The sequence below is a fragment of the Equus caballus genome, chromosome 18 (genome assembly GCF_041296265.1).
Source record: "Equus caballus isolate H_3958 breed thoroughbred chromosome 18, TB-T2T, whole genome shotgun sequence".
NCBI classification, from domain to species: Eukaryota; Metazoa; Chordata; class Mammalia; order Perissodactyla; family Equidae; genus Equus; species Equus caballus.
In genome coordinates this window covers 46077212-46293945 of record NC_091701.1, presented here as the reverse complement: position 1 = coordinate 46293945, position 216734 = coordinate 46077212, and the positions used below count along the sequence as shown (strand labels likewise).

Below are 216734 nucleotides of genomic sequence, written 5' to 3'. Positions count from 1 at the left end.
TAAGTTTCATTAAACTTGGAAAATTTCAGCCATTATATCTTCAAATATTTTTTCTGTTTCTCCCATCCTCCTTCTGGGACACCAATTACACATAAATTTGGCCAACAGGTGTCCCATAGGTCACCTATACTCTATTTATCTTTGTTGTTGTTGTTGTTTTAATCTTTATACTGTCTTTACCTATGATCACAGCTCCAATTAGCCAGTCCTTGCACCATGTCAACACTCGGTAGCTTTGATTGGCTGCTTCTGCCAACCATGTTGACAGAGTAGCAGATAAAACTTCTTTGCAGAAAGGGGCTGGCGCCATGGCGCGCTCCACTGCAGACGGCCCTGTGTTTCGTTGGTTCGAATCCTGGGCGCAGACATGGCACTGCTCATCAAACCAGGCTGAGGCAGCGTTCCACATGCCACAACTAGAAGGACCCACAATGAAGAATATACACCTATGTACTGTGGGGCTTTGGGGAGAAAAAGGAAAAAATAAAATCTTTAAAAAAAAAAAACTTCTTTGCAGAAAAAAACAAACCCTGTTCACTGAGAGCAATAGGACTGAGAAATAGAGAAAGAATATTCTCTGAACTCTTGACTTTTTTCCATTTCCTGAATTCAGCTCCTTTCTAAGGTTTTGTAAGTTCTTGTCATGGGAGTAACAGGCTCAATTTTTGCCCACATTTTTGTCCTTGGTTTCTGATAAATGCCCACTTTCTTTACAATAAATCATCTTTACCTTGCTTAAACTAGCTAAATTTAGTTTTCAACAACAATCCTTACAATGACAATTTTTCATTTGTTTATTTCAGCAGTGGAAAACTTTTTCCAAAATGAATTATATATGGAACCCAATATGTAAAGAAACAAAAATAGAAGTGCCCCAGTTTTTCAGGTGTTAAAGGGCTCTCTGAATATCCAATTACTTAACATTTCTTTCCATTTATCATGGCACTTAATTTACCTCCACACAACCTTAGGGCTTCCTGGAACACAGTTTGACAACCATTGTCCTATAAGATCACTCTTACTACTCATCAATTTCTGTACATGCCTTTTGATTCATCCTCTCTGTGTTTCAGCCCATGCTATTCATTTGTTCCGTAGTGTTCTTTCCCTCAACCTTTTCTTTATCTATGCTCTGGCCACTTCTCAGGGTCTATGTTGCTTAAATGGCCAATCATTCTGGAAGTCTTCCCTAATCATTCTTCTGTCTTCTGAACTCCTATTCTATCTAGTAACTCAAGGCAATTGCACTGTTTATATTATAATCTAGGCTGTTTAGGTTTCAACTACATTGTGTAAATTCTGTGAGTGAGGATACCCTATGTTATACAGATCCTATTGTGGCAACTTATACTTGGAAGATACTTGATATGTATTTCTTGATAATTTTCACCCCTTAATTACCCTTCTGCATTTCTTTAGAAAAATCTTAGCATTACTTCTAACACTACTCAACCTGGCACAAAATAATCAATTAATTGCAGTTACTGAGCTGTATAAGCCTCAATGACTGAAAAGCCAGGGTTAATTGAGCGTTTAAAAAATGAGTTAGTTAATATCACTTGAGATATGTAATATGAAAATAAAACTTCTCTTAAACATAAACATAGTGCAAAAGAAATTTTATTTTCATTCTTTTGTTCCTTTGGCATAGACATATTGATATACAGAAAATGAGATGCCCCCTATTGCAATCATTTTCAGATTCTTTTCTGCAAAGTCTTTGGAGTTCTTTGGAGCCCCTTTAAAGGTCGCAGTTGTTGGTGGGCATAAGGATTTGTAGATAGAGAAGTGAGGACAAGCCAAGATTTGGCGTTGTTTTCACAAAATGTTCCTGGTTAATTTTTTCCAAAATGTTTGAAAACCAATTATTTAATTTCTCAGAGAGAAATGAACCAAAATAATCTCAGATAGATGTTATCTAATCTTTGTCATACTTTCTTTACAAAAGAAAACAACTACATGCTTACTTAAGTATTTGAACAGAAAACTTCCAGAGAGCAGTGTTAATTTTGTATATTTACAAAGACCACAGAGCTATATTTCTAAAAGACTGTCAGAATTTAATGCTTTGAAAATTTCATGTGAAGCCTTACTTTGTCACATCGATAAGGGAATAAGAATGGAACTGGTATTGAATAAACACTTACTATATACCAGTTGATGTGTTAGATTTAATTTTCAAAAATCTTTGTAACATAATATATAGTCAGCTTTCTAAATTTTTGCAGTGGTTAAGTTGGGGAGACAGAATTCAATTGAATTCAGTTGTTAAATGAAACAAACAAGTAAAAATAATCCAGCATATTAGAATTTTTATGTTAACTTTTGCTTGGCATCCAAAGGTTTTTTATGTATTCTAAATCTGTTCTTTTTAAAGAGCAAAGGTGCTTCTAGCTAGTGTTTATTGTTAGAAGAAATGAAACAAAATTCTTGATTTACAGCAAAAATTGCTTCTTCCTAAAGGGTGTTTTATAAATCATACACATCTTACGTAAATCATTTAATATCAACACAGATCTTCAAGTAAGAGCAGGACATATCTTGTATGTGATGGCAATTTTGTGGTTGTTAGGTAACATATACCTAGGTTTCAACTGCAGTCTTTTTCTTTCGTTTGTTAATCAACATCAAAAATACTAAAATAGATGGTATAGTATCCTGTGTGACAATGGTTAGAGAGATGGTCTGTGCAATTATGTAGAAACATGTAAAATAAAATATCTGTAGACTTAGGATAATATAGCATAACTGCCAAACGATAAGCCCAATTATTCAAAATAGTGATAATTGAATTAATATGAATGTCCCATCTTTTATAAAAATATATTGTAATAATCATCTTTGGATTGTTCAGCCATCAACAGTACCTGTTAAAGCTTTCCAAATCCCTTAACAAATCAACTTCCCAGTCTGCCTGCATCTTTCACATACAATTGTCAATATTAAAGATTAGGTGCAGCCACTATGGAAAGCAGTGTGGAGTATCCTCAGAAAATTAAGGATAGATCTACCATATGATCCAGCTATTCCATTGCTGGGTATTTATCCAAAGAACTTGAAAACACAAAGGCATAAAGATACTTGCACCCCTATGTTCATTGCGGCATTATACACAATAGCCAAGACTTGGAAGCAACCTAGGTGCCCATCAAGGGACGAAGGGATAAAGAAGATGTGGTATTTATACACGATGGACTACTACTCAGCCGTAAGAAATGACGAAATCCGGCCATTTGTGACAACATGGATGGACCTTGAGGGTATTATGAGGGTATTATGCTGAGTGAAATAAGTCAGAAGGAGAAAGTCAAATACCATATGATCTCACTCATAAGTAGAAGATAAAAACGACGAAAAAAAGAAAACCACATAGCATTGGAGATTGGACTGGTGGTTACCATTGGGGAAGCGGGAAGGAGGGAGGGCAAAAGGGGTGATTAGGGTCACATGTGAGGGGATGCACCATAATTAGTGTTCGAGTGGTGAACATGATGTAATGTATACAGAAGTCAAAATACGATGTACATCCGAAAAAAATAAAAATTAAAAAATGAATATTAGGAATGGACAATTATTAGTAATAATATCAGGTGTGGAATTATGCTTTGCATTGGGAGAGATATAAATACAGCCCTTTCTCCAATAATTTGTAAACTAAAACATTAAATCTAAGAAGAAAAAAATATGAAAAAAGTTCTGAGATCCACAACAATTTCACCATTACAGTAACACGCAATGTAGTGGCTGGTTCAAAAGCTCAGTTTTTAAATGCAAGTTGTTTAATTTTTGCCATATTAAGTACTTACGGAAAAGGAATCTACAAATGAGTTTCAGGAAGCCCATAAACCACTTGAAACTGCTTGCAAAATATTTTGGAGGAGGGAGGAAGCATGGACATTTTGCTGGAAAAAAAGGCATGTGGTTTTTATCAGATTCTCAATTAGTCTACAGCCCCTAAAAGTTTTGGAACTGTTAATACAAAAGGTCAATTTGAGCACTATTTTGTTGTCAAGGGGAATTATTGCTGTTTTTGTATAAGGTTGACATAGCAAAGGTCTGCTGAAATAAAATTTAATGGTATGGATTTAGATTTAGCTCTGTTTAGGATGATGTTATTCAGAATTTAGCAAATATCTTTCAGTTATCTTCAGCAATCTGATTAAAACTGGGAGACACTGACTCAATTGTCTTCAGAGACCAGGAAGACGTTAAAAATATGCAAAATGTAAGACAAACATGTAGGACACTAGGGAGTAGTGGGAATGATATAAAACCAGAGAGTACAGGCCTCCCCTAACGGTATTCAAATTTACTGTGTTTCTTTTAATACCATGGAGCCGAGGAAAACACCAGATGCGGAATGACCCCTGTTAGTTTGTAACCCTGAATAGCTACAGAATGAGGGTCAAGTAAACACACTCTTGGTGCTCCTGCCACCAGTCCATCCTTCCTATGGCTTTGCTGATTATGCCAAGTGAATTCATCTCATATTTTGTCAAAATTTTTATTAAGTAAATAAATGTATAATGGTTAAATCATACTAATTCTGGTTTGGATATGTCCACCATTTTAATACCAATTCAGATTGCCTCAGATTTGATTAGATTAAATATTGTAGACAAGCCAAAAAACTTTTCCTCTACCTATGTTAAGCATTTTAGGCCCTCTAATTAAACTGTCAAATGGCAAATTAACAAGAGAACAAAAACACAAATTTAATTATATATGTACACATGGGAGTTCACAAAGAAATGGGACTCGAGGAGACAGCTGAATTTGGGGCTTATATAGCATCTTAATAGTGGATGAGGAAGAGCAGAGTGGCACTTTTGGGAGAGCAAATTATTTCATAGAAGCGGGTAAAAAGGACACTTACGGAGAAACAAATGACCTTTTGGAAAGATAAATGAGCCTTTACGACACTAGACGGGAGATATGGTAGTTTTGTAGCAGTGTCTGTTGGGGTGTGGTACCAGCTTCCGGTCTCGAAGGAGAGGATTAGAATTGCTCCTGGGGAGGTGATTTATGACAGTTGGGTTCTTTGGGAGGCTCTGTTTTTAAGCAGATAAGGGATTTCAGGAACTTGAATGCCTTCAGCTCAAAATAATTTTTACGCCACATTGGCTTATTCTGGATCCCTTTAACATGAAACAACAAGCTATGAATATATGAAAAAACAAAGACTCCTTTCATTGTGAAATTGAACATCTGAGGCTTCTTAGATCATCTGTACCAGACTTTTATTGAAATTCATATTTTTGCTAAGTGTAATGAGTTAGAACCACAAAACAGCAGCTTAGCAAGCTTAGAGAAAAACACCTTTATTTCATAATAAAAAACACTTCTGCATTGCCAAATCACAGATCACAGACAGGTGAGCTGAAATAAAACACTTATAGCAAGTCAGTGGTTTATCCTTCTACTCTTTAAAGACCAGAGGCTTTAAAATGTTTTTCTGAACTCGTATGAATTTATCACCAACAGTGATTTAGTAGTTTTACTTTAATTAATATTATTGGCAAAAAGTTGAATCTGAGCAGAGTAATCTGGATTCTAATAGGTAAGTAGTTTTCTTCAAGAATGTACACTTTTTAAAAAATTAAAAATAAAATTTGTTCTGTTTTTCAGACAATATTACAAACCATGGATGTTCCAGAGCAAACCGCTCGTGCCTTCTATAAGCATCTTCCCTCTGCTGCTTTCATTCTTCCTCATCCTTCCCGGTACCCCTTTCTTCTCATCTTCACTGTCCTTCCTTCTTCTGTAGGAGGATAGGGATGAAGTGGGGTTTTGTTTTTCTTTCCAGCGTAGAGGAGGAAAGAACTTTTTCTCTACCTGTCTAAGGTCTTCTGACTGGTGTAAGAATTAAATTGAAATGAGATAGATGAACGAGAGAAAAAAACAATTTAATTTCATATGTATAGGAGTCTCGCATAGGCATGAGAGGGTCAGAGAAGTAACCAAGGCAGGCAGCTTCTATGAGGTGTTTTTTTTTTTTGAACAAAGAAACAATAAATTTTGTGAAGAACTGAGAAGACAAAGACGCTTAAGTTTGGGTACATAATTAGTGGACAGAGTGAGCAGAGTTTGTTTGCACAGCCTTCTCGGCCCTGAATTCTCTATCTCCAGCAATAAACATGTCTCTTTACCTCCTGGTGCAAGGAGGGGACCTTTCACATGGGAGATTTATTTCCTGCTTGCAGGGGGATGGAGAGGGTCAGGGTGTCCTTCTTGCACTGGATGTTTCTCGAGTAACTTTAATTCAAAATAATCAATATGTGACTTTGGCATATTTTGGGGCAGCCTGCTGTGAGCCCCAACACCAGAAATGTTTTCATCACCCATTGACAGAATTTTAGAATCACAAAACACTGAAGGATCAGAAATATGTGAACAGCTGCTCTGAAGATGCTGAAAATGGGAGAAGTGGATGAAGTGATTTTTAAGACGTTAGATCAGTGCTTTCCAATCATTAACAAGCATGCAAATCTCCTGGGGATTTTGTTAAAATACATACTTTGGTGGTAGGACATGACATTTGGCATTTCTAACACGCTCACAGTGATGCTACTGCTGCTGGTCCATGGACCACAGTTTGCTTGCAGGACAAGGAGTTGGACTGTTGTCTTTATGAATGTACTCTTTCTTTGAAGTTTCTGGAAAACACTGAGGATTTTCATGATTTTTCTTGCTTCTTTATTTATTTATTTTTTTTGCATTTGCTCAAGGCAGGACTGAGCCACCCATTGCTGGGATTTATATAACATTTGTGAAATCTACACTTTCTCCCAGGCAATAAAACTGTACTGGGGCATGTATCAACATGTATCTGTAGGGTAATCATAAGATAAAACAACTTTGCTGTGATTGTCTCAACAGGATAATAATGTTGCCTTTAAAAAAAACCCCCAAAGACCACTTGTTAATCATCTACTCTGTTCCAGGCACTGGACCAGGTGTGGGGGACCAAAAGTTAAAAAATTACACTGTCTCTGCTGGTAAAGATCTAAAATTCATTGTGATAAGTGCTACAGTCAAGTATGTATAAATAACAGGGGAAAACAGATGGAAACATGACTTGCATATGGGGAAGAGTAAAGACCATAGAGAAGAGGTAGGACTTGAATTAAGGCTTGACTGACAGGTAAAGTTTTACCTGTCAGGAGAGGGGGAGATGACATTTGCTGCAGAGAAAATAGTGTGTACAAAGGTGTGGAAGCACTTGCCTTTGCAGCATGGCTTTTGATGGTGGGTGTTATGCACTCCATCTGGCAAGTTCACTGCTGAACAAATAAAATTAGAATTGCAGTGAGAAATAATATATTATTCACAGCAACTAATAATTGACATAAGAAGCAGGTATTTCTGTTAAAAAGAAGTGCTTGAAAAGGCAAGTGGACATTAAATGTTTTATAATTACCCTCCCCACTGCCTTTTGAAAGGAAGCTTTTGTAAAAGAAAGGAAAAAATGAAAGAGTGTGTTTTGCCTCTTCTGTTACAGAGGTTGCCATGGAGAAGCTGGCCCTCCAGGTGGGGAAGTTACTAGACCATGCACAGAAGCAACTTCTTTGGCTTTCAGGCACAAGACAGCTCCCCTATGGAATTAGAGACCATCTCATTTGACTATGTAATTTTTAGGACATCTCCACATGTAAGGTAAGCCTTTTAAGAGACCAGCTTTATAGAGTCTGTTTTGTGTTTTGTTTTGTTTTTTCCTATCAGTCAAAGTAACTGATAGACATTTATTAGGAGAACATTAAGAGCATAAAGTGCAGTTCAACTTAAAGTATAGCTAACATTAAATTTATGTGTTTGTTATATATAGACATGAGACAGGAACCAACCTAACGAGACAGGGCCATCTTCAAGGGCCCTGGCCTAATAAGATAAGGCCCTTAACCAATCCGCAAGCTAAGAGAATCAGATAGAAGCCACCAAGATCCACACTCTGCATCCCCCGGACTTTCCTGGGCTTACACATGCGCTGTAACACCCAGGAGTCCATTGAAGGTGACCTTAGCCTCATTACCATACTAAAAATCACACCCAGTGGTGGAGAGCTAACATGCTAATGATGCATACATCGCATGTAGTAGCATGCTTCGAGACAGTGCAGGCACAAGCACAACCCCTCCTCTACATGCCATGATGGAAGACACATCCCCTGCCCCATCCTGATAAAACCCCGTAGTGTGGCTATTCGGGGAGCCACTCGCCTCTCTCTCTCCCCCTTCTTCCTTTTTCATGATTGGCTCCCTTATGCACAAGCTAAAAAATTTTCTGTCATCCCACTCTTGCTTGTTGTCTCTCTCAATTTCTATCCCGGGGGATGACAAGAATCCAGGGCACCAGTAACAGGCATAACTTGGGGATATTGTGGGTTTGGTTCCAGACCACTGCAATAAAGTGAACATCACAATCAAGCAAGTCCCACGAATTTTTTAGTTTCTCAGTGCATATAAAACTTATGCTTACACTATACTGTAGTCTATTAAGTGTGCAATGGCATTATGTCTAAAAAAATGTACATACCTTAATTAAAAAATATTTTATTGCTAAAAAATGCTAACCGTCATCTGAGGCTTCAGTGAGTCGTAATCTTTTTTGCTGGTTAAGGGTCTTGTAAAAAACGCAATATGCGCAATAAATGAAGTATGCCTGTACATCTTTATTTTGCAATATCTTATGCTGAATAGTTTTCTAGGTTTTGAAAGTAAAATGAAAAACAAGACAGGCAGTACCCATGACCCCAGGAAGCATCCCTGACCCCAGGAGGCTTACAATCTAGTGGGAGCACGATTAAGCAACAGGGAGTTCCATTTGATCAGTAGTTCTCAGGGACATTTGGGGGTCCCCAAGACCCATTCAGCAGATCCCTGAGGTCAAAACGCTTTTTGTAATAACTCTAAGACATTATTTGCTTTTTTCCCCCACTTTGTTGACATTTGCATAGAAGGTGGAGAAATAATGATGAGTAAAAGCAGCTGGCGCTTCAGCACAAATGCCATCAGTGGCATCCAATTTTTCTACATTTCTAGTCATTGTTTTCTTATTGCCATACACTTGCAAGAGAAGGAAAGAAAAAGCCAGTGTTACTTACGAATGTCCTTAATGGAGCAATAAAAATTAATTTGATCAAATCTTGACCTTTGAGTACATGTCTCAAATATTCTGTGTGACTGGAAAGAGACAGATGTAGGACTTCAGCAACATGGCAGAGTGGCAGACTCCAGCTTTCACCTTGCCTTAAAGAATGATAATTAGACAGCTATCCATGAATGAAAATAGCCCTGGGAGAGCTCAAGAGTTTAGTTAAGAACCTGCAGCAACACAGTGGAGCAAAACAATGGAGAATAACTGCACAGAAAGAACTGCTGGGGAGATGGGCATAGCTGAGACATACGGAGCAGGCTAGAAACAAAGAAGAATGGCAAGGCTGTCAGCATCAGTATCAACAACGTGGTGGGTTCCGATCGCAGTCCCAGCTGCCTGCTCTGTGGAGGACCCTGGCAGCCTTTGCTGCTTATGATCTCAATAGCCCCAGAGACAGCTGCAAACTCCCTGTAGCTTTCATGGCAGAGGACCCCATAGCATTCCGAGGCAACCCCAGTAGCCTGCTCTTCAGAGAACACAGGCAGCTTTCACAACTGAGATAACCTACAACCATCACTGCTGGGGAACCCTAGGGGGAAAGAAGGAGTTGCTGTTGTGTTGCCCCAGGACCAGGGCTGCCAATCCCCCTCAACTCTGTGTAGACTTGGCACCCCAGAGCTGCAGCAACTCTGCACATGCCTGAGCTCCAGAGCCAGGTTCCTAGGACTCTCCAGGTACACGTATGCTCCAGACCCTGGCTCCACAGCTGCTCCCTATGCATTGGAGTCTCAGGCACAGGACCACTCCCACTGCAGACTAGACAGCGTCCCCAACTCCAGTGCTGCTGTCTTTTCATATGCACCAGTGCCCTCAGTTATCAGCTCTGTGGCTGCTCCATGGGTACCACACATCAGATGCCAGCGCCGCCATCAGTGCAGGGCATGTACAAGCCAGATGTGGTGCTAAGAGGAATCCTCTCAGCCACAATATCCATCATGGGAGAAAAAGAGATCAGGAGGTCCTCAGAAGGTTTTGTCACCAAAGAACCCCAAACTCACCACCACTGCAGACACCTGCTTCCTCGGCCCTTGAGGACCCTGCAATCCTCACCAACGCTGACCTGGGCTGCATGGTGACCATGCCGCTGGGCTTTTCCTGGAGCTGTAACTGCCAAACTCCATACAGCTAGCACCCTTGCACCCACCCACTGATACAAAGCTCTTTCTCCAACAAAACCAGTCAGTAAAGTCTGGAAGAGGTGACTGCTACATCAAATGTGCAGAGATATATATATATATGTATATATGATGGGATATTTTTCAGCCATAGAAAAGAAAGAAGTCCTGCCATTCATGACAACGTGGATGAAACTGAGGGCATTATGCTAAGTGAAATAAAATAGAAAAAGACAAATACTGTATGGTATCATGGTATCACTTTTATGAGGAATCTAAAAAACAAATTGAACTCATAGAAACAGAAGGTAGGATGGCGGTTGCCAGGAGCTGGAGGGTGAGAGAAATGAGGAGGTGTTGGTCGAAGGTTATAAACTTTCAGATATAAGATGAATAACTTCTAAGGATCTAACGTACAATGTGGTACACAATGTGGTATGTATATGTATTGCAAATCATCACATTGCACACTTTAATATATATATTATATAAATATATATATTTATATATATATTTTGTTGATTATACCCCAATAAAGCTGGGGAGGTGGGGGTAAGATGTATGCCCTAAGCTATAGTGAATAATTAAGGTGAAAAGTAAAATATATCCAATCACATAATGTCCTTTGAGATTATACGGGATGAAAAATAAAATGTAATTCTAAATAAATAAATAACCAATTGAATAAATAAATAATCTGTATGAGTAAATGCCATGTATGAATAAACTACCCTGTTTCAAATCTAAGTATGATTGCCTTAAGTAAAAGCACTATACGATTGTTCATGACTACTTTTATTGTTTTCATGGAAAACCATTTTTTAATTCCATTTTTACTTGAAAGAATAACTGGCACACAAACTATGGTTTTTCAGATTTGGGTATTTGGCAGATATTTTCCCATATATGAACAAAGTGAGTCTGTTTTCTTCATTGTGTAGCACAATCCCAAAAATCCATGTTTTTTTGGAAAGGGGTAAACTTTTGGAAAGGAGTAGATTTTAGTAACAGTCAATTACTTCATCAGAAGTAGTAGGTGTGGAAAGACTGTGAAAGAACCAGTACTGTAATGTACAATGCAACATGCCATGCCCAAGCAGTGTACAAGGGCAGAACACCCACCACATAGACATGTAATTGTAAAAGGGAGGAGAGTGTTAATAGCCTTTTCAGATTATTGTGGATATTCTTTTTTATTATTATACCAAAAATTGACAAGGGATAGTTTTCAAAAGGATAGTTGTAATGTGAAATCTGAAATGATATCAGTGAACTTTTTGTTCTCTGCTACAATAGAATCTATTGGTCTCTCTCACCTTGAATGTGTCTTTCACTAATGCCTAGTTTTGTAACATCATGAATTGCTCATTTAGAAAATATTCATTCACTGAGTTAGGTAGATCTTCCAAATGTTGACACATTTTATTACACAAGATCAAAAATCATATTTGTTAATGTCATTGTCAATTTCACCATAAAAATCCTTAAGTATTGGGAAGCTCTCGAGTTCATGATGGTAGAAAGAAATTTCTGCAATCTTAATTTTGCTTGAAAGCTCAAATTTTATCATTGGCAACAAACACCATCCTCACCAAAAGGAAAAAAAAATCCTCTCTTGTTGGGAAGATATGTGAAAATAGGCAAACACATGTAAGAACAGATAGCTACAGACTTTAAAAAAAAATCTACTAATAATATTTTTAAAAATCCATGCTTATGGAAAAAACAAAATCATAAAGAAGAATATAATATAAAAGGTAAAAGTTTACAGCCCAACCTCTAGCAACCTTTTTTTTTTAAGATTGGCCCTGAGCTAACATCGGCTACCAATCTTTTTCTTTTTCTTTTTTTTTCTTCTTCCCCTCAAAGCCCCCAGGCATGTAGTTGTATATTCTAGTTGTAGGTCCTTCTAATTCTATTGTGTGGGATGCCACCTCAGCATGGCTTGATGAGGGGTGCCACGTCTGCACCTAGGATCCAAACCAGCAAAACCCTGGCCTGCTGAAGCAGAGTGTAGGAACTCAATCACTCAACGACAGGGCTGGCCCTGTCTAGCAACCATTTTTACCTGCCAGAAGTAACGATTCTTAAAAGTTTTGTGTAGGAGTGACATCAGCATCATGGTGGAGTGAGGTCTCTCAGAAATTTTTCCCCTCCAATATACAACAAAAAATTATCCATAATCCAACAGAGGACATCCAAACATAACACAAAAAATGTCAGAGAGACCCACGCAGTCATACGATAGAGGGTGGAGAGACTGGAGCCTCCCTTCGAGGAGGTGGAATGAGATAGGAGAAATCTTTGCTCTCTCCCCTTAAAGACTGGGATCCGGGACCACAGGAGGCCTCCAAGAGGGAAGGAACGGAGGAGGGGACGTTAGTTCATGGGAACATCAAGGACTCTCAAGGGTTCTTGCAGCCTCCAGGGAGGCCCTCTACTGGAGTAAATGCTTTTGTGGAGGGTGACCTTATCAAGCCAACACCCCAGGAGAGCAGATAGTGAGAGCAGAGGGAGAAAACCCAAGAGCACACAGGAGAAGGCACCCCTACCTGGACCTGCTCAACATGGCTCCAGCCCCTGGGATTTCGGCTGAAAGTGGATGACTCAGAATATGTGGCTCTTGACCCTCACCCAGTGGTGATAGGGGGTAACTGCAACAAAATAATGCCAGGATGATAAAGAACAGAGCCACTCCCTATAGCAATATCAAACATTATATTAGCTCTCCAGACCGGAGAGAAAATGACAAGTACCCAGAAATCAGTCCTGAGGACACAGAAATATGTAATCTAAATGACAAAGAATTCAAAACAGCTATCATAAAAAAGCTCAATGAGTGGGGCTGGCCCAGTGGCATAGCAGTTAAGTGTGCACCTTCCACTTCAGTGGCCCGGGGTTCACTGGTTCAGATCCCAGGTGCAGACATGGCACTGCTTGGCAAGCCATGCTGTGGTAGGCATCCCACATATAAAAGTAGGGGAAGATGGGCATGGATGTTAGCTCAGGGCCAGTCTTCCTCAGCAAAAAGAGGAGGATTTGTAGCAGTTAGCTCAGGGCTAATCTTCCTCAAAAACAAAACAAGACAAAACAAATCCAAAAAACTCAAAGAGATAAAAGAGAATATAGAGAAACAATTCAATGAGTTCAGGAGCTACTTCACGAAAGAGATTGAAACTATAAAGAAGAATCAATCAGAAATATTAGAGATGAAAGATACAATGGAAGAAATAAAAAGTTTTGTGTATATCCTTCCAGAATACATCTTTTATGCATGTATATATTTTTTGCACAAGTGAACTCATACTAAACATGCTCTTTTGAACTTTGTTATTTTCTCACAGCAACTATCCATTTCGGTTAGTATAAATCTGCTCCATTCTGTTAACAGCTATGTTGTATTATATTAGGTAGTTGTCACATCATTTATTTAACCAGAACTCTACTGATGAGTATCTAGGTTATTTCCAGTTCTTTGATTTTTCTGAATAATTCAGTAGTGAGCATTCTTCTCTATGTAGCTTTGTGTACTTGATTGGATATATTTATAGGATAAAGGTCTAGTAATGGATTTGCTGAGTAAAGGGGATTCCTTAATTTAAAATGTCATACATGTTGGGAAATTACCACCTCAGAATGTTTCAATTTACAAGAACATTGTATAAAAAAAACCCTCCTATTTTCTCACACCCATACTAGACTGCATATTCTCAAATCTCTTCATCTTGGTCAATGTGATAAGTTAAAAAATGCTGTGTTGTTTTACTTTGCATTTTTTTCTGCTTTATCTCCCCAACCCTCCCCCCCCCATACATACATAGTTGTATATCTTAGTTGCATGTCCTTCTAGTTGTGGCATGTGGGATGCTGCCTCAGTGTGTCCTGACGAGCAGTGCCATGTGCACGCCCAGGATCCAAACCGGCGAAACCCTGAGCCACCGCAGCAGAGCTCATGAACTTAACCACTCGGCCAGGGGACCGGCCCTCTAATTTGCGTTTTTAACCATTAGTGATGCCAAATATTTTATATTTATTGGTCATTTATATTTTGTTTTCTATGAACTACTTATTTTTATTTTATTATTTTTATTTTATTTACTTATTTACTTAAAGATCGGCACCTGAGCTAACAACCGTTGCCAATATTCTTTTTCCTTTTTTCATTCTCCTCCCCCAGGTGTCCAGTACATAGTTGCATATTCCAGTTGTGAGTGCCTCTGGTTGTGCTATGTGGGATGCCACCTCAGCATGGCCTGATGAGTGTACTGCCTGTTCTTTGGCATTGGTCTTAGCAGCATATTTTCAAGTCCCATGTCTGACTGGGCAAGGGAAACAAAAGAAAAAATGAACAAACGGGACTACATCAAACTAAAAGGCTTCTGCACAGCAAAGGAAACCATCAACAAAATGAAAAGACAACCTAACAATTGGGAGAAGATATTTGCAAACCATTTATCAGATAAGGGGTTAATATCCAAAATGTACAAAGAACTCATACAGCTCAACAACAAAAAAACCATCAACCCAATTAACAAATGGGCAAAAGATCTGAACAGAGATTTCTCCAAAGAAGATATACGGATGGCCAATAGGCATATGAAAAGATGCTCAACATCCTTAGCTATCAGGGAAATGCAAATCAAAACTACAATGAGGTATCACCTCACTCTCATCAGAATGGCTATAATTAACAAGACAGGAAACAACAAGTGTTAGAGAGGATGTGGAGAGAAAGTAACCCTTGTTCACTGCTGGTGGGAGTATAAACTGGTGCAGCCACTATGGAAAGCAGTAGGGAGTATCCTCAGAAAATTAAGAATAGATCTACCATATGATCCAGCTATCCGACTGCTGGGTATTTATTCAAAGAAATAGAAAATGCAAAAGCATAAAGATACATGCATCCCTATGTTCATTGCAGCATTATTCACAATAGCCAAGACTTGGAAGCAACCTAGGTGCCCATCAAGGGACGAATGGATAAAGAAGATGTGGTATATACACACAATGAAATACTACTCAGCCATAAGAAATGATGAAATCTGGCCACTTTTGACAACATGGATGGTCCTTGAGGGTATTATGCTGAGTGAAATAAGTCAGAGGGAGGTCAAATACCATATGATCTTACTCATAAGTAGAGGATAAAAACAAGCACAAACAAACACATAGCAATGGAGATTGGATTGGTGGTTACCATAGGGGAAGAGGGGGGATGGCAAAAGGGGTGATTAGGCTCACATGTGAGGGGATGGACTATAATTAGTTTTTGGGTAGTGAACATGATGTAATCTACACAGAATTAAAAATATATTACAATGTACGTCTGAAAGCTATATATTGTTACAACCCAATGTTACTGCAATTAAAAAGATTAAAAATTTTAAAAAAAGAGTGTACTATCTATATTTTCTTCTAGGAGTTTTATAGTTTCGGGTCTTACATTCATGTCTTTAGTCCATTTTGAGTTAATTTTTGTGTATGGTGCAAGATAGTCTACTTTCTTTCTTTTACATGTGGCTGTCCAGCTTTCCCAACACCATTTATTTAAGAGACTTTCCTTTCTCCATTGTATGTTCTTGGCTCCTTTGTCAGAATTTAGCTGTCCATAGATGTGTGGTTTTATTTCTGGGCTTTCAATTCTGTTCCATTGATCTATGTTTCTGTTTTTCTGCCAGTACCATGCTGTTTTGATTACTATAACTTTGTAGTATATTGTGAAGTCAGGCATTGTGTTGCCTCCAGCTTTGTTCTTTTTTCTCAAGATTGCTTTGGCTATTTGGGGTCTTTTGTTGTTCCACATAAATTTTAAGATTCTTCGTTCTGTTTCCATGAAAAGTGTCAACGGGATTCTGATTGGGATTGAACTGAACCTGTAGATTGCTTTCGGTGGTATGGACATTGTAACTATGTTTCTTCTTCCAATCCATGAGCATGGAATATCTTTCCATTTCTTTATGTCTTGTCCAATTTCTTTCAATAATGTCTTACAGTTTTCAGTGTATAGGTCTTTCACCTCTTTGGTTAAATTTATTTCTAGATTCTTCATTCTTTTTGTTGTGAGTGTAAGTGGGATTATATTCTTGACCTCTTTCTGCTAGCTCGTTACTAGTGTATAGAAGTGCAACTGATTTTTGTAGGTTGATTTTGTACCCTGCAAATTTGCTGTAGTTCTTGATTATTTCCAGCAGTTTTCTGATAGATGATTTGGAGTTTTCTACATATAGAATCGTGTCATCTACAAACAGTGAGAGTTTTACTTTTTCCTTTCCAATTTGGATACCTTTTATTTCTTCTTCTTGCCTAATTGCTCTGGCCAAAACCTCTGGTACTATGTTGAATAGGAGTGTGAGAGTGGACACCCTTGTCTTGTTCCTGTTCTCAGAGGGATGGCTTTCAGTTTTTCCCCATTGAGTGTGATGTTGGCTATGGGTTTGTCCTATTTGGTCTTTATTATGTTGAGGTACTTTCCTTCTATACCCATTTTATTGAGATTTTTATTTTTTAAAGATTGGCACCTGGGCTAACAACTGTTGCCAATCTTTTGTTTTTTCTGCTTTATCTCCCCAAACCCCCCCTGTACACAGTTGAATATCTTAGTCGCATGTCCTTCTACTTGTGGGATGTGGGACGCCACCTCAACATGGCCTGATGAGCAGTGCCATGTCCCCGCCCAGGATCTGAACCCTGGGCCGCCGCAGTGCAGCATGTGAACTTAACCACTCGGCCACGGAGCCTGCCCCGAGTTTTTTTTTTTTCATCATAAATGGATTTTGGATCTTGTCAAATGGTTTCTCTGCATCTATTGAGATGATCATATGATTTTTATTCCTCATTTTGTTAATGTGGTATATCACATTGATTGATTTATGAATGTTGAACCATCCCTGCATCCCTGGTATAAATCCCAGTTGATCATGGTGTATGATCCTTTTAATGTATTGCCGTATTCGATTTGCCAATATTTTGTTGAGAATTTTTGTATCTATGTTCATCAGTGATATTGACCCATAATTTTTCTTCTTTGTGTTGTCCTTGTCTGGTTTTGCTTTCAGGGTAATGTTGCCCTTATATAATGTGTTAGGAAGGCTTCTGTCCTCTTCAATTTTTCGGAATAGTTTGAGAAGGAGAGGTATTAACTCTTCTTCGAATGTTTGGTAGAATTCTCCAGAGATGCCATCTGGTCCTGGACTTTTGTTTTTTGGGAGGTTTTTGATTGTTCTTTCTATCTGTTTACTTGTCATTGCTGTATTTAGATTCTCTATTTTTTCTTGATTCAGTTTTGGATGGCTGTATGAGTCTAAGAATTTATCCATGTCTTGTAGGTTATCCCATTTGTTGGCATATAGTCTTTCATAGTATTCTCTTATAGTCCTTTTATATTTCTGTGGTATCCATTGTAATTTCTCCTCTTTAATGTTTAGTTTTATTTATTTGTGCCTTCTCTATTTTTTTCTTAGTGAGTCTGGCTAAGGGTTTGTCAATTTTGCTTATCTCTTCAAAGAACCAGTTTAATTGATCTTTTCTATTGCTCTTTTAGTCTCTATTTCATTAATTTCTGCTCGAATTTTTATTATTTCCTTCCTTCTGCTGACTTTGGGTTTTGCTTGTTCTTCTTTTTGTAGTTCTGTTAGGTGCAGCTTAAGATTACTTATCTGAGATTTTTCTTCTTTGTTGAGGAAGGCCTGTAGTGTTATAAATTTCTCTCTTGGTACGACTTTTGCAGCATCCCATAGGAGTTGGTATGTTATATTTTCATTGTCATTTGTCTCCAGATATTTTTTTATTTCTTATTTGATTTCTTCATTAATCCAATGGTTGTTCACTAGCATGTTGTTTAATCTCTACATGTTTCTGCCTTTCTCAGCTTTTTTCTTGTACTTGATTTCTAGTTTCATAGCATTGTGGTCAGGAAAGACGCTTGATATGATTTCAATCTTCTTAAATTATTGAGACTTTTTTTTTCACAGCATGTGGTCTGTCTTTGAGAATTTTCCATATGCTCTTGAGAATAATGTGTATTCTGCTCTTTTTGGATGGAATGTTCTATAGATATCTATTAAGTCCATCTTGTCCAATATTTCCCTTAAGGCCATTGTTTCCTTGTTGACTTTCCTTCTGGATGATCTATCCCTTGATGTACGTAGGGTGTTGAGGTCTGTTACTGCTATTGTGTTGCTGTCAATTTCTCCCTTTAAGTCTGTTAGTAGTTGCTTCATATACTTCGGTATATAAAGTTGTATATGCTCCTGTGTTAGATGCATCTATGTTCATGATTATTATGTCCTCTTGATGGAATATCTCTTTTATCAATATTTACTGCCCCTTTTCATTTCTCATTGTCTTTTTTATCTTGAAGTCTGCTTTGTCTGATGTAAGTATGGCTATGGCAACACCTGCTTTCTTTTGCTTCCCATTTGCTTGGAAGATTATATTCCATCCCTTTACTCTGACCCTATATTTGTTCATAGAGCTGAGATGTGTTTCCTGGAGGCAGTATATTGTTGGGTCTTGTTTTTTAATTCATCCAGCCATTCTGTGTCTTTTGATTGGAGAACTCAATGCATGTACATTTAGAATAATTATGGATATATGAGAACTTAATACTGCCATTTTACCCTTGTTTTCCAATTGTTCTGTTATTTCTTTTCCATTGTATTTCTGACTGCCAATTCAATTTTGTGGTTTTCTGTGATGGTTTCCTCAGTTTTATCTTTATTTATGATTTGTGACTTTGCTCTGATTTTTTGTTTAGTGGTTACCATGAGGTTTGTATAAAGATCTCATAGGTGAGATAGTCCATTTTCTGATAGCTTCTTATTTTCATCAGCCTAAGCAGATTTCATCCCTTTCCTCTTCCCCTTCTGAATTATTGTTTTCCAAAATTATTCTTTTTTGTGTTTTATGTTTGTGGATACATTGAAGTGTTTATAGTTATTTTTAATGCTTTCTTTCCCTTTATCTATTATGTTATGAAGTGTTTGTGAACCTGTTCTGATAGAGAGCTGCAATTTTCTGATTTTGTCTGTCTATTTGTCTCCTTGTTCAAAGCTTTATAAACCTTTCTCTTTTTGTTTTAGGTAGGAAGAATTCCTTCATCATTTCTTGCAAGGCAGGTCTAGTGGTGCTGAACTCTTTTAGCTTTTGTTTATCTGGGAAAGCTTTTAGTTCTCCATTGTATCTGAACTATAATTTCCCTGGATAGAGCATTCTTGGCTGAAAGTTTTTGTCTTTCCATATTTTGAATATGTCATACCATCCATACCATTCTCTCCTAGCCTGTAAGTCTTCTGCTGAGAAATCCACTGAAAGCCTTTTTAGGTTATTTTCTTTTGCCTTGGTACCCTTAATAATTTTTCTTTGTCATTGACTTTTGCCAGTTTTAATATTATATGCCTTGGAGAAGGTCTTTCTGCATTTATGTAATTAGGAGCTATATTGGCTTCATGTACTTGTAAGTCTAGATCTTTCCCCAGGTTTAGGAAGTTCTCAGGTATTATTTCTTTGACAAGCTTTCTGCTCCTTTCTCCTACTCTTCTCCCTTAGAATACTTATAATCCTTATATTGATTTTCTTGAGTCAGCTATTTCTCAAAGAATTTCTTCATTTTTAAAAAATCTTAGTTCTCACTCCTCCCCTACCTGAAGCATTTCTACATTTCTATCCTCTAATTCACTTATTCTGTCCTCTATAATGTCAGATCTATTTTTTATTGTTTCTAGATTATTTTTTGTCTCATTAATTGTGTTCTTCATCTCCAGAATTTCTGTTTGGTTTTTTTTAGAGCTTCACTCTCTTTGGTGAAGTATTCTTTCTGCTCATTAATTTTATTCCTGAGCTCATGAACTGTCTGTCTGAGTTTTCTTGTAACTCATTGAGTTTCTTTCTGACAACTATTTTGAATTCTCTGTCATTTTGATTGTAAACTTCTGTGACTTCAGGGTTGATTTCTGGAGATGTCGTTTTCTTTCTCCTCTTTAGAGTTACTGTAGTTCTTCATGGTGTTTGATGAATTGATCTTCTCCTGGGGCATTTGTGGTAGTGCCAGATTGCAGATTCCACCTGCCACTGCTGTGGGGAGGGGCAGGAGCTGTGCTTTCTGATCCCACCCCATCTCTTGTAGTTGTGCCTGTAGGCCCTCTCTGCATTTGCATGGGCTGGCCACAGCTGCTTGGTGGGTTGCACTCACATGGGCAGTGCCTCTGCACTCAGCAGGTGGGTCACTGTCACATAGGCAGGGCCACTGTGTTCCGCAGGAGACTGGCTGCTGTTGTGTTAGGTGGGAGGGGTGCTCATGCTTGCGAGTGGCTCAGCTGAGCTGCAGGGGAGCTTTTCTAGGGCTGGGGCTGCTGTGGCATGGTGGGTGCTCCTATGTGCCAGGCTACCACTCTGAAAACGTTTCTGTGCAGTCCTGGCTGCCCCCACTTCCACTTACAGTTGCACTAGGCTGCTATGTGAGGATCTGAGACAGATCGCTGCAACCAGGGAGGGGGAGGGATGCACTCACCTTATTTCGACTGCTTCCTTGGGATCCAGTCCACTCATCTTCAGATGTACGCCTGTGTGGATCTTTCAGTTGTGCTGTTGTGCTGTTTAGGGAATCCTCTGTTGGTTAATGAATGTCTGTTTTGTTGTAACTTGAAGGGGAGAGACAAAGGAAACAACTCACTCTACCATAATGCTGACATCACTCATGAATTACTTATTTTTAAAGAAATCAATTCTTTGTCATCTGTGTTGAAAACATTTTCTCATTTTCTATTTTTCTTGTGGATTTATTTATGGTATGTTTTCCTGAATATGCATATCTTTTAAAAAATATTTATACATATTCAAGAGTATCAGCCATTTGCCTTGGGCTTTTGTGATTTTTATATATCAAGAAAGTCATTTCCCACTCAAAGATAATACCACAAAATATGATTTGTGTGTTCTTCTATACTTTTATGGTTTTATTTTAATATTTAAATTTTGATAAATCTGGAATTTATTCTGTTATAAAGATGGAGATTGGGGTCCACTTTTTTTTCCAAGTGACTATAGAGCTGCCCAACTACATGCATTAAATAATCCATGTTTTCCCAATGGATATGAAATATCATCTTTCATTTCACCCTTGCTTTCTGAGAACAACTATAGGTTCTAAGCTATACAGAAAAGAGTTATCACAGCAGGCCTGAGGTTGCTCTCCTTAGAAAGGCCTGTGTGATAGGTTGGCCCTTGGCTGCTGTCTGGGACCCTAACTTGTAAACAGTTTCATACACTGATATGTAAATTTCCCAAAATGACCAGAATGGCTCATTGTGCTGAAAGCGCTTTTACAGACAATGTAGTTTATGCTGAACAGCTGATTTCGTTTTGGGATTCGACAATTTTGTACCACTGTATGCTGAGTCCTGTGAACCCTTTTACTGAGTCTCCAAACCCGGCATTGGTCTTGGGACCTACAATGCACAGGCTCACCTTACATTTTTCCTGATGTGAGATTTGGTGCCAACTATCTCCCCAAGGTTTCATGATGTGATTTAGTGAAAATAGTACAAGTGACAAAATTCTGGGTTCTGAGAGTACCTTTAAAAATGATTAATGTTGGGAGATAGGATGACACCAGTAACTAATTCTCCCATTGCCTTAGTAACTGAGGGAAAGCTAGAGTTTCTTGGGACTATCCTCTCATACTAATGCTTTCAAATTACCAGGATTAAACCTCTCTAATAAAAAGAAAAATATTGTTTAAATATAAGAATTTTTCAAACTATATGTATGTGTTTATGTATGCTGCTACTGAATTTGATGCTTCATGCTATGCATTATTGTACAAACCATTTTCTCCAGTTACCCTGCTGAACAGAGCTTTAGATATTATCTATGCTTACCCTCAAGGAGCATTTATAATGTATCAGTTATCGCATTTTAGGCCATGAGAGACTAATAAGATTCACCTACAAAGCAAAACCTTGGAGAGTCCGTAGAACAGTGTGATGATTATCGTTTTCTTCTTTCCGTTCTCCTCTTGGTTCATCTTCACTGGAAGCCATCTGGAATCAACTGCATGTTTATTGGTTAGGATGATCTTCCCTGTCCAGCATCATCAGAATAAAGTATTTTGTGTGTTTAAAGTAAGACTTCTCAACTTTCTCCAAAGGACCACAGTTTTAGGGTTCAAGGTCTTAACATCTACAACCACTAATATTTGAACCTATTTAGGCCTTAACACCTACAGCTACTAATATTTGAATGTATTTACAAATTATTCCAATGGTGTCAATGGAGTTTTTTTCTGTTGTGCTTTCTTCTTGTTACATCATTGATAATTTCCTTTCCTAATTAAAAAAAATGTATAATAATTTGCATTTTCCATTATACCTATTCAAAGACTTTTCCTATTTGTCCCCCACCTCAGTTATACATTTCAGTACCATGATATCTCAGGTCGCATTTCTTCACTCTATCCCTAGCCTGTGCTTACTTACTCTTTGTATGTAAGAAATAATTTCCTGACTTGCTGGACCAAAAACCATCAAGAGACATTTCTTCAGAAACACTAGATAGAAAAGTAAAGTTGCACAAAGCAACAGGCATGTTAGGTAAAACAGGCCCTGGCTTCATCGTGTGCTGTTGGAGATAATTAAGCAGTCTGAATTAAACCAGTGACAAAGGAATCTAGGACATTGAAGGATTTCTGACAAACCTTTAACCTAATATCAATTGTTTAAAGGCCCTAGAGAGTACACTTGAATAACTAATAGGAGACGTTGGAGACATTTGTGAGAATTATAATAGAACATTTGAATGTCCATGGAGGCTTTGATAGAGTTGATAAAACTCAAATTGCAAAGAATAAAAAGACAGATGGATTGTAGTACATTTTAGTTACAGTTCCATAAGTATATGTATTATACCGAGTACACTGTTGTTGTTATGTCAGAGTTCTTCATGTAACTATACAGAGTACCAGGAAGTGATTAGAGCAGATCAACACAGGGGTCACCGTGTGCCATGAGGGTTCCTCCAGTTTCCATTTTGAAATAGTGTATGACTCTATATAGACGAGCTCTTCCAATATTACTATTCTATTGTTATCAAGTATTAAATATTGACTCTTCACAAAATATCGCAAAAATAAACTATAATCAAGTTTTTCATAATATCAATTAGACAGTCAGGTAAGAAAAATCTCTGAAACAAGGAGTCAAAATTTCTCCTTTTTATTTTACTATCATTTTCTACCTTTTATTTATTTATTTATTTATTTATTTTTGAGGAAGATTAGCCCTGAGCTAACTACTGCCAATCCTTCTCTTTTTGCTGAGGAAGACTGGCCCTGAGCTAACATCCATGCTCATCTTCTTCTACTTTACACATGGGATGCCTGCCACAGCATGGCTTCTGCCAGGTGGTGCCACGTCCGCACCTGGGATCCGAACCGGCAAACCCCAGGTCATGGAGAAGCAGAATGTGCGCTCTTAACAGCTGCTCCACCGGGCCGGCCTCCTACCTTTTATTTTTAATTAAAAAAAAATCTTTCAAACTTGGTTATTCAGACCTTTCACTGAAGGCTGGGTCTGGAGCCGTTAAGCCTCCTTGGAGAGCCAGCAGCCTCAGAGCAACATTCTAAAAGCTATAAAAACTTTCTCCTAATACTAATTTCCAGGTAGATATCTTTGTCTAGTTATTTCTATTTGGTCTCAAGTGCAGTAGAGTCAATAACTCCAGCTTTATACAATGTTGTTTCTCCAAGGAGGTGATGTGTTGGAAATTTTTTAAAAATTCTCTCTGAAACAGGAAAAATGTTATGCAGAAATGTAAGACAGAGAGAGAGAGAGAGACGGAATATTTCAGTCAACAGAGAACACTTTGGCTGAAATAGTAAAATTAATTCATTATTATTTCTAAGTTCATTGATTTTACCACTTTGGTTTAGTTAAACATAATGCCAACAAATGTGATTATAAAGGATCTACTGCTAAGAGCGTTATGCTGGAGTTTGTAAATATTCACTGGTCAATTTATAGTTGCAGCCCATGTACAAAGATTATACTGCCTGACCAGATGTATACACTTGATACCCATGAATACTGACATTTAAAAATAGAGAGCCCTTTGCAATTACAATGATGGAGTTTTCTATTTCCACTTAAGTGGTTTTAACAACTGTGTGAAGAGGTGCCTTTCCAAGAATGACCAACCATTTTGTAAAATCCCACAATTTCTGAACGCTGAATCCTAGGCTCATCATCTCTTGATACCTTTTGTATAAATTCAAAACATGAATGTACAAAGAGAGTTTTTTGTTTATTGGTTCATTTGTATTGCTTGGTTTTCACTTATAAAGAGAGAAAAATTGATCTGTTTATTTTAAATAGAATTGCTCATTATTAAAATTTTAAATGCTGCAAGTGTAGACACCCAGTTTTCATAACTCTAAATCTTTTACTCATTTGTAGTTTTCCCTTCTCTTAATCCTTCAGAGGAGGTCACTGGAATTATTTCCGTTTCCAGCCCTTTTTCTCTCCCTTCTCCATCTTTGATGAAAGCTGGCCATTGTGAGTGTCTACAGCAAGGCTACACACTAATAAATTCTAAAGGACTTCTGGGCTCATAATCATAATTTTTGTGGTAATGAGTTACCATCGTTGATTTTTGACACATCCAATATACTGTTATGAGGCTGTGGCCATGTAAGAACTTGGGTCTCTATCTGATCACCACAGCCTCCAAATCTTGCAGTTCCTTTCCATCTAGATGAAAGAAAGAAAGAAACTCAAAGGATTCCTTTAACCCTCTGCCTTAGCAGCACCTAGTGACTTTACAGTTTCTGCTCAGAGCTGGTTAACTGTGCCTTTTCACTCTCTAAACAGCCCATCACCTTCAGAGATGAACATCCCTATATCCTCCTTAGAACTCTTGGTGGCTTCTAACTTCTTCCCCTTTCCTTCTCTTCCTTCTTTCCTCCCTCCATCCCTCCCTTCCTTTAGGAGTCTTTTCTGGATCTCCTCTGGACTTGTGACCATTTTTCTCCAGTGTCTAAGGATATGCCCTTTCCTGCCTTCCTTTCTCCCACCACCCTTTTTGGGAACCTACACTCGCTCCATTCATATGTCACATGGTCCAAAGGGATGAAAGCTGATAAAGTGCTACTTTTGAATTCTACAAGCTCAGGTCAGAAAATCATGTCAACTAGACTCAGCAGCCTCACCCACGAGATCCATGACTTTCGATAGGAAATGTCTGGGTAAGATCAACTGGAGAACATTGTAAAATTTACATTTTATTGCATGTCTTCCTTTACACACAACCTCAAAATGGTTGTTTTGAGGTTATATCTCCATTTCTGGTTGTATTTATCTTTTATTAGGGGAAGGAAAAAAGGGACAGGAAGGCAGCTAGGGTTTGGCAATTAAGTGTAATATACTAGGTGATCCCATCCTCTCTCTCTCTGGCACTATTTCAGGCACTGTTTCTCCTCCATACAGCTCTTGCAGGGACCATAGTCTCTGTCATTACTCCCCTGGGTATGCTCCACCATGAGGTACCAGCGATGTCCTCATAGGACCAAAGTCAGGCAATAGTGAATTGATGATGGGGCTGGGGAGGCATCTGTAAAGTGGGGATATGTGATGTTAGAGGAATCCTAAAGCACTATTTCTTGTGCCCAGTGTTTCACAGAATTTAGAGAAATGGATGTTTTAGTTTTTACTCATAATTTGCTCTTCCCTACCAAACATAGGTTCAAGGGGCTCCACCCAGTGTACATTTGAGGAGAGTTGCTATGATGCAGACAAAAATCACTGTTTCTCCCTGAGACTTTATTCTTGGACAAGCTAATCCTACTGACTGTTTGATCTCATAGTTGCTTTTGAGGAGTTGCCTCATACTCCTTGAAATTAGATTGCCATGAGCCAGCCCATTTAGTATACAGTTATGGCCAGGAACACCCAGCCTCCTGCAGAGAAATGGCTTAAATTCCATGACTTTCACAAATAGACTACTCTTGGGATGGTTGGTATCATGAGATGCTGAATCCATGTACCTGTATTTTGAGTGGTTGCCTATATGAGTTGGAGGTTCTTTCCCCCTTGGTGTGCTATTTATGTACGACTATTTAAATGCTTTCATGCCCCCACTTTGTAAAGCATTTCTTGTGCCCAAATTCTTATGTGGCCATATGTCTTAGACTTGCCTCAAAAACCTCTTTTAATAGACAGTCTCTAGGAAGCATGCTGGGTTTAGAGACAGACAGACTCAAATGAAGGAAGGGCTGGTTCATCGGTAATCCTCAGTCGCTAGGATATAAAGCAAGTGCTCATTCAGATATTTGCTGAATGAATCAAAGAATGAATCCAGAAGCAAGTCTCTGTTGTCACATTATTTCAACCTTCCTTGTTCCCGATTCCTCAAAAGTTCTAGCAACTATAAAGACACTTGGGAAAATAACAATTTTTCCCTAGGATAGTTCAACCTGAAGGAGGATGTTGGCTGTTAACAACGTTGGACAGTGAAAAACTGTAGAAGTGCTTTGACCTATGTGGTTGGATGGAGCCACTGAATAAGTTAAGAAATTGCTTAGACAAAAGGAGTTGCGTAAAACTCACATATGCAGCACATTTCAGTGAATAAGAGCTTGGGTCACACTGCCTAAGTTCAAATCCTGGCTCTGCTACTCAGCTTTGTGATGTTAGCTAAGTTACCCAGTCGCACTGTGCCTCAGCTTCTCCACTGGCCATGAGGAGAACATTATATCTATAATTTTGATGAGAGAGGTAAATGAGACAATTCATGAAAAATGCTTGGAAGACTGTTTGGTACATCGTGTGACTCAATTAAGATCGGTAATAATGAAAGTACTTTAATATTATATATTTAATTATAATATAATTTAACATATAATAGTTAATAATATTATTATTATCATGATGATTCTTCCTAGTTGGGAGGTGGAGATGATTGTGAAAGAAAAAATCTCAAGGAATGTTGTAGGGAGATGCCTCATAGGAAAATGTTTTTTATGAGTTCACAGTGGTAATTAGAAACTATCCTCAGGAAGATTAAAGATTATAGACAATATTCAGGCTTCTTCCTCTTTGATAGTAAAAGTCACTCTACATTTTTCTCTCTCTCTTCTAGTATTTTGTCTCTCACCAGCTTTAAGCCATTACCCATCACAAGCTTCACTCCCTTTTTCTTTCTCTTTGACTTGGTTTTTAAGCTCCAGACACGTGGGGTCCACAAAATTTTCCCTGCACCTCTCAAATGAAATGTATGTGGCAGGGGGATCAGGCGGGCTAAAAGTCCAGGCTGAAGGACGTCAGGAGGGCTGACTCATGTAGAGGCATAAGGCTAGGGAGTCAAGGAGTGGACACCAGTGATTGGTATTTTAGGAAATGAGACACAAGGAAGGCTATCCAGAGGACATGACACGAGACCTAGATTGTTTAGGAAACAGTTTATTTCTGTCATGTTTCACATTACCTAATTGGAAGAGCTACCCATACCTATTCACAGCAGAAAGTCAAGCTTCCCCACACGACTCTGCTTATTCAGCATCTAAGCTACTGAGTAAGCATCATCTGTGTACCCGGATGATCACCTAGTGGTGACAAGATCTCAGACTCTGAAGTTTGGGCTCGTTGCCAATTTGCATGTGCGAATGTATATCCTGCTTCCTTTCACTACTGAGCTTGGTTTGAGAGATGAGTGACAAGAGGAGACTTGAATCACTCCTCTGTGTTGAGCTGAACTGTGGTCAGAAGAAACATAGAGTGAGACTGAGCAATAACCATAGGGAGTGCTGTCACCAATGAGGGCAAAACAGGAACTGAGGCAGCCAGCCCCATGTGGCCCATGACAACATGGCGGGTTGCAGAGGGCTGTGCTTCTGTGATACTGGTAATTGTTATTTCAATGACTAAGTACTAACTACAGCAATAACTTGAAAACACCAGTGTACACGACTGTTAGTTTTTATTCTCTGTAGCCTAATTGCAGTTGCATTTTATAGCAAGAAAGAGTGAGAATCAGCCAAATATTATCAATCCAATTGTACACTCTCTAAAACAGCTGAGTTTCATTGTAGGTTATACTTTAAATATACGTCTTTTATAAAATATTTTAAGCGTATTGAAAAGTATAATGGAAAATATCAAAAAAAAAGCAAAGCAGGCTCAAGTTTTCTTAAGAAAGATATAGAAATTTTAAAACATCATTCAATAAAAAATTTTTAAAAGAGTATTGTGTAACCCTTTGTTCTTCACAGTTCTCAGGGTTCAGCAAAAGATACAATATTACAGCACTTTTAAAAAATAAGTGTTAGAGAAATTTTAAAATACTATTCAATAAAAGCTTTAAAGAATACTACGTGTAACCCTTCATTCTTCATGGTTCTTGGGGCTATATGGTTGTGAAAAACCAGCAAAAGATACAACGTGAAAGGGCAAACTGACATATTTTATTAATTCTATGTATATGTTCATGTAGTATTATATGCATCTTGAAGCAAACCAGAGTCAGACAATGTATAAACTGTGGCTTATAAATAGTAAAGCTACATGGAATGCTCAACAAAATTGTTCAGTGGTACTGAATTTCTTCATGATCCTTACAATGCATCTATTACTTTCTTTTATGTTAAACTATTTCTACTAAGAGTTATAAGTTTATATTCCTGCCTCTCTCTTTCTTTTTTTTTAAGTGAGGGAGCTCTTGTTGGCGGTTTCAATGAGCTATACAAAAACATTTTCCAGAGAATAAATTTATCTTGGTTTAAACCTACTGTATCCCTAAGAGCCTGTAATTTGAGGGTGGAAAGGGAAGCTATTATATGCTTTTAAAAGTTTTAAGTTTGCTAGGTATCTATCATGCTTGAAGTGAGAAAAATGAGGAAATAAGGTAATTCACCCATAGATGCCTCATGTCCCTTTCTTTGGCCTCCAGCACATTTCAAACTCTATTGATGGTCTTTCTTAAGACATCTTTGGTTGAAAGTAATATAATCTTCCAAGTAGCCCAAGAAAACAAAAATAAATGAATGAAAAGGAGATTTATTGAAAATATATTTGACAGAATCCAAAGAAATGATGAAGAACCAGACCTCAGGGAGAACAGAGGATCTTCCTAGCTCCACCACTAAATAGTCCTACTCCCAATTCCAAGCCTCTGTTCTTTAGTCTGGATTTTTAAGAGGAAGAATCCAATTGATCCAGCTGGATTTTCTTCCTTGGTCCAATCCACTGGGACCAGGAGGGTGTGGTCACAGAGTCAGAAGAATGGCTGCCAATTACCCTTTCCATGGGGTTTGGTAGGATATTCTCATGGGAAAGGCATTAGGGCTGCACAGACTCCTATAAGGTCCCAGTTGTCCCGACCCCTTCAGAAAGGCTGTATACAGATTGCCATTCACTCAGTTTTCCAGCAATATTTAATAAATACTTGCCAAATGCCTGGCACTATTTTCTACATAGGAGTGGTGGAAACATACTCTGGCACCTTGCCTAATTTTGGCACAGATGGTTTATTATTCTTGAACAACTGACATTAAAGTTTTCCAAGGGGGCCAAGATGCTTTGATGTCTCTACGGCTGATAACCATCCCAAAGGTAACCAGTTTGAATTCCTAGACATTCTCCCACTTGTGTAAAGACAACAACACTACTTTTAATCTGCAACAGGTCGTTTATGTCATGGGACACCTAAATGATAACCAGCTTTGTTTGGTGACAAGACTTCTCAGTATCCGGATTCATATCAAACTCAAGTCTTGCACTCAAAGCCTTAAGCAAACATCTGCTGATTGGTTGACTTGATTGCTTTATCATTTCTTTCTTTCCTTCTTTTTCTTTTTATCCCCAAAGCCCCCCGATATATAGTTGTATATTCTAGTGTTGAGTGCCTCTGGTTGTGCTATGTGGACCCCGCCTCAGCGTGGCCTGATGAGCGGTGCCATGTCCACGCCCAGGATCCAAACCAGTGAAACCCTAGGCTGCTGAAGCAGAGTGTGCGAACTTAACCACTCCGCCACGGGGCCGGCCCCTATCATTTCTAGTAATTAATTAAACCAGGACTCACAAGTGTTCCTCAAGTAAGAGTTAGATTTCAGTTTCAGATAATTATTCCAAATGGCATAAATCACTCTTGTGGCTAAGAAGTTATACAAGATCATACAGGCAGGACTTAAAGACGACCTGTAGGGTTGTTACCTCTACAAGCTTTCTCCAAGGTCTATTTCTCCAAGATCTTTACTGCCTCACAGAAGGCTCTTCAAACCTAGCATTGTTTTAAGAATATCCTTACTCGTTACTTTTTCCTGTTGCTTTGTAGCTGAAATATAAGGGATGTCTTTTTTGTTTCTTCTCCCTGAAGTTCTGGTTTTTCAGGCATGGGGTTGTGTAGACTAGCCACTTTTCTTCATTGCTGCAGTAACCAACACTTAAATGCCAGATTATTTCAGTATCTTCCTGAGGACACAGTCATGTGCAAGGTTAAGTGATGTGAGAATGAAATCATGGTGCATTTCTTACAAAATAGGATAAATTTCAAGAAAATTCCCCAGGGATTCCTCACACTCTGAATAAGAGAGCTAAGTCTGAAAATAGGACTACATAAATTGTACTAGACAAAATCTACTTGATTTCCCTACTGGGTTACTGGTAGAAATTTAATTTCAAATTTTAAAATTCAGGCTGCATGTTTCTAAGGGAAATTTCCTTTGTTCAGGGACAAACAATTAATTATCAATGCTTAGCTCATTGACTAATAGGGAAAGATAGTTTATTGGAGTGCAAATGAATGAGTATGCTGGTGTGAAGGATGAAGAGTGATGACTGTTTGTATTTGTTGCTTGTGTAGTGTATGTAGCCACCCAGACGGAAGGAAGTCTTATTACTCTACAAAGATAGAGGGTTGCAGAAAAAAGGTGCTTTCTTGTGGCTTGTCCTCTGTGGGCAGTATAATTTTGACTAGGATAGTCAGGTTTCATTTAGTTCAGCTATCTTTATATATGGCAGACACACCTAGAGTGACCCCTCAAAGAGCCACTGTGGTGTAATTCCCTCTACCTAAATGTGTGTGGAACCTGTGACTTTCTTCTACCCAATAGAATGCAGCAGAGGTGAAGGAATTTTGCAGATGTAATGAAGGTACCCAATTAGTTTAATTTTATTTAAAAGACTATTTGGGGCTGGCCCAGTGGTGTAGTGGTTAAGTTCACATTCTCCTCTTTGGCGGCCTGGGGTTCGTGGGTTCAGATTCCGGCGCGGACCTATATTCCGCTCATCAGGCAATGCTGTGGCGACATCCCACATACAAAAAAATGGAGGAAGATTGGCACAGACGTTAGCTTGGGGGCAATCTTCCTCAAGCAATAAGAGGAAGGTTGGCAACAGATGCTAGCTCAGGGTCAACCTTTCTCACCAAAAAAAAAGAATATTTATTTTTAGAGCAATTTTTGATTCACAGCAAAATTGAGGTACAGTGATTTCCCATGCAATTCCTGCCCCTACACATGCATAGTCTTTTCCATTATCAACATTCCCCACAAGAGTAGTATATTTGTTTTGATTGATGACCCAACATTGACACATCTTTATCACCCTAGTCTATGGTTTACATTAGGATTCATTCTTGGTGTTGTACTTTCTATGAGTTTGGACAAATGTATAATGACATGCATCCATCATACAGTGAGCTCAGAGACTTGAAGCAGCAAAGACTCTCCTGTCAGCCTTGAAGAAACTAGCCACCATGGGTACCACAGCTTCAAAAAACTGAATTCTACCAACAACCCCATAAGCTTTGAAGAGGATCCCAAGCATCAGATGAGACCCCAGCTGTGGCCAACACATTGACTACAGCCTTGTGAGACCCTGAGCAGAGGACCCAGGAAGCTGTGCCTGGATTCCTGATCCATAGAAACTATGAGGTGATAAACATGTGTTGTTTGAGCCACTACATTTGTGGTTTTTTTGTTACTCAGCAATTGAAAACCAATATGCCGTAGTAACAATATCTGAAAGTTATTTCATGGAGATGGCAAAGAGATATTTCATTTGTGGTTTTCAGAATGACTGAAATGAAGCACCTTAGGAAAATCTATATATGATTTATGTATTGACTATAGAGTAGTTTCTGGTATATTTCCAGATGGTTCTAAGTAAAGACTTATGATTAATCTTGTGTTTCCGGATTTTTGGATTCTTTTGCCAGGCCCTACATTGAATCTTGTCCCAAACTATCTATTCTGGAGTGCCTGCTTTTTGTTTCTCAGAGGACTTACTAGTGATATCGTTCTGATTTTCCTTAGAGTATGGTCTGAATAGTCTTTATCAGCTGATTCCTGAGGAAGACTTTGCTTCTTGTTAGTATGCCTTGGAAAATGCTGACTATTGACTATATAAATTAACCCCAGAATGGTTGTATGTTGCGATAATTATATGGTACTAACCAGAGTGTTTGGATCAAATTTGTTTTGGCGACCTTGTTTTCTTGGGCTAATTTTCTCTGCTGCAATTGGGATTTGTTATATACAGTATCAGGAAGACATTCTTTTTGTAGGGAGAGTAAGTTATTGCATGATTTTGGAGATGAAAATAAAGATTCCACACGTGTATGCATGACACTTCCTGTCTTACTTTGTTAAAACTCATGGGCACAGTGGTTCAGAGAGATTATGGTCTAATTATTTTATTCCCGATATGACTTCATTAGCTTTATTAACTAATAAACTTTGAGCAATTTCATGAATCAGAGAAAGAACTTAAGACATAAGCTGAGCTGGATAACGAAATTTTACTATGCTCATGAAAATATAAGCACGTTTAAATCCCTCTCAAGTAGTTACAGTAATAATGAAAAATTATTTGAAACTCTGTGTTGATGAGTACTCGGACACTTCGCTCATTCAGTTTTATGTGAGTCTCCAAAATGCTTTTCATTAACCTTTTCTTTAGTTTCATAATTTATTTATGTTGGTTTGATTTTTGAGCTAAGGGATCTTCTATGCTCAAGGAAAGAAATCCTTTCTTAATACAGATGCTTCACTAAATTTTTCTTGAAAAGGTACATTTGAATGTAAAACACTGTTTTTTCAGGAGTTTTTCCAAAATGTACATTTGCATCTATTTTTTACATCTAAAATAGATGCAAAAGAAGTGGAAAGTATATTTGCAAGGCTCTCTCCTTCTACTCTGCCAAAAAAAAAAATACTAGTCATATTTCTTAAAGGAAGCAGAGCCCCCTAGTGGATAGAGTTGCAATAATGTTAACTATTTTTTTTCATATAAATTTCTACTGAGTTGAAATTCACATAATATAACCATTTTAAAATTTACAGCTCATAGTATTTAGTGTTCTCACAACGTTGTGCAACCACCGGCTCTCTCTAGTTCCAAAACTTTTAATCACCCCATAAAAACACCCCATAATCATTAAGTAATCTCTCCCTATTCTGCCTTCCCCCACCCCCTAGTAAACTCTGATCTGTATGCTGTCTCCCGGGATTTGCTTATTCTGGATTCATAACAAAAGGAATCATACAATACGTGACCTTTTGTGTCTGGCTTCTTTCATTTAGCATAATATTTTTGAAGTTGTAGTATGTATCAATACTTTACTCATTTTTATTGTTGAATAATATTTCATTGCAGGTATATACCACAATTTGCTTAACTATTCATCCAATGATGGACATTTGGGTTGTTTCCCCCTTTTTGCTGTTAAGATTAATCCTGTTACAAACATTTGTGTACAAGTTTCTGAGTGGATATATGTTTCCATTTTTCTTGGCTAAATACCTAGAGTGGATTTGCTGGGTCATATGGTAATCCTGTTTTAACTTTTTAAGGAAATGCCAAAAAAAAGGCCAACCAAGACACGTCAGAATATGGTTTCCTAAAAAATTGGTATGTTTTGCAAGAGAATGCTTGTCAGTGTGGGAAAATAATGGCAATAGTTATAAACCCACTCTTAGTTCTTTCTAATAATGCCAGTCCTTTATAGAAAGCCTTTCTAGAATTAAGCATAAGGTGATAATCCCTCTTACCCCCTAAAGATTAACTCCAATAATATACTATAATATTTAGCAATGAAAAATATGTATGATGTATTTATGTACATCAAGATGTTTGAGTTGTCCTCTATCACATTTTAATTTCTAAGTAAGTTTCTCCTTTTCTTGAATCCTTTCCATCATAAAGACCATGAGGCTTTTTGTTTTAAACAATAGGAATTCAGATACCAATTACATTAATAATGGAAAAAAACATTGCTCACTTTCAAATCTGCTATTTATAAATCCATAGTAATGTTGAACTTTCGTATATGGAGACTCGAAGTCCAGAGAACTGAAGAAAGTATAGGCTTTAGAATAGGAAGAACAGAATATTATATAAGGAAAGTTCCTGCCTCACAGAAAAGGAAAAACACTTTCTGTTGCTGGCCAGTGGAGAAAAGGATGAGAAAAATTAAGATAAAGGGATCAGATATGAGTGACCTGATTCTTCCCCCCACCTCATAGTTGAAACTAATATTGGTGGTGGTGGCAGGGTCTGGGTGGGTAGACTACCACCATTCAAAGGAAGATTCAAGCAACTCCCAAGCAAGGGGCACATTCTACACTTTTCAGAACATAGCCCAAGAAAGGTACAAGCTGTTTAGAGATGACCCCCATTCGGCATAACCCTGGAGCAGTGTGATGCTGTCATATAGGTATAGGAAGAATCTGAGAGAGCGGCACAATGTCACGTTGTCTGCTTCTAACATGTAAGAGGATCTAGAATTTCTTTGGAGCTCTGACATGAGAGCGGTAGAAAGCAGAGTATGAAAGAGCCAAAACAGTGGGTCAGAGACGTCTGGAGGCATGTGGAGAAGAGGGGATTTGAATCAAGAGGCTGCAGCGTCTCTGTTCACATGAAACCATCTGTGGCCAGCAAATGATTCCTGTTTGTGGCAAAGAGAATAAAAGTCATCATGTAGAGATCATGGGTCTCTGTAAGTCAAATTCTCATTTAATCTTGCTGTTTGGGTTCTTATGGAATGTCCCGTTAGTTAATAAGTTAAATGAAATCTTTGACATGTGTTCATTTTTGATTTGTATGAGAGTCATGGTTTTAGGTGTTTTTTTAAAATTATCATTTTATAGAAGACAATGAATATCACTCTCAAAATACTAAAATAGAAAAAAATCATTACTTTAAAATTCTGTATGTAGTGAAGATATCCTGCAGGATTAGAAATAAAAGAGACACTTTTGGGCAAATTGAACTTCTGAAACTCAATAGAACAAACTGACAGTAAAGGAAATATGAAAAGGACATTTCTTCAGGCAGAAAGAAAAAGATCCATAGGAAAGTAAGGAAATTCAGGCAAGAATAAAAGGCATAAATATTTTGGGAAGTATAAATGCGTATTGACTAACAATAATGTAGTGCAGATTTTAAAACATACATAAAATGAAAATATATGACAATAACGGCACAAAAGATGAAAGAGGAGAAATGAAATAAAAATATTCTCATGTCCTAGCAATGTACAGAAATTGGTAAAAATACTAATTTATTTTAGAATTTAGTAGGTCACAGAACCATGTGGTAATTGTTGGGGTAACTACAAACATAGTAACAAAATGTGTGAAATGGAGTAATACAAATAATCTAAAAGAAGTCATAAATTTAAATCCAAATGTACTGTGTGTGTATGTGTGTGAAAGATTGTCAGACTGGATGCAAAACAAAACTCATCTATATTCAATATTGAATGTGAGATTACAGAAACATTAAAATAATGAAGAAAGATACACCATATAACCACCATCCGAGTGAAGCCATTGTAGGTATAATAATATCAGACAAAGTGACCTTAAGGCCATCATTACTAGAAACTAAGGACCCATGTCATAATGATAAAAAGATCAATCTACTATGAAATGTAGCAATTACAAACTTTAGGCATCTAATATATATCAAATAACCAAATAAAAATCAAAGTATATGGCAAAAGTTAACAGGACTAAAAGGAAAACTGAATTTTTAATGGGAGATTTTTATACACCTGTCTTGGTAAATAATAAAAAAAATAGAAAAAGGAAATCAATAAAGATATAGTTTGAATGACATGATTAATAAGCTTGATCTATTAAACATATATCAAACATTGCATCTACCAACTCAATAATGCACTTCATTTTCAACTACACGCGAAACTTATGTTACATTTGACAGCTACAAAGCATGTCCCATAAAATGTTAAATGATTAAAATTATTCAGAGTGTATTACCTGAAGAAAGAGACATTAAATTAGAAATCAAAACAAATATATCTAGAAAATCCCTCATGTATTTGGAAATTTAGCAATTCTCCTCTAAATTTCTGATAAGATAAGAAGAAATCACAACACAAATTAGAAAATAATTTTAAGCCCTGGCGCAGTGGCCGAGTGGTTAAAGTTCCCCCTCTCTGCTTCACTGGCCCAGGTTTGTGGGTTTGGATCCTGGGTATGGACCTACTCTACTCACCGCCTACCCTGTGGAGGTGTTCCACATACAAAAGAAATAGAAGAAGACGGGCGCAGGTGTTAGCTCAGGGCTAGTCTTCTTCAAGCAAAAAAAGAGGAGGATTGGCAACAGATGTTTGGCTCAGGACGAGCTTCCTCAGCCAAAAGAAAAAAAGGAAAATAATTTTAACTGAATGCTATCAAAATAAAATATAACAAAATTTGTGGATGCTATTAAAGCCATGCTTAGAGAGAAACTTATAGCCTAAGTGCTTTTACTAAAAAAAAAAATAATAATAAAGGCTGAAAGTCAATTTCAGTAATTTAGAAAATGATGGTAAATTAAAACCAAAGAAATAGAAGAAACTATAAATATAAAAGTGAAGAAAATAATAATGAAATAGAAAAGGACGTAAGGTAGAGAAGATGAAAAAAGCCAAAAATTAGTTCTTTGAAAGATCGAATACGTAAAAAGAGAGAAGTCACAAAATACTAATTACAGAAATTGAAAAGGGATCATTACTACAGATCCTACAGAGTTTTAAAAGATAATACAAAATTCTAAACAACTTTATGTGAATAAGCTTGAGATTTTATTTCAAATGGGCAACTTCCCAGAAAAATTAATGTTACAGAAACTCAAACAAGAAGAAACAGCAACTCTGAAGTGTCTTCTATCTATTAAAGAAAATAAATCATAATTAAAAACTTGTACACAAAAAACAACTCAGCCCCAGAAGGGTTCACTAGTTAATTATCCAAATAATTAAGGAAAAGTTCACGCAAATCTTAACCTCTCCCAGAGAACAAAAAAAGAGAAAAACCTTTTTCAACCTCTTTTAAGAGGTTAGCATAAACTTATGATCAAAACATAACTGCATATTTAAAGAAAGAAAAATTATAAGCCAAACTCTTTCACAAACACAGGTGTAAGAATATGAAACAAAATGTTAGAAAACAAAACACGGCAATATATGAAACTAATAATGTAAATGACAAAATTCAATTTAATTCCAGGAAATAACTAAAATTAACATCCTACAATCAATTAATGTTATTTACCACAATATCAAAATAAAGATGAAAAATAATATGATTATCTAAATAAGATGCAATAAAAATTTAGTAAAATTCAGTATCATTAAAAATGTAAAAATTACTAGAAAGTTAAGAACGGAAAGGATCCTCTTTAAGATGATAATGGGGGTCTATTTAAAAAACCTACACTAAACAGCACACTCAATAGTGAATTATTGAAACCTTCCCTGACTCAGATTGAAACAAGACTAACCATTATCATCATGCCTCTTCAATGTTATAGCAGATGTCTAGCTAGTCCAGTGAGGGAAGAAAATGAAAATGGTGGTAGTAGGATTGAAAAGAGGAGAAATCACTGAAATAGAAAACTGAAAAATGTGGAGAAAATCAGCAAACCAAAAGTTAGTATTTTGAATACATTTATAACATTGAAGAACCCCTAGATAAGCTAATTAAGAAAAAAATAAATTACAGATTTTCAATACCAGAAGTGAAAGCAGGATATGACTAGAGATGCCACAGATATTACAAGCATAGTAAGGGAATAATATGAACAATTTATGGAGTAAATTCAGTAACTTAGATGAACAAATTCTTAGAAAAATGCAACTTATCAAAACTGAAAAAAAGGAAGAAAAATTTTAATAGCCCTATATCTGCTAAAGAAATTAATACCTTTGATTAGAAACTCTCACACAAGAAAGACTCAAGTTCCAGATAGCTTTACTAGTGAATTCTATCAATATCAAAGGGAGAAATAATTCAACTCTCACAGAAATTCTTTCAGGAATGAACACTTCCTAACTTGTTTTATGAAGACAGCATTATCCTGATACCCAAAGCTGACAAATTACCCAGAAAGAGCATCAAAAATGAGAGAGAGACATAAAGACACACGGAAGAAAGATTTATAAATTTTACCACATAACCCTCAGGAGTTCCAGATGGGGAGAATAGAAAAATATAGGATGAGAAAATATTTATTATGCTAAAAGCTGAGAATTTTCCTGAAATTTTCTGAACTAAAGATATTAATAAATGTGAATCTTCAAATTACACCAGTATAAATTCTGAGTCAAATTAATAAAAGTAATTTCATCAGTAGACTAAAAAAATTGGAAAACATCAAAATAATTAGAATATAAGGTAATCTCTTAAAATGTGGCTAAAATAAAGCCATTTTGTGGGGAAAAAAAAAGTCTGTAGGTTGCTATCCACAGAACTTACTAATAGAATCCTCATATATTTCAAGAAGGAAACAGAACACAAAATGAAGAAGGAGGCAGAAGGAGCAAATTTGAAGAAAGGAATTAATTAATATGTTAGTCTAAATAAGTATTGCCTATACAAATACGCAATAATAACACTGCTTAATTTATTGGGTGTCAGGTAAGGTAGAATTAAAATAGTAGACAAAAATAAAGAAAGAAGTCGGCAATGATGTGTAATCAGAATGGGAAACTTTATTGTTCCAGATAAGGGTATACTATTGATTACATTTCACTAATTAAGTATGCACGTTAAAATTTAAGAGTAATTACTTATAAAAAGAAGCAAGAGAAAAGCAAGTAAGGAAAGAAGAAAGGAAGATAATGTGTATCTTGTCATGTGCATCTTGTCAACCAGCAGAGATGGGGAAAAGAAAAGAAAATTAACACAAAAGAGGACAAGACAGGAAGGAACAAAGAAAAAACTTGAAAAATCAAAAGCACAAAATAAGGTGACAAAAATAAAATCAAATATATCTGTATATAAAATAAATGTAGGTAGATGAAGATAGGGTATTAACAAAAAATGTCAGATTGATTTTTTTAATTTAGGTTTTTTAAAAAATATAAATTAGGTTTTAAATTAGGTTCTTTTAAAAATATATACTAACATAAGAACACAGACATATTTAAAAATAAAGATGGGAAAATGAGATCTCTATAATAGCGAAAAACTGGCAATGCAGGCTCATTTTTGTCAGATTAAATAAGTACAGATGTATCCAGTTTTACTGCTCATTCTACAGCTCAGGAGCAATTAATCCCGCCTCATTGCCAATAGAATAAATTCCAGACTCTTTAGCTTAACTTTCAAGGTTCTTCACCTCTGGCTACAACCTTCCTTTGGACAATTATGTTCATCTGTGGTCTCGCAGCTCCTATCAAAATGCTGACACGTAGTAGACACTCAAATATTTATTTAGTTCAGATGAAAGGAAATAACATTATCCATGCAACCACTGCAACATTTACATTTACAATGTAATAATTGCATAATGTCCTCTTCCTCTTTTTCATAAGTATTTTTTCTTTAAAAAAGTGAGAAGAGAAATATGCATACATCGTGGATCTAACGTCTGGACAACTAAGCAAAATTTCTTTCCCTCATGCCTCTTCCATCCTCCACCATTCCTGCAGATACTAACAGCAATAGACTTTTTTTCAGAAGATGATTTATGAAGTATCCTCTCCCATTTCTTGTACGACCCTCCTTTCCTCTACTTTCCTCTGTTGTTCTTCCCTCTCCTTTCTTCTCCTCTCCCTTTTCAACCCCTTCTCTCTTCTCAGCCCCTCCCTTCTCTTTGTAAATTGATCTGCATTGTACTGAGCTTAGGAAACTAATGATGATAAGAGGTGCCCAAGAATAGAGAACTTGAGAATGGGAATCTTTCCTCTTTAGATTTGTGACTTGATAATGACAAATGGAAAGCATGTTTTCTGGTGGCCAATGTGAACTGCCTCCCATTGGCCCAGATTAATGATTCTCACCCAACAAGGCATGTAGGATTCACCTGGGGGGCTATTTGATGAATCCATATTGTTTCCTAAACCACCCCACATTCATCTCATGCAGTATGCACTAGGGATGGTTGGGGTGCCACATTGTGGGGGTGAGTGTGTGCGTGTATGTCTGTATAATTTGATAAAGCTCTCTAAACTATTCTGATAGAATTCCCTTTCCACCAACTATGATCCGACAAGAAAACCTCTGATATAAATGGATCAATGTCACACTACAAGATAAACACACCAAAAGCCATCATGTTGGGAGCCTGATTTTGTACATGATGAGTTGTATAATGATTCTCTGAAGGGGACAGGTGGATTTTCTGTAGAGTACTTTTTTTCCCTATTGGGCAAGGATATCCTACCTCACTGGCTCTCAACCTTAGTAAAAATCAGCATCAGGGGGGAGCATTAAAAAAAATTGGATGCTTAAGTCTCATCCCTAGAGATACGAATTGAATTGGTCTCGTCTTGGTCTATGAATGGGCATTTTTTTTCTTCAAGCTTCTCAAGTAATTCTAATATGCAATCAGAACTGATATACATTTCCCAAATTGCTTGCAATTAAATGAGAAAACCAAGTGCGTCGTTTTGGAATTTTGTTTATACATTATAAAAAGTTGAGATCTAAGCTCTCTTAGAATTTTTGCCAAGGAAATTGTAGAAATGAATATAGAGACATTCCATGGACTTGTCACAGGAATAGCAGATTATTAGGGGCAGAAGCGCACAGAGCCATCGCCTACAGACTGTAATAAACAAGACATTTGGTGAGCAGAGAAGAAACAAGAGTGTCCTGAATGAAAAATCCCTGGAAGCCCAAGAAAGGGATGAGAAAGTATTTAGAAATGTAGATCAGGAATACATACAGAAGGAAGTAAAAAGGCAAAGAGAAAAACAAAATAAAATAGTAGGTGCCAGGAAGGAGAAAGGATGCACAACTTAAAATGTTAGTCAATTTTTTATTAATTTTTGTAACTTTCCACTACTCTACTCAATTCCATATCTAGCTTTTTGGCCAATATTAAAACTAGATATCCAGTGCACTCTTTTTAATTAATTTCCATTCCATGAAAAAATTTAAAGATGAATTATTATAGTTAATGCGTATTCTTTATATTTTTTCTGATAGATCATTTTTACATGATAGAAATTTACCTTTAAATGGCATTTCAAAGATAGAATCAAAGACAGAACAATTAAATACAAAAACAAAAGCAAAACCTTTATTCTTTTGGCTTGATTGTAATGTGGTTTACCGTTCTTTGTGGTAATAGCATTTTCCTGCATGCATTTCACCAACACACTACAAGTCAATAGCTTTAGTATAAAGAATCTACATTTATTGTTGCTTGTGAAAGAAACACAAAATGTTTCGCTGTAACTGGTAATATAATTTCACTACCTGGTTTGTGGGGAGAAAAAAAACTTGGATCCTATATCATATCTGATACAGTTCTAAAGCCATATGGGTCAATAAGGATAAGATCTATCTGTGTAAACAGACACTAGAAAAGACTGATGATTTACTGAATATAAAGACTAGGTGGAAACATCTCATTCAAGCAATGCCAAGAATAGCAAGTGATCTTTCCTTAAGCCTCTTTCAGTGATAGGGCATTACTATTTGGAATCAAATAAACGTTGGACTCAGTCTGAGATTCGTTTTACATTGAAATGTGTGCAAAGTTTACAGTACCAATAAAAAAGCAGAAACCTACACTGCATCTTAGTCTTCGTTTCTTATTTCGTGAAGTGCTTTAATTTAAAAGTGCTAGGAACAGAAACTAACAGTAGTGACTGTGACATCAACCTGAAGATACTTTTAATTTCTCATTTTATGTACAAAAGGCTGAAAAATAAAATAAAATGAACTTTTTACAGTATTTATATTTTCTTAGAAAACTCTAACCATATATTTTCAACAGATTTAAGCAGCTTGCAACATGTTTGTACAGTCGGCTTTTCACCATACAGCGTTCAATTAAGATTGGAAGAATAAAAAGCAAGAAGCTCTTCATTGTTTGCTGCGATCTATTGCTTAATGACATGAAGAATGAGGTCTTGATAGAACAATTTGTTTCACTTTACCACTGACATATGGCTTCCCATATTAGACTTCTGAACAGTGGAAGGAGTAAGATACAGCAGCCTAGGCAAGATAAACATGCAGCAGTGACAGCTTCAAACTCTAATGGAACCAATGACATCATATTACCTGTTGAAAGCTTGCAAACTATACTTACTGTGGTACATATTTGATGCAATAAATACTGTGCTTAAGTCATCATTTTTGTTTGCTCAAACATGCACCACTGGGTAGAATTACTATTTACAAAGCAGACTTGTATTTTTTAAATTGACATATACTATGTCAACCTTACCAAGAGCAGAAGATGGCTAAACGATACTGCAGGAAAAAGCAGAAGTAACTTTATAAAGTGGTGGTGGGGAACGCTTTTTGGTCAATTCAGGTTCTTAGAAAGGACTTGATAGGATATTTTTATTTTATGCCAAAGGACACTTATCAAAAATGTTATAATCATGCTACTGGGACACTGAACGACTATGTGATGGTGGGTGTGTCTCTGTGTGTGTATACATATATATGTATATACACGCACATATACATATATACATATATACATGTACGTATAATGGAATATGTAAAAATAAAACAGTTCTTTAACGTTTGTGAATTCTATGGAACATTTACAGGCACATTAAAATTTTTCTGGATGAGACACCTTAAAACATGAATAGCTATTTAAGCACCTCAAAAATCTAAAAACATCCTGAAACAAGAAGTAAACTCTTTCCTTTTGTCATGTGATTTTTTTCACGTGTGAATGAGAAGTGCAGCATGCCTTCATTTAAAATATATCCAGTTATACAATAGGGAAATGTAGAATTCCTACCTTTAATCCCTCTCCCCAAACACAAACCCATTTACAAAAATAGTCACATATAATAGTAAACAACCTGTGAATTAAAAAAAAAAGTGATAAATTCACAGCATACATTTTGTAAAAATATGGCAGGTGTGGCAGTTAACACATAAACAGTGGTGACAATTACCATTATCAAGTGTCACGTGTTGACTTTACATAAAAATTTAACTTCCCTCCCCCCTTTAAGTTGGTTCCTATAGTCTGAGTAGCCATTACGTCTCTGCTCTTCAGCAGTGTCAGCTGGTTGTGAAAACAGAAACCTCCTGGCGATGCTGATTTTCTGGTTTATTGAGTTCCAGTTTGCTGACCAGAGGTCCCTGTCTTGTTATAGGCACTGACCTTAAGTATACATTTGTAAAAACAGTCAGTTTGGCATAGACGTCCTGTGGGAGTCCTGTTGACACTAACACATCACCATCACAGGCTGTAAACAATTGATCACAAAATGGAATATTCTCTGTTTCTTTTTACTTTTTACTTTCCCTGATATCTTTCCCTTTGTCTTCCTTTTCTGATTTGTCTTTTTCAAATTTTTCTTTTTCTGGCTTGGTCACACTATCATAAGAAGGTGGCGAAGTGGTGGAAGGTGTTACATCGGTTTTCTCCGGAGTTGAATTCTCATTTAGTTTATCAATGAGGATATCTTCTTTGATAGGTGTTCCATCACCTTCTTTGACTTTGTCTTTCTTATATATACATGAAACCTTTTTAACTTTTTGCTTCAAGAGGTAGCGTCTATAAGCCCTCTGGATAACAATAGCAGACACCTCCTCTTGTTTGCGTTTCAAAGTGGTTGTGATGGGCTCATAGGAGACTTTGGAGGGATTTGATGCCATGAATCGCTCCTCCATCTGTATTCGAAGGGCATCCATCTCTCCACTCTCACCCAAAACACGCTTTGTAAAGGCAAATAAAATGTCAAGGCAGTGGATCCGGTCCCCACTGACCATGGGCAGGTCCATGGCAATGAGCTGGACTTTGTTTGGTTTTGCTATGAGAAGAGGAGGATCCAGGGCAGCTGCAAAATCAGAGAGCTTGGAGAACTCTATAAACTGAGTGGCATCAGGATCAAACTTCTCCCAAACCTCGTAGAACATCTCAAAGTCATCCTCACTCAGGGGCTCTGCACTTTCCTCAGTAGCAACACTGAAGTTCTCCAGGATGACGGCGATGTACATGTTCACCACAACCAGAAATGATATGATGATGTAACTGACGAAAAAGAAAATCCCAACAGATGGGTTCCCACAGTCTCCCTTAACTGAGCTTCCAGGGTGATCTTTTTCAGGGTCACAATCTGGAGGGCCACTGTTGAGAATAGGTGCTAGCAATCCATCCCAGCCAGCAGAGGTGGTAATTTGGAACAGACAGATCATGCTGTTGCCAAAAGTTTCAAAGTTGAACATGTCATCAATTCCAACTTCCCTTTTAACATAGGCAAAGTTGGACATTCCAAAGATGGCGTAGATGAACATGACCAGGAAGAGCAGGAGGCCGATGTTAAACAATGCAGGGAGGGACATCATCAGAGCAAAGAGCAGCGTGCGGATCCCCTTAGCTCCTTTGATCAGACGGAGGATTCGGCCAATCCTGGCAAGACGGATCACTCGGAACAGGGTCGGGGACACAAAATATTTCTCTATCAGCTCAGCCAGAAACATGCCTATGGAAAACCAAGATACAACAACAAAAATAGTATTACATTTAATAGCAGAAAATAAAAATTTACACTACTAAGATAAACACTAGTTTTATAAAATGTGGACATGAGAATTAGGTTTATATATACATACATACATTTATATACATATATATACATACATAGACACATATACATACACACATACAACCTGCAATATTTGTTCAGCAAAATGAAATGTATGTTTGTTGTTATAACATTAACACCTTTATACTAATTGGTGTTAATGGTCACTTTTGACCATTGAAAGTATCGATGGTCATTTTTCCTAATTCAAGAAAAGCATCTATCAAAAGAACGACTGAATTACTGAAGGCCTAAAGATGTCACAAAGCATATGGTAGCCAAGCATAGAAATGGATTTATATTTCTAAAATATTCGTTCTAGAATTTGGACAAGAACTAATGGATAAAGCATGTGATTTTGGATCATGAACATGAGAGTTCTTATTCTTCAGAGATGGTTGTTATACATTTTATTTGGGAGGTGGCAGAATGGTGTGGAGGAGAGAATCCATGCTTTGGAGACACTCATACTTGGGACTCATTCTGGTCCTTGATTTTATGCATCACTAAATGATGATAATACTTAGGGGTTTTTTGGTATTTTTGTGTGTTTTTTCCTAAGGAAGATTAGCCCTGAGCTAACGTCTGATGCCAATCCTCTCCTTTTTGCTGAGGAAGATTGGCCCTGAGGTAACATCTGTGCCCACCTTCCTCTATTTTATATGCGGGATGCCTGCCACAGCATGGCTTGATAAGTGGTGTGTAGGTCTGCACCCGGGATCGGAACCGGTGAACCCTTGGCCGCTAAAGTGGAGTGCATGAACTTAACCACTACACCAAGGGGTAGGCCCCAATATCTAGATTTTTTGTTTCTGTTAAAATTAATATTTACCGAGTAAATATTACTAGGCATAGTGTTAAGTGCATTTACTTACATAATCTCATTTAATCCTGACAACATTTTACAGAAGTATTCCTTGGAAAACCAGGGATTGGGGAGGTGAGGTAGCTTGCCAAAGGTCAGAGTTGGTAAGTAGTGGATATAGTGAAGCTCCAGACCAGGTCCGTATGACCCCCAAGTCTCATCCTTAATCACTATATTATTGCCACATAGCACTGTCGTGAGGATCAAATGGAATGGCACATTGCTTCAAAATTCTACTTTATCAGAGAAAGTGTATAAATAACGGAATGCTGTGTTTCTCTCTATGTATATGTTCTCTTTCCTGAAATGGGCAGAACCTCATGTTAAATCTCTTACATTTACTTTTAGTGCCTCATTTAATGTTCTGTACGTAAACACTTAATATGCATTGATGATAATGAGTCTGTTTTGAATTTTTGCACAAAATGTCTACTTCTGAAAAAGAATATTACCAACCATAGAAAACTAGCTGAACCCAAAGATAACATGAAGCTTATATGCGTGTGGATATACATAAATACATATACACTCTATTCCAGTTATCTAGGAGATCTTATTTATGGACTATTTGACTACTTCTAATGATTTATATGTGTACATGTGTGAATTGTTTATCAAAACAATACATGTCTATACTTCAGGGGTACGACTGAGTACAGGAGGATTATGCCAAAGTTGAAGTTACTGTCTTCTGAAATGAGACAAGATGATAAATGCAAGCTGAAAGATGTAATTTTTTTTTTTTACACATCATTTCATGCACAGCACGCAATTAGAGAAATGACAAGCTGAACAATGGACGATTAGACTTTTACTTGAAATTTGTGGATGAATGAGAAAGATCAATGGAAAACATTTTCAAAGTTTTAAAACGCAAATTTGCATTAACTTCCTTAATTAAGTAAAAGCACCTCTTCTTACCTACAATGGAGAGAATAACCACCACAAAATCAAAAATATTCCAGCCAATGGTAAAATAGTAATAACGAAGAGAGATTAGTTTCAGCACACATTCTCCAGTGAACAGAACAATAAACACTAGATTAATCCAGTACAAAATGTTTGTCATTTCTTGACTCTGGTCATCAGTTTCCACCATCATGGTGACCATGTTGAGGCAGATGAGGATCATGATGCTGATATCAAAGACTTGTTTGGTTACAAAATCAAAGACCATTCCTTGGAATTTGTTCTGGAACAAAGAATACATAAAACTTCATTTAGAAACTAGAAAAAAAATTCAAGTTCAACTTATCTGATTTCAACAGCAATATGAAAATGCAGCTTTTATAAAAGCACCATGTTTGTTTATACTTGGAAGAAAATTTTGTATATTGGAATATCCAACTCTTTTCAAATGTATTTGCTTTATTTATACTGTTCATAATACCAGATTTTATAAACTGACTCTATGTCAAAAACCACCGATTATGTTCTCAGTGCCCAGAATATCAACATGTGTATGATGGACAGTCGGTAAATAATTGCCACTATAATAAATCTTTGATATCCCACGTGTTGGGTGTGGGTATCAAAATTAACCTTTAAGAGTTAATAAATAAATACTTCTCCAGCTTTTTCTGTCATTTTTTTTCTTGTTTCTGCCTTTATATTCTCTCTCCAAAGCCACAGCATCTTAAATTCTACCTTAAGGTTCAGCTGAGAAGATGTTTTAAAAATTATAGTTTAAGAAAAGGGACATTCGTGGAACAACTGGTGAAATCCAATTAACTTCTGTATTTTATCTAAAGGTATTGTACTAGGTTAATTTCTTAGTTTTGATAACTCATCTATGATTATCTAAGATGTTAAAGTTAGGGAAAGCTGGGTGAAGATTATATGAGCTAACTTTTGTAAGAATAAAATTATCTTTAAAAAGATAATAGTTCATAATTCAGGTATTAAACCTTTGCCCTCTTCAGTTTGGACCTTATTTCCAAGCATTTAGTGGCCTTATGTCTTGCTTATGAAATTAAGTCCTTATCTTATAAACCAGTTCTGCTTTGGACCCCGTTTTGTTCCTTTTTGCCTGTATCTGTTTAGTATTTCAGGCACTCTAGGGCTTGTGCCCTGACTTACTTCTGCTAAGCTGTCCTTCTCTGCCTTCTCAACTAGCACAATTGATGTTCTGTCATCTACATACTTCAGAGTCTGCTTTTCCAGATGGACACGTTTATCGGTTTGGACTCTCTATATTAGTGCTCTGACCTCTCCCTGGTGAGAGACATCCATTACTGCCTACTGAAATTCTTGGACATCAAACACTAACTGTTTGTTACATTTTGCTCTTTTCTCTGAATACATATCTGCTCTGCTAGACTGGACTTCTATTGCTTCAGCTGGATCTGTCCCCCAGAGCCTCCTTCAACCTAATAAATGTGTCTAGTCACAGTTCCAAACCCTCCCTTCTTAGTTTTTATTTACTGCAGTTTACTTTTCCAAGTCTGGTTATGTTCCCCTTATTTCTATCTTTCTGCTATTTCCTACCACTCTTCTACCATATCATTTTATCTTGTTTATTTGTCCCCTCTGTTTAAAACAGACTTCTTCCACTCCTTCGTCTGGTGAATTCTCACTCAGTTTTAAGTTTTAAGCTCTCTGTGCTTTCAGAAAACTTTGTGCTTACATTTGTCATAAAATTGATGACTCTGTATTGCAACTGGGTTGCTCTTATTTAATTTTAATTTTCTCTTCCGTTGTCTGGAGGCTCTGCAAGGACAGAGCAGTGTCATTTTTCTCACAGATATATCACCTAGGGTGTAATAGGTTCAAAACTGCTTGAAAACAGAAAACTGGTGTTTATTTTCCTATCAGCACGATTAATCAAAAGCTCCTTAGATTCCCTGCCTATATAGTTTTCCAGGGGGTCACCTGAATGTACAACTCAAATCCCCAGTCACTGATCACCATCTCCAATTGAAACCCCGGGGTGCAGAATATGCTGGAGGAAGCTATATAACCCTGGAGGCCCTGTCCACCAAAGATTTATGCTCTCTCACCCCGTCTTGGCCCTTGACAACGATTAGCAATCCTTTGTCCCTCACTTGCTCCCAGGATAGTTTCAAACTTCTCAGAAACTTTTCATTCTCTTGCTCTCTATTCTTATTTCTTTTTTGAAAACATTACAGTCAATTGGTGTAAAGAAACTCCTCTGATTCCTTTTGCATATCATATTATCTTGATTTCCACACCTATCTTTTTATATAATACTCCAAATTCCTTAGAGGGCTCAGTCCCTTTTCCTCTATAAATCTAACCTAGACCACACTGTTCCTGAGCCACATTCTGAGCGACTTTATTCTATATTTGTTTTCTCTCTTCAATCTCTTCCCCTCCAGAACTCCTGAATTGCTTCAAACCTAATCTCGCAATCTTAAGAAAATTATTTTACTGTTTCTTCTAAATATTCATTCTCTCTCAGACTGCCCTCCCTTTGATCGATTGTCAAATTCTGCAAACTAGCATCTCCAATTTTCTTTCCATTCATGTCCCTACTTCACAACCTGCATGACACCACTGTTCGTCCAGTGGTGTAAGGCAAAAAGTCATAAGTCCTCTTTGTCACCTCCTTCTTCACTTCTCATATTCAATTAGTAGACAAACCTTTTAATTTCACTCCTGTGATAGCTCACAAATCCATCTGCTTGTGTTCGTCTGCACACCACTCTGATTCAGGCTACCTATCGTCTCTGAAATAGCTCCAAACAAGTCTACGATGCATACACACCACCTCCATCAATACTGGCTGAGTGATCTTCACAAAACCTAAACTGATCAGGTCCCCTTCAATGGTTTCCCATTGATCTAAGGATAAAGACAACTCTTGAACATGGCCTTCAAAGCCTGGAAAAGTCTGGCCCATCCTGACCTCTTCATTCTGAATATGTACCAAATGAATCCCCATTCCCTACACTCCAGGCTCGGTGGCCTTCCTACCTCAGGGTCTACACATATGCATTCCCCTTCTCATAAAGAGTGTTCTTATTCCCACTTTGCCTGTTGATACTTTCTCTCCTTCTTCCATCCTCAGCTCACGCACCACTTCAGTAAAGCCTTCCCTAACTTCCCTGATTAATGAGGCCCCTCCCCATTATCAGCTCTCACGGGCAAATGTATTCTTTCCTTCTTGGATGTTTCCCTTTGTTAGTGTGACTTTCTGCTTACTATTTGCTGTGCCAACTACTCTATGTTGTTTAATATTTAATTCCAAATGCTTAGCATAGTAAATTGTTAATGAATGACTGAATGGATGGATTTCACCAGATCATTTCCTAATTTGCCAAGTTGTTCCTAATAATATTCTAGCTAAGTGCACTGATCTTTTCTCATACATTCCTACTGCTTTCCAGGTAAATCTTTATGTCACCTGATGTAATTAGACAGCCTCTTTTCTTTTGAAATTTTCTCACACACACACACACATACTGCCTTATTGATTAATTTCATTCCCTCATTAACTTACCTTTTCCTACAATGGTGAAGCACCCAAGGCTTCATACTCAGCACATTTTTTTGGGTCTAATTATCTTTCAAAAATGAATCAACGCTTTAGAGCTCAACTGAATTTTGTCTAACAACTCTAAAACCCTTATCTCAGTCTGACATCCCTTAGGACTTAAACCAGTATTTCCAAACGCCTTTACAAGACTTTCATTTATGTTAGTGGAACCGATAATTTCACAAAACATCAACTGTTTTAGATTCTCTATTATTTATATGTCCTCCCTCTTTTCCTATATTTTATAGCTGCCTCATCCCGTTGAATCTTCTTATTGGCTCATTTATCTCCTGTTTTCCGGTCCTATTGGCATGATCCCATATTATGGACTCATCTTCTTGTGCATAAGGGTTCATCTTCTTGTCTAAGGCTCAGCATTATCTTGTCTCTAATATCTTCTCATACCAATCTCTAAAATCTCCTTTTCTTCACATTACTATACTGTTCTCTTAGCTACATTATACTTGCATTGTTTAATTAAGATTAATTTCTGCAGATTCATAGTGGTAACTTTAACTCATTTAACCCAGAAAACCTTGTGTTTACTACTCACTAACTCAAATATGTGCCAAATATTTCTGTGGCCTTGGAGTATACAATTTCTTTTATAGGGAATGTACTCTGCGTTTCTTTCCATCGATTCACATTGTATTATTTCTCAAAGACTAGGCTCAACTTAACATTCATTATGTTTTATCCAATGTAGCTATCTACTTTCTTTGAGCTTTGGCTGAGTTACAAACTGAACATGAGCACGGCCAGTTTTATATTGTTACTAATGATTTCACAAAGTCTTGATTCCTGGGGAACACTGGATTGCCTTGCACCATGTATACCTTGGGGGAGGAGTTCTGAGACTTAATATCTGAGCTGTTCCTCCAGGAGTGCTGGAAGAATTCAGAGACTCTCCTGACAACAATTCCCTTCAGCAACCAACAGAACCAGAAGCCACTGGCAAATATACAACTGGAACAACCATAGAAAGTCATAAAAAGAATGATGTCATCTGATCTACGGGCAAGATGCTAGGAGGAAATATGAGGTTTTATTAAAACCAAAAACCCCCAAAGAACTATGACCTGGTTCATTATTGATCCCATTCTATCTGCAGAGTTGGACAGAAAATGGGACTTATTTGAGATGTACCAATTATTCTGATCGTCCCCACTGCACTCTGAGAACATTCAGTATTTCCACATATGTATGTATGGATATGTTTTCTTCTCTACATTAGAAGCTCCTCAGTGACTTCAATCTTATGTAATACTATAGGCATATAAGTGTGAAAATTTTCATTTATATATATTTTATATCTTTATATATAAAATATAGTACATAGTTGATATATATATATATAAAATATGTATACTTAGGCTATCTAAGATAGCTAGTCACATTGCTAAGGTAAAAACTTTGTTTTGCAAATTCACAAAAATACTAGTATCTAGCAATTTGGGCTATGAAAGTGATAGATAACATAGGTTTTATTGGTGATGAAAGTATGTTATTCTTACAGCAGGTCGAGGTATGGGTTTTTGTGGTTTCTTTGAACCCAGTTTTTTCATTGCATTGTAGTATTTCTTCTGTTCTTCTGTCATAAAAATGTCTTGACCTCCAAAGTAAAGAAATAAAAGCAAAACTCGTTAAAATCATGTTCTTTGCTAGCTATAAAACTCACCTTAGTAATTGTGCGAAAATTGGCTCCCACGTTTTATTCTAATGTTGCTAATGTCTGTATTTATGGAGATGCATATACTCAATACATAAATTATGCCATATTAATCACGTTTCTACACTAAAAATAAAAACACATGCTATCTGAATTATCAAATACCTAAAAACATATAAACAATTAAGTCTCTCAAAATAATCTCTGAATTATATATTTTTTCTTTTTGGTGATTGCATTTTGGAGCCAAAATAAAACAGTGTGACATTTTTAGTTCACATTTTAGAGTAAAGATGAAGTTTTAGTATACTTATCTTCTTTTTCTGTTGATTGAAGTTATCGATGATGACACCAATGAAGAGATTCAGAGTAAAGAAGGAACCAAAAATAATAAAGATGACAAAATAAAGATACATGTACAGATTGTCTTCATACTTGGGTTGTAATTCTACCTACAAAATACGAAGAATGATAACTATTAGAACAAATACTTGTTTTATAAAAATGGCAGTGAATGCTCACTTCTCAAATCACGTCTTAATTGCTGGGAAGGAAAAAAGTAAACATTAAACAGATTTTATGACACATAAATCTAACATATTTATTAAGAGTCCTGCAAGATTATTCACTGACTTTAGAAAATGAAACTACTCATAAAAAAGTCTGAATAATTAAAATTAATTTCACCTAATAAATACCCAGATTATAAACACACTTTCCTTTATAAATGAAGACTCAAACAGGGCATTCAAAGTGAGGATTTCCTCTTTCCCCAGAAAAGATGCTAGAGTCACACCATTCTATGCTACAATGTTTAAGATTTACTCCTCTAAGTCAGTTCCTCATCCATAAAATGGAAATAATAGAACCTAAACCTCATTGTAGTTGGGAAGGTTATATGTATCAAGGTATGAAAAGTGCTTGAAAACAGTGCTCGGCCAATTATAAGAGCTAAGTATAAAGGTTTGACTCCTATTGCACATCTCTTTTGGTAGGTTACAAGCATTATTGTATCTGTGGATATAGGTACATGGCTAGGATCTTTCCTTTCTGAAAATGAGTCTATTGATTCATTCTACTCAGGCCTTTGGCACTGTTTCTGCAACAATGATACACTCTCTTGTCCAGCACACTTTCGGTTAAAAAAAAAAGTGTGCTAATTGGTTTGAGCTTTGGCTGTAACCTACAGTTCAGGTTTCACAGGATATTGTTCTAATCAACTCAGTTAACCTGTCATAAGTAGCAATGGATGCACGTAATGACCCCGAATGTCGTGAAGTCAATTTAGAGGGTCAGGGCTAACATGACTTTTTTTTTCTAACAAAATAGAGTAAAATAGAAAACATTGGAAATATTGTAAAAGTACCTATTCTTTGATGAGACTTTTATTTCATTTCTGTGTGTGTGTGTTGGACAGTGATATAAAATGATATTTTTAAATGTTTTTAAATTAAATATAATACATACAGAAAAGTGTACAACACCTAAGTGTAAAATATACCAAATTGTTATAAAGTGACTCTCACAACCCAGGACATTGTCAGGACCTCAAAAACCCTTGCTGTATTCTTCCAAACATAAATTTTACCATTTCTGTTGCAGGCAATCATCCTGACTTTTCTAAGAATTTTGTCCTTACTTTTTCTTTAGAGTTAACAACTAAGTGTGCATTCTTAAACAATAAGGTAACTTGTGTCTACATTTGGACTAGTAGACAGATTTATTACAATTCTGTTATATTTTTAAGACTCACCCATATTACTGGGTAGACTGTATTCATATATCATTTTCATCACTGCTTCATATTCAATTATTTGTCCATTTTTGCTACTTTTGAGTTGTTTCTAGTTTTTTGCTAGTGCAAAAAAAGTTACATTCATTCTTATACAAAGATTTGCCTATACCTGTGCACAAGTTTCAGCAGGCTATATAAAAATGAAATCTCAGGGGGAAAAGAATATTTTTTACTTTATTGAATAATGTGATAATGCCCAACTTTTTTAAAGGAATATTTATCCATTTTTTCCCCACCAGCATAGTAGAAGAGTTCTTATTGCTGTTTATCCTTGGAAGCACTTAATGTTGTCAGACTCTTAATATTACCAGTGAGGTAGGTTTATAGGTGATAACTTATTTTTGTTTAAATTTGCATTTCTCTGTTGATTAATGAGAGTAACAGTCAGCAAATTTTCATAATTTTAGTGGCCAATTGACTCTATCTTTTGTAAAGTGCTTGAATGTCAAGGAGTTATGTATCAGACAGTGTATGCTAAATTATTAAGGAAGAAACTGAAAGTAACTTTCCTGTCATTTAAGTTATTGATAGGGAAGGTGGAAGGAATTTTAAACAAATTAATCAAATTGGTAGGAAACTGCTGTAGAAAGTAGTCATGAGCCCATTGTTTGTGGCCAGGGTTCAAAAACATGTTCTACCACTTAACACATTAAGCCCCCCTTTCCTCCAATGGTAAAATGCAGTTAATATCAACTATGTGATAAGGTTATTATTTAGGATTAAATGAGATAATGTAAGAAATCCCTTAGCAGAGTGAGTGGTAATAAATCATAAAATCTTTATTATTATTCAAAAAGCTCATAAGTGGGATTCCTGATAGGGCTTGCAGAGTTACAATGCAGGGTGTTTAGCTCTTGTGCTCTCTCTCTCTCTTCTTTTAATAAATTGCAAAAAAAAACCCCAACTCAGGAATTCTTTCTGAGTTAACACCTGGTTATTAGTGTTAGGGCAATAACATTTGAGCTCAATTACTATGCTCTGGCAATATACCAGAAGCCAATCTTTATTTTTCAAAATGTGACTTCCTCCCTCATTGTGAAGTAATGAGAAATTAATGGAAACTGTACAAAAAAATTCCAAAGTACTGATGTGTATAAGGTAGATTGTTAAAGCTCCTTTCCTCTACCACACACTCTCACTTCCCAGAGAGAAACACTATTAAGGTTTTGTTTTGTTTTGTTTCCTGTTTGGTTTTTCCTCCATTAGTCAGATCCTTCCTATTACAAGGAAGATAAGAAGCTGGAAGAAATCTGTGACACATGAAAAAAGTGCCTGTGAGGACTTCTAATGCACAAATGGCCAGAATTATCAGAGCCAAAAATAAAATGTCTCATTTTGAAAACACTCAACAAATTTCTACATGCCAGGTGCCACACTAGATACTAGAATAGAGATGTTAAAAGATTCACAGTGAGTAGAGAAAAACATTCAAATCAAATTTTGGAAGAAATAATATATGGTTGAATATTTTATTTTTGTAATACCGATGTGCTCTATAAATTGGCCAATAGCTTTATTTTATTGACGTTATCACTAAATTATAACAGTGTGGAAATATTCACTGGATCAAATTAAACAATTTTCCCTCTAAATAGACTTACATTTCGTGAATCGACAGCTGCATACATGATGTCCATCCATCCCTTAAATGTGGCCTGTAAAAAAGTCACATTATTTAATTTCTTTTTCTCCCACAAATTATAATTTTAGAAAAGAAATTAAGTATCAGATTAATTGACCAAGATCCATTCCAAAATCAGGTATGTGAAATAGTTTGGGGTTGAGGCCAGCCCAGTCACATAGTGGTTAAGTTTGCGCTCTCTGCTTCGGTGGCCTGGGGTTTGCAGGTTCAGATCCCAGGCACAGACCTACACACTGCTCAACAAGCCATGCTGTGGCAGCATCCCACATACAAAAGAGAGGAAGATGGGCATAGATGTTAGGTCAGGGACAATCTTCCTCACCAAAAAATGATAAATAAAATAAAAAAATAGTTTAGGGTTAATATTTAAACTCTTTGGGCAAAGTTTTATGATACATGAATTGAAAATACTTCAACTTTATATTCCTTATAACATTTTTTATGTATCTTTAACATCTATAATTAAATCATGATAAATGATAACAGTATGCTATCATCAAAGCAATTAACAACCTTGACTCTGTCATGCCTATAAGAATATACCATGAAATTTGATGAAACAATTTCATGTATACAGTACTAGCACCAGACAAGGTGAAAACTATGCTGCATTGTTTGATCTTAATGCCTTCTTTTGTACTTATTCTTTTCTAAATGATATCACCAATCACCAATCATGATGGTTGTTCTTGAAAATCTCCTCAATATTGTTGAACAAACTGTTTTGAGGCAGTTATTCTATGAGAAGAAGCAGTTTCTTAATTGGAAAACAAAAATTATATTCAACTGCAATTTATTCTATTAAATATTTATTTTTTGTTATGTGGACATAGCAATCCTGAAAACAAAATTCTTGCACGTTTTTCAGGTCCTTAGTGCCTCAGGCTCTGTCCTTCCCCCTAATATTCATCCACTGTTGGGTATTGAGTAGGAGGGTTATCTCAGGGAGCATGTGGATATGACTGAGTGGGCAGTTGAGGAGCCGAATGGATTTTTATGAATTTATAGCAGACGTAATAGTTTGGGTTGGAGGTTTTTCATTTGCAAGGGAGCAAGCTCCCTATCTGAAAGTGTTCACCCAGCAGGCAGAAAGATGAGAATTGGGGTTGGAGTCTGAGCTAGGGGTATAAAGGTGGGGAGTTCGGGTTATGGTGATGGTGAAGGTTGGTAAGTGGAGACATGATGAGGGATTAAATATTGTCTGGTTGCTGAGAAGGAGTATAGAAATCTACCATGTGCCCCCCTGCCCTCCGAAACACACACATCTTTCCAACCCGACCCTGGGGTCAGTGCCTCTACTTTGCTTAGAGTAGGAATGAAGGAACACAGTGGAAACCTACATAGAAGTCTTAGAAACAATGGACTGTTGCTGGAATACCTAATACATGATCCGGGAGACTATAAACTTTGTAGAACTGTCTAGTGTCTAACGCGGTGCTGAAAGATAGTTCAGCAATGACTGAGGAAGAATCTAGGCAGATGGGCCAGAGGAAGCATGTATTTGCAAATAGTGAGAAAGAAGAACTTGAGACTCATTTCAATAATACATCACAGAGAATAATAAAGTGGGCACTTACTACTTGAAGCAGAGAAAGATATCCGAGTCCCACATTATCAAAGTTTACTTTCACATTTTTCCACCTGGCAGTCTGATTGCTCTCTATGAGGGCTTTGCACTCGCTGTAGTTGTTGACCACGCTTACGTCAAACATTTCTCCGGTGGTGTAGTTAATACAGTGATAAAACTTGCCCGCAAAGAGATTCACTCCCATGATACTGAATATCAGCCAAAAGATCAGACAAACCAGAAGCACGTTCATTATGGATGGAATGGCTCCTAAGAGAGCGTTGACAACAACCTGGCACAGAAACGCAAAGGAAAAAGAAGTGAAAAGTCAGCAACAAATATTTATTTATTTTTACCTATTTTTAAACACTATAAAAACAACAGTCAAATGATAGAAAATATATATCTATTCTTAAATTAAATATTGGGCACAAACCAATCTCTGGTAGCTCCAACTAAGAATTTTACAATTATACTTAAGAAGGATGTATAAAAATAAATTTTATATTAAGGAATATTTTCTCAAGAGGTAAGGATATACATGCAGCAAATTTTCATTAATGAATGGAACTAATTGTAAATGCAAAGATTGGCTAAGAATACAAATAGTGACATGACTATAGAAGTCATGTTACCATGTGCACATTACAATTTTTTTAAATCATGCAAACAACACAATCTGCTATTTAAAATTTGAGAATAAAAGAGAACACTTGGGGATCTGTTTCCAAGATGAAAGGGAATACTGATGATAATTATTCTGAGAAAGCAAATGTCAACCAGGACGGTCCTAAGCAATGTAGTATAGGGTCAATGTACGTACAAAAGATCCTCAGCAAAGAGACTGGAGCTTGGAGACTGCACATGTGATGAAGAGAAAAGGGTTTGCAAGTCTGGAGATCTGTATTCAGTCCCTATCACAAATGAGCTGTGCGCCTTTGGGCAAGTTATTTAACTTTTCTGGCCCTAAAAGTCCTCCTTTGTGGAATCCCTTTCAGAAGAAAATTCTCAAATTATAAATTGAGAGATTACAATAATCAAAACATAGGCTTGGCTATGAGTGGCTTTGTTTTCAGAAAATAGGGCGATCTGAGTCCCAGGGTTTTGCTTGATGGCTTGGTTACTCGAAGTTTTCTCAATTAACCAGGGCTTCTAGGGGACTTTTTCAGGACATTTCTTAATTATCCCTGAAGTTGATATTTAGCTAAATTTCTTGCTCTGTACAAACACACCTAAACCACATCAGAAAGAAACTTTATCGATGAGTAGACATTGAAAATATGAGAAATACGTTAGCTTTCTTCAAACCCCTTATGGGATAAAAAGCATATACACATGCATCCATACGTACATATAAATATATGAGCAATGATATCTTACAGCAACAATACCAAATGGGTACTTGGCAAAAGGCACAATTCAGCTGTAAATTGATACCTGCAGCCTATTCAGTGAAGGATAACATTTTAACGTATTTTTAAAGGAAAGTAAGTTTTAACGAACTTATAACAGTGTTAAGTTACTACTAGAATTTCAAGTCTCTTTGATAATTCAGAGGTGCTTTTAGATTTGACACTGCACTTTTGAGTTCACCACAAGGAATGCTCCACAATGCAAATGTGAGCCGGCCCTGGTTAATAGAGTTCTGATTGGAAAAAAAAAAAAAAAAAAAGCCGAATTTCAAAGAAACAATACATGTGTTTTCCAAGAGTGTCAGATCTATTGAAGGACTAGGAATTTAGGTTCTTACATAGGCAAATTCCATATAGAAAATATGAAAATTATTCTAGTACTGAAAGTTTGAATCTCTCTTTTTTTAAATTAAACCTACTACTGCAAAAACAGTGATTTTAAATTGGGAAAGTGAAAAGAATTTAACAGCTAACAATTCCTTTTTGGCAACCATTTGCACACGCACCTACACACACCGTTCATTTCTGGTTGTGTTTGCAACATTTAGAGAAAGTCCTAAGTAACTATTTTCAAATGTCACAAGAAGTATCATTTTCCAAAAGTTCCTTTTGAATAGCTACATCCATTGAGACAGGATCATCATTTCCTCGGTGCTGAGGGTATGTGGTCTCAGGTTTTGTGCCCCAGGGGGTGACAAATGGCAGTACACATTCCTCCCTGTTCCTTTGTACCACCTTTCTAAATGAACGTTAGATTTCCAGTTGACCTACTTTTTAGCTATCTCAGCCTGTGTTTGAAAGCTAAAAGGCCAGATTCAGACTTTAAAAGGCTCAAAACACATCATATGGAGCAGCGAAGAAATGATGAAGAACAATTTGGTGGTTTTTAATTACAGTGACTGGGATTTCCTGCACATTTATAAGTGGAATGAACATCGCTAATCTTAACTCACGTCAGAAGCCTACACAACATGACAGAGATTTCCCACTGAGTGAAAAATCTAGTTAGAAGCAATCCAATTGCTTCTAATTAGAAGCAATCACTCAGGCATCATATTCTGTGAGGTCTCCAACAGTTTCAAGTGTATGGATGTCTGACAAATATTATTGATTGATTGGTTACGTCAGTATGAACGTTGAAGACACAGATTCTCCATGGATTTGTCATTTCTAAGGTACACAATGTCAATCTGTTCTCAATTATGATTCTAACAAACTCTAAAGCATTTGGTCTTACCCTCATTCCTTCAAACCGGGATAAGGCTCTCAGTGGCCTCAGAGCTCTTAGTGTTCTGAGGGATTTGATGGCACCGAGTTCTGAGTAACCCAAGGCATTCGCTGTTAAGCTAACCAATGAGACCTATACAGAAAAAGCAACACGATTTTCTTATTTACAGACAAAAACGCTTACACAGTTCAACCTTGCTCGAGGCAAGAAACCAGCAGTTTTCAAACTTTAGTGAGTATCAAAATCACCCTGAGGGCTTGTTGAAAGCACAGATTGCTGGCAGAGTTCAGTAGGTTTGGTGTAGGGTCTGAGAATTTGCATTTCTTCAAGTTCCCAGGTGCCCTAATGATACCGGTCTGTGAGTCACCTTGAGAACCACTGTTATAAATTCATGAAAAAGAAGAAAATATACATGTTCTCTTTTCAAGATTCTTGACAGAAAAAGAATGACACAGATATGTAATCTTTATCTACAGATCTGTAAAACTTGATCACTTCTCATATTATTTAGCAGACCTGAAAGGGAAATTAAAACTTCGTACAAGTATACAGCTACGCAAACCACAGGTGAACCAGAACAAAAATACACTCAGAAAGATCCAGGCCTCTCCACGGTGGCTTTGTCTTTCTGTAAATTTCAGTGTGAGGGTATAAAATTAATAATTAGGTCAAATTAAAATAACTAACTAAAAAGAAGTTGAGATTTTAGTATAACTAATTAGAAATTGCTGGAACAATGTTTTCTTTAGTCATTTATATAGATGACTAATGTAGATGATAAAAGTTCTAAAATCTCAGCTAGAAAGGAAAAAACAACAGTCATAGGTGGCACAGAAATGTCTGCTCTCCTCTGAAAATACATAGAAAACTTATTAAAATTATGTAAGCAAAGAAAAGACATTTTCTCCTGTAGTATACCTGAATTTCAAAAGCAGATGAATGAAAACAGATGTGTAATATAGCTTTTAAGAGTATGGTGTTAATGGATATTTGAAAAATATATTTTTTAAGAAAAATAAGTGAAGTGCATAGAAAATTTTCACAACAAAACTTGACTTAATTGAACTAATTTTGCACATATAATCTGAAAGAGTGAAACCTGTAAATTTGGAAAAATTGGAACTATAAAAATTTATCTTAAGTGGTTTATATATTTTTCCTAAAATCTAAACTTTTAGGCTTTATAAGTCCCATCTTCACAGACAATTGGATAATAAAGTTACTGAATTATCATTTATTGTGAAGATTTTCTGTATATAAATATGAGGACCTGCAGTACTTTTCTTCTCTGCAGACAGAACCAAAAACAGAAAGGCATAAATTAAAGGATGAAAGAAAAAAGTTAGACATGAGAAAAAATTCTGAACAGGGCAACATTGATTGGCTAATTAAAAGAAGTGGTAAAATATTCAATTTTATATGACTTGTGTAGCTAAATGTGAAAAGGAGATGCATTTAGGCCTTCTCTTTCTGGAGTAACCTCCTAATTAGCCTTTTGGCCTCTAAATAATCCCCTTTCTATTCTCTCATTCACACCTCCACCAAATTTCTCTGCCTAAAAGAGTGAACTTTTCTCGTCACTCTCCATAGATAATTCCTCAATGGCTTCTTCTTTATTAACTCGAGTCTAAATCTCTTTGGATGGCCTCCCAGCTTCTTCAAACTCTTCTCCAACTTGTCTTTCTTACCTTATCATCCAATTACAAAACGTCTTCCCTCACCTTGTGGCACTGTGCTTACCCTGTAGGACTACTTGTTTCTAGAACAGGCCCTGCTTTGCTTTCATCAGTGTCTTAATGCTTTGGTGTCCCTCCCCTCCTCTCTATCTGCTAACACTCTCACCCCTCAAACTCTAGCTCACACTGCACCGCTTTCACGAAGCCCTTCCTCCTCCCTCAGTGAAGTCAGTGGCTCTCAGTACAGATGTCCTCATCTCAGTGCATATATATCTGTCCTCACTATTCAACTGTAAGCTCCCACAGGCCCAGAAAAATGTTCATATTTGTATCTCCCATAACAAAATGGATGGTAAACAAATATATTTGATAGAAAGCAAAGCATTGATTAGTTTACTATATTATCATAGCAGTTTTCTTAAATCTAAGAAGGTAAACACCAGGATATGCTGGTACAGATAGCCACCGACTTTCAAAAGCTCACGTTATGCCACTTTGCATTTATGAAAGACATACATTAGTATCTGTTTTCACTAAATGAAAGAAATCTGAAGAGGATTTTCACTTCTACAAAAAAAAGCAAAAATAGCGTTCAGTGTTTGTTTTGCAGAGAGCCATTATGCAGGCTGTGTATTTATCATATCATTCCTGCTCTTACTATATCTTAGCGTAATTTTAGCTTTTATGTGTTATTTGGTATGATTTGGTAGGCTATTTTGGGGGATCTGAGAATGCTCAAAAATTCTCCCATTTATGGGGCTGGCCTGGTGGTGTAGTGGTTAAGTTTGCATGCTCTGCTTTGCTGGCCAAGGATTTTTGGCTTTGGATCCCAGGCACAGACCTACACACCGCTCATCAGGCCATGCTGTGACGGTGTCCCACATACAAAAAAAATAGAGGAAGACTGGCACAGATGTTAGCTCAGGGCCAGTATTCCTCGCACACACACAAAATTTTCCCATATAAATTAATGATAATTGCTTCTTCCTTTAATGCCATTTCAGCTTAACAAAAGATTTCATGGAACCCTCTACTTTCAGATAGTGGGGAAAGCCTGTAATATGCGCATCAGCTGCCAGACAACTAGATTTCTCATAAGAATTTCTTTGTATTCAGGTAGTATTGGCTTAATACCTTTATTATTACATAGCTATATTAAATATCAGATATTTTTATTATAAAATTACCAATGTATCATAACCACATACAGAAAATAAAGAGAAAAAGTATCATACACAATCTCATCATACAAATAAAAGAATGGTTATTCTTGGTATGTTTTTCCATTGTTTGTAATATCCAAAGACATTATTCTTAAGTATTACTTATTGTATCATATTTTTGCTGTAAAACTTTTGATGTAATTCTGGGTGTAGCTTTATATGTTATATTTAACAGTAGATTTGCTTTGGGCAGATTAGAAAAAAACTAAAATTTCTTATATTCTCTTAAATTCAAACAACTCTCTTTGTCTTATAAACTTTTTCTTCTGTTTGGTGATTAGAAAGCTCACACTGGATTAAAAGTTGATATGTCTTTTCACCTCAAACTGTGAAAAATAATCTTCTCCATGAAGGGGTCCACCTTTTTTCTTTTGCTAGCATAAAATGTAAATTTTATATATCAAAAAGTCTTTAATTGCCAAGAAACTATTACAATCAACAGAATATTATCTTTAAAATGCACTATTTAACGCATTGTACTTTCCTGCCACTTCCAGTATCTTCCCCATCTCTATTGACTGTAAGCACCATCCTGTCCTCTCTCCCCACACCCCCAGCCTCTGTCCCCACTGGCTCACCTAGTCTTTTCTAAACAAAAGGCTTTTAAGTTCCTTTCTTTCCATTCTGAATGAACTACTAACTTAAAAGGGATTTAACAAGTAAATCTTGGGGCCAGCCTGGTGGCATAGTGGTTAAGTTCAGTGCACCCCACTTCAGGAGCTTGGGTTTGCAGATTTGGATTCTGAGCATAGGCGTGCACCACTCATCAAGCTATGCTGTGGCAGCAACCCTCCTATAAAATAGAGGAAGAATGGCACAAATGTTAGCTCAGGGCCAATTCCTCAAACAAAAAGAGGAGGATTTGCAACAGAGTTTAGGTCAGGGCCAATCTTCCTCATAAAGAAAAAAAAAGATGTAAATCTCCAAAACTAAAGAAAAATGATTTTTAAATTTTTTGTTCAGTTAAGATCTTATATTCGTGAATAAAAGGTGAGATCTTGCTCAAAATTCTCCCTCAGAAATCAGGGAGTAACCTCATATTCAGCTTTTTAAAGCCTCTTATATCCTGGTACTCCTATTACTTTATTTTCAACACCAATGCAGTTTAATAAAACCTTTAAATAACTGGATAAGTGGTCCATAGCCAATCTGTTTCTACCATCATACAAATCAAGAGGTGTCTCTTCTATTTGGACTTTCAAATTTCTTTGTAATTAGTAATCCATCTGTGAGACAACACTTCCCAAGGGCCTCTGGTGATGACAGAGATACTAACATCAAAGCTGCCTGCGAAGAATTTAAATACAGTTATTACGTGAAACGTGAGAGTGAAAAAGCAAAGCTTCATCATTAGTATATTCTTTTGTTTAACTTGGTATTTTAAATATTAATTTGAAATTAAATCAATACATATAATAAGGTGGCATTTGACTGTTTCATCTATGAAAGTATATGCATTTAAATAGGCAAAATAATGTTTTGCTAAACCATTCTGATCTCAATAAAATTACTTGGAAAAAAAAATGTTTTGGGGCATCTTCCCTTTGGGAAAATGGGAATCATCGTTTGTATTTGGGCCCATGCAGTATTTACTGAGAGCCCACAATGTACCAGGCACCATTGCTAGGACTAGCCTGTACCATCACATGCCGACGGAATGAAACAAGAAAGTGCAGAATACTCACATCGACAATCAGGAAATCTAGCCAGCACCAGGCATTGGTAAAATATACTTGAAAACCATATGCAACCCACTTGAGAAGCATTTCCAGAATGAATATGTAAGTGAAAACTTTGTCAGCATATTCTAACATGGTCTTAATGGTTTTTCGCTGCTCAATATATATATCTTCAAAGGCCTGTAAATGAAAAAATTCCATTGAATTTCATTGTTATGAACTGTCTCCAATTGATGTCTTAGAAAAAATAAGCTGCCAGCCTCTTCTCAGGTGCCTAAGGCTAGAAAGCTTCCTGTTTCCCACAGTGGCATTTTGCTCTATAGTTATCTGTACACAAATGACTATTGACTGGGCATTTCAGTCAACCAATGAATTCAAATAATTTTTAAGTTTTGGTGTCAGGGTGTCCCAGAAGAGCTTAAGATTTTCCAGACACTGACAGCTGCTTCTCTTCAGTGCAGGAGGCAGAAAATCACCTGCAAACGGATCCGCTTTGTTCAGTGCAGAGTAACTGGAATGTACCTTCCCAGCAATGCAAATGTAAGGCCAGGAGCCCCTCAGTCTGGGGAAAGGGGAACAGATTCTCATCTTTCACTTCTCCCTTTACCTCTCTTGCTCAATTTGGGCATGTGTGTGGGTGTATGTTGGGAAGTCCCCTCTGCCATCATTTAGCAGAGCTCTTTGGAAAGGGTGGGGGGACTCATTTGCAGGAGCCCCTTGGCCTTCTGCAACGAAAAGGCCATTTGTCTAACGCAATTCTCTTATAGGAAAAACTATCAGGATAACTGGTGGTCTGGATCAAGGACAAAGGACATTTCTCTCTTTCAGAGATAAGGGGGATCTAGGTTTGTGACCAGAGCTCAACACAAGGGACTAAAGTCTTGTCAGCTTAATTTATAGCTGAAGCCGGAAGCCCCTGAGAGGCCAGCCATTGTGCCAGCATCCTGGTGACTTTGGGGAGCTCTGACCGGGTGTAGTTGAGAACCAAGAGCTACTCCAGCAAGGACACTAGTCTCTGAAGAGACTTCACACTCCTCTCTCTACTCAGCATTAAAACGCAAGGCTGACGCTCTTTGCTCTGAGTACACGACAGGATGCAGGATTCTTAGCCAAATCAGAGGCGGGCTGAGAGGCCTCCGGATACAATTCCAATAATCCTCCTCTGAAATCAACTCACCAAACACTCTAGTGACTAATCGAAAAAATAAAAGAAAAGCAACCACATTTGGATAACCAAATCAGAAAAGGATCACACTCTTCATTACATCAATATTTTAACCAAATTGACCATTCCATTGAATAAAATCAGACATAAATTAAGTTTATAATGTTTTTACTCTGCTATTAGTCAGTAATTAAGTTAGTCTACTATTTGCCATTCATGCGGTTGGTCCTCGTGAAGCAGCATGAATGAGACAGGTGAGTTCCCTGCAGTGATGGAGCTTAGTTAAGCAGTTTGATATATTAGATGATAAGCCTCTATTGTGTCTACATAGTCAGTCTTAATAAGAACTGTCTCTGATGACTAAAAGTCAGAAAGATCCTTCTTTAAATATTACAAAACACCATACTGATCGGAGTTTGATTCAATCTGAGGCCTATTCCAGAACAATAAAAGTTGCTATTTATTGAGCCTCTCTCACTGAGCTAAAAATATCACACAATGTCTCTCATCCTCACAAACACCTTATTGTAAAATCACGTAATAGGAGGTTCACTAAGGGGAAAGGTAAAGGGTTTCAGGTAAGGTAAAGGAGCAGATCACGTCACCTACCAGCGCCCCACTGCTGAGCAGAATCATGAAGACGATGAAGGTTTCGAACCAGTTATGCTCCACTATCTTATAGCAAGTTTTTCTCACGTTCCACCACAGTTTCCCTTTGCCTTCCTCTATGCTTATCTGACAACACTTGAACTTCCGTACACAGTCTAAAATAGGTCAAAGTAAATGAGGAAAAAAAGTTACTCTTTGATTATGTACATTTGTGTTGGTGGGAGGTCCATCTACATTATTACTTGATCCATTGTATAACTATTTTTTAAGATGGTTTCCACTTATAGAACTAGAAATCATCTATATGGCTTTTTAATCATTCATTCAACAAATATTGTTTTCATGTTTTGGGGACTGTTATAATGGATTATATCACATTATAAAAACATATCATAGAAAAATAAAATCATCAAAAGTTGATATTCACCCTATCTTTATACTGTGAGTGTGATTCCACGCATACACGAACATTACATATATTTGAATTCTAATTAGTTCACTTAATGGTATACGATAAACATTTCCCTTTTTATAACAAGTAAATAGGATTTTGAAAACTTTCACAATACTTCTCTACATAATATTACCAGACTCAACTAGAATTTATATAACTATTCCACTATTATTGAATATTTATGTTGCTTTAATTCTGGCTATTATCAGCAACAATATAATAAATACCTTTGTGTAATTTGTGGATTAACTAGATCAAAGGCCCATCAACAAATATTTATTGAATATCTGCTGTATTCAAGGAATTGTATTGGACAAATTATAGAACAAGAAGGTGTAAAATATGGCCTTGCTCTAAAAACAGTGTGCATTTTAGGTAGGGGAGATTTGTCCACAGATTCTATAGTTATAAAAAGCAACAATTATCACAAAATAAGGTATTGTGAGAGTTCACTGGCAGAGATTAATTTCTGATATTGAGCTTTACAGAGGAAATGGATTGGAAGCTGGAGTTTGAAGGATGGGTAAGAATCAAGTCTAGTACACAGAGTTAGCTGTAAAGGAGGAGAAACAATGATAAGTAAAATTTGACGACACAAAAGTCTGGAGAGAATCATGTCATGGAGAGAATTAGGACTCAAGACTAGAAAAGATGCTTAAAATCAATCTGAAAAAAGAACCTGAATGAGTCAGTTAGAGAAGCTGGATTTTATGTGCTAATGGGCACAAGATTAAAGGATTTATTTGGGAGTTATAAAGAAGATGTACCTGATAAGAACACTGACGTAGAATTATCTATTCCTATACAAAGCATTGGATGGATAGAAAAAAGAAGAGGAAAAGGAGTTAAGAGTCTATGAGATTCACTCAACGGGACATTAAACAAAGTGAAAACAAGGGTAACAGTGGTGACGGTGGTCAGGAATCAAAAGATACTGCTGAGTTGACAGGACCTGGCGGCATGTAGAATATAGGGGCACTGGAGTGTGGGAGAGAAAGGAGTCACGAGACAGAGTTTTAACCGTGATAGAGGGCCCTTGTGCAATGAATAGAAAAATGGAAACTTCATCTTGAAGAAGCATAATATTTTACTCCATAGATATTTATCAGATGCTACTTTATAATGTCAACCAGCCAGATCATATCCTTTGTTTCATGAAAATTTAATGAAGTGTTATTAAATGTTATTAGTTTCCTTCTTTAAGAAATAAATACCATATTAGTTTTTTCTTTCTGGGCAAGACCTTTTTCACATTTCTGTTTCTCAAAGGATCAAGAAGAATTACATGCCCTGAAGATACTTATTGTAATGGATTAAATGGGATTGTATTTAGTTTTTTTTTTTCCCCTAAAGAGGATATGAGATGAAAAAACACTGTTCAATAGAAAAAGATCAATGCTAGGGGGAATGCTCAATGCCAAATTTGAGATACTAGTTTACCTTTGAGAGGGAAGGAAGGGAATGGGATAAAGAAGAGATACAAAAGGGGCCTCATGTGTATCTGTTTTATTCTTAAATAAAAAGTCTGAAGCAAAAAATGATAAAAATATTCAAGTTGTTAAAGTTGGTTGGTGGGTATCTGTGTTATTATTATTTTCTATAATGTTATGTTGGTAATATTTCATCCCTTAATTTTTTTAACTTTACAGAGTACAAATGTTGATAGCATCATAATTATTATTATGCACATATTGTGACCCTAAAAATAAGCTAATTGTCTGGGAAAGAGTAATAATTAATACCACAGAAATTACTTTTGTGATATACCACCTGAATGGTTTGTGAAATCATAAATTTTTTCATAATCAAATAACTGCACTGATAGGTATGCAGATTTTTTGAAGGAAATAGTAAAAAAGTAGCTTCCTTCAAAACTCACGCTGAACAAATAGCATAATTTGAAATTATTTAAAAATTGACAATTCATATTTAAATATTTCTTTTCACCAATGCATTTAAGTACAAAATCAATAGGTGTATGCACATAATCTTCTGTAATAACCTTGAAAGAACCTATTGACATCAACGGTGATTTCTAACATCTATATAATTACATGTTTTTAAAATTAGCTTAAGCCAGCTCTCATGGTCTAGTGGTTAAGATTTGCACTGCAGCCTGGGTTTGTTTCTCAGACAGGGAACCACATCACCTGTCTGCCTGTCTGTCTTACTGTGGCGACTGTGTGTTGCTGTGATGCTGAAAGCTATGCCACCAGTATTTCAAACACCAGCATTGTCGCCCATGGTGGACAGTTTTCAGCGGAGTTTCCAGACTAAGACAGACTAGGAAGAAGGACTTGGACATCCACTCCCAAAAAAACAGGGCACGAAACCCCTGTGGATAGCAGTGGAGCATTGTCTGATATAACACTGGAAGGAGAGAGGATGGCACCAAAAAAAAAGACAGGGCAGGGTTCCACTGCTGTACGCAGGGTCGCCGGAGGCAGAACCAACTCAACAGCGCTAACAACAAAAATTAGCTTAAAGCTTAAATTAAAACAGCTTTAATTTCCTTAATGTAAAGATACATCACCAAAATGAAACATTTTTAGAACTAGTTGTAATAAAATAGCATTACTAGTAACAATCTGAGACAGTCATTTTTATTAAAATAAACTTTTATTTAAGCAATTACTATATGGTATTGAATTTGGGGCTAAGAGTAAGAATTATTAAATAGCTGTTAACTAAAAACTGAGCTAAAAATGAAGTGATTCCTAGGGTTTTAGAGAAATGTTTCTGTATCTACAGCAGTGGTTTATATAACAAATGTAAAGAATTGCATACCCTGTGGTATTGCACTAATTTTTATGTCTCGTTGTAGCGTTAGTAGTGCACCCCCATGCTGAATCTGGGTTGACCAGGTGAACAGGACAGGAGCAAACCTGATGAGGCTTGACAAGCGCTTCGCATTTAGGCTTCCTCTCTGCTCCTCTGCCTTCACCATGACAACAAGCCCAGGCCAGTGCGTAGAGGACGAGACAAGAGTGGAGTGGAGCTGAGTCAGCCCAATTGTCTCATGCGAGACCTCATTCAGATTAGAGAGCCCAGCCAAGATCAGCAAAACCAGCTAGCCCACCATGGTCTTGTGAACAAAAATACATGTTTTTTGTTTTATGCTAAGAAATTTGGGGCGGTTTGATACACAACATTATTGTTCAACAGATAATTGATCTATACTTCAAACAACATAATTTTAGCTTTCTTCAGAAAATCCTCTTGATATTACACTAATGCGTGGTGCCCTGTATTATACAACTCATAGTATATTTTGGGGTTTCCTTATCTATTATCATTCAGAATAAATAAAAAATATTTGACCTTGACAAATACAAGTAACTCTTACTCATGGACAGTTTTAAATGTACATTTATCAGTTAGTACGCTTTATTATTTGACAAAACAGTGAACAATAAATTAATTCTTTGACTTAAAAAATTTTTTCTTTTATTTTTAAAGCTAAGGAGAGATAAGTACCATTTGCTTTTCTCTTTTATTAGATATTCTAGAAGCCCACCAAAAACTCAGATAGTTAGCATTTCTCAGAGGAACAGGATCCACAAAAATAAGAATATCTGATTAGACAAATTAAATCTTACCTTTTTAAAAATCATCTTTGCTTTGATATAGAAAAAGTAAAGAACAAACAAAAAAATGAGCCGTTGTTAGCTATAGATGAAGAGAGAGGGGAGAGAGAGAATAGGCGGATGGACGAGAGAAGTCTAACGAGCTCATAGGCATTGTGTCGCTTACCTTCTGTGAAACAGGCTTCAGGTTCGAGCGATTCTTCAGGTTCAGCCTCAGGTTGTTCTCCCTCAGCAGGAGCTCCTATATCCACTGTGCTGCCTTCAGATGAACTAGTTGCATTTAGCTTCTGAAAATCAATTCCACAGAAAAGCTTTTAAAATATTTTCTTTAATCTATAACATAAAAATTCAAAAGGCGTGCCCTCAAGTCTTCTGTATGCATTTCCTTGATCTGTAATTTAAGAATATCTTAAACATAATGCCAGTCCGCTTTAGTAGACGTGGGGGGTCACAAGATTAGATACAGCACCACAGTATTTTTTTTTCTTTAATAAAAATACCGTGCTAACAACTTAGTTTTTGAGTAAGCCCATGTATAGAGATTCTGAAATAAAATCCTGCAGAGAGCTTATGTAAGCTGCCAGAGTCATGATCGTCTGTGATCTTGCTTTTGCAAAGTAGTTTGCAAATGGTATCTTTTGTTTTATTCTAAAATTGTGACCCAACCAACAAAAGCTGCACAAGTGTATTTTCATGTCAAATGTAGAAAAGATTTGATCAAACGCAAATAAATAGCAACAATCTAAATTTATCCACTTTTCATTGACATGAAAACATTTACCACTGTTTGTTATTAAATATATTCTAGTTTTCTAATTCTGAAAAGAGCAGCACATTGTTAGCTTTATAGCAAGAGCCAATAGTTTGCATTCTCTTTGGCCAATGCACTCCTGTATTTCATTGTGCATTTGGAAACTACTTGTTACTCTGGCACTCCTACCTCATCCTGTTAACACAGGCAGAAATGAATCTTTGTTGTTTTGTTTTCTTTTAGGTTAAATCGAATACAACTAAAAGAAAAATATACTAGAAAGAAGTTGTTTTAAACCTTGATACCAACAAACTTTAGCCAGGTCCGGTCATTTATGGGATCAGTGTAAATGAAGGAATCCCAGGCTTTAACCTGGTCTTGAAATGCTGCAGGAATGACACAGGGCTAGGTATGAGTGCCACGTGGAACCAGAGTAGTTTGGGCCACAGCATTCTCGAACCTGTTACAATGTTATTACCAGTAGTGCATAACATTAGGAAATGGCGGAGCTGATAAGAGCTACTTTATAAAGGGGATGAGGTAAGCACATGATAAAATGAACACTGAAGTATGTTGAACTATTGTAAAATGGATGTTGCAGTCAGTACTGGAGACATTCTACTCATATTTAGGCTAAGGATTATATGGATTTCCCTGGGAAAATGGTTCCTTTACTGTATGAAAATAATTTGTTTTTATAAAATATTTAATTGGCATAGTTATGCTGATGAAGTAAAATATTTGTATATGATATATATGAGATTGATAATGCTTTTGTCTTGTGTAATTTAACAAACATCATAAATGTCTGCCTTCTAAGAACTAGTTTCAGTATTATTTTTTAATTTGACCAAATTACTTAAATCAAGGATTCTATATTATAAGATGACTGAAGGTTGTTGATTTCTTTTTCTACTCATCAAGTACATCACAATATTAGAAAGATTCAAATATAATATTTTTGTCATTAAACATCGAATATATTTTGTTTTAAGATGAAATATCAAAGTGAGAAGATTTATTACAAATATTCTAATTTTTCAGACTTTTTCTAATTTCTTATCCTTTGTCTTTCACTTAGATTCTTTCTTTGATAAGTGTAGCTGTGTTAGATACATGTAATTGACTAAGAAATGACTAAATTATCCTTTTTTTCCAATCCATCTGATTCACAAGAAGTTGTTACATATTAGGGACCCGAAAATACTGATCTTATCATTTATTTAACATGACATAGGTAATCAGAAAAATTGAAGCTTAGTCATATCTGACCTAACTAAAAATAGTCCACAATAAGAATTGGAAAATATTCCTTTTAGGAGAAAGGATCACACTGCAAATACAGATTGGGGGAAGACCTTGGGGTGGGCCTAAGGAAAAAAGGAGGATCTATATTCAGGATGCTCCATGAGGTCAGGCTGGCATTGGTGAATGACTGCATCAGAGCCTACATCAGTTCTGGGTATCCTGCACGTACTCAAAAAGTATTGTTTAAAAAAATGAATGAACTTCTTCATAAGAGAATGAAGCTTAGCCATTGACAGTGATTAGAAGTCACCAGACAAGGTACTCCAGAGAATCTTGGTTCAAAATGTTCAAAAGTTTCCAGAAAATCCCTGTGACGTCAACCACCACTCCTTTCATTTAGTGTAGTGCCTTAGTATTGACATAGAATTAATAGATGTATTTTTATTGGAGTCAAATATTTATGTATTTAAAGGTCATATTATTACTTTTTCAAAAGCACAAAATAAAAGTTTTCTGTGTTTCTAGAAAATATATCTCACCAGACTTAATCTTTTGAGGCAAAGATCATGCTCTTGCCATATTTGTATCTCTAGTACCCATCACTGATGGTTGTGTTTAACAGATGTTTGTTGAGTAAATGAGTGACTTGCATGGACTCTTTTGTTCCACCACTAACTATTTCTAACACTTCCTATTTAATACTTACTTTCACATTCAAGGAAATACAAAAAATATTCTCACTTAAGTGTAGAGTAAGGCAAGTCCTTCAAGACTCTGAATTGTGTAAGTAATGACCAACAATTCTTAGAATTAGGAGTCCTGTCTTAACACTAGGTTCCCAATTATTCAGACCTAAGAGAAGTCTATGAAGTAAACCGTAGTTCAACTCTGGAGTCAGACAAACTAATACTGAATCATTCTGACAATGTTGTCCCTCTTTCCACTCTGTGTACATGGATCTATAGCCCCAGTGGTGAATGGAGTCTCTTTAAGGAGAAGCAATCTCATCCTTCTCCATCTTTCCCCTGATGTGGAACAGCACAGAATCTACCTGTCACATATATTACTTGAATAGCTTTACTTGGGTTATAAGTAAAGAATCTAAGCTGCACACTAATTTTCAACATCAACCAACTCAGTGTCTATTTAGAGAAGGAAATGTGGCTTTAATCGTTTTGTCGAAAGTCGTAGTGAGTCAGTAGCTGGATTCTAGGTCTTCTGTACACCACTTTGCCAGGATACCCTAGAGAATTTCTTTGATGATTTATAAGTAAACTCAACCTTTATCAATTTAAAACATTTAGTAGACGTAATACATAAGTAAACATTATAGTTTGAAAAGAGTGCTTGTGATATTGTTGATTCTCATGTTTCATGACCATGAACTTAGTATTAGTTCAAGTTATATTCATATTCTTATGTGTATTAATGTAGAGTAGAGCTAAATACACGTTGGAACAAAGAATTTACTTTAAACAATAATCCTGAGACGTAGGCAAGAAATTCTGACTTACAAAACTTTCCTAGATAACATCAATCGAGTGACTTTCTTAAAGTCACATAAGAGGCAAATATCATAATATTATAAAATATGTTGGCTAAAACAATTAAAATGCATAAAGAGCTTAGAAAAACCAAATGAATCAAGTTAAGAATATAAAAATTTAGCTTCAGATAAGGTCATAATTATGATCAAACATAACTACAGTGCAAATTCACCAATTAGAAGTGTCAAACATACATCATTATATGGAACTATTTGTACTCATACACTTAAAGAAGAATTTTCATATAAAAGTTGCTTGTCAATGCTCCAATCTAGGCATCATCCACTACAAAATGCCACATGAATAAGAAACCAAAATATTAACTGGGTAGAAATAGAACCAGTTCTATACTTCCAAGTTCTACACTTGACAAGTTCCATACTTCCCTTTGGTAAAATTTTGGTGCTTAGTTTCCCTTTTTATAATCTGTGCTTATTTATCAGGAAACAACTGGACTGAATGATATGTTAGACTAGCCCTTACCTAGTTAAACTTTAATAAACTATGAATGAACGATATCAGCATAACAAAGAGATCAAGCAGGAATGGTGAATTTTTGTTTGCTGTGAATAGCACTGGCAATCATTGACCACTTTCAGGTAGAAATATTTGTTGAACATTGTTTTTAGTGAAAACCTCATATTACAGGGCTCTTACTGTTAAAAATCTGCTGGATTCTTCTAAGTGCTGGATAATTAGTCATAGGAGTTTAGCAGGGCAGAATCATATTTTGCTTAATGATCTAATAAATAAATATCGAGACAATATCTCACTGTGTTTTTAAACACTATACTGTTTTTGCTTTCCACTTCATTGATAAATTAGTATTAAACATCAACATACTAAACTAATAGTCCTTCTTTAGAAAGTAAAAATATATTTAATTATATATAATTAACCACAACAGAAAAAAGGAGAGAAACCATTGCTTCCTATTAAGTTTTTCATAGGCACACTGGTTTCTCACTATGAAGTTAAGATACATTTTTAAGAAAACGTAACTAGTAAAGATTGTACATAATTTGAAAAAAGAAACGCATATTCTAATCTGAGTCAATGAAAGAAATTAGGAGTTTTTAGAAAGAGATAATTCAAATATAGATTAAATCAAGTATTCTATATTTAATTAAAATTTTGGTCTCCAAAAATGACAATCCTTTGTTCCACATGGATCCTAATTCTAATCTGTACTGAAGGAGCTCTGGGTCATTTTACACGAGAAATCTTAATACTGGAACAATGAAAGTGATGGTCGTCAGGTTTGCTTTGGGATAGGCTTAAGGCCAAAGTGACAGGTTAATACTAGAAAAGATTTGGTGTTAGCTTCCTAATAATGAAGATGGCAAAATCAAAAGTATCATTATCATTGTACTACATTATTTAGAAAATCACTTTTGTCTTTATAATGGATACATCATAAAATTCTCTAATTCATAAATAGCAGGATCTTAAATATCTTTCTTGAGATGGTAAAAGTAACCCTTATGTCATGCTGACCTATCCCTCAGCAGATTACCAGTGTCCCAAAGACACGTATGTTTGGCCCATTTTGTTCTAACTTTAAGGATGTTTAGAGCATTTTTTTCTCTTAATCATTAACCCACTGGAGAACTTTCCCATGAGGACTACATCTTCTCCAGGATAAAATCACAGATGGGTTCCTGTTGAACCCATCCCACCACTGCTTACACAAACCCTCCCTACACATCTTTCTCCGCCTTCCCACCTCTTGTATTGGAATTCAGTGTACTCTTTTAGGGAACAGACAATGTTTCCTGATCAGAGACACATTCAAAGAAACAGGAAACTGTAATAATGTGAGGGTTGAGAAGAAATGAAGTCAATTTAAATCAGGTCCTACTTAGTTTGTATTCCATCACACTTACTCCAGCTGAATCTCCTAAATATACTGGTAGATAATATACCTGATTGTCACTTTCCCTCTTATACCTCTCTACACAGGAACTTGGAAAACGGAATAGTCAAGGAATAAGGAAACCGACCTTGCCTCTTTCTAAGAAACTGGGAAAAACAAGCCATTATCCAAAAAGTCACATCTCATGCTTTCCTGAAGAATTAATACATAATAGGAAAAAATAAATAATTCTCCCTAGTTCCCATGTGTATGTGTGTCTGGGTTTAATTGTGAGCAATTATACATCTTAGGTCTCATTTTATATGACATCATTCCTCTAATACATAAGGCATTATTTTTCATAAATCTAGAATGCCAGTGACTAACTCTTTTATTCCCAAGTATAAAAACATGCTCCAGGAATGGCATGATCATTGTTTCTTCCAAAGAGCCAAATATGCTTACATCCGGGTTGTTTTATAGTTTTAATGGTAGAAGGAGAAGAAATTGAATCTAAGTGACACAGTATTTAATTCACATTTCTTTAAAAAGTAATTAAATTGGATTGAGCAAATTGGTTGACATATTTTAGCACAAAACTGTGCTTTCAACATCAGGAAATGAAACGTCCAACAAACGGAGCCCATAGGACAGGGTTACGCTCATTGCCATAGTCACATGACAAGGGAGGTCACTTCACTGTAAAAACACCAAAGTAGCAAGAGCTCACAATGATTCTCCTACATAGAAGTTTGCAGTGCATCATATATTCAAATAACATTCTTCAGGAGAAAGTTTCCCAGTGTGTCTTATGAAATAGAGGGGAGACAAAAACACAAAGGACAGAAGAACAACAGGATGAAGAAGGTAGATTCCAGATCTATTTTCAGAATGAACATACCACCTGTAAGACTGTCTTTCATATTTTTTGGTGTACAAAAGACATTTATTTCCTTTTCTTTCAGTCTTAGGAGCTTAGGAGATAAATATCAGCAGAATCTCCAAGAGAATAATATTCGAAATGCAAAATACCTTTGGTCAATTGCTAAATAAATTGATGCCATTTTCTCTAAAATGAAGCACATAAAAATTGTACCCATGCTGCTAGCAGCCTAAACATAAACATACCAATTCATTTACATTATTGTCACATTAAAACATCCTTTAGGAAGTTAGCACATGAATAGAGGATTGCTTTAATTTGCAGATTACCCTTCAGGAAAATTTAACATGATGCAACAAAAAATTACCAACAGAGTATACCTATTGGGGCTGTATATTTTTTTTTGAAAAAAGGCAGGGGAGAGAAAGCTTTTCTGCAAGAGTTTTTCAAAGAACTCCTACATTTCTTCTTTAGACCCTCAGCATGTTCGAAACTCTGTAACGCTAAATGGAAATTAAATAATCCATAAAGGCATGCATTTTCGCTTTTCACCGGATTTAATTTCTATTAAAATCTATGTAAGAAAATTAGCAGCTAAATCACTTGTTAAAAAAGTTAGGGTTGCCAGACTTGCCTGACCATGCTTTATGACTCAGCATAAGAGCAGCTGTGCATGTTTTTATTTTACTGCCAATGGATGGACAAGGAATGTAGCTGAGTAGCATGCAGGCCAGTCAAAATTCATTTAGAAAGTAATTGTACATGTACAACTTGCTTGGGTAACCTGGGTAAAAGTGGTGGCCCGAGCCTGTGGCTGGTTAAAAAACACCAGAGCAGCTTCTTGATGGCTCCAGCTTGATTTTACCCCTGTGAGAAGTAAGAATGGTAAGCAGTGAAGGTCACTATTTTGTACTAGTAAATTTCACTTCGAAAGATAATCACTCAGGCTTGGCTTCAACATTGTTAAAACTATACAAGAAAATTCAATCATTCAAAATCGCAAAATATAAAAGGAATTACATTAAATATAGTCAAAATAACATAAGAATTAAGGTATATCTGATTATGACATGAATTTAAAATGATATACTCTGGAGAACTACAGAAAGCTATCAAAGAATCACACAAATTTGGTAAAGACAAAATAGAAGAGGATTTGTTCAACACCTAAACAACCTCTGGGTCCAGTTGATTGCTTGCCCTCTGAAAAGGAATTCATTTAGGCATTCCAAAAATTAAAAAGTGCTCCATTTTTCTTTAATTTTTTTAATCATTTAGAAAAGAATATATAAGAATAAGCCTCATCCATTTCTTTCTAGTCTACATATGATATTTAACTGCACAATCTCATCCCACCACTTAAAAAAAAATGACCAGACAAAAATAACTTGAAGACAGAACACTAAAAATACATTTCAGTTGGGAATACTTGGAATTCCTGGATAATTATTTCAATTCTCTTTTGCTTTCTACTGCAGAGCTACCAGGTTAAATACCCAAAGATTAAAACCTGCACATATTCCTTTCTTAGACTACTGCCCTGGTCCTTTATTAGTTTATGAGTTTACATTTAGGAAGTTTAATATAAGGCCATAATTGAAAATTTCTCCAAATAATAAATTTTAACAACCAGGTAACAATGTCTATTTTGGGAAGGTATTGAAAGGCCTCTATAGCTAAACCTGTAAATAATTAAACACCAAGGGCTTAACGTCCTTCTTCTCTTTACTCCCAGCTCTGCATTTATTAATCTATAAACAAACCAAAAACATACTCACTCTGGTACTCATACTCTTCTGGTAAATCAAAGAATACTTTGAACTACCCATATTCTTACTCTAGTTGGTAAATTCAGAATTTTATATTCCATAACGTATCGAGGCTTTTCGTTTGTTTAGACAGCATGCACTGGGCTCAGTAGAGTTAAAACATTTTCAGCATGATTCCTCATCACTACCTACACTTCCTTAAAAAAATTATTTACTTCAGGAAACATGAAACTACATGTAAATATCAAGCCAAGATCTCAATCAGATTTTCCATGAATAAATATGACTGTGCAAACTAAATAAGATCACATTTTATGAAGTATTTCATAAGAGCCAAGAACGGAACAAAATCAGAATAGGAACTACCCTCTCACCAAGTATTTTTCTAGTACGTACAAAAAACCACCTTTATGGGAAAATTATAAGGAAGAAAGTGGATAAACAGAGGCATTTTCACAAATCTAAAATTATTTTTAAATACTTAGAAGTATTCATTTTAATCTGTATATTAATATGATCAAGAATTCACAATGGTGAATACTTGAAAAAATGAATCAGAATATCATTTGTCTAGCTATATTTTAATCTATCATCAATTTTGCCATAGAACTGTATCAACAGTTATTTCCTGTAGAAAGAAAACATAATTTTAAAACAGTATGACAGTTTAAAGCATACATAATACCAAAATGTCTTCATATGTAAAAATTCCTACCTCTTTGCTTTCCTCCATATCTGACTCGCTGCTGAATTCTTCAGTGTTTAAATTTTCAAAGTCAGATTCTCCAACAGCAATTGGGACAGTCACAGTGAGGCTGGGGTTGTTTATAAACGACATGTAATCACTTTCATCCACGACATATTTTTCTACACTGCTGCCTATGCCACTGGTAGTTCCATTTCCATCTTTAAGATAATTGAGGTCTTTGCCTATTTCTATGGTGGTGTGGTTGGAAATACAGCTGTCTTTTTTGTTATTTAGATCTTCAAGAGGTTTAATTTCATCTAAAGCTTTCTGCTTTCTAACAAAAGCTTTCTGAATAAATTCACGTAGTTTTCTTTTAACATAATCAATTCCTTTCTGCATCCTTCCCACAGCAATCTGGAGATTGTTCATTTCATTATCATCATCAGTGGCAGCAAGATTGTCAGAACTGAATGAACTCAAGAGCAAGGCCAGGAAAAGGTTCAGAACCTAAAACACAATAGGAAAATAGGTGATCAAAACATTCTGTTGTTCCAATTGCTCTTGATTATAAACTTTCCAAAATTGTTCTTGTATCTCGCTTTTTGCTAATAGGTATTTCTTCTAGTTCATGATAAACTATCCTGAAAAAAAACTGGATGAAAAAAACACCTGGCCAATATCAAATACTACTATTAACAGTATTTCCTTTTTAGTCATTGCAAAATTACTAAAACCATTGTTGCATGCTATTTCTATATTAAATTCAAATCCAAAAGAGAAATCTTAGTTATCTAGATAATTGTACGATAAAAAAGAAAAAAAACATTTTATTTGGGATGCTAAGTATTTTGCCCATGTAACCCAGATTTTTCAGTACACTGATAGTTTTCTATAATTTTGTTCTTAAAACCAAAGATGATTCCAATATATTTAAATATTATTTGATTTTTATGTATTTGTATAAATTTTGCACTGAGATAGCTTGCTAAATTAGGAAAAATATGCCTATTGCTAGATTGAAAGTCCCTATTTTTGATTTTTTTGGTTCAGAAAATCATGGCCACTAGATTTTTATACAGTGGTTGGAAATACTATAAAGAAATGCTTATTATACAATAATAATGAGGTTAATGTTGAGTTAAAGATTGTGGAGTCAAAGTATTGCCATGAATAAGACTACTAATTAGTCTACAACTTGGGTCTCCAAAAATAGGCCCTGCTGGTATGAGTGAATAAAAAAATTAGTGCCTGTAAACCCATTGCGTTCACAAAAACAGGTAATTTACTAAGGAATCAGGCACTCCTGTGGGCACACTTCTAAGTTCTATAAATTATTTCAGGATTTGATTGACAATGTCCATGAGTCCCTGATTATTCAGGCATACAGAACCAAAGAGGGCAATGGCAGCGAAGGGAGCCAAAGACAAAAAGTAAAAGGTACAGAAGAGGAATCCTAGGGAGATTTTAAATAAAATTCCAATGAAAAGGATGCTGCATTTTTGCTACATTCCTATATTTCCAATAAGCTAATGAGGCTTAGAGCTCCTCTGTCCAACTATTTACAACTTACTCTAACCAGTGGTGGTAAGAAAGGGAAAAACACAGAAGATCCAATAAGGACTGCATAGAATTTTGTGAGTCTGTGCTGACACCTTTCTCAGCTGCTCTGCCATCACTGCTGGTATTCACAGTAGGACCTGCTCCTTTACCTCTGGAATTGACCAATAAAGTTATATTTTACTGTGGTTTGCTTTTGAATTTATTATTTGGATAAAAAGCAGATGAAAGAAAAAAAATGCTAAATTTTGGGTTTTATCCATAACAAAACTGAACTTTGCTGCCAAAATAGTTTTATAGATTTTATTTCTTAAGGTTTATTAGTGCACTGTCCTTATCTATTAGGAAATTTTTCTTGATATACGTCAATCAACTCTCCCAGAGTGTGATTCAATCTATATTTCTTCTTCAAAGCATTGGGGGCAAGTATTCTACTGGTAAAAGTGTCATTTTTGTTATACTTTTATGGCCTGCTCCTCTTTCTCATTGGAATTAGAGCGCTGAGTAAGAATCAAGTTTCTGTCAATTACCACATGGCTCTAAACTAGCAAAACCGATCTGAGCCTCAGTTTCCTCATTTGTAAAATGAATATAATAACTTTCCCAGTGCCTAGCTTACAAGATACTTGTAAGGATTCAACTAAAGAACCCATGTTGCTCTCACACAGCTACTGGCACATGGTAAACCCTTGAGAAAGTTTAGCTATTACATGTTATGACCCAACCTACCCTCTGCAACATTATCTTTCAATTTACGTTATTTTCCTAGAAATATTGTGTTAGCCAAGCTATCCAGACCTCCTTTCTTACCAAAGGGTATCTACATAACAGCTGACCAAGGTACTTGGTGTGATCAAAGGCAATCTAAGGGAATACAGTTCAACAAGCTCACTCAGGGATTAAAACCTGAATGCTGTTTCAGAAGTGTTCATAGACAGACAGCTGACTCAGTGAGTGAAACATACTCTTTCATAAGTCCCCCAAATTAGTCTCTTGGAATAAAAATTTTAGCACAATTTCCATTTTGGGTCCAAGATTAAAATATGTTTCATACATCAATACTTTCTCTCTTCTGATTCCTAATTTGTGAGAACGCAAAGCTCTCACATCCTTTCCTGTGTGCTAATGCCCTGCCTCCACTTAGAGAGGAGGAGACTGGGTCGGCTACTTCTAAGAAAGTAGTAACCTTCGAAGAGTCACATTCTCTTTCTGCAGTACTTGCCTCGACCCTATAAAAGGATCTCTGGCCATACTGTCAGGAAACCAAGAATGACTCATAAAAAAGTCCTGGCCTGGGAAGAGCAGTCTGCGGCCCCACCTGCCTGTGGACCCGGTATAGCAGTGATAACTCACACCTCTTGTGGTAAAGCACCATATGAAAATGATGTGTGTCAACAGGGGGTTATGCCAGCTTCTCTTTGGGAGACCTTTGCCTCTCTGCTGATGATGAGAAAGAAGAATTGTAGGAGGCACTACATCAAATTCATTCAGTCTCATTTAAGCAAATATAATATGAACACATTCCCTCAATAGTGGTAAACGTGACAGATATTATTATTACCTTAGCTCCTCCAGAAATATATCAAGGATATCACAAAAGTAGGTATAGATACTTCCTGAAATTCTCTTTTCAATGTGGATCCTTTGAACAATTATATCTTAGAGAGATATGCCTTGTTTAAGTAAACTAATAAATAATATTTGGTTTGTTGTTCCTTTTTAAATCTACTCTGCATTTTCCTGCCACATAAATTTAAATTTTACTGAAATACCACTGGCTTATTATCACTTTCCTGATAAAAAGCCATCTGTAGCTTTGAACTGCCTACAGAAGAAATCCTATTTTGTTACGCATAGTCAGCCTTTCCACAAATTAAACTCTGCACAGTTTTCTGGCCCCAGCTTACTTTCTACTACTCCCACTATGAATTCCCTGTTGCAGTCTGATCTGCTCATTTATTGTTGTCATAAGATTCTGTTTTCTGCCTTGTCTTCTCCATGACCTTTTCTTTGTTTCTGTTCTATGTAACTCTATGACTATTTCTCTCTGTTCTATGCAATCTTGTACTTTTCTGAAAGCAAGTAACTTGTGTTGGGGATTGTGATGACTTTAAAATATATCTACAAATTATTTGGTACTCTTCTCTTCAAAAGTTAAAGCCTAATTCCTTCTTCTTAAGTGTGAGCTCTTCCTAGTGACTGTCTTCTAATGCACTGAATATGGCAGAAGTGGCAGTGTGTGACTTTAAGAGGAGAACAGAAAGAGGGCTTTCTCCCTGCCCTTTCTCTCATAGCACCTGCTCGGGGAGAAGCTAGCTGACATGCCATGAAGATACTCAACAATCCTATGGAGAGGTCCTCATGGAGAGGACTGAGGCCTTGTACCAAAACCCAACAGGGAACTGGGACCTCCTGTCAACAGTCATAGGAGTGAGCCTTCTTGGAAGCTGATCCTCCAGTTTCAGTGAAGATAACAGGGGCCTCAGTCAACATCTTGACAGCAACCTTATGAGAGAACCTGAGCCAGAACCAGCCAGCTAAGCTGCTCCCAAATTTCTGACCCACAGAAACTACGAGATAATAAATATTTGTTGCTTTAAGCCACTGTTCATATTCCTGGAGTGAACATTGTTCATGTTTATCGTTATATCAAGAAGAGATCAGAATTATCTAAGCTGGTACTGAGGAGGCTGACATCTGGGAATGAATAGAAATAAAATGACAATCTTTTGTCTTTTTTCCCCACTCCCATTTTTCCTCATTTGGGGAATTGGAGGTTAATTTTAAGTGAACGGAAATTAAATTCATAAATTACATACTTTAAAATATTGGTTATGACAGTCCTTGTTCCATTCCACTGACTTGAGACCTAACCAAGCAACTCAGTATAATTACTCTATTTTTAATGCATAAGAGCCTGATCCCTCCCACAGAGTCCATTGTCCTCTGTTCCAACCACTGGGTCCACTGTCTGTGGTTTGGTCTACCTTTCTTCCTGCAAAGCTAAATCCTACATCTCAATAAAAGATATTTCAGGTCCAAAGTCCTTGACAAACCTTTCCCTGATCATCCTTGCCATTGTAAAGCAATGTTTCCATTTTGTGAACTTGACATATGGCAAATTTTTTGGTTCATATTAGATATTTCCTATTTTTACTTCCGTTTGAGTAAATGTCATATCACTGTGCCGTATATACCTATCGTCTTTCCCATGACCACAGGACTCAGTACAGAGGAGCTGGGCATGGTTCATTTTACAAAGTAACGATAATAAGTGATTCTCGAGTCAATGTTACTTGCTCATACTATAGTTTCTAGGCAGCAAAGACCCTGTGTGCTCCTAATGGCCTGAGATGACCACTAATTTTTTTAACTCTAATTTGTAGGAAACCCAAATTTGAAACATTTTTAAGTGATACTCTTGTCAGCACATATAAATAAAATGAGTGACTGTCTTAGTAACACTTCTATACTTTGTACAAGAACGAAAAGATAAAAGCCAGAAGTGGCCCTCTCCATGAAATAGTAAGAGGCATTAGTGATAAAGAACGACTTTGGCTCAAAAGATATTTTAAGAGTTTATATGTCAAATATATCTCAATAAAACTGAAAAAAAAATAAATAATTAAAAAAATTTTAAAAGAGTTTATATAGATTTCAATAGTCTAAGCTATACCTGGCTCCTGCAATCATGAATAATTGAGAATTGGGAATGGCCTTGATATGAAAAAAACAAAAACATATTAAACATTCCTTAGTGGACCATACTTTTACATGGTTACATTATCTTTTACTGAAAATGAGGAAAATGTTTTTTACTACATACCACTAAGTTTCCAATCACCATGACCATCATGAAGACAGTAAGGCACATCGTTTGGCCAGCGACCTCCATACAGTCCCACATGGTCTCTATCCACTCTCCACACAGCACGCGGAACACAATCAGGAAGGAGTGGAAGAAGTCATGCATGTGCCAGCGCGGGAGCTCACAGTCATTGGAAATCTTGCAGACACATTCTTTGTAGCTCTTACCAAAGAGCTGCATGCCGACCACGGCAAAGATGAAGACGATGATGGCCAGCACCAAGGTGAGGTTACCCAAAGCCCCCACAGAATTGCCAATGATCTTTATCAGCATGTTCAGAGTTGGCCAAGATTTTGCCAACTTGAAAACTCGAAGCTGAAAACAAAAGCAAGAAGGCTGTTACTGACCTGCCTTCTAAAGAATCTGTAAATTTATTTACAGGGAAAATCTACAGTGGAGCAATTGTAGAGTGCTGGAGTATTTGTATGCCAAACTATTATCTAGCAAATGAATCAGTTTCTTTAATACCATGGAGATATTTTCCATTCTGAAATAATCTATATTGTAAATAAAATAATTATATAGTTATTTATTGGCATTTAGTAATAAGATACACCAAAATTTCCAGAATCCAACATAAGCACATGTCATATAATTCTTGTTTTCCTGTATGGAATTGAGATAAATAGGATTAATGCTGATTAATTAGCAAAGATTGTTTCAGAGAAGTAGAAGCTCTCATTATTTAAAAGCCCAAAATGGATATAGTTTTCAGTGTACTTGAAATATCATGCTGAAATGCACAAGTGCAAATAAAATTAACACAAATTATACAAGGTACAAGAGAAAAACCAACTAATTTCTTTAAATCTTTAGATTGCTTTCATCTTGCTATATCTTTAACTTGCTGTAATATCAGGCTGTATTTTAAAGGAAATTTATTATATTCAAAGAAGAAATACTTAGACTTAAGTAAAAAGCTGCATTTTGTCAACCTTTATGTCTTCAGTGACTTAACTAATCAATTCATTATAGCGTGTAACTGGCTCTCCACCACTGTGCTGGACCCAGGGTTGTATTAGTTCACAGAAGCCTCTAAAGTACCATTTACGGTTAAACAGCAGCAGCATTTTATTTCTGACGGTTCAGTAAATGTCAGGCGAAGAGCAGTGCATAATTTAATGGTATCTAAGTGACCCAAAGGAGTGAATATAAGCACCAAAATTTTTAATTTATTCCCAGAGAATAATTAATGCAAAAGAGCCAGACATACAAAGCAAGACACTAATGATATTATGCTTCCTGTTTCCCCAGAATGCACCACATCACCAGGAAGATTTACTCAAGACTGTTTTAAAGTAGTTGCCCATATTTACTTGTTATACAATCATTTCTAATTTTCGTTCTGTTTTTTGCATCCTTCTAGCTTCAAATTAGAGCCACACTTATCCGTGAAGACTGGAAGTAAACCACAGCTCTAAGGATCCCAACTCAAATGTGAACTTTGAAAGTGGTAAGGGAAATTCAAAACAGACTTCACAACAGAGTTTTGAGACTAGTTATCATTAAGATAAGTTATCCATAGGAACCTGTCTTTGATAAGTATATACGACCTCTGTTATCTGAAAGTAAATCACAAACAGTTACAGCCAACTCAAGAGTTTTTGTTGTTGTTAGTGCTGACAAATCAATTTCGACTCCTAGCGACCCTGTGTACAGCAGAGTGGAACTCCGCCTGGTCTTTTTGCACCATCCTCTCATCTTCCAGCGCTGCATCAGACCATGCTCTGTTGCTATTTACAGGGTTTTCGTGGCCAATATTTTTGGCAATGGGTGGCCAGGTCCTTCTTCCTAGCAACTCAAAGTAATAGCAAAATAAAACATACCAAACTTTAAATGGAAATGTGTCAAGTGATATTTTGTCTCTTAATTTTAAAAGGTCTGTAAACTTATGAAATATACAGGTCAAATGAAAAGACCCCTTCTTTAAAATTAACAAAATATGGTACAGGCAACTCTTCTCGGAAAGTGGATTTCGTGACTTCCTGGTCTGGCTGCAGAGGCATACATGTGGGGAGCTCTAACCTCTTTCCTTGTATGCTCTAACTAGTCCTGACTTTTGGCTTCTTTGGGGGCAGAGTGGGCAACTGCATAATTCCTGAGCCTCGGATAGAAAGGTGGGCCCATCCTAAGTCCCCACCAAGCCTTCTGCATGATTAAGGAAACCCCACTTAACTGAAAGATGGATATTGAGTTGTTTAATTGTGCTTTGGGTTTATCTATGACTCCCTTTTTCTCCCTCTCCATTAGCCCTGCCATTCAATTACTAACACGAGAACTGTTGGCTGTTCATTTGAATAAATTTAACCTATCCATTAAAGCTATGATGGAAGAAATTACCATCCGGTTGTGGGGCAACCTGGTTTGTTTTAGAAATATATTCAAATATTATTATAACTATGGAAAACCTTGTAATTATTACTAGATAAGAGTGAAGACTAATTAAATTACATAACTTTACATGTAAAAATATTATGGATACTCCAGTTAATTTACCAGTCGAAATGATCGGAGAACTGACAATCCTTCCACGTTTGCCAAACCAAGTTCCATTAAACTAAGGCTCACGATGAAACCATCAAAAATATTCCAGCCTTCTTGAAAGTAATAATATGGATCCATAGCAATGATCTTGAGAAACATTTCTGCTGTGAAGATCCCAGTGAAGACCTAAATGAGAAATGTTTTATTACATGAGTGAATATTTTTGAAAATATAAATAATTACTGAGCAATTTAATTTACTCCCAACAAATCACAATTAAATTCTGAATTTTAAAAATTGGTTTAGGTCCATTAAATCAGTACCCTCAGATGGTTTGTATTCAATTCAATATTTGTTTACTATATTTAAGATTTATCAAGTGATGAAGAGTGTAAGAATTAAGACAATAAAATTACTATTCTTACTTTTATATACTTAAATGAAAGGTTCAGCTAACTCATTGTGGTCAATTGTTTGGCTCTGCCTAATAGTTGGTCCTCTCCCACAGCCCTGCAGACAAGGCTGGTGCTAAGAAAGCTCCATACAGGCTGTAATAAACTTGGTCACCATTAGCCCTACAGATAGTAAGAATGCAAAAAAAAAAAAAAAGAAGCTGATTTTCCTGGCCAAAGAGAAGCAGCATTCTCCATTCTCCATTTTTTTTCTACAACTATTTCAAACTTTCTCCTCAACCTATCTTCAACCGTTTTTCCTTATCCTCTACTCTCAGTACTTCTGTGTCTTGGAGGTAATAGAAGTCAGCCAATCTGAACTTTCTCAGTTTCCCTCTATCTAACACACTACTTACACCCATACCCATGGCTTTGCTATTCCTTCTTGTTAAAAATGAAAGAAGTGTCCCGCTTTGCTCTAATTTCTCCAACTATGTTATGTGTCTCCTTTGGACTTCTCAGAGAATTCACTCTCTCAGTTAATCTGTAGTTTCAACCTCTTCCAGCTACTGACTGCTTCCTATTGGGATTTTACAGGAAGCAACAGATACTCAGTTCTTCTCCACCTTGAAACCACCACCAGTGTCATCAAAGAGACTCTCCTTGCATTCTACTTCCCCTGTTAGTTACCACCTTCTAGCCTCTCCGCATAGCCCAACTTCTTTAAGACATTGTATATTTGTCTATACTCACTAGTTTCATTTTTTCAACTTACTCCACAACCCACTAGTCAACACAAACTGCTGTAACCAATTTCACCAACATAACCAACATCACTATTGCTAAATTCAGCAGGAACTTTTAGTATTTATCTTGCTTGCCTCCTTAAGAATTTTTCACATTGTTTCCTGTTCCTTGTTCCTTAAAATATTTTCTCTTCCTGGGATCAGTGATCCACACCTCCCTGGATACTTGTCAGTGGCTTTTTTTCCTCCAACAAATTATTCAATATTGGATTTCTTCTCTTTGTTCTGGACCTTCTTACTCTAATTTTCCTTTTACAATAAGTTTACATTTTGAGATCTATTTTTCCATTCGAGCATACCTCCTGAGCTCCAGAACTATATACTCATCTGCCTATCCAACACCTCCACTAGAGGACTATCTCACAGGTACCTCGAATTCAACAGGTCCAAAATTCACCTTACCACTCTCTCTGCACAAACTTGCTTCTCTTCTGATATTTGCCAACTCAGTAAATGGAAGCATTCTCTACCTTGGTGGCCAGCTTAGAAACCTGAGAGTCTTACAGATTTTTCCAAATGTCTTGAATACTTCAAGTTGAAATTCACCCATGCATGTATTACCAGTTTATTCTTTTACTGTTGAATAGAATTTCATTGTTTGAATATTCTGCGGATATTTAGATAACATATAGAACTTTTTGTTTCTTTTCCAAGAAATCTTTGCCACTCCAGTTACATGTGCTAATCTTTTCATATATTTGACACATACACATACGCTATAAACCCTTGCTTTAAACAATTAGTTGTCTTTTAAAGAAATTAAGATGAGGAAAAAAATAGCCTTTTCTGTTTACCCACATTTATTCATTTCAAGTGACCCTCATTCTCAGATCCAAATTTCCATCTGATATGTTTTTTCCTTTCTGAAGGGAAAAACTAAAGAACTTTCTTTAGCATTTCTTGTAGCATAATTCCAGTGCAGCAACTTCTCTTGGTTTTTGTTTAAAATTCCTTATTTCACATTGCTTTTGATAGATAGTTTCAGTATAGAATAATAAGTTAACTTTTTACTCTTGTCTTTGTTTCATCAGGCCATTTTCTTATGCACTGAATTCTTTCTGATGAGATGTTAGTCCCTTGTATATAGTAAACACTTTTCTTCCAGCTGCTTCCAAAAGTTTCTTTTGTTTTTAGTAGCTTGACTAAGATGTGCCCAATATAGTTTACTTTATATTTATTCTTATTGATGTTCACTGAAATTTTATAATTTAATATTAAGGTGTCTAAGTTAATATTTCTCAAAAATTTTGAGAAATTTTTGGCCATTATTTCTTCAAATATTTGTTTTGTTCCATTCTCTCTCTTTTCTCCTTTTGGGTCTCCCTTATGCAAACACTAGACCAGTTGATATTATCCTGCAAATTAGTGAGATTCAGTTCATTTTTCCTTTTAGCTTTTCTTTGCTGTTCAAATTGGATAATTTCTACTGACTTGCTTCAATTTTAATAACCCTTTCTTCCCATAGCTGCAATTTACTTTTAAATCCATCCAATGAATTTTTCATTTTAGAATTTGTACTTTTCAGTTCTAAAATGTCTAGATGACTCTTTTTTATAGTTTTCTTTTTTTCCTGCTCATATTCTCCATCTGTTTATTCATGACCATATTTTTCCTTCAAATTGTTAAACATATTTATAATAGATTCTCTGAAGTCCTTTTATGTTAATTCTAGTGACTCAGTCATCTTCATATCTAATTCTATTGATTGCTTTTTCTCTCAACTATGAGTCACATTTTCCTGTTTCTTCACATATCATGTAATTTTTTATGTGATATGAACGATGTGTTATAGATAGTTTTGATTCAATTATTTTCCTCAGAAGAGTATTGATTTTTGTTCTAGCAGGCAGTTAAATTATAGGTTGGCCACCTGGCAATTATAGTAGCTTGGCTTTACTCTTAATCAAGGCCAGGATATTTTGGCTTGCTCTTTGTCCTAGTTGAATCTTCTGGTTCTCTGATATAGTCTTTACTCCTAAAGCATAGCTCATGTGGGGTCTCAAAGGAAAGCTTAACATGTTTGTCCAATTTCTGTATCTTGACTGGTTTCAAATTCCAAACTCTCTTGGGAGGTATTCCTTTCTATTCTATTTTTTGGAATAGTTTGTGAAGGATTAGTGTTAATTCTTTAAACATTTGGTAGAATTCACCAGTGAAACTCTCTGGGCTTAGCTTTCTTTAGTGGGACCATTTTTTGATTACTAGTTCAATTTTTACTTGTTACAGGTTTTTTCAGATTTTCTATTTCTTCTTGGTTCAGTCTCAGTAGTTTGTTACTTTCTAGGAATTTTTCCATTTCACCTAGGTTATCTAATGTTTGGCATACAATTGTTTACATTATTCCTTATACTCCTTTTTATTTCTGTAAGGCTTATAATGATTTCCTCTCTTCATTCTTGATTTTAGTAATTTGAGTCTTCTCTCTTTTTTTCTTGGTAAATCTAGCTAAAGATTTCTGCTGATTTCTCAAAGACAACTTTTGGATTTGTTGATTTTCAGAAATGTTTTTCTATTCTCCACTTCATTCATTTCCACTCTATTCTTTATTATTTCATTTCTTCTCCTAGTTTAGGGTTTAGCTTGCTCTACTTTTTCTAGTTTCTTAAGGAGGAAGGATAGAGTATGGATGAGATTTTTCTTCTTTTTTTACTATAGCATTTACAGCATAAATTTGCCTCAAGCACTGTGTTAGCTGCATTCTGTAAGTTTCAATTTGGTGTGTTTTAATTTTTATTCATCTCAAAGTATTTTCTAATTTCTCTTCTGACTTCTTTTTTAACCCATTAGTTATTTAGGAGTATGTTTTTTAATTTTCACATATTTGTAAATTTTCCAAGTTTATTTCTGTTATTGATTTGTAATTTTATTCCATTTTTGTCAGAAAAGGTACTTTATATAATTTCAACCTTTTTAAGTCTACTGAGGCTTGTTTTATGATCTAACATATAGTTTATCTTCAGGAATGTTCCATATGTCCTTGAGAAGAATGTGTATCCTGTCTATATATTTTCTACTATTCCGTGATTCACCTCAAATACAAATTCCACCTTCCTCGACACATAAGACAACTCCCACTTTGAATAGTCCATTGCTGTTTATGTCTTTCCAGCATCCACTCTCTCTTCTGGTAATGACAGACCTAATTTTCTTCTTAATAATTCCACTCATTTACTCTGTTGCCAGCGATAAGACATGGTTCTTGTTTGGTCAAACAGGGCATTCTAACCCTAGAACCAGAGTAACTGACTGGCTTAGAAATCGTCATGTGACACCACCCAGGCCAATGATATTCACTTCGTGGGCCTTTGTTAAAGCTAGTAGTCTGGAAGCACAATCATGCTCAGGGAGCTATGTTGGTAGGATAAAAGTTGGCAGAATGTTGCCATCGATAGAACACCCAGTCAGAAACAAAGGATACATAACAGGAAGAAGAACAAGAAGTGACTCCCAGTGACATTGATTGAGAACCCAAATCTAGCTAGGTGAAAACTTGGAGCTATGCCCAAATGGACTTTAGTTGCTTGAGGTAATGAATTCTCTTTATTTTTGCTTAAGCCCATTTCAGTTGTTTCTTAATACCCTCTTCCATAAAGCTTTCTTTCATCCCTTGCTCATTTTTTAGAGACAACTTTGAAAAGATTCCTATATAGGTAAAAATTTGGACTAGGTAACACAATTGTCCTTTCCTATGCTAAAGTTCCGTGATTTTTGACCACAGCTTACAATAGTTTTCAGAGTCTCTGATACCGTGTTCAGATCTTCCATTGCTCTGTCAATTTCTCATGGGTAGTTTCCCCAGCTGTAAAATACAGACGATCATAGTATCTACCTTAGAATTGACTTTGTGGGAACCTAGAGAGAGGAATTTCATGTAAACCATTTAGTACCGTGCTTGTTACAAAGTAAGTGGTCAGCATATGTTAACTTTATCACTGGATTCAGTTAAGACCTATCTGGAATATAATAAAAAAAAAAATAGTGGTTACTTCACAGCCTAAAAATATTGTGCATTATACTTTAGCATATATTACTTACTGTCTATATACAATCTGTTTATATGTTCATTTATCAGGTTGGGAGGTACATAAGAATTTAATAAGCCTCTATGTTGTACCAATATATTTTTGTTGACTGAATTTATTCATTTTATTTCTCTGTATAAGACCACTTTACTTTCATTTCTATCACTTTACCACGTATCCAGTGAATGTTAATATAAATTTTTAAGTGAAAACATATGCCAAAAATCATCATTTATAGATTCCTAAATTTACAGGAGAAATTCAAACAGAAATAATAACCTCTATATGATGTTTCCCCCTCAAAGAATCCATCTTCAAGTATTTACAAGTGATATTTCAAAATTATCTGGTTTGGTATATTGTATAATTTATTTGGCGAATGTAGACATGTCCTAAAGAATCTATTCTAAATCCCTGAGAAATACATCAGGATCTTGTTATCATAGACCAATGCCCTCCATAAGTCATGATCATCTTTCTAATGAATGGGCAATTTAAATTTACTTCTAAATCAAATTGCCCACAAAATCTTTGAATCTTTTGCACTGCTTCTTGTAGCAATATATTTTTGTTGTTAAAAAAGGAATGTTAAGCTTTTGCTGTGCAGGTATACATGGCCAATTAATTAATATTTAATTTGAGAGTGAGATGTGAAATTTATTAAGGCAATCATGAACTCTCTCAATGGGAAGAGGAACTCTCGGGGAGCCTTACTCACCAGGTTCCCGACCGACAGTACACTGCTGAACTGCTCTGTCATGGGATAGTGCTCCATGGCCATGAAGAGTGTATTTAAAACAATGCAGATGGTGATGGCCAGGTCCACAAACGGGTCCATCACGACCAGGTTGACAAGATGTTTCACCTTTAACCATGGTTTACAGCAGTCCCAAATTAAACACATGTTAGCAAATTTATACCAGCAGGGTGGGCATTTCTGTCTGGATTCTTCAAGTTCTGGAAGAAAAAAGTTAGAATATTCATGAAAACTGCTTTCTTTCTATTCGGCAGCCGTTGGTTTAAATTGAAAGTGATTTTCAAAAACTCTAAATTTGTTCAAAGGCATTCTGGGTTCATCTGATTGTGGAGCAGGAAAACACTTTTAATGGGTTAGCTGTCATGGAAAGCGTGGGCACAGAAAGGCTAGTAAACTTTCCAAATTTATCTTGGTTAAACATAGTTTCCAAGATTCTCTGTGCAATATTAAACTCTCTGACAATTGCCTTCAAGGCTATCAGAAACTAATGGGTAGGACTTGCATTAATTATACTTAAAGCTCATCCACCTTCCATATAAAGCCAGACTCATACGTATTATCAAAGAACTCCTCTCAGGGGATGTCCTAAAAAACTTTACTAGTCATGCTGGATCACAGTTTTTTAGATTAGATACGTTTTTTAGGTCTTTTAATGAGATAGTTTTGTCAGTGTCATCAGTCTTAGTCAAAAAGCTTCTAGTTTAAGTTTCCTTAGATATAGGCTCCTATATTAAACTCATCAAGATTCCTTTTCTCTGCATTTCTTAATTTAACTAGAGGTCACAAAAGAAGAGGAAATATCCACCCTAAGAAACTGGGATCCTCAGTGTTAACATAAATGAATGTTTCACAAAATGGAACTCATGTACTAGTATACTAGTAAAATATAGGAGAATTTTATGTGGAATATATGTAGAATTCATAAATTTTCATAGTATGCATTTACTTTAATGTATTAAAATGTAAAAGTATCATTACAAACTTATGATATAAAACAATATTAAAATACATTTACTTAAGAAAAAAGTACAATGATTTCAAGAATTTCAACTAAATAATAAGAGAAGACAGAAATGCATACATCTTTAAGATGACACTCACAGTACTGGAACTTGGTAAACATTGGCAAAGATTTTTGGGGAATAAGGATGGGGGAAATTACCTACTATCATCCTTTGGTAAAATGATCTCTAAACTGTTGGGTGGGAAAAGGGTGCAGAACTTGTTTTCTGCCAATACGAGAGCTGCATACCCTATTACCTGCTCTGCCAAATATGAGACCACCACTTCACAGCTCTAAGACAGAGGAAAACATTCTTTTTTTCATCCATGGCATAACTGATTCTGGTCAGTCACTTTAGTATTACTACTCTAGTGACGGGAATATCCCTCCAAACTTGCTACAATTTACTAGGAACCAAACTTTATATGGGAGGAAACAGCAGATGGAACGGACAAACATGACCATAGGTAATGATTTTTTGTTCTGCTGGCAAACATTCACCACTAACTAATGCTATAAAGTTTATCACTTCCTTAAAGTAAATTAATTTCCTGATTATTTTGTTGTTGTTGTTGTTCAACTTTCTTGCTGAGGAAGATTGGCCCTGAGCTAACAAACCTGTTGCTAATCTTCCTTTTTTCTCTTGAGGAAGAGTGGCCCTGAGCTAACATCTATGCCAATCTTCTTCTATTTTGTACGTGGGTCACTGTCATGGCATGGCGTAAGCCACTGTAGGTTTGCACCCAGGATCTGAACCTGTGAACCCCAGGCCACCGAAGCAGAGCATGCCGAACTTAACCACTGGGCCACCGGGCCAACCTCAATTTCCTGATTATTTTTCACAAAATTCCATTAGAGGTAGATTCTTCAACTGTCTCTTTAGATATTGAAATTCTTCAAGTTCACAGCTTATTTCCATTTCCCTTCATATGTAATTTTGTAAACAATAAAGAATAGTCGAGTTGTACATCAGAAGAAAAATATAAATATAATTATCATTGCACTAGTCATTTTATAGATGCTTTTAAGACTGCCAAATAACCTCATGTTTATGCTGAAGATAAAAAGATATTATCCTTTATAAGAAATAACAAAAGAGAAACCAAAAACATCTCTCTCTGCCTGTGTACAGTCAGACTAAGTATTTTTTTAAATTCGACTTGTCTTTTAGTAGATAAAGAGAAGCAAACAGGATTTGTGTAGGAAAAAAACAAATCAGAGAAAAGTTCCAAAGGGGACATTCAGCCGGTGTTGCCCATCTCGACACCAGGAAAAAGTGGAGCAAAGCTGTTTAAATTCTAAAATAAAATCATTCAATTATTCATGCCAAAAAAAAAAAAAAAAAAGAAAGAGAATCTTAGACTTTGAAACAGAACAAAGCACTCAGGAACCACAGCCATCTCTCCATTATTCCTGTGTGGGTTATCCACACTGGGAAGCATTTACAGCCCAGGTTAGATCTTTCCGCTGGCTCTCCTCAATTTCTCATGTGCTTCTAACTCAACCTCCCCCTCTCCTTTCCATGGGTGTGACCAGGAAATAAGTCTATGTGGTTTTTGCATTTAAAACACTTGAAAAGCAAACAATTTATTTGTGCTCATCTCCTAGAGTTTCATCAAGTCAGAGGCTGTTCATTACTCTGGACAATGGAGACTTGGCTGTAATTCAAAAGACGAACAAAAGTTGCCAGCTGGATCAGCGAGCTCGGTTCATGGAAAGGGAAGGCGAACTAAACCACGATTAGACTCAGAAGAAAGGATCCCCAAATAAACAGATTATGTCAACCTAAGAAACTTTTCCACCATGAGCAGGAACAAAAAAAAAGGACTATATTAAAGACAGCTCGAGTTGCATGTGTGTGCTAAGTAACGACAGCCAGCCTCGATCCATGCCACATTCAAAGTATAAAGATATAACTGAAAGAAGAAAAAATAAACTTTTCATTCTATACAAACAATGAAAAACGGAATGAAAACTTAGCCATTGTCCGTCACAAAAATATAAAGTCAAAAGCTCTGCAGACATTATAACCAAACACTCAGTCCCCTGCTTCCTAAGTTGTACTTATTTCTGAAATGACATCCTTTTCATCCTAAACAACTCCAGGAGACGCATTTCCATGGCGGGTGATGTGGGTGCACTCATCTTGAACTTCGTATGCTAATTAGCGGACAAGTCCCCTCTAGTGGTGGGTTGATGCTTTTAAGTAATTTCTTACGTTAGCTCAGACTTAATGCTATCAGAAGTGCAAAGTAGGACTGTTGATTTAGACTTACCCTGTCTCCTTCTCTACTTCTTGCTTTAGGGAGCAGACATGCTGCTGACATCGGTAGCAGAACCACTGGCAGCTTCCTCTCAGTGGTTTTGCTATGGCAAGGAGCAGAAGACCAGAGAATCTTCAAAAGATTTACCTGGAGGGACAGGGAGGAGCAAGCTACTGGCAGCTGGGGGGGAACAGGGAGTGCAAGCTAATGCAGGCGAGGTTGGGGAAGAACGTACTGAGTTTAATATTCCGTAGAAATCAGTGAAAAGATTTCTGATACTGTATTAGGACATTACAAAAATTGGGTCTTGTAATACTGACATGGCTGTGATACACACAGCCATCTACACTGTGAGTTTTTTTCTGGCTGTGACTTTTAGGCTTTTGGTACTGGTATTAGTATCCTGGGATCTTTGCATTCAGACTGGAAAAGACTTATTCCAAGAATCTATCCAAATCAAGAGAAACTATAAATAACAATAATAAAGGCATGTGTGCATGCTCTGTCTCATTCTCTGTCTTTCGTTTTCCCTTGACACATCTATACACATACAAGGGCGAAAAGAGAGAGGTTATAAAAGAGAAAGGGGGAAAAGGGGAAGGGAGGGCAAGGGAGGAGGATAGAATATATTTTATATGAAAAGTATTTTCCAAGTAGTTTAAATTGATAGTTGATGTCTGAATTCACTTACGGCATGGAGAGGCACAAATATGTGAATTAGCAAAACAACAAAAATAAAACAATTGAAAATGACAATAATTGTTGATTGCCTTCTACAAGCCAGGTATGGAGGTGCTTTATATTTCATGCCTCATTTAATCCTTACAACAACTTTGGCCTACACATGATTATCCACATTTTACTGGTGAAGAAAATGAAGTTTAGAGTCATAAACTAACACATTTAACTTGTGGTAGAGCCAAGAATCAATCACAGATCAAGCTGTCCCCAAAGTCTTTATTTTGGCATTATAAGATCCAGACCTCTAAATAATATGTTAACTACTCAGATATCATCTGCAATGAAAGAGAAAGCTGATAGATTATAATCCTCTGGTCAGAGAAAGGCAAAAGTAGTTCTACAACATTTTAAAAACTTCAAAGAGATTAATATCAAACCCAAATTCATATTTTTCATTAATTTTTCTGGTTACATCAAAGGATTTTATAACTTGTGTCTCAAGTAGTTAATACAATTCAAATGAGTTAGGTTCATTATAAAAATAAATATTTATCATTACCCTCCTTCCAATGTCATGCACACGACAAGCTTCAACAGTCTAGAATTTAATCTACAAAAGTAGTATTTCAAGTGTACCTTGAATTTGCAGCAGCTTCCCGGTGGTTAAACGTAAAAATCTATACCAGATAGTAGAATCCATGTGTTGCACATGGATTTTACTTTTATTTTGTAAAAGACATAATCATAATGTAGTATCAAGTCAGGAAGAATTTTATTGGAATTTACGGAAGCATTTTCTTTCATCGTTACCAAAGGCCCACCAAGTAACTATACTGTAAGACTTTTGACGTACCTTCCATGGTGTTGGTCAAAATACTAGCCATACTCATGGCTCTTTGCCTTGCTGTAGGATCTTCCAACAAATCCATGGAAACATGATAAGAACTGGACCGTCTCTTTCGTATTTCTGTTTCAGTAGTTGTGCCCTAAAAATAAAATTTCAGATGAAATTAAGGGCAACAAAACCCAAAGCATTCCTATAATATGTGCTACTTTAAATGTTCACTCTGCTTTCTCAGAGGAGAACGGCTCATTAAGACTTTGTGGGAATCATCATTCCTAGGAAGTATTTGAAAGCCCATCAGATACTCAGCTTTCAGGGATGCCCAGCTGTGTATCTTGGAGCTTTGGGCTGGAGGGACCATGCCTACTATTGGATAGATAACCTTGTAGCATTTCAACTGATCCTACCTAGGACTTCAGAGTGAAACATATTGTTCCTTGATTTACTCTCACGTTGAGTTATGACATATTTATAGATGCATATTCAGGTGGTATAATGTATGAAAATAATTCTTACGGTTTCTATAATATGCATCAGTAATAGCTCCCTAAAATGTGAACTCCACTTGTAAAATCCTTTTGTTCATTATGGACAGGTAAAATTTCCCAACATCCTTAATAATAAAACTAAATATTAGAACTAACCTATAGCTTTGTCTTACATTCACAAAACAACTCCATCCACAAAACAACTCATCCTTGGCATTGAAACTCTAATTTAAGGCAATAACACCAATTTGGGGGTCTTTGATTTTTAACAATGATATCATGATTTGCTACTTTTCTATTCTAAAATAAACTCACCAGAATTTCAACATAGGCAGAAACTTATTCCTACTTTAGAAGATCAAACAATGAAGTTAATTATCATAAGAAAAAAGGGCCAAACTCAAGCATTTCACATGCAGGTTGAAGTGCTAATAATGAATAAGAAGTCACTTTTAGTTCTGCGAGGATTTTCTCTATTTCTAAAATAGCAATATGAGTCCTGTTCGCCTACTTTGACCTATTTGTGATATGAGTAACATTGTTTTTATTAACCTTCATATCTCTAAAGCAGTCACATTCAAAAGCAAAGTTTTCACTCAATTGATGGGATTGTCATTAATGGTGATAAACATCCATATAGGTCACTCTAAAGTTAATTTTAGGGTAAAAGAGAAGTAAAATTAATGAGAAAAGAAATAATTCATCTGTGAACTAAAGCTCTTTAAATCAAAAGGTTGTCTCTCAGAATTTAAAGTATTTAGCCTGGTCAGAGAGAGGCAAAGTTTTAAGAAAAAAATAGCGTTGCTTAAAAGTCATCTAGTGCTTTCTGCTCTATGCAGAACTAAATGTACAATCCTAGATCTGTCTAATTTTTAACGACAGATTCCAAAATCTCTCATGATATTACCGAGGAAATTCTTTCTTAAGGTAAATTGCTTCAAATTCAAGCTACATGCTTGAATTTACATGTAAAGTCCAAGATGTTGTGTGCTTTGGAGGGTGTCCTTTGCCTGTAGCTGTTTATTTTCTTTTCTCCTGTCCCCTCTGCAGTCTCTCAAAGCCACCCTCTTCTGTCTGTGCCTTCAGCTCGTGTCACACCAGAGTGCGGTGCCCTGCCTCACAGCACCTGCCGGTGAGTGAAGGCTGGGCAGGAGGGAGCAGGAAGTGAAGGGATCACACCAGCCTTGGCTTCACACTGGCCCTGAGTTGCCCCAATCTCTTCAGAGATTTATCCCATCTTCTCTGATAGGCCTTGAGTTTTATGTTAATTACTGATAAATGCTAATTATTTTCTGACTATATTCTCTTTGTATTTATGCAAACAAGTTGTGGATTTGTTTTTGTTTGCTCAATTAACTTGTATCAAAATCAGTGATACTCATACTTTATTATGCATAAGAACCATGTGGGATGTCTGTCAAGGAAGAAGATTCCTTGACTTGTTCTCACTGCCCTTTTGGTCTGAGTAAGCCTGGATTGACCCAGGAACCTCTACTTTTTCTTTAAACCACTTTATTGAGAAATGACTGACATGTAAAAGCTATAGACATTTAATGCACAAAATTCAATGAGTTTGAGGATAAGTATACACCCGTGACCTATTACCACCATCAAGGCCATGAACATTTCTATTGCCTTCGAAAGCTTCCTCTCTTGCCCCCTGCCTTTATTATTATTACTGTTGTTGTTGCTATTTGTGATAAGAATACTTGAGATAAGATGTACCCTCTTAGCAAATTTTAGGTATACAATACAGTATTGTTAGCTTTAGGCACTAGGCTATATAGTAGGTCTCCAGAACTTATTTATCTTGCATTACTGAAACTTTGTACTCTGTGACCGTCAAACTCAGAAGCAGAGAGTAGAATGGTGGTTGCCAGGGGTGGGAGGAGGGGGAAACAAAGAATCTCTATTTTTAAGAAGCACTCCATTCCAGGGAATTCTGACATAAGTAGTCTGAGGGTGAAGTATATTTTGAGAAACACTGGGTTAAAATGAAAGTATTTATTTCCTTAGCCATTTCTACCTTTTAATGTTTGTCCAACCATAATAAATGGAATTGTGTGACAAACAAAAATCATACAAAGAAGATTTTAATATGATTCAGCAAAGTATAAAATACAACCAAACGACATGGCTAGAATACTTTTATATTGGTAAATGAAATCCTACTTACCAAAGTTAAAAAGCACCTTACGTTTCACAAAGGAAATGTCAATTACATGTCCCTGTGAGTATCTGGTATTTAGTTGAAACTCTTCCCCATATGCTTGATTTAGGGTCACTTTGTTTACAAGAAGAATTCATGACAGTAATTTAAAGAGTGAAATTTGCTCTAAAAATTACAACACGATTTTTCAAGTACTTTGAGTGACTTCTTCATCACACGGATGTACAATGGCTGGGGTCATTTGAGAGAGTGCTAAAAAGTGTTGTTGCACTCTGACCTGCAAAGAGGAAGAATGTTTCCCTGCAGGATATCACATAGTTAGTAAGAGTACCTACTTCAAGAGGAAGCATCAAATTCTCCTTTCAAATGAACAGAGGTAAGATCCCTAAGATGAATATTTCTTTCTTTCTTGTATTTAATTTGATTATATTAAACATTATGCTTGATAAGTTGTTGCTGTGCTTTTTGGCAAGTTATATTACTGTAGTAATAATGACGAAGGAATACTTCTAATTAGTATATTCTACAAGACCCATCCTATGTTTTTCATTCATTTGTAGAAAAATCTGAACGGAACTGTTTGACAAAATAAGTTCATAGCTTGATTGAACAAACCCCCGGCCTTTAAGCCATAGATTCAGCAAAATTTGTAGATGTAGAAATCAAAAACCACCCCCACCAGCCACAGCTCCCTTGCCAACAGCTGCATTTTCACTGGCCTCACCTCTGGCAGGAGCTGCCCAGCAGGAGACGTGAGGGCAGAAGGGCCTCCGACCAGGGAGACCACTCCATTGCAATCCACAGCGCTGTGCATCTTCCCGTTCATGGGCAGAATGGGGAGCACCCTGGAGGCACGGCTGGCCTGGCTGACGTTGCTGTGGCGCCGCTCTCCATGTCTGTGCGGCACGAACAGAGAGTCTCTTCGGCTGTCATTGTCTTCAAAGGTGCTGTGCTCGTCATCAGCAAAATCATTCTCCGAGCCAATATCCTTTGCTCGCCCTCTGAAGCTGAAAAGGCTCGCCCTACTGTTGCGTCTTGGAGAGAAAAGGGAGCCACGGATGCTCAATAAAGACTATGGATAACAAGAAGGGAAACAAAACCCACATGATCAGAATTAGAACTGGCATCCTGAAAAATATGGGACTGGATTTGCTGTTTCATAGTTGGTGATTTACCTAAGGGTAAGTCATCGGACAGGTGGAATCAAGGGGTCATGTGGTAACTGCTGGTGGTGTTCTGGAACTCTCTACTGGGTTCACCTCTTTCATTTTACTTTCCCTTTTTCTCCCTTCTTTCATTTTCATCTTCTGCTCTCTCATTTTCTGTCATTTTCTTCTACTTTACCATGCCTTAAGATAGTCACATACCCCTCAACATTGTTTGTCCCATTTCTGACACCTAGAACTGAAATTTTTGCTAAACTCTTCTCTGGAAGCTAATCTCACTTAACAATCCAATGGAAAGCAAGTAAGAACACACGTACATTTAGATCCTTTGAAGCCAAAAATATACCCAGTAAGAACATACCCTCTAGGGACCACAACCTGATGCAAATCTTACCACAGAGGAAAATAAAATCAATCTTACTAGTAGGTCTGTTTAATTATAGTATAAGGAGCAGTTTCTCTCCCTCTCTTTGCATATTTTGTAATGGTCTTCATGAATAAATTACACAAATCAAGCTGAAAGAAATGTATGACTCATTCTCTGATTTTCATTCTCCTATCTGTCTCAAGAAATCTGAACAGCACCATATTTACAAAAACCTGGTTTTCACCAAGTGTCTGGTCACAATCGTTTAACAATATTCTAAATAGCTACACTGCCACTGTCATCATGCAGTTTACTCTGATTCTTAAGTACAGTAGCACTGAGCACAAGGAATCACTTCCTGTTTATCACTAGTCTACTTTTATAACCTCACTCTAGTGAACACTTGTGTTTGCTTGTCCAGTATCCATTTCTCCTTCTTCTGTTGACAGCATCCTGCTTATCTCTGAGAAATGTTCCTCAGGCAAGACCATGACTCAGGCCTAGTCAATGACTGTATTCCACACCTCTGACCACAGAGAATGGTTTAAAGATGGACAGGAGACCCTGTTTGGTCCATTCACAGCCACTTCTTTCTTTTAGAATTGTTGCAAAAGAGGTGCATTTTCAAATTGGTGTTGCTAAAAATACTGAATATAAGTTTGGAGCTACGGTGGGCTTCTTGCCACCACACTGGAGGAACCTGGGCTGAGATGTGGAGAAACACTTAATCATGATAACAAGTTTTGAGCCCTTGGATCCGCCTTGCTTAAAGCTACTCATCAGTATTATTTATATGATCGAATCAATTCTCTTTTTCACTTAATCTGGCTTGAGTTGGATTTCTATGACTACTCACAGAAAAAATACTAAGTTCATCATTTAAACATTGTTAGTTTTGTCTTTTTCTCTCCAAAAGATTTAAAGCTAACTAAAATTATTTTGTACCTATATTTTTTTACATTTCCTGACTAATAAGTATGCTTCTAATTTTCTTTTCAGGTAAAGAATGATTTTTCTCAATAACGCCCATAAACATCTGTAAACCACTATCGTATGTTATGGGATCCTATTCATTATTTACAGAAAGAAGTACATCTAAGAACACCAATCTGCTCCCTCAACAGATGTTATTCCTGCTTTTTCCTGTGCCCATTACCTATTATCCATTTCTATTATCCTATTATCAATTATCCTATTATTTCATGCTATTATTTCATTAGTAAGATTCATTTTTTTCCTTTACTATTTTCCACGCAAATTTTTTTAAGTCTTTCCTAGACTACCCAATTTCTTTCATGTCTCTTTTCACAAGTGACTTTGAATAGTTACAGGATTTGTGATCTACTGGTTACCATTACCTCAGAAAGAAAGGCAGACAAGAAAAGCTTGGCAATAAGAAATAAAATAGAAATTATGGGTATGTTCACTCAGTAAGAGTTTATATTTTAACTATAAGTGCTCTACTCAATTACAGTCGATAGAAGAGTTGGAGGGAAAAAAGTTATGAAATTGTACACAATGTTTCTTAAAGTTCAAAGGTGAATTGGCCATACAAGAGCATAGTTTACATGTGACAGCTATATGAAAAATGATTGTGCCCCATCTGTTAGCATCAACTTCCACTGCTGACATTAATTGCATAAATCCATAGCAATCAACACTAGTTTATCACACTAGTTTTAAAAAGCAAAACTCCTGGTTTATCACAAATAGGGAGGGAACTAATAACTTAAGAAGGTCAACAGTATCTTATAAAGGTTTCAAAATAAAATACTCAGATTGTCTTGAGACTTGATTAGAGATTGCACTCTTGACTTCTTTGTCTCCCCTCTCCGACGCTAGCAAGTCACATTGAAGTCTAAGAAATATTTCATACAGCCTTCCTACTCTACTGAAAAAATTATAACCTTGTGGTAAAGGCCTACATTATGTCTTCAACAGTATGAAAGTAGAAATGGTTACCAACACAATCACCTTTCCATTGTGTCGCTACAAAACAATGGTTTTCAATACGTTTGGGTCTTGGACCCTTGAAAAGTCTAACAAAAGCCAAGGACCCTTCATCACTGTACCCAGGCTGAAAACTTCTACCTAGGTTGATATTTTCAGTATTACTTCCAGGGGCCTGCAAAGTGAGATTAGTATTATTTCAGGATCCCTGCCCTTCCCTCTCTCTGTCTTTCTCTCTCCATCATCTTAGTTAATTGACTAATTCTTTATCAGATAAAAAAAGTCTTTAGCTCTATTTTTATTCAAATATCACTTAAGAAATGATCAGCAGTTTGAACCAGATATTCCATATTGCATAAGTCAGTGACCTCTTATAATGCTCACAAGTTAGGAAATAGAGGCATGAAGAAGAGAATATGGGGAAAATTTTTTGAGCAATGTTTCAGAGAGGTGGGACAGAGCCAACACTTTCACGCTTCACTATTTCACCTAGAATTAGTTCTAGTGGATTTGAAATAAAACAAATTGGAGACTATCTGAGGTATGTGCTGATTTGCAGTTTCAAATTTAGGCAATTTTCCCTCAGGTAACCTACCTTCCTTCTTTCCTCTTTCCCTCCCTCCCTTCTTCTCTTCCTTCTCTGTTTTTCAAAATGATCAGTGATGTAAAAAGGAGACAATTTTACAGGAATTCACATTTATTAAGATTAATGTCTCCACTAATGGAATCGTAATGATGTGACAACAAAAGTGAATGACAATAAGCAAATATCGATATTTACTTGAAAACAAATTCTATTTTAAATTTGAATTCAATTCCACTAACCCTTAATTTATCCCATCTCATAATTTTATCTGGACTTAGAATGAATCAGGCTGACCTATAAAAATTTTGCACATATTACACATAGGGTTATGTGAGACTATGTTTGCTGTAAAATGTACAAAGAACAAGTATAACCTTAAATATATGTACCTTTTAAATGAAATCAAATCGTAAATTTCCCCATCAGTTTTTTAAGGTGTTCTTTCTAGTCAGCTTGATGAAGTGGAAAGTTCAAGAGTTTCAGTGTCAGGCCAAATTTGAACATCACCTTGGCCCTTGCCAAGGACATTGAGCAATTATTTAATTTCAACGAGCCTAAAAAATAGTGAAAATAATACTGTGCAGGGCTGTTAGCATTAATTATGGTAATGTTAAAAAGAATGCCAAGCATAAAACAGGCACTTGACAAAGAATTCAGTCCTCCCCTTCTCTTCACATCTGTAGCTTGGGGATGATGATTATAGTACCTACCTAGGACTGCAGTGAGCAGCTGAAACGAGTTTCTATTACAAGTTGCAATGTACTATGTAAGTGTTAGTCCTTATCATTGCTATCAACGCTATCGTTCTAATTGTTATTGCTACGTTACAGATATTAAGGTTGCACTACTGGTGAACTTGTCTTCTGAGAAACTGTATTTCTGCTAATTCTCTTGGTAATTTCAACGATGATTAAGGATCCTAAATTTCAAAGTTTCAGCAGCTGGTGTTGGTACATAAGCCAGAGGCATCCGGTGAACAATTTCTACACCAAATAAATCATGGTATTCTTTCAATGCAAGAGCCACATTAAACATGAGACAGAGATAACCAAGTGCAATTTCATACTACTGCTTAGTGTCATAAATCTTCCTCAGTGCATGCCTACCTAAGAATTTCGGATATACTTTTAGAAAATTTTTGCTTCAGTTCCCCTTGAAACAAGGGCATGAAGAATGCACTCTTCACCGGAAGTCTGCGTGTGGTTGGAAACAACCTCACAGATGGTCTGAAAAAGTTCGCAGTTCACTTCTAGGAACCTACCACTTAGAAAACCCACAATTTGCTGGGGCTGGGCACAGTAGCTAAGAAGGGATGGGAAACATCTGTTGATAATTTCTCATGTGGAAAATTCCCCTGAGATTTAACAAAACCTCAAACCACAAAGCTTCCCAAGCCTACTGGGATCGATGTTCTAAAAATCTTCCCTGGGATTCCAAAAAGTTGAGAAAATCACAAATTCTCTGAGGGGATAAACAAAACATGTGATGATCTTTACCATTCTGAAAGCATTGTGCTATCCAGGCAGAAAGCAGTTTTATAGCTTTTATAGCCAAATTCTGGCATATCTTAAAAAAGAATGTGTTTTTTATGAAAACACAATTTATTTAATCTAATATTTTTACCTGGTGTGGAGAAGAAAACCTCTTTTCATATGTCAGCCTACTTCCTTCTAAGGAAAAACGAAAACCTTTTCTTCTTATGCTGTCTTCAGATTCAGATTTGCGGACTCCATCCTCCTTCTCTTCTTCTCCAGACTGTTCTTTCTGTTTCTTTTTCTTCCTTCTGTTTTTCAGCTCTTTTTCGCTCTTAGAGCTCAACTTTGATGCTACTGAGGAACTCTCTGAGAAAACCCCCACTCCGCCAGCACCACTGAAGTCTCTTGATTCAGCAGACGCTGCTGCAGCTGCTGCCTAGAAAGGTACAAGGTCAATGATAGTTGCATACGAACTCTGAAAAAGATTAATCTATGTCACTGATTCATTTATCTTTAGTATCACGAATATGATCGTGAAAGATGATTCTCCATCCTGGTCTATATTTTGGAGAACAATGCATTGTCACTAGACCAATTAAAGTATTAACATCAACAGACATGTGGAAGATGATACATGTGATTTTGATGAAATCCTTCAAGGTTTGGCCTCACACTATGCCTTTTTTTTTTTTTTTTGAGGAAGATTAGCCCTGAGCTAACTAACATCTGTGCCCATCTTCCTCTGCTTTATATGTGGGATGCCTACCATAGCATGGCTTTTGCCAAGTGGTACCATTTCCGCACCCGGGATCCAAACCGGCGAACCCCGGGCCATCAAAGCAGAACGTGCGCACTTAACTGCTGCGCCACCAGGCCGGCCCCAACACACTATGCCTTTTAATTATCTAATAATATGAACAAGACACTCAAATACCATAACAATGTTTTTTATGATTTAAACAATATCTTAAGAAGGCAAGAATTTAAAAATGAAAGGTTTTCTATTTTAACCCGATCCATCACATTTCCACTTCACATTGGCTTTTAGTGCCAGTCTAAATTATTAAACTTAATTCTGTCAAACATTTTATTTTAATAAACTTCTTTTTCCTCTTTGACTTAAATTGAGTATTTCACTAAGAAATGCAAAACAAAAACATATTACAGGTTATATATAAGGGAACCCCAGATCATGGCATCTGAATGAATTTGTAAATTACAATAGTACAATTTTTGGAAAGATATAGTATTTAATGTTGTTGCTACCCCAGTATATTTTATTTATCTGACTTTTAGCACATATTTACAGTACTCAGTGTTAAAAAGGAACCGTAGTCAAGATCCAAGAAAAAGTTAAAATAGGCAGTTGGATTAGTTAAGGCCATTAAAGTCAAGTAAATATAATTAGAGAAATTCTTGCCTTATTTTGAAGCCTTATCAAGTCCACATTAAAGAACTTACAGGGTAGGAGGCAGAGAACGTAGTGATTTAGTATGTTTACATACCAGTGTTTTCCTTATGCAATCCACAAACTTGCATTTAAACACTCTTCAAATAGAAAATAAACATTAAATAGGTCTTTGTATTTCCAGATTCTATGAATAATCTTCTCAGTTTGACTCTGGTTTTCTGAGCTTTCCCACCTCTAATGACACTAATGAAGAAGCAACTATAACTGAATTCCTTTTCCCCAGAAGATTAAGAAAATACTTTGATTGAGGGCATGAAGTCTTACCACTTTGTGGGCCTGAGTAAATGAGGGGTCACAAGGGAGAAAAAATGTCAATAAAGCAGTTATAATTCTCCATGTTTTGAAGCCATTACTTTTGACAGTAATCATTAAAATAAAATAATAATCTCCTAATAACCAAACAGGCTCCTAACACTTACCAAACATATCTGCCATGTTTTGAATGTCAGTTACCACTGCTGATTTTGCATGCTAAACGCCACTGACCCCACCAGTGTGGTCGGAGAATTGAGATAAACAAACACAAAAGAGCTCTATGCTTGTTGACTATACCTGAGCTTCTTCCTGTTGTTTTTTTAACTGTTCAAGCATCTGCTGGAATTCAGCTTCTTTCTGTTCAGCCTCTTCAAGTGTTGCCTGATTCTGTTCCTCGTAGGCCATGGCCACCACAGCCAGGATTAAATTGATAAGGTAGAATGAGCCCAAGAAAATGACCAGCACAAAAAATATCATGTATGTTTTCCCAGCAGCACGTAGTGTCTGCAAAAATGGAAGAGAGATTTTATTAAATTTTATATAGGATGTTACCAACTCACACGCCAAGTAATAAAGTATTTTACAGCAATTCTCTTGATTGCAGTATTTCCTGCTTCCCAGAAAACTCCTTTTATCTGTTCTCACCAGTTGATAAAGGTTTTCCCAGAAGTCTTGAGTCATGAGACGAAACAAGGACAAGAAGGCCCAACTAAACGTGTCAAAGCTCGTGTAGCCATAGTTGGGATTTCTACCAGCCTTCACACAGATGTATCCTTCTGGACACTGGCTGTAATCAGGTTAAAAAAAAAAAAAGGAGTCAGTAACTGTAAGTGTTGGCTGGTTTGCCTGTTTGTATAGATGCCAATGTCTGTTTTATAGGACACAAGGGAGACAAGGGAAGGCAGATTTCTCTCACCTCACCCAGTGCTTGACCCAGATCCATGTGGACTGGTTTACAGCATAACAGAATCTACTAAGTCTATTTGTGGATTCCTCTATGATTCACAAGTGTCGTTATTATATTGACCATATCTCTATATAAAAGCAGTCATATCATGACTACTATCTTCTGGGACTTATGGACATGAACAGAAAAATAAGTCTACAGAGAAAAACCGAAGACGCAGCAGTGTGTGTGTGTGGCAGTAGGGAAGAGGGGTGAAAAAAGGATGAATGGAGAGGAGGGAATGACTCTGCACAGTGAGGATTTCATAGTGCGACCTTCAAGATCAGGCTGCCCTGGCCTAAATATTGTGCCTCACACTTCAGGGCTGCTTGATCCTGGGCAAGTTTCCTAACTTTGCTAATCTTTGGGCCCCCATGTATAAGAAAGAGCTAATAACAGAACCTGCCTCGCAAATGTGCAAGCGTTGAATAAGATATTGTATGTAAAGCATTTAGTGCAGTATAGACAAGGAATTAAAATCATTCTGTTTTACTTATCACTGGGGGCTGGAGATAAAGGCAGCATAGTCTTTATCATATGAGCCAAATGCAAAGCATGTTACCATTGGGAATTTTGCTACAGGGATTGGTTACTAATGTCTACAATATCATCTTCCATAGAAAGAACATTAGCTTCTGCCTATGATTCTAAAATCTTGCCAAATAAGATAAAGGTAACTATTTCTCTGAATTTCCTAGGCTTTAGCTCCAGGTACAATATTTCTAAATTACAAGCATTCATGTGATGTCACTCATAATAATTAAAAGCATTTATTGAGTGCTGTAATAGCTATATATTCATTAAACAATGTAATTCTTACAGCAACCCGATTACTATACCCATTTACCACATGAGAAAACTAAGACAAAAGGAGGTGACATTATATGGTGGAGTCAGAGTTTGAACCCATGGAAACTCTCCAGTCTGTGCTTTTAACTACTTAGCTAAAATATACTAGACATACACGCACCATGCCTCAGATATAGACATTATCTTCAGAGATCTTACATTTTCAGCCATGGAGAGCACATCAGCATATATAAAATATCACACTTATAAAAGTACATGCTTATGAATTCTGTTAACTTAAGCTTCTTATGTATGTGCACTGCTTTTCTCTCTATTTTCCATTGAACTAATTTGGAAGATTAGCTGTGACCTAGTATGGAAAAATAATTGCTGCATATGAGTGCGTGAAGGAGGTGAGAATCCACACTTATCCCAGCTATTTTGAGAGTCAGCGTGAAGTAGAATTTATGGAGGGCTTTGAATGGGGAGTGGGCGGAGGCCAGGTGGGTGGGAGGTGGCGGGTTATTGAGGCTGGTGAAGCGGTGTGGACTGAAAATCAATACGAAACATCACTTACCCTGCATCTGAGCTGTTGCCACAAAGCAGTGCGTCATTTTGCCCTTCCAAAAAGTAAAAGTGACCTATTTAAAGAACAAGGAATAGAAAGAACCATTTAAAAAGCCCTCAAAATACTTCAGCCATTGTGTCTGGATAATAAAGCTTAGAGTTTTTTCCAACCATAATGAACTAGACAAATAATAAATATGTATATGGCTAAATGAAAATATTTTAATAATAATTAAATACTGACAACATTTCCGATTGAACAAATGTTTAGAAAATCTGTTTTAAAAAGAAATTTTTTCTAAAGGAATAACTATTTTAGCATTTTCATATCAGCATTTATTGAAAATATAAACTTAAATTGCTTGGGATACTTCAGGAAAGAGCCACCAAATTAAGGCTGTTTGCTTGGCACAAAAAGTAAGAGAAAGGGAAACCTTGCTGCTTCTAAATACTTCCACACAAATAAAACTTTGTCTTACAAATACTTTTTGCCTGAATTCAAAATAGATTAAGATATTTTTTCCTGCCAATTTTACCTTAATTTCCTGTGAAAAGTGGGCATGGTGTTTGTTCTTTCTATGGTGCTGCAAGTAAGTGTTGTTTTGGGTTCTGCCTTGATTGTTTTCTTTCAATGAACAAGATAAACTTGTTTCTTTGGAGATATATATTTTCTAAATATATCTAGTTTCTATTCTTAAGGAATACCTTATATATGACTTTAATAAGTGCAAAGATAATCTCAGGAAACATACACATAGATAAACACGTATTTACAAATTTATATACAAAGACATACACACACATATCCCTCACAAAAAAGTTATTATAATTGCTTTTAGGAATACTTAAAGCCTAAACTTAAGGAATACCTTAATATATATCTGGGTCATATTTTTCTGAGAAGTTTTAGATCCTTACCTCACAACATATATCAAAAAATAATTCCAGATTTTTAAAGGTTAAAGATTTAAAGACAAGTCCATTTATATGTCATAAAGAATTCACAGGGTTTTAAAAATATATGTATAGAATATATAGGTGGTTGCTTTACATGTAGAATATCTAAGTGAATATTTTTATTAATCCCGAATCAAGAAGCATTTTCTAAACTTAAATATAGAAAAAATGAAAACAAATCTGATGATTTGATTGCCTAAAAGTCAACATCACTAGGCATCAAATATAAGCAATAAGGTAAAAAATTAGCTGGAGAATATATTTGACAAAAAACACAAATGTTAATATACTTGGTAAATTAAAATGTTCATATGGATCCTCCAAAATATAACATCACCTGGTAGAATATCAGGTAAAAATATCAACAGATAATTCACATTATATGAAATATATAGCCTGTTAATAATAGTAATGAACATATTTTAAAAATTCTACAGCATTAATAATTAAGGAACAAGAGGATACACGTTTTCTTCTACCAAAAGATTTTAAAATATGGAAATAGCCAATATTAGCAAGACTTCAGTAAGATGACCACTACTGTAGGGGATATATATTGGTACGATCTCTCTGTAGAGCAATCTGACACTATATCTCTATAGCCTTAATCTGGTCATACCCATCAACCCAAACAAATCCCATTAATATAAGTCCAGCTGAAGGAAACAATCAGAAATAGAGAAAAGATTTATGTGCAAAGATTGTCACTGTGCTGCTATTATAATTTTAATAAATGAGAAACCCCATAAATAATGGGATAATTTGTTTTCTTTATTCATTTATCCAATGCATCTTACTTTCCTCAGTATAAGTCTTCATGAGAATGCTAAGTCTTAAAACAGTAATATAATGTGAAAAATGATAAAATTTCATATGGTTCTAAAAACCATGAAGTTTCTAACCTCAGAGTAAGTGTCCCAGTGTAGTACTGATAATCAAGAGGTCAATAGAAGTTGGCTAGCTAATTGTACTTAGACAGGGGTGGACTTGGAAATCCAAATGACAGAGGTGTTGGCTTCAATGATAACAAATTATACTGAAGCATATGGCATCATAAGTGTCCATCTCTAAAATAAAATCAAACTAGTTATGTGTCACATAACGACATTTTGGTCAATGACGGACCACATATACAATGGTGGCCCCATAAGATTAGTACCATATAGCTTAGGTGTGTAGTAGGCTATACCATCTAGGTTTGTGTAAGTACTCTATGATATTTGGACAACAACAAAATTGCCTAACAATGCATTTCTCAGAATGCACCCCCATCATTAAGCCCTTCATGACTGTATATGAATGAATAACTCTAATACAATGACTGACACCAAAGGGATGAATTGAAATAAGAATATCATAAAGGTAGGTTTTGGATTTATCTTCCATCATCAATAAGTGAATGGCTGGATTGAGGTTGTTCAACTTTCTGATGAGTACAGAAATTCAGATTTCATCTTGGTGAATGGATTCTCTATTTCCAGATATATCATATGCACTCAACACATACACTGAGCCAAACAAATAGGACTAAATTATTTTTCCCCAGTCTTCTTAAAAAACATTTCAGTATAATACACTGAATAGTTCAAACTACTGACTTATTTATTAAGATGACTCCTTTAGATGAAGTGAAAACTCCTGATTAATGTCTACTAAACAAATATTTTTGTTTAGATAGTATGAAATGGTATTGCTTTCAACACCGGCTTAGGAAAAGATACATTTTCAAACGGTAACTTTTATCATGTTGATTGATGATAAGGAAAAAGAAGTAAGATATTTGATTTCTGTATCACGTATTAAGTAATCTTAAATTGGTCTAAGTCATTTGGTTCATATGAAAATAGAGACAATTTCCACTTATATATATGTATATATTTTAATATTTAAAGAACTAAACTTAATAGCTAAAAAAGTATATCTTACTTTTATCTTCAATATAGTCATCCCAGTTAAACATGCTCACTGTCCTATTGAAAATGGTACCGTTCCCATCCAGTGAGTTATTAAAGAAGGAAGTGATGTTGATTTCAAAGGAAGAATTATCTGGGGGCCATTGCAAACATTTATTCCGCAGGTTGCCCATAAACAGCTGTAGTCCTATTAGTGCAAACACGCTCAGACAGAACACAGTCAGGATCATTACATCTGAAAGCTTCTTCACCGACTGGATCAGGGCCCCCACGATGGTCTTCAAGCCTACAAACAAAATCAGAGGGAGGAATTTAAATATACTATTCAACAGCCACTTTACCGACAAAAACATCATGAGCTTGTCCTGGAAAATAAAGATGTCATGCAGAATGCCAACACTATTAGTTTAATGTTTGTGATTGTATAACATTTTTATGAGAAGCCTGCTAGCTGGTGAAAATGAATGAAAGCAGAACTTGTACGTTCATTAGAAAACCGTGAATGGAAATGAACCAAAATTGTATTTCCAAACACTCCTTGTAGCAAAAGAAATGATTTTGTTACTCATGCTTAAACATCAACCTCGTGTAAATATTTTGCTTTTATTTGCAGATGTCTTACTCCCTAACCTCTTATTGATTTTAGAAAAATCTATATGAATAGAGTAGTAAGAAATCTTGAAGTCATTGAATTATGAAGTTATATATTTGTGAATTCTGCAAGCTTGAGTGTGGGTTAAAAAAGGAAGACATCTGAAAACTGAGCCCCATGCAGCCCTCATGCTATCCCTTGCTCTTTCATTTATCTGCGTTAAGAAAATTACCAGTTTTCGACCTAATGGTCAAATTTGCATCAGTTTGAATGTCTCATAGTTTAGCTTCTATGCAAAAAGCTTGATGTTATAGGATGCAAACCATGTAGCCTGTTACTGCAAATGCCTCATGCAAAAACTTGTTAAACTCAAAGGCTGATTTAGAACAGTTTTAAAGAAAGCAATTAGTAAAAGCCAAGAATCAAATCCATCCAAAATATGACGTACTGATTCTTGCTTTTTTACATATTTATTTGCAACAGGTGACAAGCAACAAGGCTTAGGCACAAAAGCTGTGATTGTAGCACCAACGGAGCTAAAGTCAGCCTCGGTGTTTAACCTCGCTCTCACCTGGAATGACTGAGATTGTTTTCAATGCTCGGAGAACTCTGAATGTTCTCAATGCTGAGACATTGCCCAGGTCCACAAACTCTGTCACATATCTGTAATAGGGAGTTCACACACAAACACAATAACACACAAGAAACAGTTGGAGATATAAGGGACCTACCACCTTATACCAGTTTCTTCTTACCTGGAATTACAGAAATAGTTTTCAAAGCTCTCAATACTCTGAAAGTTCGAAGAGCTGAAACATTGCCTAGGTTTACAAATTCTGTTACATACCTGTAGAATTAAATCAGAGTTATTCAGAATTTAGGGAAATCTAAGTCTAAGTTGGTCTTTCATCAAGACCTTTTCAACTTCAATGAGTGCTGCCACCAGATTTCCCAGTTAAGAGAAAAATGGCATTGTGATCAATCATAATTTCTTTTACTTAGGAAAGTTTATTACTTTACAGCGCGAATTGAAACCAAAGTCAAAGAATTTATTATGAGAGTTCCTAATGTCTCCAAAGTTCATAATCTGATTGAAAGAAAAATATTCTAAATTCACATAACTAAGAAAAGTGCTTGATCTGTGAAGGGAAGCCACCAAGGAGAAATATCGCGTAGGTTCCCACCAAGGATTTACTCTTCCAGGATGGAAAATACATTAAGATACTTACGCAAAAGTAATAACTGTGAAATCCAACCAATTCCATGGATCCCGTAGAAACGTGAAATCTTCTAAACAAAAGCCCCTTGCAAGTATTTTTATAAGTGATTCAAAAGTATAAATTCCTGTAAAGGTGTACCTGAGAGAAAATAGCCAAGCCCACATTAAAGATCTGGTAGGTAACTTACATGTACATATCTTAAAGGAGACTTAACAAAGAAAAATTAGAGGCTTCGATCTATATGGGTCTCCCCAGGCTGCAGAGCTTAGGAAGGGCTTAAGGCAAAAAGAAATGTTATATTCTGAAAGACATTCTCATTGACTAACCAAATGAGTATGTACTTGCTACATTAATTAATTTGAAGACTCGGATAAGATAGTTCTATATGAAGATATTGTCTAAAATACACCAGCTTTTGGTCTGATTTAAGCAAACAGGTATTAATCCAAAAATGAATGAAGCATTTGTGTTTAATAAAATATGCAACATTAAGAGTCATGAAATAGATACTAAAAAAACATAGCAAGGTGATAGGCATGAGAAAAAGAACAAACAAACTAGGTGTAATTTTTATCATTGAATATTAGTAATCACTGGTGGTCTCCGAAAGATTGTGAGACTCACAAGGAAGGTAGACAGCTACAAATATTAGCAGTCAAACCAGTGCAGTAATTTGAGCAACTGAATGAGCCATGCAAGCTTTGTCCTAAAGGAAATTCCTGATTGAAATGAACTTGAAAGATTGTCTAACTTGTCTGGTTTGGAGTAGCTAGTATGATTTGCCAAGAAACTGGTGAGACCTCAAGATGTTAAATGCACAATTTGAAATCTAAAGGACCGACAATATTGAAAGATACCCTTTATTTTCTACTTACTCCACATTCTTTGTCCAGTCTGGAGGGTTACTCATGGTCATAAATACACAGTTGGTAAGGATAGTGCACATAATGAGCACATTGAATAACGTAGAATACTGTCAAGGAAGACAAAGTTCAACAGAAAATCTCACTTTCATACACCACCATCCCTTTCACCATCATGAAATTTAGGACTTTTATGCCCTTATTAATTTATTCTTGCTTGTATTTTCCATTTCTGCAAATTTTTTTTGGTGAGGAAGATTGGCCTTAAGTTAACATTCATTGTCAATCCTCTCCTTCTACTTTAGGAAGATTGTCACTGAGCTAACATCTGTGCCAGTCTTCCTCTATTTCATATGTGGGATGCTGCCATAACATGCCTTGATGAGCCGTGTGCAGGTCAGAGCCTGGGATCCAAACCTGCAAACTCCAGGGTGCCGAAGTGGAACCCACGAATTTAAACACTATGCCACCAGGCTGGCCCCTACATTTCTGTAACTTTAACAACCCCATATCTGGGCCATGTCAGGCCAAGCCATCAACTATTTTGAGGCTAGTTAGGAGCTTTTAGTAATTAAAAAGATTAAATGCAAAGAAATTAGTTCATAGGTAAATAATTTGCCAATTTAAGTTTTTTAATGACAGACAACAACTGAACTGCAAGCTTAGCATATATGTAAACTCTGACAAAAATTCAGCAAGAGAATTCAAGTAATTAATTAAATGCATTATAACTCCATGCTAAGGGTCACCCTGGTGGAATGTTTCTAACATCCATTCTAAGTGGAGTGTATAATATACTGTAATTGCTCATAAAATTTTGAATAGTAAGAGAAGATGGCTTGTGTTAGTGCTGGCATTTCTTGGGTTTGTAACTGTGGCTATATTACTTCTTAATTTCCCTGAGCCGTGGTTCATTTCACTATAAAAGCGAGAAAAAATAACCATTTCACAGGATTGCTGTGAGGATCAAACTAGTTAAAATATGTTAAGCCTGTTACAACTTAAAGTGCCTGGTCCATAGCAGATGCTCAACAAATGGCTTTCCTAATTTCCCGAATCACAGAGAACACTTATAACGAACATCTGGTTTGTTTCACTCTACCCCACCTTGCCTTTGTAGACAGAGCCAATGCCCTTCACTTTCCTTTCTATTGAAAAACAACAAAAGCTCTTTAAGAAATATTCAGTAGTCAGATAATTGAAATGACTTTCATATTTAATAAAAAGCACAAGAAGGATTCAGGATTCAATTATGCAAAACAACAGCCTTTATCAATGTAAGTTTAGACACAATTATAAAAATCCCAGAGAGTGAATATGTGTTATTCATAACCCTTCTCACTCTTTATTTTTATTATAAATCTTCACATTACTTCCACATAACGAAACATCAACATAATTTTAAGTTCAGTAAAAGAGGATAGTGAGTAGCCAATGTTGTGTTAATCTATAAAGGAAGTTCCTTTTCACTTACAACTGGTTTTCTCAAAGCAACATTGACTTTTTGTTTTTACTAGCAGCGATATAGGGGGCATGCTCAATTCTTAGCTTGTTCAAATGCATGGACATGAAAACAGTCGTAAGTGAATGATGTGGATCAGCCACGTGAGGGCACTACAACCTAGAGAACACAGAAAAATATCATTTCAAAGATGAAATGTGTTTTTCCTTTATTGCTAAAAATGAACAAAAAATAAGATAAAATTAAAGATGATTTGCTATTAGTATATAAAACTAGAGGATCCTCTGTGTCTGCTAGCCTGCTAGGCCCTCCTGGAGAAAATAACTCCTCCTAGCAGATTGGCACCATTCTAAATGCATGGTTCCCCACCTCAATGGTCCTTAAGACAGGCCTGTATATCTCCACTTTGCTCCATCTCCTACTTTCTGAAAAGACAATTTCAAATATTCTCCACTCTCCTTTGCCCTCCAACCTTCTTCCTTCCTTCCCCACCTCAAGGTGATGACCTTATTCCTTACTTCACTGAGAGAAGAGATAGCATCAGACCTGCCACATCTCTACTTCTCACCCTTAAACTGACAAACATCTCTGTATTGAGAGCTATTTTTCCCCCTTCCATTTTCAGTGGGGGAAATTTTCAATCCCTCCACTCATACTCTGGACACCTTCTACACTTCTAGAATACTTCAGAAATCTCTTACCTCTCCTTTCTCTTATCTTTATTATCTCCTACTCTATTGGCCTCTTCCTATCAACATAAACTTGCTTAAGTCTCTCCTATCTCAGGGGGAAAAATAATACCTTCCTGTAACCCACAATCCCCTTTAACTACTTACCACCCTAACTCTTTGCTCTATTTCACAGGCAATTTCTTCAAAGAGCTGTTTATCCTTTCTTTTGCTCATGTATCTATCACATCCTCAGCCTACTAGCTTTTCTTTCTAAAAATGACAAACTCTCCATATTTTGTTACTGAAAACAAAAGTATAACGTTGAGTTCTTATCTGACATGCTCTCTCAACAGCATTCCACAAGGATGGTTCTTCCCTGTTTCATTATATTCTCTTCCCTTTGCTTTTATGAATTCTTAATTCCCTGCTTTCTTCATTCCTCATGGGCAAAAATCTCTTTGCATGCTTTGAAATGCTGTAATTCCTTGTATGAAAAGGACATAGGATATCTAAGCCACAACCTTCTCCATCTATACTCATCCTAGTAGAGCTCATCAACAAACATGGCTTCAAGTACCATTTATGTACCCATGAATCTCAAATATTTCTCTCTAGAAGCTAAACCTCTCTTCTGAACTCCACACACCCATTGTCCATATGACATCTAAACTTACATATCTCATTGACACTTAAAAATCATTTAAAAGATTTTGGGTCCTAAGACTGAACTAAAAATCTTTTTATCCCACCTCTCTACTCCCCTCCCCCCAAATACTGCTCCTTTGACATCTCTGTATTTTAGAAGATACCCCATGATATAGCCAGGAACCTAGGGGCAAACTTGGATTTCTCTCTCTCCCTAAACCTCCACATTCAACTTAGCACCAAATTTTGTCAATTCTACCTCCTATCTCTCGACTCAGTGTACTTTTTTCCATGCCCACATCACTACGTGGTTCAAGTGTCCATTAAGTCTAACCTAGATTATTGCAGTTTCCTCCAAATTGGTATTTCTGAATCCATGTTTGCTTCCTTTCAATCAATTCTGCACACTGTGCCAAAATGACCTTTGTAAATGTAATTCAGATCATTTCAATAGCTTTCCACTACTCTTAGGATGATGATCAAATGTCTTAACATGGTCAAGATTCTAGGGAGTCCAACCCTTGTCTACTTGACTAGTTTCATATTCTTTACTCTACATTGTGCTCTCCCCAGTCCAATATCACTGCAATTGTTTTACATCATCAAATGAAATGTTTTTTTTCAAATCAAGGTCTTTGCAAATGCTGCCTCTTTTCCCTAGAAATGCTCTCTACTTCACCATAGGTAACACATACTTTTTCTTCAGTACTCAGATTAAAAGTTATTTCTAGTAGAAAGCTGTTCGCAATAGCATCTTACCTGTTTCGATCTGCCAGTTATATTTCCCTGTAGCACTTTATACCATTCCTCCAATGACTAAATTTAATGTTGATCTTTTCTGCTAGACTGTCAGCTTCATGAGGGCAGGGACCATGTCTGTACTGATAACCACTATACCCTTCCCATTTCACAGTGTCTGTTGACTACTGAATGAAGTCAATTTTGCAATTCATTTATTCCTAAATGGAATATTTCTTTTTAGTGATTTTTGATTATGTATTTATTAATATGAAACAAAAATACAGCATGGAATTTACCTTCACATATATAGAGTACACAAGTTTCTACAGTTTTTTTTTTTTTTACAGGGAGGATAGAGGATAAATATAGGATGAAAATTAATAGCCTCAAGAGATTTACTTTACATAATGGACTGAGCCATGGTTTTATGACCCTTAAAAAATATTTACTCTTTATAGTGGTAGAATTTAATTATATATAATGAAGTAAAATATATATTTCAATATTAATAAACACTGGAAAGAATGATTATTGTCCAGTAAGTCATAATTGATAAAGCATTATGCTCAAATAGGTGTTTTCCACATTGCACCACTATCATTTTAATAATAAAAAATACTCTTAAGTTAAAGATCCTGACAGACACTCAAAAAAGGAAAGCAAATAAAACTATTTTGCTTTTAAAACAAAATAAAACATAACTAGAGTCAGGTTTTTATGCTTGTGGTTTAACAGGTGCCTCTAAATAGAGAGTTTCAAAATCTGTTAACTTTTAAAAATTACTGTGGATTTAGTTTATCAATTACATACTTTAAAAATTCCTAGAGTTTGGTGAGTGACTAAAATAGTATGATTTCAGATAATTATAACAAATATCCAAATACTAAAAAAACCAATGTAGGTATTGATTTTGTATTGGTGACATCATGCACTGAAAAGGATAGAAACTCCACATCTAGGCAGATTTCAAGGGTTAGAACTGGGAACAAAATGGTTACATCCTGTATTATTTTCTAAATATATAGGCCAAGACACCAACTAGAGTACATTTTTCAAAAGAAGGATATATCCCAGAACAATATCTCTTTAAGAGCTTTAGTATAATAAATAAAATAAAAGAGGCAGACTAACCTTATATAATATCAGGAAAAAAGGATCTTTTTAATCTTTTAAATTTTTTATTTCAGGTATTAATAAAACTGTGCTAACCTTTTGATTGATATTGTCTAACAGGCATCTCAAAAATAACATGTTTAAACCCAAGCTCGAGTTTACCCACCATACTGCTCCACCTGAAGTCATCCCAAGCTCCGTCAACAGCAAGCACATTTTTCTTTCTTGGCCAAACTAAACACTTGAAGTCATCCTTAGGTCTACTGATTCTCTCATACTCCACATCCAATTGCTTAGCAAATCCTGTCAGATCTTCTGCAAAACACATCTAAGTTTGGTCACATTTTGCCACCCTCATTTCTTCCACCGCAGTGCAAGCCACCATCATCCCTTGCCTTCATAATGGCAGTAGGCTCCAAATCTGCCTTCTTGTTTCCACCCTTCCCCCCACCCCCCTCCCACCCCCCCGTGCAGTCTATTCCCCACATAGCAGCCAGAGTGACCTTTTAAAAATGTGAGTCAGGTCATGACATTCTTCTGCTGAAAACCTTTCAGTGATTTCTCCCCATCTCATTCAGAGTAAATCTGGTGTCCTCACCATGGCCTACCACCTCAGCCCCTCACCTCCACTCTCACTGACTACCACTCTCTGCCTCTCCCACTCTGCTCCAATCACTCTGGTCTCCTTGCTGATCCTTGCAATTCTACCTTCATTCTTTTCCTTCATATTTGCTATTCCCCTTACACTTACTTTTCCCCTAGGTTTTCATGTCTCACTCCCTCACTTCCTTTGGATCTCTGCTCAAATGGTAACTTTTCAGAGAGGACTTCCCTGACCATACCATCCAAAACAGTTCCTTGTGACTCTTCTCTTTTTACACTGCTTTATTTTTCTTAATAGCACTTAGCACTAGCTGACATATGATTTATTTTTATTATCTTTCTCCTCCCAAACACACATACACACACATGAATGTAACCATAAGAGAGCAGGAACTTTGTTTTGTTCAATGTTGCATCCCAATGCCTAAAAGAATATCTCCACATAGTAGGTGCTCAATAAATATTTGCAAATGAATAAATGAATGAGTAATGAATGCAAAATAAAAGAGAGTGTTCATATTAAATTAAAACAATAAAAACTGACATGAAACATAATTAAAACTCTGAGAGAGAATCTTAGGAATATGCATTACTTTTAACTTGTTTACTATCTGGAAAATAGAACCATATTTTATTTAACTATCAAAACAAGATACTAGGCACATCAAAAGCATTTTCAGTTTTCAAAATATATTCTGGCAGAAACACAGTAAGCATAAGTATACCTTATTCTGCCAAAATCAAGACACAAAGCTAATTGGATGCGCAACAGCTCCTAATGAAGATGACAGCTCTTTACAAAACAAGTCAGAATTTCCATTGGAAATAGAGGTAACAGTTTAGTGTTAAAACACAAATTTCCTTATTGTGAATGGCCATTTTCTGGCTTATAAATTAATGACAATAAATGCACAATAACCTCTTGACTGTACCCAAATCCACTGTGACTACCTCCAAGCATTTTTAATTTACAGCAAAAAGCAGGGTGCTTGAAGTCAGAAAAGCAGGATTTGAGCTTAAGGTTTGTGTTGTGAGGAATCAAAGGCAAAAATCTTTGGAAAAAGCAGTTGCAAACTGTATAGCATTATATACATCAAAGTATACTAGAATCTCAAAATCAAGTGTGCCACTATCACCAAAAAATTGAATTTATCTTAGACTGTTAGCTCACCTGCCTTTCTTTCCTTATATCTCTACTTCCAGGTGAGACATTTGAAACATAATATTTTAATTCAAACAATTAGAGATTTTTAAAAATCTACTTTTTTTATTTTGGAAGAAAGTTGTGGCTATAAGCCATTTGTGAGCTTCTAGGAAAGTCAAGAATTTATTTTTCCAAATCTTAATGGATTTACCCAGCTGCCTTCACATTTCAACTTGCCTCATGGCAGGCCTCCTAAGAACTCTGTCGCTTGGAGGTTTTCTTTCTTTCTTCTGGGAAGTAAGTTCAAACCTTCAAATTCAAGTTGTATTTTGGTTCCTAGAGAGCACCCACCATAAACTATATTCTAAATGCCAAGATTCTCTGATCAAAACTTTTCAAACTGCCCTTGTCTTCTCCCACTGGGAGTCACTTTTTACAGAGGGTCGTCAAACGGGACTCACAGGTTCCCTCTCAGGATTTCTTGGAGTGGAGACGATAGCCTTCATGAGACTGTCAAAGAAATGCACTCTCTCCCTAGAGAAGTTTTACAACACTAAACTGTCTCTTTAATCGGGGTTTCTTAACTCCGTCTCATCATTCAGATTCAGGACAAAAGAGATTTTTCTGACCTATTCAAACCTTCCATTTTGTCATTTGTTTTGCATCTGATTCTCTAAACTTTGATTCATTAGTCACTTATTTATTCAACACATCCCCTCCCAGTGTCCACTATGAACACAGCATTGGATTATGTCCAAATTTTCCACATTATTTTATACATAAAGTATGTTTATATAAGTGATATACAATTATTTTTAAATAAAAGAAATAATTTATGTAAGATTTATTCAGTGCACAGATTATAAATACTCAGAACATAATAATAAACCAAAATTTATGATTCAGGAGACCCCAATCTAAATCTCAACTCTATTATTCATTCCTAATGTTAACTCAAAGACGTATTTCCTCCTTGTACAACTGAGTTCCCTTATTTGAAAAACAAAGTAAGGAAACATTATTGTTTAATTCACAAGAAATTATTAAATCTTAAAACATAAAACATAAATATAAAATTAATATATGTTGATGTCTATACAAAACTTGAGGTAGGGGGTGGCGTAGATTGAACTAGGTTAAAAGGACACTGAATTCCAGAATGCTATGTTTCTAAAGGCATCTAAAGTAATCCAATCTAATTTAATCTAATCATCTAATACCTAATCTAAAGACATCTTCTCTAATTCAAATATTTTCTGGGCCTGCCAGGTGCAGTGAGCTTTTATACTAGAAGCCTTAAGGCAGGGCCTGGGCTGACCATGTCTTAGAATCTAATTAAGAAACAACATTAAATGTTGTTCTGAGACTTTGCTTAAATTTTAATTTTCCCTCCAGGAACCTCACCTCTTGTCCTTTTTGCATATCAGTCTTCATCCCAAGGCTTCAGTGTTCTTCCTGTAAATGCCCCTGCCTGGCACAGCCCGAGTCTTCCTAACCTTTGCTCCCTCATTTTTTTCCAGGGCTGGCTGTCAACCAGACCACTGTCCCTGGCCTGGAATAAAACCTCTCATTCATAACTATGCTATTTAACTTCCAGGAGTAAATTAAATGACCATCTCCCACCAAGGTGTCATCAATCTCATTTCTAGGAAGTAGATACTTCAGTAAGGAGAATAAAAAACAAAATGAGAGTGTATATGGGTAGCCAGACAGTAAGCCTTTGAAGAGAGATAACTGTGGTAGGACCTGTGACTTGAACAAAACTAACAAGCAACAAAAAAAGGAAGGAAGGAAGGAAGGAAGAGTGGAAGGAAAGAAAGAAAGAGAAAGAAAAAGACAATAGAAAATCAATGGGAATGCTGTTGGGAAGAGAAATATTTGAAAGGCTAATTTTAAACAGTCACAATTGTAAACATTTACTAACTCCAAGCTTTCAAATGCTGAAACAAAAAGCAGAAAGTAGTAAAATTCAGACCGAAGTACATAAAATTGTGCAATTCAGAGTATGTGTATATTTTCCAAATGTAAAAGCAATAAAGAAAATTGGCTCATGGAGTTTACCCTTAGATAACACCATAAAATTTGAAGACTTGTAAAAGGATAGGCTGGTAACACAGTCAAAGTTAATGAAGAAGTCTTGGATACAGCAAGCAATTCAGAAGGGAGCAGCAGAGGAAAGAAGAAAGACAGAAGCAGTGAGTCAGGGAGAGGAGAAATACTTAGAAGATGGGGAAAAGTGGTTTACTTACTTATGATCCCATTTTGCAGTATGCTATCTGTCGAGTAAGAGGAAAGAGAAACAAGAGCACATAACATTGCCAACCACATATATTTTTGAAAAATTCCTGGCTCAGTAATTCAGTCAAAGAGCAAAATCATATCAAGTGACTATTTGAAAAAAGGATATGAATGTACCAAAATCTTAATAGCTAATTTTCGAATAGGGTTGAAGGGAGTTAAAATGTACAGGGCAGAGGTGGCACTGAATCGAGAGATTGCTTTCCCTTTATTCAATACTATAAACGTCTGAAAAAGAAAACAACACATAGAACAGAATTTAGAATCTTAGTATTAGAATAAAGAACATTTTAAGAGAAAGGTGAGACCATTATTTAGAGATATAGCTTTATAAAATAATATAGCAATGTACTAATTACTGCCATATTACATGGTGATAGGTGCTTTTGCCTTTTGAGCACTACAAACTCTCCTAAATTTGGTAAGTGACATGAGGATTTAAAGAAGAAAATAAAGGAAATTTGTAGTCACTGCCATAGGAATTCTTAGCATCTCTATTGAGTTTTGATATCATAATTTTTAAACTGTATTTATAATTCATGAAAAGCACAAAAGTGAGGCTTTGATTACTTCTTCAGTGACATAAAATTTATTTTCATGAGGACGTCAGGGTTTTCCAGGTGTGTTTTGGGATCAGACTATTTTCTGGGCACTTACAAGTCCCCTGCTAGTATTCAATCTGCAGAGGGCCCTGGGAAGGGCAGAGTCTGTGGTCTGAAGTCATAAACCTGCTGAAGATCAAAGTACTTCATACAGAGCTCAAGATTGTAAAGGGGAATTTAGATACTACTTCTTGAAATATAATATACAAATGTACATATATAAATTATATACTCCTTGTTTTCACTTTTTGCTTCACTACACTGTAAGGTGAATAGACTTTTGCCCTCCCTCCATTTCCCCACCACAGGATGCCTCTTCAGTTCACTGCCCGTCCCGGAATGTAGGTTCAAATGGGTGCTTCCAAAAGACTTCTAGGGTAATGGGTCCAGACGTGGCTAGGCCCACCAAGCATCCTGGTGATATTTTAGACAGAGGGGAGGAGGCACAATCTTCTTCACCAGACATCCCTGGGACTAGTCTAGAACCAGTTAGTAAGTAGAGGAAGTAAAGGCAACTTGACTAAGAACTCACTTTTTTATTGATATAGTACGGGTCCAGGTCCTCCAGGGGCTCTGACACCATCTCTGGAGGAATGTCTCCATAAATAAACGGAAGGGATTTTCCTGCTTCCAAGTCACTATTTGGCTTCGGGCCATTTTCATCATCCTCATCCTTGCGCTCTTGTTTGGGTCTCTTAGCTTTCTCTTCTGCAATGCGTTGTTCAATAGCAGCAAGGGATTCCCTGGTAAAGAAGCGGAAGCTGTCAGGTCCTGGTGGTACCAGCACTGACTGTGCCATCTTTTCATCCTGCTCCTTTAATCACTGTTTAGCTCCTTGCATAAGAAAGTGCTATGGAAACAAGAGACAGAGAGAGAGAAAAAAAGCAGTGGCTATTAGGACAAAAAAGTGACTGTGGCAATTACATGATATTGAGATAAAATATATAAACCAAGCTATCTATAATATTTTACTAAGGAAGCTGTATTTGGCATCCGGGGGATTCTCATGCATGCATTCATTTGCTTGCATGAAGATCTATATTCTATATTCAGTAGGTGTCTATGAGGTAATCTCATCTCCCACTCCCAAAATGTATGAAGTGAAAATATCTAGTTCAGAGCTCAGAAATGGAGGATACTGGTTTGTGCTTGCTGTTTCACTTGTGTGAATATTTTGGCAGCCATCTTTTCCAGCATCCTAGCTGAAAAAATTTCAGAGATCCAAAACAAGAGATGAAAAATCACCCAAAATTGTGGAAGCTGGGCTATGCGAAGATCTTGCACGTATCTCTCCATTTTTTTCCATGTTCCCTTTGGCCCACTTTTCCACCTTTAAAAGCTTATTCAAAATCAACGCACCTGGTAAAGAGCTCTGGAAATCCTGAAATGCCAGGCTATGGAAACACAGGTAGGCACTGCTTGAAAGCAGGGGAGAGGGAAGGAGCAGGGGATGCCCGATTGCGTTTGGAACTGCTCGGAAGCTACACAGGAAGGGATCCAGCTCCTGCCAAACTGGGCAGGAAGTCACCCACGTCAGAGGTCTGGAGCTTGGACCCCCTGGCTTTGCAACCTGCTGCTAGCTAGTGTAATTGCTTCTTAAATTAACAAATTTGCAGTACCTTAGGAAATGCTGTAGAGATAGCCCATTTTCTCAAATAGTGCCCATTTCACATAGCAGATTTGGACTTGAAAAAAATAATAAGTTTAACATAGTTTGTCCTTTAAGCAAACTCTATTAGGTTGGTCTGTATGTTAGCATAAATGGAGTTTTACTGGTATTCTAATCATATTTTACTAGACTAACATACATAACTCAACAGAACACACCAATCCTTCCCAATGTTATCTCTGAGCCAGTGGCAGGAGTTTTATGTTTTTTGAAACAATACAACTAAAATCTGAACTCCTGAATGCTATCTGTATGAAATCACTTATGTATTTTTCCTTCTTTTAAAAATATCAATCCATTTAATCCCCCACCCTACAGGAATGAGAGTTGCCATTTAAATATATGAGGTGCATTTTCTGAGTATAAAATGCATTAACATCCAGTTCATTTGTGCAGCACATGCCAGATAAAACAGAGGGAAATCTAAAATAACATAAGCTATTGTACCATTCCCATAATTTTTCTTTTGAAGTAGACTAGGACCTTTCAGCCACCAGCTAGCAGAATGCCCTCTCAGTATCACAGTGCCTCCAAACATCAATCATTTTCCTCACCCATCCTCAGAAACCCTTATGCCTAGCGACAGGCATAGGCATGGAGATGGTCCTTGCACATTCCGGGGAGGAAACTGCCATGCCTGGGTGCTCTAATAGAAGAGACATGTTAAAACATGCAGCCAGCAGCTTCAAAATGAAAGTGGTCCTCTGCAGATTCCCCCAAAGACTCTACTGTAAAGGTAGAGAAGCATTACAGAGAATAAGCATAATAAGAATATGAACACATTACCCCTGTAGAATCTTTTACACCAAGAGTTTGGGATTGATAAGCTGGCACCAAGAAGACTGCAGCTAAAATTCCATCATGCTTTTTTTTTCTTTTTTTAATTTTTTTTTTTTTTTAATTCTCCTTCAAAGACCACACCTAACTTCCTGTAAAAGGATTCTGGTAACTGAAGTAAGAACAGGCATTTCCTGTGCGGGGACTACAAAATGGCATGATTGTAACTACCGCTAGAGGGCGGGGGAACTGCGAAGAGAAACCGCTCCCAGCGTACACACAGACGTACGTTTGAAACAGCCCAAAGCTTTCAGTAATGGAGCTCTCATCTTCTACAGGCTTCTCTTAGGACAAAACGTTAAGACTTTGCTGATTTCAATTATTAATTTTGTTAACCTATAATGCTTCTGTTCATGGTTTTTATTTGCTAAGCCGGAAGTCATTCAATCAATACAAATAATTTGAATTAAAAGAAAAAAAGTAAATAATGAAGAGTTAAAAACAAAAACTCATAATGCTCTAATCATATTAATGAAAGTCTTACATACAGTGGGATTTAGCATCAGCCTCAGCCCCAGAGTATCTGGAGTCTGATAAAATGCTTTGCTAATTCAACAGAGATGGCCTTTGTGCCATATAAGCTAACTTTCTCTAGAAATAAAATTAACTTGATGAGACATCAATCTTATTCTAGCTATGATTTAAATTACTGAAAAGCAGCCAGAAGAAAACTGAAAAGCCAGTGGGATCCCAAAGGCCAGTCTTTCAAACTAATAACACAGTTAAGATTTGAGGGCTTAATATACACCAGTCACTGACTGGGCTAAGATGTCTACATGCACTATATCATTTCATCCTCCCCACAACCCCAGCAGATAAGCACTTTCACGATCCTTACCTGAAAACTAAAGAAAGGAAGTACACCGAGGTTAGGAAAAGTCACCCAAGGTCGCAGGGGCAAGATTCAAAATCAGTGTCTGACACCAAAAATCTGTGAACTTTACTCAGTCATAAAAAAGAAACACCTGCTCATGCAACTAAAGCCTAAAATAAGGATTAAATAAAAATCAGGCAGTCGCACCAATTATAATCAGAAAGTCATAATTATTAAATCAATTTATTTTGCATATGTTTTAGCTTCATCATTTTCATTAGAAAATGTACTCGTGGGAAATAAGCAAAGAGGAGATATAGCCCAAAAAGAGTTTAGACACTCTAGTAAGTCTCTTTTGATTATTAGAGAAAAAAGAATGATTCAAATTGGCTTAAGAGAGAGAAAGAAAGAAAGGGAGGGAGGGAGGGAGGAAGGAAGGAAGGAAGGAAAAGGAAGAAAGGAGAAAAAGGGAGTCCATTGGTTCAAGCTTTATCGTCTCAGGCTAGCTTTAGGCATGCGATGATTCGGGAGCTCAATTGATGTTACCAGCACCTGGTTATGCTGTATTCTTTGGCTCTGATTTCCATGGTGATAGCTTTTCTAGAGATTCATCCTTGATTGTAGTAAAATGCTATAGCAGCTCCAGCCTCCCAACCTCCCAGACTTAAATCCAATAGGAACAAAGACCCAAAAAAACTCTCATTGAAACTCACTGGCTCCAGTTGGGTCACAAGTCCCTCCCTGAAGTAATCACTCTGTCCAGGGTAATACTGTGTTTTGTGCTTTGATTGGCCTCCCTAAACCAAATGCCTACCCTTGGAATTAGGAGGGAACCTCACTTAAAACCTATAAACGGACAGGGTTGTGGTGGTGATATAGAAACATTGCTCAAAAGCAGAGTTGGAGTACTATAAATGGACTATAGGACTAAGGGGAGATTGATACTGGTCAACAAAAACAAACAAGTATACACTCTAGTCACATATTGGTCATATTTGTAGTGCCTCAATACTTAGAGTAACATTATGAACTTCAGGAGATATATATATATCACCTATTTTCTAGCTTCGCCGTTTCTATTAGGAATATATATATATATATATATATCCTCCATGTATACCATCTTAAAGATTAGAAAGCAGGCAGGATATTTAGAAGATTCCTTCTCCAAAGTAAGTTGTCCTACTGTAATCAAATATTTCACAAATCTCTATGGTGAGCATTAGCTTCATTTATGAAATAAATATAAGAATATTCTGGTGTCACTTTACAGATATGCTTAACAATAGGCTAACTTGTTATACAAAAGGTTCCAATTCAAAAAATAAATTAAGGAGGCAAAAATTTACCAAGTGATTTGCCAAACATAGTTTTGAGGGGAGACTAACTATAGGAATAACGCATAGTGCTTACTTTTCGTCAAACACTATTTTAAGAACTATGAAACCATTTAATTCTTATAAACAACCTGATGAAGTAGATACTGTGATCACCCCCATTTAACATGTGAGGAAACTGAGGCATCCAGAGTTTAAATAACTTGCAACATGCGTAAGTTCTCACAGTTGTCAGTAGTAGAGACAGAATTTGAACTCGTGCTCTTGGGCTACTCAATCCACGTTCCTAACCATTATGCAACGCTTCTCAAGCCTTTTTCCTGAAACATTCACTATCAGGAACACACCAACGCAATGAAATTTCTTTGATATTATCTTAGTTGTAGGGTTGCCCCTTTCTCTCTTTTTGATCCTAGCCGGTGAACATGTCTTAGGATATTTAAAAAAGTGAACATAAAATGTTTTACCAAAATATCTAAGACATAAGATGAGCAACACCCGAATATTATTTCCATCTCAAAAAGACTTTTGTGCAATACAGATTTGAAATACAAATCAGTCTTTTGTTTCTGATTTCCCAGGATGAGGTCTTCAGAAGTCATGCATAGTAATTTTTCTTCCATTTTCTCTGACTCATGTTAACACCATACTGATATTTTATGAGAATGATAAATGACATATATTTTGTGAAGTTTTTAATCTTCATTCAGTTGTATTACTTTTCAGACAAAAGATTTTGTATTACAACTTTTAAGGCCAGACATTATTTTTGGAAGACCCATAAATAATGGGGAAGGCAAACGCTGTTATTTTAAGTAGTCAGAAAGCAAAGAATATTAAGAATTGGATTTCTAAATTCTGATGACAGTTCTGTTTTGTTTCAATGTATTCTTTTATTTTTCTCATTTATAAAAGAGGAACACATTTCTAAATTAAAATATAAAAGAAAAATTAAGCCATGTTATTATATATAGTGACATCTACAAAATAGTAGTTACAGTTATATGAAAGATAGGGCACTAACAAAACAAAGATATATAGTAATAAATAGTATATGTCTCTAATTTCTTGCCACAAAGATCCACATTTATAATTATAAGTGCTCTGAAGTTAAATTTATGCTAAGAAAATTATTGTATTGTTAAATCTCATGGATAAGGAAATAATTATATAATAGTTTATATTATAATTAATGATTTAGCGCATAAATGCTCAAAAAACTGAAGAGAATTTTATACTTAAGAGTTAATAAAGCTGAGAAACACTAAGGAATGTCTTTTTCTGAAAGTGATCTTTTAATCCTATTTTACAAATGTAATTTTTAGTTTTCTTCAATACATTAGAGTAATACTGGAAACATAAACAAGAAAAGATTTGCTAAATGTTCTCTGAAGATTTATTTTATGGATTTTCTAGTTTCCTTTAATCTGTAGACTTGAGTCTATTTTCTCATGAACTTTTTGATTGTCACTTACTGTGTTTGTGCATATCCTTCTCTCTTTAAACTTGATCCACTAGCTCATTTCAGTAATTAGCAATTTCCATGAAAGCGAGAAAGTTCTGAACAACCAGACTTACATGTTTTTCCACTATAGATTAGCAACAGACCACAATGAAAAAATGAAAGACAGGCTTAGTACGTACTGTTCAGATAAACTGTCATTTTTTGTTAAATGCTAGGTTTAGTTCCAATATGAAAAAAGCTTATTTTCAATATTCTATATTCATATTATATTTGTTGAGCAATATTCTTTATAAACGTATAGCTATTCCTTTAAATGACTGTTTTTTAAATACATTTTGTTTTTCTTAACAGAAATGCACACCAATGTTATCCTAATGATCCCTGGGAAACATTATTCAATATACTGATAATCAATTTACATTCAGCTTCCCACAGAAAAAATAAGTTATATATAATGAGATATGCCTATACCTTTATACAAACATTTTTGTTTTATTGCAGGTAGACTGGCAACACATTTCTACATCTTTTCTTAATCTTCAGATGTATTAAATGCATGTTAGTAGACATCCATAAACTACTCCAGCCCTTCCTAAATGACTTATCAACTGGAAGGCCACTTCTAATCTGATTACATATTAGTTTGTTTTCGATGGATAGATTGTGATAGAATCACAGAATTCCACTTCTGGATCTTGACAGTCTGTATGGTAAGGAACAAAATTTCCTAAGGTGTGTCCTCCCCGTGAAAGTGAGACATTTCCATTTATTCCATATGCCTGAATATTTTCAGCTCACTTTTCTTCATTTCTTGTGTTTCATTGAGGACTTCTGCCTAAAACTTTCCCCCTCAGCCCTCACCCTGTTCTATGGGGTAGAAAGAAGCAGCCTCTGAACTCCTCAGTCAAGTAGCAGATCTGAATGTCTGGGCATCTTCGCCAGGAGAGAACAAGCAAGCAGAGCCGGGAGCAGGAATGGAAAACAATGCCCAAAAGATAGCTACGTTCCAGCATCCGAGATAGACAGTTTGTGTGTGTGTGCACATGTGTGTGTCTCAGAGAGTGAGAGAGAACTAGAGATGAGAGAATGAGAGCATAAGAGGTTATAGATTTGCTGCTTCATGACATGTTAACATGACCTAAATTTCAGCACTCTACTTGGTTCTTGATATTAATTCTCTCATTTATCCTTGCAATATTTTGTGAAGAAAGTAGTGTTGTTGCCACTTTTCTAATGTGGTGGTGATCTGGGCTTGTGGAGTCTGCCTAACTTGACATTGCCACACAGCCAGCATTTAAACTCACATGTGTCTGATTTCAAATTCTAAATACACTTCATTGTCCCGTTTTCCCTCAGAACTGAGAACTGTACCATTGATACGCAAGTTGAGAAGGATAATGTGAAATAGTTCTGATTTTTAAGTCACAGGATCCCTATTTGTACCTCAGATATCTGTAGATACCAGAGGGCTACTACTATTAAAGCAACTGGTGACCCATTAGGAATAACTGGTTTTCCCATTATAGTCTTGCTATTGTGGGGTTAGCTTGACTTCTTTTGGAATAAGACAAACTCTCTGAACCTTAATTTTTTCATCAGTAGAAATGAAGGGTCATTTTGAATTTTATTAAATAAATTTATAAGAAAAAGTAAAGCACTATGACTGGGACATAGTCGATGCTTGATAAATGCTGTTTCTTTCCCTTTTTTCAGACTCCTTAGTGATGTTTGTCATTTCTACCTTTCATTAAAGTTATTTGTGCAAAGCCTATCTGCCCTATGACATCATCTTTCTTATCTTATCCCATCTGTATTTGTAGTTTCCACAATGTCCAGCATCGTACCCCACCTTAGATTAACCATCCAGTAAATCATTGATGAACTAACAGCTGTCACCCTATATTTATTCAGGAGCTTTCTTGTTCTTTTCACTGAGGACACTTTCCTTTCTCTGCAGTATAATTTGTGTGTCATGATGCCAGACTAACTCTAGGTTTCTGATTTTTTTTTGTTTCAGTTATACAGAACCGTACAAGTGACTGCGTACATTATGGGACCTCCACAGCTTAAGCTCACCTTACCTTTCCGAACAGATGCCCTAAAGAGAGTAGTCAGACTACTCTCTTCACTACCTCTCCTCTCCATCACACACACACGCTTCACACATGCCCACATGTGCTCACGTGCATATATACACACATATGCTTGTTTCCGCCTCTGGAGCTTATTTCTCCAGCCCAGAAAGTTCAACATTCACGCATTTGTCTTTTCCAATCTTTTCAATTCTTCAGTACAGCCCCTCTGGAAAGCTTTCTTTACGGACTCTCTTCTTCATTTTCTGAATTTCCATTATACTTAAAGCGGAAAAATAGTGTGGTACTAACCTTATCACATCCCTCTACATACATTTGCTTTTTGCTTTAATTCGCCCTCCAAACTACTTCTAGGTCGATTTTAATGAAAGTACAACCTTACATTTGTCACTCTCACCCAAGCATCTTCAATTATTCTCCATTAGAATCCATATAAAGTACAAATTCCTCTCCCTGACATTTAAAGAATGCTCCAAATTTCCTTTCCAGTCTTATCTCCCATGAACCCCTACCAGTACTTTATGGTAAAAAAGAAATAATTTCTTCAAATTTTCCTAAACTTGCACCCTAATCTCTGCGTTTCTACCTCCAAGCTGTTGCTTATGCTGTTTTCACAACCTGAAATTTACTACATCAACCTGATATGACAATAGCAATTTTAAATCTCAAATACTATATTTTCCACGAATATTTCCACATCCTTCCAGCTGGTTATGTCCTTTCACTATTTCAAGCTTAATAGCACGTATTTTTCACACACTGTTGTATTTGTGTAACTGCCTTGAGGTAAGGCTATGATGTGCTCTTCTTTCTAACTCTTGAAGTACATAAAACAATACCTTGCACAAAGTAGATACTCAATAAAAGAACCGAATAACAGAAGATTTCAAAGAGGCACAGTGTTGAACAAGCCGTCCTGTTGAAGGGGGCCTAGATGTGCAATAGGGCAGATCTAAGATAAATATGGATCCTACAGGAAGGATAACTTTGATTCAATACAAATAATAATGTTCAAATTCTTAGACCTGAATAAAACAAAACAACTATTCTTTAATAAGAAATAATTCTCAATTACCAGAGATATTCAAGCAGATACTGTCGAAGGGATGCCTGTCTGGGCAAATAACTGGAATGTATAATTCCAAAAATATTTCCAACCTCCAGATTCTATGATTAATGAAAAAAACATAGCATCAAATTATCTTATACTAAAGTAAGAATAATGAAGACAGAATTAAATTAATTATTAAGATCTTCTACATAAATTCTGGATTAGAGATATGTCAACATCCCCAAAATGGTCATGGAACATTTTATCTCTCTCATCAGTGGCTGCTCCAACTTAGCTGTGAGCCCCAAGAGAGCAAGGAGCTTGTCTGGGCTTGCTAACCACCTTTCCGTATCCAGGGTTTATTGTATCATGTGGTTTCTCCATAAATATGTGGTACTGAAATAAAAATGAGACCTTATTTGCATTTGCATGACTAGATCAAAAAAGTCAAAGAGAAGACAGTAAAGAAAGTCTTACCAATGAAATCGAGCTTGTTTTAAAAATACAATTAATTACTGTTTCTTGGACTGCGATAAGAAAACATTGAAAAGCAATGGTATGAAGTTCTTCTTGCTTCTTTTTAGGATCAAGAATGAATCTATTTGTTATTGTTGGGTTCACATTGTAAACAACATCTTTTCAGCAAAGATATCAAAATATGTGTCCAAATACATGTTTCCCTTTTTAAATTAGTTACCTTGGAGCTCCAGGCACTTACCCCAAGAGTGCTGACTCTAAACAGTTTTGGATTTCCTTCTTTTGGGGTTGTCGCTCATCTTTTTAGGGGGCTAATTTACAGTTCCTTTTTTTTTAACAAGCGTTTTTGGCGCTCAGTTTCTAGCTACACCTGATTTATGCAACATCATTCATTTTGAGGGGCTTTTATTGACTATTATTTGGTGGGCACCAGGCTCCTGAAAAAAACACAGTACTTATGGAGCCAGACAGAACTGGTTTGCGTTCTGCTAGTTTCTAGCTGTGCTTCTTTGGGCAAAGGATTTAGATTATAATGAGGATTAAAGGCGATAAGTCAAATACCCAGTACACATAGCAGATGCTACTTATCTGCTTTTCCCCTATGCCCTTCAGGCTCTTACACTCAGCATTGTACTAAGCAGAATGAATAAGACCAAATATAAAGCTGGAAGTCTGATCTTTCAAAATTTACAGTGCAGTTTATCATTTAACAAACAAACTTTTACGTGGTAACCAAGGACCAGCATTCTTCTAGATGCTTAGGACACAGTAACCAAACAGACAAAACTCTGTCTTCATGAAGCTTATATTCTATGTATTCTGGTGCTACAGATTATGTACAAGTAAGTTAGATATAGACTAGAGCAGGTGGTGCTAATTGCTATGGAAAAAGATGATGCAGGAAAGAGAGGAGAAATATCAGGGTACGGGATGGGGAGGAGAAGGGTGTGTGGTAAATGTAAATGGGGTGCTCAGGTAAAGTCTTGCCAAGGAAGTGACTTTGAAGCAAAAGCCCTCCAAGGACCCAATGAAGCCAGCCAAGTCAGCAGCCTTCCTGGATGACAGGGTTCCAAGCAGAGCAAATGCACGAAGGGAATTGCAGAAAGGTATTCACATTTGGAAAGGCCTACAGAAAGGTAAATAACATTGAAAGACTAAAATGACAACACAAGGCAATAACACATCAACAGGAAGAGGAAAGTAGAGCAGGTAGCAGGGACAATGAGTACAACAGCAGATGCTGCCAACCTCAGTTAGGCCTGCCATCTGGTTTCCCAGCAGTTTCACCGGTGACACCTGTGACATAAATGTCAAGATCAGAGCCCAAGCCAGACCCCGAGAAGCAACAATCGTACGAGAAATAAAGGAAAGCTCACTGCCACTCAATGTCCTGGGCCTGAGCACAGAAGGGGGATTCTGAAAGCAGGATAGCCATGCGTGGCCACTTAGAAAAGTCTAAACCTGGTTGGCTGTCTGCAGAGTGGACCCAGGAACAGCCCTACGGATATGGAGTGTATGGCAGCCAAACTTAGCAGCTAGAAACAGCTCCACGTCAGAGAAGCAGACAAAACAAAATGTTGCCTATCCTTAATGCCTAGAAATATTGGTCGAAAGTTTAAAAGATTAGAATAGGGATAACTCTTTTTTTGGACCATGATACAGTTTTAAGAAGAGACAATAGCACCAATTAAGAGATACAGATACAAAACAGATACTGCTACAAAACTTTTGTTTGTTTTCATGTGTAAAATGTGTTGGCAATGTATTTGTCTGTTCAGCATGTTGGCAGCTCCCCTCATTAGCACATTCTCTTACTTCTAATCACTCCAAATACATTTTAGAGAGAACAAAGAGAGAATTAGCCACTCTGTTCCTTGGTTCACGTCATCTCTTGACTCTTAGGCTTTTTCCTCTCTCTTATAATTTTTTTATTTTCCCTCTCTTCAGGATAAAGACAATTCCTATCTTTGTTAAATCTGTAAGGTTGCTGTCCGAATGACTTCCGATTATTTGAAATAAAATCTTTTTTTGAACCGCAAAGCATTATAGCATTGCTAATTCATTTTCTTCTTTTTCTTAATATTATTGAAATATCAACTTTTGCCTGTAGGAATGAATGGAGAAAGGGTATTTTAAATGAAAAGAAATGATCTCTTGCATTCTGTATTTAAAAGCTTCCCTATATAACTCCACGTATGTGAATTAGAAAAGTATGGAGAGCTCATAAGAGTGTTTGGTTTTGAACAGCTCTCTATCCATGCACATAGACGCAGAAGCCCTCATACGTCAGATCATGTGATTCCCACCCCATCACATTGCTGCTCCGGTTTCATCTGCAAGCTAAAGCAGGAAAAACAGCAGGCTTGAGAAGGGAAAAGGGCAAAAGGCTCAGGAAAACAGATGCCTCCCCCCAATAAAGTGATCATTTGCCTTCTACATATTTATTTCGAGGCTCATACTCGTGAATGACATTTCCCATTTATTTTTCTCACTGCCAACCAAACAAAATATACTGAAATCATTAAAAGCAATGACTGATCTGTAAAAGCAGCCTCGTCACTTGGAAACTATCAAAGGGCAAGAAATGACTCACACATTTTTTGAAAAGTTCAAATCATGATCACAAATTGCAAACTGAATTTTCTTTTGGTTTCTCATGAAAGAGAGAGAGAGACAGAATGGTTTGAGTTCTATAAAGAAAATATTCTTCCAAATAAAAAAATTTATAAATTAGAAGACATGACTTAGATTGAGAATTAAATCTCTACTTTTCTTTATGACATTGAGCAAATTTTCTTCTTCTGCTGGGACTATAACCAATGCCAATTAAAGTCATAGATTTTGGATTTGGAAGGGGGCCTCCCAAGACATCATTCTGTCAGGCTACTTCTATTCATTAAGGATAGAACTAAAATCAGAGACAGATGCTTTTGTCTCGGATCTCAGAACAGAGATTTCACAACTTTTCTTGGTTGTCTTTTCAACTCTTTAATCACCATCTAACTTATCCTTTAGTTATAATCTTTGTCAATATTAACACTATGCAGACTATTTCGGTTAGTGTTTTACTGGATGGAAACGGAAGCACCATACACAACCCTACATGAGATTTATAAGGGGAAAATTGCCAACACATTTATTTAGCAATCTGTTGGCACTGAAGGGATATTTACTTAGTTCAACCAAGATCCAGTGACTTAATTACAATTGTAGGAGAATAAAAACTTTGGCTGATGGTGGGCATGATCACTGTAATTCCCAAACTTCAGTCTGCTTTCCGACCATCTCCTTCCTCAATTCTTCTGAGGAGAATAGAATGTTAATTTGATTAATGAGTTCCTGAGACAACAGAATGGTTAAAAGCCATGAACACACAGATTTTTAACGTCTTGTATTCTAATTGCCATTCGGTATAGAACATTTTCTAATTTTCCTTATGATTTCTTTTTTGATCCATGGATTGATTATTTAGAAGTGTGTTGCCTAATTTCAAAAAAAAAGACCTTTTTTTAGATATCTTATTATTATGGGTTTCTAATTTAACTCCATTGTAGTCAAATACTCTGAAATGAATTGAGACAATTTATGGCCTAGCATAAGGTCTTTGGTGAATGTTCCATGTGCACTTGAAAAGAATGTATATTCTGCAGTTCAGCCTAATACTCTATAAATGTCAATTAAGTCTTCTTGTTTGATAATTGATATTACTCAAGTCTTCTATATCCTTACCAATTTTTTCTACTTGCTCTATCAATTATTGAGAGAAGATTATTAAAATCTCTAACAATAATTGTGCATTTGTCTATTTCTCACTTTAGTTCTGTATTTTTTTCTTCTATTTTAGAATTCTTTGATTTTATCATACACATTTAAGATAGTTATGTCTTGTTACAAACCAGCCCCTTTTCCCCTAGGAAATGACCATTTTTATCTGTCTTAGTATCCCTTGCGAAGTCTACTATATTTGATATTAAAACAGCCATATCAAATTTCTTTTGCTTAGTGTTTACATGCTTTACCTTTTATTTTTATTTTCTCTTTTCTTTTTTTTTTTCTGCTTTATCTCCCCAAACCCGCCCTGCACATAGTTGTATATCTTAGTTGCAGGTCCTTCTAGATGTGGGATGTGGGACATCGCCTCAACGTGGCCTGATGAGCGCTGCCATATCCGCGCCCAGGATGCAAACCCTGGGCCGCCGCAGCGGAGCGCGCAAACTTAACCACTCGGCCACGGAACTGGCCCCATCCTTTTATTATTCTTTTACTTTCAATCTGTCTGTATAATTATACTTAACATGTGTCTCTTGAAAACAGCATATCATTGGATCTTGCTTTTTATCCAGTCTGCTGACAATCTCAAGAGTAGTGAAAATATATACCCACAAAAAGACCAAAGACCTATACAAGAATGTTCATAGCAGCCTTTTTCATACTAACTATAACCCAGAAACCAATCAAACGTCCATCAATAGGAAAATGAAAAACAAATTAATTTATTTGTCCAAGAGAATATTATTCAACAACAAAATGTTATGAACTACTTATACATGCAACAAAATAGTTGAATCTAAAAAAAAAACCATTGTGTTGAGTGAAAGAAACCAAGAAAAAACAGTACATACTTTATGATTTCATTTATGTGAAGTTTTTGAGGAGGTAAAACTAAGCTTTGGTGATAGAAATCAGAACCGTGGTTGTCTCTGGGGCAGGAAGGATTGACTGGGAAAGGGCACTGGGGAGATGGAGATGTCTACATCTTAATCCAGATGGTGGTTACAAGGGAGAATACATTTGTCAAAACTCAAACTAATGTGCATTTTATTTTATGCAAATTATACTCCAACTAGAGAAAATGGCATGAACCCAAGCTCTATGGCCTTTCTTCTACTTCCTGTTTTCCAATAAGTCTGTGTGACTACCCAAGCCAGACCTGGGTAAGCTGAGACAAGCCAAGCATCTTTGTTCACTCTCTTGCTGACCCTCTTTCAGCTGACAGAGGGTTCCTATCAGATATCTTCAATTTACTATCTCCATGTGGTTAGGATAAGAATATAAGCTTCTCTCATATGGATTCACACTTTAAAGGGAAGTACAAGACCAATTATACATCTAAGATAACTGGCTCTAAGATAATTGGGAGTTGGCTGTTTTTTGTGTCTTTGATCATAATACCATCAATATTCCCTGCCCTTAAAGAATTCAAAACCTAATTAGGTAGTTAAAATAAACACATGGAAATTTAAATAACAGTACTGAGTCCACTAACAGTATAAGAGCAATGTACAAAAACAATACAAGACAACTAATAAGATACTATATGATTTGTTTGTGGTAACAATGACAAGCTGGAATAGATTTTTTTAAATTTTACAAAATGCTTTTATATACATTATTTATTTATCATTTACAACAACCCTAGGAGGTAGAATAAGGAGGTATGAATAGCTTCATCTTATAGATGAAGAAACTAGGTTTTTAGTCAGCATATGTCACTGACCATAGGAAGCAAACAAAAGATGCAAGGCTAAAACTTACATATTTTGATTATTCCCCCAAAAGGATTTATTCTATACCCTTTGCTGTTTATAAAAAGTTAAAGGCATTGAGGGCTGGAGTGGTGAGCAATGGCTTCTTGTATGAGGTGGGACATTGGCTGAGTTTTAAAGGCTGGGCCAGAAGGGAAAGAGATTCCAATTGGAAGGGAAACCATGAGCAAAGGCCCAGCTCCAAGCAGGGCCTGGATCTGACCTCCAAGAGAAAATAAAGCAGGTCAGGGCAGTAGCAAATGAAAAGATCCGTTGGACTGGAGTGGAAGTTTTTTTTTTCTTAATTGTGGTAACATAGGTTTATAACATTATATAAATTCCAGGTGTACATCATTATATTTCAATTTCTGTATAGATTACATCATGTTCACCACCCAAAGACTAATTACAATCCATCACCACACACATGTGCCTAATCACCCCTTTCGTCCTTCTCCCTCCTACCTTCCCCTCTGGTAACCATCAATCTAATCTCTGTTGCTATGTGTTTGCTTGTCATTGTTTTTATCTTCTACTTATGAGTGAGATCATACGGTATTTGACTTTCTCCCTCTGACTTAGTTCACTTAGCATAGTACCCTCAAGGTCCATCCATGTTGTCACACATGGCCGGATTTCATCATTTCTTATGGCTGAGTAGTATTCCACTGTGCATATATACCACATCTTCTTTATCCATTCTTCCCTTGATGGGCATGTAAATTGCTTCCAAATCTTGGTTATTGTGAATAATGCTGCATGAACATGAGGGTGCACATATCTTTATGCATTTGTGTTTTCATGTTCTTTGGTAAATACCCAGCAGTAGAATAGCTGGATCGTATGATAGTTCTATTCTTGATTTTTTGAGGAATCTCCATACTGTTTTCCATAGTGGCTGCACCAGTTTGCAATGCCTAGATCAAATTGCAGTTTAATCGGGGAAAGAAGATAGAGGCCAGATTGGAGAAGGTGTTAAATAGAATGCCAAAGGTCAATGGCAGCTTGTTGAAACTTTTAAGAAGGAAAAGTGGAGTATCAAGAAGAAAAGAGTTGATAACAAAATATCTTAAATATTATAAAACATTAATATAAAAATACTAATACATATTTAAGATTTGAATTTTAGTACAGTAGTGAGAATGCATAAGCAACAAATGGGTTATAAAGAAATAAAGGAATTAGGTACATAAAACTTCTTCAAGAAATTCACTGTTAAGGGAAGAAAAACAGGGACATAATAGAACCAAAGATTTGGTTCACATTTTTCAATATGAGAGAGCCATGCTTGCTTGAAGGCAGAACAAAAGGAGTTAATGAAGAAGAAGAAATTAAAGATATGAAGAGAGTACTTGCTTAAGGGGACTTTCTCTTGGAATATGAGGATAGGATGGGGTGAAGGACTCATCAAGCTTTGAAATCATGAGGAATAACATTAAGTACAGGGAAAAGTCAGAGTAAATGGATGAAAATACAGTTAAATTAAGTTAGCAGAGAAGATCAGATTCACCTGATCACCTCAATCTTTTGAGCAAAGTTTTGTGCTAGATATTGTCAGAAAAAAGTTAGAAGAAAAGAGTTGGGATTGGAAAATTCAGGAAAGAACAATAAGGCCATTTGAATTATCACTGATAAGAAATGGATTTTGTTGGATGTTTACAGAAGAAATATGATATTATAATAATAAAAAGACAGAAATCGTAGAGACTTGATTTTAATAAACAATAAATTTAGATAATAGTTCATACATATATAGTACCTCTATTAAATTAGCAATTTTTTTCCCACTTGAATAAAAAAAGATAATATGAAGTCCTTGTATGAGGTCAACTTTGGCTTAAAATTAGGAAAAATGTTCTGTCTAAATACTCAAGAAACTTAACACAATAGAACATCATAATAACCAATTTGTTTTTTTTGGTTAGTCAACAAAAGATAATATTGGTTGAAATCTTACTAAGGCCAAGTACTGTTCTAAATGTTTTACACGTACATTCTTTTATTTGATCAATCTCCACAATAATTTGTGGGATAGGAACAATTATTAACCCTATTACAAGGAGGCCAGAAAAGTGTATTTCTTGTCCAAGGACAGATTAGCAAGTAGGGAAGCCAGAATTCAGATGGGGCAACCTGATGGCGGAGTCCCAGTTCTTAACCACCATGTTTGCATGGTGACTAAAATCATCTATGGAAACTGTAAACTTTTAGTCATGGCTCTACTTCCTGTTACAGTGATAAGATTTCAAAATTTTATTTTAGGTCTACTAGCACAAGGTCAGATTTTGACCACTACCACCTCCCCTCCCTTTATATCCAGCAGAACTTCATGCAGGAGTATAAACTCCAAGGAGTAGAGTTGCCTCGTGCAAATTAAGCAATGTAGATTTTATAGTAAGGACACAGGGAATCACTGGGGACCATTATGCAAAAAAACAACACGATCAGGTTTCTTCCTCTCTTTTTTCCCCCCAGTGTTGTCAATCCCAGCTGCCTTGCAGGCCCCACATTGGCAGAAACAGAGCCAAAGGCCAATCCTTGCAGACTGAATTTCTACTCTGCGGACTTTACAGAGCTGTGGCCCCGACCACATTTTCTTTCACATTTTGTTTCCCCTTACACTTGAAACCCTCTCATACCAGCATATCCTCCTCCCAACTACCTCTGTGTTAACATAGATGTGCTAGGAGACCAACAACACTATCTTTTTTTGTGTGAAGTAATTTTATTGGGATTATAATGGTTTACAACATTGTGTAATTTCAGGTGTACATTATCGTTTATCAATTCCTGAATACACTTCATCATGCTCACCTCTAGTAGTCTAATTTTTAGCCATTACCATACAGATGTGCCCCTTTGTACCTTTTGTATACTCCCCCAACATCCTTCCCCTATGGTAACCACTAATCTGTTCTCTTTATCCATGTATTTGTTATCTTCCACATATGAGTGAAATCATACAGTGTTTGTCTTTCTCTGTCTGGCTTATTTCACTTAACATCATACCCTCAAGCTCCATCCATGCGTTGCAAATAGGACAATTTTGTCTTTTTATGGCTGAGTAGTATTCCATTGTATATATCTACCACATCTTCTTTATCCATTCATCTGTAGAAGGGCACTTGGGCTGCTTCCACATCTTGGCTATTGTGAAGAGTGCTGCAGTGAATTCATACAACTCAACAAAAAACCCCCAAACAACCCCATAAAAAAATGGGCAGAGGACATAAACAGACATTTTTCCAAGGAAGATATACGGATGGTCAACAGACATATGAAACTATGCTCAACATCACTATTTATTAGGGAAATGCAAATCAAAACTACAATGAGGTATCACCTTACACTGGTCAGAATGGCTATAATTACCAAGACAAAAACAACAAATGTTGGAGAGGATGTGGAGAAAAGGGAACCCTCATTCACTGTTGGTGGGAATGTAAACTGGTGCAGCCACTATGGAAAACAGTATGGAGATTTCTCAAAAAATTAAAAATAGAAATACCACACGATCCAGCTATCCCACTACTGCGTATTTATCCAAAGAACTTGAAATCAATGATCCAGGCTTATTTCTTAGACATTTCTCTGGTAGCATGGAAGAGGTCTGGAGGCAAAGCCCTTTAGGGCAGGAGATAAGATAAAAGTCCCAGACAAAAGACAATGAATGTCAAAATGAGGCAGAAGCAATGGGACAAGGAGGAGATGATTTGAGCATTTCTGAGATTGCTTCAAGTAAACGTTGAAGCTTAACTGCACACACGTGGAGAAGGAGATGCAGAGGCTGAAGAAGACTCCAACGTTCCTGTCCGGGGGACATGATGCACAGGAAGCAGATAACTTCTCTGGCTTTCCCAGTCCTCACTAATCTTCTTCTTCTTTGAAGTCTAATTCCATGTGAAGCCATCCCACATTTATGGAGGAAAACAGAATGACAGTTGTGTTAAAGAAAATATAGTCTGACCTGAGACACTGGAGCAAAAGAGGAAAATTAAAATCAAGGAAGCTAGTGAGGAATCTTTTGCAGGAAGAAACCCAAGTCAGCCGGTAACTGAATTGCAAAATGGAGAAGAGCGGGGCAGCAAAGAATGAATATTTCTGATTAGTTCATAAAAATATTTGAGTGAAGTTCAAATGGCTAATAAACATAGCCTTTATTAATGCAAAGATATATATGCTTTTTAAGAGTAGGTGAATATTTCCACAGTTCATTAGACTATCAAAAGTCTTTTTCTATAACAAGGAGTAAAACGACGATCTTTTAAAAAAAGGGGTTGAAAATTAGATTCATTATTAACTAAAATGAAATATACAAAATTATTATAGTAAAAAGAAATGTAATAAAAAAGTAAGAAATTACCTTTTTCCTTTATTTAAATTTTGTTAGTCTGGCTTAAAATGAAAATAGTATTAAGAAAGAACATCTTGGGGGCTGGCCTGGGGGCGTGATGGTTAAGTTTGCACATTCTGCTTTTTGGCAGCCTGGGGTTTGCCTCTTCTGATCCTGGGTGCGGACGTGGTACCACTTGGCAAAAGCCATGCTGTGGTAGGCATCCCACGTATAAAGTAGAGGAAGATGGGCATGGATGTTATCTCATGGCCAGTCTTCCTCAGCAAAAAGAGGAAGATTGGCAGTAGTTAGCTCAGGGCTAATCTTCCTCAAAAAAAGAAAGAACATCTTGATATTTTAAGCAGGCACTCAACATAAAAAGTGAATGATTTGTAAACATTTTCTCCCAGTTGGTGGGTTGTCTTTTCATTTTATTCATGGTTTCCTTTGCCTCCAGAAGCTTTTTAGTCTGATGTAGTCCCATTTGTTTATTTTTATTTTTGTTCCCCTTGTCTGAGTAGACGTGGTATTCAAAATGATACTGCTAAGACCGATGTCAAAGAGTGTATTGACAATATTTTTTTCTAGGAGTTTTATAGTTTCAGGTCTTACATTCAAGTCTTTAATCCATTTTGAGTAAATTTTTGTGTATGCTGTAAGATAATGGTCTACTTTCATTCTTTTGCAAGTGGCAGTCTAGTTTTCCCAACACCATTTAATGAAGAGAGTATCCTTTCTCCATTGTATGTTCTTGGCTCCTTTGATGAAGATTAGCTATAAAACCACAGATGTGTGGTTTTATTTCTGGGCTTTCAATTCTGTTCCATTGATCTGTGTGTCTGTTTTTGTGCCAGTACCATGTTGTTTTGATTACTATAGCTTTGTAGTATATTTTGAAGTCAGGGATTGTGATACCTGCAGCCTTGTTCTTCTGTCTCAAAATTGCTCTGTCTATTTGGGATCTTTTGTTGTTCCATATAAATTTTAAGATTCTTTGTTCTAATTTCAGTGAAGAACGTCATTGGGATTGCACTAAATCTGTAGATTGCTTTAGGTAACATGGACATTTTAACTATGTTTGTTCTTCCAATCCATGAGCATGGAATATGTTTCCATCTCTTTATGTCTTCTTCAATTTCTTTTAATAACATCTTGTCGTTTTCATTGTATAAGTCCTCCACCTCTTTGGTTAAATTTATTCTAGATACTTTACTGTTGTTGTTGTGATTATGGGATTGCCTTCTTGGTTTCTCTTTCTGCCAGCTCATTGTTTGTGTACGCAAATGAGACTGATTTTTTATGTTGATTTTGTACCCTGCAACTTTGCTGTAGTTGTTGACTATTTCTATCACACAAGAGGTTAATTTCCAAAATATATAAAGAAGTCATATAATTCAAGAACAAAAAAATAAACAACCCAATCAAAAAATGGGCAGAGAATAAGAATAGATATTTTTCCAAAGAAGATATAAAGATAGTCAACAGACACTTGAAAAGATGTTCACATCACTAATTATTAGGTAAATGCAAATCAAAACTACAATGAGGTATCACTTTACACCTGTCAGGATGGCTATAATTAATGATAGGATGATCCAGCTATCCCACCACTGGATATTTATCCAAAGAACATGAAATCAACAATTCAAAGAGATTTATGCACCCCTATGTTCATTGCAGTATTATTCACAATAGACTAGGTGTGGATGCAACCCAAGTGCCCATCAATGGATGAACAGATAAAGAAGTTGTGGTGTATGTATATATATATATATATACAATGGAGTACTACTCAGCCATAAAAAAGAGAGTGATGCAGTGACTAAAGTGATGGGCTGCTCAGAAAAGGTACAAGAGGAGGCAATAGAACTACAGCACTATTCTCTGTTAGAGATAATTTGCAGCAAAAAAGATGCACATTGGGCATTCCCTGAATCACTCTCACCTCACAGGTGTACCCCCACTTGAGGTAGTTCAGCATATTTTATTTCTACAAATGGTACTAAATCAACAGGACAGAGAAAGTTAATAGGGCAAAGTCAAGGGTAAACCATTTAGTAGCATACTGGTTATTGACTGTGTAACTTCTCTGTTTTCCTAGTAATACAGAACTGGAGTATTGAGCAACCTCTTGTCTTCTAAACAAGGAAATAACCTTGTCCATCCTTGTTGATTTACTTTACAGCTCTTTAAACATGGATCTCATTAGCAATGGTTCCATTAATACGGACCAGAAGAAGTATGGGGCAGAAGGCACTTTGGAAAAAATGTGGTCCAGTTGTTTCATTTTAACAGTGATAAAATTGAAGCTTATAGGATTTAAAAGCATAGGTAGGTAGTGTCAGATCTGGGACCACAGCTATGATTTTCTTACTCCTAGTCCAGTCCTCTTTTCACTGCTAATAATTTTTCTCTAAAGAAAAGAAAAAGCTATGAGATTTTTAAAAAGAAAGGGAACAAAGTTTGTTTGAACTGAAAGATAAAAATGGGAATTGTTTTCTATTAAGTAAATAAAAATACATATTTATTAGAGTCACTGAGGACTTCTCTTACATATCTTTCCTTTATTCATAAGTAATCTTAGGATTTCAAGGCATTTGTTTTTGGGTAAGAAAGTCTCTCGATCACAGATATCTAATCCCTCTCCTTCCACTTCACCACCCTCTCATCTGCCAGATGCAAGTGAAAAGAGCATTGCCTACTCTGAAATGAGTCGAGGACGGAAAATGCGTATCATGGCTGGAATATAGGAAGAGAGAGATGCACATGCCATAAGTGTCTTTTTCTAGATATAGGCCAGCTGGAGCAGACTGAAGGAAAGCCAAACATATGCAAGCCTGCGGGAATAAAGAAGATCAGCTTCACTCAGAAATCTATGAAACACGTGCCCGTAGAACAGCATAATCACAACTGGATCCCGCGGCAAGAGGTGGGGGAAGGATAAGTTCGGCAGCACGCATGGGACACTGCGGATTTCACCAATATTTCTGAAATGTTCACTAGATGGCAGAGTCTGTGCCCAGCTTACAACAGGTGCAAGCAGCCACGCCAGACAAAGAACAGAAATACTGCTCCTGACGAAGGCAACTGAGCTCAGGAAACCACGCCCAACTCCCAAGATTCGGTCCTGGCTGCCGAGCGTGCACAGTCCCTGCTGTGATTAGCTCCTATCTTCCTTAGGCACCGGACTTCTGAACTGACTGAGTTTTAACAACTGGGAATTTAAAGCTTTCTCTTCTGCCTAAAAGATTTTTAGATGTTTACAGGAAACCAATGATACTTGATAGAACAATTTTAAATCCCAATGTTATACAGCATAGAATTTTCTCTGTGAGGATAAGCAAGCAGAGAAAAATCACCAGACATATAAAAAGATGTCGCTGTTCAAAATAAGAGGCATGTTCTTAACAATCGGTGCAGATACCTCCTTATAAAACAGAATTACTACAAGAAGCAGAAGAGGACATGTTAATGTTGAAATATACTCTGATTAAGATTAAGAGGGCATTTTAAATTTTAAAGTAAAGGTGACAGCAAGAGAGTCCAATTGGAGACTGCAAAGATACTTCTAAAAATAGCTAAATTAATAAATACAATATAAACAGTAAAAAGAGATTTGAAAATGCAGAAAATCAAATCCATTAAATAGAAGACAAACTCAAAAAGTTTCCACAGATCTAAGAGGAAAAAGAAAATGAGATAGAAATAATTATTAAAAATATAAAAAATGTATGAGGCAAACCCCCGGAGATGCTATAATTAAAGAGAGTAATTTCAGAAGGAGAAACTAAAGCAAACATAGTAGTTGCAATAATTTCTAATCTCAAGAAAGAATAGTATCTTTATATCAAAAGAGTCTGTAAATCAAAAGGGATTAGAAAATAGCATGTAAATTAATGAAAGTAACCCCAAATTTAGACATATCTGTTAATTTAGAAAGGTTAAAAGATAAAGATTCAAATCCTTAGAATTTCTGGTAGAGAAAAGTGGTTGGTTTCCAAGGAGGGGAAAAATAGAAGTAAAATTCTGGCTGCATCTAACCTTCCTCATGTTAGATGTCAGAGAATAAAAGAACAAGATATTTTCGAGAAAAATATGTGTATACCAACTCAAATTATCAAATTGTCATTCATAGATGACGACATTAGAAAAACATTGCCATATATCCACAGGTAAGACAATCTCATCAATGTATCCTTCATGAAAAGATGATTCTAAGGTATGCTTTAGCTCTACAGAAGATGATGGAAAAAAATGGAGAAATTGAAATATAAAAGAACTCTCAGGACATGAAGTTAAACAATAGGGCTACATTTAAACCATTGTTGTTAAAATGGTTATAAAACAAAACACTTATGAAGAACATTTCTTCAAATTAGTATGAAATACCAAATTATATATATTTTTAAAAACTAGGAAAGAGTTGTACAGGGAAGGAAAAAAATTAATATTTTTATCTTACATGAGGATATTTAATAGTACCATTTTATATATGATGCTGACACTTAAAAAATATAATGGAATGAAAACAAGGCTATATATGCATTTGAAATAACTCGAAGAAGCAGAGGGAGAAAAAAGAAAGAAGAAAAAACTATAGTTGGTGTAATCCAATAGGCAAATCAGGAAAAATAAATAAAAGTAGAAACCACAAAACAAGTTATCAGAAGAGAGACCGAATATACCTAACATTTATAATAATAAATTGAGAATTATTTTATTCACATTAAATAACAAAAAGTTCCAAATTAGATCACAAAGCAGAAGTTGAACAGATGCTGTTTATTTAAAAGAAGCATGGAAAAAATTGCAAAAATTAAAAATAAAATGTGGACAAAAATATATCACACAAATACAAACAAAAATGTAGGTTTTCTAATGTTATTTGAGACAAAATATATTTCAAGGCAAAAATAAATGGATAAATAAGATAATTTTATACTTCTAAAGGCAAATCTTCCAATCAAGATATACTAGTCATAAATTTATACAATTAATAGTAGTACATTATTATGCAAAACAGAAATTCAACACAATTGTAGAAGACAAATTCACTTCTCTCAGTTTTTGAGAGGTCAAGTATGAAAACAAAGTAAAGGAATTGAAGAATGTGAATAAGATAATTCTTACTGTTATTTTAATAACTATGTACCAAACTTTGTACTATCCAGAGAAAACTTTCTTTATAATTTCTAAAATTAATCAATTCCACAGCAACAAAGCAGCAAGCAAACAAACAAGCTATTAAACAAACAAAAAAATCCTGCCACAGTAAACTCTAGAAAGTAGAATTGGGAGATCTTAACCCACATTTTTTGACCACAATACTTTAAACTTATAAAACATTTTAAAATTTATAAATCTTTGAAATTCTCTATGAAATGGATAACACGTATAAAAATGAAATTATCAAAACAAAAGTAGAAAATTTGACCAGGCAAATTATGAGGAAATGAATTGAAAAATACGTAAAACTAGATTAAAATAACAATAAGCTATTGTGTCGTGGAAGAGTCATTGATATCTTCTAGAAAATTAAATACTGACCTTATTTAGAAATACTTTATTTCCACATGTTTAAAACTGACCCAAAGCATAGAAAATAGAAAATTACTCAAAAGATTTTTCAGAAACAAATATAAATTTGATAGTAAAACTTTACGAAAAATGGAATCTACAGCCATTGCCACTAATGAATTTAGATATAAAATCTTAAATAAATTCATCAGCAAGTTAGTAAAATAATGCACCAAAAAATGTCCAGAATAGTAATGCAAAGATGATACAATATTAGAAGAAAATATATTAATGAAACATTATGTCAACGGATCGATAAAGAATATGAACTATATCCAGATGCTAAAAATGCATTTAGTAAGTCTCACATTCATTTGTAAATTATTATAAAATGCTCTTTGTGAAAAGAAACAAAAGAAACCTCCTTACATGATAGTCTACCTGTCAAATCAAATTTACATCAATACAATTATATCACTATGTAAACTGATAGTGATTGAAATATACTGATGTAAATATAATTTAGTGATAAAACATTATAAATATTTATATCAAAGTAAGGAAAAAGCTAGAGATTTTCATTATTAATTTTTCCAGAAAAGTCAGCTAATGTACTTAAGAGAAAACACTGATTATAAGTAAACAGAGGGAACATTGATTAGAAGTAAGTATTGGAAAAGAGTAGATATAATTGCAACAATTATTAACAGACAAAATTATACACCTAGGAAAGCTAAAAGAATCAACTGAAAAAATGGTAAAATGAATAGGCTTTATCTGTAATGGAGATATACTGATACATTTCACTGTATAAGATCATTCACCCAGAAGTTTAAATACCGTCAAACACCAGTACTTTGCAATTGTAGCGAATGTGAGTATATAGGCCAGAGGTCTGCAACTCACATTTTTTAGGAGCCATTTAGTAAATGTTTCAGGCTTTGTGGGCCATATGGTCTCTGCTGCAACTATGCAACTCTGTTGTTGTAGCTTGAAAACAGCCAGGGACAATACACAAAAAAGGAGCAATAAAACTTTATTTATGGACACTGAACTTCAAATTCCATATCATTTTTACGTGTCATGAAATATTCTTCTTTATTTTCCAACTATTTTAAACAAAAAAAGGCTATAAAGACCATAGCTTGTTGACCGTTGGTGAAGCTATAAAATGCCTGTGAGTGATGTCATCACACATCGATCTGCTATATATTATGCAGATCAAAATGGCTGTTAAAGTCTATATCATATCCTGAAGAATTTCATAAACTTCATGGAAGAAAGATTTTATACTACCAGATATATAAGTGTGAAGACAATTCTGAATATAAAAGTTAGGAGGGGCAAGTAGGAAATACTGAGGTGTTTTAAAAAAACAGTTGTCATCTACCCTTCCAGTTTTTATAGATGGAATAACAATAAATTCTGATGTCATTTTTGTCACACCCTTATGTGAAGATCAGCAAGAACTTCCCAGTAAATAAAATTTTCATCTTTTTCTTTTAATTGCATGATGCTTTTTTAAAATTAAAAAAGTCAATTAAAAGAGACAATGAATGTGCATTTCCAGGGAGATAATTAGTGAGTAAAATGCATTGATTGATTTTACATGAACAAATCTTTAGGGATTTAAGTAGTATTTTTTTCATCTTTAGTTCATCTGTTCTTGATCACTGAAAAATGATCACAGACAGCAAATAGATTGTTTCAATTAATTTGTATGATATATTTTTATTAATAAAAAGTCTTCTTTGTATATTGGAGAAAATGCTGTCCCTCTCATTTATATTTTTCATTAGAATTAAGATACTAAATAACATTCTGCAGCATTCAGATATGCAGAATGCACGTATAGACTACGTCCAAAGCCCGATGTCCGTGTCTTCTGTGTTTAGTTTTATTACCTACGAATTAAATTTTTCTGACTTGTTTTTACCTATTTTGTTTTTTTCTTTACTGAAGTCTTGTCTGTAGGATTTATATGAACACCGAAAAATATGAGATTATCTTTAAAAGTATATTAATTAATTTACCACCACATCTAAACTCAGCTCTGGAGTAAAATTCCCTGGATTCCATTTCAGCTTAGACAGTTCTTGGCTATGTGACCATCAAGTTGTTTAAACTCTGTTTTCCATTATCTTCATATTTTAAATGTGTTCATAATAGCATCTAACTCACATGGTCATTGTGAGGATCTAATAATCTGATTCGTGTGAATTGTTTCAGTAGTATCTCTATTAAGGTAAATATTCTTAGCAGATATATAGATGACACCAAGAATGTAATTGAAGATATTTTAAAAAAATCACAAAAGTGTGTTAGTTAAGGTTAAGGGAATCTAACAAAGCAACGGTACACCACCCCAGGACTAGTGACAGTATGAAGAAAGAGGAAATGACTACCGCAATTAGGAGGGAGTTGGGGCCTCTTGGAAGGCCTCCACATTCTACCACAGCAATCCGACAGGGCAGGATCTGAGGGATAAATACCCTAACTTCATTCTCTGCCAACCTCCCAATCTCTGGTGGTGCCTATCTTTGGCTATCCCAGCCAGAAGCCATAGGCAAAGAGTGCTTCCTGATACCGTGCCAGCAAAGAACCTCCTAGGTCTCAGAGCGCACGGTGTGGAAGAATAGAGGAACAAATGACATGTATCCAGCACAGCTACTATTCCATCAGCATTTTTCAAAGTATCTTTTTTGTTTAGAAGTGTGACTATGACCTTTCATTACCAAGTTCATTTGCCACTCCAAACCACAAACGTCTCAAATATATTTCTAGACAATAATAAGAAATACAAGAGTTGAATGTGAATAACCCAACCTATGCCTTCAGCTCACTTGACAGCCATCGTTAAAGCTGAAAATTAGTCTTCTTCCTTTGACTATCAAGTTGACAACATGCTTCTCAAATTAGCTCTTAAAGAATAAATAACAGATGCTCCCTCGTAATATCTGGTGTACTCCCTTCCTTTAAATCATCAAAAATTGACTCACATAGAAAAAATACAGGTTATTGGCATGAAGGATTCTAATTTACTGAATGCCTTAGTCATCTCATAGTTCATAACACAGTGGATTAGTTTCCTATGGCTGTTATAACAAATTACCACAAACTTGGTGGCTTAAAACAACACAAATTTATTCCTTTACAGTTCTGGAGGTCAGAAGTCAGAAATGGGGCCCACCCTGTGGCCAATGGTTAAGTTCATATGCTCTGCTTTGGTGGACCAGTATTTCGCCAGTTCAGATCCTGGGTGTTGACCTTGCACTGCTCATCAAGCAATGTTGAGGTGGCATCCTACACAGCAGAACTGGAAGGACCTACAACTAGAATATACAACTATGTACTGGGCGACTTTGGGAGAAAAAAAGACTGGCAACAGATGTTAGCTCAGGTGTCAATCTTTAAAAAAAAAAAAAAAGAAGTCAGAAATGAGTTTTACTGGGTGACACCAAGGTGTTGGGAGGGTCACACTTCCTCCAGAGGCACTAAGGTGGAATGTTTCTGAGCCTTTTCTAGCTCCTGGAGGCCACCTATGCTCCTTGGTCTGTGAACTCTTCCTTGCATTATCCCAACCTCTTGCTTCTATATACACATCTCCTACTTGTTCTGTACTCAAGTCTCCCTGTGTCTCCCTCTTGTAAGATCTCTCGTGATTATATTTAGGGCCCATCCAGGTAATTCAGGATAATCTCCTCATCTCAAGATCCTTAATATAATCACATCTGCAGTCTCTTTTGCATCTAAAGTAACATTTACAGGACCCAGGGATTAGGGCATGGATAGCTTTGGGACCATTCTACAGCCTACCATAAAAGGCTGTGTAAGTTCTTAGTTTACAAACTGAAAATCACACGCTAAAATCCATATGCTCTTCAAGTTGTCTCTCTTCATTGAATCTGTCCCTTTTCTCCCAAGAACCACTATGTGTAAAGCTAAGACATATTAATTTACATTACAACTCAAGAGAAACACAGTTGAGAAGTTAATCTTTCTATGCAATCTAATACAGTTATCAGTGGCTAGTCTAAGTAAAAATTAGTTCTTCTCAGATTGGTTCTCATTTGCTAAGCCCTTAGGGCATGGAGAGGTATGCCATGCAAGTAATAGACTCACTGGGTTGGAAGACATCCAACACATCAATATATGCAGCACTTTGCATAAAATTCCTGAGACAAAGTGTCATCTAAATGTAAAAATATACCTCCCATTGACGTTTTTATTATTATTATTGTTATAGTTTGTTTTGTTTTCTCATACTGCCTTCTAGAATCACTAATGTTGCCTTGGTTCTTACCATCTGTACATTGGAACATCCAAGTATGTGTCCTTTCTGACACCATGTCTACCCTCTAACCAGTGAATACTTTCTTTTTTTTTTCTTTTCTTTTCTTTTCCTTTTTTTTGGAGGAAGATTAGCCCTGAGCTAACATCCATGCCCATCTTCCTCTGCTCTATATGTGGGATGCCTACCACAGCATGGCTCACCAAGCAGTGCCATGTCTGCACCCAGGATCCAAACTGGCGAACCCTGGGCCACCAAAGCAGAATGTGCAACTCAACTGCTGTGTCACTGGGCCGGCCTCCATTTTTTTTTTTTTTGCTAATACTTTCTTTAGTCTGTTTCTGTTACTTGCTGTAAAGAGCACTAGCTCATAAAACACCATTTCTCTTCATTTGCTAGGAACCTTGTCAGAAAGACTAAAGATAGTCTATATTCTGTTTTACAGCCAAAATCAACTCATATCTTTTTAGAATGTTTTGAGTTATAAAATGTACTATATTGAGTTATTAAATCATATATTTTTTCATCTATAACTCACTCTGGTCATTAATAATGAGCAGAAGTTTAATGTCAGTAATCTGAGAAACCAGAAGTTCAGGTGAAAACAGTGATCTACACGGGATCAGAGATCAAACTTTTTGGCTGAGCAAGGTGTTGTCTCAAGTCTGCAATTAAGAATTTGAGATATCCTACAAAATATACATCTTCCACTATCATAACGTCAGAAGAGTGTTGCAACCTAAATTTCACTTCTTCCTATAGAAACTAGGTCATTTTATTTTTTAGGTTATGTATTTAAAGATAGATAATGATTGGAGGGAATAGATTGTGAGTATTTGTGTGTGTGTGTGCACATGTATGTGCATGTGACTATTGTTAATTAATTCTATTATTGGTTATAAAAAATACTCATGCAGTAGAAAAATTCCTTATGAATGAGATTTGGAAATAGAGATTCTGTGTGTATGTGTGTATGTGTGTGTGTGTGTGTGTGTGAGAGAGAGAGAGAGAGAGAGAGAGGAACCTCTCTACGATTATATTTATTATTTAAGTTTTCTGTGAAAATGTTATATATACTACAGCCATATTCTTTTACAAATTATCAGTAAGTCTGCTAAAATACTAAATTGAAAAGCTATTTAAGGCAGTTATATTAAAGAAAACTATTGAGAGCTATTTTAACAAGTCCCTTGAAGTATGATATAGTTATGTTGTGAAAGTAAGAAATTTCAAATAGTATGCTGATTGAAATTTTAAATGACTAGAGCTCAGCAGACAAATTGATCATCTCCTATCAAAGGTAGTATATGTAGGTACTAGGTAGCTTGGCAAAACTATAAACACAATGCCTATCCTTACATAGTGCACAATTTCACATGAGAAATGATGCAGGTGCACATATATCTTGTTAGCCCATTTTATGACAAGCTTAGAGATAGCTGCAGGATGCAATGGAAGTACAGGGGAAAATGTGACATTGCATAAGAAAACATCAAAGAGAGCATTATAAAGGAAATGACATTTGAGTTAGATCTAATTGGGAAAAAAGTTCACATATACTTTCTGAAGCACTGGGCATGATAAAAAAAAAATTTCACTGGAACCCTGGAATCTATTGAGGACAGAAGTATATTCAGTGAAAATTTTTTTCAGTATATGATCAAGTGGAAAGTGATACATTTTCTAATAGTGAGTTGGCATATTTATGTTAGAACTTTCTACAAATAAAGTAATAAAGACAGGCATTTAACAAGGACAAATATTTAAGCTGAGATCTAGAAGAAGGTATGCATGAAAATTCTTTAGGAGAGTGAAAGAGGGTAATTCTAATTAAATACTAGTGTTTTAGTGAAGTGACATCAGCATCATGTTGGCATAAGACATCCCTCATATTTCCCTCCCACCCCAACAACACAAATTCAGAATCCATCCACAAACAACAGTGCCTCTTTGGGAGTTGTGGGATCCAGTACCATATGCCAAGGGACTTAGGAGGAGTCTCACCCATCTCTGCATCAGGTAATCGGAAGACAGACCTCAGCACCAGCTGTGGTACCTGCAGAAGCCTGTGAACTGATTCCAACCCATGTCAGCTACATTCTGAGAGCACCTGGAGAGCACTGACATGGGCAGTCTTCCAAGGACAAGACAGCCTTTGTGGAAGTCCAGGTTTCCAAAGGAGAATTTCCAGCACTTTGGTGCAGCAAAAAAATATGAGTTGGGACTCTTTGGAGTAGATAAGAGAAATAGCTTGACTTTGCCTACACCATCACTCTCCCAAGGTGGCACAGCAACTTAGGGCTAAATGAGACCTTCTCAGCCATGATTTCTCCTGTGGGGGAAAGGGAGAATGGGTGAGTGAGTGCCTGGCTTCCCCAGCTGTGTGGGATGCTGCCAAAGAGACTCATTTCTCTCTTGCAGAATCCAGACTACGAAATTGGAAGCTCCATCACTTGGGGGAGGGAGGAGATCAGGAGAATGGTAGATAAAATTATTAGAGGGCTTTAAAGGGACATGGTCCCTGATGGTTGCATTGTGGACTCTATCAGGAAGTCTGCCCATGAGCTGCTGGGCAAGCATCACCCCTGGAGCCCTGCAACTGGCATGAGTGCCTCACCCACACACCAGCCCCTACCCCTACTCTGCAGTTAGCTTCCTGTGCAGGCTTCCAAGGGCAGCAGCAAAAGGGAGCTTTGCTAGATGGCTAGGAAGTACACACAAAAGAAACAAATAGAAATTCTGCAGCTGAAGAATTCAATGAAATGAAGTAAAAAATTGCAATAGAGCATTAACAGCAGAACAGACCAAACAGAAGAAATAATCTGTAAGTTGGGAGATAGGAAGCTTGAAAATATCCAATTAAGGGAGAATAAAGAAAAGAGAATGAAAGAGTGAAGAAACCCTATGTGATCTATGGGACACTATTAAAAGAAACAATGTGTGAATTATTGGGGTTCCAGGAGAAGAAGAGAGAAAGAAGAGTGCAGAAAGCTTATTTAAAGATATAATGGCTGAGACTTCCTAAACCCAGGGAGAGATCTGGATATCCAAGTTCATGAAGCTAATAGGTCACCTCATAATTTCAATTCAAAATGATCTTCTCCAACACACATTATAGTAAAACTGTCAAAAATCAAACACAAGGACAAAATACTAAAAGCTTCAAGAGAAACGAAAATTGTAACCTAGAAAGGAATCTCCATCAGGCAGTCAGTGGATTTCTCAGCAGAAACCTTACAGGCCAGGAAAGAGTGGAATGATGTATTCAAAGTGTTGAAAGAAAAAAAGTGCCACCCAAGAATGCTCTATTCAGCAGAGTTATGGTTCAGAAATAAAGGAGAAATAAAATCTTCCCCAGGCAAACAAAAGCTGAGGTAGTTCATCACTACTAGACCTGCCTTATAAGAAATACTGAAAGGAGTTCTTTAATCTGAAAAGTAAGGATGCTAATTAGTAAAATGAAAACATAAGAAAATATACAACACACTGGTAAAGGTAAATGGATAGTCAAATTCAGAATACTCTAATATGATTAGGCCTGAGACAATAAGTCTTATGGAAGAGAATATAAGCAGTACACTCTTTGACATCAGTTTCAAAAGAATCTTTTCGGACACTGTAACTCCTCAGTTGAGGGAAACAATAGAAAGAATAAACAAATGGGACTTCATCAGACTAAAGAGCTTCTTCAAGGCAAGGGAAAACAGGATTGAAACAAAAAAACAGCTCACTAATTGGGAAAAAATATTTACAAGCCACTTATCCGACAAAGGGTTAATCTCCAAAATATACAAAGAACTCACACTGCTTAACAACAAAAAAACAAACAACCTGATCAAAAAATGGGCAGAGGACATGAACAGACATTTCTCAAAAGAAGATATGAATATGGCCAAGAGACACATGAAAAGATGTTCATCATCGCTAATCATCAGGGAAATGCAAATCAAAACTACACTAAGATATCACCTGATACCCGTTAGATTGGCAAAAACATCCAAAACCAAGAGTGACAAATGTTGGAGAGGTTGTGGAGAAAAAGGAACCCTCATACACTGTTGGTGGGAATGCAAACTGGTACAGCCACTATGGAAAACAGTATGGAGATTCCTCAAAAAGTTAAAAATAGAAATACCCTATGACCCAGCCATCCCATTACTGGGTATCTATCCTAAGAACCTGAAATCAGAAATCTCAAGAGTCTGTTGCACCCTTATGTTCATCGCAGCATTATTTACAATAGCCAAGACGTGGAACCAACCTACATGCCCAGAAATTGATGATTGGATAAAGAAGATGTGGTATATATACACAATGGAATACTACTCAGCCATAAAAAAAGACAAAATTGGCCCATTCACAACAACGTGGATGGACCTCGAGGGTATTATGTTAAGCGAAATAAGCCAGTCAGAGAAAGACGAACTCTATATGACTCCACTCATAGGTGGAAGTTAGTATATTGATAAGGAGATCTGATCGGTGGTTACCTGGGAAAAGGGGGGGTGGGGGGAGGGCACAAAGGGGGAAGTGGTGTACCCACAACATGACTAACAAAAATGTACAACTGAAATCTCACAAGGTTGTAATCTATCATAACATTAATAAAAAAAAAAAAAGAATACTCTAATATTGTAATATGGTGGCATGTTAATCACCGAACTGTAATATAAAGGTTAAAGGATGAGAGTATTAAAAATTGCTATAGCTACTATAATTTGTTAATGAATACACAATATAAAAAGAGGCAGACTGTGACATTAAAAACATAAAAGGAGAAGTAAAAAGGTAGAGTTTTTGTATGCATTTCAAGTTAAGTTATCGGCCTAAAATAGACCATTATAAACATGTGATGTTTTATGATGTCTTACACTTCATAGTAACCACAAAACAAAAGCCTATAACAGATTCACAAGAGTTAAAGAAAAGAGAACCATAGCATATCACCACTATGGAAAATCACCATTTCACAAACGAAGAAGCAAGAGAGGAAGAAAGGAACAAGGGAACTTCAAAAGAACCAGAAAACAATAAGATGGCATTAGCAAGTCCTACCTATCAATAATTACCCTAAATGTAAATAGATTTAATTCTCCAGTCAACTATATGCTGTCTAAAAAGACTCACTTCACCTTTAAGGACACACATAGGCTCAAAGTAAAGGGATAAAAAAAGATACTCCATGTGAGTAGGAATCAAAAAAGAGCAGGGGTAGCACTGAACTTATATCATACAAAATAGACTTAAGCCAAAAGCAGTAATAAGAGTCAAAGAAGGTCATTATATAATGTTAAAGAGCTCAAGTCATCAAGGAGATAAAACAATCATAATATATAGACACTCAACATCGGAGTACTTGAATATATTAAGCAACTACTAACAGATCTGAAGGGAGAAATAAACAATACGGTAATAATAGAAGATTTCAAGACCCCAGTTCAATGAAAGATAGATCATCCAGGCAGCAAATCAACAAGAAAACAATGAATTTGAACCATACTTTAATCCAAATAACCTTGAAACAAATGAAAATGGAAACACAACATATCAAAACTTGTGGGATGTGGCAGAAGTAGTTCTAAGAAGGAAATTTATCATGATAAATGCCTATATTTACAAACGAAAGATCTCAAACAACCTCACTTTACACCTCAAAGAACTAGAAAAAGAAGCATAATCTAAGCCCAAAGTTAGCAGACAGAAAGAAATAACAAAGAGCAGAGCAGAGAAGAAATAAAGACCAGAAAAACAATAGAAAAGATCAATGAAACTAAGAACTAGTTTTGTGAAATGGTAAAAAAATAAAAAATAAAAAAAACCTGACAAACTTTTAACTAGACTAAAAAAAAAAGAGAGAGAAGACTCAGAAGTGAATAGATATATAATTAAATAAATAAATAATAAATTTAAGAGAAGACATTACAACTGATACCACAGAAATACATAGGATCATAAGACTCTTGTGAACAATTCTATGCTAACAAATTCCATAACCTGGAAGAAATTAATGAATTCCTAGAAACATACAACTACCGAGACTAAATCACACAGAAATAGAAAATCTGAACAAACTGCTGTCAAGTAAGGAAATTGAATCAGTAATCAAAAACCTCCCAGCAAAGAAAAGCCCAGGACTAGATGGTTACACTGGTGAATTCTACCAAACATCTAAAGAAGCATCCAGTCTTTCCCAAACTCTTCCAAAAACTTGAAGGGGAGGGAAAACTCCCAAACTTATTTTACAAGGCCAGCATTACTTTGATACCAAAGCCGGATAAGGACACTACAAGAAAAGAAAACTACACACCAACATCCCTGAAGAATACAATGCAAAAATTCTCAACAAAATATTAGCAAACCAAATTCAACAGCACAAAAAGAGATCAAGTTATGATCAAGCAAGACTGATCCCAGGGAAGCAAGGATGGTTCAACTTATGCAAATCAATAATGTGATACACCATGTTAATAGAACAAAAGGTGAAAATCATACGATCATCTCTATACAAGTAGAAAAAGCATTTGACAAAATACAAAATCCTTTCATGATAAAAATCCTCAACAGATTGGATATAGAAGGAACATACTTCAACATAATAAAGGCCATATACACAAACCCACAGCTAACATCATACACAATGGTGAAAGATTGAAAGATTTTCTTCTAAGATCAGAAACAAGACAGGGATGCCCATTCTCACTACTGTTATTCAATATAGTACTGGAAGTCCTGGCCAGAGCCATCAGGCAATACAAAGAAATAAAAGGCATCCAAATCAGAAAGAAGGAAGTAAAACTGTCTTTTTTTTGCAAATGATCTGATCTTATATAGAGAAAATCATAAAGAATCAACCAAAAAGCTGTTGGAAGTAATCCATGAATTTAGTAAAGTTGCATGATACAAAATCAACATACAGAAATGAGTTGCAATTCTATGCTCAAATGACAAACTATTTGAAAAAGAAATAAAATAATCCCTCTTACAATAGCATAGAGAACAATAACATACATAAGAATAAATTTAGCCAAGGAGGTGAAAGACCTGTATACTGAAAACCACAAGACTTTGATGAAAGAAATTGAAGGAGACACAAACAGAAAGATACACCATGATCATTAGTAGAAAGAGTTAATTTTGTTAAAATGTCCATACTACCCAAAAGCATCTATAGATTCAATGCAATTCCTCTCAAAATTCCAATGGCATTTTTCACAGAAATAGAATAAACAATCCTAAAATTTGTATGGAATCACTAAAGACTCTGAATAGCCCATGCCATCTTCAGAAAGACTAAAGCTGGAGGAATCACATCCTCTGATTTCAAACTATACTAAAAAGCTATGGTGATCAAAACAGTATGGCACTGGCTTAAAAACAGACACACAGATCACTGGAACAGAATTGAGACTCCAGAAACAAACTCTCACATACATGGTCAACTAGTATTTGACAAGGGATCCAAGAATACTCAATATGAAAAGGACAGTCTTTTCAATAAATGGTGTTGGGAAAACTGGATAATCACATGGAGAAAAATGAAATTGGACCCCTATGATACAGCATACACAAAAATTATCTCGAAATAGATTAAAGACTTAAACATAACACCTGATGCTGTAAAACTCATAGAAGGAAACGTAGGGAAAATTGTCTTGACATTGGTCTTGGCAACAATTTTTTGGATATGACACCAAAAGCATAAGCAACAGAGGCAAAAACTAATAAGTGGGACTATATTAAACTAAAAAGCTTCTGCACAGCAAAAGAAACAATCAACAAAATGAAAAGGCAACCTACAGAATGGGAGAAAATACTTGCAAACCACATATGAGATAAGAAATATTTAAAGAACTCATACAAATCAATAACAAAAAAGGCAAATAATCTGATTTAAAAATTGGCAAAGGACATGACTAGCAATTTTTCCAAAGAAGACATCCAATAGTCAACAGGTACCTGAAAAGGTGCTTGACATCACTGATCATCAGGGAAATGAAAATCAAAACCACATCAGATATCACCTCATACCTGTTAGAATGGCTATCCTCAGAAAGACGAGAGATAAGAAGTATAGGCCAGGATGTGGAGAAAGGGAACACTTGTGCACCATTGGTGAGAATGTAAATGAGAGAACCACTATGAAAAACAGTATGGAGATTCCTCAAATAACTAAAAATAGAACTATCATATGAGTCAGCAACCTCACTTCTGGGTACACATCCAAAAGAAATTAAAATAGAGTATTGTAGAGATCTCTGCATTCTCTTATGTATTGCAGCATTATTCACAATAGCCAAGACTTGGAAACAATCTAAGTGTCCGTCAATGGATAAATGGATAAAGGAGATGTGGTGTATACACAAATACAATGGAATATTATTCAGCCATGAGAAAGAAGGAAATCCTGCCATTATTGACAACGTGGATGGGTTAGGAAATTATGCTAAATGAAATAAGTCAGACAGAGAAAGACAAATACTGCCTGATATCACTTATATGTGGAATCTAAAAAAGCTAAACTCAGGAACAGAGAGTAGAATGGTGGTTACCAGGACCTAGGGGGTGCGGGAAATGGGGAGATACTGGTCAAAGGGTGTAAACTCTCCATTAGAAGATGAATACGTTCTGAGGACATAATGCACAGCATTGTGATTACAGTTAACAATAATGTGTTATATAATCAAAAGTTGTTAAGAGAGTAGATCTTAAATGTTCTCACCACAAAAAAGCAATGGTGATTGTGTGACATGATGAAGGAGTTAGTGATACTACAGCAGTAATCATTTTGCAATATATAAGAGCATCAAATCAACATACTGTACACCTTAAACTTACAATGTTACATGTCAATTATATCTCAATAAAACTGGGAAAAAGTCCTAGTGGTTCGTATAAATTAAGTTTGTAAATAATTTTATAACAGTTAAGGAATTAAAATGACAAAATATGAAGTCAATTTTCCTGACTTAATTGAATGGCAAAATAAAATTAATCATATATTAATCACAAAGCCCAAGATTTGCTTCCATCCAACTAAGAACAAAAAAAAAACATTCCCAAGAAATTTGGCATTGCAGACATTACTTCCAGGCATCTCTTAACAAGGGTGTAGATTTCACTTTCCAGGATATGGTCACTAAAGGTTAGACAGTGAGGGTGCTGAAATCACTGAGAAAGAAGGGAACTCTGGGTCAAACACTGGCTTTATTGCATCTATAAAAATGAGATTTGTACTTCCTCCCTCAGGATTGCTATAATAATTAAAAGAATCCACATAGAGAAAGCTCAGGACATAGAGCATACATTGCATCAATATTAAAGTTTGTGCATTTTCATTCAATGATTAAACTAGCATATTTTGAAAACTTATGTGTCAGGCACTGGGCTAGGTGCTTGAGAGACAGCTATGAAGATCAAATTCCTGACTTTGAGAAGCTCTCCATGTAGAACAATGACAAATAAACAGAGAATAAAGCCCCTTGAGAAACATATTAAATGCTCCATAAATCAGGAATAGGTCATCAGCCAGTATTTGTAATGTTTACTCTCCCAGAAGTTCTAATTTCATAACATTAATACACATTTCACACTGATTCGCATAAATACTAAGTTAAAAATCAGGTAGATTTTTCTGGGCATTTATAAGTTGAATCAGCCCAATAAAAGTGAAAGAAGAAACATGCTACCCTTTCACATGCTTAACGGAATACAATTTGAGTTTCTAAGATTCGTTCATTTATTCAACAAATATTACTTTAGTGCCTTCTATATGTCAGGAGCCATTCTAAGCACTTGAGATACGTCAGTGCACCAAACATAATAATATCTGCCCATTTGGAACTTACATTCCCAATAAAGGAGACAGAAACTACACAGCATGCTAGAGGGTGATAGAGTTGCAAGAAGGGAAGAGAAAGAAAGACAGGAAATGAAGGGATAGAAGAGTAAAGCAAAGAATAAAAAGGAAAAAAATGTATGACAGAGTATGGGGATCAGAAGAATGGGACAGGAGAGGGGGCTGAGATTTTAAATTGGAAAGTGAGAGTGGGCATCATTTAGAAATAACATTTGAGAGCACAGATTTGAAGCAGATGAGGGAGTTAAATTCATGCAAATATCTGAGGCAGAAGCCTTCTAGGAAGATGTACCAGGCCTAAAGTTGTGAGTGTTCCTGGAATACTCAAGAAACAGTAACAATGAAGAAGGGACAGAGAAATTGGAGATGAGGTCAGAGAAACAATGGAATGAAGGCCAGATTAAATAGGGTCTTATTGGAAATTAGGTAGTTTTTACTATGAGAAAAATGGGCATTACTTAGAGGATTTTGAGCAGAGATGTGGCATAACCTCACATCTGTCTGCTCTGTTGAGAACATATTGTGAGGAGGAGAAGTAGAAGAGTAAGTCCAGGTAAGAAACTAAGACAGAAATCCAAGAAAGACTTGATGATGACCGGGACCAGGGTAGTGGCAGTGGGGATGGCAGGACATAGTCCGATTCTGGGTATATTCTGAAGACGAAGTCAACAGGAATTCCTGAAGGACTGGAATATGGGATATGAGAGAAAAATTAATCCTCAGAGGTGATCCTATAGCTTTCACTTTAGGATCGGGAAGACTGGAGTTACCTCCCTAACAAGTAAGATGAGGAAGACTAGGGGTGGAGCATATGCATCAGGAAGAGAGAAACTCAGCAATTTAGTTTAGGGCATGATAACTTTGAGCTATCGATAAGATATCCAACTCAACCTGTCAAATAAGCAGCAGACACTTAAGTCTTTAGTTCAGCAGAAAACTGGAGGTAAACATTTGGAAGTCACCATTATTTACATGGCATTTAAAGCCATGAGATTTAATGGGATCATAAGAAAGTGATGAAGATAGAGAAGAAAAGAGAATCAGAGGCCGAACCAAGGAGAGTCCCAAATAATGAAATTTGGAAAGGCAGAGTAAAGAGCAAAGTAAATGTGACCGAGTGAACAGTGAGATAGGAGACAACCAAGATCACGTGCTGTCCTGGAATCCAAGGGAAGGAAGTGTACCAAGAGGAATGCAGTGATGCACTGTGTCCAAAATTTCTGGATGGTCTATTAAGACGAGGACTGAGAATGGACCACTGGATTTGACAGTATGGAGATCACTGGAATGGCATCAAAAATTGTTTCGGCAAAATGGTGCAGTGAAAACCTGACTAAAATAGATTTAAAAGGGAATGGAAAGAGAAAAATGGAGACAGAGGATACAGTAAACATTTTTTGTAACTATTTTTGCAAAGGGGAGGGAAGAAATGGAGAAGTAGTTGATGATGGGAGTAAATCTTTTTTTTTTTTTTCTGAGGAAGATTAGCCCTGAGCTAACTACTGCCAATCCTTCTCATTTTGCTGAGGAAGACTGGCCCTGAGCTAACATCCATGCCCATCTTCCTCTGCTTTATACGTGGGACACCTAGCACAGCATGGCATTTGCCAAGTAGTGCCATGTCCGCACCTGGGATCCGAACTGGCAAACCCCGGGCCGCCGAGAAGCATAATGTGTGAACTTAACCACTGTACCACCAGTCTGGCCCAGTAGATCTTTTTTAAAATATAGGAATAATAATAAAATTATTGCATGCTGATATAGTAAAGGGTGAAAATCACTGATGTAGGAGAGAGAGCAATTGCTGAAGTGATGCCTTTGTGTAGGTAAGAAGGAATAGGATCTAGCACACAGATGCAGGGATTATTTTAGATGCAAGCAGGAATAGTTGATTTAAGGTAACAGGTGGGCAGTCAGGTTATGTGGGTGCAGAACTTGGTGGGGAGGTACATAGAGTGATGGGAGTCTGCAGGTAAAAATCTCTTCTGATTCTTTCAATTTTCTCAGTGATGTAGGAAACAACGTTGTCAACTGAGCGTGAAGATGAGGTAGGAGGTGTTGGTGGTTTGAGGAGAGGAGAGAGGGTGTGAATTCCAAGTCCAGGAAAGTGGGACAGTGAGTGGCCTAGGGAACTGGGGTGTGACTGCTGGGCAGCAGCCAAGGCCCACTCGATGTTTGTGTTTGAGTCATGCTGCAGGAGTGCAGGCCTGGAGCAAGGGGAGCGCTGGATATAACTAGGTTGGGGATTTTTCCAGATAGTTACAAAAAAACAGAGGAGGGAGAAGTCTGTTAAGTGTGTATATGTGTGTAAGGAGTGATTATTATGAATGACCATGGAATTTAATCTATTTAATAAAAGGAAAGAGGACATTAAGTAAGTGAGGGACAGTGAAATGTGGTAAGATCAATGAGTTGGAGTCCCGGTTGGGTTAAAGGATTGTTCCAGCTGGGGTTTGAGATGAAATGAGTTGGAAAGATAAGTGGTGTAGCATGCATGAAGTGGAGATCATGAGCAGATCACAGTTACTGGCAAAGAAGAGATCTAAGCTAAAACCATGATCGTTAAGTGAGGAGGAGTAAAGAATACAACCATTGGAGAAAAGAAATTTAAGAAACTTTGAGAGCTAACTTGGCAATTTAGGTTTGCATATAGATAATGTGTTGAAAGATTATCTACACGCAAACTGAAATTACCAAAATTTGGGGGCAGGGGTCACACTAGAGAGAGTGCCAATTAACTTGGAGCTAATTTCCTATTTTCAAAGAATAACATATTTGTGAAAACTCCTAAGAATATGTATATCCAAATGCAGAAATACTTTGATTCAATATTTTATTCTGTTTTTACTATTAGTTTTGAATAGATTTATGATGCTAAAAAGAGAGAGAAAGAATAAAACACATAAAATAAAACCCCTGCAGAAAAATCTCACTTCGGTTAAAGATTATTAAAGTATATCCAAGCAGCATGGATTTACAATAAAAAATAGTTCGAGGGGCTGGCCCATCAGCCTGGTAGTTAAGTTTGGCATGCTCTGCTTCAGTGGGCCGGGTTCATGGGTTTGGACCCCAGGTGTGAACCTACACCACTCATCAGCCATGCTGTGGTGGTGACCCACATATAGACTAGAGGAGGATTGGCATGGATGTTAGCTCAGGGCTAATCTTCCTCAAGCAAAAACAGAGGAAGATTGGCAACAGATGCTGGCTCAGGGCTAACCTTCCTCAGCAGAAATAACACAACCCAAAAAATTTTGATATAAATTATAACATATACGCATCAAAGGAAAAATACTATCTTGTCAGTTGCTAAATAGCGGAGAATGTTTCATTTGTATTTTTAATCTATGAAAGACATGCATGATTACTATCAAAAATGCAAACTGAACGAAGGGAAATAAAATGAAAATAAATAGACATTCTATGTACCAGTCTCCCCATAGGAGTCTGGAGTCCCAAAATAACCACTGTTAAAAATTCCTTGTATACTCAGCCAACGTTTCTAAACATATGTAAATACATATTAGAAATTATAACAGTTTTCTTTTCCTTTCTTTTTTTCCATAGATAACACCATACATAGTGTTATGAAACTTGCTTTTTTCACTTCACAATATTTCTTGATCATTTTTCCATAATAGTATATAAATGCCTAAACTTATTTTTAACATCTATGTAATGTTTGGTATATATAAGCACCATAACTGATTAAACCTGTCCCTATTAATGGATATTTAGGTCATTCCCAGGGTTTTTACTTTTTACAAACAATGCTGTAATGAATTCCATGTGTGAGTATAACTATATGACCAATTCCTGGAAGTGGAAATATTAGATCAAAAGATAAGTATGTTTTAAATGTTGATAGACGCTGTCAAGTTGTCTTCCAAAAAGTGCTATTTCTCCTCACTCATACTAACACTGGGTATTAGTTAACTTCATAATATTTATTAATATAATAACTTAAAAAATAATTTCTTACCAAGAATGTTTTGATAGGGAAGAATAATAGGGGAGCCACTCTCATTAGACATTAAAATACATTATAAAGTTTCATATTTAAGTAAAATTAAATAAATTAGCCATCCATATGAAATCAAATGCCATGAAAAGGCTCAAGATTATTAAAAACTACCATATAATAACAATGGCTTTTTTTAAAAGATAAAAGTTATATTACTCAAAAAGAATTGTTTTGAAACTATTGACTAATTATTAATTTAAAAAATTGGATCCCTAGCATGTGCTATTTACTACCATAGACACCAGATAAGCTAAAACTTAAAAAATAAAACACTCAAAACCCTGAATATTTATATAGCTTGGGGGGGAGTAGTCTTTCTACTATTGATTCAAATATGGGAGGCCATAAAAATTTCATATTTATATAATAATATATAATATAAATAATTATATGTAACATATAAATAAAACATATATATAAAAGTATTAAATGGCACTAAAAATTGGAAAATCATTACAACCAATATGACAGAGGATTTGTTTTTAAATGATGTTTTAAAACATAAAAATCCTTATATAAATCAAAAAACATCATCACGATAGGAAAACCTGGGTGACAGATATGACAGCAATTCATAAAAGACACAAAGTCTCATAAAAAAAAAAACAGGCAAAATTTTTAACTTCACCACCAACCAAGCAAAGAGATTCCATTTTCAACCACCAAATTTGAAAAATAAATTAATGCTTCCACCCAGTATTGGCATATCCACAAAGAAATAGGCATTTGTATGCAATGCTGATGGAAAATGTAAATCACTACAATTTTTCTATGTGCATATCCTTTAATCAAGCAATTCATGATCTAGAATTTATTATAAGAATGCAATGAAAATGTATATAAAAAGTCAGCTAACGTGTTTTGCTTGTTGAACTATTTGTTACAATGGAATATCAAAAAAAATCCAACTGCTGAACAAGATTTTCGTTAAATAAATCTTGGTGTGCTCATATAATAGAAAATTTGTAGTCATAAAAATGACACAAGAACATTTAGTAACAAGGAAAGCAAAAAAGCAGTTAAAAAAAAATCAGCGAGTATAGTATGAGCACCTGTTTTGAAAAAATTAACCAACAAGCTGAGAAACATATTTCTGATAGAAAATATAGGAATAAATTATATGTCCTTTCGTTTCCTTGTAAGTGTTTTATAAATGGACTCTAATGAATATATATTATCCTTCTGGTAAAGAAAAATTCAAATTATTTTCAATTTAGTCAGAAGAAGCAATAGACATTGTGATCCAATAGAAGTTTCATTGAAATCATACTCAGAAACTGAAACTGTGCAATTAGTGCTACAGCCAGGGATAGTTTTTAAGGAACTACCCTTGAGTCTTTCGTTGACTTGGGACTGCTTATGAAAAGGAGATTTTCCCTGAAGACTTCTCCCACCATCACTGAGAAGCTGACAGATAAAATTTATACCCCGCTCTTTCACCTTTGACCTCATCACTCAGAGTCAGGTTTACTGTGTCTATTTATGAGAGTCCTTGAACTCTGCTCACATAACTCCATCACCACTGCTACCAGCTAGTCTAAACCAGCATTGTCTTTCACCTGGATTACTAAACTGTCTCATGAATGATTTCTCTAATTTCATTCCTGCTCCCCTATAATCCGTTCTCCACTTAGAGTCAGAATGATAGTTTACAAACACAAATCAGATTATGTCAGTCCCTACTTAAATCCTGCTGATGGCTTCCAGTTACACTTGGAATAAAAATGAAGCCGTTATAAAAATTTACAAACTCCTATAAGACTTAACCCGTCTCTCCTTAGGACATTTGTGAGCACAATTTCTTCTCTTTGAAACACACAACCCTGGATCTTCGCATGGCTGAAAACTTATTTCAACTCAAATGTCAGCTCCTCAGTGACATCTTCCTTAACCAACCAAAGCTAACTGTCCCCTTCTCATCTAACCATGTCCTTTTTTTTATATCATTCTGTTTTCTGTTGTTCATTACATTTATTACTCTCAGATATTATCTTGTTCATTTATGTGTTTTGTAATTTGTTATCTTTATCAACTGAAATGCAAACTTGATGACTGCAGGAGTATTCCGTAGTCCTTCCTTGTACCTCAAGTCTCTAGAACTGTGACTAGCTGAGAGAAAGTAATTCACTGGAGACATACAGGTATAGGAAATCGCCTTGGCAAAGAGAGTTGAGAAGAATTACCAAATTCCCCAGCAAATTTGAAACCATTTTCACAATTCTATTGTAAGACATTTAATTTTAGCTTTATCTAATTGTGTAAAAAATGTTGAAATACCCAGTGCCCAGATCTTTGTTTCCAATACCATTCTCCAGTAAAAGGAAACAGAGCTCCTTACAAATATGGCTGATTGTAAGACCAGGGCAAAAAATACATGAGATAAACCTGGAACATCTTGTAGTGCCAGAATATAAGGAAGTACTCAGAGAAGAAAAATTCATATTAACGGGGACGTGTCAAAGGTGTACAGGAACCAACAGAAAGAGCACCCATTGGCTAAAGGTGGAAGAATCTGAGTAACAAAATAAAGTTAAATTGCATTTTAACCCAAAGTATAAAATAAATATCCAAGAGTCCATACTGATATAAATGAACGATTGAATAAATAAACAAATTGGAGAGAAATCTCCTGTGCATAAGATTCCTAATAATTTATGTAGATACTCTGCCCTCAATTCTTGAGAGAATCATAAAGTTTTACTCCTTAGTCGTGGACCATGCATAGTGACTTTCTTCCAAAGAATACAGTAGGGAAAAGGGAAAAAAGAGAGTAATTTTATAGTGGAGAAAACAAACACTTCCTTAGCCAGGTCATCAAAGTCAACATCAACAGTGATAAATCATATTGGTAATATGTATTCTTGACATGGTGTGATGAAAATGGCACTTTCCCTCTGTGATATTCCTTCTCAAAATCCATAACCCCAGCCTAATTATGAGAAGAACATTAGGCAAATTCCAATGGAGGAGCATCCTACAAAACTTGAACAGTACTCCATAAAACTGTCAAGGCCATCAAAACAAGGAAAGTCTAAGAATCTGTCATAGCCCAGTGGAGCCTAAAAAGATGTGTTAACTAAGGGATGGTATTATGGAACAGAGAAAAGCAGATATTAAATAAAAAGTAAAAAATCTTAATCAAGTATGTCTTCAGTAAGTAAGAAAATATCAATATTGCTCAATTTACTGCAAGAAATTTACCACACTAATGCAAAATCTTAATAATGGGAAAACTGGATGCAGGAGTATATGGGAACTCTAGACTAGCTTCTCAATATTTCTGAAATCTAAAACTGTTCTAAACAATAAAGCCTATTTTTAAAATCACCAAATATCAGTTTGTAACTTTAGATTACGAAAAAATCACTACAGAACCGTTCTTCCTTGTCATATCAATTTCGATGACATTATATCCACTTTATTAAATAACTACTGTGCTGAGTAATGAAAGAACAATCCTGAATTGATAGTTTTGTTTTATGTAAAATTCGTCACATGAACACTAAGAATTTTTCCATTTACTCTTCTCTAAAATATTACAATGGGTTTACCTTCTGTAAAAGAAAGTACAGCTATTATAATGTTGGTGGTGGAAATTTCGACTATTGACTATCTGCTCTATAGTCAAGGGAGTGAGACTGTCAAACAGGATGTATTTTAAATTTATTCACCAATCTACACTAACACGTGTAGATGAAGAAAAATACATAAAGATGCTCATGGAAGCATTGTTTATAACAGTAAACAAAAAAGTGGTAATAATCCAGATACTCATCATTGTGGGATTGTAAACAATTTGTGATACATTCCTATAATGGAAAACTATACATCAGTTAAAGTGATGGAACTATATGTCCATGCATCAAAATGATCAATTCTCAGAAACATCATATTGAGGGTAAAAAGCAAAATGTAGAAAGACACAGTAGGATACCACTTATATAAAATTTTAAAAACACATATAAAACAATGCTCCACATTATATGTGTGTGTAAGTTGTGTGCAGTATAATTTTAAAATATGAGTGTAAAGATTGTGCATGAAATTCAAAATAGCTGTAACCTGAGAAGGGAAAGATAGGAATGGGACTAGTATGGGGTACAAAGGAGTCTTTCACTGTGCTGTATTTTCTCTTTTTTGAAAAAATCTGAACTAATGTGACAAAAGAAGTCATGATGAATTTTTAAAAGCAACCAATGAACAGGGATACACAGTCTAATAAATACATTTCCAAAGTTAGAACCAGTCCCATTTTGCCACTTTGAGTGCTTTAGGTAGGCTTTGGTTGGCAATAAAACCACAGGAGCATTTTTAAGTAACTTGTTCCAGAATCACCCCGTTTGGTCCATGTGTGCCTCCTTCCATTTCTGGCCATTCTGCTGTTGCTCATTCATTGCTGTCTCTTGCTTAGGCTGCTCAACTGAATATACATTCTTGCTTCTTACTATTGGTTTCCTTTACTGCACCTCAAGTAACACTTGCAACTTTATGTGTTTTTTTATACTAATAAATCTCAAATAGTTAAAGAATCTTTATCTGGGTTTGAAGACAGAAAGTATCATCATTTGTTTTATGCTTCTTCTGTCCCAGGAAACATGTCTTTCATCAGTACTGGAATTTTCTGTACTATCATCTTTTCAAACATCAAATCTCCCACCATTATCTCAATTATCTCTTTCTAGAACATCTGTTTGATGTTGTTGAACCTTTTAATTGTTCTTCTGTTTTTTAACATCAAGAATACCATTGATGCATCCTGGGTAAATCTTCATATCTATCTACAAATCTTTAATTTTTAATTCAGCTGTGTATGTGTATATATGTTAAAACCCATTCAATAATTTTGAATGCTAATTCTTATCATTTTCATTTACAAACTTTTATTTGGTTTCTGTTTTCAATATTTACCTATTCTTATTTCATAGTGTTTTGTTTTTATGGCTTAACACGCTTATCATTTTAAACATGCTTTTTTATAGCTTATTTCAGATTATTTTACTACCTCAATTTCCTGAGATGTTAGTTCCATATTTTTTTGTCATGTCTGCTGAATATTCCTGGTAGTGGTTTATTCCTCATGTAGTTTGTAATTTTTTATTTTGAGTTTATCTTAAGATCTAAGGTTTGAGAAAATGATTTTATAATCATTTACAATGATATAGATTTACAATGATTTAGCAATTTGACAATTGCTTCTGCCAAGCATTCCAGGATATCATTGGCCTGACACTGATTTCTATGTTAATTTAAACACTGAAGAATTCCTTTCCACAAGATAGTATATGTAAGATTCTAAAGCGACTTGATGCAGTCTTAGAGTGTTAATTCTTTCTAAAAGACTTTTTTTTTTTGTTCTAAATGCGGGGACAGAGACAAGTTTCCTTGAATTCCTGGATCAACAGATTACATTTTCTAATTCTCATTTCAGTGAGAGTACAATTCTTTAAGGCTCTCCGCTCTACACAGAGGTTCTCAGTTTCAACTCCTCATATTACAAAGGTCAAGATCTCAGCTTTATATTTGCACAGATTTTAAAACTAAACCCTCTGGGAATTTGGATCTTTTTCTAAATATGATATACCTCCTTCTACTCCTCAGAGCCCTGGGTCAGCTTTCATTTTTATCATTGAGGATTTTAGTTATCTCTTTATTTCTGAATGCTGAATACTTTATTTCTGAATATTTCTTATGAGTTTACATATTTAAAAAGTATTTTTATTGTGTTTGATCTAGAATTTCTAAGTGTTGGTAAAGGAGTTCCATATTCACACTGAGTGAGTGAACATGGAGCTCCAAGTTGCCAGAATTGAAAATTCTTATAGGTTTTGTGTGAATTATTACTTGTATTTTAGTAGGTCTCACTTTACTTTAAAATTGCTGGGGATGTTGGCAGTTCTGGCTCTGAAGAGATAGGACTAATGCCAGAAGCCATCAATGCAGGTCCTTTCCTAAAACCTGTGAACAAGCTGTATCAAGTGCTAAGCGGTTTCTTATGCTCTGTTTCTTCTGAGTCTAGGTTAGTAATAACTAAACAGTTGTTTCTGCAGACAATTGACTTCCCTAGGAAGTCAGGCTCAAAATTCATTTTCATAGACTTATGATATTCCTGGTGACATAAATAAGGATTCTACAGGAATCATTAGAGATTCCAGTTGGTGGATTTATCAAGGCCAGTAACTGGGCAGCTTATCTGCCTGCTCTTTACCCACCTTGATGGGCCATTTTACATTTTCACTTTCTGACACCTAGGCACCTAAATCATGGACCATTTACTTGGGTAGACTGATCAAATATAAAACATGACCCAGTCCTTTTCTGACTTTCCTCTCTTCCAACTGTTAGGAATGAGGTGAGCATATATCAGCCTTTGCCTTGGACAGTTCTGATTTACACCTGTTGTTCTGGAGAAATTGTTAGCAAACCACATCCTGCTTCAGATGATATACTTTATGGTCACCCTGTCTATACAACTAGGTTCCCCAGACTTCTGGGACCCCTGATGAAGGAATTAGCAAGTGTAAGTCTGAGCGCTTCTCTATCTGGCACATCTTAGCTGCCTGACAATTTCTGGGCCACCACATTTGCTCAGTCCAGGGGAGACATGGGAAAGGAGGAAAAGGTCTAGCTGGTAATAGAGATTCTATCACAACTGTCCCCTGACTGGCTTGCTTCATGCCTTAGAATTTTGCCTTTGATATCAGTCATTCAGAGAAGGAGACAGTGCAACTCTTATCATAATTTTATCATAAATTCTCTCTCTGTTTTCATGATATTCCAACCATCCACTATCCTTCATAGGAGCCTAATAGGAACTTTGCTGTTCGATTGTCACTCTCGCATACATATTATCCAACACAAGATGTAGCAGGGCATAATTAAACAATCACATAATTGCATACTTATTTTCTAATGCCACCAAGACATGCTCACACTGAAAGCATGTTATAATTCCAAATGATCTAAGATACCAATGTAAGACTTAATCATTCTAAACTATAATAATAATTCAAATAATTCAAAGCATTTCTTGAGGGTGATTACTTCCTAAAATCATTTTATTTCAGTACAAAATGATTTTTTAGCAGGTAGAAATAAAAAGTTAACTAAAATTATGATTTTATTACCCTCAAAAATCTTTTAAACATTCTAATAGATAAAAAATATTTAAACACCCTTGATTCTTAAACTATTTCTCCAAAAATTTTCACAAACAGCAAAAAGTCCTTACGTGACAGAAAACGTTTTCTATTATTGATGTGGTTAGTAATTATATTTTCTTTCAAAGAAAGTTCTTGATTTAAAAGTTTATGGAATATTACCAGGAAAAAAACACAGTTTTGATTTGCAACGTCCACCTCCAGCTCTGCTTCCACCCATCTTCAATTTCTCTAAACTCAAATGCAATATGGGCGAGATGTCACTAATGTATGAATACTATAGAGAGAGAAGCGAGTAGCTTTTACTTTTGAGTTTTAATATGATTTCATCTCATGTTCTTGATGAACACCATCTTTTCCTACACAGAAATAATATTTCAATAGACACTACTATATTGCCAATGGGATTCATCATTATCATCAAAATGAATATAAAATTCTAATGCCTTTTAAAATCAATATAATATGAAGTTGCATTTTGGTGATTAAATATCTTATTTGCCTTCAATAGCATTATGATTTGTGTTTTGAATTCTAAAGCAACATCTCTTGTCAACATAGGCAAACCATGTTTTCCATAAATCTTACTTTTATTATATTTAAACAAAATTAGAGAAGATTTTATTAAATTTATATTCTAAAGATAACAGACACGAAGTAGCTGTTGGCAAAATTCAAATCTACAATATTTTAAAATGCAAAACTTATATTCAAATCTCTTACGTTTTTTTCCAAATTGGTGTCCCTTTGAAATAAACTTGTTCGTAACTATCATCAACACATTTAAAGTGCCCTGAAGAAAATGCATTAGTAATTTATAGAGCAAAAAATGTGAAAACCAGGAAAAGTAGTGGGGATTTCTTTTCTGTTGGCAACACCTGAAAGTGGTTTGGAGTTGATATTAAAAATATTTGTGACCCTTCTTAGAAAAATTTTTCAATAGAAATTTTAGAAGACCTTAATGTATATCTTCTATCATGTTTGCTTAGAGCAGAAATTCAAAAAATGCTATTCTCAGAGCTGCTTTGTGTTTTTATGGCCCATGATAAAATTATAACATTATAAAATGAATGTTTTTAAAGGGGAATTAATAACAAAACCAAACAGAATTTAATGCCTTTGAAAGTATGCTGAGGTAAGAAGCGAGGACCTAGGTTTGCCATGTGGCTAGCATTCACCTCAGAAACTCTAGTACCAAGTATTTCCCATGACGCCCCTGTGGGTGCACAACAGCTGTTAATGGAATTAAACTTGAGTTAGTGTTTCTATTTCAAAGCATCAGCCAACCCACCCACATCTTCAAAAGTGCTCACACTGGGGGTCAAGAAAAGATGGAGACAAATAAACATCAAGTTCTGAAATGGATAAAGGTTAACAGTTCTACAGCTGCCAGTAATAACCCCAAATTTTCTAATAGCAACAGAATAAAAACAAACACAAATAAAAGCTAAATTCTAACTTAATATTTTAATAACTGGAACTGAAGTTAGATAAAGATGCTCTCATTTATAAAGCTTAGTAGCCAAGTGAGGTAGTTATGAGGATATCTAGAGGTCACCCCATGAGGAAAAGACAGGAGGGAAGAAGAGGATGTCGAGGGCCAGGGGGAAATCTGCCTTCACGGTGTTGCCCAAGGTCAGCCCTGAAGATAGGAAAGTCGTCTGTATCTCTTTTGCTACCTAAACGGCTACTTCTGCCCTTCTCACTCTGAATTGTCAGTTTCGCCACATAGTGGGATAGATTCAGGTCTAGAAACAAGGAAGTGATGTTTCTATCCAACCAATTCAGAACTGAATTGAATTAATCTGAACAGAGAAGGCAGCTATTTCAAAGGTCTCACTGTGAAGGGTGGGACTCTTCATCATGCCTGTGCCTTCTTTGGGGCTTCACATTCCCATCCCATGGAACTCGAGTACAGGGGAATGTCTAGAGGAGACTGGCTCTGGGACTGATGCATGAGGATTCTGGAACTGTCAGTAGAAAAGGAGAAAGAAAGAACTTCTGGTAGGAAGCTTCTCAAAGCAGGTTACTTTGCCTAAGGGAAGGAAGTCTGTAATTAAATAGACTTTTTTTTATTCTCTTTACACATATCCTTGTGAAAGTACCAATGAAACTGAGGGAGGAAAAGGCAGGACCTTGAATAATTAATTCAGATGCTGGCAAACCAGCCCTCCATAATCGAACTAGAAATGTATAACAGATATGTGTTGGTCTAATCCTATGCAAGTTTAAAATAGAACTTATTTTTAAACTGGTCATTCTGAATAAAAAGTAAATAACTGAAGTAGGTACAAGAAGCTTACTGCAAAGCAGTGCTATTAGTTTCCAATTCAAGGATTAATGTAACCAAAATATGCTCTGCTGGAAAGTGTTTTGCTACTGAGAATTAACTATTTCTTCCATAAAGTCCATATGCCACAAATAGTCTTCTCTGAGGAACCAACTGATTTAAATAGAAGAGATATTTTATCTTACAGACAAGGATTTAATTTCCAAGAACAGGGCACCTAAAGTGAGTTATATCAGCTCTCCGTTATATCATCTACCCTTCTTTCTGTCTCAAAGAAGAAACATTCTTGAACCTTCCCTCTCTTGTCTCCTGTAGGACTTTGATTTATATTTTTGTTTTTTCTTTCCTCAATTCTCTCTACTGACTTCCTATCCATACTCTATGAAGGGGTTTAGGTTTCTCTAATCCTAACTAAAATCAAATTTCCCTCAACAGTACCTTCTCTCTCAAGATAAAAAATGTTATCTCCCTTTCCTTTCACTGACAAATGTCTTAAAATCTAAAATTTCTCTTCAACTTTCTCGTTTCCCATCTAGTCCTCAGTCTGAGGCCCTGTCTCTGCAAATCCACTAAACCTCTTCTCTTAAAATCCACCCATGACTTAACAGTAACGAAGTCCGTCAGCTCCTACCCTATTCTCTTATTAACCACTTTATGGCTTTACTAGTGTTCCTGAGTCCTATTTTCGTAGTCAATTTACCTGCTTTGCCTCCTACGACATTGTTATTCCTCCAGCCTCTCTCATTATGCTTCCACAATTAATTAACATCCTTTCTAGACTCGTTTTACTCCACCTAATCTTAAAGTTATACCCCAGGCAGCTTCACTCCTCTTTTATTCCCCATGGATGTTCATTTATGTGTGACCTACTTCTTGTCACAGCTCCATACACATCCATAAATGTAGTTTTACCTTCTAATATGGTATCTGACATAAAATTTTCACCTTCTCACAGAACATCCATATGTGTGGGTATGTGTTAGTATGTCAAATGCATAGCAGCACAAGCTAAATTCATTATCCTTACTTTCGCTGCTCCAGAAAAAAAAATACATCACCCTCAGGCTTCAGTCAGATTGGATTATTTACCATTCTCTATATTTTCCCCATATAATGTCCTATAGTTCCCTATTTCCTTGTATTTGTTTGCCTCACCTTTGGACCTGGAATGAGGAACTTTCTGTTTTTATTTATTTATACCCAATTCACCCTTAGAGATCCAATTTAGCTATCACATCCTCTTAAAAGCATTATCTCTGGGTTCTGAGGTCCTCATGGACAGAAATTGTGAATGTTGGCTTATTCTGAATCTCAGGATGTAACTAACAATGCCTGCCACAAGACAGGTGCTCATATGCCTGTTCCATTCACTGTCTCACCTTTCTTCATTCTTCCTTTTTGATGTTTATGATATTTTGAGCTATAGTATTAGCTGTATTTCCATGTTAAACTCCCTGAAGTAAACTGCCTGCCTTTGTTTATGTCTCAATCTCTATCAGGGACAGTTCTTGGTAGGTGCATGGTACTCCATAATTATTGTATGTGGAAGTGACACATTTTAATTCCGTCCTTTTTTCAAGATATTGAAGAAGCAGGATGCAGCCCGTGTCCAGTAAGTGAAAAAAAGAGGGAAGGCCAAGACATGAGATAATGTTGTCGCAAGGGTCAATAAACTAATCTGTATGTACAGTTCGTTCTGTTAGGTAGGAGGAATAGAGTTCTGAGCTAGTATGTGACCATCCATATCACTCATGGGCATAGAGTAGAATAATATACTTCATCAAATGGGGAAAAGAGAACACTAAGAAACAAAGAGTCTCCATAGCTGTTGTTTTTGTTTCCTTGGTTGCCTTGTCAAGAGCCCTGAGAAAATTGAAGACTGCATATAACATCCCATTGAGTAACATGTACACTGAAGGAAACTCGATTGCATAGAATTCACCTAGAGACACACTCACACACAGTCAACATCAGCACATCTGGCATATGCCATTTGGATATGTTCACACTAGGGGTAAACTGTGTTACTGCTATGAAAGACATTGAAAACTGTCAATCAGTCTTCTAGCCTTGCCTCTGATTCTAATTTTGTATGTGGCTCTGGGAAATTCACTTAATGTCTCAGCCACAGTTGTTTTTCTTTAAATTATGAGTTAGATCAACACTAAAAAATCTGTGATTCTAAAAATTCCTATGTATATATAGAACCGTGTGGAACTTAAATCTCTTTCTAAATCCCACATTTCAAAAGAACCGATTCTTTCTTCTCGGTGGTTCAAACCATTCTGTAAAATCATTCCCCATAGCTTTCACAACCTCTGACACAGCACAGCTACCTCTTTATAGGAAAACGATGAGTAAGATAGAATCATCCTGATGCACCCCCACCACCTGCCACATCCACCACCACCGTCACACACACACAAACGTACACACACATCACTCTTTCCAAAGAGGAGAGAATGAAGCATTTAAAAGCAATCTTACAGAAATAATTTTTAGATATTTTAAAATTTCATTTTAAATTGATCCAAATGAAAATCAGGACTTTTAAAAGCAGGATTTCTAAATTGCTTTCTTCCTGCTAATTTGATAATAATAAAAAGAGGATTTAGGGGAAAACGTGAGAAGCAATAGAGAAAAGCGAGGCTTTGCATGTAATTCTAGCTCCTGAGTCATTCCACAATTTAGCACAGCTAATGTCACATGACTGGAAATAATTTAAAATGTGAGCACCTTTACAATGTCAACTATTTTAAAAGGCATCACAAATCCACCAAAATCTAAGAAAATTCCATTTTCTCAGCAATTAATCTGTTTCGGTTTACTCCTTACATCGATGCTGGGGGCGGGGAAAGGATCTGTACTATCATTCTGAGTCTACTAAATATATTACACAAACCTTCCATTCATGTGGGAGAAATGATATATATGTTTTTTCTAAAAGGGAACAAAAGCGTAAATAATCTGTACCATCATTACTGGCAGGAATTGCTCAGAAGGCCTTTGGACTCAGGATGTGGATGTGCCTCTGAGGCTGCTATCAGAAGGCTCAGCCCTGGGCTTTGCAAAGCCACTGCCATGTTAATCTGCTTCATTACATCTCTACAATTTGTTCACCACATTAAGGAGCACTATTTCCCTTGTGAGAGGAAAACCCATCCTTCACTTTGAAAGCTTTACCTTCAAAAGGTACACAAATATGGCCACAGATGGACACTAACAGCCAGAAAGCCAAAGAAATATTAAAATACAGCATACTAGACCCAGAGCTCGTTTCAATATAGGAATACTTAAAGATGCAGAAAAGCTAGAATTAGAGCTTTTGAGTCTTTTAGATCTGAATCCAAGCTTACAAAGCACACATCTTATCTTAAGTGTTATCATTAACATAGAAAACAGTTCATTAATAGGCCAAAGAAAGCATCATGTTGGCTTACCTGAAATAAAGGGAATTGTAAATCATAGCACAGAATCCATATACGTGTTGAATATAATAGTCTCCAATGCAGTTCTTCAGAATTTCAACTAGAGCAGAAAGTAAAATCTCACATGTGTTCCATCCTCATTAAAAAAGAAAAAACAAGAAAGGATGACTGAAGCATCCTCTCTGCTTCTGCCTTAGCTTTCTGTTCTGACACTCACTCTATGGTACCCACTGTCTGTTAGAAAGCAGCATGCTAAATTGAAAAAATAAATAAAGAAATATAAAGCAGCATCTTACATGATAGCTCCATCTCCTGGACAAAAGTGGAACCATTGAATTTAAGATCCTCCGGCAATGCTGCATTTAGCAAGTTGGATTAAGTGTATATAGCCCATAATTCCACTGTACTTGAAATCAACTACCTTAATTAATTATGAATTAAACATTTATAAAGCATTAAAGTATTAATTTTTAAAATTTGTAATTCTACTTTTGGGGTTTAGTTAAATTTATTTGTATTATTTTAAAACTAAATGGAAGCTTTTCCAAGCATCATTAAAAATGTAATGCTTAGCTTAAGACTTATTTAACTTTATTTACCACCAGAAAAAGTAAGGCATCTCCTACAAAATAATTTTAGATGTCAAATTTATCTTTACTGGGCATATTTTTGTGGAGAAGTTGTATGAGTGTTTGTTACTAGAGAAGTTCTGCACTATTTTGTCCTTATTGTTATTTGAGGGGATGTTGGAGGATTAAAGTTAATCAAGGACAATGAAATTAGGAAAAGACAAACTAGAAAATCTTTATTCAACTCAAGCTTTTTAAGATATTTCAAAATATACAGATATCAAATTACATGCTATATGAAATTTGATAATTGTACTGGACTATAGTGTGTAGCTATATCTTATTGGCAGATAAGAGCAACATTGAGTTATTATGAGAATTTTTTGGTAAATAACACCAGTTATATTAAGCATATTATGTGCTCAATATATATTTGTTTAATTAATATTCCCATGGTCAATCGTGAAGCTTTGATTCTTTTTTTGTTTGTTTTTTGGTGAGGAAGATTGGCCCTGAGCTAACATCTGTTGCCAAACTTCCTCTTTTTTTTGTCTCCCCAAAGCCCCAGTACATAGTTGTATATCTTGGTTGTAGGTCCTTCTAGTTCTTCCGTGTGGGATGCTGCCACAGCAAGGCTTGATGAATGATGTATAGGTCCACACCCGGGCCTACGAAACAGTGAACCCTGGGCCACTGAAACAGAGGACATGAACTTAACCACTCAGCCAGGGGGCAGGCCCCCATTTTTTAATTTTGAAATAAAAAGACAGACATTCTTCCACTTTTTCACAATACCATTTAAATTTGGGGAGGGGAAAATGAGCAAAAATTCTCCCTACTAAAGTCTTCACAGCCTTTCAGTCACTGCTATTGCAGCAATGCTGTAACGCTGTCCGTGGTGCTGAAAACCAATTCCAGAACACAAAGGATTCCAGGTCTTAAACAGGTCTGAAACGTTGTCTTTGTAATATTTGATATGAATTTTATTTTTAAAAGTCCTATGTCATCTGGAATAAGTGATAGTATCTAAGATACATTTTTTTGTTGATGGAATATGTAGTATATACATATTGACCAGAAGTCATAATGCTGATGAATCTATTTAATAAAAATATGATTATCAGTCACACTTTCTTTGGATCCTTTATGCAATATTTCACTTTATCCTTGTGGAGGTTGTGTTATATACATTATTCAAGCATTAGTGCCCCCGTTGAATAAATGAGGATGCCTAAACCTGCTCTTCAGTAACTTGTCCGGAGTTCATTAATAAGCAACTACTAAGAACTTACTTCTCTAAATTATACTTTATTACTATTTCTACAATATCATTGACATATATTTGTATGGTTTTAAAAATAAATCATTAACATTGCACAAACAATTAAAGTGACTTGGCAGATAAATTACTTAAATATGTACACTCAACCATTTCATCTCATAAATTTTCTGTAAAAACATAGGATACTGTTATAAACCCTCAGGGCATGTAAATTACGATAATTTTTCTCAAATTTTCCAGCAAAGCACCCCTAATGGCCTAGAAGCTTGAACTCATAATATTAGAGCCTATGTTGCCACAAACATGGAATATCATTGAAGCCTCACTTTATCTTCAAAATCAGGAGAATCTTATAATAACATATAACATTTAAATATTTTCCTCAAAATATTAATTATTTTCCCCATCATTTTGAAGCTAAATTTTATCCTTTAAGAAGATGTGTCTAACTTATCCTGGGATTTTATGTACCTCCAGGCATGCTACCACATGCTCCTAGGGAGACAATGCCCCAGTTAGAAGATCATGAGATTATGTGACATAAAATCAATTTATCTCAGCAAATAGGTAATTACCTAAAACATTTTTTATATATTCCTTTCCAAGATATAACTTCAGTTTTGACATCACAAAACAGAGTTAAATATTAATAAGTGATACCTTTTAAAAGTAATAAAATACATTTTCATTTTTAGCATACCCTTGACAAAGTCACGGTGGTAAATTGTAACCATTGCCACAATATTTTTCTCCTCCCCATGTTCATGCCTTTTGCAATGTGACTACCACTAAGAGACAGAGACTATTTTTGCATCTTCACCTGGGCTGACCTTGTGACTTGGCAATAGAATGTAGTGGAAGTGATATTGTTCTGGTTTCAAGTCTAGGCCTCAACATTTTTTGCCTGCTTCTGCTTACTCTCTTGGAACCCTCTCTGACCAGCATATGAACAAGTCTGAGCCTCCACCATCATTTCTGATGGAGGACGTGAGACCACCTGGAGCAAAGACAGGTTTCCCAGCTGTGAACTTCCAAGAACAGCTAGCCCCAAACTGACTTGGCAGCTGATGCAGGTGAATGAGCAAATCTAATTAAGATCGGCCAAGTCAGACTAGGATCATCATAACCAAAAAACCATGAGCTAGCTAAATGTTTATTTGGGGATGGTTCGTAATGCACCAGATCCAACTTCTTCATGCTAAATTCAATGATACATTTTAAATCATAATATTAAAAAGCATTTGAAACATCTGCTTACTTCCTCCTTCTTGATAAACTTTCTTCACTTGCCTTTACTTGGCACCATCCTATGGTCTAGTTCTTCTAGACATGGTTGCTTCTTCTTAGCTTCTTTTGCTGGTTTTCTCCTCCATTTTCCTATCTTTGAACACTGACATGCCCCAGAAAATAATCTTTGACAATGCCCAAATTACTGCTCTAGCCTGGCCCTCTCTCCTGAACTCCAGACTTATATATAAATGCCATTCAAAATATTCACTCCCTGTTAACTTAACGTGTCTAAAATGAGCTTCTGCCCCTCTGGCAGTATTCACTGTCCTAGGTAACAGCCATTCCATCTTTTCAATGACTTAGGCAAAAACTTTAATGTCGCCTTTGCTGCTTCTCTTACTTTAATACTCCACATCTGATCAGTTTGTGAGTACTGTTAGCTTGTCCTTCAAAATGCATCCCTTTACTATTTTCATCTTGGCATACGCCAGCATCCTTTCTATTTCGTATTTTTGCAATATCTTCTTAACTAGTTGTTTTCTCTACTTCTTCCGTTGCCTTTCTATTGTCTAGTCTTAATACAGCAATTGCAGTAATCCTATTAAACTGTAAGTCACATAATGTATTCCTTTTCTCAAAACTTTCCAGTAGCTACCCATCTCCCTCAGAATACAGCCAAGGCCTACTCAACGTTCACAATGTTCTGAACAATCTGGGCCCCTTTACTTCTCTGATTTATTCTCTAATTACCCTTGCCCTCACTCACTCTACTCCAACCACTCTAATCTCTTTGCAGTTACTCAAACATGGCAGCAATGCTCCTTCCTTGGGAAGTTTCCACCGTTTAATCTATGCCTGGAATGCTCATACATGGGCTCCTTATGGCTCATTTCCTCTCTCATTTTGGTCAGGGATCAGAGCCACCTCCTCAGTGAGGCTAGCCCTCACCCCTAACACCATGCCCTAACCCCTCCTCTGTTTTTATTTTTCCCTGTAGTGCTTAGCAGACTTACTATACTTTTTTTATTGTCTGCCTTCTCTAAGAAAATTGTAAGTTCCATGAAGACAGAGATGTTTGCCTGTTTTATTCACTGCTATAAACCTGGTTCATAAAACAGTACCTGGAACATAAAAGCTGCCCAAATAATAAATGAATGCCTTAGACATAGAATATGCATATCAGTTCTATTAATAGACCATAGAAATGTTATTTTTATGTGTGTATTCCTATGTTCTCATTAATATGTCTGTCATAGAGTGTGAAATCAATGAATTAAATAGCATGTTCTTCGATTAAACTATTACTATCTAAACAGAAAGTTGCACACGCCGTGAATATCCAATAAATATATTGGGTTAATTGTATAAATGTTGAAATTAGATCACTATGCTCTTGCATTGTTTTCAATGAAAAACTTCTGGTAAAAGTCACTAAACAACTCATTTCATGTTAGCACTTTTTCCCAGACTTTGAACAGACTTTGAAGAGACTGTTATAATTTTATGTTTTATTTTAAAAAGTTTATTCTCATGTAGAATATTTTTAATTGTTTTAAAATAAATTTTAAAAATATAAGCAATGTGTCTAATGGGGTGTGTGTGTGTATATGTACATACAGGGAGAGAGAGAGAATATATACATATATTCTGAAATCAACTTGAGTTGACATTCATTTGGTTAGCAACGATAAACCAATAATATATAATTTATCAATGATGTATCTCTCTAGCAGTGCTTTAATCAGAAAATCTGCAGTGTTATTTTGGTAGCTTGCTTTTCAAAATTACTTTAAATTTCAAGGATTAAAGGAAGTGTGCAGGTTAATTTTATGTGTCAACTGGCCATGGGGAGCCCAGATTAAACATTATTTATGCATGTATCTGTTAGAGTGTTTCTGTATGTGATTAGCATTTGAACTGGTGTACTCAGTAAAGCAGATTGCCCTCCTTGGTGTGGGCGGGCATCATCCAATCTGTTGACAGCCTGAGTAGAACAAAAGGTGAAGGAAGAAGGGATTCATCTCTTTTTTTCCCTGCCTCCCTGCTTGAGTGAGACATCTCATCTTTTCCCGCCCCTGGACTGGGACTTGCACCATTGGCTCCTTTGATTCTTAGGCCTTTGGACTCAGATTGAATTACTCCACTGGCTTTCTTGGGTCTCCAGCTTTGTGCGTGTGTGTATAATATATATATATTTATATGTGTATATTATATATTTTTAAATGTTTATATAATTTATATACAATATTTATATGTAATTATATATTTTATATGTTATATATCCTCTATATAATACATTAATAATGTAATTACTATTTTATATAATATAGTAGTTATATATTATATATATTTGTGAGCATATATATATATATATATACACCACATATACTATATATATATATACACACACACACACACACTCACACACACACACACATATATATATATACCCTATTGGTTCTTTTGTACCTAATGTTTGTACCTACTTCGTACCTAATATTTGTTTACATTTTTCTTGTATTACTTCTTCTCATGTAAAATATCTGCACTGAAGAAATGCAACCAAGCAGACCATTGAAAAACAATTTAATTTATACAGTTTTAGCAACCTTGAAATATACTAACCTCTTTAAAATTATCGGTTGCCAACTTGAGGACAGTTTTAAAAGTTGATCTCCATATCTAAAGTTTCTCCCACAGCATTATCATTAGGGCATCACAGATCTTCAAGCTAGAGGAGGCAGATTTTTCAAATTATGTTCAAAGACTTATAATACTGATGAAAAGCATAGTTTATCACACCAGTTCCAATTAGTGTGAACTGACATTTATTAGTATGTTATCAAATGATGGATGAAGAAACAAAGAGGAAAGAAAAAGTAGGTTGATAATGGCATGTAATTTCCAGAAATAAAATCTGGCAGAATATTTGCCATAATTCTTTGCAAGAGGGGGTGTTACAAATAATTTCAGGAATAGCTAATATTTACTGAGCACTTTTTATGTGCCAAGCACTTTGCATGGATTATCTCATTAAATTCCCACAACAAGTCTGTGAACTAGGTTTTTAATTTTTCCTCATAAAGATGAGGAAAGTAAAGCAAAAATCCCTCAGCTAGTAAAAGATATATCTTGAACTCGAAGTCAGACCTCTATTCTCCATGTTAAGGTTCTATCTGAATTGTACTTGAGACTCAGGAGATAGAAACTCTGAGGAAACTACTCCAGAACACTTTAGAATTTATGTGCTTTTTGTTCTTAGCTCCAGGTCTTCGCCAATTATGTAGCCAACAGGGTAAGATGGAAGTGAAATAGAAGGATGATGTTCAGGTGTGCCTCTCTTCACTGTGGCATTTTAGAGCGGGTGATGGGTTTGCAATGGATGAAAGAACTAATCCAGGAAGACAAGAAAGAGGAAGCAGGAAGAGAAATAGAAGGAGCCAGCATGATTAAAGAAAATAAATCATCAAGAGATTAATGAGTGGGAGAAGAGGGCAGAGTGGTGAAAGAAGAGAAGTTACAGGACCCTCGGAACTCTGCCAGAGTCTCTTTTCTTTCCAGAAGATAGACCTCTGAAAGACAGTGCAGGTGGGGCTGGCCCCGTGGCCGAGTGGTTAAGTTCGCGCGCTCCGCTGCAGGCGGCCCAGTGTTTCGTTAGTTCGAATCCTGGGCGCGGACATGGCACTGCTCATCAGACCACGCTGAGGCAGCGTCCCACATGCCACAACTAGAAGAACCCACAACGAAGAATACACAACTATGTACCGGGGGGCTTTGGGGAGAAAAAGGAAAAAAAATAAAATCTTTAAAAAAAAAAAAGAAAGACAGTGCAGGTTTCCATGACCCACTGAACAATGAGAAGTTCTCATACATGCTAAAAACCTCACATGATCTTGTTACTGACACCAGAAATATATGAATGCTGGTTGGTGGCTCCCTGCTGGGGGTAACAAAAATACAATCAAGTCGTCCTGACGTCACCAATGAGGAAGTGCGCTTTTATTCTAAAGCAAAAACTCAACCAACATGATGAAGAACCACTTAGACGCAGTGACACTCTGAACCCTAACCAAAGTATGGTCACTTTGTGTCCACAAAAATCCCCCTGATAGGCACAAGACTGATCACAAACTCCAAATCCGTTTTTATGGTTCTTATGGTGGTCATTTTACTGTTTTTTTCATTTTTCCAAGCTTATTACTACTAATAATGGTATTTATTAGCTGAAAATTTTTGATCAAAAACTGCATTTGGTAAAGTCCTAATTTTATTTTCTGACAAATGCACCTCTCAGTGGGGTAAATAACACAAGGTAGAGAACAAGAACCATGCTCTTAATTCAGTCCAACAAAGAATTTGAGGAGGAACTCACTAGGATGATTATGGGATGGAGTGGAGAGATCATAGATGATTGTAATTCTGGGGGCTGCACCCAGCAGAGAGCCATGCTGCCCACCTATCTGAAGTGTGAAAGTTTAACTAGGGAAAGGCAGACAGGAGAAGCCTTAATTACTAGAATCAGCCCTCTCTCTATTTTTTGGATTTATTGCCCCACAACAAGTTATAGGATCAGAATCACATGAGAAAATTCCAGTACGGCAAATAAGAAAAGTGAACTCAAAATAAAACCCTAGAGTGATAAGGCTTGAAAGATGCTAATCATTTTGTGGACGGAGTGGGCAGAAGATGATGAACTTTGGAGAAATTTCTCAGTGTCTCCAGGTTCACCATACAGTGGGGCTAAGGACTCTCTGGTAAGTTTCTGGAGATAAGATGTGACATTGCACATCTTTTCCCTTGGTCCATGCTCATCTCAACGTACCAGTTACTTAAAGTCACCTCTATCACATTGTAGTTCACTGGGAAGATGAACACCTATTTCCTCAACCCAGGAAAATCATTGACTTATAGAATATAAGGTATGTCAGGAATGGAGGGAACATCTAGAAATGAAATGCCACAGAATAACTTTGCCACGTGGGCACCAAATATTGTTTCTTCAGCATCCAGCACCATTGGATGATGCATATAAACGCAGTAGAGAGGCAGCTTGTTCTTCTCTTGGATTTGGCTCCACTGGGTATCTCCTTGTTCTAAAAATTAGCTGGAGACACGGAGTCCTCTGGGTGGACAAACATTGTTTTAGGCATGTAGCCAGTCACTGAGATGCTAAAGTAGAGAGGAAGAGTGAAATCAGAGTAGGAGTTTAAATGTGTCCTTTGAAGGAGTGAAACACCACCACCAGAATATTATTATCTGAGAAAAACAGTGTAAGGTCAGTGATGGGGAAGAGGTCTAGGAGGCCCTTGAACAGCCCAGTCAGGTCCTCAACAGCTGTGCGGGTATAACGTCATAACTGTTCCTGTGACCAGCTGGGGTCAGTTAGTGACACAGGCAGAATTCAAGAAGATGACCCCAAAGGAAAGTACTCAGGCTTCAAAGGAGATTTCATTGGTTAGTTCATCTTATTACTTGATAAGGACCAGTTACCTGGAAAGACATAAATGGGATGGATTGTTCCTTGGGAAGTAATAGCTTCCTGGCATGCTCGCGTCATCAGTATTTCCAAGCCAGCTTGCAGAGCAGAAGTCAACAGGATCAAGGCTTCAGTTCTAGTCGAAGACTATATGACTCTTTGCCCTCTTGAGATCATTAATTGTGATTGTGACAAACAGTGGAAATATTAGCAAGGACCCATAATCAGTAACTAGAAAACCCTATAAGTGATAATATATATTGATCAAACCAGGATCTCTCAGAGTGAGTCCATATGCTTTGTGGTCATGTAAACAGGAGGGTCTCATTGTATTGCCAGGGGAGACTTGAAATTCCCATTTTGATCTTTACCTTTTCACCACTTGAGGTCTGTAGACCCAGGAGAAAATGTCTGCATATTTGGAGACATTTAACCCGTCTCCTTCTTGGTTAAAAGGAGAATTGGAGTTGAGAAAGAAGAAGTTTCCATATGTTCTATGGAACAAAAAAGAGCAAAATTGTCCAACACAGCATAGTAAACCAGGTTTATAACAGAAAGTGTATTCACATTATCATGAACAAAGGGAGTAGGTAAGGACAGTGAGCCAAGAATAAAAGATACGAATGTTGAGATACAAAGTGAGGCCACACGTGAGGAAGATAAATCTGCCAGAGGATAGCAAATATTCAGCAGTGAGTTTTTATGTTCCCCAGGACTCGTGGGCAAAGTTGTTGGAGGAGTGGACCAATAGAGAAACAAACACTTGCGGATGAGAGAGTCGAATAACGATATATAGTATTCGAACAATTGTGAAGAAGATAGGTGGAAATGACTCAGTGGAAAGGTGAATCTTGCTGAGGGACTGTCCATAGATTCACAAGTAACTCAGGAGAAGAGGAAGGATTCAAGTCTCTAACTCCACCTGTTTTTACCACTGTGCTTTTACTCAATATAAGACAGAACTTAGTGATAGCTGTGTGACAATGGAAAGAGTTGCCTTGCAGACAGGAATTTCTCTGAGTTCTGCCAGAGTTTGAATACCTGTCAGAAGTGCTGTCAAATGGATTTTTGTACTGAGGGTTTTTGTGGTGATGTAGGAACAGCTGGCTCCTATGACCCATTTTGGCTCTTAAATAACAAGATGCTATGACCAGGGGAAATATCTAAACACCTCTCTTGTTTTATTAATCAGGAAATTGATTTATACCTCAGATTTACACCTCAGAAAAGGTAAGTGACTTGACAGAAAAATCACCTCAAGAGAGAGAACTAGAAGCCCTCCTACTTTATCCCCAGCTAGTTTTCTTTCCACTAAACCAAACAGCTGCTCCCCATGGAAAGGATGTGCAGTTTCTCATGGGAATTAGTCAGAGTGGTCTCAATGCTTTTCCCTGCTCCACATGGAAGCATTTCGTGTATTTCCAAAAGAGAATGCAACTAAGGAAGTGAGTCTGACATTTTTCAAACTCCAGGGTAGCAGAGATATTCTCTGTGTTCACCAAACCATTTCGTTTTCCTCTTTAACACACAACTAAGCTACAACCTCAGTTTCCTGGCAGTTTACAGGACTACGTGACTTAGAACCAAACCAGTGTAAGCAAGAGTGATGTTCACCTCTTGCAGGGCTGCCCCCTCAGTCTTTTCATGTGATCCTTGATAGTCTCTTTTATTCCTTGTATCCTAGCCAGGTCCAGAGGACCCACTGAAGGATTCTGAAGAGCCATTAGATAGATGGAATTCGGGCCTGGGTCATCAATTAGAGGAGTGCCAACCAGGAGACAGAGAATGGTGAGGAAAATCATGGAGCAAGTCATGCCTCAAAGCATGAGGTATTGACTAAGAAATCAGAATTACAGAATCCTTTGACATGGTCTAGTGTTGCCTCCAGTGTGCTTCCCAGAAGTTTAGCTTTTCAAGATGTTAATAGTTTTTCACACAAAGGGGAAGGTAGTTTCTAGGGTCAAAAACAGTTTAAGGAATGCTGAGTATCACAGGTATAAGCTGAGATATTATAAAGTTATACCCCTACTCAAATAGGACAGAAAATGATCTCTCCCATAAGAGTCTAGTGTATGAAAGCGGGCTCTGCTTCACAAGGTTATTAGGGACCCATTCTGTTGTTCTGTTCCCTCCTGGGTCATCGTCCTCATCTTCATGTTTCAGGTTGGTTGACATTTATGTCCACATTCTGTCCTATGTGAAGGAAAGAGGACATGAACAACAAACAATTTCCTTCTAAGAAAATAATGCAGAAGTTGTACATATACTCTCAGCTACAATCCATTGGTGAGAACTCAGTTGTATTGCCATGCCTAATTTCAAAGGGAGACATTGGGTGGCCATGTTCCCAGGCTAAACTCTATAACTGTGGAAAAAGGTGAGAAAGTATTTTGGGGGAAAACTAGAAGGCTATCACATTGGATAAAAAATATTTTAAAAATTATTTCTTTACTGAAGGACCTCTCAACGTGCTTAAAGCACTAATGTGTATTACGATTCTTTAACAGACAGATTTTTGTAAGAAGCATTTGACATAATATTGGACTACAGAGCCCTTTTTTCCCTGGAATATCTCTGGAGCTAGTATTCTATAGAATGTACCCTCAGAAACATTGGCCTATCAAGCTCTTCTACCTATAAAAGCAGGGACCCATCTATCTCACTTTCCCCTGAAAGGATAAAAGGATCTCTGAAGGAGACTGCTACCCCAGTCTCCCAGCCTCACTTCTAAAGCTTTATTGGAATAAACTAATGATGTGGAGCCTAGAAATATAACAGTTTCTATCCATAGATTCCAAGAAGGAAACAACACAAATCAAAATAACTGTGGAGAACTGATCTCACGCTCCCTAATTTGTGTATGTGCTTGGAAACAAGCACAAAAGGCTTTCTTCAATTGAACTTTATGAAGGAGAAAAATGCTTTCCCACACATTTAAAAATTATCCACAGACTACAGTCAGTATTTTTAACACTTGTTAGTTCAGAGTCATCCAGCCTTGTAAGTTTAGAACAGAGTACCAGCACAGAAGGCTTAAAATATAAGAGTGGGAGTTTTGCTGTTGGGATAAATTTAATGGCAGTTGTGGTTACAGCAACAAAGCTCAGGTTTTCTGCCATGTGCCAATAATTCCAGGTCTCTCTCCTGGTTCTGCATCTAGTGCTCTGATTGCTCTTTGACCTTCCTCCTTCTATTACCATTTCTGTCTGATGACACGCAGTGTTTTAATTATAAATGGCATCACATTTAAATTGATAATAATGATAATGGGTTACTAGTTGCAAATGATCACTTTTTATTTTTTATGTGTATTTATTTTTTTATGAGGAAGATTGTCCATGAGCTAACACCTGTGCCAATCTCCCTCTGTTTTGTATGTGGGATGGTGCCACAGCATGGCTTGATGAGCAGTGTGTAGGTCTGCGCCTGGGATCTGAACCTGTGAACCCCTGGGCCACCAAAGAAGAACAGGCAAACTTAACCACTACACCATCTGGCTGCCCCTAAATGACCATTTTTAATTTAATTTAAAGTGTATTTGAGATTATCCTTATAATATCATGAGTCTCACTCACTTCCATTCAGAGAGGCTTTCTTAAGAAGGGAAGAAAGACAGATTCATAGTTAGCAGGCTGGTAACAGCACTTCAGGTGGGTAGAACCATGGAATTGGACCTCAAGTATGAACAACCAATGTTTTGAAGCAGAAAAATATTGCATACCTCTGTTCCAGTCATGAAAAACTTTGCTTTTTGAACAATTTTTACTAAGCACAGAACTAACCATAGCTGTCTCCTGCTAGAAAACATTCGATGGCTTACTACTGCCCAGGGATGAAGTCCTAGCCCCTTAGAACAGCAAGCAAAATGCTTTGTGATGTGATTTCTGCCTGCCTTACCTTTTCAGGTTTACCTCCAGCCCCTCTCTACCATGTACCATTAGCTTCCATAGTACTGGATATTCCCAATGACAACATATATTTTTATGTCTCTGTTCCCTCCTTCACATTGTTATCTCCACTGAGAATCTTCTTTGTTTTCCATCACTTGCCAGGTAATCTACTAGTCTTGGAAACCTCAGGGCCGGTGCAGACCTTGCCAACCATCCAAAGCCGATTCATCACTCCCTTAACTTAGATACAGTATTATAGCTCTATCATCCAAATTCATGAAATTGTTATAAGGATCAACCAAATGAAGTCCAGAAGTTATTTCTGAAATAATAAACTGCTACAAAATAATTTCGAAGTTATTAGTAGGTAGTGCTGGATAACAATCCCAAGAGAACTTTTGAGCATCTTTCTCTCCCTTGGCATTGATGTAAGATGCCATAACACTGTAATATCATGTTTATTTAATTTTGCCTTTGCGGCCCCTCCTTCTTTTAGTCTGTCTCTGAGAACACAAAGAGCAGACTGCTAATCAGAAGAGCCCCAGCTGGAATGAAATTGACAGTGTGGGTGCTGAACAAAGTGTTATTAACACTGTAGGCAGAAGCAAAGGATCAGAGAAAAGCTTTCTTCCTAGAAATAGCTCCTGGGCTCTCCTCCACCTTGTCTGCACCCGTAAGTGTTAGTCATGTGGACTTAAAAAGATAGGACAAAACATTCAAACCTGTCCTGTCTCTTTAAATAAAGGCAATCCCAAATGTCTGAGCATATCCAGACCATTGTGCAGATCCATTTAATTGGATAAATGTCTATTAGCAGGCCCTGTGTTAGGTGCTGGGGATGCAAAGAGGAAAAGGCAAAGATCTCTGCTTTAAGTAGTTCACCTTCTAATAGATGAGAAGGAAAATGAAACCTAGATTAACACCTCTTTAGGATACATTTCATAATACAGGCAAGTATAGCAGATGACAGAGTTGACAGATCTTCCAAGGTCGGAAGCAAGGAGGAGATCAAGAGAGATTTCTCAGGTGAAAAAATAACAAAAGTATATTTACCAGTGTACTTATACAACTTTGCACCAAAATCTATTTTGGTTTCTTGCCCAGCCCTTCAGAGCATATGTTCTATGAATTTGTCACTTGGTCAAATATCTTCCAAATTTGGAAATGTGTTATAACCTTCATTTTGAATTACCAGTTAAAGCACTTCCCTCTCTTGCCTTCCATCCAGTCTAAATTTTAAATAAACTTGATTTTTTTTAAGATTTGTCCTGAGCTAATACCTGTTGCCAATCTTTTTTTTCTTCCTCTCCCCAAAGCCTCCTAGTACATAAAACCCTGGGCTGCCAAAACAGACTGCATGAATTCAATCACTTGGTCACGGGGCTGGCCCCCATAAACTTGATGTTTATTTAGACATAACATAATGTTATATTTAAACTATTACTCTGCATATTTTTTCTTACCAAGAAATTTTTTATAGTCAAATATTTTCAATTTTATGGCACTGAATGTCATAATCAATTATTGACAAGTTAAATTTCATTTTAAGTTGACTTCAATTTTAAGTCACTTCCTATTCCCTATTGCTTTTCATTGCAGAAACTATTAACACTTTCTGGTGCATTGAACAGATTGGAGACCCACTTATGAACGCAGAAGATCATATTAAGTCCCGTTAACATATTCAATAAGGCCATTCCAGACAGATATTGCAAGGTCAAAGCAAGAACTAAGACAGCACTGAACCTTGAGCAAAAGGCGATTTTATGAGCAATTTTGACTAGATTGCTTTTTTATAAATTTCAAGGAATCTTGAAGCATCTTTCTTTAGAACTTATTCAATAAAAACTAATTATCTCCACTGAAATCCTGCAGTAAATGCAACAGATAGAAATATGGAAGTAAACCTGGTGCTTATAAAAATTTTTAGAGGAAAGTGATTACGTAAAACCTAAGTGGGAACTAAATCCTCCTGGAAAAATCCTCTAAAAGATATAAGATGACCTTCATATTGCTGCTCCCATTTGATAGTTGTCTTGTGGGCATGCATATGAGCTTGTCTGATGACAAATTTCATGACAAATTTCAATATTAGAACCCTGCTTTCATTTGAGTCTGGTCATCAGTGAAACAGGCAAAAGCTCTCTTCTGGCTGTGCACTGGCCCAGCTTAAACTAGAAGGAAACATGAGAAAATATAGCAAGGCACTGCTTTTAAAGAAGAAAGCAGTGAGGCTAAAAACAGAATGAGAGCCAACAATCACAGCGTGTCTCCTAGGGTGAAGAGCTAATTTAATGCTGCTCTTTCACAACATGCACAAGTAAATAGTTTTCATTCATGTTTTAATTAATCAGATTAATGTAAGCACTAGTTGGATGGAATAAATGCTTGTCTTTTCCATTCTTGTGTGTTATGATTTGCTTATTGGTATCTCAGCTCCATTTCAGATAGCTTAGAGGAATAATTCTGCTTATTCAAGCATGCCAGCAGAGCTGGTTCCAACAAGAAATATCTCTGCATCTCAGAGTATGGCTCAAAGGGATCTGCAGAGAAAATACTATTTCTATTAAATCAGGCAAGAACATTTGTCCCAAAGAGATGAATCAAAAAAGCAATCTTTCATAAGGCCCAGACTAAATGTTTTAAGAGAGTATTTTCTTATGCCATGCTCTTTATGGTAGAACAGCTCCACCATCTTTCTTACATCTTTTCGTCTTTTCTTCTCCATCATCCTCCTAAGGGTCAGCTAGAGAATCACTTCTTTCTGAACCTGTCCTGACTACCCAGGCCCACATCGCCTCTTTTCTCTAAACAATGCATCTTTATTTTTTGCATTGATTTTGAACAGTTAATAATAGAATAAGCACATGATTAATACTTTGATGTGTGCCTAGACTAGGAAAGAAATGTGGGCTTTGGTGCAAGACAATCGTTGGGTGAATCTCAGTTCAAATTTAACTTTTCTGTGACACTTGTGTAACTATCTTGTAAAGTTATGAATATGACGTAAAAAAAAAATGTGTACCATACCTAGAACAGAAGAGATATCCCACAAATGTTATGGTATCTATACAAATGATATACTATGATAAAGAAAGTGTACTCACGTTAATTTTATTTTTGGCTAGAGACACACATTTTTAGTTAACTAGGATTCAAAATCTATTTATTTCTATGAATCTTCCAGCAAGACTATATCCTAAATATTCCCAAATAGACCCTTCTGAAATACTAGCAGGTTCATTTACTTGTCTCTTGTTTAAAAGACTATCTAATGCTTGAACCCAAAAACAAAATACAAGAAAATCAAAGTTTGCCATCCCTGGCTCTTCTTTGCTCTACACAATCTCATTGTCATGTCCTAATGTCCCAGCCTCTCTCTTTCTCTTTGATAGGATCACTTTCCTCATTTCAGGTACTTAGTCCTCTCCTCAGGTTTGACTTGCATCCTAAAGAACAAATCAAAAAGGTGGTTTCTTACATTCAAGTCTTTGATCCATTTTGAGTTAATTTTTGTGTATAGTGTAAGATCTACACAAAAACTGAAATTTATACGATATTATAAGCCAATAGGACCTCAATAAAATAATTTTTGTTAAAGGGTGATATACATGGATGCTATTACACATATACATAAAAACACACATACACATTCACAAACACTATACGCATATACTACAGACACATATATAGTGTATATATAATATATACTATATACACACATATATATATCCTAATCCTAATGAGAATAAGATCCTAACTAAGGCAGAGGTAACAGAAAGAAGAGTAGATAAGAGAGAGATTAAAAATTTTTAATGTAGAGTATTTAAAAGCAAGTTAAGACAAGAATGCCAAGAGAATTCATTAGGCTTTTCCACAGATGGTGCTGAGTCTATTGGCTATCCACATACAAAAGAATGACGTTGGAGCCCTTCCTTACACCATACAGAAAAATTAAGTCAAAATGGACTATAAAACTAAATTTAAGAAGTAAAATTACAAAGCTCTTAGAAGAGAACATAGAAATAAATCTTTATTACCTTGGTCATTACCTTGAATCCAGATGTCAAGAATTTAATGATTTCTTAGATATGACACAAAAATCACATGTGACAAGAGAAAAATAGATAAATCAGACTTCATTAAAATTAAAAACTTTTGTTCTTCATAGAACACCAACAAGACAATGAAAAGGCAACCCATAAAATGCTATAAAATCTTTGAAAATCATATATCTAATAAGGAATTTGTATCTGGAATACATAAACAACTTTTAGAACCCAACAATTAAAAAACAAATAACCCAATGTAAAATTGGGCAAAGGATTTCAATAAACATTTCTCCAGTGAAAATATACAGTGGACAATAAGTACAGGAAAAGATGCTCAACATCATTAATCATAAGGGAAATGCAAATGGAAACCACAATGAGACGCCACTTCATACCCACTAGATGGTAAATAATAATAGTAATAAACAGATAAAAAGACAAATGTTGGTGAAGATATGGAGAAATTGGAACCTTCTACATGATGATGGGAATGTAAAACGGTGCAGCATTTTGGAAAACACTGGCCGTTCCTCAAAAAGTTAAATATAGAGTTACCATATAACCCAGCAATTTCACTCTTAGATATATACAAAAGAGAATAAAAAATAAATATGTTCACACAAAATCTTGTACACGAATTCTTATAGCAGAACTATTCATAACAGCCAAAAAGGGGAAATAGCCCAAATGTCCTTCGACTGATGAATGGACAAATAAAATGTGGTATATCTCTACAATGAAGTATTATTTGACAATTAAAATGAATGATACATGCTTCATGCTACATGATGGATGAATCTTGACATTACTATACTAAGTGAAAGGACTCAGTCACAAAAGACCACATAACATACAATTCCAATATATAAAACATCCAGAATAGGTAAATTGATAGAAAGGATATTAGTGATTACCCAGGGCTGGGAATGCAGGGGTGGAGAGCTGGAGAAAATGAAAAGTGACTGTTAATGAATATCAGGTTTCCTGTTGGGGTGATAAAAATGTTCTAAAATTGATTGTGGTGATAGTTGCATAATTCTGGGAATATACTAGCTATTGCATTGTACATTTTAAATGAGTGAATTGTATAATTATTTCTCTATAAAGTTGTTTAAAAGTCAAATTAAATGCATTTGGCGAAGGAATTTATACGAGGGATAAATTTAGGCTGACTATCAGTTTCCAGCCGGGATGATAGAGACGGAAACCAAGGACTACCGAGGTAGAAAAGTCGTTAATGAACGATATCACCAAAGACAGCAGAGAGTAGAATTACATGGAGAGAGAAGTCAAGAGTGCAAAGTAACACAGCAATATGAAGTAATGTAAGAACAGGAATATGTCTTTACATTTGGCAATTTTAGGACAATGGTAACCCCAGGGAAACTGGGTCCTGAGGAGCAGTTGGGGTGGAGTCAAACTGCAGGAGTCAAGGCTTAAACCAGGAATTTATAACCCCTTTTACCGTGTCTGGTATTAGAGTAAGAGAATACTCAGGCCAAGCACAACATCTAGATGACATTTCATCTTCTTTCCTTCTTACCCAAACTTATTATTTTTGCTCCCCTTCCTCTGCGGCATTGTATCCAGATGTCAAGAATTTAGATGACTTTCTTCCTATGTCCTTTCCCAGTTTGCACTTGCCATCTTCAACTTAGAACTGGATCATAAATCCTGGCTCCAAGAAGTCTAAGTGTGTGTCACCTGAGTGTGGCATTGAGGATGGGTAGAAGCCCTTGAGTAGAGAGGACTATGACAGAGAGTAAGGAAATCATTGAAGCTTCTTTAACCCCAAGCCATGGAAGAGGGGTGGGCAGAGGGATAGGGAGAAGAGAATGTAGAGATTGTAATGAGTTTACTACATGAAAAACTAGCCTTCAAAATATATCAGCACGCCGAGAAAATGAGTTAAAGCTTACAAAAACAAAAGAAAACAGAATGGTTAATAGAATTAAATATAAAGCTTTGGCCTTGCATATAAAAATCTAACTTTAGGATGAGCTGGATCAGGTTGAATAAAAAAGTATCTGAAAAAGAAAAATGTAGAGTTCTGGCTACTTAAGACAGAATAAATCTCAAACTAAAACATTACGGAGACCATTCTCTTTGACTCTTTCTATATCCCTGTGGTATTTATGCAAAGCAAATTTAGTTTGAATGAAATGGAAAAGTCCTGGAGAATATTTCAGATGCAATAATAAATGGGAAAACACCTTTAAAATCGCAAGTTCTACTTACAAGTAATTTTTTGTTGTTTTAGTCAGAGGTATTGCAAGACTTAGAAAGACACTGCCTAAGAGTGAGAGTGTCTGTGAGAGAGCTTTAGCTAAAAATTGATATGAATTTGAGCCAGGAAAGGCAGCTGTCCACTTATTTGGGTGTTCAAGTGCCACAAATATATTCCCTACAAGACAGCATCTTTCAAGGAATCATTTTCAGAAAATGCAATTTTACTGGCCTTTAGCTGTCCACCACAAGATCCTCTCCTTTTGCTTCACCGTCCTCTTCCGGGATGGACCGGCAGGAAAAATCTGTAGTGGATACTTGCTGTACTTGCACCTCTGCACACATCCCCTCATCTACTTATGCCTGCACATCAATTTTTCTCCAGAGTCTTTCTTGCCCAAACTCTTAGTGCTCGTAGTCCATGTGACAATGGCACTGGCTTTGGCTTCTGGTATGAGTATGTAGCTTAGAATTGATCAAGTCCCTATATTCCTCTGGCCACCAAGCCTGGTTCAAGATTGGACATGAGTCTCAATTAGAGCCAATGGATTGAAATAGCAAAACTTTGGAACTGTTTGAAGAATGGCACACTGCCTTTTCAACTGGACTAGAGTTGTGAAGACAGAAAAATAGAGCTCCTGCAGGACGTCTTAGCATGAGAGATGAGAGCCTATCTATGAATAAGGCCAATAGTGAGGAAAGAAAAGGAGATAGCTGCAAGAGAGATTGAATCCAGATGATTTCATTTGATTCTCTGGGTGCAGCCTTGCCTGAAGCCATATTACCCTCATAGACTTTCCAGTTCTAGGAGCCGATAAACTTTCTTTTTGCTTAAGCCAGTTATGGGTGGGTATTCTGTCACTTGAAGCCAAATAATCCTGACTGATTTTTACATCACTGCTTCTAAAATGCCTGCCTCTTGGCAGGCGAAAGAAAACTAGGCAGTCTTTTTCATAGCCAGCTAAGGCCCTTACGTAAGCGTAAATCATAAATTGAGGCTGGCATAGCAAATATCTTTTCTTTCCAAATGATGTTGATTATTAATGTGATTGATCTAATGCTATAAAATGCATAAATGGAATAGCACTATATTAAAGAAAGCTTTTTAATTTGCAAGTGCTCAGGGAAAGCATTATCAGAGATGTGATAGCTCTCAGAAAGTGGTTTTAGTTCTAGCACTTGAAATTCTTGTACTCAATTACAAATTTGGTTTATTAAATGGCAGTCTTGTTTTATTTCATCTTATCAAGCACTGGGTTTTGCTTCTGCTAATGCTTAGGACACACCCTGTGAATTAAGACCTTAGGAGAATGCCTTCAATGCTTCCTGCAATTGACATCCATATTTAAAATGGCATGAAAATTGTCCAACAGACATACTGTGTTACCTAAATTCAATGCCTTCAACTTGTGAAAGAGACATGACAGACAAGCTTGCATTGTCACCTATTTCCCCTAAGTTTATGACCTATAAAGTGGAGTCTTTCAATGCTTTCTTATTCAAGAGCTGGCTTGCTATTGTGCAGTGACACATAAAATTGTAGAACTGATGTTTCCAGAAGTTATTTAAATATTTCTCCCTAGTTATAAGTGTGTTTGTGTGTGTGTGAGTGTGTGTAATTGGAGATTGTCTACAACTTAATCATTAATCTTTCTCTATGTCACCAATCCATCATAATCAGGATAGACTTTTTTTCTGGTAAATCTTTTCTGTCTAGATCACTGGGAGTGATCAAGAATTTAACCGATTGCATGTTTTTAGTTATATCAGACTCTGGATTCTGGGAGTGGTACTTCAGGAGATGAGAACTCTGGTTTATGATTATGACTGTTTCTTGTACACCAAGTTGTCTACCTTTTATTTAAGGCTGTTTACCACTCAATTACTAACGGTAAGCAACTAATTTAGGAAGTAAAATCTACTTCCCTAATCTTCATTTGTTCTTACAGTCACTGCTAAAAGTTTGGGAATTTGTAGAACTAATTTCTAATTAGTGAAGAGAAACTGTTCATACTACTCAATCATAAAGAAAACAAACTGAACTGCATTATTGACCATTATCATCATTTATGTCATGCTGCTTGTCAGTGATGATATAAACAATGCTAGTCCAATTAATCTACAAGGACAGTCTTCAAACAGAAGAACACAAAAAGGAGAAAATCTCTGGGTGCCTAATCAATTTTGCTGGTAGAAAATTTGGTAGATTACAAGGAGGTTGCAAAGCAAATAAATCAATGGGACCTTAGACAGATGCAACAGCAACTACAAAGTAGGATATGGAGTGATGAAATGAGTGTTGATTAAACAGAATAGGTGAATCAGGAAGTTTAAATTGGAAGTTTCAACCAAAGAACCAAGAATTAATAAACGCAATGCTATGTTCCAAAGAAAGTTCCAGACATCCATATCTGAATTGAAGTTTCATGACTCTCACAACCCTACATGCACCTCAAGGAAACAAAATTTGGTCTTTAGAAATTAGAGGGAATTTTCGAAGATATTTTTATACTTCTACTGATTATTCAAGTAGACTAAGAGAGAAGGGTGGAGGTAGCCCCATTCTCACCTCAAGCATGGTGATATGGGTTTCAATAGGATCAATCATGAAGTTTGATACAAGTCCCCAGCATTGAAGCAAGCATAGGGCACAAACAAATCTAAAATGCTGCTTTGCAAACACTGCTTTTGCAAAACAAAAGAGAAGTGGTTTCCACACCAGGATTGGAGTCCATCTCCAGAAATTGTTAGGCAAAAACATGCAAGAGTTTCCAGAAGGTAGAGAGAGTTAATCTGGAGCCAGTTTTAAACCTTTTCAATTGTCCATCTGTAAAGGCAATGAGATGTGGACAAATAATCTGCGTGAAGTGAGTCACCAGAAAACCAAGAGCTGAGGGAGAAACACTTTCCAGGAGGAAAAAAATGCATCGCCCTTGAGAAGAGAAGGTTGGTCAAATATTCCCTCTAAAGAATCACTTTTGAAAGAATCGCCTCTACACATTTGTCAGTTCCTGAGATGTACAGATGACAAAGTCATTTTACAGCCTTACCAGCAAAGTAAGAACTTTCCTTCTTACACTTTGCATCTCCTCCTGTCTTTAATCCTGTAAGGATCAGAACCCAAGAGTGGCATGCTGGGAGAGGAGAGGTGGACTCTTAAGAGGAGGAAAGAGAGCACTTCATTTCTATTTCTATTTCCATTGGAAGGAGAGAAAATTTTAAGCTTAAATCAAGTTCAAAGTTTTATTTTAAATGGGTCTAGGTATAGGTAATGAACTGAGAATATGTTTGCGACCAAATGAGACCATAAGACTTTGTATTACTTAAGAGTGACCCGAAAATCTACTGGGCGTGTCCAAGATTTGAACTGTGAGCAGGGGAAGAAATTCCTCCCCTGTATATCTTTTTTGAAAATAGTGGAGATAAAAATACAGTTGCCTTTGATATCAAAATCTGTAAGCCCTGCCTGTTCAATATATTATTTGGCTGTGAATATTTTGTAAACAAATTGATGGTCCAGTATTTAAATTGTCACTATTTGTATAAGGATACTTATTCGTATTGGCTCCTGAATGGGAGTGGCTGCATATAATTTGTTCAGACATTTGTCTAGCTACCTAGCTACCAACAGAATGATGATCTTATTTCAAAGCCTTCCAAACAATGAAATAAGTATGACTTTTAAATGATAAAAAATAGGCAGTAAAAAGCCATTGAAGAGTCTAGAGGAGTCTAGAGGAGTCTGAAAAATCCAAATCTTAATTTTCTTGGAAGTCTGGGAGGCTGAATTATCACATTAGATATTAATACTTCTAAAGTTTTCTATGTGTATATGAGGTAGAAATAACACAGTGTAAAGACATCTTTATATAAAGTTCAGTAGAAATATAGGCTTCCAAAATAAAGTTGGCAAAGAAATGCAGTAATAGTTTACAATTTAAAAACCGTATCGTCATTTTCTTTATCTTGTCAACAATCCTGTGAGAAAGATCAGACCAGAAAAATTATACATTTACAGATGAGAACACTGAGGCTGAGAAAGTTCAAGTGATTTGCTTAATATCACACAGATTTTTAGTAGCAAAGCTGGGCTAGAACCTAGGGTTCTTTCCGTGTTCTGAAACAGAGATGTTGATTTCAAATACAAATTGGAAATTTCCTTTAATATCTATTAAAACAGAAAATTTTTTGGAGGGTAGCTTAGGAAGTTGGAGCAAATTTATGCTAATTTTTTAAAATCTGAGACAACAATGTTTAACACTTAAAAACACTTGGGTCTATGATTATCTCAAAATAAAAAGTTATTTAAAAAGAAACCCATGAGATTTTGGTAGCTGGTTTCCCAGCAAACATTTTCACTTCCCCAGTTTCCCTCTCACCTGCTCTCAGTCCACCTGAACTGGGTGAGCTGATTTTATTCCCTATTCTTCGGCCTTTTGAAGCGAACATCCTCCTGGCCCCTGTGATTAGACAGAGTTGGGCACTTGACCCAATCGGAGGTCATCAGAGCTGATCCTGGGATGTCGGCTGGTGCACTTGGTAAGGAAGTGTACTCATTCGCGCTCTTCTTGAGTCTGGTTGCACATAAGCAGGAGCACACCATGTGCAGGCAGCCTGTCTACAAAGGGAGGCAATATACAAGAAAACTGAGCCAAAGACGGTGGGAAAAGTTCCAGATGCCATCATTTCAGGAGTTGGACCCGGATGTGTCCTAATCACCTCTAGCTCCTACAATTTTTAGTTCGAGAGGCTGTTATTGCCCCTTTTGTCTTGAGTCCTTTTGAATAGGGGTTCTGTCACAGTCCACAGAGCTCTAAAATGCACATGGTATCAATATAGCTATACGATGTCCTTTGACATAGTTTTCTAGAAGCACCCATTAACACACTTCAAAGAGACCATTCTGTGTAAGGTGACTTCAGAATATTTACACATTTTAAAGCCTGCTGTGCCATTTTTGCAGCTGTTTCAATTTCACATGGAAAAGAAGGAATAACTTTTCCCCGAAGATCAGTCCCAGTCAGCTGTGCCGCAGCACCTGTGCACACCTCCATCTCCAGATGTGCAGAGTGTCGAAACTGCTGTGTTGTCAGCGCCCCTCCCAAGTCTGTCAGCCCCTTGAGGTCAGGGACTGGGTTTTATTCTTACTCATGTCCCACCACCCAGCCCGATGAGTGGCACATCTTAAACTTTCAATAAATACTTGCTGAGATTTTATATTTTCAAAACATTAAAATTACTCTCACAAATTATTCCTTGAACTTTTTTTTTTAATGATTCTTTTCGGTGATACTCCAACTATCATTTTCCTTTTTTTTTTTTTTCTGCTTTACCTCCCCAAATCCCCCCAGTACATAGTTGTATATCTTAGTTGCAGGTCCTTCTAGTTGTGGCATGTGGGATGCTACCTCAACGTGGCCTGATGAGTGGTGCCATGTCCACGCCCAGGATCTGAACCAGCGAAACCCTGGGCCACTGCAGTGAGCACGCGAACTTAACCACTGGGCCACGGGGCTGGCCCCTCCTTGAACTTTGAAGGTGAGGTTCCCTGTCTCAAGATACCCATCAACAGTGGTCTGACATGATTTTTCACATATAACACACTGAGTGTACCTCTGATCTGTCATAATAATCAAATAGCGCAGATGAATGGCATGATTCTTACCTTGAAGCTTCCACCCTTAAGAGATAAATAGGCCATACACTTTTATTTCTGTTTACAGACCTACCCAGACCAAGTGACCTGCAGCCTTGCTTTAACATGGCTGCTGCTTCCTCTGCTGTATTCTTCGTTTTTTTTATTTTAGTTTTCCTTTTTCTCCCCAAAGCTCCCCAGCACATAGTTGTATATTCTTACTTGTGGGTCCCTCTAGTTGTGGCATGTGGGAGGCCACCTCAGTGTGGCTTGATGAGTGGTGCCATGTCCGCCCGAGGATCCCAACCGCGAAACCCTGGGCCAGCCAAGCAGAGCATGCGAACACAACCACTCGGCCACATGACCAGCCCCCTCTGCTGTATTCTTAAAACTGAATAAATAAATAAATAAATAAATAAATAAATAATGGGCTCGACGGAGTAAATTAGTAGTATCTACCTGAGGGCTGGGAAACTGACACTCTTAAAACAGTGAGAATAAATCAACAACTAATATTTATCCAAGTGCTTACAATTGTCCAGCTTATGCAGAGCACCTGCCTTGATGTTAACCAGCATTTAACTACTGTGTGAGCGGCTGCCAGATCCTGCTTACTGCCAGGAATTATTTTAGAATCTAAAGTCTGTGTTTGCATTATCAGCCCTTCTATTTGGCTCCCTCCCGGGCCTCCCCTCGGCGCTGCCCGCCTACCCACTCAGCGAGACTGCCTGGCTCAGGAGCAAAGCACTGTGCTAAGTCCATTTATGTCCTGCGGGACAGCCCACCTTCATCCCACCTGCTCCATTTGAGGCTGAACAACTGGGTCCACGAGTGCAGTGACCCATAGCAACAGGGACTAAAGCCAAGGCCACCTGTCTTGCTGGGTAGCAGAAGGAAAGAGTTTTCTAGAAGACTACACACTGCCAATCTGGGGCAAATTAATGTCTCTAGCTAGAGGAACACTTTCCAAGGGAAGTAAAGTTGCTATTATTTTCCAGATAGAGATCTAAGAAAAAACAACTTGTGTTGCTAGAGATAACTTATTGCAAGAAAAATAAATATGCAGCCGTCCTCCAAAAGGTTTTAAAAGATACTTAGTGTTAGTTATCAAACAGGAGACAGGGACTGTTTGGATCTGTGCATACAATTGAGTAGCTCTATGGTAAATTTTAGTTTTTCTCCACAGAACAGAACTTTGTGCGCTTAAAGTTACCTCTTTTTTTCTCTGTTCTCCTGGTTTAAGCACTAACACAATTTACATTTCCCTATGGGATTTATACTCTCTTAACCATTGTGCCATTACCACCCTTTTATTCGGGTCGATTTTGAGAATCATTATCCGGAAACTCTGCATCCTCCATCTTTTTAATTATTTGTCTCCACACTAAGTAATTAAAAATTTCTGATATGAGCACTCCTACTGTCTGTGGTTCCTAATTTTATCACTTTTTTTTCCCAAGTTGCTTAATTAGGTCTCAGACTAGAAATGTGGCAGCATTACAAAATGCGTTACCTCTTTTGTTATCAAAGAAATAATCATTTCTCTCAGAGATAGTTTGTTGTAATTTATGTTATGGTTTTGTCCCATTTGTTTCCATAATTATTCAAAACAGAAACTATTGTGTATAAGACACCACATTAGAAAATTTAGAGATTACAAGAATAAGTAAAATATTTATGCTTTCGTGAAACTTACAACCTACAAGCTTATCTAAGATATTTAACAATTATAATACATGTCTACACATAATAAAAGCTGAAAGCAAGCAGATCAGCTCTTTCACCAAATCCCTTACTGTAAGAATGAAAGCTCAGTGACCACTGACATTCCTATCCCAAATTCGACAGCTGTGTGATCTTGGTCAAGTTACTTGATCCTGAAACCTTAATTTCCACACCTTTAAAACAAAGACAAACTCAATACTTACCTCATAGAGTTGTCAGTATAAAATGAAAAAAAATCCGTGTGAAGCACTTAATACAGTGCCAATCATCGTGCCCAATAAATACAAGCCATTACATTTTCATTGTAATGTATTTTTATACCAAAATATCAAAGAAGTAAATGGACAGATAGACAAATCAATGAAATACTGAGAAGTAAATTGTTTGGATAGAAGACTAATGACATTGGGTAAGACTTGGAAACCTCACTTCTGGTGATGGGGGAGGAGGGTGATAAGTCCTGAAAATAACAGTTCGAATTTTCTGCCACTTCATTGAGATGGGGCAACAAAATCTAAATAAAACACATTTGCAGAATGTAAGGAAATGCGGTATTTCCTGGATGCCAAGGTTGTGGACTGTCAATCAGACTTACTATATATGGTCAAGGTTGATGCCATGGAGAGCTAACTCCCTGGCTTTCTGGGTTGCATCATCTAGCCACTCAGCTGCTATTCAGGAAAGTAGATTCTCCACCTTGCATGTTGTGATGTTTGCTTCAAGTCTAAAGGAGGGAAACCTGGTCCAGGTAGCCATCAAGCAAAAGAAATAAGGGGATGGCAAGGGATTCTGAGAAAACACACAAGGCTTATAGCAAATGCACCCCAAACTTGTCCCTGCTGCTGAAGCTGGAAAACTGGGTAGAAAATAGTAAGTTATAAAATTACAGCATGAAGGAACAAGAAGGAGGGTAGAGTTTGAAGGAATGAGGAGAAATTTAGTGAAGCAAGAGACAGTGAGAGATTTCTGCAGTAACCCATGGAACTGGCACATAGATTGAGAGCAGGAGGTACTTAAGAAACAGGAATCTGTGTCCTCTTCTGTGGTAGCAGCCTGGAGAAGGACCAAGACCTTAAAGAGGAATGGCTGAATTTTACATCAAAAAGATGTGAACTGAGGCACCAAGATTCCCAGACACATAAAAGATTTTGACAAAATTTGCCAAAGACATGAGTTATTGCTTAAATGTTATCATCTTAATAATTCCTTGTATATGATCACCCAACTTAAATTACAACCCACCACCCCATCCAACATTCCAATCCCTTCTACTATGTTGTAACTTCTTTACTTAGCACTAATCATCTTCTAACATATCATGTAACTTACTAATTCATGATGATTACTGTTTATTGTCTATCTTTTCTCCACCCCTAAAACATAAGCTTCATGAAATTGGGGATCTGTTTTGTTTACTGATATGTTCCAAGCACCAAGAAGATTTCTTGGCAAAAATTAGATACTCAATAATATTTGTTGAATAAATGAATCCTTGTAACCTATGCAAATATATGACCAAATATTGACCCCTTCACCTCCACCTTCATGCTCAGTCATATGCAAGACTCTGGAACTTTGATATGAGGGGTGGAGGTGCCCTGGTAATTACTGAAGTTGGAATTACTATCAATCTATTATTTTTCACACACCTGATCGTAGATTGAAATTCATATGTGCAATATAAATTCTCATATCTTTCAAATCCATATACTTTTATCTTTCTCCCTTCCATTAACTTATGCATGCCATCATCTTCCTCCCAGGTTCACTACAATAACATTCCATGTTTCTCCCTGCCTTTCCTCTTGCCTCCTTCTAGTAGATGGACTCCCATAATAATGCAGTCCCTTGCTTCTTTTCTAGCTTTCTATTCATTAGCGTCTCCCAATTCCTCCCACATTCCCTGACCTTCATACTTTTCTCAACAACCCTCCTCTCTGCACACAGCACATTGGAAATTTGCATTAATTTATTTACTCTTGTATACTTAGAGTATTTTCTGAAATATAAACACATAATAATTTCAATTGTGATTAAACTGATTAAAAAGTAATTCCTTTATTTTCTCCACCAATCAAGTGAACTTACAAACTGTGAGGGATTTTTTTTAGCTAAATTCATCTTTAAAATAGATAAACTAAATAAAAATACATCTTACATAAAACAAGAGTTTCAAAGGGTTACATTCTCTAGACTTAGAAGATGTGTGTCTAAGCATGATTTCCTATTCATTATGTTAGAATTAAATAATGCTAAAGAAACAGTAAAAATGTAGTGTAAGTTCAAGTAAATATTTCAAAAAATAAAAAAGAGCATATTAAGTTAAAATTTTAATTAAAAATTCTTCTTATATTGACCTAATGATGCATAGATTTGGACATAGTCACTTGCATATACCAAATTTTAGAAGATAGAATGAGAGATTGTTTAAGTGATTGCTTATAATTAGTGATAGATGCTAAGGGCTCATGGAAAAAACAATGTCTTTTTCCCTTTAGCTTAGCTGATCTGAAAATCTGACAGTGTCACACTAACAAAGTTTGTGTAGGAAAAAAAAGGGCTGTTGCTTAGTCGCAAAGCCCTGGAGTGGAGAGTGTGTGTGCTTACGGGTAAACAGATTATCCAGCAATCTTTCCTGAGAGAAGCAAGGAAGTGTGTTCCAGCACCTGACCTTATCTGCCTCACATCTGTCTTTTTCTAGTGAAACCCCACGGTAAATAATGGGCATTTACGAGCATCTAAGAAGATTTAATCATTTGAATAGATGGGACATTCTCACTTCCAACGATGTGTATAGTAGTATGAAAGGTAGTATTGAAAGGTTATAGTTAAGCTGACACTTTGCACTCAGGTATAGGTTCCCACAAGTTGTTGCACTCTTGGTGAGGTGGAGTAAATTTGCCTACCTTTAACAAATAGAGTAGAATCTTGTTCTAACTCTGGTGTTAGACCGCAAGGGTTTTCTCATTCCTGGCTTTCTAAATGGAAGAGGTAAATAATACATCAATATATACACAGTAACACAATACCATCCTACACATAGCAGATACCTATTGAATACTGACTGTGTGCCAAACATTGTGTTAAGCAACAAAAAAAGGATATAAAAAAGTATAGTACTTGCTCTCAAAGAACTCATAGTCTTGTATAAGAGAGTGTTGAAGAGGATGGTTGGAAACAAACAAGACAACACTTACAATGTAGTATGAAATATACTACCATATAATATGATATAATGTAATATAAGATATAATGCTATGGATATATTCTGGGGAATGCAGAGGAGGGTGTCTAAGGCATTTATGGGGAGAGCAGGACAGGATAGTAAGCTCATTATCCTGAGTCTTCAAGAATGTTGGCCAGGTGTTGGAGGGACATGGGGATGAGAAGAGCAATAATGGAAAGTAATTTCAAACCGAGGGAATAACAATTCAGAAGGCATAGTGGCCCAAGATACCTTCGGAAGACTGTAATTACATAGCTGTATAGCAACAACATGGAGGGTAATCTATATTGGAAACCAGATGGAAATGGAGCATTTTTTACTGCATTATTCTTTTATAATAAAGGTAAAAAAATTTAATATTACTGAATTGAAGCACACCTAATAAGTAATATTTTGACAGTTATTATATCTAGAATATTGAGTCCTTGATATAAAACCATGTTGTCTACTGAATAGACTTCAAACTGACAATTATCCTGTTTTTTAGACCAATTTTTAGCACCATGTAATTTCTGCTTTTCTGTACCAATTTTTCTCAGGTGAAAAATGTGAAAAATATCTACACTTCTCAACTTCCAGAGATGTTGTAAAGGAAAAAGATGTAATAGATGTGAAAGTGTTCCATTATTTTTTATTGGAAGATTTATTCCTTTTTATAATTTACAGCCCCTTATATATTAAGCACTGGGCAAAAGTGAGTTAGTGTCAGTATTTACCAGCAGGCAATTCTGATCTAAGAAGGACTACAGAGGTGTAAAGGTACAGAGAACAAATGTAAATTACCTTATGTTTACTTAAATTAATAAAAATTAATAAAAATAAATGTAAGCACAGTGACAGGAAACTTTGCTATCAAGATGACTAAGGACAGAAGCGTGTGAGCTGAGTATCAGCACGAATGAGACCTTCTGGAAGAAGACAGATTTTAGAATCTCTTCAAATAGCAGAAAGGATCTATTCTAAGACTCAACACAGAAAGGGAACAACTGAGGGATAAATAAGTATGAAGATAGATATCTAATGTATTTTTAATATCTTAAATGTATTTTTTAACTACACTAATAATACGCATGTACATAACTATACAGGGTTCAAATAGAATACAAGCATACAGGGCAAATCTTGAAATTTCCATATATTGCATCCTTCCTTCCCTTCCTCTCCTGAGAAGTGACAACTGTCAAACCCTTGATATGCCTTTTGTGTGTGTGTGTGATTTCAGTATAACCCACATATAAAAAAGTGTCCAAAACATAAATGTTTGGCTTAATGAATTATCATGAAGAAAATTCCTGTGTTACCTCCACCCGGGTCAAGAAATAGGATCTATCAGCCCTCAGAGTGGCCCCTTTCTGAACTAGTGCTTGCCAAAGATTACCTTATCTCAAGAGGATACACTATTTTTACTTCTAATATTCGAGTTCATTTTATCTGCTTTTAAATGTAACAATAAGACTCATAATGTTTTGTTTATATGTGTCTACCTTCTTTCTGTTCAGTCTTTGATTTGTGAAATTCATTGTGTTTCATGGAGTAGCTGTAGTTTCTTCATTTTCGTCTCTGTACATTATTATACATAAAAAATAAACCATAATTCTTTTATCCTATTGGTAGATATTTAGGTTCCTTCTTGTTTGAACTATTTTAATAACTTTTCTATGGACATTCTTGTATACATGCACAGATTTCTGTCAATATGCCTAACAGTAAAACTCATTGACTTGAAGGGTATGCTTATGTTCAGCTTTAGTTGATAGTGCTAAACTGTTTTTCAAAGTGGTTATACTAATTTCTGTAGCTCCAGATCCTCTCCAACACTTAGTATTATCAGCCTTTTAAGTTTTAGCTATTCTGGTGGATGTATAGTGGTACCATATTAGTCCAGCAGGACAATAGTATACCTCAAAACACTGTTTTGGAAATAAGTGGTCTAAAAAACAGGGAAGTGAGGCCTCAGTCTGGGAATTTTATCATGAAGTTTATGGATGCTATGAAAAAAGCATTATTTAGCTCTGATGCCTATGAAATCGAAATAGAGCCAACTAGAGTTCTAACTCTACCCACAAAGTTTTTCTCAAGATCTTAAGGAACGAGGGGCTGAAGGGATAAAGAGACCAACTTAAAAGTCCTCACCGGTAGTTATTAGCTCTGTTCTACTCTGAATTTCTGTGATTTATGCAGGATATGTTTACAAAGTATGGTCAGAGATCACTAAGGTTCCTGAAGCCCTATATTTGCAGCCAATGACTATTTCACCTAAACCTCAGGATTCACTTCCTGAGGGCCTGAAAATCACTTGTTATTCCGTCTGCAGAAGGAAACCACAAAAGCCACAATGAAGCTAGAATCATAGCAAAGGATATCATCCTTCTCGTCACTTTTCTTTTTTCTTTTTTGTATTTACAATGATAAATCCCATATAAAATGAATTACTTTAGCAACAAAGTGTAGAGATCTCTCTGCTGACATTTACTTATTTTTCTTTTTGCTATGAGATATATTGCCACAATAATTATCATTCATTTTTCTTGTTTTATTCAAACCAGTTATTAAAATGTGGCCTAGATTGGTTCAACATTCAAAAATCAATTAATTCAATTCATCACATCAACAGGCTAACAAAAAGGAATTAATCATCTCGTTTGTGTTTGATACTTACATCAGATTTCCTTGGTAGGTGTCCTTTGTTTCCATTTTGCAAGCTAGACTGGTTGCATTTTCAGCCTCCACAAGAACGCTATCCTGGGATAGGATGTCACTCCTCAACCAGGCAGGATTCACAGATGAATCTGGATGTTTTCTGGATGGCAGGTCTTTGTCTTCTTGGTTTCCTCCCTCCCTCGGTCTCCCTCTCCCTCGCTTGATTCCTTCCTTTCCCTGGAGTATAAGGTCAAATGACTTTTTAAAAAAAGACATAGAGGAGCTAAAATGTTAGAGTTTAGATTATCTGAAATACCTTTATTTGTTTCTCATATAAGATTTATTTTGTTTTCCAGGTTGGCTGGGAATAAAACTATAAAACAGTGCTCTCACACTTTTTGATGGCTTTTCTTCCTTGTTTCCTACTATCAGTTATTGTTATTAATAGTCAGATGGTGATCCAATTCTTGTTTGTTCTCTTGTCTTTGATGTTTTGAAATCTTATGATGCATCTCAATGTGTGTTCTTTTTCATCAAGGGAACACTTGGTGAGCTTTCTCATTTCTGGAAATTTTTCTTATAATTCATCTACTTGATATTTTACTTCGGGGATTGATGCTCTTTTTTTCCTATCACATGTTTATGTGCTTGTGTTTTGTTCAACTTTCTAAAAGATGTCTTTAATTTTTTCTTCCAAACTGACTACTGATTTTTCTCCTGCTTTTTCTATGATACATATAATTTATGAAAGCTCTTTATTATTATTCCTCAAGGTATCCCATTCTCAGTTCATAGATGCAATGTACTCTTACTTCTCCAGGATATTAATGATAGTGTTTATATACCTTACGTTTATATGCCTTATTTATATACCTTAGCTCCATACACCATCTCGATTTTTCAGATTTATATTTATACTATTTTTGTGTTTGGACCAGGCCTTGGGAAACATTGTTCCAAATTGTAAGAAGGCAATGAGAGGGAGACATCTAGGAACATTTAAAGGAGAATTGCTAAATTAAGTTTGGATATTTGGAATAATAATTGTCACTCATTAACAGATCTAGTGGAGCAATTAAAAATATTAGCAAGGAATACATGAATCAGAGGAGACTAATATTTCCACAACAACATGAATTCTGTCCATTAAATTTGGTATAATTTATATTTTAATTTGTATTAATATTTATTATAATTATGTAGTTCTGTTAAATTTGTTTTAAATGTCCGTTGATTTTGTTATAGAGCTGCATTATTTTTCTTCCCCAAAATTTCATCCCATAATAATTCTCCCTCATGGTCCTCAGCATAGAGTTTATACTTTAAAACACACACACACACCCCCCCCACACACACACACATATATACACATACACACATACACATAGCCTAGAATCACCTAAAAAATCAGTTCCTCAGAAAACACTACCAGGAAATTTTTTGAGTATATGGATACCCAGAAGTGGACATTAGAATGAATATACTTTTAAGCGTTATTTCTAGTGGAGAAATTAGTATGGAATGCTAGGGACTGGCACAGTTAATGAACATTTAATCAAATAGTGGTGAGCATGAATAATTTAGCCGTGACTAGACAAATAAAGTAAAAGTAACTGGAAAATAGAAATGTTTCATGACAGAAAACATATTCAATGAAACATAAAAAGTCACGAGTTTTCATTAAATGTGTGAGTAGCAGTGGTCTAAATCAGTGGATGCTTATGTCTTTTATGCTCCTCCAGTACTCGGTACATATTTGTATCATAACAGTTATCTTACTCAATTATAACTGCTTGTGTGGTCGATGATACGTGAAGTATTAACTGATGTGTTTTTACTTCCCTCCATATTTCATGCTTCATCTGTAAAATGTGTATAATAACACCTTTTATAGGCGAGGGTTAAATGAATATACACAAAGTGCTTAGAACGATGTCTGGCACATTGTACTGAATAAATGTTGGTTTTTGTTATTGTTGTTGTTATCGAATTTCTTTGCTATTACCTTAGGCTCTTCCAGCCACTCCCCTCAAATTCTGGCTAGATACCAAGGCTATTATTTCCTAAGTGGAATTGCCATAGGAAACAGATAAAACAATCATCAGATTCTTGTGTTTTAAATTTAAAAGGTTTCAGTCTAAGTGTTATGAGTTGAATTGTGTTTGCTCCTTACAAAAAAGATATGTCAAAGTCCTAATCCCCAGTACCTCAGAATATGTCCTTATTTGGAAGTAGTCTTTACAGAGGGAATGAAGTTAAAGTGAAGTCATTAGGGTGAACCCTAATCCAAAATGACTGGTGTCCTTATAAAAAAGGGAACTTTGGCGGGGCTGGCCCCGTGGCCGAGTGGTTAAGTTAATGCACTCCACTGCAGGCGACCCAGTGTTTCGTTGGTTCGAATCCTGGGCGCGGACATGGCACTGCTCATCAAACCACGCTGAGGCAGTGTCCCACATGCCACAACTAGAAGGACTCACAACGAAGAATATACAACTATGTACCGGGGGGCTTTGGGGAGAAAAAAGAAAAAAAATAAAATCTTAAAAAAAAAAAAAGGGAACTTTGGGCACAGAGACGGGCATATAAGAGGGAAGATGATGTGAAGAGATGCAGGGAGAACGCCACGGAAAGATGGAGACAGAGATTGGAGCTATACCATCACAAGCCCAAGGACTGTCTGAGCTTCCAGAAGCTGAGAGAAGGAAGGATCCCTCCCCTACGGGTTTCCGAAGGAGCGTGGCCCTGCTGACACCTTGATTTAGGACTCCTAACCTCCAGAACTGGGAAATAGTACATTTCTGTTGATCAGAGCCACTCAGTGTGGGACTTTGTTACAGCGGCCCTAGCAAACTAAGACTTCAGGTATAAGACAGAAAGATTTGAGAGGAAAACTTGTAGAGCCAGTTGACTAGCAGCACAGAAGGAAGCTGTCCAAGCAAAATACTTTGGGGACTGGAAAGAAGGTTTGTGAGAAAGCAAGGGAGCCCAAGCCAACAGGAGTCTCTGATAAGGGCCCCCTACATAGCTTGCCTGCCTAGAATTAGCTGAAAAAGTAGAAAGATGAGAAGTTGGAATATTCCAGTGTAGCAGAGATTGTGCCTTACTTGACTGAGGCCCGCAAGCACCTTACACTCCATGGGATAGAAATAGTAGAAAAGAGATGGTGATGTGGGATATCGGGGCCGTGGGACTTATGTCAGCCAATACCAGCCCTCAGTGACCCTGGAAAGCTGCTACACGTTTCTCTTCCCTCTTCCCCTAAGGACAGGAACCAAAGTCACCTGAGAGGAAGAGCTGACAAAACCTGAGGGTACTAATGGTCATGAAGAGGGAATGCTGCCACACAAAACTGGACGGATGAGGCTTCTGGGGCCAGACAGGAATGTGAACACATTTGTAGATGTTCGTGTGGAGGAATGATGACGCCTAAGGATTCTACAGGATTCTCCGCCTCGTTGGATGATCACATAGAAAAGTGGGAGGTTGGGGGTCATAGTCTGCTTTCTCCTTATGTGTATGCATCCCTGGACTTAGCCCCCAGGAGAAGGGGGGAGGGAAGAGAAAAACTGCACTGGTTTAGTGTAAACCTGAAATCACTGGGAAGAACCTCAAGTGATTCAGCCTATCTGGAGCTGATTAGATTTATTTTTCTGCCATTATGCAAAATGGAAGCTGGAATGAAAAGCTAAATAAATAACACTGCTTTAGTACATGGTTTGAAAATACGGTTATCTGCTAGATTTGTCTCTCTTCATTACATGTAAGCTCCTTGGTGACAGGCGCTGTGTATTTTTATCTT

At 36.3% G+C, this 216734-nt stretch overlaps 1 protein-coding gene across 4 annotated transcripts; it reads right to left on the bottom strand.

The window, feature by feature from the left end:
- Positions 1–41510: 41510 nt before the first annotated feature.
- SCN2A (sodium voltage-gated channel alpha subunit 2) lies at positions 41511–181263 on the bottom strand. Of its 4 annotated transcripts, none has more exons than XM_023623062.2 (27): positions 180997–181263; positions 125353–125670; positions 124328–124446; positions 115554–115643; positions 114688–114816; positions 114214–114305; positions 112880–113152; positions 110007–110070; positions 108340–108481; positions 107992–108198; positions 106117–106404; positions 101149–101496; positions 97776–97908; positions 92936–93174; positions 87010–87183; positions 84472–84828; positions 79116–79595; positions 70514–70634; positions 66307–66461; positions 64539–64712; positions 59964–60086; positions 57325–57606; positions 55707–55760; positions 52625–52762; positions 52156–52260; positions 47065–47335; positions 41511–45176 (listed from the first exon to the last, which is right to left on the bottom strand). In XM_023623062.2, exons 2-27 carry the CDS (start codon positions 125617–125619, stop codon positions 43981–43983), a joined length of 6021 nt encoding a protein of 2006 aa, XP_023478830.1. In that variant the 5' UTR covers positions 125620–125670; positions 180997–181263; the 3' UTR covers positions 41511–43980. The 4 variants fall into 4 exon arrangements, with proteins under 4 accessions (XP_023478830.1, XP_014588001.1, XP_023478827.1 ...); XM_014732515.3 differs by lacking the exon at positions 114214–114305 and adding an exon at positions 114030–114121; XM_023623059.2 differs by lacking the exons at positions 114214–114305; positions 180997–181263 and adding exons at positions 114030–114121; positions 127276–127408.
- Positions 181264–216734: the final 35471 nt, after the last annotated feature.

Excerpts from the sequence above, each read along its gene's own strand:
- SCN2A (XM_023623062.2), bottom strand. The coding sequence starts at position 125,619 with ATGGCACAGTCAGTGCTGGTACCACCAGGACCTGACAGCTTCCGCTTC. Across the intron at positions 110,071-112,879 it reads TGACTATATTGAAGATAAAA|GTCACTTTTACTTTTTGGAA; the intron begins GTAAGATATACT and ends TTCTTTAAATAG. Across the intron at positions 47,336-52,155 it reads AACCCATACCTCGACCTGCT|AACAAATTCCAAGGAATGGT; the intron begins GTAAGAATAACA and ends TCTTTGTTCCAG.